Source organism: Halichoerus grypus, chromosome 7, assembly GCF_964656455.1.
Source record: "Halichoerus grypus chromosome 7, mHalGry1.hap1.1, whole genome shotgun sequence".
Classification (NCBI taxonomy): Eukaryota; Metazoa; Chordata; class Mammalia; order Carnivora; family Phocidae; genus Halichoerus; species Halichoerus grypus.
The window spans coordinates 56,835,021-57,123,378 of NC_135718.1; the positions used below are offsets into that span (position 1 = coordinate 56,835,021).

The window sequence follows — 288,358 nt, forward strand, 5'->3', positions numbered from 1 at the left end:
AATATGAACATTCACTACTGTTTCACACTAGGATACTGAGAAAAAAATTGAAGCCCAACCCAAATGTACATTTGGAGCAGCAAAGGAGGTTAGCATAATTGCAAGAATGACACTGAGAAAGATTCTATAATAAATATTCAGAATTATTACTCTTTATGTTGTAGATTAAAAGGCATATATCATAACATATAATATTATCAATAAAATTGTTTTGCTAGCATCTATTAAAAAGAAGGGACAATATTTTCTTCTGTGATTTCTCATTTGTGTGGCAGAAGAGAGTTTTTTCTCCCATTTCACCCACTTTGGGCTAGGCCCATACACACCTAGAATAACAGAAGAAAGACTTTTTATAATGCAATTCAAAAGAAAAAAAAAAACCTGTTATGGGCTGAATTGTGTCCTCCCAAATTCATATGTGAAGTCTTAACCCCCAGTACCTCAGAATATGACCATATTTGGAGATAGGGCTTTAAAGAAGTAATTAAAGTAAACTGAGGTTAAATGGGTGAGCACCAACCCAATATGACCAGTGTCTTTATAAGGAGACTAGGACACAGAGAACACCCGGACCAAGCAAGCAATGGCCATGTGATCACCCAGGAAGAAGGAGGCCATCTGCAAACCAAGGAGAGGCCTCAGAAGAAACCAAATTTGCCAACACCTTGATGTCTGACTTCTAGCCTCCAGAATTTAGAGAAAATAATTTTCTGTTGTTTATGGCACCTAGTCTGTGATATTTTGTTATGGCAGCCCTACCAAATGAATAGAGAAACACACTCTTGATTTTTCAAACTTAAGGTCAAAACAAAACACAATTTCTCCTAGTTAAAATGTGTCCTCCCCCTTCCCTCACCAGCCATCCTCATCTTTGTAAATGTCCTCAAATCAGAAAACTACCAGTGATCACCCAGCATTCCTCCCATTCTCTGATGCCCTACAAACCATCACAGCCCTGTTAGTCCTATCCCCAAAGTATATTTTTGAATCTATCTTCTTCACTTTACCCCCATCACAACCACCTTAGTCCCCACCACTATTAATCCACTTGGATTATTGCAAAAACCTCCTAAATAACTTCCCCTCCATTTCACCCGCCTCTACTCCAGCAGTCCTATCCAGTTCAGCAGCAAAAGTAATCTTTTTAACACTTATAATTGTTGCCCCCTCTCCTGGCTTAAACCCCTTGAGCAGTAATTGCAGTAAAATCCCTTAATATGACCTATTTGATCCAGCCTCTGGCTATCTATCACCAAACATATCTAGCGCCGCTGAACTCCATCTACACTAATTTTCTTTCAGTTCTTGGAAAATGCCGAGTTCTTTCCTGCCTCAAAGGCTTCACTTTGCTCCCTCCACTTAGAATGTTTTCTCATCCCTCTCTTCTATGGCTTCCCCCTTGCCTTTGTTTTCAGTTTTAATAGCAACTTCTCCATTGAGGCCTTCACTGTCTATTCTATTTCAATGACTTACTCTTTTCTCCATTTCTACCTCTTGTTTATTTCCTTAGTATTTATTACAGTTTGAAGTACTTTTATTTGATGCCTACTTGTTTTATATATATATATATATATATATATATATAAATTACTTTCCCAAATGTTTTATACCTTGTAGTTCAGGATAATATTAATAGTAATAAAAGCTAATATAAATAAATAAAAAAATTGTGACTGAGAAGTAATTTTCTGTAAAATAGACCATTAGTAAATGTCTGTAGGTGTCTTTGGGAGAATAGAAGGACAGAAGTCTGAGATGGTCTGTAGCCTCAGGCTCTGAATCCAGAGAAACCAGCACCCGAGGCCATACTCATCGATCTAATGCTGCTTTTATACAACAAATTTACATTATCTTAATAGCCCTCTGAACCTATACTTAACTTAAAGATAATCACAGTGGTCTTTCAACAATAAATAAATAAATAAATACATACATACATACATATTATTAGAAGTGGGAAGACAGCACAAGAGTTCAGTAAAGATTTGTTGAAGAACCTTATAGAAGATCTGCCTGCCTTATGTACACTTCAGGCTGAAGCCGTAATGCTAGGTCAAAGACCAAGGAGATGAGATAACCATTGGGCCTGTAAGACTGGATGAAAAGAGCAGAACTCTCCAGATGGAGGGACTGAAGTAAATGTGGGTATATAACTGCTTGATTGGAGACTCTAAACTTGGAGAGTAGGAGTGGGGAAAATGACTGGAGGAGGCTCTTCCAGTTGTCCCCTTGAGGTAAAACCTATGATTTGGTGGCAATTGGTGACAAATTCTATCAAAATTAACAATAAAAAGATTAACCTTGCCATACATTCCATTTCTCCATTTTTGGAACTTAGGTTGTTTTTAATTTTTGCTATTAGAAATCACATTAGAATAAAAATCTTTGTTCATAATTTTATTTGCTGCCTCTTTGTTTTTATCTATTTCTCCTATTAGAATTGGGACCATGGCACATAGTAGGTGTTCAAAACAAAGATTTGTTGACTGCATCTTGTATTTTCTTAGGACAGAGTGCAGGTGTGATATAATACAGGTAAATAATTTAGTACAATGTCTCATAACAAATATTGTTAACTATTGCTGAATGAAATTTACTGGCTCTTGAAACATTACTGTCAAATTTATTTATAAAAAGGTTGTGATAATTTATAATGCTGCCAGGACCATTAATAAATTCATTCAATAATTTTTTTTTTTTTTTTTGAGCACATGCCGTAGGCCAGGAACTGTTCAAGATATTTGGGATAGAGCACTGAGTAAAACAGACAAAATTCCTGCCTTTATGCGGTTTTCATTGTAGTGCAGGAGACAAAAGTTATGTATCTATCTATATAATACAGCTGACCCTTGAACAATGCAGGGGTTGGGGTGCTGATCACCTGCGGAGTCGAAAATCCGTGTATAACTTCTGACTCCCTAAAAACTTAATTACTAATAGCCTACTGTTGACCAGAAGTCTTACCAATGACATCAACAGTCGATTAACACATATTTTGTATGTTATATATTTTATGTACCGTATTCTTACAATAAAGTAAGCTAGAGAAAAGAAAATGCTATGTAAAAAGTCATAAGGAAAATATATTTACAGTACTTTACTGTAAAAAAATCATATAAGTGGACCCATGCAGTTCAAACCTGTGCTGTTCAAGGTCAGCTGTATATATAGATTGTATATAACTGATTATCTATTTTTAAACTTATCAGTATGTGGCATGCAATATAATAAATATAATAGTATACATTTATGTATTACACAATAAAATATCAGGTAGTGATAATGGATATGAAAGAAAATAAAGCATGATAAGATTCTAGAGGCGGGTAGTATTATGGATAGGGTGGTCAAGGAAGACTGGAAAGGTGACCAGTAGAGACACAAATGAAGGAGGTGAGATGAGATCCAGCACAAGAAGTATGGCTGGATGGAAAGTAGCAAGGGATAGAGTGGGACAGAATGAATACCTATTTTAGTGGTCTTTCAACAGTGTGGGCACTATTTTTTTTTTTTTTTAATGAAAATAACACAATAGGTAAAAGGTATTTTACATTTCTCCTAAATTAAAATTATATCATTATTGGTGAGATAAAGTGCTTTCCCAAATGTTTTATACCTTGTAGTTCAGGATAATATTAATAATAATAAAAGCTAATATAAAATGTTTTCCATGAGAGGGGCGCCTGGGTGGCTCAGTCGTTAAGCATCTGCCTTCGGCTCAGGTCATGATCCCAGGGTCCTGGGATCGAGCCCCACATCGGGCTCCCTGCTTAGCAGGGAGCCTGCTTCTCCCTCTCCCACTCCCCCTGCTTGTGTTCCCTCTCTCGCTGTGTCTCTCACTGTCAAATAAATAAATAAAATCTTTAAAAAAAAAAAAAATGTTTTCCATGAGAAAACAAGAAACTTACACTGGTTTGACAGTGGTCAATTACATGTCCCCACAGTTGTTCCAACGTGCCTGTTCACCTGCCCTCTACCCAACCCTTCTCTACTGGCTGCTCTTTTAAAGTCTACCCTAACTCAAATTTGGATTTTTATTACAGATCTAAAGCTCTTTCGATTTTATACTGATTAAATCAGTACTGCAGTATTTGAAAAAAAAAAAAAAAAGCTAATATTTTCTAAACACTTGCCAGGTACAAGGTACTGTACATGTTACCTTATTAAATCCTCACAACCCAGTGAAATATGGATTATTAACATTCTCAATCTATAGAAATTGTGACTGAGAAGTAATTTTCTGTAAAATAGACCATTAATAAATGTCTGTAGGTGTCTTTGGGAGAATAGAAGGACAGAAGTCTGAGATGGTCTGTAGCCTCAGGCTCTGAATCCAGAGAAACCAGCACCCGAGGCCATACTCATCGATCTAATGCTGCTTTTATACAACAAATTTACATTATCTTAATAGCCCTCTGAACCTATACGTGTCTTAACTTAAAGATAATCACAGGTTGTTTTCTAAGATCTCGTACCATAGTTTCATAGATTTATAAGGTTAAAGCAAACATCTAGAAATGTCCTTTCCACTTTTTAACAAGCTTTAAGAATATTCCAGACAGAGATGCATCCATGTGGCAGAGATAGCTGTCTACTAATTCATGCTTTCTCTTCCATAGTTTAAAGAAGTACCGGGAACTCAGACAGGTAGTATGTTTCCCAGTCCCCTTGCACCTAGGTGTATAGTTTTTGCAAATGTTATTGGTGCCGAAGTGGTATGTGGCACCTCCCCAACAAGGGTTTTAAGAGGTTCCCTGTGCCTCCATCTCCCAAGGTTCCTGGAAATCAGTTTCATCACTTCGTGGGAACACTCAATTGGGCTGTTAAAATATAAAAGAAAATATACTTTCATTATGTTAAGTCACTCAAATTTTAGTATTTATTTGTTGCAATATCAAGTACATATCTTAAAGATCCCAGATTCCATAACTTCCCCTTTTATGGTATATTGAGACATCAAGTCCTTAAGGTTAAAAGACAACAAAAGTCCAGGGCAATGAAGCTATCAAAATAAGAATAAAGTATGTTTTGTTAGTATCCCCACCACTCCCAATATTGAAATTATGCTTTCTCTGCTTAAGTATCTTGTCATTTTTATGCTTGTTTCTGTAACACACTGCTGTGAGTTGAATTGGATCCCCCAATGAGATATGCTTAACTCTAAATTCTAGTACCTGAAAATGTGACCTTATTTGGAAAGAGGTCTTTGCAGATGTAATTCAGTTAAAAGAGGTCATAATGGATCAGGGTGGGCCTTAACCCAATGAATGGTGTCCTTATAAGAGGGAAATTTGGACACAGACACACCAGGAAGAACACCATCTAGAGACAGAAGCAGAGATTACAGTGATGCATCTACAAACCAAGAAATACCAAGGATTGTCAGCAACCCCCAGAAGTTAAAAACGTATGGAGGAGATTCTCTTCTGAGACCTCAAGAGAGAACCAATCCTGCTGCCACACTGATTTCCAACTTCTGGCCTCCCTAACTGTGAGACAATGAATTTGTTTTAAGTCATCCAATTAATGGTATTTTGTTACGGCAGCCCTAAAAGAATAATACACACACATATTTTAGCACAGGCATTTCCTAATCTGAAATACATTTTTCAACGAGATAAAGAAACTTGGCTTATTGAGGAATTCTTCCTGAATTCTCAACATTCACTCTGAAGTCACAAGTTCTAGCAAAGTCTAGCAAAATTTCAAGAGTGCCTTGTTTCAAATTTTCCTCCTTTTAAAGAGACTGTTATGAAGACTGCCCTAGGAAAGCCAGACTTCGTTTTTATGAAGCAGGGACTCCAGTCACATACGCTGCTTAATTTTCTCTGAATGAAGGAGGCCTTACACTGTGTAAGTTTATCTTTCAGGCAGAGTGCAATGTGATGGCAGCCATCACTACACCAGCAGCCTGAACTGGTGGTGCTGATTGATATATTTCAGGCCAGTAGATTCAGTCATTGCTATGAATGTACCTGGCATCCTCAGATTAGCTCCAGTTGAGGCTAAGGGTAAAATAAAAGGCTTCACCCGCCTTTATATTCGTATTTGTGATCTTTATCTACCACTTCAAATTCTCCTCGGAAAAAGGCAGAATGAAATAATAGAGACTGGAACCTATGAGCAGAAAGACAACCAGCAAACGAAGGGATTTTCTTCACTAAAATGCCAATCAGCGCGCCGAAGCTTTGTTACAAGACACGCCAAAGACCTCCACCCGCTTTCGCAAACTCCAACTTCTGTAGTTGGCATTTTCCTCCTCTTAAAGCAACGCAAAGCACACACTACGCAGGCGCTCCAGTCGAGGTGCCCTGGAAGGATTCCGGCGCAGGCGCGCAGGCCGGGAAGTGGGCGGGCTCGCGCGCGTGCTCTGTGGCTCACTTCCGGCCTACCCCTCCCCCTCCCCCTCCCCGCTTAGCTACCTTCCCCCTCTCCCTTCTCCTCCCCAGTCTCTTCCCCAACTCTCCCCACCCCTCGCGCTCTCCGCCCCGCTTGCCTCCTGTCCTTCCCCGCCCGCTCCATCCGGGTCGCTGACGGCTGTCTCTGGGCTGGACAGCGGTGGCTGCTGCTTTTCTGTAGGTACCCGGTAAAGTTTCACAGGAGCCGGGGAGGGGAGCAGCGGGGCAGCGGCACCGACGCCGGAGGAGCCCTGGTGTTCGCCGCCACTGGCAGAAGAAGGAGGGTCCAGGAGCTGGAGACCTGCCTCAGCTGCCGCGCTGCCTCGCTCTCTGGGGAGGCGCCGCCCCCCCGTCGCCCTGGGCTTCCCCTGCCTGGAGAGGCTGGGTGAGTCGTTGCCCCGGTGGGTTCGGGGGCGTGTGACGGCGTTAGGGAGGGGGCAGGCCGGGCTGGGCGGATACAGGCCGGCTTGGCGCTGGGTGCTTTCTCAGCGCTTCCTCGGGGTGGGGGGTGGGGGACGAGGACTGCGTTGGTGCTCTCTGGCCGGGGGGCTGGAATGTCGCACCTCCTTGGGGAAGGGCCTCCCTTCGACTGAGGGCTGCCGAAGTGCGGAGCCTTGTCGACTGGCCTCTACGGCTGCTGCGATCGGGCGGCTGCCGTAGTTGACTGGTCGGCCCGCGGGGTTGGGTGTGTGCAGACGATTTCTCTCTCCTGGTTCCCCTGGGCTGATCTGAGTGCATGTTCAGGGAATGATGGGAATAAAGTGCTTCTCATTCCCCTACCTGTTGCTGGCGAGAGGACGCCTTTCCCATACCTTCTGACTTTTTAAAGAAAAGGATGGTTAAACCTCATGCGCTGAAATCGGAGGTATTTTTCTGTCGTCTATTCTTAAAAAAAAAAAATATGGTTAGACAATGCAGAACTCTTGGGAACCATAGAGTTCCAGTGTCCCAAAAGAATAAAATCAAACTTCTCTGAATGGATAGATCATGGAATGGACAGATTTGGCAATTGCTAGCCGGAACGTAGGAAAGTTGGGTTTTGAAACTTCTCAGGTTCTGTGTAAGGAATGTGGGTGACTACAACGGGAATAAGGCTGACTTCCTGTAATTGTTATTTAGTAACGTGATGTATTTAAAAGTCTGTGTGGGTTTACATGAAATGGACTCTTTGATACGTGTCTTTACAAGGGAAGAAATATTCAGTGTACTGGAAAGTTCTACAGATTTCGCCACCAATCAGTGTCCCATCCCCCATTCCTATTCTTGAAAAATCGGCAGTGGTAGGGTTATTTGCATTTTTTTCCCATTTCCAAATACTTGTCATAGAGGTATAGATCGATACAGATTGCCCGGGAGAAATATTTTTCAGTCACGGTTACCATTCGTAATAGAAAATGTTGAATTTGGGGGAGCATCTTGATACTTAAACTGCATATTTTGTTTTGTGAGTATATAATTATGTACGGTGACTTAGTTTTAAAATTAAATAAGTAGTGAGGTTGGAGTGTTACTATTTTGATTTGTAAAATACATCTTTGGAGGCGATTGTTTTAAGATTGAGGTTTGGCGAGAGAGAACCATACTTTTCTCCAGGGCCTATTCGTATGAATGCTTGGAAGATCATTTAAATTGTGGGAAATTTAAAGTTTCCATTACTGGTTTTATTTCTGTTACAAGTAAGAACTTCAGTTGTTTGCTGATACAGAGGTAGGTATTAAAAGGTTTAATTATGATTTGAGGGAGATTGCAAGGTTTTATGTTTGTGTAGTTGGAAGAATTTTTCACTGTGTATATACTTGATTTTGGGGGTAGTGGATAGATGTTTTATTTCTTGCTCAGAATAAAATGATTTAAAGTGAAGCAAAAATTAAGTTGATCAAAGTACTTAATGTTTCCATTAGATTAGTCTAACATAAGGTAGCAAAAAGTCAAAACTAGTTAATATGTTTTAAATTTTGCAAAGAATTTGAGTGAAATTTTCTGTAAATGTTTGTGTATTTTTAAAAATTCGACTGATTGGTTTTTTAAACTGGATGATACTTATATAGTAAAATAGATCTCGTGTTTACTATGTAGTAATTATTGTAGCATAGCACTTGAAAGAACAGTTATACATCATGTTTCCTTTGAAGTCATATTAACTTTTTTGTATCTCCTCAGACATAGGTATACCTCCAAATTTCCAGTGTTTCAGAAGGAAGTTTTTTATTGAAACTGGAAGACCAAAAGAATTACAAACATGTTGTGCTGGGGAAATGCATCTTTTGGACAGCTAGGTTTGGGTGGAATTGATGAAGAAATTGTACTAGAGCCCAGAAAAAGTGACTTTTTTATAAATAAAAAGGTCCGAGATGTGGGATGTGGACTCAGACATACAGTATTTGTTCTGGATGATGGAACAGTGTACACATGTGGATGTAATGATCTAGGACAGCTAGGTCATGAAAAATCCAGAAAGAAACCAGGTAAGTTGAAAAATTTTTGTTTGCTCTTTCTAATAATTATATCATGTAAGTTTGAAATGTCAAATAATTTCCATAATTTCCTTATTTCCTAAACCCATATTTTTTTTTATCAAGCTTTAAAAGCAAACTAGGAGTTAAATATATCCTTTACATTTGTATGCTTCTAAGTACTTGATTATTTTGTGGTTTCTATTATTTTAAACTACTGTTGTTATAAACCCTTATTGTATGAAGCTTTGGTTTCAGAATTTTATGGTGTTGTAAAACAATAGAGAAAACCAGCATGCCGTGTGGATACCTTTTCTTTCGGACAGAGTATATAGGTATAGAGCATATAGAATGTAGGTCCTGTGTAATAAGTACTATTCAGCTACCTTGGCAGGTTTTAAATGCATAATTTATTGTGTTGTTTTCCATACATCAGAAAGAAAAGTAAATAAGATGGAAACTTGCCTAAAATATATCCTAATTTTTCTTTTGTTCTCCCTATTGTAGTATATGAAATACAGAATTTTATTTGGTTTAGTTTGAAATATCTTTTATTCCCCTAATTTCATACTTTCAAGTAGCTGCACTAGCTATTAAAAGTTTTGTGACTATGGTATGTCCTGATTTTGTAGTAGCCATATAAGCCAAATGTAAAATAATCTTTAGTGTAATGAGAATTTTAAGGAATTTGTTCTCATGTCATGTTCTCTTCCTGGATATAGACAGATTTTAAAAATAAGATATTACCAAACTTAGAAATATTGTTATGTGAATTTTGCTTTCAATTATGATTACTAAAAGTTAATTCTTAAGATGGTAAAATCAGATAAGACTGCAGCTGTACTGATTTATAGTTTCTTCTTTTAACTCAAATTAATGGCACTTAAGTATTTTCTATGGAATTATTTTTCTTTACCACTTCATTATTTAAGTGGTTTCTATTGTTAGTCTACTTTTGAGAGGTTAATGTAGATATAAAATAGTAAGATATTAAATATTAAAGCATGTTATTCATCTTTCATATCATCTCACCACCATGCCAGACCTCACCTTTCTAACTTGTAAATACTGTATAATTTTCATCCTTTCTTTGTTGGTAGGGTCTTAATCTTTTTCCTTCTGCCTTAATTTGTAATTTAAGTCTTTCGGATGAATGGTAGCAATCCTTAATACAGTAGGTTTAATTATTGCAGAACTCAAGGTAAAGTGGCAGCTGTCTTGTACTCTACCTCACTAAGAATATTTTATGGAATCTTATCAGAATTTCATAATCTTAGGTATTGAGGTTGTCATGTGTAGACATGAATGGTAATTTATTGATATATATTTGCTATCACTGCTTCAGAGGCAGATGTATCCTTTACCTTTTTTGCTTAGCTTGGAATGCTGCCTCAAGTTGAGATTTTCATGGTTTTGGGGCTGTTGCTTTTTTTATACTTAACATGCTCCACAGAAGTAATTGAACAAATCTCTGTATTGCTTTAGTAATTTCTTTTTTTTTTTTTTTTTTTTTTTTAAAGATTTTATTTATTTATTTGAGAGAGAGAATGAGATAGAGCATGAGAGGGTCAGAGGGAGAAGCAGACTCCCTACCAAGCAGGGAGCCTGATGTGGGACTCGATCCCGGGAGTCCAGGATCATGACCTGAGCCGAAGGCAGTCGCTTAACCAACTGAGCCACCCAGGCGCCCGCTTTAGTAATTTCTGAGAGGCTACAGAACAAGTAAAAGTACAAAGCCAGCACATAGGAATTGCCAGTATAGTTACTGAAATTTACTAAAGTTTAAATTTTTTAAATCTTACTAAGCATCTGTTTTGTGTCCAGGACAAGGGTAGACACTGTGCCACTGTGCATTAGTAGTATGTGTCTTTAACAGCTTTTAACTCTGTAGGTAAGATTCTCAGAAACTTAACTAGCCAGGAGAGGTTTTTTTGTGGTCATGTTGACATTGTGATGATTGCATTGTGACATTTATATACCGTATTGATTCATCTTCGAAGCATTATTTGGTACTATAAAGTTGGGAGGGTGGGTTTACCTAATTTACAATACCTCTTCAGGATTGCCTTATTGTCCAGGGTACACTTATGGACTAGAAAAATGAAAAAGGCATGAACTTTGTCTTTGAAAAATTTGGAGCCTGGGTTGGGAGTTAAGGCATACATAAGTGAAATAGCTGGAGAGGATTGAAGGTTGAGATGATAGGATATGTCCCTTGAAACTGGGAAGTTTTAATGATGGGAAATGTCATTGTGGGGTAGATTAAAGATTTCTGGGAGAAAATGAAGTCTTAATTTTAATTCAACCCCTGATCACATAAATAGCCAGAAAATAAATCTGGAGCTGAAATAGTTTAGTTTTAAAGAAGAGCCTGATCTTGAGAAAAGCTTTTTACTGGAAGTCCAGGTTCAATGACACATTGAAGTATATCTGAGTTACAGAGGTAGGAGAAAGTAAAAGTTCAAAAGGAGGTAGTGCTCTGATAGGGACTTTTCTTTTAACCTCAGTTTTGACTTAAGGTGTTAGAGTGGAAACTTCTAATGTTTTTAACTAAAATTATTTCCCTTGGGAATAATTCTTCAGTGATTTAAATAAATGTATTCCTTCCTGAACTTTTTTTTTTTTTTAATTTGTGAGTTTTTGAGGACTGAATTAGGAGGTAAGGAGTTCTTATATAACTGGTTTTAAAGTTTTCTGTTAATTGAGTGAGTCTGATTGAATTTCTAGGACCATATAATAAACATAATTCATTTCATCAGAGCTTTAAACTGACAGCATACAGAAAGGAGGGAGCTAGGAATTGTTTCCTTGTAGATAATGGCTTTATAAGCATACTAAATATTCTATAGTAAGGAGTGAAAGAGAAACAGGTGGCTTCATTCATTAAGGATAAGCTATTCTTTTTTTTTTTTAAGATTTTTTTAAAAATTTTATTTATTTGACATAGAGACAGAGAGAGAGGGAACACAAGCAGGGGGAGTAGGAGAGGGAGAAGCAGGCTTCCAGCCGAGCAGGGAGCCCGATGCGGGGCTCCATCCCAGGACGCTGGGATCATGACCTGAGCTGAAGGCAGACGCTTAACCGCCTGAGCCACCCAGGCGCCCCAAGGATAAGCTATTCTTGAGAGTTATCATAACCTACTGGAGGACTCAGGCTTACAGTGTAGTAAATAGATTCAGCCTATGGCCTATTGGGAGAGGTTTCCATTCTGAAAATTTTAGGAACCACAAAGGAAAGGTTCACTGATATCCTTTATTATACACCAAAAGTACAGATTGTGTCCATGTTCATCTCCGTTCTCTTGTATATGTATGCCCCTTGCTATCACTACTAGCTCTTTCTGATTATTTCCAGAGGCGTGAACATCTGTTTCACTCTCGTGTATGTATTTTTCCTTCATAAGAATTTTTCAAAACTCTTTTTTAGCTAGTGGCTCTTAGTTTCTTAATTCATAGCTAACAGATAAATATATCTGATCTTTAATATGCTAGACCAGTCCATCTGAATAAATTGTTTTATTTTTATATTTCCTTCCAAATTCACTTCTGAAGATTTTAAGATAATGTATAGGAAGTGTACTTTTTTTTTTAACAAGATCATTTATTCACTGTATATTCAATCATAGGTATTATTTGGTAACCATGGTCTTACTGTTTTGCACATCTGTTTCCATTTATTTCATGTTAGAAATAGTACTAAATATTTTATGACGATGAATTTGTAAAATAATGTGATATAGTCCTCTTAAAAATGATTGTTTTGATAGTTTTTCATGGTTTACAGAGTTCTTTCAGTTAGATTATCTCATTTAATCCTCACAACAGTCTTGTATGGTAGCTAGGGCAGGTGTTACAGTCCCCATTTTACAAATGAGGAAAACTGAAGTAAAATGAGATTAAAAGACTAACAATTAGTAGGCTAGCAAATGTTAAGGGAGCTCTCTAAATGCTGTGGTTTTACCTTTATCCCATGAAGGTTTTCACTTGCCATATTTAAAAGATAAAAGAGTGTTTATTCACCTAGGAGGAAACTAGTTTCCATCAGTATTTTAATGTCATTCTGAGGGTTAAAAAAAAAAAAAACTCTTAAAATTTTACTCTTTTATAACTAATGTTATACGGTAAAGATGTATTTTATTATCTCCTCCCTTCTCATGTATAAATTCAGAAGGAAGTCATTTTAGGAACTGTATAAGAAGGTTGAGAGTCCTATTTTCAAGATGTAATATCATGCCAACATAAACTAAAAATACAAATATATGTATTTCATTCCTTAACTGAAGACTAACTTGATTAGCGAAGTCAGCAGCCGATAAAGTTGTCAGTAGTATAAAATTTGTTGTAGCTTATGCTCAACTCTTCTACAGAAGTTGTGAAGATGATGAGCATTGATTCTTTTTCCTATATCTCTAAATGGTGATTTCTACTGTTGGGTCAGTCCATTGAAAGCATTTTGGTCACATAGCAGTAATTACTTGCTTGCCTTTTTGCTGCATCATTTTCTGACTTGCTCTCTCTGTTCATAAAACATAAATCTATAAATGAACTTCTTAAAATATAGTTGAAATTTAAAAAGTAATATAGGAAAATAAATGTATAAATATGTGAAATAAAATTGTTCACTTAAGAGAAGATTAAAATTACCAGATTATCCCACATGTTTCTTATTGAACTAAAGCATATAATACCAAAGAAGCTTATTATGTTTTATAATTCCTAGTTTTCATGATACCTTCTAAGGATGAGAAAGATGTGGATGATATGAAGACTTGAAAAAAGTAATTACTTGGGTCAGGAATGGAGGCTTGCTTTGGACACTTTACTTTGAGGAAGGTTAGTGCCCAAGAATCACAGTGTCAAGGGTAGGGAAAAAAAAATCATAATGCAAACAGATGACTACTGTTAGAGAGATGTATAATAATACTTTACTTTGTGTAGGACCCTACATCTGAGGAATTTCAAGAGCATTACACAATAACTCATGGTTCCTTTCAAAATGCTTGTGACACAATTTGCAAGAATTATCCTCATCTTAGGGGATAAATTTACGGAGAAATGGCAGCACAAGTTGGTAAGTAACTTGTCAAAACAGCAGGTGACTGGTGAACACCTATAAATTGAATCTGAAAATTTAAGTCTACCAGTCTCCTACCTTATTCACTAAATTGTTCTTATGTTTAGAATTATTTACAGTAATATCTTTTATTTGAGGCAGATCAAATACTAATTTGTTTCTTTGCCATTTTATGTGATGGCCTATTGAAATAAATCATTATTTTACCAAGATGCTTGCTTGTGTTACCACTTTGGTACTTCATTATAACCTTGTGTGGTATGAGGCATATTTAAACAAAAAATTATGGTAATACCCAGTCTTTTCTCTTTTTCTGTTATATATCATATTCTATTTCCCTTTGTTGTCTAATGCTTTGCTGTGCTACTATCCGAGATCCATAGTAACTGCCAGGTGTGATTGATTTGGTGTCAACATTGGAACTTGGATTAGTTAAATTGTATTAAGCCTGCCATGTAGCTCTTTATAGGATGCATTGGTTTGATTCATGCTTTATAAAATTTTTAATCCATAAAGAAGACAATAATAAATAGATGCCTAATCTGAGCAGTCTAACAAATAGAGGCTTCTTGAGAGGATTTAGAACCAATTAGTTTTTTGTTCGTCTTTGGTATATTGGTGTTTTTTATCTGATTGGTAGTGAACCACTTACTTTCCTTGAAAGAATAGGAGTATGGTAGATTTCAGTTTCCCGGTTTGGGGAGTTAGAAGGAATCCTTGTTGTAGGTGAAAGCTTAGGTGGTCTAGTTTCCATCATCTCCTTAGTAAGTGTTCTTAGGGTTCTGTGTTCCCAATATGTCATACAAATGTGTAGTACTATTAAAGCTCATTTCTTATAGACCCCATGTACTTTTAAAATTGCTTTGAAGAACTAAGTCTCACTTCATAGATACTTAGTTTTCCTAGACTAGAAAGCGTATCAGGTACTTGGATATATATCAGGTATAGGTACATACATAGTAAAGAAAACCTAATAGAGGACATGTATTCATATGTTGTTATAAGGGCTTTTTTGTGCTAGGATTGTGTTAGTGAATAGGAAAGTGGGAAGCACTAACAAAGAAACCATATTAAAGAGCCCATGATTTATCTCCTTTCAGCTTCTATGGATCTTTTTCATGCTGATGGAATTAAGAAGACAATAATTATTTATTAAGATACATAATTATCTTAATGAATTGTGATAGTTACTTTACATGCAATAAAAATCTGTGCTGTGTATAAATGTGTTTTTGGAGTTATTGTTATTAAGGGAAGTTTCTTGAATATTGGTGGCTCAGTTTTCAAACCATAATATTTTATTTGCATGGAATTTTTCTTTTTTCTTCAGTTCCAGGATGGCAGAAGTTTAGTTTAGCTTTTGTTGGCCTTATAGAAAATGTTCTAGAGTCCTTTAATGTGTTTTTGACATTATTTTAAAATATCCTAATTATTTCCTTATTAATATCTGAGTTTAGTTTCATTTTTTTCCTTTGCTAAGTGTCCTGCTACTCTGAAATAACACATTTTTAGTTCATAGTTTTTTTTTAAAAGTATTTCATGTTTTTGGTAGAGAATTTGAAAAATACAGGCAAGTAAAATTCAACCATAATACCGTCATTTGTAGATAAACACTGTTGTCATTTAACACTTTTTCTATACTCATATATGTTTGTGATCACAGACTGAGAGTATATTCTTATATCTCAATTTTTTGTTCCAGTAATAATTAAATAATAATTATTTCCCCATGTTTTAAAATATTGTTTAGGGTTATTGTTAATGATAGTTTAACACTTCATCATTTAAACGTACCAAAATTTGTGTTCTCCTATTTTTGGAACTTATTTCCAGATTTTTATTATAAATTATGATACCATGCATGTTTATATCAATTTAGTCTTTATTTGCATCTCTGTTAATTTCTTTAGGAAAAAGAATATCTTTAATTTTAGCAAATCTAGAAGAAATGATAACTGAATTTATTTAAACAAAATTAAGCATAGTTGTGCCTCGCCCTACAAAGTTGATAAGCTAAGAAGATATTTGTAAATGAAAGTGTTTTTTTTTTTTTTTAAAGATTTTATTTATTTATTTGACAGAGAGAGACACAGCGAGAGAGGGAACACAAGCAGGGGCAGTGGGAGAGGGAGAAGCAGGCTCCCTGCCGAGCAGGGAGCCCGATGTGGGGCTCCATCCCAGGACCCTGGGATAATGACCTGAGCCGAAGGCAGAGCCTTAATGACTGAGCCACCCAGGTGGCCCTGTAAATGAAAGTTTTTAAAAATGTATTCATATGACAAGCTTTTGAGTATAATGGATGAATATCATTTTAAGATCCGGAAAGGAAGATAAAACAAGTGCAGAAATAAATAGAAATGCATATAAATGTGCTAAGTGTTATAAGATGCATAAACAGATTACTGCGTACAGAGGAATATTGTAACCATTTGGAATGGAGTGGATTGTAGGTGAGTTTCTATAGGGAAGATAGTATATGAACTGGAAGGATACATAGTATTTCAAGGAGGAAAGAATGAAGAGTGATGCTTTATAGGTAAAGCAGCTGAAATGGCAATAGGCAAATTGGAGGCCTGTTAAGGGAATAGTAGTCCAGTTAACTCAGATGTCTGAGAATGTGAGCAAGAAGGTTAGAAAGGTAAAATTGAGCTCAGATTATAGAATTAATCAAATTAGGGAGCTTGAATTTGGTGGATATCCACTGATAGTTTCTAATGAGAATTATCAGGTTTTTATAAAGGAGGGGAGAGAATTTAGAGGTAAAGAAATCAATTAGGCTGTAATGATGGCCCTTTAATACAAGGGAGCAGTTAGATTAAGGAGAGATTAGGGAGGCAGAAAGAATAGACAGGCTTTGGTAACCAGTTACTTTGGTAACAGTAAGGTAAAGGGGGGGAGCCAGGTGTGATCCGAGGTTGAATTAGTATTTAATAGAAATGTGGACTCCAGGAAGAAGAGGAATGTTAATTGTCCTATTTTAGGAGGAGAGAAAAGATATGGTGGGGTGAATTTTGCTTTGAACTTGTTAACAATATTTAGTGATCAGTAAGAAATTCAGTACTGTAAGTGGGGAGAAAGATCAGTGCTAAAGGCATGAGATGTTTTATTTCCAGTTTTTTTTCCTCTTCAGTACAAAGTAGGCTAACATTTGAACTGTAAATTTCTCCCTGATTCCAGCCTATTTACTTGAGTAATTAACAATCTGTTAACAGTACTTATTTTTGTGTTTTGTGGGGACTGTTTAAAGTACCTGGTGATGTAACACCTTTGTAAAATTGAAACATTTATTTGCCAGGTACCATCTGATATCCCACTCATTTGAATTTTATTAAGAGGTTCATTTGTTTATTTTTGCTTAACTGACACAAACTTGTTACTTAATTATGCCTGACTTTATGACTTTCTTCCAGGTTTTACTGGAAACAAAGTTTTTGAAGTCACAAGATGCAATCACTAGAAGTTACTTTTGATTCCACTGAGAGCTGAAATAATTGTTACTATATATTGTGTATGTGTTGGCATGTAGGCAAGAGCCCCTAGAAAATGTGTCCTCAGATATGCTGTTGTTTCTGTGAAAGGGAAATGGGAATGGGGAAGGAACAGCATAAGGCTATAAGAGGAGCAGAATTAGGAGCATCTAAAAACAATTGCAGGAAAGTTTAGCTGCTTTACCTGTTTTGAAGAAGCTTGTGATTTTTTTTTTTTGAGTGTGGCATGATGAAAGTAAAGTAGAGCTTAGATTGCTTCCCACAATTGGTCCCAAGTATTTATTTATTAGTGCATGTATACTTTCTGATTTTTGATGCAGGTATTGCTTACCTATAGATTTCATAACTAGGCATTCTAACAGAAATGGACGTAATGGACCTAAACTTATCTTCTGGAGAGTAATTACATAAAAGCCTGACAGATTGGTGTTACATCTGTCTGAACATAGCTCTATTTCTACACTGAGTTGGGGAGTTGAGTAAGCCTCTGCAACTGGAAATATGGAGGAAAGGGAACACATTAGAAGTTGGTATTACAATGTAAAGGGAGAAGAAAGATACAAACCTCATAACTGGAGAGAAGTTTAACAAGAAATAATATTTGGAATATATTATTTAGATACTGGGACACTGATACTTAAAAATAATAATGGTAACCACCATTATGTGCCAGGCACTGAGCTAAATCTTTTTTATACATTATCCCGGAATCATAAAACCACCCTGCAAAGTACATATTGGTTCAATCTTGCTGGTGAGGGAAGTAAAACTTCAAGAGGCTAAAAACTTGCCCTAAATCAAAATTAAAATGTAATGGAAACAAGAACCAATTAGATGTTAATGATGAAAGGAAAGACATCATTTATAATAGCAAGGGAAAGATAAAATGACCCAGGAATAACCTAAGAAATGTGCAAGACCTATTTGAAGAAGACTTGAAAGCACTTCTGAGGAACACAAAAATTTTAGACAAATGGAAACCATGTTTGTTAAGTAGGAATACTAATCTAAGTAAATCTGTCCATTTTCTCTAAATAATTTGTCAACTTAAGGTGATCCTAATAAAAATACCAAGTGGTTTTTTTTTTTTTTTGAAGAAACGAGATAAATGGATTCTCTAGTTCTTATGAAAAAATAAAGAAACCAGGAAAACACTGAAAAATAAGAGCAGAAATATGTAACATTTTATTTCATTTTTTTAAAGATTTTTTAAAAAAGGTTTTATTTATTTGAGAGAGAGAAAACGAGAGAAAGCACGAGAGCGGGGTAAGGGGCAGAGGGAGAAGCAGACTCCCTGCTGAGCAGGGAGCTCGATGAAGGGCTTGATCCTGGGACTCTGGGATCATGACCTGAGCCAAAGGCAGACACTTAACCGACTAAGGCACCCAGGTGCCACAATATGTAAAATATTTTAAAGTCTTAATAGTTAAAACTGCCTCACAAATAGACATATTAAACAGAATATAAAGCCCAGACATAGACTTAAATCACCTCAGATCAGTGGGAAAAATTAAAGCGGGGCTGTTAATAAATGATCTTGGAATAAGTAGGAGCATCATCTAGGGAACAAAAAAAATTGGATTACTACCTCACGCCATGTATATATTCGGATAAATTCCAAGTGAATCAGATATTTAAATGTAAAGACTGTAATGATAAATGTGCTCAAAGAAAACATGGACAAATTTGTTCATTAGAGTCAGGAAAGCCTTTCTGACTAAATTGTGAAGAGGCACAGAAAAGTAAACTGAAAAAAGTTTTGTTAGGTAGAAATCACTATAAACAAGTTAAAAGACAAATGGGAAAATATTTGACTCAGTCAGAATGCTAATTTCCCATATATAAAGCACTCCTAGAAATCGGCAAGATGAAAACAGTCCAGTAGCAGCATGGTCACAGGATATGAACAGGCAGTTCACAAAAAGGGAAATACAAATGACTCTTAAATGAATACTCTTCAGCTTCATTCATATTAAGAGAAATGCAGAAGACTACACTGAGGTACCATTTTTTTACATAACAGGTTAGCAAAAATCCTTAACTTTGATAATAGAATAGCTCCTTCAACCCCAAACCAGAGTTACTTTCTGAGGTTTTAGTTACCCATGGTCATCTGCAGGTCCAGAAGCAGATGGTCCTGATGTCAGGAGGTCAGTAGTCATCTAATGCTCTCTCACAGTGCCTACATCATTCACCTCACTTCATCTCATTGGTAGGCATTTTATCATCTTACATCTTCACAGAAGGGTGAGTACATTACAATAAGATGTTTTGAGAGAGGGTGAGACCGCATAACTTTTCTGACAGTATGTTATAATCTATTTTATTATTGTTAATCTCTTACTGTGTCTAATTTATAAATTAAACATTATGTATGTATAGAGAAAACAGTATATACAGTATTCATTACTATCCATGGTTTCAAAATGGAATCCACTGGGCCTCGGGATGTATCCCCTGGGAATAAGGGGAGGGCACTGCTATATCCTCTATGGTGAGGCTGTCACTAAACAAGTGTTCATAGGTGGTTAGTGTAAATTGGTTAACACTAGGAGGGTATTTTGCGAACATATGTTATAATTGCAAATGCACATACCCTTTCTTCAAGAAGCACAAGAATATAGCTCTTGCTCTGATAGCTCCATTTGTACTTGTACAAAATGACTCATTGACATATTACTGCAACATTGTTTATAATTGCAAAACATTAGAAACAACCTTGTGATTGTCTGTTGGGAACTGGTAAAATAAATTGTCATCTGTTCAATCAATGTGATGTAATACTATGTAATTGAGAAAAGAATAAAGGAGTTTTTTGTGTACTAATATGTAAAGATCTCTAAGATACATCATTAAAAAGAGCAAGGTATAGAACATTTTATAGAAAACTATGTTTTAGATAAAATAAGAAAAAATATATATTTGCATTTGCCTGTAGATAACACTTAAAAAACCCTGGAGAGATACATACATCTAATAATAGTGGTTACCTTGGTGTAGAAGTAAGATAGGGATGAGAACTAGGTTGGTAGCGGATAATGGATGGTAGACCTAGATTTTCACTGCATACCCTTTTTAAAAAAAAAAATAATGTAAATATACTATCTATTATTTTTAAATAGGCTCTGGAATTAGAGTGCTTGGATACAAATTCTGACTCTGTTACTTCTTATTGTGTTATCTTGGGCACATCTCATAGCCTTTCTATGCCTAAGTATTTCTGTTAGGATAATCATGCCACATTCTTAGGATGGTTGTAATGATTAAATGAGATAACACATAAAGTGAAAAGAACAGTGCCTGGCATGTGGTGAGTGTTCTAAATGTTTCTTAAAACTGCCATTAATATTAGAGTGGGAATTTAATTTTAGGTCTGCCTTACACTGAAGTGGGCTACATGCTGGTTCCATATTTGCCTTTAGATAGACAATGCACATTTTTTTTTTATGACTGAACTTCAGGCATTGATTCCACAAACATGTCTTCCTACTATGTCCCAGATACTGCGTTAAGCATGAAAATACTTCTGTCTTCTATTACCTTGTTGGAGCTCATATTATGACAAATTTTTAAAAGTACGCCAAAATTTCAAAAAAATGTATGTTTGTGATGTTTAGAGGTAATGCTATATTGGAGCAAGATAGAAAATGAATTGGATTCCTTTACCATCAGGCTTTAGAGATACAGTGGATACAGAAAAATAAAAGAATTAAAGATCCCTTTTTATTTCCTGTGAGAAGATATAAATGTTAGAAGTTAATCATTTATTTTAAAAAATTTATTTAATGATGAATAATTAGAAGATGTCTTCGTCCATTTAGACTGTTATAACAAAATTAGTATAGTCTGGGTGGCTTAAATAACACATATTTTTCATGGTTCTTTAGGCTGGGGAGTCCAAGGTCAAGGTGCTAGCAGATTTGGTATCTGGAAAAGACCTGCTTCTTGGTTCATAGAGGGCCATTGTCTCACTGTGTATCTTCACATGGCATGAGGGATCTCTCTGGGAAAGAGCACTAATCTCATTCATGAGGGCACCACCTCCATGACCTAATGACCTACCAAAATCCCTACCCCCTAATACCATCACATTGGGGCTTAGGATTTCAGTATATGAAGTTTGGGGAGATACAAACATTCAGTGTATAACAGAAGGTATAGTTTGAGGAACATAGACACTTGAATAAATTCAGCTTATTCACACTTTTAAATTCTGCTCCTCCTAGAATGATAGGGTAAAATAATGCATTTGGTTACACCTTTCTACTCTTACTTTGCATTTGTAATTATTTTAACGACAATGTGCCTAAATTTATTTGCATAGTATATAAAGATGCTGTTAATAATTAGGGTATCCACTGTTTATATGGTGTTTGACTATAGGAAAGAGAAAATCAAGAAAGACAACTATAGATATTTCTGAAAATTTAAAACTGATAAAATGTGGAGAAAAAGGAATATTTTAAATGGAAACAGTTGTAAGTTAGCTATCTCCATCTCTCCAAAACAAACTACAAAAACAACTCTTCCTTGTTTATTAATGTTTCTCGAACTCACTTAGGTTCAAACCTTAGATTCACCTTAGGGTCTGCTTCCTGAGCCCATAACACGGACATTGACTCAGTTGCCAAATCTTTTTTCTTTTTAAGATTTTATTCATTTATTTGACAGAGAGAAACACAGCGAGATAGGGAACACAAGCAGGGGGAGTGGGAGAGGGAGAAGCAGGCTTCCCGCTGAGCAGGGAGTCCGATGTGGGGCTCGATCCCAGGACCCTGGGATCATGACCCGAGCTGAAGGCAGATGCTTAATGACGGAGCCACCCAGGCGCCCCTCAGTTGCCAAATCTTACTGATTGTTTTTTTAGTAACTCTCCTTTTTTTTTTTTTTTTTCTAATGGCTAAATATTTGACGTTGAACTAGTTATTTTAAACTCTCTGGCCCTTAGGGTCCTCCTATCTCAAGCTGAAATTCTTTGTTTTCATTCTAGTTAGACTATTACTATCTATGCAAAAACTGTGGCAATAGCTTTCCTACTGATCTCCCTGCTCTAGTTCATCCTTCTTGTAATTCTGGGTTATTCTTTCTACAGCATATTTCCATTTCTGTCTCTTGAATATTGCCCAGCTGAAGGACTATCCTACATCTCCATGGTTACTTTTGTAAGAACTGCAAGTCAGATATTTTGTGCAGTATCAAGCACAGTTACCTAGCATTCAGTAAATTAATAAGTTGCATTTCTGTCTTCCTATTGTATAGAATTATGTAGGTAAAAATCTTCTCTACCATGTCAGTTCCTGAAGGGTAGAAACTTTTATATATATTTATCACTATAGTGACAACACTGGTACACACAGAGGGGCCCGAGGAGTTTGTTGAATAAACACATGATCAGTGCATTTTATTGGATGTACCATAGGAAGAGAAGAAAATTATAGACTTTTTTTTTTTAAAGATTTTATTTATTTATTTGACAGAAAGTGAGAGTACACAAGCGGGGGGAGTGGCAGAGGAGAAGCAGGCTCCCTACTGAGCAGGGAACCCGAAGCGGGCTTTATCCCAGGACCCTGGGATCATGACCTGAGCTGAAGGCAGACGCTTAACTAACTGAGCCACCCAGGCGCTCCAAAAATTATAGACTCTTAACTTGATGGCCATCAGTGATATTATAACCAAAATTGTAAAATTTTAAATTGTAAGAATGTACATGTTGGGTATAGTATGGTAAAGTCAGTGTGGCCATAAGAGGAAACAAGAATGAGGTTGGAAGAAGTTTATTATATTCAGGTCCCAGAGAGAGGGAGTCACATGCCACACAGCCATAGGGGAGAACACTAGGGTAGTTAAGAGGCAGAAGACAAGAGCACAGGGGAGATCTTAGATCATGGTCTTCATTGGGATTTCCTTGGGAAAGGCATCCTGGCCAGAATAAACAGTTTGGATGGGCTAATTTGGTTAATTCTTCCAGGCTTTGGGCTGTGGGGTTGGTTTTTAGTTTCCTGGTACCTGGCCCTGGGGTGATTTAGGGTAAGGGAAATATTGGCTTGGTGTGTGAGAGACAAGGAGATAGGGACTGGTGGTATGCCTATGAAAGGCATGCTTGTGGGCAAGTTGTTTTCTTTAGGAATTAGCTAGCCCTGGGAAGGGCCATCTCTTCTGGGGTCTGTAAGCCTCCTGCTCCCCAAATGTCAGCCTCAAGAATACAGAAAACAAGAAAATATAATTAATGTAATTGACCCTTTGATGAATGGATGTCAAATATACAAAGAGTCTAAGAAAACAAAAACTGGTAGTATATTCTGAGGGTTCATTCTTGCTTGTCTTAAAAAGAAAGCAAAGCAACTATTTGATATTATATTTATGTTGGGGTCTTTATATATCAACTTCTTTTCAAAGCAGTTAATTTCAGTGGTTCCCAGACATCCAGAAAAGACTTCTTTTTTTAAAGATTTTATTTATTTACTTATTTAGTGCAGGTGGGGGAGGGAGGGGCAGAGGGAGATGGAGAGAGAGAATCTCAAGAAGACTCCAAGCTGAGCACCGAGCCTGTCGTGGGGCTTGATCTCATGACCCTGAGACCATGACCTGAGCCAAAATCAAGAGTTGGACACTCAACTGGCTGATCTACCCAGGCGCCCCCAGAAAGGACTTTTCTAAAGAAAAAATGTTATGAAGCCCTAAATACAAAATTTTAAGTATATTTTGAAAATATTAAAACATAACCTTGTTGGGGTGCCTGGGTGGCTCATTCGTTAAGTGTCTGCCTTTGGCTCAGGTCATGATCCCAGGGTCCTGAGATTGAGCCCTGCATCGGGCTCCCTGCTCCGCAGGAAGCCCGCTTCTCCCTCTCCCGCTCCCCCTGCTTGTGTTCCCTCTGTTGCCGTCTCTCTATCTGATAAATAAATAAAATCTTTAAAAAACCAAAATAAAAACATAACCTTGTTATTTAAATATTAACAAAAGGACGGCAGTTCAATAAATAGGGAAATGTTTATATCTTAGTACCTTTATATCTTAGTACCTTTATCTGTGAAGTAGGGATGATGGTACACCTGTCTCATGGTGTTATGAGGATTAAATGAGATTAAATAAAGTGCCTAACACGGTGCCATAAACTATGTATGTATGCTAACTCTGCACCTGTATGTATAGAATGCATAAAAGGGGTACAAACTTGTAAACATCTGTTATAAAGAATTTTGTAATTTAATTCTGTCTCCATAAGAACATTATTTTATTGTGAGCTGTCAGCTAAGACATGTAAATTACTTTATGTTAACTTTAGATTTTATCCGGGAACTCATTAAAATGTTTTGGTGACTACCGGTTATACCATTCCGAATTCCTATTGGTGGTAATTTTAGATAATAAACATTTTCATTTAATTTTTGTTTTAGTTTTTATTTAGTTTAGATGTTTAGTTTTATTAATTTGTTTTATTATCATTATATGCATTGTATTACAGATCCTTAAAAAAATGTCAGTAAGCAGTAATTTCACTTTAAGAATAGAGAAGTATATGCCTTGAGTGAAGTAGCCTTTTGGTTATAAATCTCTGTAAAAAATTAGCACTATGGTTATTTAAAGGGGGGGGAAAAGCACTCTGAATTATTTATTGGTGCCATTCGCTATTCCCAAGTAATTAAGGTCTTCATCTTTAAAAAGTCAAAATCATAAAATGCATCAACTACACATAATAGTTCTTTAAACAGTTAAAGAACAATAAAAAAAGAAAAAGCCACTTATAGATAACCAGTATTGACAATTTAGTATTTTTCAGTATTTTCTCTGCATATATGTTAGGGCTGTGTGTGACATATTTTTAAATAAGAATGAGGTTATACAGTACTTTTTAAATTTCATAGTATGGTATTGTGTAAACTTTAAATTTTTAGAGATGGATTTTTTCCATTGCTCTAGTTAGAGTTTTGAGTAATTCAGAGAGAAGGGAAAAGGAAACCTATATTTATAGCAACTAATGAGGCATGGTAGGATAGGATTTTGAAACTTAAACTGGCAGAATTAAACTTTTAGTAAGAAGTTGAAATGGTGTTTTTTAAAATTAGCTATTTAGCAAAGTTTATTCCTTGAGACCTCAGTTTTTTGTTACCAAATTGCTGTGCTTGTTGCTATTCATAACAGTATTGTTTTTTAGACCTTTTTATAAACTTGAATATCAGCAAAGATTTTTGTTCTCTGTATAAAACATTGATAGTTGTTCAGCCTTTGTTGGAATTTATTTATTTATTTTTTAAAAAATATGTGTAGAAGTTCCTTAAACTCATTGACCACATTAAGAGCTAGGATTAATTGTGGACTGGGATCATGGTTGGTAATTGTACTTTTATACCAGCTAGTCCCTGATTTATGAATGAATTATGTAGGGCCCTCTCCTAGCTTCTGGTAGTTTGCTGTCAGTCTTAGGCATTCCTTCACATGGTATTCTCCCTGTGTGACTGTGACCAAAATTCCCCTTCTGAGGATTAGAGGCCTACCCTACTCCCATATGACCTCATCTTTTTTTTTTTTTAAATTAACATACAATGTATTATTTGTTTCAGGGGTACAAGTCTGTCCCATATGACTTTAACTTAACTAACTATATCCTCAATGACCCTGTTTCCAAGTAAGGTTGCATTCTGAGTTACTGAGGATTAGGACTTAAACGTATACATTTTGGGAGAACACAGATCATCCTATAACAAGATTTTGAGGTCTGTAGGTGAAAGAGAATACAGAGTAACATGATAATGTTCATATTTTCCTTCAAATTAGCTGTTTTAGAATTTTGAATAAGAAGCAGCTTTTAAGAGATGCTAGTTGTGAATATGTTACTAATGGTGTTTCTGTAGTATGTATTATCTTTTGTAGTATGTATTATCTGGATCTATTAGATCCAGAAGGCAATACATTCTTTTTTTTTTTTTTTTTTAGAAGACAATGCATTCTTTACTGTTAGTATTTTTTATTTATGAGATTCTCAGAGCATATTATTGATTATATCTTTTTTTAAACATTCATTTATTTGAGAGAGAAAGCGTGCACATGCCAGTGGGATGGGGGCAGAGGGAGAGAATCTTCAAGCTTACTCCCTGTTGAGCGTGGGCTCGCCCCTCAGGGCTCGATCTCATGACCTGAGCTGAAACCAAGAGTCAGATGCTTCATGGACTGAGCCACCCAGGCACCCCTTGATGATTATATCTTAGTATCAGGTTTAAACCCTGGTTAGCAAAAAGACTACTAATAGACCATCTTGTGTATTTTGTGATTGGTTGTCTAAGAAGAAGTGTATATGTATACTGTTATTAAATCAACCTAGGTCGTAGTCGGTTAATACAGGGCATTTTATGGTCATTCCTGGACACACATATGCAGAGCTGCAAAATAGTTGAGTCTCCTGGTGTGCACACTCCCAGCTGAGGTTCAGCAAAACAGTGCTCTGCTTTCTTGTTTCAGCTCTCATACTGTAAACCAGTATCCTTTTTGCAGTACATTTAGTCCCACATATTTTACATTTTTGTACTTTTGTTGGTGATTTCACTGTTTAAAATGGTCTCTGAGTATAATACTGAAGTGCTATCTGGTGTTCTAAGCACAAGAAGGCTGTGATATGCCCTACTAGGTAATACGTTGAAGCATGAGTTACAGTGCTGATGGCTGTGAATTTAATGTTAGTGAATCAACAATATATATTAATTATAAGATGTCTTTAAGCAGAAACACACATTTATTAAACAAGGTTATGTGTTGATCAGTTCATGAAAATGTAATCAGAGGCTTGCAGGAGCCTAACCCTGTATTTTCCCTGGGGGTAGTGTTTCAGTATTCACTAAATAAGTATTTTTGGTGACTTTATAAAATAACTTTTGGCCAGTAATAAGAATTGATTGTATTCTCAAGTAGACTAAAATAAACAGACTAAAATTGTAAGTGGAACAATGGTGGGGTTTCCTAGAAGAATGGTGCCATGAAATAAATCATCAACATTTAACATCGTTTTCTTCATATGTTGTGCAAAGTTTTGTATTAGTTTTTAAGAAAATAAGTCTCGAGTCACTGTCTTTGTAGCTTTTATTTCTCTTTTGCACAAATTGCAAAATTGAGAATGCAAGATTTTTTATTTCTATCCATAATGACAAAATTGGGAGGAAGATGTTTCACAATTACTAGACAAATCTCAAGGTGAATGTAGATCATCACTGTATGATGATATGAAATTGATCATTTAAGTGAACTCTTTAAACAAATTTAACAATTTGTTTTAACAAATTGTGTAAACAATTTAAACAAATGAGTCTGGAGATAATATTCTACATGAACTCTTTTCACAAATTCAAGAATTGATGAATATATTTCTTAGGTCCCAAAGGAAATAGGATGTTTTTATCCAGTTAGTTATTGAATAGGAAGGATTTTATCATGTAACATTTTGCAGCAAGAACCTGGATCTATCCTGTATTGCTAAAAGGATGTGCAGCAGTATTCTTCTTTTACAAGTGTTTGTGCAACAAAATTTATTTGACACAGTTTGTTTATGAACAAATGCTGAAGTCAGATATACATCCAGAGGTAATTGGGAGGAAATAGATGATGTTGAAAAACTGTCATTCGGTTGAACATTTTAATTGGTTTTTATAAGTCTAAAAGAGACTGTATTTACATGTATGGAGTAAAGATGATGGCCTTTTCCTCCTTACTAAAATGATGCACCACTAGTTTTCAAAAATACTGCATTTTAACAATGTAAGTGTAAGGACAACCAGAAGTAATGATGATTTAGGACTTATTAGAGATGTATTTAGAATATATCTGCTATCAGTATTTACAAGATAGATATGTTACATCTCTCTTGTTCTTTATCTTTTCTGTTTTTGCTCCTGTCTCTGAATAATGTATTTTTTTTTCTTTCTCAAGGCAATCTCCACCACTTGTTTTCTTTGCCCTTTTGTGCCTCCCCAAACTAAATGTTCTTGTGAGCCATAAATACTGATAGGAACACAGTGTTACTTTTCTCAAACTTTTTGTATGAGCATTTGAAGCATAAAAAAGGTGGAAAGAATAACACAATGACCAACAGTTAACATTTATTATTACAGGATAGATCCAGGTTCTTGCTGCAAAATGTTACATGATAAAATCCTTCCTATTCAATAACTAACTGGATAAAAACATCCTATTTCCTTTGGGACCTAAGAAATGTATTCATCAATTCTTGAATTTGTGAAAAGAGTTCATGTAGAATATTATCTCCAGACTCATTTGTTTAAATTGTTTACACAATTTGTTAAAACAAATTGTTAAATTTGTTTAAAGAGTTCACTTAAATGATCAATTTCATATCATACAGTGATGATCTACATTCACCTTGAGATTTGTCTAGTAATTGTCCACATATTTTATCTGTTTTATATTTTTTTAAAGAGATAACTGTATGATCATGTGCCATTATTAAAACTTTAGCATCAAGTTTAACATCATACGTTCATAATTCCAACATTTTCTTGTAGCCTCTCTTTATAAAAGGAATCAACTGTTTAATGGGCTTGCTTGGCAACTTTTCTTTTGCTTTCTGTCCTCTAACATATATTCATATTTACCCTAATTCAAGTGAATTTAATTCCCACTTATTCCTCCTTTTTCTCTATTATAACTTGGCTTTGAAAGGCAAATGTAGCTTGATGATTAAAACTTAATAGCATAGTACCTGGTACATAGTAAATAATAAATGTTAGCTGTTGGGTTTGGTATGCATTCTGTTTTCTTTCTCACACATGGCATCATTGAGTTGGGCTTCTAGTGAATTTTTTTTGTTTTACTGGGTTCATTTATTCCTCCTTCATTCTTGCTTATCATTGACTGTCTTTTCTGGCGATCTTGTTTTAAGCATTCAACCATCTAATTTCATTAGATGTGAAATGTCGCAGTATACCACTGATCTGACTTTCTAGTATACTAGGGATGGGGGTAGGGTTGAGGCTATTTGTTTTGATGAGCTGTTGGGAAAAACTTAAGTAATTTTAAAGATTTGTACAAGAAGTTATGGGTTTTGTGTGTTTGTTGTCTGAGAAGCCTATATTAAATGCTATTCCCGGGACATAAAACTGTTATTATGTTTCTTTAATAATGTATTTCTGAAGTAGTTATCCATTCTCAAAATAGGTATCTCAGTAATTTGATGGGACAAAAATTCTGCAAGAACCAAGATTATTTGTCTTGAGCTTTTAGTATGTAGAAAAAAATTAAAGAGTTCACATCAGTTTTAAAATGAAAATGTTGGTTTAACACGTGGCTTTAACTGTTTTCTCTAATATTATATTTAATTTTTATTTTTTTGTTTGGAATAGACAATATATGCACATGGTTCAAAAATTAATAAATACACATTGGGAAGTTTTGCCCTTGCATTTGACTACTGTATTTCCCCCTCTACCTGCATCACCTATAAATATGTTTATTAGTTTTTTTGTATATCATTTCAAAATTTCTTTATGTGGATCTAAGTATGAATATACTTATTCTTACCTCTTATATAAAAGTAGCAAATCATATAGTATTCCACATCTTGATATTTTTTTTTCTCTTTGCTAATATACCCTTGAGGTCTTTCTATATCAGTATGTAGAGTTTCCTCATTATTATTATTTTGTTTGTGGAGCATAGTATCCCAATATGTAGATGGAATCCTTTATTGATGGATATTTGGAACATTTCGAGTCTTTTCTTATATACAGTGCTGCAAATACAATACACACGTTCACACATACAAACAGAAACACATACACACATGTGTATTTGTACTCTACCTTCCTGGGTTCTCTAGCTGGACTTGTCTAGACAAAAGGCAGATTAACAAGAGAAAAACAAAACAAGTTTATTAACACATGCGTTGCGCTTACACATGGGACCTCAACACGTGTGTTAATAAACTTGTAATGAGTAATTCAGGTAGTAGAACATGGGCTTACAGAGAACAAAAGAACAGTAAATTTTTTTTTAAAGATTTTTTATTTATTCATAAAAGATAGAGAAAGAGAGAGAGGCAGAGGGAGAAGCAGGCTCCCCGCTGAGCAGGCAGCCCGATGTGGGACTCAATCCCAGGACCCTGGGATCATGACCAGAGCCAAAGGCAGACGCTTAACTGTCTGAGCCACCCAGGCACCCAAGAACAGTAAATTTTTAGAGAAGTAACAGCAAAAAGGATTGAGTTTTGGGGTGGCAAATTGTGGGAAGGTAAATAGGTGGGGAAACTAACCGAAGATAAGGGCTAGTTAGGAAAGTTTGTTATGTAGGTTTTCCTGGTGCCATCTCTGAGCTGATAAGGGTTTAGAGTTGTCTCTGGTGATTAACTTCTGTTCTTCCTGGTAGAGAGGGAAGGGGTGGACACCTTTACATACTTATGTCCTGCTTTTAGGCAAATAGGGAGAGGGCAGATGAGCTTTTCTTGTATCTATTTCTACTTAATGTCTTTGAGCTCAAAATAATCCTATGCTGAAGTACTTAGGTGTATCTGTAGGATATTTTCGTGGAAATGGAATTCCAGAAGGTAAATGCATATGTTTTGTTCGGTATTGCCACATTCCTCTCCATAAAGAGTGTTCTGTGTCACAGTTCTATTATCAGTATATAAGAGTGCTTTTTTCTCCAACAGATTATTACCAAACTTTGGGATTTTTATGAAAATAGTATCTTGGTGTGTGAGTTTTATTATAATCATAAACTTTTTAAATTAATAAACTATTTTTTAGAGTGGTTTTAGGTTCACAGCAAAATTTAGCAGAGTACAGAGTTCCCATATATCTCATCCCCACACATGCACAATCTCCCCCACTATCCACAGTGGTACATTTACCACCATTAACGAACCTACATTGACATCATCCGAAGTCCATGGTTTCATTAGGGTTCACTCTTTGTGTTGTACAATCTATGGGTTTTGACAAATGCCTAATGACATGTAGTATTGCACAGAATGGTAATGATATCATACAGAATAGTTTTATTTACTACCCTAAAATACTCTGTGCTTTGTCTAATCATTCCTCTCTTCCCCCTAACCTCCAGCAACCACTAAACTTTTTACTGTCTCCAAAGTTTTGCCTTTTCCAGAATGTCATGTATTTGGAATCATACAGAGTGTAACCTTTTCAGATTGGCTTCTTTTACTTAGTAATATGCATTTAAGTGTCCTCCATGTCTTTTCATGGCTTGATAGCTTATTCCTTTTTATTGCTGAATAATAGTCTATCATCTGGATGTACCACGGTTTATTCACTATTAAAGGACATCTTGGTTGCTTCCAAGTTTTAGCAATTGTGAATAAAGTTGCTGTAAACATCTTTATGTAGATTTTTGTGTTGACATAAGTTTTCAGCTCCTTTGGGTGAATATCAAGGAGTGTGATTACTTGATCATACAATAAGAGTATGTTTAGTTTTGTAAGAAACTACCAAACTGTCTTCAAAAGTGGCTCTATCCTTTTACATGCCCACCAACAGTGAATGAGAGTTTCTGTTGCTCTCTATCCTTTCCAGCAATTTGGGCCATTTTAATAAGGTGTATAGTGGTATCTCATTTTAATAGGAAGTTCCCTGATGACATATAAAGTAGAACATCCTTTCATAGGCTTACTTGCCATCTGTGTATCTTCCTTGGTGAGGTGTCTGTTCAGTTCTTTTGCCTATTTTTTAATTGGGCTGTTTATTTTCTTATTGTTGAGTTTTAAGAGTTTTTGTATATTTTGGATAATAGTCCTTTATTAGAGCTATCTTTTGCAAATATTTTCTCCCATTCTGTGGCTTTTCTTCTCATTCTCTTGATAAATGTAAACCTTGATGCTTAAAGGTTAACCCATATGGAAAAGTATAAAATTATAAATGGTTTTATAAATTTTCTAAGTGAGCATATTATTGGCTTCCAAATGTAGTTTGGATTTGCAGTTCTCTCATCAATGAGGTTGAGCGTCTTTTCATTATGATAAAGGGCCATTTCTGTTTCTTTTTCTGTGAATTATCAGTTGACATCTTTTGTCCATTTTTCATTGAATTACTGGTCTTTTTTTTTTTTTTTTCCCAACTACATCTTTAAAAATTGGGGAGATTATTTCTTTGAGGTATGAATAACATTTTTTCCCCTGTTTTTCCTATTAGTCTTTTCACTTTGTTTTTAGTTTGTTTTGGTATAAGAATTTTCTCAAATGGCTACATGGAATCTCTTCCTCTTTCCTCAGCTGAGGATTTAGTGTTTAAGTGTTACTGTCTTCCAGAATTCTTCCTAATATCTTTGAAGGTTTTAAAAGTATCTCATGTTCCCATGGTGCCTTTTGTTATCTTTATCTTAGCATTTAATCACAGTCCTTATCTCACCTGTTTTTCTGCAGACTGTAAACCCTTTGAGGGCTAGAAATGTTTTATTCTCATTGTGTCTCCAGTCTTTGGAGCAGAAGGGTATACAGTAAATACTAGTGTTTGGTATGAATGATTATTGTTTCTTTGTTTCTTGGATTTTGGTGCCTTTGATTTTATAGCCATTGCTATCTAATTTAAGTACTCTTCATTAGCTGTTGAACTGATCCGTCTTGTCATCTTGTCATTTTCTGCTCTTTTCTATATTTCCTTTGAGGATAGTCTTGGAGATACATTGACTTATTTCTGGGGCCTGTGTGAAAGAGAACAGATCTTTTGAGTGTTTTACTTCTTTATTCATAATTAAGATTTATGGTAATGTTTTGATGTAAATAAATGATGTCATACTTGTAAGTCCTTTTTCTTGATTTTTTTGGGGAGGACAATGTGTTATATCTTGTTCTCTTTGCTTGTTTTGTATATTCCTACAATATAATTTCATTAAAAACATATACACAAAATATATACAGATAGCAAAAGATTAGTATAATGAACTTCCACATACTGTTCACCAGCTTCACGAGTTACTAACTCATAGTACTTTAAGGTAAGTACTTTAAATAATATCATTAAAGTTGTATAGATTCTTAGAGGCTATCTAGGGCTAACCTCCCACCCCAAAATGCAGGCTAGTAATCCAGATAGAATGTGAATTTCTCTAACCATAGGGATTTAAACTTTTTTGATGCGGTTGGTTTCTTTACTAACAGCTGCATTTCTACATTGAGCTAAAGTGTGCTTCAGAAGAAACCCTGATTGATTCAGTTTAACAGCTCTTCAACAGGCTTTCAGTTTATTGAAGACAGAAATTATAGTTTTATTAGTAAGCTAAAAAAAGGTTCATTTCAAATGACATCTTAAAAACATGTAGTAGTAGAGTAGTAAACTGATAGACATTACACATCTTAAGGAGACTAAGGAAACAATTTCACTTTCTTTGCTGGTTTGTCAGTGGCTAAATAGGACCAGTATTTTAAATTATTTTCTGGTTTAAAACTTGAATATATTTTAACCACATATGGGGTTTTTATATCTTTGATGTTAAAATGGCAGTCCATAAACTAAAACCTGTTCGTTATGGTTACATTGCCTTTCAGTTCCCTCCTCAGCATATCTAGTAGATGCTTTATTTATGAGATCTGTAAAGAATTTGCTTTTCTATCAGAAATTGCCAATTCAGATTATTTCATTAATTTCAGAATCACTCCATGGTAGTATATGTCAATTATGATTTCATTATTAAATAATTTGGCCCAGGATATTTAAATTATTCCCTTTTCAGCTGGACTCTTCTGTTACTGGTAATGGCTTTGAATGAAGAGCACTTTCTGAGAGAAACTTTATAAACCTTTAACTTCTTCCCCAAAATGTTCAAGTCACTTAATATTTTGAGTCGCTTATGCCCTAGGATGTATATCTGTATTTACCACAATGAGAATTTTATATGGCACATACTTGTTAAATTTTTCAGAGTAACTGGTGTTTTACTTAGTCTGTATTTTATCATTTTCTTAAGCTTTTTTTTTTTGTACAAGATGAAGACTGTTTTATTCTCATTGGTAGTTCAAAACTAGAATGTAATGTCTCTCTTCTTGGTTTCTGTAGAGCAGGTTGTTGCCCTGGATGCCCAAAATATCGTAGCTGTTTCATGTGGAGAAGCTCATACATTAGCACTAAATGACAAAGGCCAGGTGTATGCGTGGGGTCTCGATTCTGATGGACAGCTTGGCCTGCTAGGATCAGAGGAATGTATCAGAGTACCCAGGTAACAAAGGTGACCAAAAAGAGGTCTTTAACAATTTTTTATAATAAATTTGTTTTCTAAATTATTCTGCTTACTGTGGGCAAGTAAGAGTTGACATCTAATAATTTCTCCCTTTTAAGTTCTTAAGGACATTTACTATGTAGGTTCTTGTCTTTAATTTGGGCTGAGTGCTATTTTTTATGTACTACATATTTTCCCCTAAATTATTTATGTTTGTAAAGAAAAGGGATGGGGAATATGTACTTTACTATAACTATTTTCTTACTAAAAATTTTAAGTGGTTTAGGCTAATTTAAATTACTAGTTCTATCTTGAGTACCCCAGCTATTGAAATATTTATTAAACATTGGTTGGTTGCATGTTTCTCTATCTTGTGTTTTATTGTTTTTATTGAATATAGAAGTCCCTCATGCTTAGTGTAAAAAGAATTCAGTCACTTTCCACTTTTTTACAAAGCTGTGGCCACGACTTAATTTATGTTACTAATTCATCATAGAATTATTTCAAAATTAAAAAATAAATGCCTTGTTAATGTTGTGTAGTCTTAGAGATTTACATAGGGCATAGCCATTGTTTTAATATTTAAAAATTTTAAGAGTATGAACATATTTAGGTAAAAATTACAGATTTAAAGAAAAGTATCCAATTTGTTTTAAATACATAAATAATACAGTAACTCACACTTTTTTTTAAAATTACACAAATTCCCGGGGCGCCTGGGTGGCTCAGTCGTTAAGCGTCTTTTGCCTTTGGCTCAGGTCATGGTCCCGGGGTCCTGGGATTGAGCCCCACATTGGGCTCCCTGCTCAGCGGGAAGCCTGCTTCTCTCTCTCCTACTCCCCCTGATTGTGTTCCCTCTCTCGCTGTGTCTCTGTCAAATAAATAAATAAAATCTTTAAAAAAAATAAAAAATAAAAAAAAATAAAATAAAATTACACAAATTCTTGCTTCCTTAAACTCTTGTTCTTCCTTCGTAGTAATAGTTATAGGGACAAAAGAAAACTCTTCAGAGAAACAAAGGTATTAAACTACTTTTAGATATAAATCTAGGTAGCATTATTTTTACACACATTTAGATATTTTGTTTTTAACTTATTGATTAATGTTTGTTTTGGTTTAAGAAATAGGATGTAACTTACTAGGATAAGAAAATGGAACACAGGAACTGATAATATATTTCAGAACAGAAACTTATTGTTAAAAATGAGTTTTATTTAACTAGGAAAGATAGCTAGTTCCTTTAGTAAGCCTATGACCTTTCCTCGTGTATGTTTATTGAGAACTTAAAAGTGTTTGCTTTGTTTTAATTTATGAAAATTTTTTTTTTGGTCTTTAGTTTAACGTTTTATATATGTTCTAGTAAAAACTGTCAGTTGAGACTTTTGGATACATCATATTCACATGTTTCCTTGATTGATCTTATAACTAAATTCCACAGAACTCCCCAAATCCCCTTAATTTCTTTTGTTATAACAATTAAATAACAAACACAACTCTCATTATGCTTTTTATATCTCTTAATGATGGTGCTCTTGGGAGAAAACTTTTTTTCCTTAAGCTAAGTAAATTGAATTTTTTAGTCATTTCAATTTTGATTTATATCAGGAAATGGTAATTTGCAACCAAATAGCTATTGGCTAGATAATAATACAAAGCATTCATAGAAACTTAGTGACCTTACATTTGTCATATCTTCTACTGCTTTTATTTCCTCCCACAAATAATTGTCAGAGAATGGGATTTTTAATTTAAGATTCTTAAAATTTTGTGTTTTTATGATTGAAAAGGGACTTACATGTGAGATTTTCTAAATCACCATCTTAAAACCATGATTTATGTCAAAGCTTTTTAATTTCTTTTACATTTACTCCACTGGTTTCTTAAAATCATACTTACATTTTTGTTGCTCTTCACTTCTAGTATAGGGGATTTCAGTCAGTAATTCATAGATATTTAGTAAATGGAAAGAAAGGTAATTATGAGAGAATTTTATTATATGACAGTTTATTTGGACAGTGCCCTATAATAAATTATGTATTTGCGACTTTATTATTTCATGAACCTGGATGGGGACCTGAAAGAGATCTTATTTGAGTCATTTGGTTTAAACTTGTATGTTTTTGAATTTGCTAAATATGTGTATTAACTTTTAAGCTCTGTGTTAAGGCATTTCTCCTGTTCAACCTACTCAGTTTTCAATGGACTGATCTGATTTGTTATAACATATACATAGTTTTTACTGATAGTTTCATGTGTTAAAGGGCAGTTTAGTATTTTAGTATATTTTGTTTGGGGCAAATCATGCTCAGAGACTGAGTTTGTCTTTGCCTGCCATCTATTTAACACAGGTTTACTAAAGGAATTTCACAAGCCAGTAGCATATGGGATAAATAACATACTCCAGACCGGTGATAGATAAATCATACTATTGTTTCAAGCAAGGGGAGACGATAGTAATAAACATCAAATTTAGTTGAGGTATATCTTTATATGACTTGATACTAGGGAGAGATGGCTTAGCCAACTGAGAGCTGATTTCCTCCTGCCAGCACAAAAGTAAAAGTCCCCTGTTGTAGAGCATGTTGCTAAGGAAGGATACACCTAGCAAGTGTTGATGGGCCAGAGGATCTTTTCCCTACAACTGCTGCTTGGTTTTTACCACTGAAGGTTAAAAAGTCTCCTTTATTGTGGCTGGCACTAATTGCCGTGTCTTTGGAGAGCTATTTAGATCAGCTAAGACCTAAGAGTCTGGGATAGTCCTCACAAACTCTCAGTATTTTTGGTCTAAATGTACTCTAGCTAAAGTTTTTCTTCATGTGTTTTTATTGCTAAGCCCCCAGTGGAGCCCCACAGCAGCTGAGCCACTGAATCATCCAGAACAGATGAGATTAATGACATCCTGACACAGCTTACTTCATCTTTATATCCAAACAGCTTTACTCTTAAGAACAGTTTCATTTTGTCATAAACAAGTATGTTTGAAATCATATCAAATCAATATATGACAAAGAAATATATTTTTATGAAACACTGCCAGTGATTTTTTTTCTTTTTTAATTGTGGTACCAAACCATTTTTAGATGCAAGACTTTTTATATATGCTTAGAGATGTCAGCCAGCTTTGTAAATTTTGCATTCATTTTGAATAAAACGTGTAGAAGACAGGAGGAAGCTCAACTATATGTAAATAGATTTTTAAAAAATTAGTGTTTATAATTTTTTTGTAAGAATGGGTCAGAAAAGTGAAGATTCACGTTAGGCTGTACTTTCTTGAAAACAAAATCCATTTTTATGCCAGTAGATAAGAGTATTTAAATTAAGCAGCACTTTAAAATGAAAGAAGAATGTAAAATTAATAATAGGTGATAGTTGAAGCGGTTACTACTTTGATAATCTTTTCCTATTTCTTTCTTTTTTTTTTTTTTTTAAAGATTTTATTTATTTATTTCACAGAGAGATAGCGACAGCAGGAACACAAGCAGGGGGAGTGGGAGAGGGAGAAGCAGGCTTCCCGCCGAGCAGGGAGCCCGATGTGGGGCTTGATCCCAGGACCCTGGGATCATGACCTGAGCCGAAGGCAGACGCCTAATGACTGAGCCACCCAGGCGCCCAATCTTTTCCTATTTCTAATTTTATTTTGTTTTGAAATCACTACTCCTTGGGGAAAGATTATTCAGTACTAACGCTAGTCTCTCTAGACCTGCATTTCTTTCTTTCTTTCTTTTTTTTTTTTGTTTCAAAACTTTATTTAAATTCAAGTTCACATATAGTGTAGTATTAGTTTCAGGGGTAGAATTTAGTGATTCATCAGCTGCATATAATACCCAGTGCTCATTACATCACGTGCCCTCCTTAATGCCCACCATCACCCAGTTACCCCAGCCCCCCACCAAACTCCCCTCCACCAACCCTCAACTTGTTCCCTATATTTAACAGTCTCCTATGGTTTGCCTGTAGACCTGCATTTCTGCCTAGTTATTTCTTTTTATGTAGGATATATGTTACACCTTTATAAAAATAAAAAAGTTAAGCCTAATTTTACTGTCTTTTATTTAGTTTGATGTAAGTGGAAATACATACTTTTCCATGCAAACTTTAGAAAACCAGTTGTTGGCAATAAAATTGTAGGGTTTTTTTTTTTTTTTAAATTCTGTTTCTTGGACCTATGCAATAAAAACTATGAAAGGGTGGTATAACATGATCCTTGCGAGAACAACTATTTCTGGATTATAGAAACTAATTAAATATGTTTGACTTGTCAGCTTGGTCAAAAGTAAAATTTATTTTCTTGACCTCCCTCAATTTTGAACATATAATACAATTTTAGATTAAAAAGAATAAGTATTTCTTAATGGTAGAGACTAGATTGTTAGCATAAATTTTTCAAAAGTGAAAGAAGAGTTGGTGGCAAGACTTCTCAACTCACTAAGGAAGTTTTGGCTTCACTGGGAAATAGAAAATTGTTACTATGTTTTATTGGTAAAATATATTTTTAAAACCACTTTATTAAGGTATAATTGACATACAAAATAATGTAAACACCTTGTTGAGTTTGAATTTGACAAAGTATTTGTTTTCTGAAATTTTTAATTATGTAATGTAAACTTTTTACTAGTCTTTGTCAACAGTGTTGGAATTTTACCTTCACAAACAACTCGAAGTGCCTGGTTTCTGTCTCTAATGCCCCTGTACATTAAATTGTAAAGTATAACAGTACAATAGCACCCATATCCAGTAATTAATATATTTTGGCAGACTTCCCAACAGAGGGGAGTACAAATCTTATTTCCAAGTTTATTAAGAGTTTTCTTAAAAATTTCAGACATCTTTCAAAATACAGTACAGAAATGATTCAGTTCTTCACAGTGAATCATTTAGTGATGTCATAGCCGTGTAAAATGTTTGACATGGGGCGCCTGGGTGGCTCAGTCGTTAAGTGTCTGCCTTCAGCTCAGGTCATAATCCCAGAGTCCTGGGATCGAGCCCTGCATCAGGTTCCCTGCTCTGCGGGAAGCCTGCTCCTCCCTCTCCCACTCCCCCTGCTTATGTTCCCTCTCTCGCTGTGTCTCTGTCAAATAAATAAAATCTTTAATAAAAAATAAATAAATAAAGTAAAATGTTTGACATACTCTAAGCTTTAGGGAGTTATTTCAAATTTATAAGCAGTTAGAAAATATTGACCCTAGATGTCTGAATTCTGATTTTTTCTCTTCATAGTTCTGATTAAATAGGAATCTTCATGTAGTGTGTATGTATAAGTATGTATTTTTATTTACAAAGCTTATTCTGGCTTATTTTACTTCTTAACTGTATTTGAATCATTTTAAAAAATTGAAAACAAATATCTACATTAGCTTTTTTACTTAAAGAGAATTACTTTTGATGAATTAAAAAATTCTGTTTCATTAAGAATTTTATAATTTGTTATCCCTTTAGGAAAAATGAAAACATGGGGAACTAATATGGTAACTTATTACCATTCACTATTTTTCTTTTTTTATTCCTGAAAGCTAAAAAAAAAAAAAAAAAAGGAAAGAAGAAAAACATATCCTCAGCTCCCCAAACCTTCAGTATATTAATTTACATGGAGATGAAGGGAGATTTTTTTTAAACAGTAATGCCACAGAAGAATATAGTTCCTTGTCGCTGTAGCAAACATGGCTAAAGAAATGAGTATTTATGTTATATTCCAAGCCTTATGATAATTTTGGAAATGTGGAAGTCACCCGAGTATAAATTGCTATGCAAATTTAGAAGTTTTAGGGACAGATTTTATGAATAGTTTAATATTAAAGCCTCAAAGACTTTATAAACTCCATCCTTAAACAATGTATTCATTACATATTTTTTGCCAGGCACTGTGGTAAGGGCTGGGGAGCCTATGAGTGTTAAGACATACTCTGCGTCTATAGAGCTTATTGTTTAGCAGAGTACACTAGTAATAATTAAATGAGTAAGTACACTAGTAATTAATAGTGATAAATGCTGTGAAGGAAAAAACATAAAGTGCTATGAGAGTGTAGTATTTGAAATGTTTTATTTGGACTTGATACCTGGAACAAGTTTTTTAAAAAATAGTTAATATAGTTAAAAAATAGTTAATAGAGTTCACTGGTCAGTGTATCATGTGCCTAATATGCATAAACAGTAACGGTAAATGTTTAGTAACTTCAGCACAGTTATACATATCCATGTATTTTTTTATTTCTGTTTTTGCATTGCTAGAGTTTGATTTTGCTAATTGCAGAAAAAATGGCATTTTGCTACATTTGAAAATATGAAGGTATACTGGATCCTGCTAACTTGTTGGATTCTGCTAAATTATAGCAGTGCAACTCTCAGGTTTTGTAGTTAAGAACATAAATCCACTAAATAAAAATATTTTTAATAGAACAATATGGAATTAGAGTAACTCTCCTTTCTCCTACTCAAAATTTGATTTGCTGAAGCTGCCTCCCGAAAATCATGGGTATCGACACTCTGGTCAGAACTTGCTCCGGACTCTCATATGGCAGAATCAGGTCAGGTGGCAGTATCAGGTAAAGGGAAATAAGAAACATATGTTTCCTCCCCCCTTTTTACCTTGAAAACATTCATTCAGGAAAAACAATGACCAGGAGAAGGGGTACTACATAAGAAACACCTGGGATGATTGATGCACAAAGTTACTTGATTTTTGTAATGTTTTAAAAATTAGCCTTCAGAATTATATTGCAATTAAGGAAAAATCAGAAAGGGGGGGAAGAAACTATAAAAATATAAGGAAAAAAATGCAAGATGGCAGAAATATGACTGAATATATCAGTGATCATAATACATATGAATTGATTAAATTTTTCTAATAAAGAATTAAGTTTAATATCACTGATTTAGATGTAAAGGAAAAGGATAGCTCAAAAGGAATAGGTTTCATAATTTGTGAATTGGTAGCACCACATGATAAGAATCCCTGTTGGTTCTTAAGGAACCTGATAGAGAACATGTATTAAACTAGGCCAAACACCAATTTTAGACAAATTAGATCATGTACATTTGTTTTACAAATATATTGCCAGGTTTCACACTTCGAGCTAAAGATTTCTGTTGATAAAAGAAGATATCTTAATTATAAAAGCACTGTGAGGAATACTTGAGGTGTAAGCATAGTTTGCTTAAATTCTTTTTTCAAAGTGCTTTCTCATTGCACCCCTTAGTTTTTTTCACATTTGATTTTGTTTACTGATGTTAGCATAAATAGTTGGGTAAAATGGACTTATATAAAAAATAGCATGAACTGCTAGGTCAGTAGGAAACTACTTGCACATAACAGGTAGTCAATAAATGGCATTAATAAATAGTATTCAGGATCCATTTATTAAATGGAATTAACTGATTTTGATTTCTTTTATTTTCTAGAAATATTAAAAGTTTGTCAGATATCCAGATAGTACAGGTTGCTTGCGGTTACTATCATTCACTTGCACTTTCTAAAGGTAAGCATTATTTTTATTTTCTTGCCCCTTTTCAATTTTATTACTGGATACTTGAATTGAGCAGAAAGTCCTCCAACATTGTTCTTGAAATTCAAGATTGTCCTGATTCTTTTTGATCCTTTTCATATCCATATACATTTTAGAATTAGCTTGTCAGTCTTCACAGAGACATAGACTACTGGGATTTTGATTGGGATGACATTGTTTCTATAAATCAATTTTAGGGAAATCTTTACAATATTGATTCTTTAAATTCTTGAACATATTATATCCCTCTATTTTAACCTTTTAATTTTTCTCAATGTTTTGTGTGGATAGGTCTTATACATCTTTTATTAGATTTTCCCCGAGATATCAAATGATATTTTTTATTATTGGTATATAGTGGTAAGTTGTTATTGCTAGTATATAGACATGGAATTGATTTTTGTGTCTTAATTGTTTTATAGTCTGCTAAATGCCATGCCTTCATAGAGGGTGGGAAGGTTATAACTTGACCAGTCTCCTTTGATCTCAGACTTTTTATGAATAAAAACAGTGAAGGCTAAGCATCCTACTAGGCTTGTTTGCTTTTGTTACTTATTCATTTAACTTCTTCATCTGCCGGCTAAGGATTGTAGCATGGGTTACTATGTTGGTTTTTACCATTTAAAAAATAAGCTCCAGTGGCTTCATTATTATTATTATTTAATTCATTAAATGTCCAGACCTGTGAATACAGTACTAGGGTGTAGCTGTGGGGAAATACAGGTAAGATAATAGAATTATTTTTAGGGACTGTACCATCTAGTGGAGGGGGCAGATAATACAAATAACTAGTTTGAGACAGAAAAATACTGTTTTGATCAAGGTCAAAGTAAAGTGCTATGGAAATGAAAAAAGTGTAATTAGTTCAAATCAATAAAATTATTAACAATAAAGAAGGAATTGGTATTTGATGCAAGTCTTAAAAGGCGAATAAAATACATTCAGAATTAGAGAAATGTTGAGAAGTAGCTAGGGGAAGTGTTGAGGATTGGCTAAGATGATAGTACTAGTAAAGGCATAGAATGAGGAAAGTGTTTTGTGTATTTGAATATTAGCATGTAGTTTTATGTGGATATTGTGAGCATGGGAGACATACTGATCCTTCAGCTGAGGTAATATGTTACAAAGGCCTTAAATGCCTTATTAAGGCATTTGAATTTCTGTAGGCAGTGGGGAAGCTGGCATCCCTGTATTCTTTGTTGTTACTTTGTCAGCTCTTCTTTTGATATTTTGGTAGGTAGATCCAAGGTTAATTTAAACCCAAACGTTTTACTGATGAGGAGGGTAGTTGTCTGTCTTGACTTAAAGGGATTCTTTTGCCTGGTTTGGCTTCATGCTTTAGCAGTATTTTACTCATTTAATGATTTTTTTTTTTTTGATCCCTCAGTATGAACTAGGCGCATTGGAGTGTACAGTATATAGTGGTAAGGAGTATGCTGCTAGCCCTTATGTTACAGTCATATACAAATAACAGTATAGTTACATACTATGAAAAAGCACTGTAAAGAAAAGAGTTTAGGATATTTAGAGCATATAACAGGGGGATTGAATGTAATCTGGGTGACCAGGGAAAGCTTCCTGCTGGGAGAGAGTAGAAGTGAACTAGACAAAGATGAGGGGAAGGTCTACACAGAGGGAACTGCAAGTGTGTGAGAAATGGGCATTGGAGAATGTAAAGGAAGACAAGTATCACTAGAGTATAGTGAGGGAAGAGACAGGTATGAAATGAGCTCGGAAACATAGGTAGATTATATAGAACATTACAGGCCTTGTTAAAAGTGCTTATCCCAGTGTCATTGGGAAGGCTCTGATAACTTTTTCAGTTAGCCACATTTATCAGATCTACATTTTAATAATATCTCTCTGTATATATACAGATGTCTGCTAGTATGTCCATAAAATATTTCTGGAAGTACATACCAGTAATTGGTAAGAGTGGTTGTCTCTTGGGAGAGGACCCAAGGTCTAATTTTAGAGGGAAACTTACTTTTAAATGTATACTATTTTATAGTATGAATTTTAAAAACAGTTATTAGTGTGTCAGTTATTAGTGCCATTTATTTAATAAAATAAAAAGATGTCTAAAATTGCAAAATAGGGTGACAGTTGGGGGAGCAAAAGTGACAAGCAGAGATGGTGAGGAATGGATCTATTTGCCATATTTTTCTTTAGAAGGAAAACTGTATATTACGTGGTGATATATGATAGATTGATACCAGTCTGTGTATAAGGTAAGAGATGAGAGGAGAGTTCAGCATGACTCTCTGTGTTTATGGCTTGTGCTACTGAATCAGTTATAATATCATTTATTGAGATGGAGAACACTGAGAATAGGCCCAGATACGGGAGGTAGGGTGGGGGTCATAAATTGTTTGGAACACACTGAGCTGGAGGTGCCTTTGTAATATCCAAGTGTAGATGTCAGATAAACAATTAGATACATGGGTATATTACTCATAAGAGAGGTCTGGTCTAGTGATAAAATTTTGAATGTGATCAGTATACAATAACTGAAGCCTTGAGCCTGGTTGAGTGCCTCTTGGGATAAATCACAGAATAAAAGTGAGACTTGAGGACTATTAAAAAGGAATGGTCCTATCTTAAGAAACATAAGGAAATGAGATTACCCTCAGTTATGTGACTTACCCATTCATTAGTAAAATGGGTCAAACTTAAAGTGTACTAATACAGAATGTTCTTCTAGGTGGTATTATGTTTCCATATAAGAAATAAACTTAATAAAGGAGAGTATGTATTTCCATTTGATGAGAGGGAGAATGTCCCAAAGTAACTGATGATCTTCAGATGAAATTTTTGTGTGTGTGAGGAAAATAGTTAATTTTGTGATTTCTGTTTTACAGCAAGTGAAGTCTTCTGTTGGGGACAAAATAAATATGGCCAGTTGGGTTTAGGCATTGACTGTAAAAAGCAAGCTTCACCACAGCTGATTAAGTCTTTGCTTGGAATCCCTTTCATGCAAGTTGCAGCAGGAGGAGCCCATAGTTTTGTACTCACCCTTTCTGGAGCTATTTTTGGATGGGGACGCAACAAATTTGGTCAACTAGGTCTTAATGATGAAAATGGTAGGTTCTCATTATTTATAGATAAATGTACTTAAAAAGAAATGATCTTTTGAGATGGATCAGTGATTCTTAATGTCAGAAAGAAATGTACCCAAGTTTTCCCTGATGTGGAGAAGGGGATGAGAGGTTTATTTAAAAATTCCATTAGATAATATTTTAAAGGATGGTGGGAATGCCAAAAAATACCGTTTTATCACAAAATAAACTCTAGAAAGTATATCTGGAAAAATCTTTATTGTTATATGTTCATTAAAAGAAAGTTGTGAAAAACATTACTTCAATTGGTAATCACATTATTGGCCACCATTGGTGGAAAGAAGTTGTAAAATTATTCTGGAAAGTAACATGAAGTGTTAGTCTATTTGAGTTTTTCAAGGAAATATTAAAATAATCTGAGTCATTAAATCTTTATTTTGAAGCTTCACTTTTAACATCGATTCTAGAGTCTTGAAAATAATTTGAATTTTAAAATTTATAATTACTTGAAACAAGTCAGGATCTTGGAACTGATTTTTCGTAACTACATTAATTCAGATGCCAATACCTGAAATACAAAAACTAATTTCATAAAATTCAACATAATTGTCATGACTTAAGTGGACAAAAGTGAGTTGTTATTCTAGTAACAACTGGTAATGATAAGCAAAAACTCAGAATTTTAAAATATTTTGTTCTGCATAAGAAAAATGTCAGATTAGGACATAGTTCTTTTCTGCTACAAAATAGCAGAAAGTATAATTTTCAAGTACTTAAATAGAATCCTGTGAGCTTAATTATCATGATGTGAATATAAAGAATGATATTAGAAGCAAATAGCTTTGAAATTCCTTGATTTCTAGTTAAGGACAGATTGGTGTTAGGGCAGTTTAACACTTAAATTATTCTTTAAAACCCTCTATCACAGCAGCATGAATAGAAAGACCTGGGAACCCAATTAAGTAGGCTTGTGCTACAAAATCATTGAATCAAGTTAAAATTATTTATCACTGTCTGCTGAGCTTGGGAAGCTGTAGAGGAAACACATTTTAGAAGAGTTTTAACTTAAAAAATACTGTTAACGTCTCTTGTTGGAATTTTCAGATAGGTATGTTCCTAATTTACTAAAGTCACTAAGAACTCAGAAAATAGTTTATATTTGTTGTGGAGAAGATCATACTGCTGCACTAACCAAGGTATCGTACTCCTATAAAACTTCTTTATTTTTACTCATGGTAGTTATTTATAATTAGTGAATGTTTTCATGATATTTACATTAAAACTCGAGTGTTACTGATGTCTAAAATGTAATTTATCTTGAAGACAAGAACTGGATTATTACTTGTCAAAAACAATTTACCTTAATTTTCAACGTTGTTTTATGTTATGAAATGTGAATTATGATCTACTATTAAATATGATAATATGTATTTTGAATTTCTCAGCTTTATGTGAAATACTGTTTAAATAATATTTTGAATGAAAAAATTTCTTTTTAGTTTGTCAGACTTGCCATCCTCTGTGTATCAATCCCGTTTATATTGCATAACTGCCTAATTTTAATTTAACTCCCACTTGGCTTATAAATACTGTATAACAAGTAATAGAGGAGAATGAATCTGTCTATTAACCATAGGCTAAGTATTATGCAAACAGTTATAATGAGCTTTCATCACAATCTTGTTAATGGTTTTAACTCTGTCCTGTAACTTTCTTGGATATGTGCCATTTCGTTATCAGGACTTTGTAGTTCTCTAGTGATTAGAAGTAAAATGAAAATAACACATTAAACTAACCTTAACCAGGAATATTATTTTAGTCATGTTAACATAAAGGAACTGGCACATTTTTTTATTAGCTGAATTAGAAATTAATGTTTTTGCTTCTTTATCTTTCTTCATTCTGCTGGTCTAGTAACAACTAGACTTCATTCATTCATTATGGTAATAATAGATAATATTAGCAAGAAAAAATTAACTTCTAATCAGACTTCTACATACACAAAATTCTACACACTCCCACATTGGGAATTTTTTTGGTAAGAATTATTCTTAGTCATTATCAAGTATAATATACTCAGAGTACTTTTAAAAATATGACTAATTATAAAAGTTGGTTTTTAAAAACTTATTTGCCTTTTAGTAAGGAAGTTTTATCTGTTAATCTTACCGTATTTTATTGATTTTTATTATTCAAATTACAAATGTAATCACTACAGTTTTAGTAACTCATGTTGGCAAGTTATAAATCTAGTCATTCTCTTCTGTCATGGGGGATTAGAAGAAATAAGGCTATGCTGAAATAATACTAAAAAATATTTTGTATATTATCCCTTAGGACTAGCTTTGTGGTAAAAAGACTCACAATGTTATGCTTATCAAATTCAGCCCTTCAAATAACCACTTATCTCATTTTCCCAGGATATGTAGCTATTTCTATCTGTTGTTTTTTTTTTAATTTTAATATTCTGTATTCCTCTCAAGATAGTAGCTGGTAATACTTGTTCACTGGAATTTTTGGTGTGTATTATTTTTAACAAAATCAGATAGTTTTAAATATCCCAACAGGAAAATATTTTATTTTCCCTTGATTTAAGTTAGAATACAGTTCCATATCCATATATCTTTTGTTTTTCTGGAAGAGCTTTTTGCAAATAAATTAGGATTGCTTTATGAAGCAGTTTCCTTTTGCAAAACCTACCTTAGCAATTTAAAAACAGACTTTAAAAAACCGAATAAATGTAAAGACATGTATGTTAATGGGTGTGAACACTATCATAAAGATGTCAGATTTTTTCAAGTTCATTTACAAATTCATTACGCAAATCACATAACATACATCTTTTGACTTAGCAATCCTACTTTTAAGAATCTGTCCTAAAGATAGGAAATTATATATGCACAAAGCCATTTATTGCGGCATTATTTTAATAGCAAAAGAATGAAAGAATGCAGATGTCCTTCAGTAGCAGCCTAGTTAAATAAACTATGGTAACCACACAGGACTTGTAAAACAGGTACTTACAAGTTATGTTTATGTGACTTGTAAAATAGAATGAAGCAGATCTCTATATTCTGCTGTGGAATATCTTTAGGATATATTGTTAAGTAAAAAGGTACAGAATAGTTGCCTTTTATATAAGCAGGGGTAAAAGATGAACATGTTACATGGTATTTATATTTTTAAAAATTTAATAGCTATGTATAATGTACTTTGCTTTACAGTTTACAACATACATGTTTTTAAGCAATTAAAAAGTTTTAAACAATTCTTTAAAAATTAAAAATAAAGAAATACTAGCGGCACAACTACAAAAGAATTCTTCTAATTGAGTCCTTTTAAAATACAATATTTTGTTGTATATCACTAGTAGGAAATAGCCTAAAGATAAACTGAATTCATCCAAAAATTTTAAACTGCCTTCTGTAGTCTTGTTAGTAATAAAATTGATAGTATTATTCTCAATATATTACATACAGGATAGGATAAAGCAAATACTTTACTGTCGTTAGAAACTATGACCTTCCGCTTAAAAGAGATATGAAACAATAGGAATTAAATTAAAATCCTGCGATCTTTACTTTTAATCACTTTTAAGAGTATCATTATACACTGGGCGCCTGGGTGGCTCAGTCGTTAAGCGTCTGCCTTCGGCTCAGGTCATGATCCCAGGGTCCTGGGATCGAGTCCCACATCGGGCTCCCTGCTCCGCAGGAAGCCTGCTTCTCCCTCTCCCACTCCCCCTGCTTGTGTTCCTGCTCTCACTATGTCTCTGTCAAATAAATAAAATCTTTAAAAAAAAAGAGTATCATTATACACTCTTATTCTTTTCCTTCTAAAAAAAGTGGGGTTTTTTTGCCATGACCACTGAATGGTCCTAGAAGTATCTAGCCATGTACAATCTGAAAGCAATGGGCATCCCTTGATTGTTGTAGACTCTATATGAAAAATAACCAGGGCTTCTTAGAGAAGAGTCTGATTTCATATCTGGGGGAAAAAAAAGTCTAAGAATAGCCTTAGGTATTATGTGTTACAAAAAAGAGGACCAAGGTCATGTCGGAGGGACAACATCCAGGAGTTTTCACAAAAAGAAATACCAATGGCAATAAATGGAAATATACCAAATATATAAAAATCCATGATTTCGTTATACTTTTCTTCCTGAAGTCAATACAAAGCAAACTTCATTGCTTATCTTTGCAAGTTGCTAGGACAACAACTCATTTTTTAAAAAAATTAGTAAATGAGAAAGAAACATTTCCCCTGCATCCTATTTGCAGATTGTATTTCAGAGTAACTTAATAGTTGATGAGTTAAGTTTTCTGTAGAAGAATTCCAACCAATAAATCTAGAAGAAATAATATTAGAAAATCTCTCTACTCCCTAATATTGGATCAAGACAAAGATTGAAACATTAAGCTTAATGTGGATGGATTAGGCTGTGAAACTTGTTAACCCACTTAGTAACATTACCAACCAGACACCATATCATTGGTGTGATATAATAAAATAATCAGGAAAATTTAAACATGGCCTCAGTATCAGATATTAAAAAATTAAAATTAAAGGGGTCAGTTCATGAAGAGGACATAACAACTATACTTCTGTATGCACCCAACATAAGAGCACCTAAATAATATTAAGCAAATATTAACAGAGCTGGAAACAGAAAGAGACAGCAGTAATAGTAGGGGACTCCAGTACCCCACTTTCTTTTTTTTTAAATACTTTATTTATATATTTGACAGACAGCGAGAGAGGGAACACAAGCAGGGGGAGTGGGAGAGGGAGAAGTAGGCCTCCCACTGAGAAGGAACCCCGATGTGGGGCTTGATCCCAGGACCCTGGGATCATGACCTGAGGTGAAGGCAGATGCCCAACAACTGAGCCACCCAGGTGCCCCTCCAGTACCCCACTTTCAACAACAGATAGGTCATCCATATTGGAAAGTCAATAAGGAAATATAGAACTTGAACTATATATCAAATAGACCTAAAAGATCTACAGAGCATTCCATCCAACAGCAGCACATACACATTCTCCTCAAGGACACCACAGAATCTTCTGCAGGAGAGATCACATGTTAGGTCATAAAACAAGTCTTGACAAATTTAAGAAGATTGAAATCATATCAAGTATCTTTTCCAGTGATAATGATATGAATCAATAATAGGAACTTGTGAATAATCAGTGGGTCAAAAAATAAGTAAAAGAGAAATAAATATCTTGAGACAAGTGGAAATGGAAACACAACATACTAAAACTTATAGGATGCAGCAAAAACAGCTGTAAGGGTAGATAGTGATAAACTGTACCACCGCATATCCTATAAAGCAATAAACAGCTACATTAAGGAAAAAAGAAAAAGTTCTCAAAAAGATAGCCTTTATACTTCCAGGAACTAGGGAAAAAGAAAACCAAACTAAGCCCAGAGTTTGCACTAGGAAGAAAATTACAAAGGTCAGAGCAAAAGTAGAGACAATACATTAGAAAAGATAACAAAACTTAAGAACTGTTTTCCTGAAAAGGTAAAAAAAAAAAATCAACAGATCTTTAGGGAGACTAAGAAAAAAGACTTAAAATAAAAAATGAAGAGGAGACATTAAAACTGATACTGCACAAATAAAAGGATTATAAGAAACTACTATGAATAATTATATGCCAACAAATTGGGTAGATAACATAGATGAAATGGATAAATTCCTAGAAACATCCAAACACCCAAGACTGAATCACGAAGAATAGCAAATCTAAAACAGAGCTTTAACTAGTAAGGAGATTGAATCACTAATCAAAAATCGCCCAACAATAACAGAAAAACTCCAGGACCAGATGGCTTCACTAATGCCAGTCCATCTCAAACTCTTCAAAAAATAGGAGGGAACACTTTTATATGCATTTTATGAGGCCACCATTATGCTTATACCAAACTCACACAAAGACACTACAAAAAAGTAAAATTACAGGCCAATATCCTTGATGGGCATAGATGCAAAACCCCTTAACAAAAAACTAGCAAACCAAATTTAACAGTACATTAAAATGATCACATACCATGATCAAGTGAGATTTATCCCTGGGATGTAAGAATGGTTCAACATCTGCAAATCAGTCAACACCACATTAATAGAATGAAGGTTAAAAGTCATATGATCATCCTAATAGATGCAGGAAAAGCATTTGGTGAAATTCAACATCCTTTCATGATAAATATCCTCAGTAAAGTGGGTCGCCTGGGTGGCTCAGTAATTAAGCGTTTGCCTTCAGCTCAGGTCATGATCCCAGGGTCCTGGGATTGAGCCCCACGTCAGGTTCCCTGCTCAGCGGGAAGCCTGCTTCTCCCTCTCCCACTCCCCCTGCTTGTGTTCCCTCTCCTGCTGTCTCTCTCTGTGTCAAATAAATAAATAAAATATTTTTAAAAAATTGTCAGTAAAGTATAGGAGGAATATGCCTCAACATTGGCCATAAGTGACAAGCCCACAGCTAACATCATACTCAGTGGTGAAAAGCTGAAAGTTCTTCCCTTAAGATCAAGTGTAAGATGAAGATGCCAACCCTCATCACCTCTATTCAAGATAGTATTGAATGTTCTAGCCAGAGCAATTTTAGTAGAGAAGAAGAAATAAAAATGCATCCAAATTAGAAAAGAAAACTAAAATTGTCTCTCTTTGCAGATGACATATATATAGAAAACCCTTAAGACTCTGCCAAAACTCTGAACTAATAAATGACCAGTAAAGTTTCAGGATACAAAGTCAACATAAAAAATTAGTAGCATCTCTATACACTAAGAACAAACTCTGAAAGAGAATTAAGAAAGCAGTCCCATTTACAATATCATCGAAAACAATAAAATACTGAGGAATAAATTTAACCAAGGAGTGAAAGACCTGTACACTGAAAACTGTATAAGACATCAATGAAAGAAATTGAAAAATACACAAATAAATGGAAAGATAGTGCATGTTCTTGGATTAGAAGAATTTTGTTAAAATGTCTGTACTACTGAACGTGATCCACAGATTCAGTATAACCCCTATCAAAATTCCACGGGCATTTTTCACATAAATAGAACAATCCTGGAATACATATGGAACCACAAAAGACCAGGAATAGCCAAAGCAATCTTGAGAAAGAACAGCAAAGCTGGAGCATCAAGCTCCTGATTTCAAACTATATTACAAAGCTATAGTAATCAAAACAGTATAGTACTGACATAAACACAGACACACAGACCAATCAAACAATAGATAGCCCAGAAATAAACCCACATATATACAGTTAACTAATCAGTGACAAGGCACCAACAACACACAGTGGGAAAATTTGGTCTCTTCAATAAATGGTGTTGGAAAAAACGGGTATCTATATGCAAAAGAAAGAAATTGAACCCTTATTTTTACCATTAACAAAATGTAACTCAAAATGGGTTAAAGACATAAATGTAAGACCTGAAACTAAAACTCCTAGAAGAAAACATGGGGTGAAAAGCCCTTTGACACTAGTCTTGGTAATCATTTTTTAGGTATGACACTAAAAGCACAAGGAACAAAAGCAAAAATAAATAGGTGGACCTACAAATGAAAGAAGTTTTTGCACAGCAGAGGACACAATCAATGAAATAAAAAGGCAGCCTATGGAATGAGAAAATATTAGCAGACCATTTATCTGATAAGGAGTTAATATCCAAAATATAAAAGGAACTCCTATAACTCAGTGGCTAAAAGAACCAAATAATCTAGTTTAAAAATGGGCAAAGGACCTTGAATAGGTACTTTTCCAAAGAATATAACAAATGGCCAACAGGTGCATGAAAAGATGCTTAGTGTTAACCTCACAATCATCAGGGAAACGCAAATCAAAACCACAGTGAGAGAACACCCCACATCTGTTAGGATGACTATTACCAAAAAAACAAAGGACAAGTATTGGTGAGGATATGAAGAAAGGGGGAACCCTTGTTCCCACTGCTGGTGGGAATGTAAACTGTGCAAATAGAAAACAATATGGAGGTTCCTCAAAAAATTACAAATGGAACTAACTATATGACCCAGCAAATTCCACTTCTGGGTATATACCTGAAGGAAATAAAAACAGGTTCTTGAAGAGATAACTGCACTCCCATGTTCATTGTAGCATTTTTTACAATAGACAAGAAACAACCTAAGTGTCTGTTACCAGATGAACGGATAAAGAAAATGTGTGATGTACACATACATATATATTTGCGTGCGTGCACACACACACACACACACACACACACACACAGGAATAATAGCCACAAAAAGAGGGAAATACTTCCATTTGCAACAATATGGATGAACCTGAAGGGCATTATTCTAAGTGAAATAAGCTAGAGAAAGATCATGTCATTTATATGGGGAATCTTAAAAAAAGAAAGTCAAATTTGTAGAAATGGAGAATAGAATGTTGTTTGCCAGGGGCTGGGGTGGGGGTAGGGGAAATGGGGGGAAATTGGTCAAGGGTACAAACTTTCTGTTATAAGATGTACAGCGTGGTGACTGAGTTAACAATACTGTATTCTATGCCTGAAGTTTGCCGGGAGAGTAGATCTGAAGCATTCTTATTCATACAAAAAAAGTGTGAGATGATGGATGTGTAAATTAACTCCTTTGTGGTAGTCATTTCACAATGTATACGTATGTGAAATCACATTGTATGCTTCACATATGTACAGTTTTATTTGTCAATTCAATCATACCTAAATAAAACTGGAAAAAAATGATACCAGTTACAAAAACCATAAGAAATAAAAATGAACACTTTCGCCATTTCTGTCAAAAAAGGAAATTAATATTAATTTTGTAAATGTGATAATAGTATTACTGTTACATATTTATATATGTGAGAGATATATGCCATTAGAGATACATACACATTTATAGGTGAAATGATTTGATGTCCACAGTTTGCTTTAAAGTACCTGAAAAAGGAAAATGGGAGGGGCATTGATGAAACAAGGTTATTTAACTTTTGCTGGTTGTTAAAGCCAAGTGATGGTTATTTGATGGTGTGTGTGTGTGTGTATGTGTGTGTATGTATATTTGTATTTATATTTATATATACATGTCTTTACTTTTATGTAGTTGTTTGAAATTTTCCATGATAAAAAGAAAAATCAATTTCCTTACATAGCCATATATATATTTACACTATTAAATGATGAAAGCAGAATATAAAATTGTATATATAGCTACAACTCTGAAGAAAAACAGTTGAGTTGAAAAACCAGTTGTGCTTGTTGTGTTAAGCTGTCATCACAAATTACTTTTTTATATACATAACCATACATACTTTTTTATATACATAACCAGTTGTATGTTTTTACCATAAATTTTTAAAAGACTATATATAGTAGACCCTTCAGCAACACAGGTTTGAACTGAATGGGTCCACTTATGCACAGATCTTTTTCAACAAATATATTGGTAAAGTTTTTGGAGATTTGCAACAATTTGAAAAAATTCACAGGTAAACTGTGTAGCCTAGAAATACCAAAAAAATTAAGATTAAGTTAGGTATTGTTTATGTTATCAGTAAGGTTTTCAGTCAGAAGTAGGCTATTAGTAAAGTTTTTGGGGGAAGCAAAAGTTGTGTATGGATTTTTGACTGCACAAGGGATTGACACTCCAACCCCTGAATTGTTTGAGGGTCAACTGTGTATTGTAGCAACTGTGTGAAAAATAGCTATATTTGTGCACTCTGGTTTAATTGCAGTCTTTCTGCAGAGGCTTTATATAAAAGCATAACTATTGAAAACTGAAGATGATACCATTTTTAGGTTTTGTGATATTTTGTAGGTATGTACTTGGGATTCAACAAGATCCTGATTATAATGATCATGAAAGGCAATGCAAAAAATGACTAGTATCTCTTTAATGATGGCTTCAGCTCAATATAATGATAAGAACATAATTAAGTACTTTTAAAATATTTGAAAATAGCCTGCAGTTCTCTTAGGTTTAAGTCATTCTACCTTGAAAAGTCAGCTATCTGTTAAGTTAAATTGTGAAGACAATAGAAGAGAAAAATTGACTCCATGTATTAAAGATTAACCTGTTTTCTTGAAGATTATTTTCTTTTATCAGGCCTTCTAATGATAAAGGGTTTTGTCTTTTTTTTTTTTTTTTTTTTTAGGAAGGTGGAGTGTTTACTTTTGGAGCTGGAGGGTATGGTCAGTTGGGTCATAACTCTACCAGTCATGAAATAAACCCAAGGAAAGTTTTTGAACTTATGGGAAGCATTGTCACTCAGATTGCTTGTGGAAGGTAAGCTATTATATAAGAGAGAATCTTAGTCTCCATAACACAATTATTTAGGATTTTTTTTTTTTTTAACAGTCCAGAGGTCTTTTATTTTTTTACACCTACCCAGTCATGAATTTATAGGGAGTGGGTTCCAGCAGCTGAAGCTTCTTTCCATTGGTTCTCACAAAGTGTACTTCTCTGGGTGGAGCAGGCTGGCAGTTCAGTTGAATTCAAGTACTTTTTTCTTCGGCTTCCTTTTTTTCTGATCATTTTCCTTTACATGTTTCAGAAAGCTCTATCTTGGCTCTCAGAGTGCTTAATGTTTTCAGCATGCACAAAAATTTTCTAGACAAAAAGAATCTTGCCCTTGTTTATTTACAACGGTGCCAACAGCATGCTGGGTAACATTGTAGACTTCATTTTGCCATGGTAACATTGGTGGGGCATTGCTTTTTGAATAGTGCCCATCCCCTTGATGTCTACAGTATAACCTTTCTTGTGGATTTGCATATATGTGGCCAAAGGAATAATTCCATGTTTTCTAAAAGGCCTGGAGAACATACAGGGGTGTCTCTCCTTTTTCCCTTTGTGTTGGTCATTTTACAAATTACTGGAAGATAGCAGTTCCTAACTGAAATAGGGATTTTTTTTTTAAACAAATTGTTTAGCAATTTAGGAATCTAAGATAAAAACATTCTTCCCTAAATGTCTAATTTGCTGCTGAGGAGTAATAGTAACAGGAGAAACATTTTTTTCTACTGATTATTTTACTTTTCTCTATTTGAAATAAGTTTATCTGGGACAAGATATTAATAATGAATACATAATATATTTATTGTATATAGCATCACACTTGAAGGGAAAGTACAAATCATCTTATTTTTCTTTTTCTTTTCCACCTTTTTTTTTAATTTAAAGAATGAGGAAATTGAGCAGTTAATTATTTAACACATAAAATTAGTTATTGGTAAAAGTTGAATTGGAATACTGGTTCCCAGTTCTTGGGAGTAAATAGAAGAGTCACAACTTTGAAATTGAGCTTCACCTTTGGTGGATTAAATTAGATAGACTGTCAAAAAACAAAGTGTACTTTGTTTGACTAAGCTTAATTTTTTCTGCGTAGTAGATATCCATATACAGTATGGTTCAGTTTTGCCAACTTTTAACTTCAAATACTTGAAATCACACTGTAGGGAGTCTTTGGTGACTTTTCTTTTTTAACATGTTACTTGTATGATTGATTATCTGTATGTGTGAAGCTGTGGTTCTCCATCATTAGATCTCATTGCTGTGTTTTATTCAGTTATATGCATATATAATTATTTATTCATTCTATTACTGACAGGTATTTGGGTACTTCCAGTTTTTGGCAATTACAAATAATGTTGCTTTGAACATTTATTATATGATATACATAAACCTTCATATTTCTAAGTATATACCTAAAATGGGATTGCTGAGTCATAGAGGATACTTACCTTGAAATTTTCTAGGTTAATGTCACTCTATTTACCAGAATGATTATACCAATTTACATTCTTGTTAATATTGCATGAGAATTCCTGACACTCTATGTCCTTGTCCCTATTTATCAGATTGAAATTTTTGCTAATCTCTTGGGTATATAGTGTTACTTAATCATGATTTGAATTTGCATTTCCATGATTTGAGACAGATTGAATTGAATCTGTAGATCACTTTGGGAAATATTGACATCTTAACAATATTAAGTCTTCCAAGCCATGAATAGGAGATACTTTTTCATTTATGTCTTTAATTTGTTTCAATAATTTTTCTGTAGTTTTCATCGTCTTTTAAATTTCTTTTTGGATTGTTCATTATTAGTGTATAGAAATGGAACTCATTTTTGCATGTTGATTTTGTATCCTTCTGCGCTTTGGTGATTTTGTACACAGATAGTTTTACTTCTTCCTTTTCAATTTAGGTGCCTTCTATTTCTTTTTCTTGCTCGAGCTTCCAGTACTATGTTTAATAGAAGTATTCAAAGTAGGCATCCTTGCCTCGTTCCTGATCTTAGAGGAAAAGCTTTCAGTCCTTTACCATTGAGTATGATGTTGTGGGTTTTTCGTATCTGGCTTTTATTATGTTGAGATAATTTTCTTCTATTCTTAGTTTTTGAGTTTTTTTTTTTTTAATCATAAAAGGGTGTTGAGTTTTGATTTTTTTTTTTCCTGCATCAATTGAGATGATGATGTGGGTTTTTTTCTTCATTGTCTTAATGCTGTAAATTACACTGATGAATTTGTGTATACTGAACCATCCCTGCATCCCATTTGGCTATGCTGTATAGTTTTTTCATTATTACTACTGAATTCTGTTTGCTAATATTCTATTGAGAATTTTTGCATCAGTACCCATAAGGGATAATGGTCTGTAGTTTTCTTGTAGTGTCCTTGTCTGACTTTGATATCAGGACAATGCTGGCCTCATGGAATGAATTAGAAAGTTGCACGTCTTCAAGTTTTTTGGAAAAGTGTGAATAGGATTGGTGTTAGTTCTTTAAATGTTAGGTAGAAGTCACTAATGAAGCCATTTGGTGTAGGGCTTTTCTTTGTTGGGAGATTTTTGATTATTGATTCAGTTGTTTTACTACTTATAGATCTGTTTTAGTTTCCTATTTTTTTCGTGATTTAGTATTAGTAGGTTTTGTATTTCTAGGATTTTGTCTATTTCATCTAAATCATCTAATTTGTTGGCAAATAACTGTTTATAGTACTCTCTTATGATCCTTTTTATTTTGACAGCATTAGTAGTAATAGCCCCACTTTTATTCTGATTTTAGTAAGTTCTTTTTTCTTGGTCAAGTTAGCTAAAGTTTTGTCAATTCTGTTGATCTTTGTAAAACCAACTTTTAGTTCCATTGACTTTTGCTGTTTTTCTATTCTCTATTTCATTTATCTCAGCTCTCATCTTTATTATTTCCTTTTTTCTGCAAGTTTTGTGTTTAGCTTTTTTTTTTTTTAAGGTCCTTAGGTTGTCAAGTTGGGTTGTTCACATGAGATCTCTCTTCTGTTTTTTTGTTTTGTTTTGGTTTTTTGTTTTTGTTTTTAGGTAGGCTCCATGGCCAGCATGGAGCCCAGTTCAGGGCTTGAACTCACAACCCTGAGATCAAGACCTAAGCTGAGATCAAGAGTTGGACGCTTAACTGACTTAGCCACCAGGCACCCCAAGATCTTTCTTGTTTTTTAATGTAAATTTTCCCCTTAGCACTGCTTTCCCTGCATCTTTTGTTTTGATATGTTGTGTTTTCATTTTCATTTATCTCTTAAGTCTTTCTAATTTCTCTTGTGATTTCTGATTCATGTTATTGAATTTCCACAGATTTGTGAATTTTCTAATTTCCTTATGTTACTGAGTTCTACCATCATCCCGTTGTGGTTGGAGAAGATACTTTGTATGGTGTCTATCTTTTAAAATCTATTGAGACTTACTTTCTGGCCTAACATAGGATCTAACGTGGACAGTGTTCCGTGTACGTTTGAGAAGAATGTGTATGTTGTTGTTGGGTAGTGTGTGTCCTGTTAGATCTAGTTGACTTAATTGTGTTGTTCAAGTTGTCTGTTTCCTTACTTATCTTCTGTGTGGTTTTTCTATTTATTATTGAGAGCAGGGTTATTAAAGTCTCCAACCATTTATTGTAGAATAATTTCTTCCTTCAATTCTTTCAGTTTTTGCTTCATATATTTTGGTGGTCTTTTATTAGATGTGTAAATGTTTTAGTTGTTATCTTTTTGCTGTACTGAACCTTTTGTTAAAATATAATGTCCTTTGTCTCTTGTAACCTTTTTTGATTTAAAACCTATTTTATCTGATAGTAGTGTGCATGATTTGTAGATCTTATTGTAATAGTATGTTTAGTTTTGTAAGAAACCACCAAACTGCCTTCTAAAGTGGCTGTATCATTTTGTTTACCCATGTTGGTTAATTTTGTTTTCCTTTAAATAGGCCACACATCCCAATTTCTTTGTAAGCCCATATATACATGGAGCTGTTTCTGTGATCTTCATCTTACTCCTTCAATACCTGTATCCCTGTGCCCCTTTCACACTATATAAATTTTATGACACTGTAATTCTGCTGTTTGGAATAAAGCAGGTCCTTTTTGTCATATCCATCAAGAATGCTTGGGTTGGAGGCACCTGGGTAGCTCAGTCAGTTAAACATCTATTTTCAGTTCAGGTCATGATCTCAGGGTCCTGGGATCGAGCCCCGAGGTGGGCTCTCTGTTCAGTGGGGAGTCTGCTTCTCCCTCTCCCTTCCCCCCCCTCCACATGCACATGTGTGCGCTTTCTCTCTCAAATAAAATCTTAAAAAAAAAAAAATGCTTGGGCTATTTCTGGCCTTTTACTTTCATAGAAATTTTAATATCAGCCTGTCAGAAGTTCTCCAAAAAAATTTTGGGGGGATTTTGATTAGTAGTGTTTTGAATCTCTAGATTAATTTGTCGAAAAGTTGTCTTTATAATTATGGCTTTTCTAATCAACTTCCAAACTTCTTTAATGTCTTCTAATTAAATGTTTTAAGATTTTTCATCATAAAGGTCTTGTATATCTTTTGGTAATTTTATTGTTAGATACTTCTTTATAATACTATTATTTTATAAGTTCTAGTTTCAAAGGTATCTTTGGCATGTAGAAATAGTTGACGTTTATATATTAATTTTAAATCCAACCACTTTGGTAAACTCTTACTAACTTATGTACACAATCATATTATCTGTGAATCAATTTAGTTTGTTTCTTCATTTATAATACTTATGCTTAACATATTTCTTGCCATTACTAATGTCCTGGCTGGGACACTAGGATAATGTTCACTAGAAGTGCTGAAGCTCGGGGTGCCTGGGTGGCTCAGTTGTTAGGCATCTGACTCTTGATTCCAGCTCAGGTCATGATCTCAGGGTTGTGAGATCTAGCCCTGCATCGGGCTCTGTGCTTAGGATCCTTCCCCAACCTTGTGCTCTCTTGCTCTCAAAAAAAAAAAAAAAAAAAGTGCTGAAGATCAAGACATCCAGACATCCTTGTTCTGCATTCTCTCTGTGGGAAAACTTTCAGTATTTCACAATTTAGTATCATGTTTGCCATACGTTTTGTAGATACCTATATCAGATTAAGGAATTTCTCTTTTTTTTCCCCTAGTATAGAGGGATTTTTTTTTTTAAATGAATGGATGTTAAGTTTTTAATGTTGGTCTTTCTGGGTCTATTGAGATAATTTATGATTTTTCCCCTTTAATCTGTTAATGTGGTGAATTCTATAAATGGATTTTACTAACTAAAAACAGCTTTATTTTTCTGTAGTAACTCCAATTTAGTCATCATGTTATCATTTTATATAGTGCTGCATTTGGTTTGCCAATATTTTTAAAATATTGTTTTTATGTTTATTGCTGAACTTGGTTTATAATTTTCTGTTCTTATTCTTTTAGCCAGATTTTATTACTAAGGTTATGCTAGTCTAATAATATATATTGAGGATTGTCCCCTTGTTTTCTGTTTATTTGAAATAGAACCACTTTGGAAGTTAGTAGACCTTGTCATTTAAAGCCATCTGCGCCTGGTATTTTATTTTTTGGAATTTTAAAAAACATTCTTCAGTTTCTTCATAAGGTAGCTTTTAAATTTTTTCTTGAGTCAGTTATTTGTAAGTTAAATTTTTCCATTTTTGCTTAAATTTTAAACATATTAATGTAAAGTTTCCAGTGTCTGTATTGGCCTGTTCCTGTGTGCAAACAGTTATGCCAGTGACCTATAATAAGAAATATTTGTCTCTTATTCTGTGGATCGTTCTGAGACAGTTCTTTGGGCCATGGGTCAGCTGGAGCAGCTCTTATTTTTGCTGTACATTGCAGCTGTATCAAGATGCATGTCCATTAAGGGAGACTTTGCTCAGTCTGTGGCTAAGAGGGGTGGCTTTGTTACTTGTCTCATTTTAGGCCAGAGGGACAGTGGCTACCTTTGGGTTTTATTCTTTTGGGAGTAACACCTGTACACGTACATCTCAAGCTTCTGATTGTATCACATTTACTAAAATCCTATTGACCAAAGCAAATTACAATTACATGGCCAAACCTAAGGTTAAGGTAGGGGAATACATGCTGCTTATCTCCCATCAGGCTGTAACAAGACTGTGCATATTTAATACTACAGGATAGTAAAGAAGTGGGATTACTATTTCAGTATACCACAGATACACAGATCTTAAGGTTTTTTTTTTTTTATGTTTGTAGGCTCTGTAGTGATCTCTTCTTTTTTTTTCTTTTTTGAAGTTGGTAAATTATCCTTTCTTTCCTGATCTCTTTTTTAAAACCTATGTTTTCCAGAGAAACCTCTGGAAAATTTATCAATTTATTAATCTTTTCAAAGTATCCACCTTTGTTCTTTATGATCCGTATTTTGTGTATATTTTTCATTTCATACCTTTCAGTCTTTAGTTCATTCAGTGGTGGGATGCAGTGTTCTGTATATGCCCAGTATGTGAAATTTTTCTAACAATGTTCAGATCTTCTATGTGGTGTTTTTTTGTTGTTGTTGTTTGTTTTGCTTGATCATTTTTAATCAGTTAACAATAAATATTATACTGTCTTACACTGTTTGACTATTTTCAGTTTCTTCTTCTAGATCTAACAATTTTTTATTTTGAGGCTATCTTGATTCTTAAGTGCATAAAATTCCAGTTTTATCTCTCCTTGGTGAATTGAACTTTTCATCATCGACCTCTAAATCTCTAGTAATATATATATATTTTTTAAAGTCGGTTCCATGCCCAGTGTGGAGCCCAGTACAGGGCTTGAACTCATGACCCTGAGATCAAGACCTGAGCTGAGATCAAGATTTGGATGCTTAACCGACGAAGCCACCCAGGCGCCCCAATACTTTTGATTTTTTAAAGTCTCTTTTATCTGATGTTAATAGAGCTATATCTGCTTATATGTTTTTTCCTATTTTGTCTGTTATATTCATTCTTTACATATTTGTTTATACATATTCTTTTACTTTGTCTTTCTGCACATTTTAGATGAATATCATGTAAACAGTATTAAGTTGGATCTTTAAAAATGTAGTCTGGCAAATTTGCCATTTGCAACATGGATGGATCTAGAGGGTATAATGCTAAGTGAAACAGAGAAAGACAAATACCTTATGATTTCACTCATATGTTAAGAAACAAAACAAACGAACAAAGGAAAAAAAAGACAAAAAAGCAGATTGAAACATAGATAATAAACTGGTGATTGCCAGAGGGAGGGTGGGTGGGGGAATGGTGAAATAAGTAAAGAGGATTAAGAGTCCATTTATCATGATAAGCAATGAGTAATGTGTACAATTGTTGAATCACTATACTGTACACGTGAAACTAATATAACACTGACTATACAGGAATTATAATTTTAAAAACATAAATAAACTTTAAAAAAATAAGAATTATTGAATCATTATATTTTATACCTGAAACTACTGTAACACTGTATGTTAATTATACTTGAATTAAAAAAAAAATCCACTCTAGCAATTTTGTTTTTTAAATTGACCATTCTGTTTGTTTTATAATTACTGATACGTTTGCACTTAAACCTGGCATAATATTTGTACTGTTTTGCCATCTATTTTTAATGTTTCATTTTTTTTCTTTTCTGTTTTGCTTTTCTTTAGATTGATAATTTTTTAAGTTAGTTTAATTCCCTTTACTTGTTTGGAAACTATACCTTCCTTTTTAGTTGTTACATTAAACATAAACAGAAATAATATATATCCTTAATTTATATTAATAAATACCTTCTCTTTTTCTGGGCAATATAAGGACTTCCGTTTACCTTTCCCATCTTTTCATTCTCTATATGTATTAAACTTCACAAAAACATTGCTTCATATAGTCAAGGTACATTTAGAAATACCTGTATATTTATTACCTTTTTTTTTTCACTCTTCATATTTTCTAATTCCTTTTGTCTGAACACCCTTTGGAATTTTCTTTGAGTAGATCTACAGACCCTTTTATGTATCTAAAAAAATGTTTTATTTTACCTTCATTCTTAAATGATATTATTCGTGGTTATAGAATTCTAGCTTGGTATAATTACTTACAGTTCTGTGAAGATAATATTCTGTTGTCTTTTGGCTTTGGTTGTTGTGGAGAAGCCAGCTATTAATCAGTATGTTGCTCCTTTGAAGGTAATGTGTTTCTTTTTAATCTTTCTCCAGTTTTGATTTCATTTGTCGAAGTATGATTTCCTCATTTTCTTATGGGCTTCTTGAATCTGTGGAATAATATCTTTGATTAGTTATAGGGGATTCTAAGCTATTATCTCTTTAGATATAGCTTCACCTTTCTTCATGGGACTCTGGATGTGTATTGAATCTTCTCCCTCTGCTTTGTAGCCTTATTCTTCATTTTCTACATTTTTGACCCTCTTTGCTGCTTTCTTGATTGTTTTTATGATTTGTATTTTAGCCTGTTCTTATGCTATATCAGTTTTTCATTAAACCTATCCTTCAAGACCTTGATTTTAGTTATTTTGACTTCTTAGTACTCGTCTTTCTTACTGGTTCTTTTTAAAATCTGACATTTTTTTTCTTTAGTGTTTCCAATTGTCTGTCAGTTTTCAAGCTTGGCTTTTATTTCTTGGACACTAAAAAACTATTGAACATAGTTGTTCTACATTCTTGTGTTTGATAATTCCAATATCTGAAATCTTTAGGATCTGTTTCTATTTCTTTTTTTCTGCTAAATTTTGTTCATGGTGCCCTGTTTCTTTGTATGCCAGTTTTGTGTGCTTGACCATGTATTTGAAAAATTATGGGAGTGATTTGACAAAAGCTTTCCTTTCCTTTTCCCATATATGGACTAGAATTTATCATAAAAAGTAAATGAAAGCTCATCGTATGTATGAGCCAGGAGTGCTTCTATTAAAATTTTGTTTATACTGTTAAAGTTATACATGAATATATGTTCCCAAAATTTAGAGAGTTCATCTTTTCTTGTTTATCTACTTCATGCATAATTCATTAAGAGACTATAAAGCAATATTTTATTTATTTACTTTTTAAAGATTTATTTATTTGAGAGAGAGAGAGCTCGTGCATGCACATGCTGGGGAGGGGCAGAGGGAGAGAATCTCAAGCAGACTCCTTGCCAAGTGTGTAGCCCAATGCGGGGCTCAGTCTCACAACCTTGAGATCATGGCCTGAGCCAAAACCAAGAGTTGGATGCTCAACTGACTGGGTTAACCAGGCGCCCCTATAAAGCAATACTTAAAAATAATTTTTTTCAGGTGAAATACTTCATTAGTCCCTTGTGAAATAATCACAAATGATTTAAGGTTATCTAATTTTGTAATCCTTAACAAGTAGAATGATTGGGATAGTTATTCTTAGCTTTATGAACTCAATTCTTTTTAGTAATTTAATTAATTTATTCAACTATTGTATTGGGGAAAAATTTTCAGTTATATATTGATTAAGATGTAAGGATTTATCTGTAGAGGGAATGTAGGTAGATACATGGTATCTTGACCAGTTTTACTTCCAGGTAGTCAACATAAGATGTATTAACTTCCTTATGGAATAATTGCCAAAAGCCTCCTGAAGGAAGCAGCTGAGGAAAACCAGAAATGTGAATCCATCAAGGAGATGATCCAGAAGTAAAAGGTTCAAATTCTAGTGGTATAATATCATAGTGTTTTTGAGCTATTATATCAAATCTAGGACTTAGGATGGTTGTTTGTTTAGTGGCTCTTAACTCTGACTTCATGCTGTTTATCTTCTGGAGAGATTTTAGAAACGTATATTATTGGGGCGCCTGGGTGGCTCAGTCATTAAGCGTCTGCCTTCCGCTCAGGTCATGATCCCAGTGTCCTGGGATCAAGCCCTGCATCGGGCTCCCTGCTCAGCGGGAAGCCTGCTTCTCTCTCTCCCTCTCCCACTACCCCTGCTTGTGTTCCCTCTTCGCTGTGTCTTTCTGTGTCAAAAAAATAAATAAAATACTAAAAAAAAAAAAAAAAGAAATGTATATTATTGCCTAGGTTAACCCCTAGGTGATTCCAATATGCAGCAAGGTTTAAGAACCACTCCTTTGGTATACCATTTTGAGGAGGAGTTTAATGAACTAGTATTGCAATAATTTTTAAGCTGTATGTTCTTTCGAGATATCACAGTGGTTGCTTCCTGAAGGAGGCAGACTGGACAGTGTTAACCCCTTCTTCAGGCATAGCAGTTTTTCTGTTTTATATGCTAGGATTCCATTTAACATTTCATTTGTTAAAAGAGTTTCCTTGGTTAAAAAATTCCGATTTCCCTTGGCTCAGAGGTAAAATGGTTCTTAGATTCTACTTAGATTTTCAGTAATATGGCAGACTAGATAACTTGAAAACACTTTTGAATCAAAACACCTTTTTATATCAGGTTAGTTTGCCAGAAACTAAAGGGAATGCCACAGGGCAAAAACAAAGAAATCTGAAAGCTATTGGTGTCTGTCTGAACGGACTTTGGAGGTGCCCTGAAAGAATTTGCCTGTGGAGGTAATATATTAATTAGCCTATATTGCTAAAACTTAGTGGCTTAAACAGTTTTTTTATTTTGCTGATAGTTCTTTGATTCGGTAATTTGGGCTAGGCTCAGCTGGGCAGTTCTCAGCTTAGCTGGACTCAGTTCATCAGCTGATTATCTGGCTAGGGGCTGGGTAGTTTGGCATGGTCATAGCTGGGACAGCTTGTCTCTGCTCCAAGTTATATGTCATCCTTTACACGCTAATTTTGGATTAGTCTCAAGATAGTAGAACAGAGTTCTAAAGAGAGAGAGGGAAAGAATGCAAAGCCACTTGTAAGGCATAATGTCAGATCAGATACACTGTCATTTCTGCTGCATTCTGTATTCAGAGCAAGCCACAGGTTAGAGCCCAGGTTTAAGACATGGAGAAATAGATTCCCCATCTTTTTTTTTTTTTTTGTAAAGATTTTATTTATTTATTTGACAGAGCATAAGCGGGGCGGGGCAGGGGCGGGGTGGGAAGCAGCAGGCAGAGGGAGAGGGAGAAGCAGGGTCCCGCTCAGGGGGCTCTATCCCAGGACCCTGGGATCATGACCTGAGCCGAAAGCAGACACTTAGCTGACTGAGCCACCCAGGTGCCCCAATAGATTCCCCATCTTGATGGAAACAGCTGCAGAAGTCATATTGTAAGCATAATGGGTATAGAGAGAGGAATAATTTTGGCTCTTTTGATAAACAATATACCATAGAGGGCAAAGGAGTTTAGGAGAGGAGATGAGACCTAAGAACTGATAGAAGCATTAGTGAGGCCTGAGAAACCATCTCCTCCCAATAAAACCACATCATGGAAAGAGTTCACCATGAAATACTCCCTTGCTAGCATAAGGAGACTTTTCTGTCCTTGGTCTAGTTTCGGGTTTGAATCTCCTCTGAGAATCTGTAACCACAGGACTACTGTAAGGTTTGGGGCTTGTCAAAGTCACCCTGGGTTGGTGTTTATGTATTAAATTTCACAATGTATAATGGGTTTTAAATGAAAAACAGGGTGGCAGATTTGGGGTAAAAAAAACTTCTAGAAATGGGATAAAAATTTCATCATTGAAATTTAAAATAAAGTGGGTAATTAAAACAGCAGGTTAGACACACTGCTAAAAAGAAAAGTATGATTTGAAAAACAGATCGAGAGAAATTACCCACAAAGGGGCATGGATATAAAAGAGAGATTAAAAGACAGGTAGGATATATTGGGAAGTTGCAACATTTGTATAATACTATCAAGGAGAAAATAATTGAATAAATGTGAGAGAGACAGTATTTATAGAAATAACACTTAAGAATTTGCCGGACTTGATTGAAGCCATAAAACCTGAGATTGAGGAACACAAGGCCTGAGCTGGATAATCATCTTTAACCCAAACATATAAGGTTCCGAAACATACAGTGGTGAAACATCAGAGGGAGTTGCATAGGTTCACTGATTAGTGGGTTTTTTCAGCTTCAGTTCTGCAGTTTCTTAGATTTGCTTCCACTCTGCTACCTCCAAAGGAGTCTGGGTGCATAGATACAAGGATCAGTTTCTTTAGAAGAAAGGAAACATTGTTTCATTTTATGTATTTATGCATTGTTTTATTATACACACACACACACACACCCCTCAATCTTCTGATTGGCACTGGATTACTTGCCCAGTTCTTACTGTAAAACTTTTGATTGGTGTCCAAAGGTGGGTCATCATAGATCCTTTAGGCTAGAATGTTACAGGGAAGGGAAGGGGAGAACTTGGACAGTATAGTTAGATGCTACCTCTTGTGCTGAATCATCTCTTATAAGGGATTCCACTGTAGATCTGGGCCTTTCTAAATTTGGACATTTGTGGAAATTTTCTGGGTAGAGAATTCATTCAGTGTAGAGTAAGACTTTTAATAACTAATTTGTACAGAACATTTTAGAACTATAATGGTTTTGTTAATGTATTTTTGAAGAGAGAAATTATCAGTTAATATTTGTGTGCTTTTCTAAATGTAAATTATTTGGAAGGTAACAAAGTCTGAGATTTTCTATCATTTTACTCTAGGCAGCACACTTCTGCTTTTGTTCCTTCATCAGGACGAATTTATTCTTTTGGACTTGGTGGTAATGGGCAGCTAGGAACTGGTTCAACAAGCAACAGGAAAAGTCCTTTCACTGTGAAAGGAAATTGGTTCCCTTATAATGGGCAGTGTCCACCAGATACTGGTAAGTTTTGTTATATTAAAGCTTTGCTACGCACGTTAAAGTTGTTAAAATGTTGCTCTTAAATGATGAAGTTTTCCATGTTTGAAATGAAACAATTCCAAAATAAGTTGTTTAATGAAAATACCAAGATACAGAATAGTGTATACATTTGCTTAGTTTGTTTATACTTCCTTATTTATGCATAAGCAAACTCATGGTAAAGTAGTAATGGTTTCAGAGGGCTGAGCGTATGGGAACTGGGTGGTGGCTCGATGCCAGTGGGCAGGAGTATTTTTGTTTTGTGTGAAATACACATAACAAAATTTATGAACTTAACCATTTAAGGTGTACAATTCAGTAGTGCTCAGTACATTCACATTGTTGCACAACCAGTCTCCAGAACTCTTTTCATCTTACAAAACTAGAACTCTGTATTCATTAAACAGCAACTCTGCATTCACTCCTCCCACGGCTGGCAAACACCATTCTACATTTGTTCTCTATGTATTTGACTTGGCTCTGGGTACTCATGTAAGTGGAATCATATAGTATTTGTCTTTTTGTGACTGACTGACTTCATAAATTTAGCGTAATGTCCTTAAGGTTTATCCATGTTGTAGCATGTGTTAGGATTTCCTTCCTTGTTAAGGCTGAATAACATTTTATTGTACATACATACATTTTGTTTATCTGCTCACCTGTTGGTGGACACTTGGTTTGTTTCCACCTTTTGTGACTGTTGTGAATCATGTAAACATGGGTGTACAGGTATCTCTTGAAGACGCTGCTTTCATTTATTTGGGTATATACAGGACTTTAAAATATATGACAGTTTCTTTCCTTTTGAAATTCGAATCATGAATATATTACCTATTTAAAGTATTAAATTTTTAAAATTTGCTTTCACATCCCTACTGCTTTAGCCACATCTGTGATTTATTTTTATTTTCTAGTATATTTTCAGTAGATCTGGTTATTTTTTCATTGGTATTAATTTACTAAGGAGTTTGAAATATTTGAATGCTGTTTTCTCATTTACTTTTTTAACATGCTGCAACTAAAATATACTTTTTGGGGCGCCTGGGTGACTCAGTCGGTTAAGTGTCTGCCTTCCGGCTCAGATCATGATCCTGGAGTCCCACGACTGAGCCTTGCATCAGGCTCCCTGCTCAGCAGAGAGCCTGCTTCTCTCTCTGCCCCCACCCCACTTGTGCTCTCTCGCTCTCTCTCAAATAAATAAAATCTTTTTTTAAAAAAGATAAAATATGCTTTTAAAAATATATTTCCTTTATCATCCTGAACTATTCCTCAGAATTTTCTTCTTCTTCTTCATTTTACTGTGTCTGATTTCCTTAGGGGTTTTTCTTTGAATTGTGAGGACTGGGGTCTGTCAAGATTTTATTCAGTGATGAGCATACTATGAAGGTTGATATTTGAAAAGGTCCATAACTTTTTATGAATGACCTTGAAGATTTTTTTATTTTTTTGGTAACTAAAAAGGCTATTCTCAGTTATGCTTTTATTTAGCAAAGGTCAGCAGATGATACTATTTTTTCTTGTTTTTGTTTCATTTTGTATTTAGTATATGCCTTCATTTTCTTCCAGTCACTCTTAGGTTTAGAACATGCATTTATTTTAGTAATACTGTTCTTGTGTACTTAGTGGCATGTTGGTATTTTATTATATTAGTTTCTTCCATGAAGAGCACTGTTAATAACATAACAAAGAGATTTTGTAATTTATTTATTTATTTTTTTAGATTTTATTTATTTGATAGAGAGAGACACAGTGAGAGAGGGAACACAAGCAAGGGGAGTGAAAGAGGGAGAAGCAGGCTTCCCGCCAAGCAGGGAGCCCGATGCGGGGCTCGATCCCAGGACTCCGGGATCATGACCTGAGCTGAAGGCAGACGCTTAACGACTGAGCCACCCAGGCGCCCCAAGCGATTTTGTAATTTAAAGCAGCACGAATATTGTAAAGAATCATGTATTTCTGTTTGTAAAGTTTGGTCACTTAGGGGTGCATTTTGTTACCCTTGAAACTGTACCTTGAGATTATTTGCTTTCAAATGGGAAAGGAGATGGAATTTTAAAATTAGTTGTTTGGCTACAATTTAGTTTCATCAGAAGTTTGTCGATTCACAGCAGCCAAAAGGTGTGAACAACTCGAGTGTCCCATCAACAGATGAATGGATAAAAAAATGTGGTATGTGCATGTAATTGAAAATTAGCCATAAAAAGGAATAAAATTTTGATACATGGTACAACATGGATGAACCTTGCAAATATTATGCTAAGTCAAAAGAGCTAGACACAAAAGGACAATATATCATAGGACTGCTCTTATATGAGGTACCTAGAACAGTCAAATGTATAGAGACAGAAAGAATAGTGGTTACCAGGGACTTGGGGAAGGGGAGAACAGAGGAGTTGTATAATGGGTACAGAATTTCTGATTGGATCTTTAGGTCTAAAATGAGTCTGTTATAGGCAGCACGTAGATGGGTCTTGGTTTTTTATCCATTCTGATACGCTATGTCTTTTGATTAGAGCATTTAGTCCATTTACATTCAGAGTCATCATTGAAAGATACGAATTTAGTGCCATTGTGTTACCTATAAAGTTGGTGTTTCTGATGATGTTCTTCGTTCCTTTCTAGTTTTTGTTGCTTTTGGTTTTTTCCCCAGAGTCTCCCTTAATATTTCTTGCAAGGCTGGTTTAGTGGTCAATGAACTCCTTTAGTTTTTGTTTGTCTGGGAAACTCTTCATCTCTCCTCCTATTCTGAATGACAGCCTTGCAGAATAAAGCATTCTTGGCTGCATGCTTTTCCCGTTCAGCACTTTAAATATATCCTGTCATTCTCTTCTGGCCTGCCAGGTTACTGTGGACAAATCTGCTGTGATCCTGATCTGTCTTCCCTTGTAGGTTAAGGACTTTTTTTTCCCTTGCTGCTTTCAGGATTCTTTCCTTGTCTGTGTATTTTGTGAATTTGACTGTGATATCTCTGGTGATGGCTGGCTTTTGTTGAATTTAATGAGAGTTCTCCATGCTTCTTGGATTTTAATGTCTGTGTCCTTCCCAGGTTACTTAAGGGGAAATGTTCAGCTATAATTTGCTTAAATAAACCTTCTGCCTCTTTTTCTCTCTCTTCATCGTTCTGGGACTCCTATGATATGAATGTTATTAACGTTTATAAGTCACAGAGTTCCCTAAGTCTACCTTTGTGATCCATCATCTTTGTTTCCCTCTTCTTTTCAGCTTTATTATTTTCCATAATTTTATTTTCAGTATCACTGATTCCTCTGCTTCGTCTATCCTCATTGTTACAGCATCCATTTGGGTTTGCATCTCATTTATAGCATTTTTAATTTCAGCTTGACTAGCTTTTAGCTCTTTTATCTCTGCAGTAAAGGATTCTCTAGTGTCTTCTATGCTTTTTTCAAGTCCAGCTAATATCCTTATAATTGTTGTTTTAAATTCTAGTTCAGACATCTTACTTATATTTGTATTGATTAAATCCCTGGTCATCATTTCTTCCTGTTCTTCCTTTTGGGATGAATAAATAAAATAAATTAAAATAAATAAAGCAAAATAAAACAAAAATTTTAAATTTAAAAAAATAAAAGAAGCTAGGTGTGTTTTGGTCTGCTTGTTAAGAGAAGCTTGATACAGATAGAAAATTAAAAATTAAAAAATATATAATTTAAAAAATAAAAGAATTGCTCTTTCTGTATCCAGAAAAACAAAACCAGTATCACCTTGGGTGCCTGGGTGGCTCAGATGGTTGGGCGTCTGCCTTCGGCTCAGGTCATGATCCCAGGGTCCTGGGATCGAGTCCCGCATCAGGCTCCCTGCTCCTTGGGAGCCTGCTTCTCCCTCTGCCTCTCTCTCTCTCATGAATAAATAAATAAAATCGTTAAAAAAAAAAAAAAAAAAAAACCAGTATCACCTCTACCAAATGCACTCCCAGCAGGGGGAACCGTTTCTCCCTGTGCAACCCAGGAGATCCTCAGACTACTCTGCCTGCTCCTGTGGCCCCGGCTGCTTCCCTCCCGGAGTGCTGCCAGGCAACCCTGGCTATGGCACTGACCTCCAAAACTTCAAACTCTGCGCTCTGCTGTTTATAAAAAACTGGCAGTATTGAAACCCTCTCCTTATTTCTAGTCAGTGGTTTTGGGGAACATTTCTCTTGTACAGTCCTCTGTGTGTTTTCACTCCTTTCCCCTCCCCAAACTCTTTCTCTCTCCCCTTGTCTCTCACTACCCACTCCACCACTAGGGCTCCCTGCCCTATGCCGTGCCAGGGGCCTTTTTCTCCCATAAATCAACTCTCCACAGTTCCTACCTTCCATTGGTCATTTTTTCTGTTTATAGATGTGCAGTAAAATGGGAAATTTTATGTATATTTTACCACAAATTATATATATGTGTGTGTCATATATATAATGGTTGATAATTATTTTGCACTATATTAAGGCTGTGTAGGATAAAAACTAGTTAAATGTGAATTTAAATTTTTTTAAGTTTTATTTATTTCAGAGAGAGAGAGAGTATGGGGAGAAGCAGAGGGAAAGAGTCTTCAAACAGACTCCCTGCTGAGCACGGAGCCTGACACAGGGGTTGATCTCATGACCCATGAGATCATGACATAAGCCGAAACCAAGAGAGTCAGATATTCAACCAACTGAGCCACCCAGGTGCCCCATTTAAATGTGAATTTAATTAGCTCAGTCCCTTCAGAGGTGAAGCCCATGGCCCCCACCATAAATCACGTTGTTAGCATAAACTATCTGATGTGGCCTCAAGGTCACAGGTAAACAAAAACATTCTTAACAGGATACTCCAGACTTTGGGATTATGCCCTTGGAGTTTGGCATAGGGCAGACCTTTCTTTAGAATGTATAAAGTTTGGACAACTGTGTTAGTGTTCTAGGGCTGCTGTAACAAAATACCACAAACTGAGTAGCTTGAACAACACAAATTTATTGACTCAGTTCTGGAGGCTAGAAATCCAAGAAAAAGCAGGGTTTCTTCTTCTTCTTTTTTTAAGATTTTATTTACTTATTTGAGAGAGAGCATGCACAAGCAGAGTTGGGTGGGGAGGGGCAGAGGGAGAGGGAGAAGCAGAGAGTCCAACGTGAGATCATGATCTGAGCCAAAAACACAGCCAACTGTGCCACCCAGGCACCCCAGGATTACTTTCTTCTGAGGGCTATAAGGGAGCCTCTGTTCCATGTGTCTCTCCTAGCCTCTGGTGGTTTGCTGGCAATCTTTGGCATTTCCTGGCTAGTAGATCACTGCCTTCATCTTCACATGGCATTCTCTCTCTCTGTGGATCTGTGTCCAGATTTATACCTTTTGACCCCTGTCACCCATCTTGTCCACCCTCCCACCCGCCTTACCTCTGGCAATCACCGATTTGTTCCCTATATCTATGAGCTTTTTTTTTTTCTGAGATTCCACATAGAAGTAAGTGAGATCATACAGTATTTGCCTTTCTCTGACTTATTTCACTTATCCTAATACCTTCAAGGTTCATACATGTTGTAACAAATGGCAAGATTTCCTTCTTTTTTATGACTAAATAATATTCCTGTGTGTGTGTGTATCACATTTTCTTTAACCATTCATCTATCGATGGACACTTAGGTTGCTTCCATGTCTTAGGTATTGTAAATAATGCTGCAGGGAACATGGGGGTGCATATATATTCTCAAGTTTGTTTTTTTCATTTTCTTTGGATAAATACACAGAAGTAGAATTGCTGGATTGCATGGTAGTTCTATTTTTAATTTTTTTAAGGAATTTTCATACCATTTTCTATAGTGGCTGTACTAATTTATATTCCCACCAACAGTGCACAAAGGTTCCCTTTACTCCACATTTTCACCAGCACTTATTATTTCCTGTGTTTTTTATAGTAGCCAGTCTTACAGGTGATATCTCAGTGTGTTTTTGATTTGCTTTTCTTTGATGATTAGTGATGTTGAGCACCTTTTCATGTACCTGTTGGTCATCTGTATGTCTTCCTTGGAGAAATGTTTATTCAGATCTTCCGTCCATTTTTAATCAGATTATTTGCCTTTTTGAGTTTTATGAGTTCTTTATTTATTTTGGATATTAATCCCTTATCAAATATATCATTTGCAAATATTTTCTTCCATTCCACAGGTTGCCTTTTCATTTTGTTGATGGTTTCCTTTGCTGTGCAGAAGCTTTTTAGTTTTTCTTGTCTTTGCTTTTGGTGTCAAACCCAAAAAATCATCTCTAAGATTGATGTCAACTACTGCCTATGTTTTCTTCCAGGAGTTTTATGATTTCTGGTCATAACATTCAAGTCTTTAATCCATTTTGAGTTAGTGTTTATGGGGTAAGATAGTTGTCCAATTTTATTCTTTTGCATATTGGCTGTCCAGGTTTTCCAACACCATCTATTAAAGAGATTGTCCTTTTCCCATTGTATATTCTTGGCTCCTTTGTCATAAATTGACCATATATTTGTGGGTTTATTTCTGGCTTCTCTATTCTGTTCCATGGATCTAAGTGTCTGTTTTTATGCCAATACCATACTATTTTGATTATTAGAGCTTTGTAATATAGTTCAACCCTGCCCTAGCTCTTGGTTGTCTCTCAGACCTTTGTGATTGTCCAAGCAGTCTTTTATTTTTTGTGGCTCCCACTAATTGAGGGTGTGCCAAGGCCTGTGGGTGTCCCAAATGGGAGGATCTCAGGCAGCACCTAGATTCAGGCTGATTGGAAGCCAGACTCTCAGGCAGCAGCTTTTAAAGTATGCAAATATATATGGTCCTGTGGGACCACAAGTGGAAGTCCCACTAGCCACCAGAGAGCCTAGAGGGGTCCCCTGGGCAGCAGCCATGAAAATCAGGACACCAGACAATGGTCCAAGCTCCACTCCAGGAGATAGCAGTGACTTGTAGTAATGCAGAGGACAGGGCAAAGAAGGCATCTGCTAGCCTTAGTCCCCAGAGATCACCTTAGTAAGTCGATAGATGTATGCTAAACCAGAAGCCTGCCCCTAAGGTCGAAGCTCCAGGACATGCAAGTAGGCCTTTTTCACAGAAAGACTGGGGGTGTATTTCAGTCTGCTGTTTGTGCTGTGACTGGGGGGTGGTAGCCAACCAAGAACTCTCTCTTTGATTTTTACAGCCCATGGGAACCCGGTCCCAGGAATGCAAGTCCCGCAGTCCACCAGAACCAGGCAATCAGGGGGTATCCACTAGGTGGCAGCCACAAAAACCAGGGCCAGATGTGTCTACATTTCCCCTGAGGGGAAATAATGGTGCTCTGGCGTGTGGCAGAGGGAGAGCACAGAGATAAGACCCTCCTTCTGAGGTCTCTAGGGAGGATTACAGTAGGCCCTTAGACCTGTGTTTAATTAGAAGCCTGCCTCTCAGGCCACAGCTACAGAGATAAGCTAATGGGACTCTCACAGAAAGATTGGGCATCTTCATCTGTTGTCTCTTGCTGTACCCTAGGGGTGGTAGCTGTTTAAGAACTTTTTCTGTTGATTACAGTCCTGTGAGACCTGTGAGCATAAACCCCACTGGCCCCCAGAGCACCTAGAGGTGCTTCCTGGGCAGCAGCCACAAAAACTGGGATGCCAGACCAGGGTACAAGCTCCTCTCCGGGAGATACTGGCAAGCTGAAGTGAGGCAGAGGGAAGTACCATTTTTAAATGTTTCATTTTTAACAAAGCAGAATTTACAAAATTGTTGTGAATTAGATATCTTTAGAAGAAGGACAAATAGTTCCCTTATATATCCAAAAAACAGAACATTAAAACAAAATTAAACATTATTCTAAACAGATAACCACAATAAATTTTTCTTCATCAGTTCATTCATTCCAGTGTAAGGTGTTCTAATGAGAAATTTCATAAAACTACTTAGCAACTTTAAAAAAATTATGAGTAATTCTAATGCAATCCACGGGTATGTTCTGAAAGTTTTCTGAGTTGTGTTTCCTCAGAAGCCTGTGCCTAAGTGTCTATTCTGTGAAGTATAAATGGTTTCATATACATAGTACAGTCCTTTTTGCATGCCTCTGAGATGTCCTTCTTTTTTGAAAACACAAACTCTGGCCTGTACCAGAGTTTATAGGAGAGACTTCAGGTAAGTATTAGAGTAAAATCAATAGATGACAGGCTTAAAATGACTGTGACTAGTCTATTGCTGATAATTGTAAAATGGAAAGATCTGAAGAGGGTTCATTATAGGAATAATATGGCTGACAGGGATATTTGGTTGTGTCTGTGGCATGCAAAACACATTTCTAAAGATGATTAAGCTTGTTCTTAAAGAAGACAGTGACTCTTAACATCTGATTCATAAATATAGAGGACTCTAACTTTTTATAGATGAAAAAATGTTGAGATGTAACATGATAATCCTGAGACCTAATGTACCAGGAATAACACTAAGAATATCAAGGGAAGCAATTCAGTAAGTCAGACATCAGTATTTTTTATAAGACTTGGTGGGTAAGTCTGAAATACATCCCATTTGCAAACCAAGGAGATAACTAGATGTGAATTAAAGCAGTAAGAATATACCACAAAATGTTTAAAATAACAGTTAAATAATAATTGAAAATAGGACCAGAACTTTGATAAATACAGGAAAATAAGAACAATTTCATAAGAGTTTTGAATAGTGTTTTACTTCATATTTAAACATATGGAAAACAAGGATATTGACAAATCCCCAGGGACTTCCCATAAGACAATTTTTGAAATGTTTATATTAATTACATTTTACCATATAAATTTAACTTCGGGAAGATTAAGTATCTTTTCTGATTTGACAACTCTTCCCAGTGCAACTCTTGAAATAGTAACACATCAAACAAACCTGTATTTCTCGCATCTCTTCTTGTATAATAAAAGAACAACCTTTATAATTCTCCAAGGCCTGTCTGGAAAATCTCAAAGATATTTTCGTAAAAGGTATCTTAGAAGTTTTATTTTTCTGTTTAGGACATGATTTTGCAAATCATGTTCGTTTGCTAGAGCTGCCATAAAAAATACCACAAGCTGGGTGGCTTAAAGAACAGAAATTTATTTCCTCAAAGTTCTGGAGGCTAGAAGTCCATGATCAAGGTGTCATGTCAGGAGTTTGGTTTCTTCTGAGGCCTCTCTCCTTGGCTAGCGATGGCTGCCTTTTTCTGTGTCCTCACATGGCCTTTTCTCTGTGTGTATGAATCGCTGATGTCTTTTCCTCTTATAATAAGGACACCAGGTACCCTGACAGCTTCATTTTACCTTCATCACCTCTTTAAAGGCTCTGTCTGTAAATACAGTTATATTCTGAATTACTGGGGTTAAGACTTCAACATACGAATTTTGGGGAAACAATTGAATCCATAATAAGGAAGGCAAAAATCAAAGAAATAGAGGAAATTTGAACTCTTTATTAAGATACAACTATTAGATGCTAGAAACAATACTTGGTTACCTATTTTATCAAAGTGACAGTAAAAGATTTCAAAATAAATGTAGAGGGTAATGAGATTGAAAAGAACTTTTAGCTCTTTCAAAACTGAGGAACATTTGTTTTTTTTCCCCCTTAAATAATGAAAGACAATAAAGTCAACAAAGTATCGAAGATTATTCTAATAAGACACAGAATTTTTGCTGTCCAGCAGATTACACAAAAAAGTAAAGAATAACATTTTATATCATAGGTGAAGGCATTAGTCATTAAACCATAGGAGCACACCCTTCAAAATTGAATGAAATTTGCTAAGATGTTAACACATTTTATAGCTTCTTTTCAGAGTCAAATATAAACCAAGGCAAATAAAATTCACTTGCTCCATTGTCTTCATTTATCTTCTTTCATATTCTAAAGCAAACAGACTTGCTTCAGGATGGTGGTGTTGTCGCAGAAGGTCCATGAAATCAAAATGGCTTTCGTATTAATACTAAGATGTTATCTTTGTTAACATGTAGTACGTTCATTATTGCTCATCTTTAAATGAGTCAGTATTTTAAAATTTTTGTAGTTTTAGGGGTGTTGGGTGACTCAGTTGGTCAAGCATCCAACTCTTGATTTTGGCTCAAGTCATGATCTCAGGGTCCTGGAATTGAGCCCTGCATTGGGCTCCACGCTCAGTGGGGAATCTACTTGAAGGTCCCCCTGCTGTTCCCCCAGCTCTGTGTGCTTCTCTCTCTAAAATAAATAAATCTTTAAAAAAAAAACAAAAAAGGGGGCACCTGGGTGGCTTAGTTGGTTAAGCGTCTGCTTTCTGCGCAGGTCCTGATCCCAGGGTCCTGGGATTGAACCTGCATTGGGCTCCCTGCTCAGTGGGGAGCCTGCCTCTCCCTCTGCCACGCCCCCTGCTTGTATGCATGCTCTTTCTCTCTCTGGCAAATAAATAAAATCTTTATAAAAAAAGATTTTATTTATTTATTGAGAGAGAGAGAGAGCGCAAGCAGGGGGAGCGGCAGGCAGAGGGAGAAGCAGACTCCCTGCCGAGCAAGGAGCCCGATGTGGGACTCGATCCCAGGGCCCCAGGGTCATGACCTGAGACGAAGGCAGACGCTTAATTGACTGAGCCACCCAGGAGTCCCTAAAATCTTTAAAAAAAAAAAAAAAAAAAGAACACGTACATTGTTGTATCTCTGTCAGTACTGCTCCTAAATAGAAGTACAATTTACAGAATAGTAGGTAGCTCAGTAACACCTTTCAGCAATTCCTGAAGGATGCTTTAATCAGGGCTTAGTATTGGTCGGCAGGGAGCCCTGTTTCAAAGTCTTCACAATTTTTTCTTACAATGTAAAAAGTATTTTGTAAAGAGCAAGGAGAATGTGAAATAGCCCTCCTAGATATGACAATATGTACTATATAAAACTATAACAAATCAGATTATTGGTATATACATAGATATTCAGATCATTAGAATTTAATGGAAAGTCTGGAGGAAGGGGAATTCCATGTAGGTATTGTATATAATATTTATATTATATTATACCCTATATAAGTGTGTATATATACACACACACCCTATATAAGGTATGTTATACCTTATATAAGAATATAATATTCTATAAGGTGTATATATAACTTACATTGTATATAAATTTTATTTCAAATTCAAACTCTAGTTCCTTGGTAATTGTTCTTGGAGATATATATTCTCAAGGACTTTGAGAGAACACTTTGGTAGAGAAGAGTGTCAGTATTTTTTAGCATTGTGGTTATAGGTGGAAGAGGTAGTGCCTTTTCATAACTTTAAAACAAGGCATCACTAATCTGAGAAGGGAGGATTACTCAGCACGTGAAAATTGGGGAGAAAAGGTCAGTTTAGATCCTAACCTGAGTTATATATATAACCTAATAGTTTATAACACTAAGGTATAAAGGATTAAAGAATTAAATGTTTAAAAGTTCTTAAGAAAATAATTCTCTGATTCAAACATGGGAAAAGCCTTGGGGCTCCTGGCTGCCTCAGTCGAAAGAGCATGTGACTCTTGGTATTGAGGTTGTGAGTTGGAGCCCCACCTTGGGTGGAGAGATTACTTTAAAAACACACACACACACACACACACACACACACACACATGAAATGGGAAAGCCTTTCTCAGCATTATGGCAATGAAAGTCTTTATAAAGGAAGAGATAAATACATTTGATTAAATGGAAAAACAAATCTTCTGTGAGTCAAAATTAAATAATTATTTAAGAAAAATTGTTGTAGGGCGCCTGGGTGGCTCAGTTGGTTAAGCGACTGCCTTCGGCTCAGGTCATGATCCTGGAGTCCTGGGATCGAGTCCCACATCAGGCTCCCTGCTCAGCAGGGAGTCTGCTTCTCCCTCTGACTCTCCTCCCTCTCATGCTCTCTGTCTGTCATTGTCTCTCTCGCAAATAAATAAAATCTTAAAAAAAAAAAAAAAGAAAAAGAAAAATTGTTGTAGCAAATACAGCCTAGGATTAATTAGCCTGAATATCCAAAGTGCTCATACATATTGGTGAGAAAAACAGGGAGACACCTAATAAATAAATAAGACAAACATTAACACACTTAATAGTTAAAGGAAATTAATGGAAATGCTCAAAGAGGAAATTCATGTTACTAAAACTCATGCAAAAATTATTACCCTCTTGGAGCACCTGGGTGGCTCAGTCAGTCTTGATTTTGGCTCAGGTCATGATCTCGGGGTTGTGAGATCAGCCCCGTGTGAGGCCCCACACTCGGCGGGGAATCTCCTGAGATTCTCTCCCCCTCCTCCTGCTCATGCACTCTCTTTTTCTCTAAAATAAATAAATAAATCTTTAAGAAAAATTATTATTGGGGCGCCTGGGTGGCTCAGTCGGTTAAGTGTCTGCCTTTGGCTCAGGTCATGATCCCAGAGTTCTGGGATCGAGCCCCAGCGGAGAGCCTGCTTTTCCACTCTCCCTCTGCCTGCTGCTTTGCCTGCTTGTGCTCTCTCTCTCTGTCAAATAAATAAATAAAATATTTTAAAAAAGAAAGAAAAATTATTATCCTCTTTAGTATCAAAGAAATGCAAGTTTAAAAGGCAAGAGAAGAGCAAATAAATGGTAAAGATCAAGAGTTAATTTTTTCCTATTACAGGGTAACAAACTCTGTAGTTTGGGAAGCTAATGGGCCAGCTGCAAGATGAGGAAGTAATGTTCGCATATCATCATTTTTCAACCCACAGTGAATTAATAGTCTAAGCACTGAGCGTCAGTGGTTCCTAACATTGCAGAAAGGAACCCAGCCACACATTATGTGCTTCCTGATAGAAGAACAGCCCCCACTACCACCTTGTAATAGTTTTGTTGAAGCTATCAGACTTTAATTAAAGCCTTTCTAGATCCAACTACCAATTTACAGGAAGTACAGAAGACCAAGAAAAATGTGAGGAGAAACCTTAAGGATACAATTAGCAAAATTCAGTCTGCAAGAAGCTGTGTAAGACAGATAACTAGATTATGTAAACTTTTTGGAGTAGGATTAAAAGGAAATTAAGAAAAATAATTTTTGGTACCTTCCTCATATTCCCAAGAAACCTATTCATGTGCTGTACTCATCCTTCTTGATTATTTATAGAGAGCAGAATCACATTTTAGGGATAAATGAATAACATCCTGCTAAATCTTTTAAGGAAGCGAACAGTTTCATTTAGATTTGTGGAAATGATGTAGAGAAAAGATTTTAAGTGGAATCATTATTTAATGTTTTAGATTTACCCATTAATCTGTTCTTAAAAGTTATTTTTGATCTAGAGCATTCTTGGTACTTGTGAAAAATTTAGTCATGTTAATGTTCTGAATTCTGAGGTTCTTAGTATGTTCTAAGCTACGTAAATATTACTTCACATTATATATTGATGTTAACGAATATTTAATGAGTTCTTTTGCAAATAAAACATTGTGCTTGGTAGTAAGGAATAATCAAGGAAATTAAGATGTGGTCCTTCCTTAAGAATGTATAATTCTGTAGCAGCCATGGTCACAAATAATACAAGGTAAAGAACTAGTAAACTAAAGGGTGGTGTGGGGGTCAGGAGTAGGATGACAGAAATGTATTATATTTGGAAATAATGAGCCTTAGGTTACAATATTGGGCTTTGATATTTTGGTATGTGATACCTCTAAGTACTAGCCAAGCAGTACTCTCACCTGCTCCCCGCAGTACTTTTGATAATACTCTTTCCATTTTGAGAAGCAAAAAAAAAAAAGAAAGGAAGAGGCATCAAATATCTTTTTGAAAAAGAACTTTATTGTCTTAATTTTACTGCTACTAAATTTGCTTATTAATTTTTTTGAACTGGATTTTTTTTTTAAGGTTTCTTTTTTTTGAGAGAGAGAGGGGTGGAGGGAGGTGCAGAGGGAGAGTCTTAAGAAGACTCCCACTGAGAGCAGAGCACAGAGCCTGACATAGGGCTCGAGATCACAACCTGAACGGAAACCTAGAGTTGGAGCTTAACTGACTCTGCCACCCAGGCAGTGGATTTGGGTTTTATTGATAAAATAGTTGCCAGTGAAGAGCTGTGTGTGTCATCTTACTTTTGTACAGCTATATTATGAAAATAATTTTGCATTATCAAGTATTTTACTCAAGAAGTTTTAACATTTGTTATCATTTTAAAAAAATGAATATTCTTAATTTTTATTTTCTTCTGAGCTGTCTTTTATACCCTTCATTCACTTTTACATCATCTTCAGTTTAAAGTAAAATATATTGAGATAAAAAAGACATAGACTAGAAAACAGCACCTTTTTGTGTAAGCTAGAAGAAAGACTTGGCAAACTTACCAAGTGCTGTTTATGCTTATGGAATTATTCAATGTGTGTCACTTGGTCAATCTCATTTCCATAGTAATCAAAATATTCCAAGTCATTTTATATCATTGAATGCTGAATGGGAGGTTTAATTGAGTTAGATTATTAAGAGAAAATCCAGTAGCATATTTGATGCTCTGAAAATGTCATATAAATCTTAAATTTATTTACATCTTATTTTTATTACAGATTCTGAAGAATATTTCTGTGTGAAAAGAATTTTCTCGGGGGGAGATCAAAGCTTTTCACATTATTCTAATCGCCAGGTAATAGTAGTCATACAAATAATTACTGAGCTCAAATAACTTTGAAGAATTTTTAAAGCCCATATTAATGTTCTTTGTATGTTACAAAGTAATTGCCTTAAATTTTTTTGCCCCCAAGTCTACAGAATTTTTCTGATCTAGTTGATAAGTATTGTTTCAGGTATTTAGTAGAGATATACTCTGTTAAAAAAAACCTAAATACATAGTGGAAACATGTCTTGGTATAAGTTACATATATATCTTCTCTCTGGCTAATCTACTTATTTTAAATTTAGAACTGTGGACCACCAGATGACTTTAGATGTCCTGATCCTTCAAAGCAGATCTGGACTCTGAATGAAGCTCTAATTCAAAAATGGCTGAGCTACCCCTCTGGAAGGTTGCCTGTGGAGATAGCCAAGTAAGAAAAACATTTTACCTACACAACACAAACACAACCTTTTACCTCCATGGTAGTGCTATCTGGTACTTAGAAGTTTTTATTTTAATAAATATTTTATTAATATCACTCACCAAAAAAAAAAAAATCATAAGTTTAAATGTCTAGAATTTCTATAATAATGGATATTTTAAGAGATCTCATCTGAATTTATATATGTTGTAATTCTTTCATATCCATAATATTAAATGATAACTTAAAATATTAAACACAATCACTTTAGGATTGGGTTTAAAATAATGTTACTTCTAGCTTCCTAGTGTTCACTGTCTTTTAACTTTTATACTCCCTAAAAGACTTAAGTATTAAATCTTTCTTGAATATTTTGCTTATAGATGAACTTGTTTAGTAGTTAGAGTTTTCTGTTACTGCAGGTGGCACTGGTTTTGGGGATGAGGGACTGTATCTGAGAAGCTGTTTTTTAATGATAGATTGTTTTCCCAAATTAAAATTTTTCTTAAAAGCTGAAGAGTGGACTTCAAAAAAAATAACATCCTACATTAGATTTACCATCATGTATAGTTAAGAAAATTAAATGTGTATGTTTATGTAAAAAAAAATTTTTTTAGCAACATCAGATTTGTGTCTGTAGTCATACCACCCTGAATGCCCCTGATCTCATTTGATTTCGGAAGCTAAGCAGGGTCGGGCCTGGTTAGTACTTGGATGGGAGACCGCCTGGGAATACCGGGTGCTGTAGGCTTTAAAAAAAAAAGAAAGGACGAACATAGGATTAGTCTGATGAATTTGAGAAAGTCTAGGGTAAGCTGTATTACTTTAATCCTTAGTAATTTAGTAATTTATAAAATTTTGATTTATACTGGTTGAGTATTGGTTAGAGGAGTGATCTGTGGCATTAAATATTATATTAAATATTTTGATTAAAAAAAGTGAACAGTAGATTTCTCATTTTGTGATTTGGGGACTTTTAACTTTCTTTTTAGTGAAATAGATGGAACGTTTTCTTCCTCTGGTTGTCTAAATGGAAGTTTTCTAGCTGTTAGGTAAGTGGTAATTCTTTGGTATACGGAATTTTTAAAATTTATTGTAGTAAGTAATATATTAAATAAGTGAAATAACTTTAAGGCTTTATTATTTTCCTTCTCTCTCTCTTCTTTTTCTGTTTTTTTCTTTAATAGCAATGATGATCACTATAGAACAGGCACCAAATTTTCAGGGGTTGATATGAATGCTGCTAGGCTTTTATTCCACAAACTTATACAACCTGATCATCCTCAGATATCTCAGCAGGTTTGTTCTTAAAGTATTTTATATTTGTGTTATGTAGCCTGTTGAACTTTATATTCCATGTTATTTTGTGTATTTATAGCCTAATTAACTTTATAGTTTCAAATGTTTCATTGTGATGTGGTTTCTATGATTTTTTATGTAAGCTAATATAAGAATTAAAATAAGGTTTTATTTTAAAGAATTTACGGTTTAGCTATCAAATATCTGTAAATCTCTCCAGATGTTTGAGTAGACCTTTAATACTTAACATTACCGTGTTGGTTTATATAGGTATAGCTATAGAGAGTTTAAATTGAGACTTACACACAATATTTTTAAAATGCTCTTAGCAGTGCTTAGGCATTAATTTTCACTGTGCTTCAAAGTACATTCATTGATTCATTTTAAGATACATTTTTTTCACCATTTCATGTTTGCTGTGTTTATGATTTTTCTTCTTCTTTTTGGAAAGTACATTCATTTTAAATAAAGTAGGTTTTACTTTTTGTCAAAATATAGGTGGCAGCTAGTTTGGAAAAGAATCTTATTCCTAAACTGACTAGCTCCTTACCTGATGTTGAAGCATTGAGGTTTTATCTTACTCTACCAGAATGCCCCCTGATGAGTGATTCCAACAATTTCACAACAATAGCAATTCCCTTTGGTACAGCTCTTGTGAACCTAGAAAAGGCACCATTGAAAGTACTTGGTAAGAATTTTAGTCTTTTTTTCTTTCGTAACTTTTTCTCTTTAAATGAAAATGCTAATAAGTTTTTAATTTTTTTTTGCTGTCTGAAATTTTGCTACCCTGCTTATTTGACAGTGTCTTACAGAAGAATAAACCTGTTTTTCTTATATTGCTTTTTTCTAGTCATGCTGGTTGTTAGAGGCAAAGCATGTTAAATATTAAAATTTTAATCAAACACAACAGCAGAGACCATATCAGGAAAGATAACAACTATTTTCTGTATTCCCCTCCCTCATCCCCTTGGTCTTGCTTATTAAAGAAGTAAAGGTGGAGGAACAATTAAAACTGAACAAACATGGGTATTAAATCCTCTTTGAACTCTCTTAACTCTTTGCCTTGTATATCTCTCACTTGCTAATTTCCCCTGTTTGATATTATTTCTCTCCATGTAGAAGAGATTCTACCACTAATCTGATTTTATTGTTCTGTCTCTGTCTACTGTAATTTTTTGGCCTAAACTTTTCTCACTTTAATTTTTTAATTTGTATGGATTTCATCTCTGTCTCCTGGCCATTATAGTTTGTTTGCTACATTTAACCCAATAGAATGGGTTCCTGATAGAATTTATAGGTTTGTGAAGCTAAGATATATAGAAGTCATAAAATCAGTACAAAAAGTTTTAGGCTGAGCGTGAGCAGAGGGTAGTAAGCAAGCAAAGAGTAGAATCCTCAATTCTGAGATAATTAGTGAATAAGAGTGAAGCAGGGACTCACAAGAGTATTGCTTCCATGTTGTCAGAGTTTTTGTATTTCTGCCTGCTTCATAAGATTATGGTATTTGTAGTTAATAACTACAAACAAATAGTGATTGTGGGGAAGAACAGACATGTTAATACTTTACATTGTTCTCAGTATCCAATTTTTAGGATTACCTTGCATTTTAAAGGTGGTACTTCACAATATTTCAACTTTATGTTAAGTTGAAAGATATAACTTGGAAAGATCCCTAAATATTGGGATTTTAGAATCTTTAAAAATTAAAATTCTAATTTTCAAAGCACTTTTTTTTAAAAAAAAGATGTGGTGTGGTTTTTTTTAAGTTTATTGTTTTTAGTAATCTGTACACCCAACATGGTTCTCAAACTCCTGACCTTGAGATCAAGAGTCACATGCTCTTCCTGTTGAGCTAGCCAGGTGAGCTCACCCACCCCCAAAGCACTTTTTAGTAACCGATTTAATGTTAGATATAGTAGTGAGTTTTTAATATAATGTAGGAAGCCAAGAAATAAATTCAGTAGACCTTTCTTTATTTTTGCTTCTGAGAGCTTTTAGAACAGCATTCTTTGAGAGTAGGATGGTGTCTATAAACCCTAGAAATGTTACATAAAATACTGTGTTATATGGATCTTCCTGGGATTTTGAAAGGGTTAAGACTACTGCTTTTAGAAGAAAAGTCTTGTATGATTTTGAAAACTGTGATTTAAAAAAAAAATTCATTTTATTTGTATGTTCACCCTTTAATAACAGAAAACTGGTGGTCAGTACTTGAACCTCCACTATTCCTCAAGATTGTAGAACTTTTTAAGGAAGTTGTGGTACATCTTTTGAAACTCTACAAGATCGGCATTCCCCCTTCTGAAAGAAGAATTTTCAACAATTTTCTTCATACTGCATTAAAGGTTTTAGAAATATTGCATAGGGTATGTCCAATAGTTCTTTTATTTTCCTTGTTGCTGCCTAACAGGTTGATGATATTTATTTTAACATTAATATTATAGATTTAGGTTAGCATAAGAGATATAGATTACAGATATTTAGCAGAGTTATCTAAATTTTTCTTAAAAAAATAATACTTCGGAGTTTTGGTCTTACTTGACTTTGTTAGGCATTTGTAGGTAACTTGTCTGTAGTTGGGCAGAACAATAGCATACTAATGAATTAGAATTCTTACATTTCCTTGTGAAGAACATAATTTGTTAGTTTAAATATGATTTTTGTTATTGATAAGTGGTTATTATATGAGAGAGATTGCATCCTAGTTGTGATTATGAATATTTAAACTCAAGTTCTTTTGTTATTGGGTACTAATGGTTTCAATCAAAGGAGAACATTCCACGTGAAACAAACGACTAACTTGAAATTGGAACCATATATAATTCATTAATTTGCCTATTGTTCTTTCCTGCCCTTCTTCCCAGTGTAAGAAATAGTACCCTTTACACTTGTAGCAGTTCAAAGTTATATGAAGAAGTAGAGTCTCAGCTGTTTCATTAAAGATGGATTTGAGACATCCCTGACAGCTGGTAGGTATATCTCTGTTATGCCATTTGGTATTCTTGAGAAGCTATTTTGGGAGACATGACCTAAGGGAGAAGCATATGTTTCTTATCTCTAGAATCACTAAAAAACCCATTCGAACCTTTAATCTTTAGTTTCCTCTCCTTACTTAGCTTCTTTAGCATTTTCAGACCCTTCTTGCCTAGTACTAAGGTAAATGTTAAGGGATAAAAGAGATAATCCTTCTTACTCTTTTAGTGAGGTTCCTGGGTATTTCCTCAGTTAAACTTCTTGAATTTACTTTTTTCTTTGGTATTGAGTATGTTCAAGATTCCTAGTAAAATAGTCATTTCTCTTATTATAATTGAAGAGATGATTGCAATTTCTTTCCATGGGGAAACAAGTCATTCTGTCTTTTGCCTTTCCCAAAACAAGGCTTTCTTGCAGAATTTTAGGGTTAATTGGATTCTGCAATAAACTGCTGTTAAGATCCTCTATCTTCATAGGATGAGGCTCTACTTTTCTGTATGCCTTTTGTCTAGGATTCAAGAGATTAATTAGATTTTTTTTCTTTCCTCTGGACTCTGTTTTCCTGTTACTTCAGTGAACCATCCTTTGTCAGCTGGACCCTATTGCCAAATAATTATTCACTCTCTCACTTCTTTATCTGCTTGTCTTTATTACTCCTTTAAAAAATAATTGTTTCCTTAGCTGTATCTTTTACCACAAGTTAAAGGGAAGGTGGGAGAAGGAGGGGAAATTGAACTTTTTTTTCATAAAGACTGAACTTGAGCAAGTAACTTAAGCTCTTTGCCTAGCTCAGAAGCCTCAACTTGTACTGAGATAGAACCCTATGGGGCTCCGTCTCCAGAGACCTTTTTGATGGAGCCATGCTAGATACTAGGATCTGATGTTCTTGCTGGCTAAAAGGGAAGAGGAAATAATTTTAACAGTGGCCAAGATTAGAACCTCCCTTGTACATTAATTCACGTGAGAACTTGACATATAGTCTTCATTTAACTTCTTAAACTCTGTATAGTTTATATCTTGCCCCCTAATCTAAATGTCAAAGGTCATAAACCAGTAAATAACAGAGTTGAAATACAAATACAAATCTACTTCCAAAGTCCCTGCCATTTTTAATGTACTTCTCTTAGTGAGTATGGTAATAGAACATGTTTAGAAAGGGGTTTGTTTTTATTTTATGCCCCTAGATCTAGAGGTTCATACTTACACAATTGCAGATAGCATTTTATTGTTAAAAGACCATTTTTGCTGCTTCCTATCAGTGTAATTTTGAACAAGTCTTTCTCTTTATCATATATGTAAGTGGAGAATTAATTATCTATAAAAAAAGGATTAAAATACTGGCCCTGATAGTTTCCCAGGATTAATGTATTATTCAAATTATATAATATATGTAATTCTACATTCATAAGGCACTGATTTTGTTACCACCACTACCACCATTTGGATGGGAAATGGCTACTTTCAATTTGATTTATTGGGTTATGAGGAAACTGGGTTGTTGTTTGAAGTTGTTACATACTCAAAAGCAGAATGATAATGTTATTAATGTCTGAAGCATCTCTTACTGGGAGTCCTTAGGGCAATCACTTATCTTTCTCCTACTCCTTACTTTGAAGAAAACTTTCCTTGGTCTTAATCTGCCATAAATAGATATTTGTGGATATTTGATTCATTTTCATTTTTAGTGAAACCCAAGTTGCTTATCAGAAACTTGTATTGTCAAAGACACCTTCTGTATGACAACTGTGAATATATTCCTTCTCTCTGCTCCATGGTTGAAAATTAGAAGTTTCCTCAATGATTGCCTTCTTGACCTACTGGTCAAGGATTAGGAACTGGAGAATTGGACCGTGTGTTTACTAATCATTTCAGGATATGTGGATGACTGGTTCCTCCCTTATGTCATGTCCTTTCAAAAGCTTTTAAGTTAAAAATCACTCCCAGTGTTCCAAATGGTATTATAAGAAAGATAGCTTTGGTACTTGCTGTCAGGAATGGATATATTACCAGATAATGAGTTTATTGGCAAGTCGTTCAGTTATTTAGTAGTTTTTGAGTTTTGACACAGTACATTGTAGAGATACTGAGATGCCGAAAGAGAAGACTGACTTGGTCTCTCTTGCCTAATTGCTACATATCATGCTAATCTTCTAAATCAGTGATTTTCAAAAAAAAATTTTTTTTGGTAAAGAACCCCTAAATAAACCAGATAAGGCACACATATATATTTAACATATACTACCTCTGAACTGAGGTTTATAAACCAGAATACTAAACAGTAATGAAAATGTGAAATAAAAGTGTTATGATCAAACATATATAGATTTTATTTTGTATATTTTAGGCAATAATACTAATGTATAGGTTGTTTTGAACTTGTGATTTCTTTTTTATTCATTTCACAAATATTTACTGAGTGCCTACTATGTTCTTATCATTGTATTAGACATTAGGGATGCAGTGATAAAGAAAAGATGTGATTTCTGCCCTTGTTGAGATTATAAATGTAGAGCAGTTATATACATACAAATAAATAAGCATTTGTGTTATAAAGCATGGTAAGTGCAAGATTAAGGAAAATTAAGGGTGCTGTGAGAACATATAAGAGGGCTCATACTCTGAAGAATAAATGAAGGCTTCCTGGACAAAATAATGTCAATGTTATTTACCATACAAATGTATTTATATATATATATTTTAAAACTGTTGATTTTATATGTAAATATATATATGTATGAGGTCTTTTAGATCAGTCTTCTTGTTCAGTCTCTTAATTTCCCTGTTTTTAAAAGCAGTGTTAACTGATTTTCTCTTCAGTTGTTAAATCATTGTGACTGAATTAAGTATCAGCCATAATTTCCCCCCTAGTGTAAATTTGATATTTGGCTGTTTTTGAACCAGAACTGGTTTCTGAATTGTTTTTTATTCTAACATAGCACTTCTTTTCAAAAACAGATCTATCTGCAGGATATACAAACTGCAAACATTCGTTGCTATTGGTGAAGGAAACTACAGTTTACCTTTTAAAATCTAAAATATTTAAGATAAAAATATATATTGGTCAGTGAGATGTGAAGCATTTCGTACAGGACCCACTAAATTTTAGAATCCAATGTGATTAAAAGTTGGTGTGTATGTTTATAAACATAAATATTAGAGAGGGAAAGGCCAAAGAGTTTTTTGTGTAATTATTGTGTATGTTTTATTTATTAGTAGACAGAGCTTGGCAAAAGATGCTAGGGCAAGGGCCTGCAAATTTTACCTGTAAAGGGCGAGGTAGTAATATTTTATACTTTACAAGCCATATGGTTTCTCTTGAAATTACTCAACTCTCAAAAAAAAAAAAAAAAGTTCTCAACTGTGCTGCAGACAGTATGTAGATGGATGGGCATGGCTACTTTCCAGTAAATTATTTACAAAAACAGTCTGTGGGCAGGATTTCGCTCACAGGCTATAGTTTGCTGACCCCTGCTCTAAGATGAAGGTTTTGATCTCCATATATAAATTAAATATCTTTGTTTTGTTTGAAAGCCAGGAATAGTGGTTTTACTCTGGTCAGTTTCTCCCAAATGTGTTTCCTGACCACAGATAGAAATTTAATCAAACAGTGAAAAAAAGAGCTCAGAGTGCTTTTGTCACCAAATAGAGGGATTAAAAGTATCAACTTTGAAATGACAGCAGCATTATTTTTTTTTAAAGATTTATTTATTTATCTGAGAGAGTATGCATGCACATGCTAGCGCGTGGTGGGGAGAGTGGGGAAGGAAAAGGAAAGGGAGAGAATCTCAGGCAAGACTCCCCACTGAATGTAGAGCCCAGTGTGGGCCTTGGTTCCATGACCCTGAAATCATGACCTAAGCCAAAATCAAGAGTCGGATATGAACACATCATTATTAACGTGTGCTTCTTAAACTGGGTTATTTGTTCCCTTAAGAGTAGACCACAGGATCAAGCATTGGTTGTACTTGATGACAGTTTTATTTATTTAAAAAAATTCTTTAACGTTTATTTATTGGGGTACCTGTGTGGCTCAGTCGGTTAACTGGCTGCCTTTGGCTCTGGTCATGATCCCAGATAAGGCACACATATATACTTAACATAAACTACCTCTGAACTGAGGTTTATAAACCAGAACACTAAACAGTAATGAAAATGTGAAATAAAAGTGTTACGATCAAACAAATAGATTTTATTTTGTATATTTTAGGCAATAATACTAATGTATCCCTCTGCGTGCCGCTCCCCCTGCTTGTGCTTGCTCTCTCCTCCCACCCTTTGTCAAATGAATAAAATCTTTTAAAAATAATAATAAAACAAAGCTTACTTATTTATTTTTAAGTAATCTCTGCACCCAGTGTGGGGCTCAGACTCATGACCCCAGGATTGAGAGTCACATACTCTTCTGACTTAGCCAGCTTTTAAACATTAACAGAAAGAAAAAAATATGTTTCTATATATATTCTAAATATATGTTGCACACACTTATTTATGCAAATAGTCATATTCATATGTATTCATATATATATGAACATATATTGAATAAAATTGTCATATAGTGAATTAAGAATGCATTTTTTTTAAAGATTTTATTTATTAGAGAGCATGCGCATGTGCATGGGGAGGGGCAAAGGGAGAGAATCTCAAGCAGACTCTGCGCTAACCACGGAGCCCCACTCAGGCTGCATCTCACGACCCTGAGATCATGACTTGAGCCAAAATCAAGAGTCAGCGCTTAACTGACTTAGCCACCTAAGTGCCCCAAAAATGCATGTTTATTAAGAAAAAATGCATGTGTATTACAGAGGGCTGTGTTAGATTTCTGGCTCTTAGCTATGTGACCTTGGTTAAGATTCTTGAACTCTAAGCCTTAGTATATTCATCTATATGATAATAACAGCATCTATTTCATAGGGTTATTTTATTTTATTTTATTTTATTTATTTTTTTTTTTAAAGATTTTATTTATTTATTTGATAGAGACACAGCGAGAGAGGGAACACAATCAGGGGGAGTGGGAGAGAGAGAAGCAGGCTTCCCACTGAGCGGGGAGCCCGATGTGGGGCTCGATCCCAGGACCCTGGGACCATGACCTGAGCCGAAGGCAGACGCTTAACGACTGAGCCACCCAGGCGCCCCCATAGGGTTATTTTAAAAATTAAATGAGGTAATGTACATGACGTCTATTTAGTACATGGTCCATAATGTTGTTATATTTGTGGAACATAACATCTGGGTGGATTTTAAGGTAAAATTTGCATTTCAGTGAAAATGTTAAGTGTCATTAGAAGCACGAACTATATAGATATATATAGATATATATGTATATATATCTGTTACTCATTTTATTTGTCCATTCATTCATCTCATGGTTATAGAGCACCTGTTTGGACACAAGCATTGTCTCATAGATTTATACCTCTACTAAATGATTTCTTTTGTTCCTTTTTGAATGCTGCTTAGTTGGTTTAGTTATTTTTTAAAATTATAAACAACTAGTTTTGTTACATTTTATAGGATATTTAGCTAGTTTTATTTAGTTTGTATGTTAGATCAGATTGTTTCTTTTGATGTCATATTTTCTTCTCCTAAATGTGGCATCTTTCTTAGTGGTCTGTATTTGGCCCTTTTTGTTTTACTTTCTACCTCTGTCTCACCTCCTGCCACAGCTTTGTCTCCTTTAAGGAAAATGTTCTCAGTTACGTGTTTTAGGCAGACCTTTCTCTTGCCATCATTTTAATATAAAAAATGATTTAATACCAAATTTCTCATCCTTCCCAGCTCTCCTCTCCTACCAAAACTGTCATCTTTTCCTGACTTATCCTTGTTTGTGTTGCCAGCATTTGTTTTTCAGTTCTTCATGCTTGAATTTTGAAGTTGGCTTTGACTCGTATCAGTTAGCTACCACAGCCTCTGCATTCTTTCTTATTATCTAGAAATCTTGAGTCTTTAATATCTTGATTTATTTCCCTACCACTAGCCTCTGTACTTATTTTTGACTACATTTCACACCATCAACAGAAAATTTTAATAAAATATCACTGGTTCTATCAATTTATTGACTCCAAAACCTAATTTCCCTCTGAAATTTTTCTTTTAGCTCATGCTATTTGCCTAGAATTTTCTTCCTCAAACTTTCTTTTGAAATCCTTTTCATTCACTTTACTCTTCAATTTTTATTTTGAATATCTTTATATATAAAGAAACATTGAAAGACAAATGAAATAGATATGTACATGCCCTCCATTCTAGATTCAGTAATTGTTAATATGCTGTCACATTTGCTTTTCCATATGTGTGTGTATATACTTCTTTCTTGTTGTTTGAAAGTAAATCCTGATACCACCTCAGCATTCTTCTTCTTGGGCATTTTCCTATATAACAGCAATACTATTATTTTTCTTAAGGAAATTAACTGTAATTCTGTAATATCATCTACCTGACTATCCAGGCATATTCAGATTTCTTCTGTTTTACCAAAAAAATTTTTGTATTGCTGCTTTTTAAAAAACTTGAGTCCAGTCAAATTTCTTTTCCTTTTTTTTCTTTTTTTTTTTTTTTACATTTATTGAGTCTTATCTGTCTTTTACTATTTGTGAACAAAGTATGTATCTTTATATATTTGGGTCTCTGTTTTCTGTCAGCAATGTTTTGCAGTTCTGAGGTCTTACACATCTTTTGTTAAATTTATTCCTAGGGGTCCCTGGGTGGCTCAGTCGTTAAGCGTCTGCCTTTGGCTCAGGTCATGATCCCAGAGTCCTGGGATCGAGCCCTGCGTCAGACTCCCTGCTCAGCGGGAAGCCTGCTTCTCCCTCTCCCACTCCCTCTGCTTGTGTTCCCTCTCTCGCTGTCTCTCTCTCTCTCTCAAATAAATAAATAAAATCTTAAAAAAAAAAAAATTATTCCTAAATATTTTGTTGTTGCTATTGTAAATGAAATTTAATTTTTTTTTATTTTCCAATTGTTTATTGCTAGTATGGAGAAATTCACTTGTGTTTTGTGTATTGGCCTTGTACTCTGTGACCTTGGTAAATTAATTTATTAGTTTCAGTAATTCTCTTACAGATTCATTTGGATTTTTGATGTACACAAGCATGTTATTTTCTTCCCTTATTGACTAAGACTTCTAGTACGATGTTGACTATTAATGGTTGCAGTGGACATCCTTGCCTAGTTCCTAGTCTTAGAAAGAAAGCATTCAATATTTTATCAATAAGTATGATGGTAGCTGTAAAATGTGTTTTTTTTTAGATGGGCTTTATCTGTTTGAAGAAGTCCCCTTCTATTCCTGTTTCGCTTAGAGTGTTTATTATGAAGAGTTGCTGAATTTTGTTAGATGTTTTTCTGTGCATCTGTTGAGATGAACAAGCCCTTTTTTTTTCTTTCCTGCCTTTTTTCTGAAACATAGTGAAATTCATTGATATTTGAGCCTTGCATTCCTTGGATTCCAGTTGGGCATTGTATGTTATACTTTATATATATATTATAGGGCTTAATTTGCTAATATTTTATTGAAAGTTTTATGTCTATATTCATAAAGGATGTTGATCTGATAATTTTTGTTTCTCATATTGTCATTGACTTTTACTATCAAGGTTACTCTAACTTCATAAAATGAATTAAGAAATAATCCCTCTTTCTCTCTTTTCTGAGTTTAAGATTGGTATTATTTCTTCCTTAAATGTTAGATAGTGAAACTATCTTAACCTGGAATTTTCTTTTGGGAAATTTTAAAATGTCATATTAAATTTTAAAAATAGAGTATAATTCATGTTTTCTGTTTCTTCTTGAGTCAGTTTTGGTAAGTCCATGTGGTGATGTTTATGTATGTCTGTATGGTGATGCCCCCTTTTTCATTCCTGGTAGTGGTAATTTGTGTCTTCTCCGTCTTTCTCAGAGTCTTTCAACAATATTTATTGATATTTTCATTAAAACATGTTTGCTTTCATTGGTTTTTCTCATGTTTTTTTCTCTTTCATCAATTTCTGTTCTTTATATCCTTTTCTCTACTTGATTTGTCCTTAATTTGATCATCATTTTTACATCCTTGAAACAGAGGCTTAGATCATTGGTTTTAGACCTTTTTTTTCTAACATGATCATTTAATGCTGTTTTCTTCTATGCCCTGTTTGACCAGCATCCCACAAATTTTGATATGTTGTGTTTTTATTTTCATTAAGTTCAAAATATTTTCCTAAAGCCTCTTGTCTTCTTGCTCCAACATCTGAATTATCTTTGAGTCTGGCTCTGTTGATTGCTGTGCCTCTAGACTTTTTTGTGTGTGGTTTCTGTTTGATTGTTTTGTTTTTCTTGTTTGCTTTTTCATATGTCTCATAATTTTTGATTGTCCATAAAATAGTAAAGGCTGAAGTAAAGAGATTTAAAGCCTATAAATGGGTACATCTCTTCTGTGTGGCTAATGTGGGGACTTAAGTCAGTCTAGTCAGGAGTTAAACTGGGATTGAGTTTTTATTTTGCTATAGTTATCTTCATTGTACCAGAGGCCTCAGATTCCTCTAATGCTGCCTGAGATGTAGGGCAGAGGTGAAGTGTCAGTTTTTTTCTCAGTGTTTGTATTCTGCTCTGTATGCCTGCTTGATAGAGGGGTTTCTCTTCTCACTCTTGCCCCCTCCTCAGTGGTGAACTGGTCTTGCTTGTTAACTCAGTGCTTTCAAGGTTAATAGAGGAGTGGACACAGGAAATGTTCTTTGTTGTTATTGTATAGCATTGGTCTTAGGTGATTATGTATGCTTGGACCTTAAGGTGGGACTTTCTCAGAGTTTCTGATCCCTCCCTTATCAGGTCCTCTAGTCCTACTGATAGAAGATTCTAGGCTTGGGACTGTTCTTACCCCATTCCTTCTGACTATTGAGGTGAGGGTTTTTTAAACCCTCCTCCAACAATGAGGCATGGAATTTGCTTCACCTTCCTTCCTCAGTGATTTACGACTGGGCAGGGTAGCAGGCCTTTTTTTTTTTTTTTTTTTTGTCATGGTAGCAGCCAATTCCTTGCACCACTGAGAGAGACTCATGATCTTTTACCCTGTTTCCAGTCATCCTCGTGGCTACCCATTGGAGGTGTGTGGAAAAGAGTCTATGAGTGCATGCAAACTGTCTGGAGCACCTAGGGGTTTTATACTGTCAGGCTATTCCATACTCAGCCATAAGCAGTTTCTTAGAATGTTAACTAATTTCTTCTTCCCTGCTTGCTTGAAAGTGGTATCTTCTTCTTGCTTTGCCACAGGTGACCTTTTTCTAGCATTTTGTTTCTCTTTGGAACTATCTGTCAATCCTTGGGTTTCAGACTACCTGATTATCTTATGGCTTTAGCACTCTGATGGATTCAAGAGACATTTTGGGTTATTTAGAGGTGTTAACAGTTTAGAGTCCTGTGTGCTAGGATTTTCCAAATATCTTTTAGTTACTGACTTTTCGTTTAATTCCATTGTGGTCAGAGAACATACTTCATTATACCTTGGATTCCTTTAAATGTATTTATTTATTAAGACTTGTTTTGTGGTCCATGATATTTTAGTATTTTAGTGAACATTCTGTGTACAATTATTGGGTGGGATATTCTATTATGGTGAATTCAAGTTGGTTGAAATTGTTCAGATCTTTGGTGCTTGGTGGTTTCGTCTATTTTTTTCTATCAGTAATCAAGAGAGGGGTGTTAAAATTAGCAACAAATTGTGTCAATTCTCCATGTATTTTGAAGCACTGTTAATTTGGAATGTTACATGACTTCTTGACAAATCAATCCTTTTATCATTATGCTTATCAAATGTGCATTTTTTTTCTCTAGAAATGCTTGTCTTGAAGTCTACTTCTAAGAGTAGCCTCCCAGTTGCTGCTTTCTGCTGGGATGTGTTTTTTTTCCCCCAAGTCTCACCTTGTGCACTCACGGTTTGAGAGGTTAGCCAAAGCGGGGCGCCTGGATGGCTCAGTCAGTTAAGCGGCTGCCTTTGGCTCAAGTCATGATCCTGGGGTCTTGGAATGAAGCCCGGAGTGGAGTCAGACTCTTTCTCCCTCTACCTCCCCCTGCTGGTGCTTACTTGCTCGCTTGCTCTCTCTCTCTCAAACGAACAAACAAACAAATAAACATTAAAAAGAGAGGTAAAGATGTGGGAGGACTTTGCATGCTGGTTTTTTGGCTTCACCCTCTGGATTCCTTTCTGGGATTTGTATTCCTCATTGTCTGCCACATTTGCTGCCTCACTTTGTGACATCTGCCTCTTCTGTCTGGTAAAACTGCTGCTTTGTGCTTGAGCTCTTACCTCCTACTCCTGATGCTGATTTGGAAGCACTCCCTTGGGCAAAAATGTTATCACACATGCTCCTTTCAAAGATTGTGTCCTTTCCTGTTTCTGCTTACTTTTGGTTGATCTCCAGTATTTTCAAATTGTTGGGGTTTTATATATTGTCCAGAGTTTATAATTGTTACTGTCAGGAGGTTAATCTGACATAAGGAGCTCTGCTATATCCAGCACCGGAACACCTCTATGTCTCTTTTAACTTACAGCAACCCCCGCTTTTTTATCCCATTCCCTTAACTGTTTGGAGATTCCTGGCCAGTCTTCTTATGAAAGTCCTATGATCAGAATATTTTATTGTTTCTGTATGGTGATGTTTAATTTGTTCCTCTATCCCTTGTACTACCTATGAACTGGAATTTAGATCAGGAGGCTTGATTAGATTCAAGTTAAACGTTTTTCTGCTTCATAGATGATGCCTGTACTTCCTTTTGCATTATATCAGCAGGAACGTTATATTTTATTGTCTCAGTATCGGTGGTGATTGGTTTGATCACTCGGTTAAGGTAGTGCTCTTCACTGCAAAGATTTGTTTTTCCCTTTGTAATTAGTAAGTAATTTCTAGGGTGGTAATTTGTACTCTCTTCATTTTTTGTGTCCTACCCAAATGTCACCTCTTAGTTTTATTCAGATGCCAGTACAGAGTAACACTTAATAAGCATTAGCTATTATTATTACTTAATTCCTATTCCCTAAGCTGAAGTTCTTATAGATTCTAGTTTTTATATACCATAAATACTTTAATGGTACATATCTCATATTATGTGGTGGTTACAGAAATATCTTTCTTTTTTTAGTAGATTTTGAGGTACTAAATGCAGATATTCCATCTTAGACATCTTTATGTTTCACACAGCACTTAACTAACATTTTGCATATAGTAGGTACTCAGTAATTTTTTTTTTTTTATAGAAAGAAAATTAGCTAAGGAATCTCAAGACTTTCTATTTAAAACATTTTTTAATCTCTGTATTGGGTACTGGTTAAACTTAATGTTGATTATACTTTTTTTTTTGTAGGTAAATGAGAAATCGGGACAGATTATACAGTATGATAAATTTTATATACATGAAGTACAAGAATTGATAGACATAAGGAATGATTATATCAACTGGGTCCAACAGCAGGCCTATGGAATGGTATGTTTCCTATTGCATCTTATGATTTCATTTTTATGTATCATTTATTCTCACAGAAAAGAAACAATTGCTTGTTTTTGAAACACCAGTTTTTTCAGAGCTTTTATTCAAAGCTTATTTTTGAAATAAAAACACATTGGGAAGGAGTAGCTACTTATTGTGCAGTATTTATAAGTAGACATTCCGCTCTTACACCAAAGCCCAGCCAACTAAAGAAAAATGCAAATGTGACATGGATTTTTACACTTGATCTTACTTAGCCAAAAGGCCGAGAAGCGATGTGACATGGATTTCTAACTCTCACTTATTTTCCTTGAGGTTGCCTCTTAATTCTCTTATGTTGAGTATACTGGAGTCCCTGATACTGGAACTCTAGGAATGTATTACTATTGTGAGATTAGTGCCTCAGAATTACCAGAAGAGAGTTGTAGGACCATTGATTCCAGTTTTTCCCCTTTCATGTTTTTAATTTTATTTCAGAGTTTTGACATAAATCCCCATGTGTACATAATTCTTCCCGTGTGGCTAAGTCTCTAATAACTAGACACTTAATGTCCCATTAAAATAATAGCAGTCGTATAAAGCTTCATGTAGACACAGAAAATTTTAGTACAGAAATGGGTAAGCAATTAGATCTAAAACAGATTTGCTAACCATTGTAGTATACTTGAGGCCAACTTTCTCCCCCATGAAGTAGGTAATTTAAGCAATGTGTATGTAGCAGTTGTAGAAGGGCGAGTAACCTTTCACTGCTTGCTAGGCACCAGCTGCAAACTCCTTGTGGATAGGCACTCTATAATTTTATTCACCAGTACTTCTAATAGTCTTTGGAATATGTGTAGTAGGCACCAAACACAGTAGTTTTGAATGGCAGTGTGATTAGTGCATGTTAATTTTAGAATACTCTCATCTGTAGAAATCAGGTCACTTCTAGAACATCTTTTGCTCCCCTAGGTATATGCATCTTGATTGGAAGAGACTTGTTGATTTTTTTTCCCCTGGAATCATTGGGAGTCTAAGTCAAATTTGTAGCCTTTCTGTAGATTTAGGTCTACTCATTTGCTCATTCAACAAATACTGAGAATATTGAAAACCTCCAGTGACAGGCATCAATTGAGGTATTGGAAATACCGTGAGGAACCAGACAGATAAGGTCCTTGTTCTTAGGCAGTTTGTAATCTGGTGGGCAAGATGGACAATAATCCAGTAAAGCAAAAAATACTAGCTAATAATGTACACTCTATGTAGAGAATTAAAAGAATATAAGAAAGACTGTGATTGATTTCTTGCAATTGGGTAATCAGAAAAGTCCTGTCTGCTGAAGTATGGGCTATAATCTAAGTGACAAGAAGCAACCATGTAAGATCAAACCAAAGAGGATTTGAAGAAAAATGAATATCCAGTAAAAGACCTTAGGTGAGAACAAGCTTGACATGTTTGAAGGATAGGAGGAGGACAGTATGGCTAAAATACGGGAGTGGGAAGAGTTCTGGGAAAGGATCAGAGAAATGGACAGGCACCAAATCATGGAGGGTTTAGTAAATTAGGATCAAGAACTTGGATTTCATCTGATGTGTTATGGTAAGCCATCGGAGGGTCAGAATCCTGACTTTGTATATAAGCCCAGACACAGCAATGTAGGGTACCCTAGGTCTTTGAGCAGTGTTTTTGAAACTGGAGTGATATATGGACCCCTCTTAAAGTAAAACAGTTTCTAAGAAGTCCAGCATTCTTACATTATTTATGATTGTCTTACTTAAATATGTTCAAACACTAAACTAGTTCTGAACTCCTGGTGCCTAGATTTTAAAAGAACTCTAAAACCATAACAAATTTATAAATTAATTATAAATAACACTACAAATTTAAAAAATCAAGTTAATATTAGTGTAGAGCATAATTGTTTTGATGAATCTCACCTCACAGCCTAAATAGGATGAGAAAGTAGTGTAACATAAGAGCACCTGGGTTCAAATCCCAGCTTAGAATTTACTCACTCTGTGTCCTTGAAGAAATGACTTAATTCTTTTTCTGTAAATTAGGGATAACAGTACCTACCTTTTCTAGTTACTGAGAAGATTAATTGGTATGATCAATATAAAGTGCTTAGGGCAGTTCTTGGCACATAGTTAAGTCTTGGTAAAATGATGGTTATTGCTGGCTGCCTATACACAGGCTTTGTTTGGCAATAGCCTCTATTCTGAGGTGTCTCATAACTCTATTATCTTGCTGTCTTTCTCTATTTGAACTACAATGAAACATTTGCTTTTAGAATGAGATGTCATGCTCATTTGGCCTTCACTCATCAAGCACATCATTTATGTATGAAGTCCTAGACAGAGAGATCCTTCCTGTGTGGTGCCAATGTGATTATATTCACAACCATTGGAACTCTTGGGGTTTCATGGTAATACTGGGATTATAAATGGGTTTCCTAATTTTAGATTTTTTTTAATCAATTTTTTAAAATTCTGGTATAAAAACATTAAAATTAAAAATTCTCCCAGAGCACTCATAGACCCCTAAAATTATATCCTTCAGGGATCTGCAGCCTAGTTTGAGAAACGTTATCTTAGAGAGTCATATCCTCCTGTATCACTATGAATTAGATACCTTTGCCTTCTGAATTTATATCTAGTGTGTAGGTCATAAAATACTTGTATTCTGAGCAAGTAGGACAAATCTAAATTAGCCAGTCTAATAGGATTTTTTAGTTTGTAGTAATCTTGGTGCTGTGTGGAAAAGCTGTGGTTTGTTTACTTTTAAGTTTGGCAGGCCTGTATCCAGGCTCCTCTTGGTATATAGCTGTAGTGATATCAAATTGAATTTCCTTAGGAGTTATTTCAGTGCTATTGTTTTCTGCTAAGGGGGAGGCAGTAGAAGAGTACCTTCTATTTCTAGGCTTTTCCTCTTTGCTTCTCAGAAGTTCTCTCCAGATTATGTGTTTGCTATACTTGATAATTGCCCTCTATTACTCTGCTCTTTCAACCACAAGCTTTTCCTTTCTCTTCATTTGTAGACAGAATGAGTGAAAGCTTTTCTTTATTTAATTTGCATAGTGGGTTTAATATCACATCTTAGAAATCAAAATGTAGAACCCGTGATTTGTGTTCTTCTATACCTTTGGGAATAGAAAGCTGTCATTTACTTTGAAGAAGGTCTTTGTGCAACTCTTGTATGGTTTATTAATTTATATTACAGCATTGGATTTTACAAAGCTTCTTTCTTTCAGAGAGTTCAAAGCACTTTCACATTTCACATTTACACATAACTCTAAAGACATTTTTCCTGGGGCTTTTTAATAAAATTCATACTTACATTACTAGCCTTAATGCTAAGCTAAACTATCACATTAACACTCTAAGTAAAGTTTTAAAGAATCTATCCTAAAGATAATTACATGCTATTTTGTAATGATATGGATGTGTATGTATGTGTATTTGTATACATATGTGCATATGTATATACACGTGTATACACATACATGCAAACGTATATGTACACACATGTATACCACTATTGAATAAGAGTTATAGTCTTGAAATAATTCCATTGCTTCAGTGTGGAAGCTTAAAATATTCTTTGATAAAACGTAATTACTGTGAGTTAAAAGGAGTATATGTCTATAAGTATTATATATACACACACGTATACATACATATATAAATGTATGTATATATATGAAAACTTTACATTGTTCTAAATACTGCAAGGAAATTATTTTACCTGTATTATGTTTGTCTTCATGCTATAATCTTTTGAGATTTTTTTTTCCTCCATTTCTTTTCTTTCCCAGTTAAGGATTTTAAGAATCCAGCAGGTATACACTTCCCTGATCCCTAAACATTAAAAACTAATTCTGTGAAGTTCTTTGCTTTTCTTATAATATCCTTTTGTACTGCTGAGACTTCTAACTTTACCTCATCCCCTTTCATTTTCCCATCCCTTTTAACCTCTTTCTTTTTACATGTTTTTATAAAGTTTTTGCTTGAATCCTATGTAAGCTTCTCTTGTTTTTTGTTTTTCAATACTCTGATCTTGGTGTATGAAACTTTTTTTCAGTTGAATTCCTTTTGCTTTTTCTCTGTTTTTCTCCTTCTACAGTTAATCTCTTGGCAAAATAAAATGGCACATGGGTTCTCTTTCTCTTCTGCTATTTGATTTTTCTCCACTTTCTAGGTACTGTTCTCAGTTGTATATTTCCTTACCCTCTTTTAACTTTGCTTTTAAGTTGAAAATACTTCAGTGGTTGCTACTTAACTCTGCTCTTTTTTCTTCCCTTTCTTCTAATTACTGTATATACATATCATCGATATTTATTTAGTAAAAATTGACTGATTTAGAATGAAGTATAGAAAGGTATGTGCTGGGTCTGCTTGTTTGAATTACTATATGATTAATGTTACACATTTTTAAAAATACATACTTATTTCAAGAACTGTATAGCTATGTAAGGCATGTCAGATACAAGTAGATACTAGTGAAAATACTTGGTGAAATTTTTACAGTCTTTGATGCTGCATTACATATATATTTTTTTAAGTCATAAGTCTTATATATTTGATATTAGTTGTGCTGTGTATAAATCATCACTATATTTGTTCGATGGAGTTAAAGTTGTACTTTACCTATGGACAGTGCTGAGCTAGCTATGTGACATGTTCACCAGCAAACTAGAAAGATAGACTGATACAACAGTTGGGGAGACCAGCTTGGGAAAGATACATCAGTACTTTCTGGGTTTAAGTTTTGTTCCCATTAAATAAAAAGAAGAAAAGTACATTTGTGCTCCCTTGCAACTGTAATATTTCCTAGAAAAGTTCATCCTTGCTTTTTAAAGCTCTCTTAATCCTTTTTAATGGCATTAATATTTTGCTGACTAAATTCTTCGACTAACTCCTTATGCATTGGATTACCAAATTATGTTTACATATTTCCATTTCCTTCATGTTTTAGAAGTTATCTTGTTTCTATCTAGTTACCAAGACCTTTCATTTTTACTGGAATTACTTCATTAACTTCAGTATCCCCTCTTTATGCCTTCTTAGAGTAATCCTGTGTTATGTCATTATATCAAGATGACACCAGCAATGATATAATGTTTTGCCATAAGTAACTAGTTGAAACTAAAACGTGCCGAGGAGCTCCATCTTTTTGTCTGTAACCACTGGAACCATCATTAATCATTGGTGTTAAAAGCATCCTTAGTGAAGTCTCTTTTAGACCATGAGAACCTGACTTTTGAACATTGCTTCAAGCCTTTCTCACTCCAGCTTCCAGGATATTGAGTAACTAAAGTTAGGCATACCTTGACCCATTTTTAGGACTCCCATCTAAAAACAGCCAACAGGGCGCCTGGGTGGCTCAGTTGGTTAGGCGACTGCCTTCGGCTCAGGTCATGATCCTGGAGTCCCGGGATCGAGTCCCGCATCGGGCCCCCTGCTCAGCAGGGAGTCTGCTTCTCCCTCTGACCCTACCCCCTCTCGTGTTCTCTCTCTCATTCTCTCTCTCTCTCGCTCTCAAATAAATAAATAAAATCTTTAAAAATAAATAAAAATTAAAAAAAATAAAAACAGCCAACAACTAGTGCTTGAGTATGTGGATTTGGAGCCAATAGTAGGTCACACATTGAATGATATGTTGAATTTTTAGTAATAGACCTTTAATTTACCTCACATGTTTTATGATAGCCTATTTCCAACCCCCACTTGACTTTTTTTCCTTTTAAAATTCTCTTGGAAATACTACTTTGACTGACTTTGACTGACTACTTTGCAACTAATATAACAACTACCTTGCAACTCTGATATTTCTCAGAAGAGTTCATCCATTGCTCTTTTAAGTATTTACCTTTTTTTCTTTTTGCATTTACCTTTTTAAAAATGTTTGAGCTTCGGGGCACCTGGGTGGCTCAGTTGTTAAGCATCTGCCTTCAGCTCAGGTCATGATCTCGGCGTCCTGGGATCGAGCCCTGCATCAGGCTCCCTGCTCAGCGGGAAGCCTGCTTCTCCAACTCCCCCTGCTTGTGTTCCTTCTCTCGCTGTGTCTCTCTCTGTCAAATAAATAAATAAAATCTTTAAAAAAAAAAAAAAGCTTTTGTCTAAGATCCTTAACCCTTAAACTGAAATTTCTAATAATGATCTTCATCTGGTTTACCCTTTGATGCTGCTCTTCTAGACAATCATTCTACTTGATATCTATCAAATTTTCCATTTGTCCCATTATTTCCTATATCCTTTTCAGCTTACAGTCAAACTTAGGTTCTGCTTTAGTATGGTTTAGTCACACCATAAATTCTAACAATCTTACTGACTTCCCCAATTCATAATGATATGCATAGCACCTTTATCTATTTACATGTAGCAATAAAAAAATAGTGCTTATATATTGTTTTATTATTAAGAAAAAAATTAATCTCCCATGATCTAAATTGTCTTGGTATCTAGTGTAGTTATCAAGCAGGCTATAGGTAGCCAGAAAATATTGAAAGGTGTTTCTTTGCTTGTTTAGACTTTCATAGTAATAATAGCACTTTTAAAATGTCCCACAAGATATACTATAAAAGAATGTCAGATGTTCCTTTTAAGTTGGTTTCAAATTAAACTGAGTGTAATCTAAAAGGCTTTCTCTGCAGTACAGCTTCTAAATACGTTCTTGTTAACACTGACAGTGGGGGCACTTATCTAATGAAAACTTGGTACTCAATTTTTTAGAAGAAAATATTAATCAATAATTATGTTTCTCTGAATAGGATTTGTATGGAGTCATATTTTGCTTATGCTCATACTGCTTTGGTTTTATTTAGCGCAATATAGTGAGAGAACCTTAAGTCTTTGCTCATATCTTAAAGTGTCCAAAGGTACCCCCAAGGCGTGCGAGCATTTAGCATACTACAAAGTTAGAGGGAATAGTCCACACAAGACTGCCCTCACTTCTGGCACCAATTGCAATTTTGGGGGGTTCCCCACACCCACCTTTAGGTTCAATAATTGGTTTCAAGTTCTCGCAGAACTCACTGACAACTGTTACACTGATGTTTACAGTTTATTATAGGGGAAGCACACAAATTAAAATGAGTCAGTTAAAATAACTAATGGTTTAATTTTCTTCACTTTGTTTACATATAGCGTTTTAATCTACTAATGACTTTTCAAACATTTTGTCAAAATTAATCAAGTCCTGAAGTCTGGGGAATATTTTCTCCATTTTTCCAGGTGGAGTAACTGTGAGACATAAAATTACATCTTCTAGACCAAGTTTAGGTTTAGTTTTCCTATTCTACCTAAATTCTACAAATGGGGTGCTTAGTTGCTAAAGCCAAATTTCATTATGTTCAAGCCTTGATAATTTTATGGCCACAGATACATGAAACAAAGTTCCTATTTTTATAGATAGAGATACATAAGGTGCACGTGCAAAGGGTAAGTTTTGTTGTAGGTGTATTTTGGTCTACTTCATTAATTCAGTATTCTGCTGTAGCAAAATATATGAAATGCTACTTTGAATAGGAATAGTTAAATTTGGACACTAACATTGCTCTTTCATTACTGTTACATTCTGCACTGCTGTCTTAGGATGTCAACCATGGATTAACTGAGGTAAGTTTGGTGTAATGCAGTCTCATGTTCAGAGTGAGATATACTCTGTTTTGTCTTAAGTGATAGGAGAGCAAAAGGTTCCGTTTTGTGTGACTTTTATTTTTTTAATAAGTATATAGGAATTGTCCTATATAACATTTCAGAGGAATTTTCTGAAGAAGAATAAAACTTCTGTTTTAGTTAACATTACACCTATATGATGCCCTTCAACAATATTTGTGTTAAAATAGTTTCTACCCTTCTAAAGTCTTCCAGTATAAAATTAATATGTGTCCTTTGTAATAAGAAAAGCAGACTTTTAAAATCTGACAAATGCTTACCCAGTAAGGTAAAAAATACTTTATATTATAGAACTAAAATGATTTTCAGTTTTTAAACTAATAATTGATACTCAGAATGATCATAAAGTTAAATAAACTCATATGGTCATCTTCCTCACTTTGTATAATATACTATTTTAACATATAAAGTTCTAGCACTTTAGTTTACATTATCAGCAAACCTAAGCCACCTTTTTTTTTTTAACACTTGGGATCGTTATAGTACTTTTATACTTCTGTTATAGACTTTAGGTTTTATTGTTTTGTTTTGTTTTTTCCCAGCACTTGAACCAGTGAAACATTTAGAATTAACTTTATATCATAGGCCTAGTATTGTTTGCGTCCTCATCTTCACATAGAAGTAGCGCATAAAATTATGAAATCATAGACTTTTGGAACCAGAAAGGACCTTAGAAATCATCTTGGTAGTTTTGAGTTTCAGAGTAGTGAAATCACTTTCTGCCATCAGTAGGTAGTGACACAAATACAGGATCAAGGTAAAAATTGTCATATGAAAAATAGTGAAGAATGATGATTTAAGGTTAATATAACTCAGCCTGCTGAGTTCGCAAAGAGCAGTGTTGACAACAAAGAGTTGATAGTCTCATCATATTCTATACTGTTTGGGCCCTATTGAATTATTTTGTTTGTTTTCGTTAAGAGAGACTTAGGTAAAATACATTTAAAAGAAGGCATTTAGGATGGAGAAGGGCTGGAAACCATATTCAGAATGGCTGGACAAACTGGGAATGTTTACTGTGGAAGAAAGACAATTTAGAGAGAGCCTGGGGACTTGAAATATGTTAAACCGTGTATGCTTTCCTGCAATGAAGACTGAAATACAAATGAAGTAATGCATAGTAAGGTATAGAAATGTGAATTCAGACTTTAAATAAAGAGAACTTCCTAAGCACTTAAGAAGTGGGTTGTTTCATGGTGTATTGTCTTCACAGAAACTTTACAGCAGGGGGCTCTGTTTCAGGGCTGACACAAAAACATTGCCTTGTTGGGTACCTAGTAGGAATCCTCCAGCTGCAAGAATCTGTGGCTGGAAATGCATAGCTTTTTGTATTTTTCTGCATCGTTAAAATACTTAGCGATCAATCACTGCATTACTTGCTAGGATAAATGTAAAGTGATTAATGTGTGATAATGGTAATAATAGGTCAGTTTTCTCAACTTTAAAGGTTGACAGAAAATAATACTGGTGGTGCTAATTTTGTAGGTTAAATGAATGAAAGATTGTTGGACTTATTTGTTGGCACTCTAATGACATACAATAAATATCTGTTAAATGAATGAATAATCAGATTGCTTATTATTGGCCTCAGTTGCTAGAGTAGCCCTAAAATATAAGAACTGGGTAATGTATTTAACATAGGAGCCCCCAATTTTATTTTATTTTAATTTTTATTTTTAAGAGGGAGAGAGGGAAGGGAGAGAGAGGAAAAGAGGGGGAGAGAGAGAATCTTAAGCAGGCTCCATGCGCAGCACGAAGCCTGATGTGGGGCTCGATCTCACAATCCTGAGATCATGACCTGAGCTGAAATCAAGAGTTGGATGCTTAACTGACTGAACCACCCAGGTGCCCAGGAGCCCCCAGTTTTAGAATATATTTGCAGCCTAATTCACTGAATCTTGGAATTTACAATTGTATGGACTTTGAAGTATACAATTCCCTCCTACAATTGGGGTTATTCCAGTGCCTCACCTGATTATCAGTAAAAATTCCATATTTGGAAGTAAGCAGTATGTTTTATTTATAATTCCTGAACAGCAGATAAGTGAATAAACCAAGAATGTGATCAGCTTTAAAAGAAATGACAGCACCTACAAAAAAATATATCACAAATCAATTTGTACTAATACGTTAATTTTTTATTTTTAGTTGGCAGATATCCCTGTTACAATCTGCACATACCCATTTGTATTTGATGCCCAAGCAAAAACTACTCTGTTACAAACAGATGCAGTGTTACAGATGCAGGTAAAATATAGTTTAATACAAATCTGATTTGAGAATGGTTTTTGAATTGTTTCTGTGAGGTTTTTTAAAAAGTAAATATTTGAAGTTTGCCTATAATCAGTAATCCTTGGGAACATTCTGTACCTCAGTGGTCTGGCTTTTGCAAAGTGCCTTTGGTACCTTATAAAGAAGACTGTTGCATTGGTTACATGTATATTCTTATGAGGGCTACTTATATATATTTAAATGAAAATAGAATAGTTTAGCCTTTAATCATTTTATATCTAAAAAAAGGTATGAGCCTTTTTTGTTACAGAAATATGCAATTTTTGTAAACAGTTTTACTAGTTTCCTTGATAAACATTCGTTTGTTTCAAATCTTGCTTCATTATATATTCCATATTTATATACTTGGTAAAAAATGGAAGTAACTAGAGATGAGATGAAGTAAAGTAAGAGGAATTTGATCACTTGTTAGGGGGAGGATATGAAGTTTCCTTGAAGAAAGTTTTTAGTAATAAATAAGGCATTTTCCTAAGATTGGTCATCTCCTGCTCCTCCCTCTCTTTTCTTGCCCAACCTGCTCTGTTTTATGTTGAACATTTTTTCATTTATAATGAGATTTTTTAAACTGATTTATGTTATGACTTTGAGAGCTACAGTAGATTTGCTTTATCTTTGAGCCTGTAAATTAAAAAGTTTTTGAGTTTTATTTTCTAGCATGGAGTATCAGATGGTAGAAGCTAAGGACTAAGAGAAGGATGGGAAGAAACCTTGAGCACTTAATATTCTAAAAATGCTTTAAAAAAATTATCCCCACCCCAATTTTGACAGTTATTTTCATTCCTTTAAAATAAATGCATTTAGTATTTTAAATGCCTCCAGATATTTAAAGCATAAATACTAGGGGAATTTTAGAGATGTGCTTATATCCATTTTCATCAACAGAAGAAATAAATATTTTTGTAGGGTTTATACTAACAGCTGGCGAACCAGCTTTTGGATGGTCATTGTTAAAACAATAATTGCCTCGTGCTTTTAATATATAGTATATTCCATTTTAGAACAAGAACACAGGAAAAACCATACAAAAAAAACAAAGGTTTTAGATGGTAGAGGACAAATGTTTGGTTTGTGAGCGCATGTGGTGATCACTGTACTAGATGAATTTCTATAATACTACTTAGCCAGGCTGTTCCTTATTCTCTTTAGAGGTTGTTTTAATGCTGTTTTCTTTTTCTTCTCACTCTTCATCCCTGTTATTTTTTGAGAAATAGCAGTGTTCACATTTACCATATTATATTATAGTTCCTTGCTTGTTTTAATGGTATCGTTAAGATATACTTCAGTCTAAAAACATTCAAAAGGACACTCTTTATGCTGAGAATACAGTTTTATTAAGCTTATAACTGTATTAGGTGCTCTGTGAATTCAGTAGTATAGGTAGTATTATAGGAATTATAAATATAGGATTATAATCAATAGGTAGAAGTTAGCTTACCTAGTCACATTAGTTTCTTTATAGCATCGCTATTAAGATTTTAATCTTTTGTTTTCTAGATGGCTATTGACCAGGCCCACAGACAGAATGTCTCCTCTCTTTTTCTCCCAGTGATTGAATCTGTGAATCCCTGCTTAATTCTAGTTGTACGTAGAGAAAATATTGTAGGAGATGCAATGGAAGTCCTTAGGAAAACAAAGAATATAGACTACAAAAAGCCACTCAAGGTAATTTGACATTTTCTGTTATATATATTACAGTATATGCTCAGCAATTAATAGTTTTAAAAAATTAAGAAGTTTTATATAGTAGATATGTATAAAAATTTACTGTATAAAACTTCTTAAATTTTTTAAACTATTAATTGCTGAGCATTTATTGTTAATGAATTACATGTTACGGGCTCTCGCCCTCTCTTGGCTCTCCAGCATATACTTCCGTTTCTTTACGTTCAGTGTCTGCATTATGCTGTTCCAGGTCATATTTGTTGGAGAAGATGCCGTTGATGCAGGAGGAGTACGCAAGGAGTTTTTCTTGCTCATCATGAGAGAATTGTTGGATCCTAAATACGGCATGTTTAGGTATTACGAAGATTCCAGGCTCATTTGGTTTTCTGATAAGGTGAGGTCCAGCTGTCTAATTTATTTCTAATTTAGAGATAATTTAGAATAATCTAAGAATAATTTTAGAAATATACCTATGTATGTATACCTACATGTGTCAAGTTGACTCAGTAAATAAAAGTTATTACTGGATTCCTAACATATTCAGAGATTTGCTTTATTACAGCTTGAAAAATTAGAAACTTTTGGACTCAGAGTCGTCAGAACACCTTAATACTTCTCACACATTTCAAATTAGCAAAATAAATTAAAGGAATGGTCAGCCTGAGAATGATGGTGACCTTTCCTTCTGCTGATTTAGATTTGAGGATTAGATGATAATTACCAGATTAACTTTTCCTCTCGGAAGAATTAATTTATCATTAGCAGTCATTGATTTCTCTACCTTATCATTTAGGGCAGAGGTAACTACTCAGCAAATTATAGTCCATAAGCTAAATTCTTTTCCACACATATTCTTGTAAAGAAAGTCATGTCCACTCATTTACCTGTTCATGGCTACTTTCTAGCTACAACTGGAAAAGGCAGAGTTGAGTGGTTAAGACAAAGACCCGATGATCAACAAAGCCTAAAGTATTTACCATCTGTCCCCTTACAGAAAAAGTTTGCTACCCTTGATTTACAGACTATAAATGAAATGGGGATGGTTCAGTTACAGAACGAGTTGAAAGAAATTTGAATGGAATATTTACTATCGGTTCTAAAAACCTTGATGTGTTATTTATTCATTGTTTCAGGAGGCTTGCTGTCCTTTGTCATGTTAGCAGTCGTTGATCAGTGCCTAGGCTCATTAATTTATTAGGTTGCAAAAACGGTGCTACTCTTAAATTTATATTTCATTTTATTGGCTTGGATACTTCTATATAGAGAAATTTCCCTACATCTACTATTTGGTTCCTTAGTAGTATAATTCATATGGGGAAGGATTCTCTTTCTTCAGTTGCCAATTTTGCAAAAGAATGAATCTGTTCATTGGCATACTTCAGTGGTGACAATTTGTTTTTTAGTTTTGTTTTCAAATATTATTATTTATTCATGGATTTAAGTATATTTGATGTTTTTAGTCCATTGTAGTTATTATCTTTATTGATGCTCATATTATCCCATCTTTGTCTAGGGGGAGCTCTACAGGTTGGAGAGTTTTGTTTTGTTTTGTTTTTTAAGATTTTATTTATTTGAGAGAGAGCACAAGTGGGGGGGAGGGGCAGAGGGAGAAGCAGACTCCCCACTGAGCAGGGAGCCCGATGGTGGGGCTCAATCCTAGGACCCTGGGATCATGACCTGAGTCAAAGGCAGACACTTAACCGACTGAGCCACCCAGTCACCCCAGTAGGTGGACAATCTGACTGAATTACAGTCTCCTCCTTGGCTTGGTCTCTTAGGGTAGTTTGTTAATGGTGTGGCAGATGGAATTTGAGAGGGTACATAGGATGGAGGCCTGTCCTGCTAGGATCACAAAGAGTTCTGTGGGCCTTTATTCAGTTCTACAGAGAGGTAATGTTTTGAAACCAGGGGAGGGGCAGTCTTTTTTTTTTTTTTAAAGATTTGATTTTATTTATGTGAGAGAGCACAAGAGGGGTTAGGGTCAGAGGGAGAAGCAGACTCCCCGCTGAGCAGGGAGCCCAGTGCGGGACTCAATTCAGGGTATCCGGGATCATGACCTGAGCCGAAGGCAGTCGCCCAACCAACTGAGCTACCCAGGTGCCCGGGAGGGGTAGTTTTAACAAGCTTTATCATGGATTTCTGTGAGACCTTTTCAGTTATATCTTGATTTGGCCAATGGGAGCCCTGTTGAACTTGTTCCTCTTTTGTGTACTTTTGACATGTCCCCATTTTTCCTTAGTTCTTTACATTTAGTACAACAAATGTTCCGGGCTCTTCTTGTGTTTATCCCAGCCCTGGCAGTAGCCATTTCTCCTTAAAAGCCCTGACTTCTTCAGATGCAAATGGTATTTAGAAATCGTGTTCTGGATGCTAAGTGTACTCACTACTACCAGGGAGTCATTGCTTTCAGATTCTCAGCAGACAGAAAGAACTAGGAGCTATATAACTATGTACACATCTTATGGTTTCCAGACATAAGATCATACTGATACCTCTAATTCTTTTTCTTTTTTTTTTACGATTTTATTTATTTATTGAGAGAGAACGCACGCACAAGTGGGGGGAGGGAGCAGGAGAAGCAGACCCCCTGCTGAGCAGGGAGCCTGATGCAGGGCTCAATCCCAGGACTTTTATTTATTTATTTGAGAGAGAGAGAGAGAGAGAGAATGAGCAGGGGGAGGAGCAGAAGCAGAGGGAGAAGCAGACTCCCTGCTCAGCAGGGAGCCTGATGTGGGACTTGATCCTAGAACTCCAGGATAATGACTTGAGCCGAAGGCACCCAAGATTGTTTTGATTATTAGGGGTCTCTTGGAATTTTGTATGAATTTTACGGTTAGCTTGTCCATTTCTTCAAAAAAGGCCATTAAGGATTTGATGGAGAAGATGTTGAATAAACGTTTTGTTCTTTTTGATGCTGTCATAAATTGAACTTTTTCAGAAATTTTATTTTTGGTTTGTTCATTGCTAGGGCATAGAAATACAGCTGCTTTTTGTATGTTGATCTTGTATCATGCAACTTTGCTGAATTCATTTATCAGTTCTAATAGGTGGTTTTGTGGATGCTTCAGGATTTTCTTTATATGAGATCATGGCATCCACAAATGAAATAGATTTAATTTTACTTCTTTCCCTCCAGTTTAAATACCTTTATTTCTTTTTCTTGCCTACTTGCCTTGGCTAGAACTTTGTCAAAACACTGTCAAATACAAGTGGTAAGAGTGGACATGCTTTTCTTGTTCCTGATCTGAGTTGGATGTTAGCTGTGGATTTTTCATAAATTCCTTTTATCAGGTTAAGGAAGTTCTCTCCTATGTCTAGTTTGTTGAGTATATTTATCATGAAAGAGAGTAAGATTTTCTCAGATGCTTTTTCTGCTTCAAGATGATTGTGTGCTTTCCTTCCTTCATTCCATTAATGTGATGTATTACATTGGTGCATTTTCTTATGTCAAGCCACCTTGTATTCTTTTTTTAATTAATTTTTTTTTTAAGATTTTATTTATTTGACAGAGCACAAGCAGGGGGAGCAGCAGGCAGAGGGAGAGGGAGAAGCAGGCTTCCCGCCGAGCAGGGCCGAAGGCAGCCGCTTAACCGACTGAGCCACCCAGGCACCCTGCCACCTTGTATTCTTGAGATAAAGCCCACTTGGTCGTGGTGTATAATCCATTTAGTTGACCTGTATTCTGTTGATGATTTTTCTATCCTTATTTGTTAAGGATACTGGTCTGTAGTTTTCTTTTTGGTGTTTGTGATGCCTTTGTCTGTCTTTGGTGTCATGTTAGTTTGACCTCACAGATGAGTTAGAAAATGTTCCCTCATCTTCCATTTCTTGAAAAAGGAAAAATTGGTGTTACTTATTCTTTAAATGTTTGGTGGGATCTGGTCCTAGGCTTTTCTTTGTTGGAAGGGTTTTTTTGTTTTGTAAGATTTTATTTACTTGAAAGACAGAGAAAGAGAGCATATGCGCAGGGGGAGGGGTGGAAGGAGAGGAGAGGGAATCCCAAGCTGACTCCCCACTGCGCATGGAGACCCACATGGGGCTGTCCCCCAACCCTGAGATGGTGACCTGAGCCAAAACCAAGAGTTGGACGCTTAATCAGCTGAGCTACCCAGGTGCCCTTTTAGAAGGTTTTTTATTTTGAGGGGTTTTTAAAAGATTTTATTTATTTATTTGAGAGGGAGCATGAGCCGGGGGAGGGGCAGAGGGACCCCAAGATCATGACCCAAGCCAAAGGCAGACATTTAACTGACTGAGCCACACAGGCACCCCTGGAAGTTTTTTGATGAGCGATTCAGTTTCTTGTTATAGGTTGTGTCTTAGGGGTTGGTTGGTTGGTTTGTTTTTAGATTTTCTAGTTCTTCTGGTGTCAGTTTGGTAGTTTGTATGTTTATAGGAATTTATTCATTTCATCTAGATTATCTATTTTGTTGTCATATAGTTGTTCATGGTATTCTGTTACAATCCTTTTTATTTCTGTAAGAACGATAGTAATGTCCCCACTTTCAATCCTGATTTTAGTAATGTGAGTCTTTCTTTTTTTCTTGGTCATTCTAGCTAAAGGTTTGTCAGTTTTGTTGATCTTTTAAAAGAATCAACTTTTGGTTTTGTTGCTTCTATGTATTGTTTTTCTATTCTATATTTTATTTATCTCCACTTTAGTCTTCATTGATAATCTCCCTCTACTAGCATTGGGTTTAGTTTGCTCTTCATTTTGTAGTTCCTTAAGATATAAAGTTTGGTTATTGATTTGAGATATTTTCTTTTTTAATATATATGTTTATAACTATAAATTTCCCTATGAATACTGATTTCACTGTATCATATAGGTTTTTATATTGTGATACCTTCTTTGACCCATTGGTTGTTTAGGAGTGTGTTAATTTTCACATCTTTGAATTCTCCATATTTCCTTTTTTTTTTTTTTAAGAATTTATTTTTAAGTAATCTCTACACCCTACATGAGGCTCAGACCCGCAACCCCGAGATCAAGAATTGCACACTCCACCAAATGAGCTAGCCAGGCGCCCTGTCTCCATATTTCTTCTGTTGTTGATTTCTAGTTTTATTCCACTGTGGGTCTGAAAATATATTTTTTATGATTTTAGTCTTTTTAAATTTATTGAGACTTATTTTTTGACCTAACATATGGTCTCTCCTGGAAAATGTTCCACGTGCACTTGAGAACATGTATTCTGTTGTGGAATGGAGTGTTCTGTAGCTATCTGTTAGGTCTGGTTGTTTTATAGTATTTTTCAAGTTCTCTATTTCCTTATTGATCTTCTGTCTGATTGTTATATCTGTTATTGAAAGTGGGATATTGAAGCTTCCAACTATTATTTTAGAACTGTATCTCTCCCTTCAGTTGTGTCAGTTTTTACTTCATATATTTTAAAGCTGTATTGTTAGGTATGTAGATGTTTGTAAATGTTATATATCTTCTTCATGAATTGATGCTTTTTTTTTTTTTTTTTAAGATTTTATTTATTTATTTGACAGAGAGAGACACAGCGAGAGAGGGAACACAAGCAGCGGGAGTGGGAGAGGGAGAAGCAGGCTTCCCGCGGAGCAGGAAGCCCGATGTGGGGCTCGATCCCAGGACCCTGGGATAATGACCTGAGCCGGAGGCAGACGCTTAATGACTGAGCCACCCAGGCGCCCCATGAATTGATACTTTTTGATTTAAAGTCTATTTCATCTCATAGTAGTATAGCCACTCAGCTCTTTTGGCTATTATTTACATAGGATATCATTTTTTCAAACTTTCACTTTCAATCTAGTGTCTTTGGATTTAGAGTGAGGTTTATAGGCATATGCAGATCTTCCTAGACTTACAGTGGGGTTATGTTCCAGTAAACCCATTGTAAGTTGGAAATTTTATAGGTCAACATGCATTGAATACACCTAACCTATTGGACATTATAGCTTAGCCTAGCCTACATTAAACATGCTCAGAACGGGCACCTGGTTCAGTGTCTGCCTTCGGCTCAGGTCATGGTCCCAGGGTCCTGGGATTGAGCCCCGCGTTGGGCTCCCTGCTCAGTGGGGAGTCTGCTTCTCCCTCTGCCTCTGCCCCTCCCCCCAACTTGTGCTGTAGCTCTCTCTCAAATAAATAAAATCTTTAAAAAAAAAAAAATGCTCACAACACTTATATTAGCCTACTGTTGGGCAAAATCATCTAACACTAAGCCTATTTTATAACCAAATGTTGAATATCACACTTAATTTTTACTGAAAGTGAAAAATAAAATGGTTGTATGAGCACAGGGATTATAAGTGTGTTGTTTGTTTACCCTCATGATTGCAGGGCTGACTGTTGTGCTCAGCATCACAGGAGTATCTTACTGCATGTTGCTAGCCCAGGGAAAGAGCAACATTTAAAATTTGAAGTACAATTTCTACTGGTATAGTTACCACTTTTGCACCACTGTAAAATCAGAAAATCATGTCAAACATAAGTTAGGGACCGGCTGTCATTGAATAATGGTTTGTTTTTTAAAAATCCTTCTTGCTAGTCTCTGCCTTTTGATTACAGAATTTAATTCATTTACATTTCAAGCTGGGTTTTTTTAAAGATTTTATTTATTTGAGAGAGAGAGAGCGAAAGAGAGAGAGATCTGTTATTTCCTTAGTTCTTGCTCTGAGGGTTACAATTAACACCTTATATTTACAACAGTCTAGTTTGAATTAGTATCAACTCCAGTAGTATACAGAAACTCTGCTCCTAGAACAGCTCTGTTCCTTTCTTTATTATTCTCACACCTTACAGCTTTATACATTGTATAGCTTTATACATTAATGTAGATTTATAATTATTTTATACATTTGAGTTTTGAACCATATAGAGAAAATTACAAATCAAAAATACAGTAATTTTAACTTTTATATTTACCTGTATAGCTACCTTTAGAAGAGTTCTTTATTTCTTTGTATGACTTTGAGTTACTGTGTAAAGCATCCTTTCCTTTCAGCTGATGGACTTTAGCATTTCTTTTTTTTTTTGTATTTTTAAAATTTTTTATTGTTATGTTAATCACCATACGTTACATCATTAGTTTTTGATGTAGTGTTCCATGATTCATTGTTTGTGCATAACACCCAGTGCTCCATGCAGAACGTGCCCTCCCCAATACCCATCACCAGGCTAACCCATCCTCCCACCCCTCTCCCCTCTAGAACCCTCAGTTTGTTTTTCAGAGTCCATCGTCTCTCATGGTTCGTCTCCCCCTCCGATTTCCCCCCGTTTGTTCTTCCCTTCCTGCTATCTTCTTCTTCTTTTTGGACTTTAGCATTTCTTTAAGGAAGGTCTAATAGCAACAAACTCTCTGTTTTTCTTTATCTGAGATGTAAAATTCTTGATTGGCAGTTTTTTCTTTCAGCCCTTTAAATATATCATCCCACTGCCTTTTGGCGTGCATGGTTTTGAATTAGAAATCAACTGTTAGTCTCATTGAGGAGCCCGTCTATGTGATGAGTTGCTTCTCTTTTGCTGGTTTCAATACTTTTTATAATTAACTTTCAATGCTTAGATTAAAATGTGTGTGAATGTGGATCTCAGGCTTGTCATAGTTGGAGTTTGTTGAGCTGCTTGGGTGTTAGATTTATGTCTTTTATCAAATTTAGAAAGTTTTCAACCATTTCTTTAGACGTTTTTTTCTGTCTCATTTTCTCCTCTCCTTGTGGCACTCTGCTACTTGTATGATGGTACACCTGATGGTATCCCACAGGTCTCATAGGCTCTCATCATATTTCTTCATTCTTTTTTCTTGCTGTTGTCCCACAAAGTGGATAGTCTCAGCTGACCTATTTTCAAGTTTGTGGATTCTTTTTTCTGCCTGCTCAAATCTCTTATACCCCTCTAGTGAGTTTTTTGTTTCAGTTACTACTGTACTTCCCAGCTCCATAAACAAGCTTCTGCTTCTTTTCCATAATTTCTATCTCTTTATTGATATTCTCTATTTGATGAGATATTATTATTCTTTTCTCTCCCCCCCACTCCCCTGCCCCTATGGTTTCCTTTAGCTATTTGAGCGTATTTAAAACAGTTTATTTACGGGCGCTTGGGTGGTTCAGTCAGTTAAGTGTCTGCCTTCAGCTCAGGTCATGATCTCAGGGGTCCTGGGATCGAGCCCCACATCAGGGCTCCCTGATCAGCAGGGAGCCTGCTTCTCCCTCTCCCTCTGCAGCTCCCCCTGCTTGTGCTCTCTCCTTCTCTCTCAAATAAATAAATAAAATCTTTTTAAAAATAAATAAGTAAAATGAAACAGTTAAGTCTTCATCTAGAAAATCCAATGTCTGGGATTTCTCAACAATTTATAGGATTTCTTTTTCTCCTATGAATGGGCCGTATTTCTTCTTTTTTTGCATGCCTAATAAATTTTTGTTGAATACTGGGTACTTTTTTTGTTGTTTGACATTTTTTGTTCCCCCCTCTGCCACAGTACCAGTTATTCCTCCAGGTTTCTTTTATTTCTTTTTTATCTTTTTCTTCTGATCCTTGACTTTTTATTCACATTTAAGAATATGACACTGGGGCGCCTGGGTGGCTCAGTTGGTTAAGCAACTGCCTTCGGCTCAGGTCATGATTCTGGAGTCCCGGGATCAAGTCCCGCATTGGGCTCCCTGCTCAGCGGGGGGTCTGCTTCTCCCTCTGACCCTTCCCCTCTCATGCTCTCTGTCTCCCATTCTCTCAGATAAATAAATAAAAAATCTTTAAAAAAAAGAGTATGACACTAGAAAGCTACTTAGTTTGGGCATACACATTTTTTTCTTTTTTTTCCCAAGTAGGCTCCATGTCCAGTGTGGAACCCAACACAGTGCTTGAACTCAGAACCCTAAGATAAGAGTCAGACACTTAATTGACTGAGCCACCCAGGTGCCCCTGGGAAAACACATTTATGATTTAAAGTCCTTATTCATAGAGTGATTAGGTATGGGCATTTCAAGGGGGAACCGTCATATGTCAACGTATATAGTTTTTCACTCTTTGGGTTTTTTTACTCTTTGACTGCCAGTGTTCTAGTAGTGTTCTGAACACTGGAAAGGGAAGCTAGGATTCTCATTGTTAACTATATACACCTTCATTTGATCGTCTTGTATTTTTGTATTTATTTTATGTTTTAAGTTTTTAAATTATGTTTTTAATTGAAGTATAATTGACCTTCAGTATTACATTAGTTTCAGGTATGTAACATTAGTGATTTAGCATGTATATACAGTACTCAGTGCTCACCGTGATAAGTGTAGTTACCATCTGTCACTGTACAGAGTTATTAAAATATTATTGACTATATTCTGTATGCTGCAATTTATATCCCTGTGACTTATTTATTTTATAACTGGAAGTTTGTACTCTTAATCCCCTTGAACACTTTGATCCCTTTGTGGTTTTTTTTGTTTTCTTTGTTTTTAACATTTTATATATTTATTTGACAGAGACACAGCGAGAGAGGGAACACAAGCAGGGGGAGTAGGAGAGGGAGAAGCAGGCTTCCCACTGAGCAGGGAGCCCGATGCGGGGCTCGATCCCAGGACCCTGAGATCATGACCTGAGCCGAAGGCAGATGCTTAAAGACTGAGCCACCCAGGCGCCCCTCCAGTGGTCAAATTAATCTTTTTCCTCTGTGATGTCCTATACTGCATTTAAGTTTAGAAAGTCCTTCTTAAATGGGGCAGATTGAATAATGTGTTAATCCATCTTCCTCCTGAAATCCCTCTAAATGAGAATAAAGGAATAAAAATGATAATAAACCCACAAGAAAAAAAAGTATAGGGGATTGTTTTAATATCACTGAAGAGATGTTAATATTTTAAAATATGAAAAGTAGATGGCTGGTACCTGATTCAGTAAAGCAGAAGAAACTGAAACAGTAGCTTAAGAGAAAAGCCAATGAGAAACAGGCTAATTTGTATTTCAGGCTGAGGAACTGGAAGTACCAAAAAATACCTTTAAAGTCTAGTAGCTAAGCTAGCTCAGCTGTTAAGACATTAAGACTCTGAAAGTCAGAGGTACTCAAGTAAGGTTGAAAATAGGATGAGTGGTAAAAGTCCCTTGCTTTTCTGGAAAGGATGAGCCAAAGTGGCTCTGGATTCTCAAGCAGGTGATATATTAAAACAAAGGGATTGGGGCTCCTGGGTGGCTCAGTCGTTAAGTGTCTCACTTCGGCTCAGGTCATGGTCCCAGGGTCCTAGGATCGAGTCCCGCATTGGGCTCCCTGCTCGGTGGGAAGCCTGCTTCTCCCTCTCTCACTCCCCCTGCTTGTGTTCCCTCTCTCGCTGTCTCTCTATCAAATAAATAAAAATTTTAAAAAAATAAAAAAAATTTTGACCACTGGAAAAAAATGTGACATTTATGCATGACAAAAGTAAGATTATTAAAAAGCATATAGCAGACTGGGATCTATGTAACAAATATGACATAGGGTAATATTTTTTTTTTTTTTTTAAGACTTTATTTATTTGACACAGAGAGAGAGAGACAGAGAGAGGGAACACAAGCAGGGGGAGTGGGAGAGGGAGAAGCAGGCTTCCCGTGGAGCTGGGAGCCCGATGCGGGGCTCGATCCCAGGACCCTGGGATCATGACCTGAGCCGAAGGCAGACGCTTAACTGACTGAGCCACCCAGGCGCCCCTGACATAGGGTAATATTAATTCCTGGTATATGAAGAATTCAAATATAAATATATAAGAAAATGCTAGCGGCAGCAGCTCTCGTTGCCCATGGGTCCTGTCCCTGTGCTTTAATAAAATCATCTTTTTGCATCAAAGAAAGAAAGAAAGAAAACACTGGCCCCTGAAAGGTAAATGGGCCAAGAATACAAAGAGGCATTCACAAATACACACAAATCCCTAATTTTCAGTGTCACTAATAGACAAAAATACATACTAAAACAAATTTTCTTGTCTTATTTGGGGGGGGAGAAGGGACAGAGGGGAGGAGAGAGAGAATCTTAAGCAGGCTCCCCACCCAGCATGGAGCCCGGTGGGGGACTCAGTATCACAACCCTGAGATCATGACCTGAACTGAAATCAAGAGTCAGATGCTTAACTGACTGAGCCACCTAGGTGCCCCAAGTTTTCATTTTTTAACTCAGGTATAAATGTGTGTTTGTGTGTATTACAGATGAAAATATGGAAAGATAGACATTTTCCTAGACTGCAGATGTCAGGGTAAATTGGAATAGGTGTAAACAAAAACAGCTTCGGGATATGCTTAGCTGTCATTTGACTTCGAAATTCTTCTTACAAAGCAAAATTTCTCCTAAGTAGGTATTCCAAACTATGGACAAAAATATATGTAGAAATGATGGGGCGCCTGGGTGGCTTAGTCAGTTAAGCATCCGACTCTTGGTTATGACTCAGGTCATGATCTCAGGATTGGGAGATCCAGCCCAACTTGGGGGTCCGTGCTCAGTGCTGAGTCTGCTTGTGATTCTCTCCCTCTGCCTCTGCCCCTCCCCCCACCCTGCTCACACATGCACCCACTTGTGCACGCTCACTCTCTCTCAAAAAATCTTTATATATATATATATATATATATATATATATGCAGAAATGATACCATCTTACTTATTTTGAATATTACTGGCTAGTTGGAATAACCAACATTTATTGTGCCTTTACCATGTGCTGTAGGAACTGGGCTAAAAGTATTTTACATACATTAATCCCATTTCATCCTCAAAACAACCTTATGAGATAAATACTATTTTTATCTTTGAAAATACTGAGGCTAGATAGTGAAAGAACTAGGTCTGGAGCCCCAAATCTGATAAAAAATGTTTTTCTTTTAACTGTCATGCTCACTGAATTTTCTGTGACCATATATTGCTTCTTTAAAGATAGGGGGAAGTAAGCGTTGTTTTCAGTGACTTAATAATCTAAATGTCCAACTATAGTAAATAGCTAATTTAGCAGACCTTGGTACTTTTATAAGAGTGATATGCAACCATTAAAAATCATGTTCTCTGAGGCTGCCGGGTGACTCAGTTGAGCGTCCAACTCTTGATCTCACTCAGGTCTTGATCTCAGGGTCGTGAGTTTAAGCCTCACATTGGGCTCCATGCTGGCTGTGGAGCCTACTTTAAAAAATAATAAAATAAAATTACATAAATAAAAATCATGTTCTAGAAGAATATTTAATGATATAAGAAAATACTTGTGATTAGACAAAAGAGAAAACCTTAACTATGTTTTTAAATTATTTTTTTGAACTTATAGTGGTTGCAAATATATAAAAATATTTTTGAATCCTTGTTTCTGAGTGATTGGATTACAGGCATTTATTCATTTTCTTTATGCTTTTTGTTTTCCAAATTTTGAATGTGTACAATTATTTAAATCAGATTAAATGTTCTAATAGTCATTTCACTTATTAATTTAGTGCTTAGTGATGTGGAAATGCTTATATTTCTGGGAAAAAAGCCAATTGTGAAGTTATACATTTAGTCTGATCTTAGCTAGGTCTTTATTTTGTCTTAGAAAATATATTGGATGGAAATGTGCAGAAATACTAATAGTGATACTATCCCAGGGAGATGTGATTAAGAATGAGCTTTTTCGGGGCACCTGGGTGGCTCAGTTGTTAAGTGTCTGCCTTCAGCTCAGGTCATAATCCCAGGGTCCTGGGATCGAGCCCCACTTCGGCTCCCTGCTTGGCAGGAGGCCTGCTTCTCCCTCTCCCACTCGCCCTGCTTATGTTCTGCTCTCGCTATCTCTGTCAAATAAATAAAGAAAATCTTTTTAAAAAAAAGAGAGAGAATGAGCTTTTTCATTACTTATTTCTGTATCTTCAGAATTTTTTACTACAAGTATGTGTTTTTGTCATCAGAAAAATTTATTATTTTAAAACTTGGAGAAGATGTCTTTACTTTTTTTTCTGTTATTTTAGACATTTGAAGACAGTGATTTATTCCATTTGATTGGTGTTATCTGTGGATTAGCAATTTATAATTTTACTATTGTGGACCTCCATTTTCCTTTGGCTTTGTATAAAAAACTGCTAAAAAAGAAGCCATCCTTGGATGATTTGAAGGAACTAGTACCTGATGTTGGAAGGTTAGTAACAAAAAGTGACAAGGGTTTTAATAGGGAATGGGAAATGTACAGAAAGCTTTCCTTTTAGGAATAATTCTGTTTTGTTCTTGTTGAATTTCTAAAATAAACAAAAGCCCTTCTGATATTGGAGAACTCTTCATGTTACCCAGATCCAAAATTTTCTACTGAAAGACTTATATGTATAAAACCATTTGCTAAATTTTTAGTAATTTAACAATATTTTGCAGATATCAGATAATAAACTTAGGAAGGTAATGTTTCCTGAGAGTAGTTAAATGATTTATTTGGACTTCTGATTACCTTCATTCCTAGGTGGAATATGTAAAGTTTCTTTTTATTTATTACATAAAATGGAATAGAAATTGTATATAAGTAAGAACAAATGTTGAAAATGGGTAGATATATGGCCTTTGTATTCAGAAGAAGAGATAAAAATCTTAGAGTGATTTTTTTTTCTTCAGAATTGTTCATTCGCCGTATATCTACCATTCTGAAACAAATATAAAAGTATAGATTAATAAAAAGATTTTATCAAGAATGAATGAGAAATATATATTTATTCATAACTAAAATAGTCAAAATACCCAATAATGTTTTACCTCAAAGAAACATGCATATTGTTTTGCAGAAGCATGCAACAATTACTGGATTATCCAGAAGATGATGTTGAGGAAACATTTTGTCTTAATTTTACGGTAAGATGGAAAGACAGAATAGCCTGATTATTCATCATCCCTTTTATTTAACAGCTGTGCCTTATGGCTTTGGGGTTGTTTTTTTTTTTATTTTGATGGGTGGAATTCTTAACCCTTTAGCTAACATTTATTGAGCATTAACTATATGCTAGTCACAGTACGTACATTATTTCATTTAATCCTCATAACAGTCCTATGAGATTAGTAGTATTATCCTTATTTTACAGATGAAGAAAACTGAAAACAATCATTACATGTCAATAATAATATTTATACCCAGGCCTGTGACTTCAGAGCCTAGTGCTCTATCATTATGCTAAAGATCCTTTATAAATACAAGAGGACCTCTTTATTCAAGTATTCATTTTTGAGTCTGCAATTACAAGAATGTTTAGAGAAGCAAAGGTTATTGTACATTAGAATATTCAGTAATGAACTTACCACTTAAAAGATTAATTCCTACTCAGACATCCCTTTCTGCTTCACACTAATATTTGTCCTTGCCCATTTATCTTACTTTGGAAATGACGTACCACAGTGAAAATGCAAGTATGTTGGAATGTTATTTGGAAAATGAAATTGCAGATCTTGTCAAAGATACAGAATTTTGTTAATTCAGTGAAAGGGTTGTTGAATAACTTACCCATCCAAATGCAAAGCCATTGACAAACGAGGATCTGGCAGAAGTAGACAGTTGACAAAGAAGAGAAAATCAGCAAGGATTATGAGAAGGCACTTCAGAATGGAATGATTTGAATATTATAAATTAATCTCTTGGGAAAATGGTAAAACCTTTGATTTTCTTTCTTTTTCTTTTCGTTTTAAAAACATTGTGTATTTGTTTGTCCATCCCTCCCCCCTGCCCCCCGCCAAGAGTCCTCTTTATGATCTTGAGGTCAGATCTGACAGATAACCATATTCTGCTATCCCACAATTTGCCAAAAAATACGATGTGCCCCCATCAAAAAAGTTTATCCATTTTTTTTATCATTTTAAGAATTGGCACATAGTACAATTGTAAGAAAATTTGGTAGATTTAAGATGAAATAAATGAACTTATTTTAACAAATTTTTTTTTTTCAAGAAAAAAGGTCCTCCTTGGGCTTTCTCTATTTACTATGAAATTTTTAGTTCCCCATTTCAACTGAATGGTTGGTTTTCCAATGGTTTAATTCTTCAATTCACTTTCACCTATAGCAGTATCAATTATCTTTGAATCTTTATTGATTATCTCAATGGACTGAAACATTGGGTTCCAAACAATATAATTTCTAACTTATCAATCACCAAGTTTGTGAATGGTTAGTATATTCAAGAACTATGGTAATTTAAACATTCCTTCCCACTGCCATTTCTTTCACAGAAATTTTTAGTGGCTCTTTATTGCTTGCATAGCAATAGATCAATAATGGGCTTCAAAAACATTTGTAATATGACTTTCTAACTTACATTGTATCCCTCCATTCATATCAAGTTTTATCATGTCACACAGTATTCTCTCACATACTTTATCTTTCTGTTTTTTAGGGCCATACATTTTCAGAACTTGATATTTACTCTCATATCTATCTTACCCAATCTCTGTGCTCAGTCAGAAATCCTGTCGCCTCTCAGTCTTTTGAGAGCCTACTCATCCTTCTAGGTGCTTTTCAAATGACATTTCTTCCTTGAGGTCTTTCATATTTTCTCCACTTAGAAGTGAGTGTTCTTCTGTGGTCTGATAGCATTTTGTTCATGTCTCTATTATAGCATTTATTTTATTATAAGAAGTTGTTTACATAACACATTTCTCCTCTTTAACTAGATAGTAAACTCCACAGCAGGGATTCATTCATCTCTTATCATCCCACTGCCACCACAGTATTTTCTAGATAGCAGGTACTAAAAGAAAATGTTCTAATAGAAGAGAGTAATATTCCAAAAAGAGGGACTAGAAAAAGATACAGATGTGGGATTGGTAATATTAATAGGAAAATTAGCAGACTAGTAAGGGAAATAAAAAGTTTAAAAATAATTGACTGTCTTTATAAATCCAATTAATAGCTGGATCCAATTAATACTGGAAAAATCACCTGTGATCAAGAATGCAAACAAGGCAGATATTAGGAATACAGTAGTAGTAGCTGTCAATGTGAGAAGAATGCATAGCTGGTCTGGGCTGCATACATTTTGACACTTAGATTCTGTCACGTGTACCAGGAAAACATCCTTTCTAATATTTTACTCCTGTAGTGATTGTTCTAAAAAAGTTTTACACATAATAAGTACTCAGTTTCCTGATGTTAACTAACCAAACACTTGGTAATTTGTAATTAACTAGTCACGGTAGGATTTCAAACTACTACAGAGGATGAAAATTTCTAGTTGTGGCTTTATGCAGAATTCACAAATAAGCTTATGGTAGTAACAGAATTTTACCTCAATTTTATTCTTATATTTAATGAGGGAAAGATAGAATATAATAATAGGTTATTAAAATCTAATAAGTTTTGAGTCTGACATTGACTTTTTTTAAAAATTTAAATTAATAGATCACAGTTGAAAACTTTGGTGCAACAGAAGTGAAAGAGCTGGTTCTAAATGGTGCAGACACAGCTGTTAACAAACAAAATCGGTAAGTGAATTATAGCAGCATCAGCGGTAGTAATAAGATTCCGTAGGCATTTTTCTTCTGTATATAGAAACTTGTCACAACCTTAAGTTTTTACTCAGATAAAACTTACTTTTTGAATGGTTAGTAAGGAAGTAACTGCCTTTTGCTTCTGAAATCCCTTTAAGATATTACTAAAGTTTGGGATAAAAAGATCATAAACAAGCAAAACAAAGAGAAGGTAGAGGGGACAACAGCAAACTCATTTTTGGAAGCTAGAAAACAGGGGTAACTAACTTTAGCCAACCAGAGAAAGCTGCAATATAAGATGGACTGGGAGGAGCCAAGAATCCTGGCAGCCAGTTTATATTGCCACACAAAGTCTTGGGCATTGAGAATAAAAAATGTTAGAAAGTGTATGGAGTTCAGGGGAATGCTGGAAACAGAAAGATTGCTGTTATAAAAAGCAGTTAGAAACCCATTTTAATTAGCACAGTAGTCTGGGCAGATGATCAGAAATTTATCTTCTGGGGAGATTGAACTTAGAGGGACTTTGGATATCCTGGGGGTGGGGTGGAGGGAAGATGACGTTGGATTTGAGTATAGATAGACACAGCCAGGTGGGTAAGAGGCAGAACTGAAAACAAGTGGATTGAGTCTACAACCACCCCGCCTTGGTACGGTATTTTGGAGGATTCTTTGGATACACTGTCTCACTTTTAAATATGAATGGATAGCCAAAGATTGATAGCCCTTCAAAACAGTTGAAAAGAATGTCAAGGAAAGAGAAACAATGCAGGATGAAGAACAAAACTTCAAAAGAAACTGTAATCAGTATTCATCTATATGGACTAAAAATTACTCACTTAAAAATCAAAAATCCAATTAAAAATTGGAAAAAAAAATTCACTGAAAGAAATTTGTCAAAGAAGTGGTACCAAAAAACTTTCCAGAATTGAATGAGAGGCCTTAAAAGATATGCCTTAAAATTGAAAGCATGGAAAGTGGGAGGAAAAAAAAAAGACCTACCAAGGCAAAATAGAATTTCAAAATCCCAGGGGAAAAAAAGGATCCTAAAACCTTCCAGGAAAAAGAAAAAAAGGCATGCTATATACAAAGAATTAAGAATCAGAATAACATCAAGTTTCTAAAGAATGACACTGAAGCTAGGAGATCAAAATTCTGGGAAAAGATTGTTTTTTAACTTCAAATTCTGTATCAAAACTATCAAGTATGTGAGTGTACATAAAAACATCTTCATGCATCCAGAGTCTCAGAGAAATCTACTTCCAGTGCAGTTTTCTCAGGAAGTTACAGGAAAATGTGTTCTACCAGACAAGGAATTAAACCAAGTAAGAGAAAGACACAGGATCCAGAAAAATAGGATCCAATATAGAAGAGAGGCAAAGAGAATTCCTTCTGCAGGAACAGCAGTGTGTAGGTTTAGGAAGAGCAACCAAAGTGGGTGAAATCAAGAGGATGGAATACAAATGATGCTCCCTAGAGTTGAATGAATCTAAAGGAGATTGACATTTCTGTTGAAGTTAGGGATGAAGTAGCAAATTAGGGAAACAGAATTGACTGCAGAAGTTCTTTTTAAGAAAAGGCAGGTAACCATAAAATATTCTAGCTTAATTCTGAATAATATTTATAATCATAAAAATGTTAACTTCAGTGAATAGTGAACCAAAATGGTTATAATGGAAGGTTTTGGGGAGACAAAATGAGAATGGGGCAACTAAATAAAAGGTAAATCCTTATCTTCCACAATAGATAATCAGTTCATTAGATTATATTTTAAACTGAAAATTAAGGAATAACAATATAATTAGGTTGTTGAAGTTTGAAGGTAAATATCAGAAGGAATAGCAAAAAGTTAAGAATTTTCCTTCGAATATCTGGAATTTCTAAAGGTGCAAGACAGAACTGCTTCGTTCTCTACTGTGTAGAGTTAGCTTATTGGCTGTTGCCAGGGACTTTATCCAAATGGTTATTATCTTAGTTCCGCTACTTAGAAGCTGTGTAACTGTAGGAATGTGTCCATGCCTCAGTCTCCTTTTCTGTAAAATGGGATGGTAAATTGTACCTGTTTCATGGGGCTATTTTGAGGATTAAATGAGGCAATAATTCTAAGATGCTTAGAATAGTACCTAGCACATGTTACGTGCTCAGTAAATGTTGGCTGTTAGTATTACTATCTGACATTTTAAACTGTACATATGTCTTCCTTTGATAAAAATAAAGCTGTTCTTAAAATAATGTGAAAAAATTTAGGTCTTTCTAACTATCCTTTCTTTTAAAAAAAAATCTTGGTTTTGAAAAACTGATTTAGAAAGGTTTTTTTTCCTGCTTTTAAAGTCTCTAGTTTTTTATCTAGTTTAGAAATAATTTAAAGAATTTTTATCTTTATATTACCAATCCTAGTTAGATAATGAAAGTGTTGAAGATAAAAATGTCAGCACATAAAATAATTTAGCCTTTTGTGTTTAAGGCACTTAACTAGTACAGATAAATTTCACTTTCCAATTAGATGAATTATAAAATTATGCCATTACAAAATTATCTGCTTCTTTTCATCAGAATCTAATAGCATATGCTACTGATTTTTCCTTAGGCCTGCCCAATTTTACAGTGGTCTCCTTTAACCTTTTTTTCCTCTTTGTAAATTCACTTTGGAATTATTTCATAATTTGCTAAGATGATTATCTGTAGATAACTGAATTTGCCAATATTCCCATTTGTAGAATTATCCTTTTTAATTTGGAAGACAGGAATATAAAATATTGAAATCCTCTGGTACCCATTCTCATTATTTGTTTGACTAGATAGCTGCATAAAATATTTGTGGCTAACAGAACAAATTGAATAAAACTGTAGTGCAATTACTGGATTACTGGGTAAAGGGACTTTTTTCTTTTATAGTTTCCTTTTCTATCGTAGTGATAACAGGCAGGAAAAAGCATCAGAAGTGTTTGTGTGTATATGGGTACATATGTGTATACACACATACTTTTGAAAAGAAAACTGTACTTGTAATATTTAATGATTATCCTAAAAGAGTGCTTAATAAACCCTTAGGTATTTAGTTTTTAAAATAAATTTTGTTGGGACACCTGGCTTGCTTAGTCAGTAGAGCATGTGACTCTTAATCTTAGGGTCATGAGTTCAAGCCCCACGTTAGGCATAGAGCCTACTTAAAAAAAAATTAAAAAATAAATTTTGTTTTCAGATTCCTTGAAACCCGAGGAAAAACAGACTGTTGTTTGTCTAATAGTCTGAATCCCAAAGCTCTCATTTTTTTATCACCTGATATTTTTAACAGATGACTCTCTTTAGGGATACATGTGGAGTGGTGCATATAAATCTCAATAGTTTGTGAGTATTGAAAAATTATTTTGATAGACATTTGTGTCATCATTCTTCCCATTAGGAAATGACGCATTAGGAAATGACGTTTCACTTCGGAATAGCCTCATTTACATTGGGCTGTGAATGATAAATTAAGTCTACATGCCTCCTAGATAATACTGGATTTTTGTGTAGAAAGAATAATAAACTTCTCGTTAAAGACTTTGTCCCCTTAGAATCCTAGTCATACTTTCTCAGTTTGACAGATAAGTAACAAAAAGTACAGGAGCACTCAAACTTTTAATGAGACTACGTATCTATTCTCCATAAAAAAAGATTTTTATATTCTCTGCCATGTGTGCCTTTTCATTTCTAGGCAGGAGTTTGTTGATGCTTATGTGGATTACATATTCAATAAATCAGTGGCTTCCTTGTTTGATGCTTTCCATGCGGGCTTTCATAAGGTCTGTGGAGGAAAGGTCCTTCAACTCTTCCAGCCAAATGAACTACAAGCAATGGTTATTGGAAATACAAATTATGACTGGAAGGAACTGGAAAAGGTAGGGGAAAACAAATCTATGAAATTGTTTTAATGGAAAGGCAAAGGAAAATATGGTTTATTGATGGAAAAATTGCCCTCTCACTTACTGTTTTCCATTTTACACTATTACTGTCCTATTTACAGGAAAACACTGTACCCTTCTTACTCCACAATGAATGAATTTTAGTTGTATATGAGTTAGATAGCATTTTTGTATTTGTGGTAGTGATAGCTTTCGTATGAAAAATTATGTCATTTATGACAGAGGTCAGATAGAAGTCCCAGCTAAAACTGAGTTTTCATTCTGCCCAATCATAGGAAAACCATTATGAAAAGCACTCACATTGCATAAGATCATTGTTTTTTTTTTTCTGATTACTCTCAATGTTAAATTTTTTAGCAGAGAGTAAATAATATTCATGATCTTCATCACTAGTGCCTTAGCCAATAAAGGGATTTTTAGGAAGAAGATTGGGAATTTTTAAACTACTTTTTCCTTTTCCTTCTTCTCTATACAAAGAATTCTCATATATTTCTTCAGATAAACATTGAATAAAAAGTGCTAGATTAGGGGTGCCTGGGTGGCTCAGTCATTAAGTGTCTGCCTTCGGGCTCAGGTCATGATCCCAGGGTCCTGGGATCGAGCCCCGCATCGGACTCCCTGCTCCGCGGGAAGCCTGCTTTTCCCTCTCCCACTCCCCCTGCTTGTGTTCCCTCTCTCGCTGTGTCTCTCTCTGTCAAATAAATAAATAAAATCTTAAAAAAAAAAAAGTGCTAGGTTAGATCAGCTTTGAGATAGATGTATATAAGTTTGACTTACAAGTTTTTCCATCTTTGTTCTGTACCCCTGAAGCAAACAATACATTATATGTTAATTTAAAAAAATTCAACACACACACACAATAAGTTTTTCCATCTTTGTAATCTAGAAAACCTCTGATACAATTTTTGCATAAGGAGTTTGATACAGGGCGCCTGGGTGGCTCAGTCGTTAGGCGTCTGCCTTCGGCTCAGGTCATGATCCCAGGGTCCTGGGATCGAGCCCCACGTCGAGCTCCCTGCTGAGCAGGGGAGTCTGCTTCTCCCACTCTCTCTCCCTTTCCCCCTGCTCCTATGCTCTCTCTCTCCCCCTTACTCTCTCAAATAAATAAATAAAAGTTTGATACATAACAGCACCTATTAAGTTAGCTAACATTACAAAATACAGTTAAGTCTCACAAGGATACAAAGCATTGGGAACTTTGATACACTGCTGGTGGAAATACAGTGGTATGGCCACTTTGGAAACAGTTTGGCATTTTCTTAAAAGTTGAACATTCACTTACTACATGAGCTAGCAATTCCACTCTAAGGTATTAAGTTATGTTCACACAAAAATCTGTAAACAAGGGGGTATGGGGCATTATTGTTTTAATGGGTATGGAGTTTTGGTTTAGCCAAAGGAAGAGTTCTGGAGATGAATGGTCGTGGCGGTTGCATAACAGTGTGAATGTACTTAATGCCACCAAACTGTACACTTAAAAAGGGTTAAGATGGTAAACTTTGTTAGAGGTATTTTACCACAGTCTTTCTTAATTGTGTTTTTAAAAATCTGCAAACATGTCAAAAACTGGAAAAAACCCAGATGTGCTTCAGTGGGTAAATGGATAAACCAACCTAGGGTATATCCATACAGTAGAATACCACCGAGCAATAAAAAGGGATACACTCCTGATACACGCAAGGCTGGGATGACTCAGAGTCCTTATGGAGCGTGAAGAAGCCAGTCTCAAAGGATTATGTATTGTATGATTCCATGTATAGGACATTTTTGAAAAGACAAAACTATGGTGAACTGGGGCTAGGGGTAGAGGGAGTATGTGTTGGGAGAGGGTAGCACAAGAGAGTTCTTTGGGGTGATGGAAATGTTTAGTATCCTGATTGTGGTGGTAGGTACACGAGTCGTTACATGTGCTTAAAACTCACAGAACTATACACACACCAGAAAAAGCCAATTTTACTGTGTAATAATTTAGGGAATACATTTTTTAATTTAAAAACAATTAGGACTTGTAGTTAAACACACTAGAATAAACACATTTATCTCTGCTCCTTTCCAAAATCTCACTAGAATGACAATAAAGGAATAAAAATAGGAATACACAGAGAAAACGTAAAAATACCATAACAAGAGAAAAAAATAGTTTTGGAAGACAGAAAATACATGGATGGATGAGTGATGAGTGACTAGAGCAAAGAAGGTTGAATTCTAAGCCTCCTGAGGAATAGGGTTTTTAAGAGGCAACCCATTTCACACCCTAGAATTTCTAAAGGCTCAGGAATTGGTACATCATGTTACTGTGGTAGCAGGATGCATGGTTAGGCTAAAAGCAATAGAATTACTTCACAGCTAATTTAAGGAATTGTTAGACTTCTCAGGTTCTCTCTCTTACCCAACAAAAGACAGCTGTAGGGAAAGCCACAGAATCTGGGAAACCAGGAATAACTGAGGAAAGCTGATAGGCAAGCTTAAATCCTCCAGGAAGGAGATTGGAGATTTCTTTTTTTGGTTAAATTGATCTGCTAAAGAGAGGAAAGCTGCACTGTCCTTAAGGAGACCTCAGTGGAAATGGATTCCACCTCCAGTCACCCTAAAATGAAAATGATACAATGGCCTCTCATCACACTTTACATCCTACACAATTTGTCCCTTTTGCCTCCTATCATTCTTCTTCTCACTTAACACTACTTGAGCCTTAATGGCCTCTTTGCTGAGCCAGTCTTGGGGCCTTTCTATTTGCTATTCCTTATGCCTGGAACTCTTTTCACCTGGTAATTCCAAAAGGGTTCTTGTCCTTACTTCTTTTATGTCTTTACACCTTCTCAGACACGTTTACTGGCTAACATCTAAAACTTGAGTGTTCACACACGCACACACACCCACACTCATACCCTGTCTCCCTTCCCTGCTTTATTTTCTCTTTGAATTTGACTTAATATAAATTTTACAATTTTAATTGTCGTCACTGTCTGTTGCTTCTTCGCCCCACTACAATGTAAGCGCCGTGAAGGCAGGATTTTTGTCTCTTTGTTCACTGCTATATTCCCAGAGCCTAGAAGAGCACTCAGTAAGTACTTAAAACCTCGCTTGAAGATAAAATTGATAGAAATACTCATTTAGTAAGATGGTGGTTTAGTATATTTTAGTGTACTTAGTATACTTTGGTTTCTTCCATTGTATATGTGATTCATTATAATTTCAGTGATTACGATTTGTGACTTTAAATGCTATTTCTTTCATCAGGACTGTGTACACATTTCCCCAAAACCATTTAGAGGTTTTTTTTTAAAAAGGGGGAAAAAAAGAAAAAACTTCAGCCATTCTCCTTTCATTCCCCACTAACATGCTCACAGACTATAATTCATACCCATTAATCCGTTAATTGATTGCTAAAATTTCAGCCATTTTCTCCAAACCTGTTTACAAATAAATAGCAACTATTTTGTAGATTTCAAGAGATCAGTCATTGAGATAATCATGGCTACAAATAGAGCCCAAAATTTTAAGAAGCCCATTAGCAAATACTTATTGAGCCCCTATGGATACGTAGTACTACACAAGAGATTAGGGAGACATCAGTAAATAAGATTGAAACATGGTCTTTGCCCTGTAATAAGGAAGGTAGACATTAAATAATTTAACTCTGATGAATACAAAGGAAGAGTGTTCAGTGAATAGTATATAAAGAGGAGCTTAACCTAGGCTACACAAATCTGGGAAAGCATCTCAGTAGATGGTGGTCTCTACAAGTAAGGACTTTGTTCACTGCAGTTTCCCCAGGGCTCCAAATTTTGACTAAAACTCTATCTGTTGAATGAATCAATGAATGAATTTGGGGACATTTAGTCTGAGTCCTAAAGGATAAATAGAAATTAGCCTGATGAGCAAAGGAAGAAGGAGGATGTGTTTAAGAGGTCTAGGCTGAGAGAACAGTGTGTCCAAAGGCCCTGATGCTGGAAGGTTCTAAGAACTAAAATTTAAGGCCAACTGTGGCTAGATTTTAAAGAACACTTTACAGCGTAAGATTTACTCCCTCTCTCCTTTCTACTCACCTTTTCTTAGTGCTAGTATTTTTTCTAAAGGAGAAGTACGCTAGCTCCATTGCTGCAGATTACCCCAAAATTTAGTGGCTTAAAAGTAACAGTGAACATTTATTTTCCCACTTCCTGTGGATTAGGATTTCAGGAATGGCTTAAGCTGGGTCGTTTTAACTTAGGGGTCTCTCATGAGATTGCAGTCAAGATACTGATTGGTGCTTTAGTCATCTGAAGACTTGATTAAAGATAGATTCCCTTCCAAGACAGTTCACTCACAAGACTGTTGGCTAAAAGCCTACTGTCTCACTATGAGGACCTCTCCATAGGGCTCTTTGTCCTCTTGAAATGGCACCTGGCTCTCCCCAGAGTGAATGATCAAAGAGGTTGAAGCCACAGAGTTTATGATTTAGCCTCAGAAGTCATAATGATTACAGAGTCAAGCCTATACACTGTGGGAGGGGCTACACAAGGGCATGAGCAGTAGGAGGCAGGGATCATCAGGGGCCATTAGGGGCCATTGTGGAAATTGACCACCACAGAAAATTTGTCAGATTCAAGACAAAACTAACATCACTTAATATTAATGAAAGATTATGTTGTTTTTAGAATACAGAATACAAAGGGGAATATTGGGCAGAACATCCAACGATAAAAATTTTTTGGGAAGTATTTCATGAATTACCATTGGAAAAGAAAAAACAATTTCTGTGTAAGTATTTCTAACTGGTCCTATGTTTTATGGGAAATGGAATTAACGATTAAACTGTTTTTGTAGGAGATTAATTGATTACTTTGTTGGATAAGGTTTTTTCCTTATTAGTATTATTCCAAGGTACTGTTTTTAATTTTCAGTTAGAGTAAATTTTTGATCTGCATCCTTATTTTGAAAGCTACATTCAATTTGCCTCAGATAGAATTGGTTCTTTCAAATGAAAACAAATTCTAACACTGATTACAATCAACTAAGGTTGTGATTCCTTTTAGAATTTCTAAAATAGGGGACGCCTGGGTGGCTCAGTCATTAAACGTCTGCCTTCGGCTCAGGTCATGATCCCAGGGTCCTGGGATCGAGCCCCTCATCGGGCTCCCTGCTCCACGGGAAGCCTGCTTCTCCCTCTCCCACTCCCCCTGCTTGTGTTCCCTCTCTCGCTGTGTCTCTCTCTGTCAGGTAAATAAAACTAAAAAAAAAAAAATTTTTTTTTCTAAAAAAGATTTCTGGAGGATAGCTTTTTTCCTTGTTCAGTCTCCATTTTTTTTTTTTTTGGCTTCTGCATCAAAACTTTGGGAATTTCTGTAGAAAATAGAACTTTTGTAGGACTCTGTACCTATTTATAACCTAATTTGTGTGTCTTTCATCTGTTAAATGTGTATTCTAATTGAAATGACACTGCTTATGTTTGTTTTTTGGTGTTTTTTTTTTTAATTTAAATTTTGTGTACAGCGCAGTATTGGCTTCTGGCGTAGAATTCAGTGATTCGTCACTTAAATTCAGCAGCCAGTGCTCATCATAAGTGCCCTCCTTCATACCCCTCACCCATCTGGTGCATCCCCCACCCACCTCTCTTCCAACCCTCACTTTGTTCTCTATCATTTAGACTCACTTATGGCTTGTTTCCCTCTCTCCTTTCTTTTCTTTTCTCCCTTCCCATATGTTCATCTGTTTTCTTTCTTAAATTCCATGTATGTGTGGGATCATACAGTATTTGTCTTTCTCTGACTTATTTCGATTAGCATAATACACTCCACGTCCATCCACGTCTTTGCAAATGGCAAGATTTCATTCTTTTGATGGCTAATATTCCATTGTATATATAGACCACATCTTCTTTATCCATTCATCAGGAAATGCCGCTCCCTTTGATATTCCTGCTATTGCCAAGAATATTTCTGTCAATCTCTTTTTGACAGTTGAAATAAAAATCTTGGCTAAATTATTTTGTATAGTGTAAGGATGACAAGTCTTAAGTGATTTGAGTTTTAGCTGTCCATTATACATTTTATTCAAAAATGTTAGAAACAAAACAGATTGAAAAAGGAATCATAATCACAACTGCATTTTGTATTTGAGCTGCAGACTAAATGGCTATTCCCAAAAGAATGGCTCTCAAATGTTTTGTCAGGGACAAGAGTCATTTATTCATCAAACATTTATTAAGCATCTCCTGTGTGCTAACATTAAGATTACACTTTTAAAGAAAAAAATACTGTACGGATATATAGTTAGTATGTCTCCAAAATCAGGCTTCCATAAATCTGGAGATAGGCTTCATTAGAGTAAATGTAAATTGCCATGGTGGCTGTACTAAATAGGTACTCTATATTGTTTTGATAAAAGTGGTTGGCTGAATGATTTTTTTTCTTGGTAGTATTTTTGACAGGTAGTGATCGCATTCCTATTCTTGGTATGAAGAGTCTAAAACTAGTCATCCAGTCAACAGGAGGTGGCGAGGAATATCTCCCAGTTTCCCATACCTGTTTTAATCTTCTGGATCTTCCAAAATACAAAGATAAAGAAACTCTACGCTCTAAACTGATTCAAGCAATTGATCATAATGAAGGCTTCAGTTTAATATAACTTTGGAAATAATAACTAATCAGTTAGTTTATTGCAAAAGCATTAAACTATTTGTGTTTTTCTTGTGGTGATGAATTCAGCAAGGTGACAGAGGTACTATTATAATTCTTACTTGCAAAATGTTTAATGCTATGAGTATTCATGAAAGCCAAAAAATATTAATGGAAAATGAACAAACTGTGTTAATATTAAACTTATTGTACAGAACCATGGATTTTTTTTTTGCCATCTTCCAATAAACATACAAGTATTGTGAATACATTAAAGTTTTACTAACATGAATTTTAAGAGTTTGCATATTTCACAAATAATCTGGTGTGTGAGTGCATGGAAATATTGCTTAATTTTCAATCACTGAGTGAAAAACCTTTATCTTTGGCCTGCAATAGTCATTCGATTATTTTTTCATTTTGTAAATAATGTTAAGTTTTGTAATAAAATAGTTATGTTCTGATACCAGTACAGTTTCTATGGTTGTAATTGAACTGAGCTAAAAGGATTAACAATTATGATTAAATCTTATTCTGAGAATCTGTAAAAGCAAAAAATTAGCATGATGAAACATAACCTTTGCTTTTTTACTAGAATAAATATCCTTGTGCAAATCTAAATTACAGATAGGAGTTACTTAAATAACTTGTAGTTCTTTCCTTTTGTGAACCTGGAGATGCTACTGATAAATGGGAGGTTATCAGTAAAGCTTGATATTTGGTACTAGAAGAACTTTGTCCTACAACTGCCAGCAATAGAAACTGGCTACTTTGAGAACCAGCCACTGGCTTATAGCTTCCAAAACTACTGATGCTGCAGGTTGGTATTTAGTCAGAATTTTCAATGCTTTGGAACTATTTCCTTGAATTTTTAGAAACAAATCTTAACACAATTTTTATGGTGCTGATGCTTAGTTATCTCCTGTGATTAACTGTGAGTTGATGCAACCCATGTGACTTTCTGCTATAATGCAAATATTTATTTTTTAAATTTATTTTTTAAGCCGTGAAAATTGTTTAAGTAATAAAGATTTATTGGTTTAATACTTAGCCTTTCAGTGGTTCTCATGTAAGATTCAGAATTCCTCAATGTCTCAGGAAAGGTCTTTAAATTTTGGATTGAGTATTACCATTGCCATACAAACTGTCTGTTTTACAGAGATCTCCAGTTTTCTTAGCTATAATTCCAAAATCCAGAACAACTCTGAAAAAAATTTGTGTATCTCATTTTGCAGCAAAACTTGAATTGTTGAGGCTATTATTTATGGTATTAAATGAGACTATTTGTACATTTTTTTTGTACATTTTACTGTGGTGATATTAATAGGTTTGATTTATTTAGTGTGTTTGATCTTAGATGCTGCCTCAGACCCCTGTGGGGTGCTTTAAAAAATTCGTTAACATTCGTAATTCCAAAATGCAAATGAGCCCAAGTATTTTGGAGACGGGATTGTGGACCTGTACTTTTCAGTTTAACTTAAGAACTTCCACTGGTAAGCCATAGGTGTCTTTTTATATAGAGGGAAGCCCTTAAGCATAAGTATTCTCACATACAATAATTTAGCTCAAATTAGCACTCTCCCTCTGAAAATTCATTTTGTACTGTTTCCCTGTGTATCCATTTCTTGAGGGTAGTGATTGTTCACATTGAAAACACATGTGTATGTGTAAGATGATTTTTTTTTTTTAGTAACCTCTATGCTAGGTACTGATCTGTGAAATAGCAGCCACTTTGGATTAATACAGATGGATTTCATTGAACAAATATTTTAACAAGGAACTGGCACATCTTATCTAGGAGCACAACAGTACAAGGCTTAATTTGGGTAAGTCTTATACTCTTCTCCCTCTGTTGCTGCAAGACATAGAGTAAGTAGCATTAACAGCAGGGAGATTCATGGTAGAAAATTAAAATACCATTGAAGATTTTTCAAATTGCTGTTTGCTTTTTTAAAAATAGCATGAGGGGCACCTGGGTGGCTCAGTCAGTTAAGCATCCAACTCTTTTTTTTTTTTTTTTTTTAATTTTTTTTGTTTGTTTTATTTATTTATTCATGAGAGTCAGAGAGAGAGATAGAGAGAGGCAGCGGCAGAGGGAGAAGCAGGCTCCCCTCCTAGCAGGGAGCCCGATGCGGGACTCGATCCCAGGACCCTGGGATCGTGACCTGAGCCGAAGGCAGATGCTTAACCATCTGAGCCACCCAGGCGCCCCTAAGCATCCAACTCTTGATCTCAGCTCAGGTCTTGTTCTCAGGGTCGTGAGTTCGAGCTCTGCACTGGGCTCCACACTGGGTATGGAGCCTGTTCAAAAAAAAAAAAAAAATAGCGGGGCACCTGGGTGGCTCAGTCGTTAAGCGTCTGCCTTCGGCCCAGCATCCTGGGATCGAGCCCCGCATCGGGCTCCCTGCTCCGCGGGAAGCCTGCTTCTCCCTCTCCCACTCCTCCTGCTTGTGTTCCTGCTCTCTGTCAAATAAATAAATAAAATCTTTAAAAAAAAAAATAGCAAGAAAAATATCTTGAGCTTTGTAGATTAGTGTAGAAAATAAGCAGATAACTGAGTTCACTAAATTATAAAGACTGATTATGGAGTGGACTAAACTTGAAAATATTTGGCTTCCAATAAAGATCTACCAGTAAGAGCAATTATGTTTGTAGCTCCTGTCTGATGAAGTGGTAGAACCAAGACACATTGCATGCAACAAAACCAGAATGCAGTTTTTTAAAACTGGAGACTTGCAATAAAGTCCTAGCCTTTCTTACATTTTGTTTTTACGGCATTTAGTTTAACAAAAAGTCCTCAAAGTGTAATAGGGCGGTCTTCCCCTGAAGGAGTGTATGGCAAGCTGAGAGCGAGGGCAGATGTTCTGTTCTCAGCCACTTTCCTGCTCCCTAGCTCTTTTGCACTTTGGCCATCCATATTCCTTATGGTAGTTTCCTTATTCATCCTATTTCAATAGCTCCTTTTTTTTTTTTTAAGATTTTAATTTGACAGCACAAGCAGGGGGAGCTGCAGAGGGAGAGGGAGAAGCAGATTCCCCACTGAGGAGGGAGCTTGACTCGATCCCAGGACCCTGAGATCATGACCTGAGGCCGAAGGCAGCTGCTTAACTAACTGAGCCACCCAGGCACCCCGATACCCCCTATTCTTGCCAGTGTTTGCTAATTGGTGAACTACTCCTAGAGATAAATTGAGAAAAGTTTGTTTCATGGAAGTCTACCTTCCCTATGAGGCCAGCCCCTTGGAATGGAGTGTCACACGCAGAAGGGAACACCCCTATTTTTTTCCGTTCTCAATCCTTGCTATAGTTTTGAATCACCTGGAGGTACCTTTAATACTATGCACAGGCCTCCTTAGGCCAATTAAATGTTCTCTAAGGAGTGATGCCCAGGTTATATTTTTTTTTAAAGAATTTGACAGAGACACAGCGAGAGAGGGAACACAAGCAGGGGGAATGGGAGAGGGAGAAGGCTTCCCGGGAGCAGGGAGCCAGATGTGGGGCTCGATCCCAGAACCCTGGGATCATGACCTGAGCCAAAGGCAGACGCTTAACGACTGAGCCACCCAGGCGCCCCAGGTTATACTTTTTTAAAAGTTTCCCAGGCAATTTATTTTTATTTTTATTTTTTTTTAATTTTTTTTAAATTTTTTTTATTTGCGAGAGAGAGAATGAGAGAGAGCACGAGAGGGAGGAGGGTCAGAGGGAGAAGCAGACTCCCTGCCGAGCAGGGAGCCCGATGTGGGACTCGATCCCGGGACTCCAGGATCATGACCTGAGCCGAAGGCAGTCGCTTAACCAACTGAGCCACCCAGGCGCCCAAGTTTCCCAGGCAATTTAATAGTCACAGTTGAGAGGCACTCAAAGTGGGGAGGAGAGGTCCTTAGACCACTTCTCCGTATTTCTGGTAACATCCTAGCTTAAGGCTTTAGATTTGTTCATTTCTGAGGAGAGGTTATGGTCTGCATACACACAATGCCCTTCTAGGTTACAAGTCTAGGAGTTGAGACTTCTTTCAAATAAAACTTACCAAATAATGCTTCATAGGTGGATGATGTAAACCACCGATTGAAAGCACACCATTTTCTATACCACGATGAGCAGTGCTAAACCATCATGTATCATTAATTAGGGTATTACAACCAGTGAAATATATACTGCATTAAACCAAGGAGACTTGGAATAGTACTAACACAAGGCTTAAAAATTAGCTGTTGTCAAAACATGTACTTAACTACTTAAACTGACCAAACACCACCTTTTAAGGTATGAACTGCCTTCCCATTTTGTGCATATAGTGAATGAAGTCGCTATTTTTATTTTTTATACCTGAGGATGAGACTTTTACAGGTAATTTTTTAAAGATTTTTCCTGACAGACACAGCGAGAGAGGGAAAACAAGCAGGGGGAGTGGGAGAGGGAGAAGCAGGCTTCCCACTGAGCAGGGAGCCCGATGCGGGGCTCGATCCCAGGACCCTGGGATCACGACCTGAGCAGAAGGCAGACGCTTAAAAGACTGAGCCACCCAGGCAGCACTACAGGTAATTTTTCTAGTGAAAACAGGACATACCAGGGCAGAGTACTATTTTAAAATTCACTTCAAAAGTTTGCTGGTGAGGAAGGCAAGAGTCCTGAGAGTAGGAAACTGCCAGTCAAGGCTTTATTCATCACAGAACACTTTCTAAGGGGCATGCTCCTGGCTTCTTGAACGGTACTTTGTCACTCAAGAACTTGAATGAACTAAGGTTTGCAGGTCAGCCTTGAAAAGTTTATACCAAATGTGGTCTGCAGTCATTATTTATTTGTCCACACCTTCCTGTGTTAAGACTTGTGTTATCATCTGTGACGCACTATGCTTTTATAGCATATACACTCTTGAGTTCACTGTATTTCCACTATTCTCTTGTCTTCCTAATACCAAAGTCCTGAACCTATGTCCGGGCTTCTGTATGTCAAGTTCTTAGGCCCTGTCTTGCCTCTCCCCCACTTTTCACCTACAAAGGTTCCTGGGCCTATAACTGAAATACTAGTTTTGAAACTTGGTGAAGCGCCAACTGCTACAACCAGCAGTACCAGTGTTTGCTTATTATTCTGTGAAATTTTATACCTTGAACAATGTAATTTAACAGAAAAAAGTCAAATGACAATTTTAATAGACTTTAAAACAGTGTACAAGTATAAAACACTGGTTTTGTATTTCAAAAGTTGGAGGAAGATATCCAGTCTTAAACAGTCTACAAAACATATGCCAGTAGATTACATAAAAGACTATGTACAATATAAAAAGCTGAAAACAGTCTTCACTGTAAAAATAATTTAAAACAAATTTTTCAATTTAAAATATCATCTATAGCACAAACACACATCATGCAAATGGAAAACTAAATATACTGCATTCTTTAGTGTAGCCAAATAAATTCAGATTGAAACATCTTTTAGGTAGGGAAGTGGCCATTCAATAAAACTTTTCTCTCTGGCAGTAATGGTCCTAGCTGGGTATTTTATGCTTAAAGAACAGCTATATTTCAAACGCTTTTTAAAAATTGTAATAAATACTAAAGCAACATAGGAATACTTTATAATTTGGGAGTAATGTGGGGTAAAGGTCTGGTAAATAAATTGCTCTGTGTAATTTTATAAAGTATGAACTTTTTTTTGAAAGGCTAAGAAGCTTCTGCAGCTGAAAAAGTTTGATCTCTAGTTTTAAGGCAGGCTAAGCTTTTAAATAAAGATGTTATAGGAACTACTTTCATTAACTATTCTGCTACTGCAAGTTACATCACGTTCATCTCCATAATACGAGGCTAGCAGTTTGGTGTCTATTACACCAAATCCTCCCAACAGGAGACATGTACTTACTGAGTTATAATTAACATCTTAGTACTTTGGAACCGTAATCAGGGGCCTGTTGCTCTCCTCATTAATGGAAAAGAAAAGCAGCGGTCCAAAATATTACACTCTCCCCAGATGAAGTACCATTATTATAGGTTCATAAAGGCTTTGCATATTCACATCTTGGCAGTTTAATACTTGTGGGAAAGAATCGATGCAAGCTCTACCACTGTGACAGGTAAACAACAAGGGCAAATATTCTTGAAACTAAGGGTACCCAGACAGGCACTACTGTTTCTAAAGCAATTGAAACATGTCCAAAGCATTTATTTTTTTCAGGTTAGTTTTATAAAGGAGCCAATATAGACATTACTACATGTCCACAGGAAGTACAAAAGCCATCTTCATTTCACCAATACAAGATTCCTGAAACTCTTAGCACCAAGTCTTACTTTAAAAAGCAAAGACAACTGAGTGCTCTCCCACATATTGTTGACTTCCTTCTACACACTGCATGCCATGTGATTTTTAAAAAGTTAGCTGCCACAAGTTTTGGAAAATGCCAGTGTTTAAAAATAGGTAATTGTGCTAATAAAGAATCAAAAGTTTTAGCAGAACAGACATTTAAGGAGTTCAAACCATTCAATGTTACAAAGAAAAGTGTGAAAATACCATTCTTTGGTCTAGATAAGCTGTTCCCTTTACATTAATTTAACATTCCAATGGCTTTTGAAAACTTTAAAATGTTGAAACTCACTAGGCAAGAACAAAATTATATATACATATGGATGTATCATACAAATGAACCTTTAAAAGAAAAGTTCTGACCAATAGGTGATTAAAGATACTTAGTACCCTTCTTTTAAAAAAAGTTAGTGTTGAGTGTACAAGTACAGAAATAAGAAGTTAAAAATTACCCATGGAAAAAAAATCTATTTTACCAGTCTATAAATATTACACCTTTCTGGTTTCCTTGCTCTGTTGAATTCACAAGTAAACATTCATTTTCACATGCTAAAGTTCCTAATGCTGGTGGAACAATTCCTGTACCTGGACAATTATTACATTATGATTTGTTTGATGGATAGTTAATGTCTGTTCCTTCCTGTTTCATGCATATAGCTTCACTGACTGCCTCTTGATCACCTCCACCAATTCCAAATCCAGTTCCTCCAGCTCTCTCATTAACATCAGCTTCATCTTCCAAACCATTGTAAAATTCTTCAATCTCACTTTCATCCTCCAAGTGTTCTTCTAAACTTGGACTCTGGCATGTTCCACTATCACTGTTACTGCCACAAGAACTAGAGGATAAGACGTCATCTTCAGAGTCCGAGTATACCTCAGCGCCATGGAAAATATAACGATTTGGTGGTAAAAACAGATACTGGTTACCTGAAATATAGTAATAAAAGAGAAATAAGTTATTCCCAGTTTTCTAAGACTCATTTGGTCTAATTACAGGTTCCAGCTCTGCCTTTTACCTGCGTATCATCACTAGAGGCTATTACTATAGTGTTCTTCAAAAACAAAGTGCTCACTCCTAGCTGCAAGTCTTAGTTCTGCCACCAACCAGCTTTGCTATTTGGGCAGTTAATCTCTATGCCTCAATTTCCTCATCCAGAAAATTAAATAATTTTCACAACTCTATCAACTAAGTATGAATAAATGTAGAGAACCATGTTCAATAAAGGTTATTTAACCAACTCCTTTGAACAGAACTCATGACATGAAATATCCAGGCCTGCCTACATTGCTCAATTCATGTTCACTCAATAGAACTTCATTAAAGCACATATTATGCCTTCAAAGCACCATCATTATTTTCAAATAGTTTTTTTTTTTTTTTAAAGATTTTATTTATTTATTTGAGACAGAGAGAATGAGAGAGAGAGAGCACATGAGAGGGGGGAGGGTCAGAGGGAGAAGCAGGCTCCCTGCCGAGCAGGGAGCCCGATGTGGGACTCGATCCAGGGTCTCCAGGATCATGACCTGAGCCGAAGGCAGTCGCTTAACCAACTGAGCCACCCAGGCACCCTATTTTCAAATAGTTTTAATTCCATAATGGCTTCACCACCTATTCAAAAGTGGTTTGCAGGCAATAGCATCACCTGAGAGTTTATTAGAAGTTCAGATTCTCAGGCCCCACCTAGTGAATCGGAATCTATTTTTACAGAAGTCCTACACAAAGTATGAGAAACACTGACCTAGCACTGGACGTTAATCTTTCTTTAATCCCCTCCCAAATTTGCATTCATAGTTTAAGATGTGACCTATGATGGTAAGGACAATTCCCTCTCTCCCCTAAGCTATGGGTCCCAGGTTTCTGGTGGGAACTTTTAAAGATGAAATAAATTTTCTACCCTTGAATTCATAAGAACAAGTAACTTCTAAACTTAAGCCTGTTTCTACACATAATGTCGTATTTATTGCACCACATCCCAGACTGATTCACAAAAGCCTGGCTACTAACATAGTTGATCTGAAGGGACACACCATCTGCCAAGCATATCTAGGTTTCTCTTCAAAATGGCTTTCAAACTTTATACCCCATCATGACCAAGGTTCTCACTTTGAAACAACCTAATACGTGCACAACAATTCTGATCTGAACCCACAAAATTGATTTCACATTCCATGAACAGATCACAAATTGCTATGTGAAAACCATATATTTCCTTCTATTTTGGAAGAATTCTTCTTCAGTTTTCTAAGCTACTAGTGTTATATTTCCATGATTGGAAGAGGGAGTGCCTCTATTCTAGCTATTAACAGAAAAGTCCATCTGCTACTTCTCAGTATCTTTTGTAAGGGGTCCCAGGACATGGCTGTTGTGCATTTTACTATTGTTTTGGTCCATGCTTCTAAAAACTGCTTCATTCTGTGTTAGCCCCTCTGATAAACAGAATAATCTATTATTTCTCAGCCCAAGAATCCTGTACCTATTTTGTTTTTGCCTCCTCTTGGGAACCATCAAGACAGACTTAAAAGTTTGCCTCATATATGCTCCCACATTCTCTTTTTCAACCTTGATCTCACCAACAGAAATCACGGTAAACAAAAATAAGACTAGTGTGGTAATTTGTTTTTAACAGCTGCAGTTTTACACTCTACATCACAGTTATCTTTTTAAATTCTCACAATGCTGAAGTATATGCTATTTGATTCCCATTTTTCAGATTAGGAAACAGATTAAATAACTTTGCTCAAAGTAGATCTGAGACAACTCAGGTGTAATTCCAAAGCCTGTCCCTTTAAGGCCTACACTGGTAGAGAAAAATCTAAAGACTGCTCCAGGTTTAATCTTTTGTTTCCTGGGGCCAGCAAAGAGTTTTCTGTTTGACCCATCTGTCAAAAAGATACTCAGAAGAAATCTCCAGTGTTAAAGTCTTCCAGTACATAGGCAGACTGTATATAGTAAATACCAGTATTTACCTGACTATAAACAGTTTTTAAGTAGGCTCCATGCCCAATTTGGGGCTTGAACTTACGACCCTGAGATCAAGAGTCACATGCTCTACCAACTGAGCCAGGTGTCATTAAATGGCAATTTTTCTTCTAGCTCTTGCCACATTTGCAAACATAAGCATTCCTCTATGCTTTTCCTAGTTTCTCCTGGGAAGTTGTCCCCTCTTTTTTTTTTTTTTTTTTTTTAAAGATTTTTTATTTATTTATTTGACAGAGAGAGACACAGCAAGAGAGGGAATACAAGCAGGGGGAGTGGGAGAGGGAGAAGCAGGCTTCCCGCTGAGCAGGGAGCCCGATGCGGGCCTCGATCCCAGGACCTGGAATCATGACCTGAGCCGAAGGCAGACGCTTAACGACTGAGCCACCCAGGCGCCCAAGTTGTCCCCTCTTTTAACTCCCTATTTACTGTTCAGACCAAAGTCAGAAGTTAGGTTTTTGAGCTTTTGCACAGCTAAGGAAACAGTCAACAAAACCAAAAGAAAACCAACAGAATGGGAGAAGATATTTGCAAATGACGTATCAGATAAAGGGCTGGTATCCAAAATCTATAAAGAACTTATCAAACTCAACACCCAAAGTATAATCCCATCAAGAAATGGGCACAAGACATGAATAGACATTTCTGCAAAGACGACATCCAAATGGCCAACAGACACATGAAAAAGTGCTCAACATTGCTCGGCATCAGGGAAATCCAAATCAAAACCTCAATGAGATACCACCTCACACCAGTCAGAGTGGCTAAAATTAACAAGTCGGGAAACGACATGTTGGTGAGGATGCGGAGAAAGGGGAACCCTCCTACACTGTTGTTGGGAATGCAAGCTGGTGCAGCCACTCTGGAAAACAGTATGGAGGTTCCTCAAAAAGTTGAAAATAGAGCTACCCTACGACCCAGCAACTGCACTATTTACCCCAAAGATAAAAATGTAGTGATCCGAAGGGGCACCTGCACCCCAATGTTTATAGCAGCAATGTCCACAACAGCCAAACTATGGAAAGAGCCTAGATGTCAATCAACAGATGAATGGATAAAGATGTGGTGTATACACACACACACACACACACACACACACAAACGGAAATATTATGCAGCCATCAAAAAAATGAAATCTTGCCATTTGCAAGGATGTGGATGGAACTAGAGGGTATTATGCTAAGCAAAATAAGTCAATCAGAGAAAGACAATTATCATATGATCTCACTAATATGAGGAATCTGAGAAACAAGACAGATGAAACAAGACGAAATCAGGGAGACAAACCATAAGAGACTCTTTTATCTCAGGAAACAAACTGAGGGTTGCTGGAGTGGAGGTGGGGTGGGAGGAATAGGGTGGTTGGGTGATGGACATTGGGGAGGGTATGTGCTATGGTGAGCGCTGTGAATTGTGTAAGACTGTTGAATCACAGACCTGTACCCCTGAAACAAATAATACATTATGTTAATTTTTAAAAAATTAAAAGAAAAAGCTGGGTTTTTGGAAAGCCTTCTATAACCTAATCCCCTCCAAGTAGCATCTACATTTCTTAATATCACCTATTTTGTTTATTCAGCTATTTTTATAATTATACACAAACATCAAAAGATTGATCACTGTATATCCAGAACTTACTACACAGTGTGCCTGGTATGGAAAAGGTACAAAGGCTTATTCAAATGAACTGAAATTCATTTATGGTAAAGGATTAGAATAAGTAGTATATTGTAAATGGAATGGGACTTTATGTTTTAAGTTGTACAAGATTGTTACATCTAAGTTAGAATATTTTTGCTTTACTTTTATTTCATTAGGATTTTTCACCCTACTACTTGTTAAGAGTTCTTACGTGTCAAAACAGGGTAGATGTGTTGCATTTCTATGCACCAATAATGAAGTAGCAGAAAGGGAAATTAAGCAATCCTATTTGCAACTGCATCAAAAACTGAGAGACCTAGAAATAAGTTTAACCAAGGAGGTGAAACACCTATACTGAGAACTGTAAGACATTGATGAAAAGAAACTGAAGAAAACAAATTTAAAGACCTACTATGTTCATGGATTGGAATTAATATTATTAAAACGTCCACATTATTCCAAACAATCTATAGATTCAATGCAATCCCTATCAAAATACCAATAGCATTTTCCACAGAACTGGAATAATCCTAAAATGTTTATGGAACCACAAAGACCCCGAACAGCCAAAGCAATCCTGACAAAGAACAAAACTGGAGGGATCATGCTCCCTGATTTCAAACTATACTATGAAGCTACAGTAATCAAAACAGCATGGTATTAGCACAAAAATAAGACACAAACCTATGGAACAGAATACAGAGCCCAGAAATAAAACCAGACTTATATGGTCAATTAATCTATGACAAAGAAGGCAAGAATATGCAATGGGGAAAAGATAGTCTATTCATTCAATGGTGTTAGGAACACTAGACAGCTACACACAGAATGAAACTCAAACACTTCCCCACACCACATACAAAAATAAACACAAAATGGATTAAAGACCTAAAAGTAAACAATGCGACTATATCAAACTAAAATTTTACACGTGAAGGAAACCAACAGAATAAAAAGACAACCTACTGACTGGGAGAAGATACTCAGCAAATGTTTCCCATAAAGGGTTAACATCCAGATTATACAAAAAACTATAGCTCAATAGCAAAAACACCCAACCTGATTAAAAAATGGGCAGAGGCGCCAAATAGGGGCGCCTGGCTGGCTCAGTCCGTGCAGATTGTGACTCTTAATCCCGGGGTTATTAGTTTGAGCCCCACATTGGGTGAAGGGATTACTTAAAAATAAAATTTTTTTAAAAATGGGTAGAGGCCCCAAATAGACATATTCCCATAGACAATATACAGATGGCCAACAGACACATGAAGATGCTAAACATCATTAACCATCAGGGAAATACAAACTGAAACCTTAATGAGATCACCTAACACCTGTCAAAATAGCTATTATCACAAAGACAAGAAATAACTGTTGGCACAAATATGAAGAAAAAGGAACCCTCATAAACTGCTGGTGGGAAGGTAAACTGGTGCAGCCACTATGGAAAACAGTACAGAGGATCCTTAAGTTAGAAACAGAAAACTAGAAATAAAAATAAATCCAGGGGCGCCTGGGTGGCTCAGTCATTGAGCGTCTGCCTTCGGCTCAGGTCAAGATCCCAGGGTCCTGGGATCGAGCCCCACATCAGGCTCCCTGCTCTATGGGAAGCCTGCTTCTCCCTCTCCCACTCCCCCTGCTTGTGTTCCTTCTCTCGCTGTGTCTGTCAAATAAATAAATAAAATCTTTAAAAAAATAAAAATAAAAATAAATAAATCCAGCAATTCTACTTCTGGGTATTTTCCTTTAGGAAAGCAAAAAACGCTAATTTGAAAAGATATGTACTGCTATGTTCACTGCAGTATTTATTTACAATAGTCAAGATATGGAAGCAACCTAAATATCCATCGAGATAAATGGATAAAAAAGATGTGTTGTATATAAAGAATGGAATATTACTCAGCCATAAAAAAGAATAAAATCTTGCCATTTGAGACACAGATGGACCTGGAGGGTATTATGCAAAGTAAAATAAGTCAAAGACAAATACCATATAGTTTCATTTATATGTGGAATCTAAAAAAACAAAAGACTCATAAAAACAGAACTGGTGGTTGCCAGAGAAGGGAGGGTGGAGTGTTGTAATAACTTTGTATGGTGACAGTACTACACTTATCATGGTAAGCATTTCCTAAGGTATATAATCACTATGTGGTACACCTGAAACTGATATTATGTGTCAACTATATTTCAATTAAAACAAAACACTGGGTAGAAGCTATTCCTAATATTCTGTTGAGAAGGATCAGAGATGTTTTCTAGATCGGAGACAACACAGCATAGTGGTTAAGAGGACAGGCTTGGAAGATTGACCTGGAATCCAATTTGGCTCTTCCATGTCCTAATTGTTACCTTGCGCAGTCCTTAACCTCTATGGTCCTCAGTTTCCCCACCAACAGCAGAGAAGCAGTAACAGTTCCTACTTCATAAGATTAAAATCAAATAATGTATATAAATAAAGCAGCTGCCCTATGGTAACCACTCAAATCTCAGTCATCAGTTCTATCAGCTAAAGCTCACCAGACAATGGCAGAGCACAGTTTTTTTCCAATTTTCTTCTCAATTCAATGCTTACCTTCTCATTCCCTGGAACACAAGGTACAGAGAACATTTTAATTTCTTCCCCTACTGTAAGATACCACTGGATTAACCTTTTTCTAGCCTAAATTCTCAACTTTACAGTTTCTCTAAACACAACTGTTACATTTAGCTGCATAAAGCTACCCTCTATCAACTAACCTGTCAAAATTGCTTATTTCTTACAAATATTGTTAAAATAATACCTTCAAAACGGTAAAATAAGGATACCTCCAACAGCATTCCCTTACCATCAAGCCGTTTGCTAATCTGCTCCTTTGCAAGTCTAGGTGGCCAGCACTTCCTCACCGTGTCAGCAACTGAAGTTCTTTCATTTTTTTCCCCAGTGTTAGAGCCAACGTTCTTCAAATCTGGACTTTCCAACTGTTCAGTAACACTTTCAATGTTCCTAGTAGAATTCTGTCCTTCCTGTGATTTTTCTTCCATGCAATCTTTTGATTCGGACACACCAGGATCATCAACATTACTCCTAGTTGCTTGGTCTAAAAGTGTAACAATCGCTGAAGAATCTGGTGGTGAAGTTCTTTCTGGTGAACTTGAGTCTTCTGAAATATTAAGAGGCGTGGGTGGCAAATCTGACAAATGAGCCAACTCTTTTTGTGTTCGTGGAGGTTTTTCAGTAATTTCTGAAAGCTTTACAGGGTTGCAGCAAAGTTTGGCATATTCACCACCTAACCTATGACATAATTCATTTATTATGACATCACAGTCTCCAAGAAGCTCTACATCAAAATGCAGATGAGGCAAAGGTTCTCTATTTATTAATATCTGAGGCACTTCATGGGGTATGGAACCTAAAAAGAAGATGAAAAATACGTAAGGAAAAGGTAAGGCAGCTAATAAAACCACAACAAATACACTATGCCAAAATTTAACATGCTCCCAATACCAAAAAAGAAACCCACCGCTACTACTTAACCAAGCCATCACATTTCATCAAGCTATCAAATAAACAGATGGGCAGTTAAGCATCTTTATACAATTTTAGGTCCTGTTTCCCATCACCTGATTACCTCTGAGCAGTCTTCTCAGGCTTTTCTACTCTGTACCTCAATTTTCTTGTCTGTTTAATGGGGATAACAGTACTTTTTGACAAGGTTGTAGTCAGAATACGTCAAGTGCATAGAAGAGCTCTTGGCACATAGTGATAGTTATTCTATAAAAATAGCTCCTGAGAGTGTGGGGAAATTCATACAAGTCCATTTTCCACCATTATATACCTGTGTTTTACATCTTTTAAAAATTATCTTTGCGTATCAGCAACACAGTATTATACAGAGCCCCACAGAAAGCTTTTAAGAATTTCTCTGCTTACCTTTGAAGAGAAAAAAATAACTCAAAAATAAAAGAACTTATTCATTAAATTTTATCCTATATTCTACTGTCAAAGAATTTCACAGCTATTTTGGGAAGACTAAAACTGATAAAGCCACCACATGTAGGTAGGAAAAAGATGCACAATCATAGAGCTGAACTCCTGTTTCTTCCAATTGTTTGCTCTGGCTTGCCTATATGATTGCTGATGTAGAGTTCTAATTTAATCCTCTGATTAAGAGTTTGATTTTCTTGGGGCGGCTGGGTTGCTCGGTCAGTTAAACATCCCTCTTGGTTTCAGCTCAGGTCATGATCTCAGGGTCCTGAGATCAGCCCATGTCCGGCTCTGCATTCAGCACGGAGTCCACTTGGGATTCTTTTCCTCATCCTTCTCTCTCCGCCCCCCCCTTTGCTCCTCCCCCTGCATGCATGCGCTCTAAAATAAATAAATAAAATCCTTAAAAAAAAGTTTGGGGGCACCTGGGTGGCTCAGTCAGTTAAGCATCTGCCTTTGGCTCAGGTCATGATTCCAGGGTCCTGGGACTGAGCCCCGTGTCAGGCTCCTGAGCAGGGAGTCGGCTTCTCCCTCTGCCTCTCCCCCTAGCTTGTACTTACTCACTCTCAAATAAATTTTTTTAAAATCTTAAAAAAAAAAAAAACCTTTCTCCCTCACCTTTTAGGGCACACCTGATGCTACTGAATTAATCCCTCTATCTTCCTGCCTTGCTTCCTCACTAGAGGGAGAAAACAGATAATATGAGAGCACATGTTAAATATTCCTGAGAGCAAAAGGGACTTAAATTATATTTGAGCATTTTCATACACACAAACACCACATACAATGATTATGACAAGGCATGACTGTTACCTTTTTTTTTTCAAAGAGAGAATCCCAAGCAGGTGCTACGCCCAACATAGGACCTCACAACCCTGAGATTATGACCTGAGCTCAGATACCCAACTGACTGAGCCACTCAGGTGCCCCAAGGAATGACTGTTATTCTTATAAAAACAGACCAATCGTATTGAGCCCCCAAATTCTCTTACATGAGTATATTACACTTCTGGATTACACTTGTATCTAGCTATACATCTGAACTTATTGGACGTAAAATCAACTAAATTTGAACGATCAACAACTATAATCAAATTAAGACTAGAAACACATAGATTAAAGACTGTTTCCTAAGCGTTATATAAATTAGCTGAAGCTAACTCCTGTCATAATAAAAACATACTCCACTAAAAAGCTGTTTCCCTTTGTCTTAATTTTTCCCTTTCCCACACCCCCGCACCAAAATGTTAGATTAACCAATCTTCACGAATGTGAACGTCACCTAAGAAATAAAGTTTGGCTCTTCACCACTCTTTAACCATAAAGAGAATAAGATCACCGGGGTCCACTGTACAGACCCACAACCTATGGCAATCTATATAGAAATACTCTCTAAAAATCATCACCAACTTACTTGGAATTAGTGCTACTGGTCTTACTTTCAGGGAAGACCCAATAACAATGAGGAGATCAACTTCATCTTTGTCATATTTCATGGCTCTATGAAACTGCTCTGGTAAATTTTCACCAAAAAAGACAATCTCTGGTTTCATGATAGCAAGTGGCTCATCAGCTGGGCACCTAGGACAACGAGGAACCACCTACATGTTCCAGATTTTGGTTGAGATGGGGAGGAAAAGGGAAAGCACTCAAGTTAGAAATAATCAACACTTACGCACTTCCCAAGAATGCATTTCAAAATTATCAAAGAAGCTGAATCACTATATTGTATACCTGAAACTAAAGACTATAATAGTTAACTATACTGGAATTAAAATTAAAAACTTAAAAAAAAGAAGAATTAGAATTCCCACATAAAAAAAGTGTTTTCAAACTGAAGTGTAGAAGCATATGAAATGAGCCATGTGCTTAAGTGCTTGGGGGATGGGGGGAATTATCAAAGAAAACAAAAAAGCTATGGATAAATAGTAGGGAAAACTGGATACTACCCTCAATGGCAATGTCAACTATCAATGACTTTATCAACATACAGTGAAATACAATGGTGTTATTATCTAAGTATGTAGCTACTGTAATAGCCATGAAGACCTACAGTTGATATTTAAGAGTCCACTGTAGATTAAGAAAATCCAGCACTTGTATATATGTACACATACGACTTAATCCTTTAAAAAAATGTAAGAAATGATTCCATTTTAATGATATTCTCCACTCATAATTATAACTATATATGCAGCTAAGCACATAAAATTTATATCTGGATGGTTCTTATTCTCTGCCATTATTTTCCCGTATTTCTTTTTTGGGGGACAGTGATCATACATGAAATACCTTTTACAGGGAACCCTCCCACACTGTTGGTGGAAATGCAAGCTGGTGCAGCCACTCTGGAAAACAGTATGGAGGTTCCTCAAAAAGTTGAAAATAAAGCTACCATACAACCCAGCAATTGCACTACTGGGTATTTACCCCAAAGATACAAATGTAGTGATCCGAAGGGGTACGTGCACCCCAATGTTTATAGCAGCAATGTCCACAATAGCCAAACTATGGAAAGAGCCAAGATGTCCATCAACAGATGAATGGATAAAGAAGATGTGGTGTGTGTGTGTTTGTGTGGGTGTAATGGAATATTATGCAGCCATCAAAAAAACCAAAATCTTGCCATTTGCAAGGATGTGGATGGAACTAGAGGGTATTATGCTAAGTGAAATAAGTCAATCAGAGAAAGACATGTATCATATGATCTCACGGATATGAAGAATTCTTAATCTCAGAAAACAAACTGAGGGTTGCTGGAGTGGTGGGGGGTGGGAGGGATCGGGTGGCTGGGTGACAGACATTGGGGAGGGTATGTGCTATGGTGAGCACTGTGAATTGTGTAAGACTGTTGAATCACAGACCTGTACCTCTGAAACAAATAATACATTATATGTTAAAAAAAACAAAACACGAAGATAGTAAGAAGGGAAAAATGAAGGGGGGGAAATCAGAGGGAGAGACGAACCATGAGAGACTATGGACTCTGAGAAACAAAATGAGGGTTCTAGAGGGGAGGGGGGTGGGGGGATGGGTTAGCCTGGTGATGGGTATTAAAGAGGGCACGTTCTGCATGGAGCACTGGGTGTTATACGCAAACAATGAATCATGGAACACTGCATCAAAAACTAATGATGTAACGTATGGTGATTAACATAACCCAATAAAATAAAATTTTAAAAAAAGATTAAAAAAATACCTTTTACAATAACTTTTTATATGTCTTAAAGGATTACCAAGAACTAATTTAAGATTCAAAATCCGACAGGAACTAAAAGGGGAAAGTAAGAGAAACTCTAATATAGCAACATCTCACGTATGATTTATTTTCACTTAGACATTAAGAAGCCAATTTCATCATTTTAGAGACATTATAGAGCAATGTTTTCAACTTAAGGGATTAAAAGGTTCTTGTATATTTATTTCATCAGAATTCCCAATGGTAATATTATCTTCCTGGATCTTTCCGTACCACATACTTTCAGAAAAAAAAATGCGGAGGCAAAAGAAAAAACAGGTCAGAGACATGCACAACTCCTAAAATATGGGGGATAAATTACCTGATTAAAAATATCTCCTCGTACAGCTTCACAGTCTACTTTGTATTTACAAATCAAGCAAGATGCTGTTGCAAAGGAACCTAAAAACAACCAATACACACACGCATTATTAAAGGAATGTTTCCATTTCTTTAAACATACCACAAAGATTATAAAGTTTGACACCAGAAAAGAGAATTAAGACTCCACGGGGAGGGGGAGGCGCCTGGGTGGCTCAGATGGTTAAGCGTCTGCCTTCGGCTCAGGTCATGATTCCAGGGTCCTGGGATTGAGTCCCGCATCGGGATCCCTGCTCAGTGGGGAGCCTGCTTCTCCCTCTGCCTCTCATGAATAAATAAATAAAACATTTAAAAAAAAAAAGACTCCACAGGGGAATCTCAGGGGTGAATAATCAAAATACTTATATATAATACAGACAGAATCCAATCCTCAATTACTGAGATGTTGATATACACAGTGACACTTCCTAAAGCTATTCTTTTCAATAAAATAAACCAATTCCTCCAGAGCTAAAACTCTACAGAGTTGGAAGGTTATAATTGTGTGACCTTAGCTTAATTAACAGTTATACATTAAGAACAGATTTTTTTTTGTTTCTGGGTTGTTTTTTTTTTTAAGATTTTATTCATCCATTCATCCCAGAGAGAGGGAGAGAGCACAAGCAGTGGGAGAAGCAGAGGGAGAAGCAGGCTCCCCACTGAGCAGGGAGTATGATGCAGGGCTCAATCCCAGGACCCTGGGATCACGACCTGAGCTGAAGGCAGACGCTTAACCGACTGAGCTACCCAGGCACCCCAAAAGCAGTTCAGATACATAAGAAAATGGTCTGCGCCTACTTGTTGTCTTAGATTGAAAGTCTTCTATATTTCCAAATTCTATACATCTGAACTACCCCTGTTCCTCTGGTTTCATAAACTAAAGATGTCATATTTTTCCTATATTGACATATAAAAAATATTGACATATTACTTTTGTAATCAAAGACGGTTATTTAGAAGAATTTAATGGAATACAACTGCTACACCTTTTGAAACACAATAGAACGTTAATCTGATGTTTTGTGCAATTAAGTATCAAGCTCAATAATTCTGGTTTAATTTTTTTGCATTCTACTTTTTAAAATTTATCTACAACTGATCAGTTAACAATGACTAAATAAAAAGGCTTAATCTCGGGGTGCCTGGGTGGCTCAGATGGTTAAGCATCTGCCTTCGGCTCAGGTCATGATCCCAGGGTCCTGGGATCGAGTCCTGCTCCTTGGGGAGCTGGCTTCTCCCTCTGCCTCTCTTTCTCTGTCTCTTATGAATAAATGGATAAAATCTTTAAAAAAAAAAAAAAAAAAAAGGCTTAATCTCCATTTCTGGATGGCAGCCTACTTTCTAATCCTATTTTTTCCTATAAAACTAATTAAATAACAGAAAACAATTCTGAAGTTTACTAACCATGACACTGAATTATCCTTTGGATTCCTGCAACCTGTTCCAGTGTATCTATGTTCTGAGTATAGTTCCGAAGTAGTTTTCCTTCTTTATCTGACAAGGCTATGAATTTGTGACAGAGAGATGGTTGGAACTGTCCAGGATATATTTCCTATATAATGCAAAAGGCAAAAAAAGATTACAGTAAAGAAGTAAGTATAACACATCTCATGTTTAGGTTTAACCAAATAACTACCAATGATAGTCCCCCATGTATAAATTAAAAAATACATGAGCATCTCAAAGCATCTAGATGGTTGCAACACACACCTACCAAAGGATTGCTGCTGTAATATGTATAAAACTCAGCAATTAGTGAACTTGCCCCCTGAAGGAAAAAGTCAACCCATAAGCATCTATAATAAATGTTAACAGATATTTTAATAAAAGTCAGAAGAAATACACACCTGAGAATATATCTAATTTTTTGTTGGCTGCAAATTCAGGGTTTGTTTTAAGGAAAAAGAAAAGTTTAAGTTGAAATTAAAGATATCAAAGATATGGTGACTTCTTTTAAAAACTAAAAGGCACTGTCAACACAATATTAAAAGTTGTTTATTCATCATTCATTATAAATATCAACCTGTTGGAAGTTTAAAGCTAAAGTTTTAATTCCTTACCAAAATTGTTTTCCTTCCACTGCACAGGCACATACTGGTATAGTATAGAGTTGCTCATGAATGCTGAGTTGCTGGATTTTGTGTGTGTGTTTTTCCCCCCAAATAATGCTTCAATGCTGTTTCTTCTTTAAAAACAAAGAATTCAGATATACACATGGCAAAAAGATCAGAGAAAAAGTATCAATTTTGGTCCTCTCAACTTTTGACAGTGTTTTTATTAAATTTCATTTAGTAAGTGACTATGGCAAAGGAAGTTTCTTCTCTACTTTTTTCTTTAAAGTAGTAATGCTGCCTACTTCCTTACCATTCATTACAGCCTCTAACCTATTACAATGCTAGCAAAAAAATCAGACACAACCGTATGTCTGTCAATAGGGGACCGGTTGTAGAAATATAGTACATCCATAAGAGTGGAGTATGCAGCCATTAAAATGAATGTGAGAGGTCTAGATGTACTGACCTGGAAAATGGTCCAATGACATGTGAAAAAAAGCAAGTTAGTCACCAGTGTGTAGAGTTTTGTTTTTGTTGTTTGTTATTAAGCAAAAATAGAAATTATATGCACATGTATATATAGATACATTCATACAAACATCAAGTCAAGAAGGATACAAACAAGCTATTAACAGAGGTGGGGAAACTTTCAACTTCTGACATTATACAAAAAAGTTTAATAAGATTACGGATGACTTTACTTTTAACCTATTTAATATTCCAAATTTTAAGGAACTCTCTACAGGGATACCTTTTAGGAAAAATAGTAAGCAAATCTCTAACTACCACCACATACATGTTCGTATGCTACTGAAAATGTTTTACAAAAATCCAAAGATTCTGCCTCACATTCAAACTTTTATCATGAATTTCACTGACTACTTTGCAATTTAAGAAGCAGACAATGCATACAGAAAGAATTAACAAGGGCTTATAAAGCTGTGTTTATAGAAAACTGAAAGCTACATTATGTTTTGAACCACTGTATCATGCTATACTAACCATTGTTTTCTCCCCAGAATGCTTTGTTCTAGTACATTTAAAGGATTAATCGTCATAATTATTTACTAAGCTCTCTCTGGAAATGGCTATTAAAAGTATTTTTATTAAAAAAATGTTTTTACAACAAATATTACAATATGCTAGGCTACAAATAGGTTCTAATAAGGAACATGAGAACAGCATGCCAAACTCATAACGTGAACAAATGACTGCCTCCAGAGCAGGTTTGAGGAGCAAGAGTACCAAGATTCTACCCTCCTGGAATGAACTTCTCTGTGTCTTATCATCCCCCATTCCTTTTCTATATATATAATAAAAATTTTTTTTTAAAGTAGGCTCCATGCCCAACATGTGACTTGAACTCATGACCCTAACTAAGATCAAGAATTGCATGCTCTACTGACTAAGCCAGCCAGGTGCCCCTCCCCATTCCCTTTTTAAAGGGGAAGGTAAGAAGCACAAAGATGTTGTGGCACAGTAGATTCAGTTCTACACTCCAGTTTCCCTTCATGTCCAATCCGTAACAGTTCAGGGTAGTTTAGCCCTTAAAGTTACAAATCAATTCCTGTAGTTGGGGATAAATTATGAATAATTTATTTTATAAGCCTACATTTTATATGTTAGAACCTAAGTGATTTGAATCTTAACTATTTTCTTTCGCATATACAGTGGACTGTGTTGCAATCATTAGATTTAAATACTGTATTCAAACTAAAGGATATAATCTGAAATAATGAAAAAAAATTACCCTGGAAGGACTTTTAATGGATAGTACTCCCAAGACAGGCTCTTAACATGAAGTCTGCTAAAAACCAAATGGCTGTGGATAAAACTTTCAGATAAAAGTATGGATTGGGATGCCTGAGTGGCTAAGTCGGTTTAAGCATCTGACTTCAGCTCAGGTCATGATCTTACAGTCCTGGGCTCCCTGCTCAGTGGAGAGTCTGCTTCTTCCTCTTCCCCTGCCCCTCCCCGTGCTCTCCCTCTCTCTCAAATAAATAAATCTTAAAAAAAAAGAGTCACAAAAGTATGGATTGATCTTCTATGTTGGAACTGTGACATGTTAGCTAGCCCTGTTCTAAGTAAGATGGACCATCCCAAATCTCAACATTGTAAAGTACTATTAGGAAAACAATTATGTGAGCTAGGCCATTCTGTTACTGCTATAGGGGTACTTATAGATTAGAATGAAAGCAGAACTGGGACCAATACTTGAAATGCTATTAAAAAGATGCACTGCTTCCACAAAGATGTATTTACCAGGCATAACAGGAGCCCTTTATTATAATGCTGTAGACCAGGCTGAGGACTGGGGTTTTACATTTTAAAAGACTGGAAAGGTGGGATGCCTGGGTGGCTCAGCCAGTTAAGCGTCTGCCTTTGGCTCAGGTCATGATACCAGGGTCCTGGGATCCAGTCCACATCAGGATCCTTGCTCGGCGGGGAGCTTGCTTCTCCCTCTGTCTGCCACTCCCCCTGCTTGTGCACATTCTCTTTCTCTGACAAATAAATTAATTAAATCCTCAAACAAACAAACAAACAAAAAACTTTGAAGGCTGGAAAGGTAAACAAAACAGGACAGAGTTCCTATACAGTCCACAAAGAAAACCATATTTACTATCTGGCCCTATACTGAAAAGGTTTGCTGACTCTATTGTAGACATATACATCCCCATTTTGCAGATGAAAAAACTAAAGCACAGAAATAACTTGCCAAAAGTCACAAGAGCAAGTAGAAGAGCTGTCATTCAAATCCAGTTTTGACACCAAAGTGTGGCTCTTAATCACTATGCATACTGCCTTTTCAGTTTTTGATCCCTCAACATCATTTCCTATTTCTCTTTTAAGCTAATTAAGCACCACTATTAGGTATTGCATTTTGCACATCCTCAAGGGACTGTTGCAACTTGAATTCCAATCACCATCTAACTTAAAAACACTCTTCAAGAATGCATGATGTCTCCACAATCAGTATGAGAAAGCAGCATCTCAATGGAAAAAAACAGCTAAGAACAAATAGGCAGCTCAAAGATATACACGTGGCCAGTAGTAAAAACAGTCACCCACACTAATAAACAAAAACAAAACACTAATACGATAAATAAGATACTGATTTTTATCTATTGAACTGATAGTTTTAACTGCCTTAAAAACAACTCTAGGGGCGCCTGGGTGGCTCAGTCGTTAAGCGTCTGCCTTCGGCTCAGGTCATGATCCCAGGGTCCTGGGATCGAGCCCCGCATCGGGCTCCCTGCTCCATGGGAAGCCAGCTTCTCCCTCTCCCACTCCCCCTGCTTGTGTTCCCTCTCTCGCTGTGTCTCTGTCAAATAAATAAATAAAATCTTTTAAAAAAAATCAAAAAAACAAAAACAAAAACACAACTCTAGATATCCATTAATAGGAGACTGATTAAATATGTTGTGGTACAACTATAGTACTATGTAGCCTTTTCTTAAAAATGACGTATATCTGTTAAGTGCCACTATGAAACTATTTCCAAGAATATTAAGCAGGAAAAAAAGCAAGGTAGAGAAAAGGGTGTGTGATTCTGTTGGTAATTATTTTTAAAATACTGAAAACTTACAGTAATGCCCCTCTCCTATATACACAAACAAGTTTACTCATTTTTTTTTCCTGGAACGATAACCCAAGAAAACATCTTACCATGGTAAACTTTGAAGAGATTGGAGATAGAGATGACTGAAGGGGGAAGCCAACTAACATGTTTTGTACTGTTAAGAACTTTTTAAGCCACATATACAACACACATACACACACACACACGTGTGCATGTGATTTTTTTTTTAAGTATTTTAATGCCAACAGTATACTGTGGAGGATTTTTTGGGTGTGTAGGGGGCAGAAGCATGCTAAGTCAGCCTTCTAATACACTTCTGATAGGAGTATATTTTATTCCACCTTTCCAGGTAGCAGTGAGACAAAACCTATCATGACCTTTAGCAATTGCACTTTGGAATTTATCCTAAAAACACTGGAAACATACCAAAAAGTACAATCACAGCAACACTATTTACAATAAAAGTAGGAAACACCCGAAATGTACACTGTGGAATTACAGTACACCAGTGGATGAACATTATGACCATTATAAAATATTCAAATATCTGAAAGAAAAAATTTATTAAATACAAAAGACTACAAATCCAAAGCAGTAGGCAAAACAGCCCATTTTTACAATAAAAATATACATTCAGTAAGTAAATAAAACAAAAAAATACATTCGGGTATAAAACTATAGGTGTCTTTATACATACGTGACTTACATACACATAGGTACCAACATTGTCTTCAGATGAATGGGATTGTGGCTTTTTGGGGCGGGGGGGGGCTTGCATTTTTTGATGATAGGTGATGAGCTGGTTTTAAGAGTTTAACTTTCTAACTATAGAATCTGGTATGTTTGCACATTATCAATAAAATGATCATTTATTGAATATATATAAAGATGTTTGGAATTTAGTTCATAAAAATTCAGTTCATATTTCCCTCTACTTTTTGACTTTTAATCACTTTAGGGTAAAGGATATTCATTAAATTCAATATGGATAGCATCTATACTCTCTGAACACAGTCCTTTTTAACAACAAAAAAAGTTATTTATATATCCTCAGTTTCACCCTGACTCTTAATACAACCCCTCATTTTTAACAATATCAGTCAATTGTTTTAGACTCCTGAGAACCATGACCACAACTCATTATCAATCCAAACCCTTACAATGCACTGTGGTTCAGAACATGGCTATACAGCTTTAATGTTGGGCTTAATTGTTCTTATATACAAGAATTCAAAGAGATACCCCCACAGGTAGGCACACTGTAATACAGTGGTGCTCAAACGGGATGTCTGGCAAGTCTGGAGGCATTTCTGATTGTCATGATTGGGAGTGAGAATGTTATTAATAGCATTTAGGGGGAGAAGGCCAAGGATGCTGCTAGATATCCTACAATGCATAGGACAGTTCCTGACAGCAAAGAATCATCCACCCCAATATGTCAATAGGTTGAGAAACTGCTCTACTGAGCCAGCTGGAATTTCCCATCTAAATGAAATCTGTTTCTTCTCAATAATTATATACAATCATTGCCTCAATACATGTTTAGAAATTCTTTCTTTCCAATATGTCTAAATTTCACCAGTAATATTTACTCTTTCCATGGTGTCATATTAAATTCACTTTCTCATAACGGACTAAAATCATAAGCCATTCTTACGAACTTTCTGCCCAGTTAGAGAAACTGATAAAAAATTTTAGGTTATGAGTATTTTATTTATGTAGTATTTAAAGAATCTAGTAAAATACTGTGTAATACTTACATATCCTCCCCACTCTCCATTTCTGTATATGATCTTTCATTCTTTGTCCTTACTTATTTCCCCCTTAAGCTTTTTCCTATTCATTTTTAGGCCAAAATTAACTCAGTCTGTTACCATTACTATCAATTTTAAGTGCTACTTCAGCAACTAAAAGCATTTGTTTAGGCAGTTCCTAATATGAGAATTAAAAGCATAAGAATTCTATATGAGTAGCAGTTACAAAGGTGAATATATTTGGCTCTTACCATAACTTAAATGAAAACTCAGAGCAATCATGCAGAATTAAACTTATATTAACAAAACTGAAAAAGGATGCACTTTATAGATGACTACACTTATTTTTTTCATTAAACTAAAAAAATACACATAACTCCTTAAAGCTTTTATAGAAGAAAAAAATGCTGCCCCTCCAAACTTTTCTTCTCCCAGGTGGCATGAAAGATGTACAGTGATTAAAAACATTGGAACACATTAACAGTGTGCCATTTTTACCATAACTCACTTATTTTCTCTTATGCATGGTCCAGATTTGTTAAGTGCATTTTTTAAAGTTCCTGTAATTTGTCTTTAGTAGAGTAATTCTGAATTGCTTCTACAGATTCTTACACATCAAAGCTAGTTTAAGCTCAAACTGAGTACCCAGTCTGTACATTAAACAACTAAAGTTTCTTACCCTTGCTATTTCAATTCTCAGTTACCACATTTTTCCCAAGTGTCAAGTTACTACTTTACTAGGCAATTTAATATATACTTAAGGGGAAAAAGCTGACGAGTTTGTTAGGGTAATGTGTTTCTTCTCAGAACACAGAATTTACAGCAAAAATCTAGTGAGCATTATATAAATGTACCATCAACTTTTATCATCAAATGGAAGATAAAGTAATTTCTAGTTACTTGCTGGCCCTCTTAAGTGTTCATTTCTGCTAACTAGAGCTATTATTATGTGAATGTCCTAGGTCCAAATCAAGAAACCTATAATTAAGTGATATTTCATTGTTCTTCAAAATCATGTAGTAGTACCACTAGCAGTGGAATGTTAGAGCTTTTCTGAGTTATATAAATAGATCATATGGTTTGAAAGTAGCACTTTTAGGGGCGCATGGGTGGCTCAGTTGTTGGGCATCTGCCTTTGGCTAAGGTCATGATCCCAGGGTCCTGGGATCGAGCCCCACATTGGGTTCCCTGCTCTGCGGGGAGCCTGCTTTTCCCCATCCCACTCTCCCTGCTTGTGTTCCCTCTCTAGTTGTGTCCCTCTCTGTCGAATAAATAAATAAAACCTTAAAAAAAAAAGCACTCTAATTAAAACTCAGGTTCATTTAATTTCTAGATTTATGAAAATTAGTCAATACAAAAGACCCTTATCAAATATACTAAAGTTTAGCAATAACAATTTTACAATTTCTTTCCATAAGACTGAACTATAGAATAAAAAAATAAAAGTCTTCTAATGACTAAAATCTCCTGGGCATGGTATAATTTAATCTCAAACTTTATAGGAGAGCTGCCCAATAGAAATATGTGAGCCATAGATTTCCTAGTAACCACATTAAAAGCATGAAATTATCATAATTTTTGACCCAATATCAAAAGCATTATTATTTCTACATATAATCAGTATCTGTAAATATATAATAATACTATTTTCTATTTTTTCCATACTACATTTCCAAAATCTGGTATATCTTCCACACTTACATCACATCTCAGTACACTTAAGTACTCAACAGCCCCATGTAGCTAGAGGATTCCAAATTAGTGCAGCTCTAGAGACTCTAGAGCAAAATAAAGCAATCTTGACTAAAATGCAACCTAAGAATCTTCATCCCTAACCACAGATTTTTGAGGTACATCCTCACATGTTAAACTCTGTCTACTATAAAACATACCAAAGCAGAGATTACAATCTTTATGACCCATAAAAAATATTAAAAATCAAAACAGTGATGTTACTTTCATATGGTCTATTAACTTCTAAAATAGCCTGAACAATGTAAAAGCCATTACTAAAATGCAAACTTGAAAAATATGAAATAATCTCTTTAAAAATAAGCCCAATCCTAAAATGGAAAGTAAAGGATAGTCCCCCTTCTGGGAAGAAAATTCTGACTGAAATGACTTTATTTCGTGATCTTACTCTACCACAGTCCTAGTACCCAATTTACTAGACAATGAATGGTCAACTTAAGAAGCCTAAATATGAATAAAATACATTTTCATGAGAGAAGGCCAAAGAACAACTAGAAGACTTCATAGTACCTTTGCAAACTTGAAGAATGGTCTTGGATCTTTTCTGAAATATTCAATATCAAACATTGCTTGAGGATCTGGAAGGTCTGGGAAGTCTATTGCAAGGCGAGCATAAATACCATCTCTTGACCTGAAGTCAGGTATTCCACAAGAAACAGAAACCTGAAATATGCATGGCATAATTTGTACAATTAAATCTTCCATCTACGTTTATAATTACTAGTTCATCATATAATTAGGGAAGAGCTGAAAAATATGTTACTTTAAAATTTATCTTGGGGAACAAAAATACTGCCCTACTCTAATTTCAAATTCAAATAAACACACACAAAAAAAACAAGAGTATAATGAAATCCATCATATTTTCCATTCACAATAGGGTAAGGAATTTTAAGTCAGGCTAATTTTTTTTTTCAGGCTAACTTTAAACCTTTAAACATTTAACCAACACATTAAAGCAACTGCAATTTGAGAACAGTAAATCATTTCAAATTATTTTAACTACAAAGCAGGCAAGATTTTCTATCACAGTCAGGTATTTGAAAAAACAAAACTGTCATCTGGTCAGGGTTATACTATTTCAAGAATATTAAATTCCTGTATTTTCTTTAAAAATTCTATCATACGATATTTTAATTCTAAACTGACATTTCAAATAGGAATTTCAGAAGTTAACTTTTTGTTTCACAATTTCATCAGCTGACTCCACTCTAACCTCAGAATAAAACTAACTTGTCTCAATCACATCTGGGAACAAAGCAGAACTATTCTTGATAATCATTTATGATTAAATAGCACTCTGCCTTAACTCAAAATGGCAAAAAACAGGTCTGAATTTCACTCCCAACAGTTGCCCTAGGTCACTACCATGTAACATATTCTGTTTTCAACACACAATAGCCTTAGGTAGCTAGTTAAGTGCTAACCCAAAGTGGGGCTAATGCAACATGTCAAGCCACCTGTTGCCTTCCCAACACTAAGTTATTTACTTGTGAACACCAATTAGGTTCCTGGTTTCCCCATAAAGATGGAACAAAGATCCAATTTTTCCATCAGACCCTGACACACTTTAATGCAAACAGCATTCCCTGCATCTCCTTTAGGAGCTGTAGTATAATAAGTAAAAACCTTGCCTTAAATTCCACTTATTGTATTTACAAACAGAAATCTTTTACAGTTGTTGGAGAGGTTTTTACAGTAATGAACCAATTCAACTGCTGCAGCACTTTTTATATAGCAGTTTCCAAACACAAATTCCCATTATCATGTTAGGAAAAATTCTACACAAAAAATGTTTCCTAACTGAAAAAAGGCCCAAGAAAAATCACATACCACCTCCCTCTTTTACTAGTGTTTTATACATCTTACATACCCCAGCTCCAGTTAGAACTATTATTTTTTTGCACTCTTGCAGTAATTTCACAGCATCTTCAATTGTATTAATATCTTTTCTTTTTTTCCTTTTTGGTGGTTCTGAAAGTATATTAATAACAATCTGCCACAGTGTCATATCATCCAATTCAGGTGGAGGAATTGTTTCTGGTAGTAAATCTTTAAGAATTGTTCGAGGATCTGTGCCAATCATGAGATGTTGCTGAACAAAAGTATATGGACCTACATCAAGAAGGAAAAGAATTAGATCGAATCCACCTCCAAGTAATTCAAAATCTCATTTTCTAAAGTAATGAATTAGCAATCTTCAAAGTTTTTTTTGCAAAGAACACGCAATATAAAGATATTTCATTAATCTTTAGAGCTAGTGCTCTCGCCCAATGAGATGAAGGAGATCAAATTAGAGATGTGCCTGCTCTTAGAGCTCTTAAATCCAGTGTCTTCTCTCCTGTTTCTAAGAATAAAATGAAAATTCATTCTTCAGATCATTTATTATTTTCTCTTTCAAAAAAAATATTTGTCATGTTAAGACTTAAAAATTTAGTATGTTAAGCTGTTTTGGATCAAAAGACTATCAACATTAATTATTCAATTGCTGATAATAATTACCTTCATTTACTGAGTACTTATTTAATGTCAGGAACTGTCAGTTATTAATTCACATAAGTCTTCCCTGAAATATGTTTAATAGATGAGAAAACTGACACTGAGAGAGGTAAAACAGTTTGCCCAAGACCACCCAATTAGTAAGTGGCAAAGGCCATAATGCACACCCAGAGTTGCATGCCAAATTCCACGCTCTAATTTTGTTTCCAAAGCAATTGCCTCTACTTCTGCAATTTCTTTCATGTTTGTTTTTATCGTTTTGAGCACCATTCGTTTGAAGAAAAGCCAAAGAAAGATGTTAAATTACAAATTAAAAAAAAAAAGTTGAGCTATCTTGAGCTATAAAATACCATGTATTTTAAGAGTTAATTTTTTAAAAAATCAAAATTAACTACCAATTTTTATTTATTTACTTATTTATTTTTACAACAAACCAAACCAAAACTATGTTTTTATTGGTGCTGTTAAGTCCATCCTACCACCCTGCCTTGATAGATGGGGGTGTGTCTTGTTCCTAGAGGTGACAAAATGAAGTATTGCCACTTAGTGTTTTTAAAAATCTTTTGAAAGATGTACTATAAAATTATCTTAACACAAATATAAAAGCTATGCATCTATGGTAATCTTGATCAAAGCACTATTTTCATTTGATAAAAATCTCAGATTCTCTAATAGCTTTTGCTGTTACTCTACAAATTCAGTTACGTCTCCTCTTTCTCAAGGATACACTCTTTTTTAACCTGAAATAACTTTCTAAATTAAGACATGAAAAATTACAGATTAATAAGATATAAAAAAAGATGACTGGCATTTACAATAAATTTGCCAATTTTACCTCAAAATTTAATTTTAAAGCTACTCTTTCTCTATTTCTTTATTGCTATCATGGTTTAACCTAAAATCATGTCTTATACCATGACTACTGCAATTATCTCCAATGCATCCTTGCCCCTTTGAAGTCAATCTATACAGAGTATAGATTTTTTAAATGATCTTAAGAGAAAAAGTGATTTTAAGGGAAAAAGGAGGTCATTATATAATGATAAAAGGGTCAATGATATCAACTTTTAAATTTCAAATTCTGATTGTTGCTAATATACAGAAATACAGTTGAGTTTTAAATAATGATCATGTATCCTATAACTTCGGTCTAAGATCAAATTGAAGATTATTATTACTGGAAAATTTTAAGGAGATAGTAATTACGTATAGATTTCCTGTGGGCTTTCAGGACTGGTACCTTTTCTTTATTGATCTGTAGAACTCTTTTGTACATACTTCTGTTATTAATTACTGTGTATTCTTCTAGATCTTAACCATAGAAATTTAATTCTAGTAAATGTTTTTGTTTTTTTTCTCTTCAATATTGTACTAGAAGTACTAACCACTACAATAGACAAGAAAAATAAAAGGAATCTGTATTAGAAAGGCAGATATAAAGCTGTTAGTATTTGCAGTAGACAAGATCATCTAAGTAGAAATTTGATGGAAATGTCAAAAAAAGCTACTAGAATTAAATGGTTAGATTATTGGTTAGATTAAATGGTTAATTATCTAGCATATTTAATATTTACTGAGCACAAACTGTGTGCCAGGCACTTTTCTAGGCACCGACAAAACACTATACCACAGTCAAAAATCCCTGCCCCCACGGGGTTTATTTTCTATATACAGGAAATAAAACAAAGAAGTTAGATACAGAGGTTATTAAGTGATTAAGTGTTTAAAAAAAAAACAAACAGATTTGAATTGAGAAAGAACAAGATACTCTAACTGGAGAAAAAGCACGCCACACAGAGGGGTACAAGTGAAAGAACTGGAGGAGTGAGAAGGACCTCACTGAGAAATACCAGGTGCCAGCTTCCATGGGCTTATTATTAAGCTGTTTAAAAACAAAAACAGAATAAAGCACTAGACTTTCCCTAGAAAACATAAGCTGACACTAAATGTCAGGAAGCACCTAAGAACCTCAATACCAGGTTATAAGGGTCCAGAAAACTCTATTTTTAGTTGACATTAAAAAATATACAAAGACGACATTCTCTAAAGTTCTGAAACCATACCTATCCGTGGCCTTGGAGTCCAGTCACTAGAGCTTGCATGTGAGGCTCTATCATCCTCATCACTTTCACAGGAATGAAAACCGTTGGTGATTATTTCATCATCAAACAGAAGGTCATCTGCAAAAGAACCCAAAGTAACTCAAGGTGGCTGAAACAATCTGCATCTAAAATGTATGAAGATCTGTAACAGTTATGATGCAATGATTTTCACTGAATAAACCACTGAACATTCATTCATAGTGCCTAGGTTAAAAATGCCTCCTGGGTCAGCTTGCACCCTTCATAGGAGCAGTATAGCCTCATCTCTATGGATCCTGCAAAGAATCTTAAAACTTCCAGTTCACCAAAATCTAGAAATAATTATACTTAAAACACAAGTACTAATCTAGTTACACTAAAATTACAGATCACAAGTAACAGGAATTCATGAAACTTGTCAAAAACTTAAGTCATTCAAACATAACTATGACTGTGCCCTTCTTTTATATAATACTAAACATACAAAGATATATGCGTTATTCATTTCCCATATTAAACTGTTTATTGAAATCAAGGGTCAATTTACTAATCTAGACTTTAATGCACACGAATGGTCAAATGGTCCACTGATTGGATTTATTGATAAAGACGAACATCCATCCACGACAGAAACATCTCAGATTGAAAATATGAAAACCCTCAGGGGCGCCTGGGTGGTTCAGTCGTAAAGCCTCTGCCTTCGGCTCAGGTCATGATCCCAGAGTCCTGGGATCGAGCCCCGCATAGGGGTCCCCGCTCCGCGGAAAGCCTGCTTCTCCCTCTTCCACTCCCCCTGCTTGTGTTCCCTCTCTCGCTGTGTCTCTGTCAAATAAGTAAATAAAATCTTAAAAAAAAAAAAGTCTTAAAGTACTATCATGCTCCATACCCAGCATTAACTGCACCAAAAAACTGTAATGTCTTTTGCAAAAAGCTATGCTTTTGCAATTTTGCAGACTATGACTTTAGAAACAGCTTTGCTCCTTAAAATTTAAAACAAGTTTAAAAAGAGATCCTAAAAAAAAAACCAATAATTGCACAGGTGTGTCAGTTTGCAAAGACAATTGCAAAAGGATGCAAAGGACCAGCAAAAGTTGCAGATTTAACTGTGCAGGGAAGGGGTGTGGAAAAGCGAAAGATGTTCAACAAAGGCAATATGCTAAAGAGAGTAGGAGGAGAGAGAAACTTACTTTAAAAACCAACTGCGGGAGCTTCGCGGCGCGGCGGCTGCGCAAAGCGCGAGGCCGCCCAGGCGGGCCGCGGAGGGAGGGAAAGAGGGAGCGGAGGGAGGGAGTACGCGGGCCGCTCCCGCAGCCCGGCCAGCAGCCAGGGAGGCACACAGTTGAGGCCCGTGGTGGGGAGAGGGAGGCCCCAGAACCAGACCTGAGCCCCCAGCCCGCCTCAGAGAACCCCCCCAACCCCACACCAGAAGGGGCCCCGAGAGAGGGAGGAGGGGATGCGCAGTCCCTGCCGCCCGCGCCCTGCGCACCTCGGTACCCAATCGTCGCCGCCGCCGCCTCTTCCTCCTCTTCGCCTTCGTCGTCGTCGTCGTCGTCGTCGTAGAAGTCGTCGGCCGGCGGCGGCTCCCGGGATAGGCCCTGTAGGCCCGGCCCATTGTCTCCTTCCCCGGCCGTCGCCGCCTGGGCCTCCCGCTCCCCGCCCGCCGCCGCCGCCTCCCGCCACAGCGCCGCGGCCGCCGCGGGGCAGCCCCCGGTCGCCGCCGGCACCTCACGCTCAGTGGCCGCCCCACCGGGCTCGCCCGGGCTCCGCCCCAGGCCGGGACAGTCTCTCCGCGGCCTCTTGCGGAGAGGCTCCCCGGCGGGCGGCGACGCGGCCTCCCTCTCGGCCGCCACCGCCGAGGGGGAGCCGCCGGGCTGAAGGGCGAGCGCCGCCTCGTCCGCCATCTTCCAACTGCCTCTCTGGCCCTTCTCCCTCGCCTCCTCTGCTCCCGCTCGCCTCGCGGCACTGGCGCCCCCGCGGCTCCGGCTGCGGGAGATTTAAACCCCGTCACGTGACCCAGGCCCTCGTCGCCCCCGCCCTCCCGCCGCTCCCGCCACCCACGCGGGCCGGACCACAACACGGCGGGTCACGTGGCGGGCGGAGGCGGCGTGGGCTGGAAGGAAACGCGGCCCCACCCCTCTGCGGCAGGCGCGTCTAGCAGCCAAAGTCGCCCGTTTCCCAACTTCTTTTCAAAACTGGCCTCAAATCACTGTCGCCGGGATGGCTCAAGTTTTGGTTCACACTGCGAATTTCCACTTAAGTCTGAAGTGCACACCTTGCTTGCCTTAAGTCTTTTCTAGATTTAAGCTAAGAGGTTAAAACTTAGTTCCTGAGAGGCGGTGAGGAATGAAGCTGGCCAAGGCTTAGCTTCGTGAAATACGCTGGATAGTCTTAACAGCATAAGTAGAGGATAAAAGACGCAGTTCACTCCTCACCCTCTTCACACCATTCTGACAGCTCCTCTTTGCTCCGTTTTCTTCTTGCTCCTGTCTTTAGCTGACTGCTCCCCAACCCCATCACTTGCAGGGTGGTGTAAATTGTCAAATCCTTAAAGGCAGGTGTCCGCCCTGAAAAACCTCTGATCTGGGGGGTTGAAGATCAACCTATCGGCTTTCCGGCACCACCTTGGCTCCAAAGGTGTGTGAATTACCGTCTCTGAGTGTACTGGGTCAAGCGGGCGATAAGCAAAGAGCAGAATGAACCTGACTTGGCCCGGATACGCTTCTGACTTTGGGTTGGGATTTGAGATTCTTGCCCGCTAGCTTGAGCAATTTGTTTGGCCTTTCTAAATGTAATATTCTCATCTCTAAAATGGTAATATTTTTAGGGTTGTAAGAATTGAGATATATGTAAAGTGAGGAGTACCTAGTAGCTCAAAATATCAGTCCCGTAAATAAATGAATAATTAAATAAAGTAGTTCCTTGCATACTAGAAGCCCCTCTACTTTCCACTTTCCCTGAAATTCCAGAACACTGTCATTCCATATCTAGCCTTAACTAAGGCAAATTTAGAGCCAATGTTTGGTAGAGCATCTGCCGCTGCAGTGCGGCATTAGAACCCCTTAAAGGACCTCTTCAAGTTTATAGTAAACCATACCTTAAGCTTATTATGGGGGCCTGCCTATACCGAGCCAATTGAAAATTGAGGCAAGCAACTTGTTTCTTTACTCTTTTTTTTTTTAAGATTTTATTTATTTATTCGAGAGACAGAGAGCATGAGCAGGGGGAGCTGCAGAGGGAGAAGGAGAAGCATGGGGCTGGATCCCAGGACCCCAGAATCATGACCTGAGCTGAAGGCAGACGCTTAAGGACTCAAGCCACCCAGGAGCCCTGTTTCTTCATTCTTAAAATAAATAAATAAATAGAATATTGAAAATGTATCTCTAAGGTCCCATCCAAATCCAAAAGTTGGGGGTGCCTGGGTGGCTCAGTTGGTTAAGCCTCTGGCTCTTGGTTTCTGCTCAGGTCATGATCTCAGCGTCATGATATAGAGCCCTGCCTGGGGCTCCCCACTCAGTTGGCACCAGCTTGAGATTCTCTTCCTCTGCCCCTCCCTGGCTCACTGGTGCTGGTGCACACACGTGCGCTGGTGCCCGCTCTTTTTTTCCATCCCCCTCCCTCGAAACTGAGAGACTCCTACCTAGTCACTTTTCATTTCTGAAAGTGATCCCGTTTGTTCTTGAAGCCTTGGAATCATATCTGAAGTGTTCCCCCAGATTGATGCCCTCTGACTGAATCCTGTTGTCCTTCCTTCCCTCCTACTCTCCCCAATTCCTAATTACATAGGCACCTCACCCTTCCTGGCTGACAGTCATGACCCTGTTCTCTCCCCTACTTTCTCTTCCTTAACCAACAAAATATTTCATAAATTGATTCTTAACCACATTGGTGGGATGTAATACATGAAATGTTGAGAGTCAGCATCCCATCAAAATTGAGAGAAAATTTGGGGTACCTGCGTGGCTAAGTCAGTAGAGCATGTGACTTTTTTTTTTTCAAGATTTTTATTAATTTATTTGTCAGAGAGAGAGAGAGAGCGCACGCCCAACCAGGGGGAGCAGGAGGCAGAGGGAGAAGCAGGCTCCCTGCTGAGCAAGGAGCCCAATGTGGGACTCGATCCTGGGATCATGACCTGAGCTGAAGGCAGACTGAGCCACCCAGGCATCCCAGAGCGTGTAACTCTTAATCTTGGTGTTCTGAGTTTAAGCCCCACCTTGGGTATAGAGATTACTTAACAATAACAACAACAAAAACCTACAAATAAAGAGAACAGTTTACCTTTAAACGAAATTGAGAGAAAATTCCCAGCTTTTTTTGAGAAAGATATTTGTAAGCTTATGGACATCTGTTACTTATTCACTCATTCATTCATTTATATATAGTGTACATCAAGGACACTTGCTGGTATTTATTAAATGCTATGTGATCAATATGATCTCTAATGTGTTGAAAAATCAGAGAGGGGTATACATGACAGGTAGGATAAATGAGACACAAATGGTATTTAACAACAAAACAAAACCCTCTCAACTAGACTTCTGGCCTACCAGTCGTTGAGAACTACTTGCCTGAAATTCAAGTCATTTTGAGTCCTTAAAGTTTGCAAGTTCACGTTCAGGTTTTCAAACCTCCCCCGAATCTGACCTTGACCTTCTTGTAAATATTTTTAGCATTAGTATACTCTAACTTGAGTTTATCATTTTTAGGAAGCCATGTTTTTAAATGAGGAAGCTCTTTAAGTTCTCATATGGGATGATCTCCAGGCTACACAGTGCAAGATGTAGACCAGTGTGTATAATATAATGCTATTTGTGAAAAAAATAGATGGGGGAGTGTGGAAGGGAGACCATATATATGTATTTCCTTATATACGTAGAAAATAACTCTGAAAGCACTTAAATACATAAAAGTCTGCCACATATCTCTCATACTTTTTTGCCGGTGCCTCCTTGCCTAGAACGAGTCCTCTCTACTCCTTACTTAATACATTATAAAGCACATTCCCCTATTTTCTTTGTTAACTTATTTTTCTCTATGTTTTATTGATGGTCTCCCCCACCTAGAGCAGGAATTTTATTCATCCAGTTCACCTCTGTATCATCAGTTTTCTATGAGAGTAACTGGCACATATATTTATTGAATGAAAGAATAAATTAAGAATGTAAATGAATATTATTTCCATATAGGAAAAGAAAAGAAAAAGAAAAAAAAGGCAAAGAAACAAGACAAGGAAATTCAGTTTGTCCCCAGCACAGTTCAGGTGAGAAAGTTTGTGAAAGATGACATGAGGTTGATGGTACCTGGTTTGATGGGATGAACATAGATGCACCGGCCTGTGAGGTGTCTTCCAGCACCAACAACCAGTTCTCTGATTCCTCAGACACCACGTGGGTGTTCAACAGCTCAACTCAATCCTGACACTAACTACCCAGAATTAGTAAAGACCTCACAGCTTCAGGAGTCAGTCTCACAGGACTGCCCCCCAATCAGATGCCAGTCACAAGTCTTAGAACTCCTGTACTTCTGACTGACTATAAATGGGGAGTTTGCATGGTACCCCCCTAAAGTTCAAGAATTTGCTAGAATGGCTCAGAGGACTCAGGAAGACATTACTTACATTTATAAAGTAAACATTTACTCTGTATCCTTACAAAGAATAGAAATGAACAGCCAGATGAAGAGGTACTTAAGGCAGGGTGTGGAAAGGTCCTGAGCATAGGAGGTTATGTCCCTTTGGAGCTGAAGTGCACCACCCTCTCAGGATGTGAATCTATACACCAGTTCAGCAGTCTCCTAATTGTTCAAGAGTCTTTATAGAGCTCAATCCCCAGCACACCCATACCCTGTCTTTGGAGGTCTAAAGTGAGGCTGAAAGTTCCCACCTGCTAATCACTCATCTTTGTGGTGACCAGCTCCATCTTGAGGCTATCTGGGGGCCCCACCTAAGAACTACCTCATTAACATGAACTCAGAAGTGACAGAAAAGGGCTTATTATGAATAACAAAAAAAGCTCCTATCACTCAGGAAATTACAAGGGTGTTCTGTGTCAGGAATAAGGGACAAAGACAAAATATTTTTTTATTATACCAATGTCATAGACTTCTGGCACTAGTCACTAAGATTTTTTACTTGCTTTCTAGTGCTAAGCCCCCTAAGCAGCCTTCAACAGTAATTTAGTTTCCCATATAGAATTTCCCACTGGGGAAAAAAATGTTTGAAAAGTTCAGTTCTATTTATATAAACAAATAAATTGGCTTTATAGCTATAATATCAGTCTCATATGACTATGATTTATTAGAGGAGTTATTACCAACTCTGTGTCTTCTAAAAAAGTGGTATTGACAAAACTAGTTATTAATGTGGAAAAATATAGATTCCTACCTCACAGTAAATGCAAAAATAAATTCTAGGTGGACTGAGGATCCAAATTAAAAAATACAATAAGAATACCGTATAATTTGTAGCAAGAAAGATCTTAACTAGGACAGGAACTATTTAAAATATGTATTTCAGGGCACCTGGGTGGCTCAGTAGGTTGAGCATCCAGCTCTTGATTTTGGCTCAGGTCATAATCAGGGTCCTGAGATTGAGCCCTGAGTCAGGCTCCTCATTCAGTATGGAGTCTGCTTAGAGTTTCTCTCTCCCTCTGTCCCTGCTCCCCCTCACACTTTCCTTAAAATAAATAAATAAATCTTTAAAAAATAATAATAAAATAAAATATATATTTCCCTGTATGGGCCACCAACAAAATTAAATAAAAAATAAAATTAGGTGGGGCGCCTGGGTGGCTCAGTCGTTAAGCGTCTGCCTTCGGCTCAGGTCATGATCCCAGGGCCCTGGGATCCAGCCCCGAATTGGGCTCCCTGCTCCGCAGGAAGCCTGCTTCTCCCTCTCCCACTCCCCCTGCTTGTGTTCCCTCTCTCTCTGTGTCTCTCTCTGTCAAATAAATAAAATCTTAAAAAATAAAAAATAAAAAAATAAAATAAAATTAGGGGCACCTGGATCTCAGTCATTAAGCATCTGCCTTCAGCTCAGGTCATGATCCCGGTGTCCTGGGATCGAGCCCGGGCTCCCTGCTCAGCAGGGAGCCTGCTTCTCCCTCTCCCACTCCCCCTGCTGTGTTCCCTCTCTCGATGTCTCTCTCTGTCAAATACATAAATAAAATCTTTACAAAAAAATTTTTTAAATTAAATTAAATTAAAAATGGAAAAATATATTTGACTACCTAAAAACTTAAAATATGTTCAAATTTATTAGTAGTCAGAGATATGCAAATAAAATGATGAGGTACCATTTTTCACTTCTTAATGGCAAACACAAAACAAATTTTATTGTTACCATCTATTGCATACCAGGCTATGGGGAAACTGATACTCTCATACATATGCATTGCGATCATAGTGTTGGAAAGTAATCTGGAATATTTATTAAAATTATAAATACACACATACATTTCAAAACAAAACCCTATTTATCTTAATGAAATAAAAGTGTAAGACTATGAATGCCAGAATGTTTATTATGGTATAGATGTTGCAGGAAAAAAAGTAAAGAAACAATCCAGATGTCTTCATCAGGAAAACTATTGATCAAATTATGGTGTACAGCTATTATGGCATATTATGCAATCATTGAAAAGATCTACAACTGATCTTGAGAAACGTTTATGATACACTGTAACAAAACAAGTTGCACAAAAATGTGTATACTATGATCTTTTTATTATTTAATAAAGATCCCTTATGTATTATTTTTAAAACCCCTATATACCTATATACAAACCTATATATAAATATGGCTATAGAGGCTTGGAAAAAGTATAGACGGTTACATGTCAGAATGTTAACACTTTAACATCCCTGATAGAGAGGGTAGGCATAAACAGAAGGGTTGAGGATACATCAATAAATGTTTCTTGCTAAAATTTCATGTATTAAAATGAGCATTTATGGGCACCTGGGTGGCTTGTCAGTGAAGCGGCCATCCTCGGCTCAGGTCATGATCCAGGAGTCCTGGGATCGTGTCCCAAGTTGGGCTCCCTGCTCAGCGGGAAGTCTGCTTCTCTCTCTGACCCTCTCCCTTCTTGTACTCTCTCTCTCTCAAATAAATAAATAAAATCTTTTTTAAAAAATAAGCATTTAGGGGCGCCTGGGTGGCTCAGTGGGTTAAGCGGCTGTCTGCTCAGACGAGATCGGGCGCGTTCAGGGTGGTATGGCCGTAGACGCGGCTGTCTGCTCAGGTCATGATTCTGGAGTCCACAGATCGAGCCCCACATCGGGCCCCCTGCTCAGCGGGGAGCCTGCTTCTCCCTCTCCCTCTGCCTGCCTCTCTGCCTACCTGTGCTCTCTATCTCTCTGTCAAAAAAATAAATAAAATCTTAATAAATAAATAAATATGAGCATTTATATATTAATTAATTAAAAGGAAATAATAATTTAATTTAATAAATATAATAATATACAAATATGGTAATATATAATAATAAATGTATAATATATAATAATGTATGTAATATATAATGATAAACATATATAACACGCTAACATACTAATAAATACAATAATAATGTAAAATTAATAATAATAACAATTTAAAATTAATAATAATAATAATTTAAAAGGAAAAGAGGAACTTTTTTTTTAAAAGATTTTATTTATTTATTTGACAGAGACAGAGATAGCGAGAGCAAGAACACAAGCGGGGGAGTGGGAGAGGGAGAAGCAGGCTTCCCCCCAAGGAGGGAGCCCGATGTGGGACTCGATTCCAGGACCCTGGGATCATGACCTGAGCCGAAGGCAGATGCTTAACGACTGAGCCACCCAGGTGCCCAAGAGGAACCATTTTTTGAAACCACAACCTGAGGGCTACACTTGGGTTCTGGAGATCAAGTTAAGCTCCTCCCACTCTGTGAGGCCTAAGTGGTGGCTGACTTTCCTGTCGTACATTGCTTCTTTTTCAAATTTCCTAGGTATAGGGGCACCTGGGTGGCTCGGTCATTAAGTGTCTGCCTTTGGCTCAGACCATGATCCCAGGGTCCTGGGATCGAGCCCCGCATCAGGTTCCCTGCTCCGCGGGAAGCCTGCTTCTCCCTCTCCCACTCCCCCTGCTTGTGTTCCTGCTCTCGCTATCTCTCTGTCAAATAAATAAATAAAATCTTTAAAAAAAAAAAATTAAGGGGCGCCTGGGTGGCTCAGTCGTTGAGTGTCTGTCTTCGGCTCAGGCCATGATCCCAGGGTCCTGGGATAGAGCCCCATGTTGGGCTCCCCGCAGTTCCCTCTCTCACTGTGTCTCTCTCTGTCAAATAAATAAATAAAATCTCTAAAAAAAAAAAAAATTAAAAAAAATAAATTTCCTAGGTATAACCACAAGTTTAGCAGATGTTATTCTTTCATGGTTTCATGTATATTATTTTGTCTTTTGATTAGTTTATCACACGACTGTTGTACTTCCATACAGAACGTGAGTATTCTATACATTATCAAACACCGTGTGGAGAGATGTGTGGGATGTCCAAACTAAAGCAAATAGTAATGGCAGTGCAGCCTGCCTTCCACCAGCAATATAAAGACCTAGACCAGGGGCTCTCAACTGGGGCGATTTTGCCCCCTATCCTCCAGAAGATCTTTGACAATCTGAAGACATTTTTTGGTTGTCATAACCCAGTGGGGGAGGAAAGGATGGACTATGGACATTCAGCAGATAGAGGCCAGCGATGCTGCTAAACATTCTATAATATAGAGGGCAGCCCCTGACAGCAGAGTTTTCCAGCCAAAACGTCAGCAGTGCCGCAGTTGAGAAACTCTGTCCTAGAGTTTCAACCACAAGGACAGGTGGTATTGGTTGGGACTCTAAGTGACCAAGATTCCCAAGGGGATGAGGGGGCAAGCTTTTATTAGCAAGGCCAGGTTAAAAAGTAGCATAGGCAGTGGGGTGCCTGGCTGGCTCAGTTGGTAGAACATGTAACTCTTGATCTTGGGGTTGTGAATTCAAAGCTCCATGTTGGGTGTAGAGATTACTTAAAAATAAAATCTTGGGGCGCCTGGGTGGCTCAGTCATGAAACATCTGCCTTCGGCTCAGGTCATGATTCCTGGGTCCTGGGATCAAGCCCCGCATCGGGCTCCCTGCTCTCCCTCTCCCACTGCCCCCCCGCCCCCGCTTGTGTTCCTTCTCTTGCTGTGTCTCTCTCTGTCAAATAAATAAATAAAATCTTTAAAAAAAAAAAAGAAATTAAAATAAATAAATAAATAAAATATTAAAAAAAGAAAGAAAAGTAGCATAGGCAGTGATTTTCAAACTTTGGTTTTTAGCAGCAGAATTTATCTATTGAATGATCTTAACTCTATCATATAATGTAGATACATTTCCTTTAATATTTAAAGGACTCCACTAATCAATAAGAAAAAGATTGATAGCTCAGCTGAAAATGAAGAGTTCAGCTCATAGAAGAGGGAATGCAAGTAGCTTTTAAACATGTGAAAGAGAAAGAAAAAAAAAAGAAAGAAAAAATAAACATGTGAAAGATGTAAAATTTCACACAATGAAATGCCATTTTTCACATATCAAGAGAGTGAGGAACCAAAATTTGACCATATGTTACATTGGAAAGGATGTGAAGAGCCAGACCCACTTGTATAGTAATAGTAAGCATGTAAGTTGGTACAATCCCATGGAAGGCAATTCGGCACTATTTATCAAAATGTAAAATGCAGGGGTGCCTGGGATGTCAGTCGGTTAAGCAGTTAAGCATTTGCTTTCGGCTCAGGTCATGATCTCAGGGTCCTGGGATGGAGCCCCATGTCTGGGCTCCCTGCTCCACGGAGATCCTATTTCTCCCTCTCCCTCTGCTGCTCCCCCTGCTTGTATTCTCTCTGTGTGTCTCTCTCTCTGTCAAATAAATAAATAAAATCTTTAAAAAAATGTAAAATCCATATGCCTTTTAATCTGGCAATTTCAATTCTAGAAATCCATTTTATAGATATACTTGCATATTGTAAAATGACATATATGCAAGAACATTCATTGTGCCATTGTTTATACTAGCAAAAGGTTGGAAATACACTAATTGTCCATTAATGAGGAATTGGTTAAATGTTTTACCAGTACATATGTTTATATGCATATAAATTATCACTTAAACTCAGGAAATGGGTAACAGAAATTGCTCCTAGGGAGGGCAAATGGGAGACTGAAAGACAAAGGTATAAAGGAGATTTTTTTTAACTATAAAATCTTTTGTGCCTTTTGAAGTCTTCACCATGTGCATCATTACATATCACACATGTGTGTGTTAGTATGTCATACATTACATATCTTAAATATATAAAAGGAAGGCTGTTCTCATTGAAGTAGACTCCCCAAGTTTCCACCACAGCATCCCTCAAGACATCACTTATTCTTAAAGTCCTAAAAGAACATAGTAAATAAGCCACTGTCAGAGTTGTGTTAGAGTAGACTAATTGCTGTAATAACAATCCATAGATTTCACTGGCTAAATGCAACAAAACTTACTTTTCTTTCTTTCTTTTTTTTTAAAGATTTTATTTATTTATTTATTTGAAAGAGAGAGAGAGACAGCGAGGGAGGGAACACAAGCAGGGAGAGCGGGAGAGGGAGAAGCAGGCTTCCCGCTGAGCAGAGAGCCCGATGCGGGGCTCGATCCCAGGACCCTGGGACCATGACCTGAGCTGAAGGCAGATGCTTAACGCCTGAGCCACCCAGGCGCCCCCAAAACTTATTTTTCATTCACACAACAATCCTACGTGGCTGCTCTTCATCAGGTGGCTTTGGGGATCAGCTTCCTTTAAAAAGTGACCAAGAGACCCTTGTTCCTTCTATCCTGTAGCTCTGCCGTTGGATAGGCAAAGGAAATTAGGTAACATCTGTTGAAAGGTTTTATGGGCCAGTCCTGGAATTGACCCTATTCCTTCTCCCATTCAACTATCTAGAAACAGTCAAGTAGCTACACACCAGGAAGCCTGGGAAATCTTATCTTTCAATGTGACAGAATGGAGTTGAGGGCAAACAGAAGACAATGACAGGAGCCACTCATTATAACTTTTTTTTTTTTTTCATTTAAGACAGTAAATACTTTATTCAAACCCATCAGAGAAATGGACAGCTTGGGTCTGTAACAAAGCGTCATGTTTTAACGCACAGGTCAGTAATTGTATATGAGAGTATATACTGCTACATACAAATTAATTGATCAGAGCACAACTTTTCAATGTTCAAACAGAATAAGCTTCCTTCTAAAGGCAGCACCTTTGTGACATTTTTGTTGTTGGGGGGGAGTGGCAGAGGGAGAGGGAAAGATAAAATCTTTTTTTTTTTAAAGGTTTATTGATTAATTTTAGAGAGAAAGAGAGAGACAGCAAGGGGAGGGGAGCAGAAGAGGGAGAGACTCCCTGCTGAGCGCAGAGCCCAAGATCTGACCTGAGATCATGACCTGAGCCTAAGTCAAGAGTTGAAAGCTTAACCAACTGAGCCACCCAGGTGCCTGACTTTGTGGGCACCTTCTCCTTCTCCTTCACCTTCTCCTTTTACAGAATCCACACCAACCTTCTCATAATTCTTCTGAAGGGCAGTCATGTCCTCACAGGTCTCAGAAAAAGCTCCTTCCTCCATGCCCTCGCCCACATACCAGTGAATAAAGGCACGCTTGGCATACATCAGGTCAGACTCGTGGTCCAGGCGAGCCCAGTCCTCAGTGACGGCTGTGTTGTTGCTCAGCATGCACACAGCTCACTGTACTTTGGCCAGGTCTGCAGCAGGTGCCACAGTGGGAGGCTGGTAATGAATGCCAACTTTGAAGCCAGTGGGGCACCGGATGGTACGTGAGGTCCTGATGGTGGCAATGGCAGCATTGACATCTTTGGGAACCACATCGCCACGATACAACAGGCAGCAAGCCATGTATTTACCATGGCCAGGGTCACATTTCACCATCTGGTTGGCTGGCCCAAAGCATGCATTGGTGATATCTGCTACAGAAAGCTGTTCATGGTAGCTTTCTCAGCAGACATGACAGAGGTATATGTGGCCAGAGGGAAGTGGATGCAGGGCTAGGGCACCAGGTTGGTCTGGAATTCTGTCAGATCAGCATTCAGGGCTCCATCAAATCTGAGGGAAGCAGTGATGGAGGACACAATTGGACCTATCAATCTATTCAGGTTAGTGTAGGTTGGAAGTTCAATATCGAGGTTTCTACAATAGATGCCATAGACGGCCTCATTGTCTACCATGAAGGCTCAGTCAGAGTGCTCCAGGGGGGTGTGGGTAGTGAGGATGGAGTTGTTGGGCTCAACTATAACTGTGGAAACCCTGGGGGCGGGGGATGGGGCTGGGTAAATGGAGAACTCCACCTTGGACTTCTTGCCATAATCCACAGGGACGTTCCCTCAGCAGGAAGGTAAACCTGGAACCAGTTCCCCCTCCAAAGCTGTGGAGCCAGTTTCCAAATTCAGTCCAAGACAAGGTCAATGATCTCCTTGCCAATGGTGTAGTGCCCTCGGGCATAGTTACTGGCAGCATCTTCCTTGCCTGCAATGAGCTGCTCAGGGCGGAAGAGGTGGTGGGCACTGAGTGCTAGTGCGAACTTCATCAGTGACTGTGGGTTCCAGGTCTACACACACGGCCCTGGGCACATGCTTGCCAGCACCTGTCTCACTGAAGAAGGTGTTGAAGGGGTCATCTCCTCCCCCAGTGGTTTTATCCCAGCAGCCACTGCCAATGTGGACACCAGCCTGGCCGACATGGATGGAGATGCATTCATGCATGGTTGCTGCTTTGGGGCTACCGAGCAGATGGTGGAGAGGAAGAGGAGAGATTGTTGTTTCTTACAGCGTGACTCAGGCAGTTGATGTAGGAGAACCTCCACTCATTATAACTTTATAAAGAGTTTCCAGGGGGCGTCGCCTGGATGGCTCAGTCTATTAAGCCTCCGACTCTTGATTTCAGCTCAGGTCATGATCTCGGTTGTGAGATCAAGCCCCGCGTCGGGCTCCACACTCAGCAGGGAGTCTGCTTGAAGTTCTCTCTCTCTCTCTCTCTCCCCCTCTGCCCCCCCAACTCTCACTCTCAAAATGAGTAAATAAATCTTAAAAAAAAGAGTTTCCAACTAGCGTTTCACAGAATGCATCCACTTCTTTTATGGTATGTTTTGATGAACAGAAGTATTAATTTTAACATAGACTAATTTATCAGTCTTGTTGTTCATATTGGGTTGTTTGTTTTCTTCCCCCTTTTTTTCTACTGAGCTATAATTGACATATAACATTGTATCAGTTTTAGGTGTATAACATAATGGTTTGATATATGCATATATTGCAAAATGATTACCAGAATAAGTTTAGTTAACATTCGCCACCACACATAGTTACAAAATTTTGTACGTGTGTGTGTGTGTGTGTGATGAGCTTTTAGATTTACTTAGCCTGACCTGAGCCAAAGGCAGACGCTCAACTGACGGAACCACCCAAGCACCCCTTTTCTCCACATTCTTGTCAACACTTAGTATGGCTTATCTTTTTGATGACAGTCATTCTAACAGGCATGAGGTGATACCTCATTGTAGTTTTGATTTGCATTTCCCTGATGATTAGTGATGTTGAACACATTTTCATGTACCTCTTGGCCATCTGTATGTCTTTTTTGGAAAAATGTCTATTCAGATCCTCTGCCCAGTTTTTAATTGGATTGCTTGTTTTCTTTTGAGTTGTATGAGTTTATTTTTTAAATACATATTTTGGATATTAACCTCTTATCAGATATGTGACTTGCAAATATTTTTTCCTATTCAGTAGGTCATTGACGGCTTTCTTTGCTGTACAGAAGGTTTTTAGTTTGCTACAGTCCCACTTGTTTATATTTGCTTTTGCTGCCTTTGCTTTTGGCGTCAAATCTAAAAAAATAATCTCTAAGACTAATGTCTAGGAGCTTACTCCCTGTGTTTTCTTCTAGGAAGTTTATGGTTTTAGGTTTTATGTTCAAGTCTTTAATCCATTTTGAGTTGATAATTGTGTATGGTAAAAGATAGTGGTCCACTTTTATTCTTTTGCATGCGGCTGTCCAGTTTTCCCAACACTATTTATTGCATGTGGCTGTCCATATTCCCAACATCTTTCCCTACTGTATATTCTTGGCTTTTTTGTCATAGTGTTTTATTGTGTCTTGTAAGTTCTCTCTATATTTTGGATTAAAGTCCTTTGTTGGATATGTGATTTGCAAATATTTCTCCCAGTCTGCAGCTCGTCTTTCATTCTCTTGGATCCCTTTATGGAGCAGAGATTTTTAATATTACTGAAGATCAATTTATAATTTTTTTATGAATTTTGATGTTGGAATTATATCTAAGAACTCTTTGCTTAACCCAAGGCCACAAATATTTTCTTACATTTTTCTTCCAGAAGTTTTTTAGTTGTACACTTAAAATTTTTTTTTTAAAGATTTTATTTATTTAACAGACAGAGACATAGCAAGAGAGGGCACACAAGCAGGGGGAGTGGGAGAGAGAGAAGCAGGTTTCCCATGGAGCAGGGAGCCCTATGTGGGGCTCGATCCCAGGACCCTGGGATCATGACCTGAGCCGAAAGCAGACACTCAACTACTGAGCCACCCAGGTGCCCCCGTCACCACTTCTTGAAAATACTATCTTTTCTCTGTTGAATTAACTCTGCACTTTTGTCAAAAATCAATTGTGGGTTTTGTGTGGGTCTCTTTTGGGACTCTATTCTGTTCCATGGATGTATATGTCTTTCATCAAAACTATACTATCTTGATTGTATAACTTTATAGTAAATCTTAAAATCTGGTAGTAGCAGTCCTTCAACTTTGTTCATCTTTAAAACTGCTTGGGCTATTCTAATCCCTTTGCCTGTCCATATAAAATTTTATATTAAGTTTGCTCATACCTATCTAAAAAACCAGGCTGGGATTTTGACTGTGATTCCATTGAATCTTTAGATCAGTTTGGAGAGAATCAACATCATAACAATAGTGAATGTTCCAATATTCCAACACAGCATATTTTCCTGTTTATTTAGATCTTTAATTTCTTCCATCAGTGTTTTGTAGCTTTCAGTATACAGATCTTGCACATATTTCGTTAGACTTATACCTAAACATTTCATTTTTGGGGTGCTATGGTAATTTTTAAATTTCAAATTCTAATTGTTCATTCCTAGAATATAAAAATGCACTTGACTTTTAATATTAACCTAGTAATCTGTGACTTTACTAAACTCACTTACTGGTTCTAGGAGTTTTTTAGTCTGAGAATAGAGACAGTTTTATTCTTTTTTTTTAAAGATTATTTATTTATTTATTTATTTATTTATTTATTTATTAGAGAGATTGAGAGAGAGAGAGAGAAAGCATGAATGGGGTGAGGGGCAGAGGGAGAAGCAGACTCCCCACTGAGCAGGGAACCTGATGTGGGTCTCAATCCACGGACTCCGAGATCATAACCTGAGCCAAAGGCAGACGCTCAACCAACTGAGCCACCCACGCGCCCCAGTTTTATTCTTTCTTTTCAAATCTATATGCCTTTTCCTGTTTTTGCCTTATTGCACTGGTTATAATTTCCAATGTTTAATGTGAGTAATGAGAGCAGACATCCTTGTCTTCCTCAGATATTCGGAGGAAACATTCAGTCTTTCCTATTAAGTGTAATGTTAGCTGCAATGTTTTGTAGACTTTCTATCTGAGGAGAAGGAAATTCCTTCTATCCCTAGTTTGCTGAGAGGTTTCTTTCTTTTTTTCAATTTTTTAAAAAAAATTATTCATTTGAGAGAGAGAGCGAGAGCACAAGCAGGGGGGAGGGTCAGAGGGAGAGGAAGAAGCAGACTCCCCGCCAAGCAGGGAGCCCCACTCGAGGTTCAATCCCAGGACCCCAGGATCATGACCCAAGATAAAGGCAGACACCTAACTGACTGAGCTACCCACGTGCCCCAAGAGGTTTTTTTTCAAATCATAAATAAGTGTTGAAATTTGTTAGATTTTTTTTCTGAACCTATTGAAATGATCATATGGTTTTTCTTTAGTCTGCTGAAATGAGGAGTTACATTGATTGATTTTTGATTTATTTGTCAGAGAGAGAGAGAGCACAAGCAGGGGGAGTGGCAGGCAGAGGGAGAAGCAGGCTCCCTGCTGAGCAGCGAACCGGTCGTGGGGCTGGATCCCAGTCCCCTGGGATCATGACCTGAGCCGAAGGCAGACGCTTAACCTACTGAACCACCCAGGTGTCCCTACACCTCTGTATTATTTTATATATATATATATATATATTTCATTAAAAAAACAACTTGAGTGTTAAAAACATTTCTTCTAGGGATGCCTGAGTGGCTCAGTCAGTTAAGCCTTTGGCTCAGGTCATGATCCCAGGGTCCGGGGATCAAGTCCCACATCGGGCTCCCTGCTCAGCGGGGAGCCTGCCTCTCCCTCTGCCTACTGCTCCCCCTCTTGTGCTCTCTCTCTCTCTCTCTCTGACAAATAGGTGGATAAAATCTTAAAAACAAAACAAAACAAAAAACAAAAAAAATTTTTCTTCTGGAATGAGATATTGTTACTATTATTATTATTATACAATTTATCAAAATAACATTAATATAATTCTGATAATTAGTAAGAAAAAAATAAAATTTTTTTGGAATTGTATACCTAATGACACAAATCAGTATGAAAACTTTTTTCAATTACTTTAGGCATCCATGAATGAATATTAGTTATTACTAAAATTAATTTAATGATGTATTTCATTTAGATCAATATATAAAAATATCACTTCAAAATATAATCAATATAATAAAACTTACACTGCTTTGTTTTTGTTTTTGTTTTTGTTTTTTTAAGATTTTTTTATTTATTTGAGAGAGAGAGAGTGAGAGAGAGGATAAAAGCCGGGTGAGGAGCAGAGGGAGAAGCAGGCTCCCTACTGAGCAGGGAGCCTGATGCGGGGCTCGATCCTGGGACTCCAGGATCATGACCTGAGCCTAAGGCAGCCACTCAACCGACTGAGCCACCCAGGCGCCCCACTGCTTTGGTTTTTAAATTTAAAATTAAAAATTCAATTCCAGTTACCTTAGTTACACATGGCTAGTGGCTACTGTACTGTGAAGTATAAGTATAGAAAATGCCCCACATATAAGTCGCAAAGCCGGTCCTTATTATCTAATCAGCAAAATTTGATTTACTTTCTGTCAGAAAAAGTCTTCATTTCTCAACAAGAAATTATGTTAATATGCACTGTGATAACTTATAAAATTATAAAAACATTTTATAAGGGCTATACTTGTGATGAGCATAATGTAACATATAATTTTGTTGGATCACTATGTTGTACAACTGAATCTAATGTAACATTGTGTGTCAACTATACTTAAATTTTTTAAAAAATTAAAAATTTTAAAAATTAAAAAAAAATTTTATAAAGATTTGTCATATAAAATACGTTACTAAAAGCAGCCAAATAAGATCTTAAAGGTGGTCAATACAAACTTCTAGTGATAAAATAAGTAAGTTCTGGGCAATGTGCTGTACAGCATGGTGACTATAGTTAATAATACTGTATTGTATATTTGGAAGTTGCTAAGAGGGTAGTTTTGTTTTTTTTTAAGATTTTACTTATTTATTTGATAGAGAGATAGCGAGAGCAGGAACACAAGCAGGGGGGGTGGGAGAGGGAGAAGCAGGCTTCCCGCGGAGCAGGGAGCCCGATGCAGGGCTCGATCCCAGGACTCTGGGATCGACTTAACAACTGAGCCACCCATGCACCCCTAAGAGGGTAGATCTTGAAACTTCTCATCAAAAGAAAAATATCTGTAACTATGTGTGGGTGACAGACATTAACAAGACTTATTATGGTGATTATTTCATAATATCAATATATACATATAACAAATTATTATGTTGCATAGCTGAAATTAATGTTATATGTCAATGATACCTCAGTAAAACATAAAGAAAAATGAAGGAACAAAAAATACTTAATCACTCATTTTTCATTAGATCAACTCACAAATTACTAAAATACAAACTATTACTTCTCTAAATAATTTATTTAATGTATAACTAGAATTTTAAAGATATGTATTTAAAAATAAGATATGTATTTAATAATGTCACAAGAACTTGAATGAGTGTCTCCTCTTTTTCACTCTGTAAGGTCAGTGACCACCGATTTTTTTTCACTTTTGGCTTCAGCTTTTCACCCAATATCTAGCATTAGCATTGGCGTTCAATAAATGTTTTTTTAATGAATCATAAAGTTCATAATCATTAATACTATATAACTTCATATAGCCAAGTAAGTCTTGGTACTAGTACCTCAAAGGAAGAGCCAGAAACCCAACAGGGGAAACTAAGATGAGTAATATTCTCTCCTATTGCTTCTAATTCCTAATGATGGGAAGCCTCTTGACCGGTATTTATTCATTCAAAATATTACCCCATTCTTGAGAGATAATGGTATAGATCAGAATGATCTGCTTTTATCTAATGATCTGTCCTGGGCTTCATGTGGCAGGAATTTCTTTGGGGTTAAGTGGTAAATATACCAAGCTAACTTCAGACTAGTAAGTGAGGTTCTGTGCTAATAGCATAAACCCTCTGAGGAAGAACTGGTGAAGGAACTTTGTATTTGCCTTGTAGGTTTCCAAAGAGGGCACAGGCTCACCTCAAAGACATAACAGGGGCGCCTGGGTGGCTCAGTCGTTAAGCATCTGCCTTCAGCTCAGGTCATGATCCCAGGGTCCTGGGATCAAGCCCTGCATCGGGCTCCCTGCTCCGCGGGAAGCCTGCTTCTCCCTCTCCCACTCCCTCTGCTTGTGTTCCCTCTCTCCCTGTGTCTCTCTCTGTCAAATAAATAAATCTTAAAAAAAAAAAAAAAGACATAACAAAGTCCTCTAGGCAAAATCAAGGGATGCCGCGATTATTAGGCCAGCTACTGAAGAATTAAGAAATGGACAGAAATCCAGGTGATGTTTTCTTGGAAACATCTTTGCCACTTACACCTCTTGTATGGAGCCCTCTGATGTTTCTACCTAAGTTTATCAGTTCAAGTAATATCAAATATGTTTGATGTAAAACTTTATTGGGCCCTATTTTTTTAAATCTACTTTACCACTAATATTAATTCTACCTTGAAATCTTCACTTAGGGATGCCTGGGTGGCTCAGTTGGTTAAGCGTTTGACTCTTGATCTCAGCTCGGGTCTTGATCTAAGGGGTATGAGTTCAAGCCCCGGGTTGGGCTCCATCCTGGGCATGGAGCCTACTTTTTAAAAAAAAAGCAACCAAGTATATAAAGATACATAATAGGAGGTGAACATGGACAAGAAATACTTAATTCCTGACCACAGAGAACTTGGGGAATATATCACTTATCATTCAAATAGAAGACATTCAATAAATATTTGTAGAATGTACGTGAGAAAACTTTTTGTGGTAGGTGGGATTTTGAAATCTAGCATTGTTGCAGGATTTCTCTGCCTTTAGTGCCCGTGGTTCTTGGTCAGGCCGCCTCGGAGATTGAAGAGATAGACCAGGTGAAGAGTGGTGAGCAGCAAAACAAAGTTTATTGAGCAATAATATAAAGCTCCCAGAGAGGGCAGGGGGCCTGAGATGGTTGCCCCCGGAGTTTCTAAGTTTAGGGGTTTTTATGAGTTCTTTTGCAGAACCATCTTAAGCAATCAGTGTTTGCTGAGTCCTGCCAATCAGGGCTTTGGTCATGTATCTGTCTACCTATTAGGTTAATATCAACATGCTGATGGTCTTTTTTTGGCTGACATCCACGGGGTTATGTCTTAACTGCCCCTTGCCCATGATATTGACAAATGTTTTCTGGTTAATTGCCTTATTTTAGGACGTTTTGCAGAAGTCATTTCTGCAAAGGCTGCAAAGCAGAATGCTAGTGCAGTCCTGTCTAAGCTGCAAAACAGGATGTTAGTACTATTTTATTTTTGCTGTTCTGACTCCATATTTTCTTGTTGGGGACCCTGGCCCTGACTACCTAATTGTCCAACTAACTCCTAACATCTGTTGGAATTATAATTAAAATATAAGCTAGTTAGGGGCACCTAGCTGCTCAGTCAGAAGAGCATGCAACTCTTTTTCTCTTAGTCTGAGTTCGAGCCCCACATTGGGTATAGAGATTACTTAAAAATATGTATATATAGGGACACCTGGGAGGCTCAGTAGGTTAAGCATCTGGCTCTTGGTTTCAGCTCAGATCGAGTTCTCAGGGTCCTGGGATCAAACCCCACATTGGGCTCCCCACTCAACGGGAAATCTGCTTGAGGATTCTCTTCCTCTTCCTCTGCCCCTCTCCCCCTGCCTCTCTAAAATAAATAAATCAATCTTAAAAATATATATATACATATAAACTAGTTGGACTGCAAGTCCACTAAATAATTAAATTAATAAATCACTTAAATTTATGATGATAGTGGTAAAGAAAAGAAATAAGGTAGATAATTAAAATTGCAGTTAATCTACCATATTCTAATGAAAGGGAAGTTACCATGAAGTTTAACTATCATCTGCAGGTAACTGGTAAAATTCCTAGGTGGCCAAAACCTTATCCTAGGAAGCACATTATTTTCTGGGAGAGGATATTCTCCCTTGAACTTTGTGGGTTTAAGTCAGATGTTGATTAAGAAATGATAAATTTGATCAAGAAAAAAAATTTCTTTTTTTTTTTTAAGATTTTATTTATTTATTTGACAGAGAGAGAGTTAGGGATAGCAGGAACACAAGCAGGGGGAGTGGGAGAGGGAGAAGCAGGCTTCCCACGGAGCAGGGAGCCCGATGTGGGGCTCGATCCCAGGACCCTGGGATCATGACCTGAGCTGAAGGCAGACGCTTAAAGGCTGAGCCACCCAGACGCCCCAAGAAAAAAAATTTCTAAGGATGTACCATTTAAATAGGTTATTAAAAGCAACCAAGTAAGACTAAATCAACTTTGATGTGATACAAATTAATCTATTTTTTATTATAATGATAAAACATGATCCTAATCTAAGGATTTTATTACTTAATTTACAATAATGCAATATGTACAGATACAATTATATTATTACGCAATGAATATTGTTTGTAAATATTAATGTATGGTGATTAACATAACATAATAAAATTTAAAAAACAAAACGTTATTTATAAGATTTTATTTTTATTTATTTGTCAGAGAGAGAGCACGAGCAGGGGAAGCGGCAGGCAGAGGGAGAAGCAGGCTCCCCACCAAGCAGGGAGCCCAATGCGGGACTCGATCCCAGGGCCCCGGGATCACCACCTGAGCCAAAGGCTTAACCAACTGAGCCACCCAGGCGTCCCCTAAAATTATGTCATTTATAAAGATGTGGCATTCCTCAGCAAATCTATGTGTGCACATTGATCTCTGATATTGTTTTTAAGGAATAGTTAAATAAGGATTATGAAATAAGTCCATGAATTAAAGATGGATCCTAAATTATTCTATTAATTTTTCTGGACACATCATCACATTTTCCCTGTGTATTTTAGCAAAAAGAGGAAGTGATATAACGGTAGAAATTCATCAGCTGCTCTAGCCACTAAAATATAATTTTGTTTTTTGGTAATAGAAGGCAGAAAATTTTAAACATTTCAAAAATGGCAATGAGGTGAAGGTGGTGGGGTGGGCAGAACATGCTAAGATGTCCCCTAAGCTGTATCTATCAGCCCTACCGCCGAGGGTGGGCGGGGCCTGTGAACACAGTGTGATAATTACTCATTTGATTAAGTCACCTTCTATAAACCTGTTTTAGCCCACTGGAGAGAGTCTCCTGCTGGCTTCCAAGAAGTAAGCTCTCCTGTGGGGAGGGAGTCTGTGAGCTGGCCATCCGACAGGGAACTGCAGGGGTTTTTAGGAGCGGCTGACATCAGCAAGAAAGCTAGGACCCCTGCAGCTCCTACAACCGCCAAACTGAATTCTGCCAACAATCAGTGAGCTTGGAATAGGACCCCAAGCCTCAGATGAGGTCAACCCCCATGACTACACCTTGACTGCAGGCTGTGAGACCCTGAGTGGCAGATTCAGTTAAACCCTGCCAGGACTCCTGACCCATGGAAACTGCGATAATAAATGTATGCTGTTTAGAGCTACAAAGTTCGGGGTTCACAGTGGCTTTTTATGCAACATAGGAAACTTATACAGATGGCCTGTAGTAAGGGAAGAAATATTTTTTATTTGATTTAATAAAACATGTGGTAACTATGGTATTTAATAATCCACACAGAATCTAAAATAAATTACATAAAATGTTTGTCTATGGATTTTATCCAGTGCCAAAAACTTGAAAAATTTGGTACTCCAGGGGTCTCTGGCTTGTTCAGTCAGTAAAGCATGTGACTCTTGATCTCTGGGTTATGAGTTTGAGCCCCACATTGGGTGGAGTATTTACTTAAAAAAAAAAAAAAATGGTACTTCAAGGAAACTTTCTACTTACCTTTAAAAGAATCAGCCTGGGGCACCTGGGTGGCTCAGATGGTTAAGCATCTGCCTTTGGCTCAGGTCCTGATCTCAGGGTTGTTAGATCAAGCCCCACCTCGGGCTCTGCTTAGGATTCTCGCTCTCTGCCCCTTCCCCCACCTCTCTCTCCCTCTCCAACCCCCCCCAAAACCAATAAACAAACAAGTTCATTTTAAGCCTTTCAATAGTTCCAGAAGATTCTAGAACTGAAGTTCTCTTTGCTTTTCCCAGACTTTCCTTCATGAACAGTGCATTCTTGGACAACAGTTGAAGGATGAAAGAAATTAGGTTAAACAAGAATCGCCACTGCTCCCATTGTCTACGCTGATTTCAGAACATCCCAAGGCCAGTACACCCCATTTGTAAATAAGTGTTCCACCCTTAGCAGGAATATGTTTAAGTCTGGGAAAGGCAGGAAGCTAAGGAGGGCTTATGGCATTTTGATTAAACATTAAATTGGGCCATGTCCCATTGTCCATTTGTATGGCATTTTAGAAGTTGTCACCTTTGGGGACTTCGTTACAGGGCAGTAGTATTCAGGACAGAGGTGGGCAGTGACTTTTCTTTGTAAAGTAGTAGAAATGCTGTCATGAAAGGGAAACGGGTAAGGATAGCCTGAATCAGGCTCCCGAAGGGTATAGTTGAGGGTATGGGAATACAATTTTCTTACATTATATGCACCTGCCTATCGCCTGGCAAATCTTCCAGTATTCCAGTTTGAAGACGTCGGCTCTAGAATATGAGTTAATCCTGGTAAGTGACTGTATCTTATGATCTTTATTCCCTCTAGTCCTCCCTTCCTTTAACACTGGGTGAGGCAAGTAATAGAAAAGTAGACAATGGCCTCTCAGTGGGTGCAGGAGCTTCTGGTCTGCCAGAAAGTGTCCCTCCTCCCGGAGAAGGAAGCATAACCCAGTCCGATTCTTGCTTCATAATTCTCCCTTACATTCATTTCCCAGAGGCCATCTTTTTACCACCTCATTACTCCGGAAATTACCATGTGAAATGAACCACTCTCCTCTAAGCACTATAAATCCAACACAGATGTGTTGAATACCTACCTCGCCAAAGTTCTGTGCTTCAATGGGGGAAGGGGATGCTGATATGAGAGGCAGGTTCCTGAGTTCCGGGTACTCACAGTTCAGTTGGGAAAACTTCATGTACAGAAGATCCAAACATAGGATCATTTTGTTTTATTTTTTTTTAAGATTTTATTTATTTATTTGGCAGAGACAGCGAAAGAGGGAACACAAGCAGGGGGAGTGGGGGAGGGAGAAGCAGGCTTCCCGCCGAGCAAGGAGCCCGATGCGGGGCTTGATCCCAGGACCCTGGGATCATGACCTGAGCCGAAGGCAGACGTCTAATGACTGAGCCACCCAGGCGCCCCAGGATCATTTTGTTTTAAACAACATCTATGCTCCTGAAGATCTCACATCAAACATCACGCTTTTCAAGACTAATTTGGACAAAGGTCTGCGGTGAAATGATTTTTGATTAACAGCAAACGTATCAATAATATTTGCAATTGACTCAGCTCTCCAGCTCTGAAGTCACGTAATTCTTGAATTTTTTAACTTAGGAAGTTTGCATTATCTCCATATTTACATATTCAAAAGAACATTTAATGTTCTTATGTTACAGAATCGCACTGTTTTATTTTTTTATCTTTTTAAAAGATTTTATTTATTTATTTGAGAGGGAGAGAGAACGAGCCGGGGGAGGGGCAGAGGGAGAGGGAGAAGCAGACTCCCCACTGAGCAGGGTACCTGACTTGTGGCTCAATCCCGGGGCTCCATCTCAGGACCCTGAGATCACGACCCGAGCCCAAGGCAGATGTTTAACTGGCTGAGCCACCCAGGCGCCCCAGGATCTCACTGTTTTATAATACAAATTCTCAAATAGTGCATCTGCACTGACCAAGGAAGAAAAGTACTGTAGCACAGTTGAATGTGTTTTACAGAGAGCACTTTACTCTGTAAATTAAACATCGGTACTTGGAGATGTTTCACCTGGCACTTGGTAGGCAGTCAACACATGAGTATTGCAATGACACTGTACATATACGTTGGAAATGAGGCGATTCAGAAATCCTGAATGAGTTGAGGGAGATTTTTGGGGGGAGTTTAAGGGCAAACATTAATATACCTTAAAACACACACACACACAGAACAGGAAGGAAGGAGGTAGTTTTGCTTTGCCTGAGGCTAGAATGTAATTGGTCTGTTCTGCCCCCATTGGGATTTGCAGTTTCCCTCTCCTGCCATCCAGCTTTCTGGGTGACCTGGAGTGGGGAGGAAGGCTTTGTTCTTCCCTCATTAATTCCTTCCCTCGAAGACCTAAGAGAGCTGGATAAGGGAGACAAAAAAACCTTAACCAGCAAGCTGGAAGAGGGTCAATCAGAAAACACACTCAAAAGCAAACTCAGTGCATTGCCAAGGGGAATGGAACCCTGAACCACAGGAGGATTGTATCCAGAGACCGTAGATGTAATCTCCGCCTCAGAGCTCCAAAAGTGGGGGTGGGGCGCTGGAGAGCTGGCTGACTGCAGGTCAGCACTAAAACAGTTTGAGACTTTCGGGGATTGGGAAGGTACCAAAATCTAAATCTTAATGTAAGATCTTAAAGTTTTCTTTACATAATCCAACAGAAGGCAATGGCAGTTTCTAGGGCCCTTATTATGCAAAAATGCTCAGTCAATCTTTGATGGGAGTCATTTTAAAGATAGAAGAATGGGCTACCTTCCTGCCTGGCAGTGGTTACAAATCAGAATGCTGAGGCCGTACCCCAGACTAATTACATTGGAATCACGGGGGGGGGCTGGGATCCAGGCGTTAATATTTGTAAAGCTGCCCAGCTGATTTCAGTATGCTGTGAAGCCCCACCTATGGGCACTTTTATAGAGAGCTGGGTAGCCCGGTCCTTACCTTCCAGGCAGGCGCTCATTGAATTTAAGTTAACATACTCTGTTTAGAAGTCAAAACGTTTGATGTAGTCTGCAATAAAAACTCAAGAGTAGATATGATATTAGGGCATAATTGATATTTACAGCAAATATTCCATAGGAACTATGTAGAAGGCATTTCTTCATATTTATTAGCTGACTGCCCCCTCTTCTTGCTTTTCGAGCACAGTAATCTTAAATGAAATGGTACTTTGAGGCCTGGGAGACTCTAATTTATTAATCTTTCTGGGCCTCAGGTTTAAAAAAAAGTCTATAACCTCAATTTTATGTAGTTTGTACCCTGACACTGACAAAGTAGGCAATTAGCTATGAGCAGGGAACAAGGGCTATCCCACTGATAAAAGGGCAGAAACCAAGTTCCAAACAGCTGGGTCAGACCCCAGCAGATACGCATGCCATGCGGTCTTCCCTAGGACCACTGCCCTACAGTAACCTAGAGCTTCATTATAATGTGTTTACATTGTCGTTTTGACCCCTTCACAGCATGGTAGGGGGAAGGATCCTACAGGGCCCCAAACTGCCCCTCCCAACCGGTAGGAGGAGTCCCTTGGATGATTGGCTGCAACCTTGGTCAGGAACTGCCCTGGCTATGACCCATCACCTATTTAAACATAAAAAGAAGTGTGCCTGGCTGGCTGAGTTGGTAGAGCATGAGACTCTTGATATGGGGAGGGGGAGGGGTGTTGTGAGGTTGAGCCCAGCTTGGGCATAGAGATTGCTTTGAAAAAAAAGAAAGACAACCCCGACCCCTCCTTAGTGCATCGCCCTCCCCCCTTCTCTGGGCCTACCCACTCTTCCATCTCCAGAGTGTACCTTCCTTTAAACTGCTATTAAACACTTGCTTGCTTAAGAGTTTGGCTCTGAATTCTTTCTTGGCCGAATTTAAGAACCGAGGCCAGGGAACGGACTCGCCCTTGACCAAACTGCTTCACTTAAGCAACGGCAGCCAGAAGGATCTTTATCTTTTTAATCAAGGTAAAATGTACATACAGTGAAATGCACAAATATTAACATTCTGATGTTTTGATAAATGAATACATCTGTGCAGCCATGACCCCAGACATTTCTTTATGCCCCTCACAGTCTGTCCTACCCCTCTCCCTGTAGGGAACTGCCCTTCGGACTTTTATTATCCTCGATCAGTTTCACCTGTTCTTGAACTTCACTGACATGGACTCGCATCATGCACTCTTTCACAGTGATCTTTTAAAATTTTTTATTTTTAAAGTTTATTTAAGTAATCGCTACAGCCAATGTGGGGCTCAAACACAGAACCCTGAGATCAAGAGCCGCATGCTCTTCTGACTGAGCCAGCCAGGCACCCCGGATCTTGAAAAATTTAAAAGATTATTTATTTATTTATTTATTTATTTATTATTTATTTATGAGAGAGAGCACGCACGCGTGCATGTCACACACACACACACACACACACACACACACACACGCAAGCAGGGGGAGGGAGAGAGAATTCTCAAGCAGACTCCCCCTTGAGCTCTGAGCTAGAGCAGGGGCCCTCTCAAGACCCTGAGCTCATGACCTGAGCTGAAACCAGGAGTTAGCTGCTTAACTGACAGAGCCATCCAGGTGCCCCTGATCTTTAAAAATTTAAAACACAAATTAGATCATGTTAATCCTCTGCTAAAAATCTTACATGGCTGCCTCTTACTTTTGGAATAAAATCCAGATTCCTCCTTGTGGCCAGCAAGACCCTGTATCTCTCTCAGTCCTCCACCATCGTCTCTAAACTCTACTCTGTGCTCATTATTATGGTTATGGTGTTCTCTCCACCCAGGTCTCTCCCAGAGCCTTCCTACTTGGCGTCTTTGCTCAGCTGTATCCCTCTTCACTCCTATTGGCCTTTAGGCATCATCTTAAATGTTACTTCCTCTCAGAGGTATTCCCTGGTGCCCCAATTCTAAATTACGTTCTCCTTTGTTCTTTTCATTTCTGCCACTATCGCAGTTAATAATTATCTATATGTGTTTATTCTACTTTAAGACTGTTCATCTCCCTCACTTTACCCACGAGGGTGGTGGCCATGTTTGTTTTGTTCACCATTGTGTTTCTAGACCCTCGCCCAGAGCCTGAAACATGTTAGGTGTCCAATGAATATGTGTTAAAATAAATGGATGAAATGGTTTAATTGGACTCTTGAGCCTATTGTATTGCAAAATGAGAAAAAAAGGGATAGAAAAGAAAGGCAAGAAAGATGTGGGCAAGTGAGGGTAGGATTCCAAGGCAGACCAGCTTCTCCTTTAACCTTGAGTACGGAGAGTGAGGAGCAACAATGGAAAGAACACTTGGGAAGAAGTTAGATCACCTGGCTCAGTGACTTCTCTGTACCTGTTCCTCATTTATAAATAATAGAAGATTTCATCAGTACTGTCTCACCCCCATGCGGCATTTGGAAATATAGGAGGGAAATTTCCAGTATTGGCCTTTATTAATTTGGAGCACCAGAATGTTAACTGTCTACAATTTATGAGACAGTCTTCACCTTGTGTCATCCGAAATACCAGTGCTGAGAAATACTATAATAGTAGGCAGGGCCGGTGGTTCCCCATTTTGTGATATTTCATAGGTTAGCTTCCAGGAGAATGCTTATTACATTTAAATTACCTTACTTAGTAAATTATCTACTTATAAGTCAAACTGCTTGGTTTAGTCTGTCATAACTCAAGGGTAGACATATCAGGGCATGATTGACACTTGAGGTGATACATACTCCACAGGAATCTATAGGAGGTATCATATTTCTGTATTAGTTAGCTCCTTCCACTTCCTTTTTTTGGTGAGCATTTCTCCAAGAGATTTAAAGAGCTTGGTGCTCTTTCACTCTTCCTTAGTCGGTGTGTAGGTAGAAGTGAGTTCACACTTGTGAACCGGTTCTGGACTGAATGGTCGTGCCCCACCCCCTTCACACATTGAAGCCCTCATGCCCAGTGTCATGGGATTTGGAGGTGGGGCCTCTGGGAGGTAATTAGATTTAGATGAGGTCTTGAGGGTGAAGCCCCTATGATGGGATCCTCAGAGGAAGCCTTCTAAGAGACAGAGACCAGAGCTCCCTCTCTCTGCCATGTGAGGACTGTGAGTAGGTGGCCATCTGCAAGCCAGAGAGAAGCTTTTCCCCAAGGAACGAGATTGGCCATTGCTTTGACCTGAGACTAATTTTAGCCTCCAGAACTGAGAAATAAATTCCTGTTGTTTAAACCACTCAGCGTACGGTAGTTTGTTAGGGTAGCCTGAACTAAGACACAAAGTAAGGCTCGAAGAAGAGACATATTAAAATTACACAGAGAACCCTCCTGTGGCAAAGTTGCTATTTTTAATGTTGTGTTTCCTAGCCTAACATTTTACCCACCAGAAATGACTCTTCAGTTATAGTAATTAAGGAGACTATTTGCTAAATGTAGTCTCATCTTCACAATTCTAAGGTCCTTGACTGCTCTAAAATTCTATGTTGCTAAAAAATATATACAGTGGAAACAACACAAATGTCCATCAGTGACAACTGGATTAAAAAAATGTATATCCATACAAGGGAATAGTATTTGACCATAAAAAGGAATGAAACACTATACATGCCACAACATGGAGGAATCTTAAAAACATTGTGCTGAGTGGAAGAAGCCAGCCACAAAAAACCAAAAACGCTTCCAATTATATGCAATGTCCAGAAAAGGCAAATGTGTAGAGACAGAAAGGAGATTAGTGGTTTCTTAGGACTGGGGGCAACACGCGGAAAGGGAGGGATAGCTAAAGAGTACAGGTTTTGGGGTGCCTGGATGGCTCAGTCAGTGGAGCATGCAGCTCTTGATCTCAGGGTCATGAATTCGAGCCCCACATTGGGCATAGAGCTTACTTTAAAAAAAAGGATATAGGTTTCTATTCGAGGTGATGCAAATTTCTAAAATTGACTATGGTGATGATTGTGAATATGCTACATACACTTTAATTTTTTTTTACAGATTTTATTTGAGATAGCGAGAGAGCGCATGCGCACAAGCAGGGTGGGGGCAGAGGGAGAGGGAGAAACAGGCTCCCCACTGAGCAGGGAGCCTAACTGAATATGCTAAATACACTTTAAATGGGTGAAGTATATGATATGTGAATGTACATCAATAAAGCTATTTTTAAAATACGGAAAGGTGTTCAACTTCATTCATAATTAAAGAAATGAGAATCAAAATAACAGTGAGCAACCATTTTTCATCCATCAGATTGGCAAGCGTTTTTAAGTCAATATGTATCATGGGCAAGAGTGTGGGGAAGTTAGTGCTCCTATACACTGTTGGTGGGAGTATAAATTGAGGCACTCTTCCTGGAGGGAGGTTTGGTAAGATCATTCATGATTCAATATACATACGCCTTTTGATTTAGTCATCCCACTTCCAGGAATTTATTCTACTGTACATTTATTGAGCATTAAAATAATTATTACAATACTGATTACAACTGAAAAATATTATTAACAATTGAAAGTCCATTAATAGAGTATTAAGTAAAATAAATTATAAATCCATATAAATTATAGGTTTGTGCTTGATTAAATGAATGAAGGCATAGCATATACTATTTTGTGTGAAAAGGGAAGAAAATAAGAATAAGAATATATATATGTATTTGCATAAAGAAGGATACACAGTAAATGAATATAAATGATTATCTGATTAAGTGGGAACTAGGTAGATGGTAGATAGAAGTGGATGTGAGACTTTTCACTGAATACCTTTTTATATTGTTTTATTTTTGAGCCATGTGAATAACCTAAAAAATTAAATTAAAATTAATAATATAACTGGAATAAAAGAATAAAGCTTATCTACAAAAAGTAAAATACAACTTATACAAGATACACTAAGTGAAAAAGCAAGTTGCAGAATAGTATGTAAAACACTTTTCCATTTAGTCATCTAACAAATACTTTTAAGTCTGTAATAGATGTTCTAGAATCTAGGGTTATAGAAGTAAATGAGGCAGCCAAGGCTCTGGCTATCATAAAGATTACATTTTAGGAGTGAGTAGGTATGCAAGCACATAAATAAACAAAGGTAACAGATACTTCGGTTGGGAAATAGTTATTTGATGGATGTCACAAAAAGCCTGAGGAAGTGACAAATGAGCTGACATCTGAATGAGGAGGATGTGGGAAAAAAGTGGTTTAGGAAAATAATGTACCGAGTGCAAAGGTCCTGAGGCTGGAACAAGTCGGCAAGTTTGAAGATCTGGAATACAGGCTGCATAACAGGGGAAAGTGGTAGGAGATGAAGTCGGAGTGGTAGTCAGGGAACAAATAATGGATTTAAATTAAAAAATAATACATATGTTTATACAGAAATTGCAAATATTTGAAGGACACACAATCTTAACATTATGAAGTGGCTGTTTTGTGGTTGGGTATTGGGGACTCTTTAAATTTTCTATCTTTAAGAGAAGTCCGGATTTCTTAAAGTATTTAAAAATGCATAAAATAAGGGCGACTGGGTGGCTCAGTCGTTAAGCATCTGCCTTCGGCTCAGGTCATGATCCCAGAGTCCTGGGATCGAGCCCCACATCAGGCTCCCTGCTCAGCGGGAAGCCTGCTTCTCCCTCTCCCACTCTCCCTGCTTGTGTTCCCTCTCTCGCTGTCTCTCTCTCTGTTAAAAAATAAATAAAAAATCTTAAAAAAATAAATAAAAATGCATAAAATAAGAAATATGCTTCAAAAAAAGTTTTTTTAATGCAGAATATTGAGTAGAAATCTAGTAAAATGAATACTATCCCTAGAAGCTCGACGATTCCTTTGGTTCTGGTCCCTCTAGTGGCCATCCTGGGGTACTTCTGGTGGCTATGTCCAAGCACAAGCAACCTATGGTGAGAGCCAAAAAATCCTCAATGAAACTCTGACACACTCAGAAGGTTAAATTCTTGAAATTGTGTAATCCTTGCCGAATGGTGGGTGGAGAAAACCCCCAAATCGCTACAGTGATTGTTACAATCACCTATTGTACATCATGAAGCAAGGGCCAGCAAAATCTTCAGATTTTTTTTTTTTTTTTAAGATTTTATTTATTTATCTGACAGAGAGACACAGTGAGAGAGGGAACACAAGCAGGGGAAATGGGAGAAGGAGAAGCAGGCTTTCCGCCGAGCAGGGAGTCCAATGCGGGGCTCGATCCCAGGACCCTGGGATCATGACCTGAGCCGAAGGCAGACACTTAACGACTGAGCCACCCAGGCACCCCAAAATCTTCAGATTTTAAAACATGAAGAAAATGCTGCAGGTCAGTTGTCTTGCAACCATCCAGGCCCTGGTCACCATCTCTTCTGAGCCTTTGCTCAGGCCTACACTGCCTTGTCTTCTCTCCACCTGGATAAGTTATGATTCTCTCCTATCTTGGGCAGCTCACCCCTCTGCACAGCTTCCCCAACAGCTCACTTTGTCCATTTCTTAACCCGTCCCTAAGTACGTCCTGACCAGGATAAAAATAGCTGACATTTAGGGAGCTGTCACGGGGTACCAGATACCATGTTAATTCATGTTACCTTGTTCAGTCCTCAAATCAACCCTGTGACGTACTTGCTATTATCACTACCCTTATACAGATGGAGAAGGGCAACCTAAGGCACAGGGCCCTACAATAGGATCATGGTTGGTAAATGGCAGCTTGGAATTGAACCCCTGTCTGACTAGACCACATGCATTGAACTAGTTACCTATACTTGAATATATGGCTTCTTATCTAGATAGATATTGCATATATATTTTAATCAGTGTAGATCATGGATCATAAACTCAGAAGTATATAGGGACTAGGATGTGAGTGCAGAGAACTTGGTATTACACTCTGTATTTTCTCAAAGGAATATGTCCTCTTGTTTTTCTTGAAACAGGGCCTTCTTGCTCTGTCTTTTGTTGTTCTACATTGGATAAAAATAGGGATCAAGAAATATTTCACTTTTCTCTTAGCTGTATGATAAAACTGTAAGTGATAATGCCTGGCAACTGACACTTGGCCTCAGTGTCAGAGAACAACAGGGAATCAGGAGGCTGACACAACAACACTGGCTCCTTCTATAAGGGGGTAGTCCCACTTTAGCTCCAGGCAAATGTTGCCACTTGGAATGGCAAGTGAATCCCAAATTGTCAGATCTTCCAGTGTTTCAAAAGGAAATAGAAGCCTGGAGTTTTATGTAAATTTTCCCAATTTTAAAATGTTGGCAACTAATTCACAACTAGGAACACGGTTTGGTAGGCCTGATTTGATCTGTGGGTCACAAGTTCGATCTTGTCTCTTTAATTGCAATGCAAGTTCCTTGTGAGGAACCACTTAAAACAAATTCCTTTTAGATTTTTCACAGTGCTGGGTAGATACCATGTATTCAAAGAATTTGTGCTGAGCCACGAAGCTGCTCATGAGTATTACTCTATATTTAGATTTCAATTCCTTTTGGCAAACATTCATTTGGCAGCTTGGGCTTTCACAGAATCATACGGTTCTGTGAATTTACCACAACATCAAATGGATTCTCTGAATTTACTAAAGAGGATGGGGCCTACGACATAGAAAATATTCATCAAAATTTCTTGCTTTTGGGGGACGTCTGAGTGGCTCAGTCGGTTAAGTGTCTGCCTTTGGCTCAGGTCATGATCCCAGGATCTGGGATTAAGTCCCGCATCAGGCTCCCTGCTCAGCGTGGAATCTGCTACTCCCTCTCCCTTTACCCCTCCCCCCTGCTCATGCCCTCTCTCACTTTCTCTCTCTCAAATAAATACAATCTCAAAATAAATAAATAAATAAATAAAATTTCTTGTTTTGGGGATGCTGGGCTGGCTCAGTCAGTAGAACATGCAACTCTTGAACTTGGGATTGTGAGTTCAACCCCACTTTGGGTGTAGAGATAACTTAAAAAAATAAAATTTAAAAAATAGTAAGTTTCTTGTTTTTATTCCACTAATTTGCCTGAGTAATAATCCTCAGATTAATATTCTCAGTCTTGGTTATACCTTGATGCACATTAGAATCACTGGGAGAAACTTTACAAAATACTCCTGCCACACCCACAGAGACTACTTTTTAATTAGTCTGCAGGATGGTCCTGGCATTGGTATGTGTGTAGGTATACATATATACATTGTGTGTGTGTGTGTGTGTGTGTATTCACCAAGTGATTTTAATATGTAGCCACACTAGAGGATCACTTGTCTGGGTTCTGGGAATCAGAACTCATAGGGCCAGAGAATCACAGATCTTACTGCCAGGAGTTATCTCATGAATGATTTGGTCCAGTTTCATGCCCTTAAGTCACTATTTTCCTAAAATTACCATCATACCTGATTTGATTACTGTATTACTAATATACTCCACTGTAATTCCATTTGAGAAGGGGGAAAAAGGCTGAAATGTCAGGGACTTATTTAATTAAAAAAATTTTTTTTAATTTTTAAAGATTTTATTTATTTATTTGACAGAGAGCACAAGCAGGGCGAGCAGCAGGCAGAGGGAGAGGGAGAAGCAGGGAGCCAGATGCGGTGCTCGATCCCAGGACCCTGGGATCAGGACCTGAGCAGAAGGCAGACCCTTAACTGACTGACCCACCCAGGCACCCCAAAAGATTTTTTATTTTTAAATAATCTCTACACCCAACGCAGGGCTCAAATTCACAACCCCGAGATCAAGAGTTGCATGCTCCACTGACTGAGCCAGCCAGGCACCCCCTGTCAGGGACGTATTTAAGTGTTTCCTTCCCAAACATTATCAAGTGACTATTTAAGGAATTTCACTGTTTAAAATAAATCTGTTATAGGGGTGCCTGGGTGGCTCAGTTGGTTAAGCGACTGCTTCCTTCAGCTAAGGACATGATCCCAGGGTCCTGGGATGGAGCCCTGCATCGGGCTCCCTGCTCCGCAGGAAGCCTGCTTCTCCCTGTCCTACTCCCCCTGCTTGTGTTCCCTCTCTTGCTGTCTGTCAATTAAATAAATTAATAAAATCTTTAAAAAAAAATAAATCTGTTATAGTAATAGACACAAACCAGTGACTTCTTTGTTTACTAACAAATGGCATATTAACCACCTTTTTTATGATCATTAAAATGAGTAATTTTTTAAAATTGAAAATATACATACACTTAGTAAAAATTCCGAAGGTGTAAAAGTATACAGTAAAGTTTACCTACCATTCCTATACTTGGGCCATCTAGTCCCCCTCTCTGAAGGCAAGTACTCATGGATTTTTTTCTGTATCTTTCCAGAGGCATTATTACCATAGTTTAGTTATTTTTTATTTTTATTTTTATCCTTGAAATAGGAATTTTTAGTCACTCTTTTTGACAAATCCTTGAGAGTAACGGTGCTAAGGTATCACCAGCCTTTAAAGAATCTTTCACAAATTCTACTCTATGTCTGACTAAACAGAAAGACTCCTTAACACCCTGTGCTGGTCTCAAAATGCTGTTTTGCTCAAGGCCAGGGAGGGATTTTATTAGTTTGTTTTACAAATTGGTGACACTGACACGCATGGAGGCTAAGGTCCTGGCAGGCTCCGTGTTCTTTCCACTGGATCTCACGCTGGAACAGCGCAGTAGCGTTTGAGGAGCAGGCTTTGGGAGCTAGGAGCTTGCAACTTTTTTTTTTTTTTTTTTTTAAATCACAGCGCACAAGCGGTGTCCAGGATCCCAGCCTGAGCAGCAGCGGGGGCCTGCGTTGTGGGAAATCGGGACGAACGGTTGAAGGCAGTTTCTGGAACTTGGATTTAGCGCCTTCAAAGCTCGGGGTGCGAAAAACCGCAAGGGAAAAGTGCCGGTTTTGTTTAGCACGACAGGAATTTGGCGCGAGACTGGAAGGAAAAGAGGGGCAGGGGAGCGGCCAGTCTGAGAACGACTCGGGGTGCTGCGCGGAGCCCACCTCTAGGCTCCCTAATTTCTTTCCTCGCTCGGCGCTTCTGAGACTTGTAGTGTCCTAACTTCTAGCTTTTCTCCTTTTTGTTTCCACCAACCTTTAGCTGTTTTTCCCTTCCCACTTAAAGACTACCGCATTTGATGGGGGGTGGGTGGGTAAAAACCAACAAAACAAAAAACAAAAACACTTCCGGAGGCATGGTTCCTGGAGGCGGGACGTAACTGGGACTTCCCGCGATGCCCCGTTCACACTCATCCCGCGATGCTTCCTGGGAGTTGTAGTCCTGGGGTGCGCGACGCCTCCCGGGCCAGGGGAGATTAGGTGTTTTTTCTGATCTGGTTTGTTCTGGGTTTGGGCATCTGAGTCAGCGAGTCTTGCGGTGTAAAGAGCTTTAACTCTGTTAAAAAGTTCTACATGATTCCTACTATATATTTTGCAGTATGTATTTTTTAACGTTTTTTTTAATGACCGTATGTAAATAAAATGAATGGTAGTTGCTCTTTTAGAATATTAAAAAGCATAACAAGAAAACAAAAGTGGTGGTATGACTACATGGACTTGGTACCAACAGTTCAGAAAGGTATAGACTGAAACTGAAAGCCTTTCTTCTGTACCTGCCCAGCTCCCTCCGTAAGAAGAAAAACCCCAGCATTTTAAAGAAAAAATTATAGGTGCGAATGTACATATTATTAAAAAGTATACAAAAGTGATAGTGCTATAATACTCTTCTCAAACTTCCTTTTTCATTTGATAATCCATCTTGGAGATCTTTCCATACTTGCACAGAAAGAGCTATCTTACTCTCTTTTTAATGGCTGTATTGTAGTTTATTCCACAAATATCATAATTTATTCATCTACTGCCATCTTCTCTGTTCCATTGAGGGACATTTCGGTTGGTTCTAATTTTTTTTCTGTTGCAAAGAATGTTGCAATGATCGCCTTGAACATATTTTGGTGTAAATCCGCAGGGTAAATTCATAGAGACAAAATTGCCTGGTTAAGGAGATACAGCTTTATAAGTTAATAAATACTACCAAATTGACAAATTGTGCCAATTTACACTCTTATCCAATAATGTATAAAGGTATTTACTTCCTCACTTCTGCTCTAGTGTTGGGTATTATCAAACTTCAGAGATTCCACTTCTCTGAAAGGTGAACAATTTGTTTTCTTTTGATTAGCAGTTTCATAGTCATAAATAAGGTTGCACTCCTGTGTGTATTGGCCCTCTGTATTTCTGAAATACAGATATTCTGTACAAACAAATATATTCTCTGCTCAATTTTCTACAGGGTTGTTAATTTTTTTCTTACTGATGTCTGCGCTTCTTGAAAATTAAGGAAGTTAGTCTTTTGTCTATTACCGGAATTGTGAAATTGTTCTCCTAGTACATTATTAACCTTCTGATTTTGCTTTTGTATTTTTTTTTTTTTTTTTGCCACACAAATGCACTTTATATTGATATACTCACATTGGGGGGCCTGGGTGGCTCAGTCAGTTAAGGCCTCCGACTCTTGATCTCAGCTTGGGTCTTTTTTTTTTTAAGATTTTATTTATTTACCTGAGAGAGAGAGAGAGCACAAGCAGGGAGAGTGGCAGGCAGAGGGAGAGGGAGAAGCAGGCTCCCCGCAGAGCAGGAGAAGCCTGAGGTGGGACTCGATTCCAGGACCCTGGGATCATGACCCGAGCCGAAGGCAGTCGCTTAACCAACTGAGCCACCCAGGCGCCCTCAGCTTGGGTCTTGATCTCACGGTCTGAGCTCAAGCCCCACGTTGGGCTTCATGCTGGGTATGGAGCCTACTTACGAAGAAAATTATATACTCATGTTTATTAATTTTTTCTATGGCTTCTGGGTTATTTGATTATATGCAATTTATTTTGGCATAAGGAGGAATGGTTCTAGCTTTATCATTTATCATTTCTCCAAATACTACCCAGAGGTCCCAACATGATTTTTGTTACCTTTATTGGGGAAAAAGCCCCAATGAACATTAAAAACATACCCTATAATGAGATACTATGGCAGGATTGGAGGTTTATTTTGGGGAAAGAATAGAAATAAGTAAGTGGCACTCCAACTTTTCTCAAAACATCTGCTTATCTTGTATTATTGCTTTTTCCGAACAATGCCCCATAAGGGCTGCTTCTATTTATTAAAATAAGTAATGAAAACTTTTCTAAATAATATACAACTTAAAAAAGAGAAAAAAATTATGAAAATGATTTTAAAAGTGAGAATTATTGAAGTAGAATTCCCAAATTGAAAAAAGTATTATGTATGTTTAGATATAAGGCAAAGTTTTCCCCCAAATCATGCTTTAGAATAAAAGGTAGATGCCTTGTACTTATAAACTTACAATACATTTTTCATAATATATGATTCGAAACATGTAGGTTAAAGTAAATCTTAAAAGTTAAATATTGTGAAGTCATTTGATCATTTTGTATATAACTAAACAATTAAAGTATTATATGTAGGCATTTGATTATTAATATATACATATATGGACCCAAACATTTTATTTTTTTGGATTGTCTTTTGGTGAAATTTAGAGTTGGCTTTTATTCAGACCTATGGTATATGGTATATTCTATATAGTATATGGTATATTCTTGCCATTTTGGTATTTTTGATCACAACTTTAGTTTGGATATAGCAGTGCAATACTTTACCCTTAGAAGAAGTTCAGAGGTATAAACATCATTTAGGAATAAGGAGCAGGGTTCGGCGTTGTTTACCTTGCGTTAAGATTCCTGTAAGCAAGGAGTCTTTCCGAAGATGTAACAATTGGACTTACCAATCGGAAGAGATAGTAGCTGAGACACCTGTGAGAGGGGACACCTTGTGATGGCAGCATTCATTTTATTCTTCTTTGTCAACTGTACAGCACAATGTTAGCTTCCCAGGATGAGTAAACTGGTTAATTACACAGCCACAGTAGGGTGTGCAACAAACCAAACCAAACCAAATGAAGAACAAACCCTCTGAATTGTCATCTCTAATAAGGCAGTAAATAGCTGTGTGCTGTTTGGCATTTTGCAGTTTTTACTGACTTGTTTTTTATTGCTCCTTTTTTATTACAAGAATAATAAATGTTGGGCGCCTGGGTGGCTCAGATGGTTAAGCGTCTGCCTTCGGCTCAGGTCATGATCCCAGAGTTCTGGGATCGAGTCCTGCATCGGGCTCCCTGCTCCTTGGGAGCCTGCTTCTCCCTCTGCCTCTCTCTCTCTCTCTCTGATGAATAAATAAATAAAATCTAAAAAAAAGAATAATATATGTTCACCTTAACAAATGTATATGAGTAAAAAGAATAAAATGTAAACCATCTGTGACCCCATTATCTAGTGATAACTGGTCTGTTTTGGTATATAAGCTTTTTCATATTTTATAAATATACATAACATATATATTTATAAAACTGGCATTGTACCATACATATTTTAAATTTTATATTTATATTTCAACCCAGTGACATGTATAGTCTTCGGGCTTAGTGAATTTTGACATAGTACATACAGGCTTGTAACCTTTTCTTCACCAAAAAAATGGAGTGTGAACATTTCCCAGGCATTAGGTGTGTTTCCACATCATTTTATTATTTAAAGGATTTTATTTATTTATTTGACAGAGAGAGAGAGAGAGCGCGCACACACGCACAAGCAGAGGGAGGGGGAGGAAGAAGCAGACTCCCCGCTGAACAGGGAGCCCAATGCGGGGCTCCATCCCAGGACCCCAGGATCATGACCTGAGCCGAAGCTTAATGGACTGAGCCACCCAGGTGCTGCTATACTGCATTTTATTTTTTCCTGTGTCAGACACTTGGGCTGCTTCTACCTTTTGGCTGTTGTGAATAATGATGCTATGAACATGGGTGTACAAATACCTGTTCCAGTCCTTGCTTTCAGTTCTTTTGGGTATATACCTAGAAGTGGAAGTGCTGGATCGTATGGTAATTCTATGTTTAATTTTTTGAGGACTTGCCACCCTGTTTTCCACAGCAGCAACTTCACATCATTTTAAAGCCATTTGTCGGTTCTTCTGGTCAGTATTTTGTGATACCCAAGTAGGCCCCAAATACCCCAAGGGATGTAAATTTCTCAAAACAAAAATAGCTATATTTTATTTTAAAATTCCATACAGAGGGGCACCTGGGTGGCTCAGTCGTTAAGCGTCTGTCTTCGGCTCAGGTCATGATCCCAGGGTCCTGGGATCGAGCCCCACATCGGGCTCCCTGCTCAGCGGGAAGCCTGCTTCTCCCTCTCCCACTCCCCCTGCTTGTGTTCCAGCTCTCGCTGTGTCTCTCTCTGTCAAATAAATAAATAAAATCTTTAAAAATAAATAAATAAAATTCCATATAGAAATTCAGTAAGAGAGGATATACAATGAAGATTTTGTCAAAATGGTGCTTCAGTGCTTTATTTCTTTTCCAGAATAAACCTTAAAGAAGATGCATATACGTGAGCTCAATGAAAACGTTTCTTTTTTTCAAGGTGATAATGTTTAAAGGGTTAAGGTGGTTAAAATGTTGCATCCGTGACCAGTCACCTTCTTCTCTAAATCCTAGACCTGACCTGCATATCCTAGGGCCACATCGAGCTGAAACACACTCCCTGAACCTACCTTGGGCTGGACACAAGAGAGCCAGCTCAGGAGCAAAGTACAGTGAACCAAACCTGGTCATCATACAGTTCTCCTTCTCACTGCCCTGTTTTATTTCCTGCATAGTATAAATCACTATTTTAATTGATCTTGTTTGTTTGCATGTTTCCTGTCTGTCCCCCTCCATCAGAATGTAAGCTCCTTAAGAACTGACTTACACCTTTTCCCAGAATCACACTGGGCACAAATCAGGTTCTCAATAAATACTTGTTGAATGAATAAATTATCAAATGATTGAAAATTTGCTCTCCTAATCTATTTCCTTCTACTCTTAAACTATTTTAAAAAATTATGAAATTTTCTAAACACTCAGAAAAACACCCACTACTCAGATTTAACAAATTCTAAGAGTTTTATTATATTGCTTCAAATTTTCTTCTATCTCTTAAAAAAAAAGAAAAAAGTTAAAAATATACAGGAAATGGAGAAATGGTTAATTTGGGGAGTACGTAAAAATGGTCAGTCTTTGTCAACCCATAAAATGAATGGTTCAAGTGCATTACTTACATAAACTCAAACTACAGATCCCAGGCAGCATTGCAACAGTTCGGCCCGTGGCCTATTCTTTTCTCTTCTGCAAACAGCCAATGAAAGGTAGAGTTTACAAAGGTCTAGGATGACATCTGGCATATTGACTGTGGTCAGCCTCAAATCAAGTTATTGCCGTTTGGAACGTGCTGCTGAAAACCAGATCTAAAAAGGCTTTTCCGATTAATTTGCAGCTTATTCTCTCTCTTGTTTCAGAGGGAAGAGAAGCTGACTTAGTAATTGAAATGGATGCAATACTAAGTTACAGGTCAGAAGACACTGAGGATTACTACATGCTGCTGGGGTGTGATGAACTGTCTTCGGTAAGACAGTGGATAATGTTCTCTTCTTTTTCAAGTTTTTTTTTAAGGTGGTAACTTTGAACTTTTAGTCACATTGCCCAGAAACCTAATCTTATATTCTTTTAAAGCACGTTTGGTTTAGAGAAAGTTAAGTATTTAAATCTTGGGTCTTTACTTGGGTAGAGTCCTTTTGCAATTTTATAGATGTTTGTGATTGAATATGTGTATTCTGGCACATGGCCATAGACTCTTATTTCAAACACACTAAAAATATGTATTTGAAATTTTATTGTAGTGCTCTTGGCCGTGTTTCACAGAATTCATAAGCTATATCTTTATTATGGTATTTTATACTAAAATTGAGATAAATGTAATTTTCTAGTAATTAGTGTTTTTAAAATGTTTTATTAAAATATGTACTTTTATATGAGCGATTGAATCATATAAGCCAAGAAACATCCTTTTATGTTAACGTTTTAAATCATGTGAGAGAAATGACTTAAAAGGGTGGCTTCTGAAACAAAATGCGTGAAAAACTCTGTAGTTGTTCACTTGATCTACAATGAAATAATGTTTTTAAAGGGTCACACAATGATGAAGGTTGTAAAAGTTTTTTAAATTATGGAAAACTCATTTATAATTCTACTTTCCAAGGATAACACTATTAATGCTTGGTTTATTAATCTTCAGTCTTTTTCCTGTATTTTTTGGAGACATGTTTGGGAAGATATATATTTACTTGTTGATTCCTGCTTTTTACCCACTCAAGGATTTCTCCATGCTATTAAAAACACTCTTCATACATATTTTAATGTTGCGCATTTCGTTTTATTGTTGTATCACAATTGATTATTACCTTATTGTTAAATATTTCATTTATTCCTAGTTTTTCAATGTTTTAAATACTGTTGAGATGAAGAGGAAGTATATTTCAATTATATTATTAAATATATCTTATATAATTATTAAAATGTTTTAATTTTATTACTAAAATATGCCTATTAATATTAAAATATTTTAAAGCAAAATATTTTTCTATTTATCTTTGTTTCATAAGGCTGGAGTTAAGTAACAAAATGTGCTTAATTTTGTTTGGAAAATAGAATGTGACGGTGGACATAAAGGATTAAAATCTCTATTGTCATCACACTGAGGGAGTTATCTTAAGTATCTTGTAGCTAAGCACACGCGCACATGCACGCACCTGGTTCCAATACTCCTTCAGTTGTATATTTCTCCTTGAGGATAATATGTTACTCTTGTTTACTTTAGTGGTGATTTACTTTTATAGCAATTGAGAAAGCTTATTGACATTTTTACCATCTGTTATGAATTATACTATTGCCAACTAGTTTTTGAAGGGGCTTTTTAAAATCAAAGGAACATAATTTAACTTGATAAGCTTCACAATTTGAATTTAAAAAAATATTGTTATTCTAAGTTATAAAGTAAAGGTCATTATATCCCCATAAATAAATCCCTAGACCCTTTTAGTCAGTCTTTTATAGTTATGTTATTGTTTCCTCAGTCTACAAAGAAGGAGGAGAAGTTTTGAATAGACTGAAAAAAATGATCCTATTGTTTATTTATAATGTTTCTAACAGTCTCTTTCATTATAGCTAGCAGTTTTGTTACCAGTTATAGTCATACTTACCTGTGTTGTGGCATATATTAAAAGCATTGTCTTGGCCATTCTTTCTTTACTGATTCTGTCAGTGACATAGCATGTTTAGATTACAATCATTTATTTAAAATGAAATGATCTGTCACAATTTTGTCAATTCTTTTTATATGTATCTTTCCCCTCTTTTCATATATATATTTCCCATTTAAAAAAGATTTTATTTTTTTATTTATAAGTAATCTCCACACCCAGTGTGGGGCTTGAACTCACAACCCCAAGATCAAGAGAACATGCTCTACCGACTGAGGCAGCCAGGCGCCCCTAAAAATATTTTAATTCCATTTTTTGAGTATTTAGTGTGACATTTCCTTTACTTGATTTGTACTGGATGGATTTCTTTTACTTCAAATATTCCTTGATTTGATGTTTTAAAAAGTTGACCAGAACTGTTCATACTCGAAAGCAATTTAGCATTTATAATTTCAAAGCAACTTCATATTTTGATTCTATTTATAACAACTGTGTTGACGCACACACACATATAATTCTTTTGCTTTAGTATATAGTTCTTACAATTTAAAGCTTCTGTTGAAAATTAATGAAATGACATATATAAACCCTGGAAGGGTTTCCACACTGTTGAGTAGAAAACAGCATACCCTCATTTCAAAAACATTTACTGAAGGTTGATTCCAAGTTAGTTAGCTTTTTTGCCTTGAATCAGATTTTACACAAAAGACACATGTTATGAAATCTTCTAAAGTCCTTACTAATGCATACACCACACACTCATGATATAAGACATCCTCTCTGGTGTATATCTTACTTGAATTTTTGATATTTGGTCACCATTTCAATCCTGATTTCAAGATTTCACAGACTTGAAAATTGAGCATAAACTTGATAAATGGAGACACTTATTTTTTGTTTCTAGTTCTCTTTCTTATTGACTTCAGACCACCTGGGTTTAAATCTTGCCATTTACTAGCTATGTGACCTTAGGAAATGGTTTAACTTTTCTATTCCTTTGTTTCCTAATCTGCAAATAGGGGTAATGATAGTACCCACCTCATAGAGTTATTGTGGGGATTAAATGAGACGTGATAAATAAAGTGCTTAGAACAGTGCCTGGCACATTGTGGGTGTGGCCGTGGGCATGGACATTGTTTTGGCCTCACACTAATACTGTACACTTGGAACTTTGTAAATTTAGATTACTCCATAATTGACATTATTTTTTTTAATGTTTTATTTTTGAAAAATTTTTTCCTTTTTTTTTTTTGAGTAAGTTCTATGCCCAACCTGGGGCTTGAATTTACAACCCCAAGATCAAGAGTCATATGCTCTACCAACTGAGCCAGTCAGGTGACCCAAAATGATCTTTTTAAATTTATTTATATTTATTTATTTATTTTAAAAGATTTTTATGTATTCATTTGAGACACAGAGATACAGAGAGAGAGAGAGAGCATGAGCAGGGAGAGAAACAGAGGGAGAGGGAGAAGCAGGCTCCCCGCTGAGCCAGGAGCCCGATGTGGGGCTTGATCCCAGGACCCTGGGATCATGACCTGAACCGAAGGCAGACGCTTAACCATCTGAGCCACTCAGGCGCTCCAAAATGATCTTTTCTAGAAAAGATTTTATTTTTAAGTAATATCTACACACAGTGTGGAAGAGTTCCATGCTCCACTGACTGAACCAGCCGGGTGCCCTCCAAAATGATTTTTTCTTTTTTAAAGATTTTCTTTCTTTCTTTCTTTCTTTTCTTTTTTTTTAAGATTTTATTTATTTATTTGTCAGAGAGAGAGAGAGCACAAGCAGGGGGAGTGGCAGGCAGAGGGAGAGGGAGAAGCAGGCTTCCTGCCGAGCAAGGAGCCTGATGCAGGACTCGATCCCAGGACCCTGGGATCACCACCTGAGCAGAAGGCAGACGCTTAACCGACCAAGCCACACAGGCATGCCCTAAAGATTTTATTTCTTTATTTGAGAGAGAGAGAGGGAGAGAACACAAGGGGGGTGGGGGAAGGGTAGAGGGAGGGGGAGAAGCAGACTCCCCAGTGAGCAGGGAGCCTGACAATGTGCTCCATCCCAGGACCTCAAGATCACTATCTGAGCCAAAGGCACTTAACTGAGCCCCCCCAGAAAAGATTTTTTAATAGACTTTATAAGAGCAGTTTTAGGTTCATAGCAAAAATGAGCAGAAGGTATAGAACTTTCCCGTATACTTCCTTCCCTCCGCTCAGGCATAGCATCTCCGTTATCAATATCTCCTCTAGAATGGTTCACTTGTTATAATGATGAACCTACATTGACACATCACTATCACTCAAAGTCCATAGTTCTTATTACGGTTCACTCTTGGGTTTGTACATTCTGTAGGTTTGGACAAATGTATAATGACATTTATCATACAGAGTAGTTTCACTGCTCTAAAAATCCTCTGTGCTCCACCTATTTGAATAATTTTTAGCTTACAGAAAAGTTGTAAAAATAATACAGAGTTCCTATATACACTGCATCCAGCTTCCCGTAATGTTAGCATCATATTACAGTTATCGTGCACAGTAAAATTGTACAATAATTATCAGAAAATTAATATTGGTATAAAAGTATTAACCAGGGGCCAGCAAGCAATTTTTTTTTTTTTTTTGTAAAAGACCAGCTAGACAGAGTCAGGACTAGAGTGAGGTAAGCAGGGCACTTAGGACACACACAAATTTTTTTTTAAGTTCTTTTTTAAGTTTTTTTTTTTTAAGATTTTATTTATTTACTTGTCAGAGAGAGAGAGAGCAGAAGCAGGGGGAGTGACAGGCAGAGGGAGAGGGAGAAGCAGGCTCCTTGTTGAGTAGGAAGTCTGATGTGGGACTCAATCCCAGGACCCTGGGATCATGACCTGAGCTGAAGGCAGACGCTTAAAAGACTGAGCCACCCAGGTGTCCCAGGACACAAAATTTAAGGAGGCACTAACTCTCAGGGTTGTGCAAGTGCAGAAACCCAAGAGAGAGAGAGAGAAAGAGTACCTCCTTAAACCTAGGTATCCTGCTTGTCTCACCCTGGTGCTGTCCCTGAGATAGCAAACATTTTACTTTTTTATTTTATTTTATTTTATTTTATTTTATTTTATTTTATTTTATTTTATTTTATTTATTTTTTAAAAAGTAGGCTCCATGCCCAGCATGGCTTGAACTCATGACCCCAAGATCAAGACTTGAGTAGAGATCAAGAGAATGATACCCAACTGACTGAGCCATTGAAACCCCCCCCCCTTTTTTTTTGAGCTAGCAAACATTTTAGATTTTGCAGGACTTACGATCTCTGTCACAGCTACTCAGCTCTGCCAGTTCAAGAAAGTAGCCATAGATAATATGTGAAATGAATGACGATGGCTATCTTCCAATAAAACTTTATTTAAAAAAATAGGTGACAGGCCGGATTTGGCCTTTGGGCCAGAGCTAGTCAACCTCTGATCTGAAGGATAGGTCTCATTGTCATTTCATCAGTTTTTCTACTAATGTCTTTTTTCTCTTCTAAGATCCAAGCCAGAATTTTTTATTACACTTAGTTGTCTTGTTCCCTTAGTTTCCTCCACAGTGACAATTTCTCATACCTTCCTTGTCTTTCATGATGTGGACACTTTGAAAAGTAATGGTCAGTTATTTTGTAGGATGTCCCTCAATTTTGGTTTGTTTCAGATTTTCTCTTGATTAGACTGAGGTTATGTGTTTTTGGAAAGAACACTGCCGAAGTGATATTGTACCTTTTTCAGTGTATCACCTTAGGACTACATGATGCTGATATGTCTTACTGACCTGAACACATAGTTAAGGTGGTGTCTGTCAGGTTTCTTCTGCCGGGTTTTTGCATTGTAGAGTTACTAGTTTCCTTTTTGTAATTAACAAATATTTTTGGTGAAGATTCTTGGAGACTGTAGTGTGTCTCCTCAGACTTTTACCCACTGATTTTAGCATCCTTTGGTGGATCTTGCTTATAACAATTACTACTATAGTGTTTGCCTAATGGTGGCTTTCTATTTTCCTCATTCATTTTATATTTATTTCTCAGAATTCTTCCGTAAAGAAAAGTTATCCTTTCTCCCATATTTATTTATTTATTCAACTATTTTCGTCACTATGGATTAATAGTTATTGCATTTTATGGATTATAACACAATACTGCCATTATATATTTTGTGGCTCAAATTGTTTCTCTGGCTCATGTTTTAATTATCATTCCATTAGAATGATGTAGGATCATCCCATGGGATTTATTTCAGGGATATTGTTAATATTTGGAGTTTTAGGGGGAAAATCCAGTTTCACACTAAATGAATTGAAGTGATGGATACTGAGTTTTTTCTCTTAAAATGTTTTTATTATGAAAAATTTCAACCATATATAAAAGTAGAATAGAAACAATGAATCCTCATAGATACTCAACTCAAATAGTTACCACTGGATACTAATTAATTCGCTTATTGAAATGAGTCTTTTCTATAGCATATCAGTTTCCATCACTAGAATCAGTTCATTCTTTTTTTTTTTTAAGATTTTATTTATTTATTTGACAGCAAGAGAGACAGCGAGAGAGGGAACACAAGCAGGGGGAGTGGGAGACGCAGAAGCAGGCTTCCCGCAGAGCAGGGAGCCCGATGCGGGGCTCGATCCCAGGACCCTGGGATCATGACCCGAGCCGAAGGCAGACGCTTAACGACTGAGCCACCCAGGCGCCCCTAGAATCAATTCATTCTTTTAATGAATAAATCACAATTTCCAGAAGGCTCCTATTATGCTATAATCGTGTTATTTAAAGAACATCTGTCAGTCAATAGTCAAGTATTTATTCAACACTGGGCATCCGGCCAGTACTGGAAGTGATGGGGGTAAAACCAAACCAAACCAAACCAAAAGGTGAGAAATAGTGCAAGTGTATAAGAAACCTGGCATCCAGCTCAGGAGCCAAAGCTAATGCAAAGGAAACAATTTGAGAAAAAGTAAGTGCTGTGCTATGTGGTACTATTTATAAATGCAACAGGAATTAAAGGAAGAATATCTGAAAAGATTTCAGAGAAGAGATGAGGCTTGAAATGATCTTACTAGGTCAAAATTCAGACACATGGAGGGAGAGACAGAGGGTGTTTGTGTGGCCAGGGAAATTTGGAGAAGATCCATCCAAGTGGGAATCAAATTAGTGCCTATTGCACACTCAAGTATTTCCTGAACAGATCAGAATATTGTGCTAATAGGCTATGGAAAAGATAAGTTTTTAAGTTTTAAAACTTAATTTCTAAAACTAATATATTTTCAATAAGGAAATGTGGAGTATGAAGACACAATGGAGAAAAATGTTAACCTAATGCTTAACATCTTGGAGTGTGACATATGGGTGTGTGCACATATGCTGTATTTATGGTTTTTTTTTTTAAAGATCTTATTTATTTATTTTAGGGAGAGAAAAAGGGGAAGGGGCAGAGGGAGAGGGAGAGAGAGAGAGAGAGAAACTCAAGCAGACTCCATGCTGAGCATGGACCCCGAGGTGAGGCTTGATTGATCTCAAGACCCCAAGATCATGACCTGAGCAGAAACCAAGAGTCAGATGCTTAACTGACTGAGCCACCCAGGTGCCCCTATTGATGTGTTATGTAGGTACATGCACATATATGTAAATATATTTTTTAAAGATTTATTTATTAATTAGAGAGAGCCCGCACATGAGTGGGGGGGAGGAGCAGAGGGAGAAGGAGAGAGAAGTAGACTCCCTGCTGAGCAGGGAGCCCGACGTGGGGCTCAATCCCAGCACCCTGAGATCAGGACTTGAGCTGAAATCAAGAGTTGGATGCTTAACTGACCGAGACACGTAGGCGCCCCATGTGTAAATATTTGTAAGTGCGTTTCCATATGTATTTAGGGTCAGACTACCTTCATTCAAATACTGGCTCTGCCACTAGATGTGTGGTCTTGGGGCAATCACTTAACTTTTCTATTTCTTGGTTTCCTAATCTGTAAAATGGGAAAAATTACAGTACCTCACAGAGTTGTTGTGGGAATTAAATGAGATGTTATATGCACAGTGCTTAGAACAGTGCCTGGCATATAGTAAGTCTCAATAAATCTTAGCTATGGGGCGCCTGGGTGGCTCAGTTGGTTAAGCGTTTGCCTTCGGCTCAGGTCATGATCCCAGGGTCCTGGGATCGAGCCCCGCCTGGGGCTCCCGGCTTGGTGGGGAGTCTGCTTCTCCCTCTGCCTGCAGCTGCCCCTGCTTGTGCTCTTTCTTGCTCTCACTCTCTGTCAAATAAAATCTTAAAAAAAAAAATCCTAACTATTATTATTATTGCTATCATCTATATACACATATACATATATATTACATAATCCTTTTTAAGGTAAAATATTGTGGTTTTATGCTGCATATAATGCTTTGTAGTTTACATTTCCTCATAGAAATATGTTACATAATTTTTCTCAGATTATTGAAAGTCTTCTACTACAAGATTATTTTTTTAATGACTGCAAAATATCTCAGACTATAGCAGTATTTCAATTAATTTTAATATCTTATTTGTGGACACATAAGTTTTTGTTTAAAATTTATAACATTTTATTCAATGAACCTTCTTATAACTAAATAATTTTCCCACCTCTGACTGTCTTCTTATACAAATTCCTAGAATTAGAACTGTTGTATCAAAGAGTGAAAAAATTATAGGCTTTTCATATATATATATATGTATATATACATGTATATCTAATTCTATCACTCTTTGGTATATATGTACATATATATTTCTGGGAAATTTGCATCCTCACTGGGAGAGCATGAAAATGTTCATTTTTTTGCACCCTCAGTGACACTGGTCATTATCATGCCTTGGATGTTTTGATTTATTTGATTTTGAGTAAAGCTGAACATTTGTTTGTATATTTATTGGCCAGCGTAATAGGCAGTTTTCCAGACCATTGAACACTGGATCAGGAAGGCAGGAATCAGTGGACCTTGACATGGAGGGCCTCATTTGTCCATGGGCTGCACTTGGCACGGGCGCATGGGATGGAGATGCCAGGAGATAAATAGAATATTCTCAAAACAAACTAACCCACTTTACTAGTTAGTTTACCCAGAACCAGTCCTACGTAGGTGGCTTGTGACAAATTTTGTGATACTAAAACTATAAACAGTAATGAAAGACAGATATGGAGTATTCTTAATTTTTTAAAATAGAAAATTGGCAAAGTAAAGAAAATATAAAGAAAAAACTAACAATCACATACATTAGCACTATTGAGAATTAACCATTTTGATACATTTGCTTCCATGGGCTAATACTAGAATGTGTGTGTTTTTTTTTTTCTTTTTTTACTAGAATGTTTTCTAATGGGATAGGAATGAAAAAATAAAACAATTACAGCAAAACCCCCCAAATTTTCTACCTTTGATAGATAAGTATGATTTTATCTATTTATCTTATTAAAATCCTCCAATATATATACATAAATATGTGTATAGGTGTGTGTCTTGAAAGGTGTAACCTGTTATCCTGGGGGGATGAGGAGTAAAGGGGCTTTTACTTTTTGTTCTGTATTGATATAAACTTTTTCTTTTTAAAAGATTTTATTTATTTATTTGACAGAGAGAGACACAGCGAGAGAGGGAACACAAGCAGGGGGAGTGGGAGAGGGAGAAGCAGGCTTTCCGCGGAGCAGGGATCCCGACGCAGGGCTCGATCCCAGGACCCTGGGACCATGACCTGAGTGGAAGGCAGACACCCAAAGACTGAGCCACCCAGGCGCCCCTGATATAAACTTTTTTGAAGAGAGATTGTGAATAATCATAAGTAACCTAATTAAAAAATGCTTACTACTATTAGAATCTTTAGAATTTTTAATACTTTAAAATTTAAAAGCAGGTCTCATTCTCAATTTTCTTTGTTATATAAGCAGTTTATAGTGACTGCTGGTTAAAGGGAACACCCAGGAAGAGGAAACACAATTAATTACAGTTCTTAACAGGAAGTCTATCCCTTCCTGTTATTCCAAGGGATTCTCAGTAGATGCTTAATACGGAAAAGAATAGTTATTAGTCTGGGCACTTAATGCATATGCTTATCTAATACAGTCTGGGTTATAAATGTGAAGAAATTTTTTTTTTGATTAAGGATTTTTTTTTAATTAAGAATTGATTAAGAATGACCCAGAGTTGATAAATTTATGTTTTTTCCATGAGTCTTGTTACAATATTGAGCAGAGCTGCTTGAGAATTTATTTCTCAAACAAGAGGTAATTTGCTTTCATTAATTAGTGGATATTAAATATGGAACTTGATAATAGGTCCCTAAGCCTGAAGAATTTGGCCATATAAAACAGTAGTTAAGATTATTGGATTTGAAGTCCAACTGCTTAGTTAACAAAAAATTCAGCTTTTTTAGTATCTAGCTAAATGATTTCAGACAAGTTACTTAACCACCGACCTTTGGTGTTAGCTATTTTTATTGAGGTCTTACTATGATTAGGCTTTGTGTTAAAGGCCCTATTTCTATCCAGCATGCAATGTAAATATGAGGAAACCAAGGCACATGAAGTTACATAACTTGCCTAAAGTCTCAGGGCAGAACTGGGATTTAAAACAAAGCAATCAGGGGCGCCCGGGGGGCTCAGTCAGTTAAGCATCTGTCTTCCACTGGGGTCATGATCACGGGGTCCTGGGATAGAGCCCATATCAAGCCCCGCATCCAGCCCCTCATGGAGCCCTGCATCGAGTCCCTCATGAGCCCCTCACCAAGCCCCTCACCTATCCCTGTATTGGGCTCCCTGCTTGGTGGGGGGTCTGCTTCTCCCTCTCCCTCTGCCCCTCTCCACCTCTCCTGTTCTCTTGTGCGTGTGCTCTCTCTCTCTCAAATAAATAAATAAAAATCTAAAAATAAATAAATAAATAAAATGAAGCAATCAGATTGCTGAGCCACAGAACCACTGTTGTCTCCCGCTGCTGTCATTGGAATTACAATTAACAAAGACAAGTCTTGATGATTCATGATAACAAGGATTAGAGGGCTGAGTGAAAGCAAATCAAATCAAAATGCCTCTCAAGCCTCATGTTAGTTTGGGAGAAGTTTCTCTTTTCCCAGAGTCTCTAGCCACACTGTTAATTGGTAACAAAATTAACAGGTTTGAATTCTGTCCTTTTTTAAAAATTGTGAAATTCTTTTTTTTTTTTTTAAATTCTTAAAGAAAAAAGAGGGGGCAAAGGCAGAAAGAGGGAACTTTATAATGGATAATTTATAAACTAGACACTCATCCTTGAATAATGAATGATGGCTAAGCATCTTTTAAAGAACTCAGATGATGAAAAAAATGAACTCAGATGAGTGAACACATCTAAATTTATGTATTCTTAGGATAAACCTATCTGACTATTTTTGACATTTAAATATATATTAGGCTCACAGGTGTGTTGGGCCATCATCTAAATGCAGTTCAGTTGTCATCACAGACTACTATTTGGATAGAAGTTTTTATTGGATGCTTTCTGAGTTTTATTATAGAGGAAATTCTTTTTCTTTCTTTCTTTCTTTCCTTTCTTTCTTTCTTTCTTTCTTTTCTTTCTTTCTTTCTTTTTCTTTCTTTCTTTCTTTCTTTCTTTCTTTCTTTCTTTCTTTCTTTCTTTTCTTTCTTTCAAGATTTTATTTATTCATTTGAGACAGAGAGATACAGAGAGAGAGAGAGCATGAGCAGGGGGAGAGGCAGAAGCAAGCTCCCCGCTGAGCAGGGAGTCCATTGCAGGGCTGGATCCCAGGACCCCAGGATCATGACCTGAGCTGAAGGCAGACGCCCAACCATCTGAGCCACTCAGGCATCCCTAGAGGAAATTATTTCTTAGAGTAAAAAGTCAAGGGGCACCTGGGTGGCTCAGTCATTAGTTAAGCATCTGCCTTCGGCTCAGGTCATGATCCCAGGGTCCTGGGATCGAGCCCCGTGTCGGGCTCCCTGCTCCTTGGGAAGCCTGCTTCTCCCTCTCCCACTCCCCCTGCTTGTGTTCCCTCTTTTGCTATGTCTCTGTCAAATAAATAAAATCTTAAAAAAAAAAAAAGTCAAAATACAAATATAAGGATCAAAAGAAAAAGTTGGGTTGAATACGGCTGTTTTGAGAAGGAATGATGCCCAGCTTCTTCCTTTATGCCATTTAAGTTGGATTCCTTATTTTAAACATTGATTTTTATTTTAGGTTGAACAAATCATGGCAGAATTTAAAGTCAGAGCCTTGGAATGTCACCCTGACAAGCATCCTGAGAACTCCAAAGCTGGTAAGTATTTAATAATGCCTGTTTCCCACGAAAATGAATAGCATCTAGAACTAAAAAGCTATTGAATAATAACTAAATTTCCTTTTGTATGTTATGCTCACACTTATTCTTTCATTCAATGCCCAAGAATGTTTTTGCACCATTGGATGGCAGAAGGGGAGGAAGGAACTGTGTAGGGTCTTTTCTCCAATAGTATTGAACTTCCATTTTTCTTTAGCTGTAATGTGCTGCTTCCTGGTTTAAAATTTGTCCATTTTATGCTTTATTTCACTAGCTCTTGAGTGTTAACATGTCTTAAGTATGTTTGTAACAGGTGATTGCCTTGATGAGAACCTTGCTGTATTTTCTTCATTCTGGGGAACTGAATATGTCTCTGTAGAACATATGATAATATATTCATACTTTTGTTTTTCTTTATCATAATTTAAATTCCATTATCATAAATTTTGACATAAATGCTTATGTGTATTTCAGCTTGAAAAAATATAAACCAATTATCCTTCCTTGATCTGTCTCCCTCCTGCTCCTCTTCTTTCTTTCCTTTTAGAGCCAAACTTCCTGAAAAAGAAGTTCACAGTTGCTATCTCTACTTTTCTTCACCAATTTTCAGTTTATCCCAGTCTGACTTCCTCCTCACCTTTCTTGAAATGACTCTTGGAATAGCCACCAAGGACTTCCTGGCTGCCAAATCCAAGGGTTACTCTTTAGTTCTTATCTTCCCTGTGTTTGCATCAGAAATTGACACTGTTGACCATGCGTCCTTGAAACACTCTTTTCTCTTAGATACCAAGATAAACACTCATACTTTTCCTCCAACCTCGTGGGCTGATCTTTCTGTCTCTGTTGTGACTCCTTCTCTTCTGCCCTAAGGTTCCTTTTTTTTTTTTTTTTTTTTAAAGATTTTATTTGACAGAGAGAGAAGTGAGAGCAGGAACACAAGCAGGGGGAGTGGGAGAGGGAGAAGCAGGCTTCCCGCTGAGCAGGGAGCCCAATATGGGGCTCGATCCCAGGACCCTGGGACCATGACCAGAGCCGGAGGCAGACACTTAACGACTGAGCCACCCAGGCGCCCCTGCCCTAAGGTTCCTAAGATCTCTATTATCACTAATTAGTTTTGTGTGGCTTTGAATTTCACATAAATGGAATCATACAGTCCTCCTTTGTGTGTGGCTTCTTTTGCTTTACCTTGTCTGTGATATTTGCCCATTTTGTACATGTAGCGACAGTTCATTCTTTGTCATTGCTGGGCCTTTAGGTACAAGCCCCTTCATGTGCTCCCTGCCCCTCCCCATCTCTCCATTTTCATCTTCTCTCCACCACCATGCCCACTACTCCATGTTTCTGCCTCACAGGACTACCTTTGTTCCTTAATATACCCTGTTTTCTACTCTTCAGAGCTCGGACCTTTTTTTTTTTTTTTTAAGAGAGAGAGAGTGGGGGAGGGGGGTGGGGGTGGGGGGAGGGGCAGAGGGAGAGAAAGAATCTTAAGCAGGCTCCATGCCCAGTGCAGAGCCTGGTGCAGGGCTTGATCCCACGACCCTGAGATCATGACCTGAGCTGAAATCAAGAGTTGGATGCTTAACCAACCGACTGAACCACTCAGGTGCCCCTACACTTCAAACCTTTATGCCTGCTGCCTCTCTGTCTGGCTCCCTCTGAGGCCGACACACATCTCTGCTTTGCTCTGATTGGTTAGGTCACTCCTATGTCAGGTTTCAGCTTAGCCATCGCTTCCTCTGGGAAGTCACCTGTGCCCCACCTACTCAGAGCACCCTATACATCGGGCAGAAGACTGTATCACACCATCTCCTTGTTGCCTGTTTGCTTGTCAGTCATACTGAAAGCTCAGTGAGGCAGGCTTCCTGCTATCTTGTTCGCAGTAATATGCCCCACACCTCACATAGCACCTACCATGGAGGACACTTAACTTTGTGCAAATCATTTATTGAATGACTGAATGAATAAATTCATGAACATTTCTTTAGGAGACATATTAATTACCTCTTTGAACTGGAGTTACTATTAAGATAGATGTCCTGGGGCGCCTGGGTGGCTCAGTTGGTTGAGTGGCCAACTCTTGATTTCGGCTCAGGTCATGATCTCGGAGTCCTGGGATTGAGTCCACATGGGGCTCTGAGCTCAGGTGGGGAGTTTGCTTGAGGATTCTCTCTCTCCTTCAGTCCTCCTCTCCCCCCAGCTCGCACTCTCTCCCTCTCAGATAAATAAATAAATCTTAAAAAATAGATGTCCTAACATAAAAGTATAAAAATTTGATAAACACTTAAAAACAACCACCACCCCAGGTTATTCTTTAACTGGGTTCTTTCCCAATAAAGCATGGCTTTGAGTTGTTTCTCTGTCTCTGGCAAACAATTTCTATTTGGGATACACAATGAATCACTGTGCAATCATTGCCATTTCTGGTTGCCATAGTGATGGGAGTTTTCACATATGGGCTACCTCGAGGCTTCTTGTTCAGAGAAACATTTAAATGTAAGTATTGTTTAAAATGAAAGGTACACAGACATCAATATCTTCCCCTGTCAGGCTTGCAGTTGATAGATGAGTCAACCTGTGGGTAGAAATTGTTTTCAAATCTGTTCAAGCATCCATTTACTCAATTTGGATTGATACGACTTTCTGAAAATGTAAGTGGTTCTTTATACACTTGGAGAAGGATTAAGGGTACTGATAAAAATATTTTAAAATATTAAACAGAGCGCCTGGGTGGCTCAGTCAGTTAAGCATCCAACTCTTGGATTCAGCTCAGGTCATGATCACAGGGTTAAGAGATTAAGCCCCACACTGGGCTCTGCGCACAGCAGGGAGTCCGCTTGAGATTCTCTCCCTCTCCCTTTCTCTCTGCACCTACTCCTGCTCCCACGCGTGTGTGCACTCTCTCTCTAATAAATAAATAAATCTTAAAAAAAAAAAATTAAACAAAAATTCACCCAGATGCTGAATTTAGTTTGGCAGAAATCCAAACTACATTAGGCAGATTTTGAAACATATTTCATCAAGGTGAAAGCTTATAGAGCAACTGCCTGTAGGAGAAATTAAACTTGTATATATACCTTTTTGGTTCATTAAGTGTAGTCTCAACTATTTCCACTGAAATTACTAATTTGCTAGCATGATGGAGTAGTAGATATGGAGCACAGTCTTGTCTGTCTGGATTGCTCCTTGATCCCACTGCTGAGCTAGTTGACCTTGGGCAATCTCTTGAACCTCAGCATTCTCATAGGAAAAATGGGTAGACCAATAGTATATTGCTTCATGCATCTAATGTGAAGGACAAATGAGGTAGCTTGCATGCAGGAATAGCTCAATGAATGTTGGCAATTATGATTCAGTGGACTTTCTTTTCTTGTTTTTATACAGCATTCCAAGATAAAAAAATTTTTTTTTTTTTTAATTTTAGAAAGAGCGTGCACATGCATTTGTGCACGAGAGTGGGTTGGGGGTGAGGCAGAGAGAGAATCTTTAGCAGTTTCCACACCCGGTGTGCTGTAGAAATTGTGTCACTGAGCACAAAACTCCTGGCTGGTGCTCATGCCAATCCTGTGTATGTGCATGACAGTAACTGTTTCAGGCCAATGCTTTATTAACTTCTCCCTGACCCTGAAGAAAGGGATTTCAGACTAAATTAAAGATCTGTGAAATGGTATTTTTGTTATTGATTTGTAGGCTGCAAAGACATTTGGATAGTTGAAGGAGAGCTCCTTGTCCTTGCTAACTGATATCTTTCCATGTCTCCATGCTTTCTCACTTTAAAAACTCTTTATTGCTTTTTCCCCTTTGAATAAAAATAACATACAGTAATAAATAATGTTGAAAGTGAAAGTCTGCTCTTATCGCTCCCTGCCAGGGAACCACTATTAACAGTGGTATATTTTCTTCCATATTTTTTTCAAAGTACGGTCTGACATCATGTTTTTATTATTATTTTTCAAGTAATTGTAAGTGGTCTACATTTGAAAGATGACTATAATAATACCAATTCAATTGTGAAATATGAATTTAAAAGAACCTCTGTATTTTCAGAGTAGATCTAGGAGTTAAAACAGAATGTCTCTCAAAGGTCCCGGCATCATTTGCTCATATAAGCTTGTAAAATGAGATCTCTCTTCCCAGAACTGGTAAATGTTTATCTTGTGTGACTCATTTGATTAGCTGACATATTAAAGGACAAGTATAAACCCAAACTCATTTTTAATGTGGTAGAGAGGATGGAAGAAGGAAAGCCCAGCTATCAGGCAAGATAAAGTATCTTTAGCTTTCTGCTTATCAATTGTTGTCGAGGGACTGACATCAGAATAATCCCAGGCAGGCTTCTTCCATTCTGCAGACTCCGAAACCAGGCTAACAGTAATGTGCAAAGAGAAGGTGACTCATAGATAAATATGTAAATCTTTACAAACACTGCTGTAGTAGTAACTGGCATGTGCATCCGTGGCAATAATTTAAAGAGCTTTTTATTTGCCTTGGAAAAAGTGACATCTTATTTGTACAGTGGGATATTTAAATTTTCATCAGTGGTAGAAGGATTACTCTGGAGCGAGCTGCTATGGCAAGATGCTTTTTATTAGTTTGTTTATTTTCCTGTAGTTTTCAATAGCCTCATCTTTAGGGTCTTCCCTTTAACTCACTAATGGCTACCTCCAGCGGTGATATTAAATAGTTAATGGCCTGTTAGGTACTGTGCTGTCCAGCTTTGGGGCAGGGTCTTGGAGGGACCCTGCTGTGGCAGGGAGTATCTTGTTGTTGGGGGAACACTTAAAAGTGGTGGTGTTTGGAGGATGGGGGCTCAGGAATAGCGATTCGTTACCACCTGGGGTACAGAAGTATTTCAGTATTTTCAATACTGTCAGTATTGACTGTACATTTGCCTCAACACCTGTTTGAGAGACTCTGGATTACTTCCCATGGGTTTTTTAAAAAAAGATTTTATTTATTTATTTATTTATTTATTTATTTATTTATTTTTAGAAAGAGAGAGAGAGTCCATGTGAGCGGGGGGAGGGGCAAAGGGAGAGGGAGAGAGAGAATCTCAAAGAAACTTGTGCTGAGTGTGGAGCCTGGCACGGGGCTAGACCTCACGACCCTGTGATCATGACCTGAGTAGAAATCAAGAGTCAGAAGTTTAACGGACTGAGCCACCCAGGCACCTCCCATGAGGTATTTTTAAACACTATCAGGGCAATTTAAATTAGTTTTCCCACTGATGGTATTAAAATATTCCTAATTCACAAAATGTTTTAATGATACGTGTCATTTCTTTGGTGGTTGGAGCTCAGGGAATAGCTCTATATATTATCTTTCTCACACTTAAAATAGGAAGCATTCACTTATTGGTTCATTGAACAAATACCTTTTGAGCATGGGCTATGCTGTTTCAGTGCAAAGGATACGGCAGAGAACAAAACAGATAAAGTCTCTGTTTCCACAGAGTTTGTATTGTGGTAGAGGAGACAGATCATAAAAAACTACGTAATGGCTGGGGGCAAGTACTATAATGAAAAGTAAAGTAGGGCAAGGGAGATAAAGGTGTGGGGCTGGTGGGCAGTCATTTTATATAGCATAGTCAGGGAAGACCCCCTCTACAAGACAGGATCTGAGATGACATCTGGAGGAAGTAAGCCATATGAATGCCTGGTCAGACACTCAACTGACTGAACCACCCAGGTGCCCCCAAAAGATGATTTTTTCCCCAGTCGAATGGTCTTGGTACTTTTGTAGAGAACCAATTGACTTTGGGCGCCTGGCTGGCTCAGTCAGTGGAGCATGCAACTCTTACTGCCAGGGTTGTGAGTTTGAGCCCCACATTGGGTGTAGAGATTACTTAAAAATAAAATCTTGGGCGCCTGGGTGGCTCAGTTGGTTGGGCGACTGCCTTCGGCTCAGGTCATGATCCTGGAGTCCTGGGATCAAGTGCCACATCAGGCTCCCTGCTCAGCAGGGAGTCTGCTTCTCCCTCTGACCCTCCCCGCTCTTGTGCTCTCTCTCAAATAAATAAATAAAATCTTAAAACAAAAATCTTAAAAAAAACAGAAAGAAAACCAATTGACTGTAAATTTGAGGGTTTATTTTGGACTCATACTATCCCATTTATTTATGTTTACTCTAATGCTAGTACTACACTGTTTTCATTACTGTAGCTTTGTAGAAAGTTTTAAGTTGGGAAGTGTGAGTTCTTCCAACTTTGTTTTTGTTTTTCAAGATTGTTTTGACTATTCTGAGACCCTTGCCTGTACATATGGATTTTTAGGATCAACTTTTCACAAAAAAAGGCACCTGGGATTTTGACAGAGATTACATTAAATCTATAGAGCAGTTTGGAGAATTACCATCTTAGAAATGCTAGGTCTTCTGATCCTTGAACATGGATATCTATTCATTTAGATATTTAATTTCTTTCAACAGTGTTTTATAGTTTTCAATATATAAGTCTTGCACTTCTTTCGTTAACATTTTTTTCTAAGTATTTTATTCTTTTTGATGCTATTGTAAATGGAATTCCTTCCCTGATTTCATTTTCAGATTGCTCATTGATACTGTATAGAAACACAATTGATTTTTGTGTATTGTTCTATAGAAAGTTTGAGCTTCATTGAAGAGCAGAAGAGACATTGGAAGTGTTTACAAAAGGGACATGGATGGTTTCTATTGTATGCCATCTGGTCAAATAGATCAGCGACGAAGCTACCATTTATCAACCACCTACCATGTTACTTCCTGTGCTTAAACCCTCCCAATAACTTCTTATTGTTCTTACAACAAAAACAGACCAGAATCCTTAGGCCTCTAAGGTCCTGGATGACTGGGCCCTTGTCTACTCTACAGCCCCATTCCTCATTTCCTCATTGTTCTTTCCCAGCCCTGTGTCACATGGGCATTTTCTACTTTCTCTAAATAACTATGCTCCTTCCTGCCTTAGAGTCTTCATTTACACTGTTCCTCTAGCCTGATCACTACCCTTCCTCACAACTACCACTAGAAAATGTAGTTTTCTTCCTAGTAGACAAAACTGTAGTTTTTCTGATGTTTGTAAATGTCAATCCCACTAAATAGTTCATGTCTCCTGTTCACACCTGTGTCATCAGCATCTGGAATAGCACTTGGCACATCACTGGAGCTCAGTGAAGAGAGTGGATAAACTGTGAGCCAGGCCCTTTACATCCATGATCTCACTTGTCCTTGTGATTCACCCTACACATGAGGAAATGAAAGCTTGAAGAGGTGAACTGGCCCAAGGTCACATAGCCAGTAAATAACAGACCTATTCCAGTGAGATCACTTTGCTTGGGAGTTTAAAATAACTCCTTCAAGAGAGGAGTGCTCATCTTTTGATTTGTTTTCCAGTGGAGACTTTCCAGAAACTGCAGAAGGCAAAGGATATTCTGACTAATACAGAGAGTCGTGCTCGCTATGACCACTGGCGCAGGAGCCAGATGTCGATGCCATTCCAGCAGTGGGAAGCTTTGAGTGACTCGGTGAAAACGGTAGGTTCCGCTCTGGGATGTAGTGAATTCATGAAGCTCAGGCTGCCCAAGGATGAGACTCACGTAGCAGCTTAAAAAGTCAATAGGCAGGGGCGCCTGGGTGGCTCAGTCGTTAAGTGTCTGCCTTCGGCTCAGGTCATGATCCCGGGGTCCTGGGATTGAGCCCCGCATCAGTGGGGAGTCTGCTCCTCCCTCTGCCCCTCCCCCTGCTTGTGCTCTCTCTCTCTTTCTCTGTCAAAATAAATAAATAAATCTTAAAAAAAAAAGTCAATAGGCAATAGGACGGAGAAGACCAAGAAGCTGGTAGAATCTAGATATAACTCAGTGTCCACAAATCCTGTGAAGGGGAATTCAGTGGGTCAGCGCCAGAAGAGCTGATGACTACAATTGTCAGTCTCTCCTTGGCTGTTTGAGTCAATGTATACACTCCTCATTAGCATTTATGTTTTATACATTCTGACAACTGTGCTTCTCAAGTTGCTCATATAATACTGCTGAATTTTGAACCAATGCAAATTCATCTCCTCCATCTTTTTAGTTCATATTGGCCTATTCTCTTCTCAAGGCTTATAAATTCCATAAAAAAGAGCCTGATTAATTAAAGAAAGCTGTAAATTATTTTAAATTTATTCTTGTTACAAATTCTGGTGAAAGAGTCATTGGATTGGTGCAGAGAGACTTTTTAAACCATTGTGTTCTCTTTCTTCATGCTATTAAAAAACTAAATATAAAAATAATCACTATAATTACTGTGTTATACACTTACTTTGTTCTTACATTGACCTTTATATATATATATTTCAGTATATAAAAATTATATATATTTATATATATTATTAAACATATTATATATAAATATGCATATTTATATATATTTAGGAGGGGTGGGGTAGAGGGAGAGAGAGAATCTATTTTTTTTTTTTAAGATTTTATTTATTTATTTGTCAGAGAGAGAGACAGAGGCAGGCAGAGGGAGAAGCAGGCTCCCCGCTGAGCAAGGAGCCCGACGTGGGGCTCGATCCCAGGACCCTGGGATCATGACCTGAGCCGAAGGCAGATGCTTAACCAACTGATACACCCAGGCGTCCTGGGAGAGAGAGAATCTTAAGCAGGCTATATGCCCAGCATGGAGCCCAAAGTGGGGTTTGGTCTCACAATCCTGAGATCATGACCTGAGCTGAAATCAAGTCAGACACTTAACTGACTGAGCCACCCAGGCACCCCAACCTTTATATATTATAGAGAAAATATGACTTGGGCTCTGGTCATTATCTCAGAGTCCTGATGTTGAGCCCTGCCACAAACCCCGAGCCCTGGGTGAAGCCCTGGGTCGAGCCCCCACATCAGACTCAGCACTCAGTGGGGAGCCTGCTTCTCCCTCTGCCCCTCCCCCTGCTCGTGCTCTCTCTCTCTCTCTTCTCTCTCTCTCTTGCAAATAAATAAATAAAACCTTTAGAAAAAAGAGTTAATAGGAACACATTTTTGGTGAATTGATTGTTTGACATTGATTGCTTCTGTGAGGGCTTGTTGGGACTGCCAGTTACCTTCACGTGAGTCTATTTGTCTACTGATTGTTTCTGGGTTCCTGGGCTCAGTGAGGTGTCCTTGGGGTGAGTCCAGTTGGCTACAAACAACCAGGGAAGCTTCCTACTATGCCCGTTTGGTTACACTTTCCCCAGTCAGATGGGAAACAGTGTGTAATTTAACACCTTCTGGGCCTGTTGAGAAGGCAGTCTGTCCTAATTGAATGTTATCCAAAAGCATGTCAAAGATCACCCAGACAAGTAAAAAATTCACTCATGTTGATCCAGAATAAAAACAACTAGTCAATTTTGAATAGTTATTCAGCTGATCCATGGCTCACATGAGTCAATTGATATTTTTCTATTTATTTTTCTATTGTCTATTTAATGTTTACTGGCATGTAGGCACAATTTTTTATTATTAAACAAGGTCCAGAATTAAATTAAATTACTTACTTTATTTATTTTAAAGATTTTATCTATTTGAGAGAGAGAGAGAGAGCGCACAAGCCAGGGGGAGCAGCAGAGGGAGAAGGAGAAGCAGGCTTCCCGCGGAGCAGGGAGCCCGATGTGGGACTCGATCCCAGGACCCTGGGATCATGACCTGAGCCGAAGGCAGACGCTTAACAGACTGAGCCACCCAGGCGCCCCAACATCCAGAATTTTAAAAAATGACTTCCTAGGGGGAAAAAACACCTTAAAGAAAGCTGGTGAACAAGTCAATGGAGAAGGTAAAATAAGCAACATACCAATTTCATGGACTGTAGGACAGTGGCCCTTGCACCCAGGCTTGGTGTCTGTTTAGCATTAGTTCACCCCCTGCACACAGTGATTGTTTTGGTCTGGTGCAATTCATTATTTTGCTGTACATACTGTCCTTTTCCTAATCTCCCTCTTAGTCTCTATCAACTGCTATCATTTGATATTTTTACTGATGATCATTTGAACTGAGTCATTCCACACTAGTTTGCTTGATGTTAAATGTTGTTCTGTCCAGTTCATATTTTAGGGGAACTGAGAAATACACTCTGTGAGCACAGACGTGAGACCTAATTGTGTCCCAGCAAACCAGGCTGCTTAGCATCACTCTTACATTAGTCCTTTGATTGAAGTACAAAGCATGAGAGCCGCCTGAATATGAGGTTAGATACAGTTGGGATTTTTTCCCTGTGTATTTCTTTAACTGGGATCAGCAGATACAAGGGTCTGATGATAAAATATTTTATTCTTATAAAGTAGATGGATGAGTAAAACTATTATCTCAGAATATCTTTGCTGGCTATCAAAGCATTTACTGTAGGTAAGTCATTAATCCTCAACACCATCTAAGGACAATAACAGGCACTTTTATTCCAAGAAGTACTGAGACACGGAGTGGATACACTGTATAGGACACTTAGCTGACTTGTGATGTTGAAGGACCACATTTTCAGCTCTCTGGGCCCTGAATTCTTGAATTTCTTATTTTCTGTTTTTCACTGACCTTCCCAGTATCCTTTCCCCCCACACAGGAAGCCACCGGCTAGCCTCTTCTCCTCTGCACATGCGGAAAAAGGAAGAAACAAACTGAACAACAACAGACCCCAACCAACCAAACCAAAAGCAGATTTTTTTGCCCCAGCTAAGGCCACTGCCCTTTTTTAAAATTAACATTTTTAAAAAACGATTTTATTTATTTATTTGAGAGAAAGAGCACGAGCTGGGGGCAGGGACAGAAGGAGCGGGAGAAGCAGGCTTCCCGTGGAGCAGGGAGCCCGATGTGGGGCTCGATCCCAGGATCCTGGGATCATGATCTGAGCTGAAGGCAGACGCTTAACTGACTGAGCCACCCAGGTGCCCCTAAAATTAACATTTAAAAAAAAGATTTCATTTTTATTTTTAAAAAAGATTTATTTATTTATTTTAGAGAGGTGGGGGTAGGGGCAGAGGGAGAGAATCCCAAGCAGACTTCCACTGAGCACGGAGCCCTACGCAGGGCTTGATCTCATGACCCTGAGATCATGACTCGAGCTGAAACCTATTGAGCCACCCAGGTGCCCCTTAAAGATTTTATTTTTAGGTAATATCTTCACCCAGTGTGGGGCTCAAACTTAAAACCCTGAGATCAAGGGTTGCATGCTCTACTGTCTGAGCCAGTCAAGTGCTCCATCTTTTTTTTTTTTTCTTTCTTTCTTTCTTTCCTTCCTTCCTTCTTTCTTTTTTTCTTTCTTTCTTTTCTTTTCTTTCTTTCTTTTTCTTTCTCTTTCTTTTCTTTCTTTCTTTCTTCTTCTCCTTCCTTCCTTCCTTTCTAGATAGTTATTTATTTATTTATTTATTTATTTATTTTGGAGCAAGAGAGAGGGAGCACGAGCAGGGGGAAGGGCAGAGGGAGAGGGAGAGAGAATCCACGAGTGACTTGACTCCCTGGCTGAGTGTGGAGCCTGACACGGGACTCTATCCTAGGACCCTGAGATCATGAAATGAGCTGAAATCAAGACTTAGCCACTTAACCAACTGAGATACCCAGGTCTGTCTTTCTTTCTTTTCCTTTCTTTCTTTCTTTCTTTCTTTTCCTTTCTTTCTTTCTTTCTTTCTTTCTTTTTCTTTCTTTTTCTTTCTTTCTTTCTTTCTTTCTTTCTTTCTTTCTCTTCTTTCTTTCTCTTTCTTTCTTTCTCTTTCTTTCTTTTCTTTCTTTCTTTTCTTTCTTTCTTTCTTTCTTTCTTTCTTTCTTTCTTTCTTTCTTTCTTTCTTTCTTTCAGTAAGCTCTAGGCCCAACCTGGGGCTCAAAGCCACCACCCTGAGATCGAGAGTCACCTGCTCCACTGACTGAACCAGCCAGGCACCCCAAAATTAACATTTTTATTTTGAAATAAAACCTACAGAAAAATTCATAATAGTAGGTCAGGTTTTACCACACATTGAACTTTAAATATAGAATACTATATAATATTGATTTTATATTATGTGTCTGCTTTTAATTAATGTAGTCAATGCACTGGGCTGTCAGAGGTAAAAAAGATCTGATGCTGGAAGAATCTGACCAGCCTCATACCGACGAGATTGAAAATGAGGAATGGAACAAGCAAAGAGAAATAAAGAAAGAGGAGCTGGGTTCAACCACAGAGAAAACGGAGCAGAAAGAATCCAAGTCCTTGGAGAAGTCATTCTCCCCACAAAATCCTGATTCTCCAAGTAAGTGTAGTCATGTAGCTTTGCAGAACAAAGAAGGTCTGAAATTAAAGGGCTTGGTTTATACTGTATTTATTCTCAACCTCTTCCAACTAAACAGTAGTGCCAAATTTAAGGATTGCTTTATCACCTTAAAAGATACTTATTTGGCACTGACATAGATACTGGAAGACACATTCCTCCATACATGCCTTGCAAGGGAAAATTTGAGGCATTTCTGGGAGTGTCTTTTGCTGGACTGAAATAACACTGCCATTTATTGGGTATTTACTATGTACGGGAATGTTCTTTATGTGCATTAGTTTTACATGTATTATCTTGTCTTATATTCATTTCATATACATTAATTTATTTAATCCTCACTACAAGATTGTGAGGCTGGCACCAATATTATTATCATTTTACAGATGAGAAAACTGAAGTCCAGGGAGGTTGAGTAATTTCCCCAAAGCTCTACAGTTTGTATACAGCAGGGGAGGGGGCTGAACGAAGGCAGCTTGGCTTCAGTGTCTGTTTGTAAGGCATTGCACTACCTTGAGAAGGTACCTTATTTGGAAGTAGCTCTGTAGACATTCTGAATGATATATAGATCCACTGAAGCAGGGCAGTATAGAGGTTAAGCTCCCAAGGTACACTACCTAGCTCTACTACGTATGATCTCTATTACTTGGTAAAAGTTACTTAACTTCTCTAGATTTCAGTTTCCTAATCTATAAAATCAAGATCATAATGGTACCTTCTCATAGAGTTATCATGAAGATTAAATGAGATCCATGCAAAATGCTTAGCACAGTGATTCACCTACCAAGCCGGTCTTGGGTTAATGTCAGCTATTGTTATCATTTCTTTGTGTCTCCAGCCATCCCACTGTGTTGATCTATAGGTGTGTTATGTACACACACTACCATTGTCCTTCAGATTCTTGCTGGATTCTCAGGGTTGTGATTCAACACCTCTTTAGAATTTAGCCTTTAAACCAAAGGCTCCTGAAGGTCCTTGAATCCTTGAATACTTACTGAGGAAAAGAAGGTAATTAGATAGTTTGTGGTGAATTATAGTCTTTCTAGAAATAGTCATTTGAAATCTCCCTTTGGGAAGAACTTCTATATGCTCATTACCTGCTAGAATAAAGATTCTCAGGGTGTGATTCAGGTGTCTGTGCTGGTTACTCAAGATATCCCTTTGTGGAGTCCGCACATTGATTGCATCAGCCTCATATCTGGGCATGGTTATAATGTAACAAACTGATCAAAGCAGAAGCCCGAATTTCGCAAAAAACAGTGTTTTAAGCAAATACATGCATACAAACACCCACGCACAGGCAAACATACAAATATTTCTCTATTCAGCCCTGGAATGTTCAGATCTGTGCTTCCTGAACCCCTGGGGCCTCCCTGTGACTCTGTTTCAGATTCAGACCTAGTCTGAGTTCACCAGAACCGGGCGGGGGTTGGCGGGGCGCGCGGGAGGGTGTTGTGTGGCTGATCACTTCAGAGACTCGGGAACGGGGCTGGAATCCCTCGCATCAGATTCTATGAAATGTTCTCTTCCTTTAAAAAACTAGTTATTTAAATATTTAAAAACCCCAAATTGATAGGAGCTTGTTATTAGAAAATTCAAAGAATCATATATAGACAATGACTTAGTGTCTACCCCAGGCTCCCATCGTTCTCTGCTTCTATTTCCTGAAGTAACCAGTGCAGATGCCCAGGTGCGTCTCCTTCCACATTGTTCTCTATGCTAATACAAGCATATAGAAATATATGTTCACTTATGAGGGCTTTAAAAATAAAGAATGGTGTTACACTGCTACACAGTGCTGAAGAGCACAAACTCTGGAACCAGATCCCTGCTTTTCCACTGATGAGTTGCATGATCTTGGGCAAGCAAGTTAACCTCTCTGTATCTGTGTTTTCTTATTAAATGGCCAAAACATTAGTGTCTACCTCATACGGTTTTTTTGAGTAGTAAATAAATAAATTGTGTAAAATATTTAGACCAGGTACCTGGTAGGTGCTTTTTTTGGTGTTAGCTTTTATTATTATGGGGCTTCTCCTTAGACTCTTAGATTTAGAATTAACTCATCCTTTTATTTTTATTTTTATTTTTTTATTATGTCCTTTTAAACAGCAGATAAGTATTCCACAGGATAGATATATTGTAATTTACTCAAAATTAATTGTGACGTCAGGTTTTTGGGTTTTTTTTTTTTTTGGTACTCCTATCTTACTATTATTATTTTTTAAATTCCAGTGTAGTTAACAAAGAGTGTTATGTTAGTTTCGGGTGTGCAATGTGTGATGTCAGTTTTGATGCCCTCACATGGTGAAGTATATTCTCTTACTGTGACTGAGGAATGAAGGCGGGGTGGGGGGGAGAGCAGTGAGAGGAGGATCATTGTTCTGAGAAGCTGTTGCTGGAGAATAAGAATTATGAAATTTTACTAAAAGCTGCATTTACCATTTCTTAATGCCGTTTAAGAGATTATTGGCTGTAATTTGCAACGACGTGGATGGAACTGGAGGGTATTATGCTGAGCGAAATAAGTCAAACAGAGAAAGACATGTATCATATGACCTCACTGATATGAGGAATTCTTAATCTCAGGAAACAAACTGAGGGTTGCTGGAGTGGGGGGTGGGGTGGGAGGGATGGGGTGACTGGGTGATGGACACTGGGGAGGGTATGTGCTCTGGTAAGTGCTGTGAATTGTGCAAGACTGTTAAATCTCAGATCTGTACCTCTGAAACAAATAATGCAATATATGTTAAAAAAAAAAAAAAAGAAGAATGTAGCAGGAGGGGAAGAACGAAGAGGGGGAAATCGGAGGGGGAGAAGAACCATGAGAGACGATGGACTCTGAAAAACAAACTGGGGGTTCTAGAGGGGAGGGGGGTGGGAGGATGGGTTAGCCTGGTGATGGGTATTGAGGAGGGCACGTTCTGCATGGAGCACTGGGTGTTATGCACAAACAATGAATCATGGAACACTATATCTAAAACTAATGATGTAATGTATGGGGATTAACATAACAATAAAAAAAAGAGAGAAAAAAAAAAAAAGAGATTATTGGCTGTAATGAGTAGCACCGTAAAGTTGGAGTTTGATATACCAAAGTGCAGTCGTATGATTATTTATAACTTTATTTTACTGCAGCGTAAATATCTGTAACATCAACATTTAAGAAATATTATTCATGTGAGCTTTACCGAGACCGGAGTGGCTTCTCACATACCTTTTCAGCATATTTATTAATTTCCTTAAGCAATGGTTGATATTTACTTTGGAGGTTGCCTTTTGATGCCTCTTCTGTGATGAACATGTGTCAAATAGTGCCCATCCTGTTCTGACTCTTCACTGCAACCAGTAAAATATGGAGCACAGCCTCTGAAAACTGGTGTGTGAGACAATCTCACTTTTCCTTTCCTTCCACTTAAATATGCAATAAATATGGCCTCTGATAAATGCCATTCTAGAATAAAATAGTTTGTGTAACATTCTGGAATTAAAAAAAAAAGATCCTGTGTAGCAGATGTGTGCTGCCATAGTCTCTGGACATCTACCTTCCCATTGCCAACTCTATGGTTTCTACCAAAGGGCTTTCTCTGGCAATTGAGCCGGCTAGGCAGTAAGTGCCAGGGAATAAACACCTTTGGATGTAGCCATCAGATACTGATGAATGTGAGTGGGAGGCTCCTTTACTTCTCAAACTGGATTAACTCTGAGGGGTTTTTATATTGTCTTCCAGGGGTCTCCAATGCAATCAAGCCCCAGTTGCCCAGGGTAGCAACTTGCCTGATAATGTACCTTTTATAAACTTGGTTCCTTTCCCTACTTTCTTACCAGGACCTCTTTTTTTTTTTTTTTTTAAGATTTCATTTATTTGACACAGAGAGAGAGAGAGAGAGTACAAGCAGGGGGAGCGGCAGGCAGAGGGAGAAGCAGGCTCCCGGCTGAGCAAGGAGCCTGATGCGGGACTTGATCCCGGGATTCTGGGATCATGACCTGAGCTGAAGGCAGATGCTTAACCAACTGAGCCACTCAGGAGTCCCTCACCAGGACCTCCTTGAATCACCTTTCAAATTAAGCCACTTTATTGAGCCTGGCTCAGTCAGGAGAGCATGCAACTCTTTTTTTTTTTTTAAAGATTTTATTTATTTTTTTGAGAGAGAGTGAGAGTGCGAACATGAGCAGGGGGGAGGGGCAGAGGGAGAGGGAGAAGCAGGCTCCGCCCTGAGCAGGGAGCCCGATGTGGGACTTGATCCCAGGACCCCAGGATCATGACCTGAGCCAAAGGCAGACACTTAACCAACTGAGCCATCCAGGTGCCCAAGCATGCAACTCTTAATCTTGGGGTCGTGAGTTCAAACCCCATGTTAGGTGTGGAGCCTATTCAAAAACAAATAACAAATTAGCCTCTTCCATTCGAATTCTTGTTTGGGGGTCTATTTCTATTGGAACCCAAGCTAGAAAACACCTTTTTCAAACTACGAAATAACAAGTATATTTACAGTAGAAATGTGAGAAATGTGGTCAAACAAAAGGTAGAAAATACAATTTGTAATCTCAGCACCTAGAGACATATCTATTCTTGATCTTTTGGTATATTTTTATATTATGTTAGTATACCTAAAACTAAGAGGATCATACTGTACATATTGTGTATGTGTGTGTGTATTTCAATCATAGATTGTCAGAAATTTCCTTTTATTTTTTCCCAAAAAGGAAATTCTTAAATTTGTTTTCTCTGATAATTCTTTTTTTTTTTAAATTAACATAATGTATTATGTTGTTTCAAGGGTACAGGTCTGTGATTCATCAGTCTTACACAATTCACAACGCTCACCACAGCATATACCCTCCCCAATGTCCATCACCCAGCTACCCCATCCCTCCCACCCCCCACCACTCCAGCAACCCTCAGTTTCCTGAGATTAAGAGTTCTCTGATAATTCTAAAGACAGTACAAACAGATCATTTTCTTAAAAAACCACTGTCAACTGTTCTGTGCATATTTTTCTGATCAGATATTTAGATAATATTTTAAAATATCAATGGAAGCATATTTTGTACATTATTCTGTAACCTTTGTTTTTATTAAGATTTCATTTATTTATTTGTCAGAGAGAGAGAGAGAGCGCACAAGCAGGGGGAGTAAGAGAGGGAGAAGCAGGCTCCCTGCTGAGCGGGGAGCCGGATGTGGGACTCGATCTCAGGACCCTGGGATCATGACCTGAGCCGAAGGCAGACACTTAACTCATTGAGCCACCCAGGCATCCCTATAAACTGTTTTCTAACTGTCTGTCAGTTAGTGATATGTTATGAGAATTTTTCTATGACCATAAATATTAAAAAATTGTTAATGACTATTTCAAAGATTTTAACCAACTTTCTATTGCTGGAGATTTAGATTGTTTCTTGATTTTTAAAAAGATTTATAAATGGTGTCATGATAAATATCCTTATGGTTAAACCCTTGAGCACATCTGTGATTATTTCCTTAGGATAAATTTCTAGAAGTAGAATTATTGGGTTAAAAGTTTACACATTTTAATGAGTTTGATAAATTTTGCCAAATTGCCTGCCAATTTACCCTCCCTCTAGTAGAGAAGGAAAATGACCTTTTCTTTAATTTTTAACAAAGTTGTTTAGAGTTAAAGAAATCTTACTATTGTGGGATAAATTATTTGTATTTCCAGAGATCCTTTACCATTGACCTTTTACTTTTGGCAGCTGTTGGAAAGTTGTTTCCAATTTCTTTGCAAGTGAATTGCCCAAATTCCCACCACTGGAGACATCTATAAATATCCTTTTATTATTAATCACTTAAGCACATGAGGTTCTTTGATCCATATAAACTAATTCTTGTTGATAAGAATTCGAAAGTTGGCTCTACAAATCAAGAAGAGAAAGATCAATAATCCAAAAGAAAAATGGAGGGAAACTATATAAATAGTTTAGGAGAGAAAATACAGTGGCTTTTAAACATATAAAAAGATGTTAATCTCAATGTAATTAGTGAAATGATAACTTCTCTTAATGTATGCTTCTATGAATCAGTGAGACATAGGATCAACCATCCAGTTAAAAAAAAATGAACAAAGGAAATGAACAGAAAATACACAAATAGCCTTGGAACATATGAAAGGATGCTTAAACTCACTCATACCAAGAGAAAGGCAAATTAAAACTGCACTGTTTCCTAATCATCTGCCTGGCAAAGGTTACTAAGTTTTCTGTACTCATTCACCTGGCAAAGGTTACTGTTTTTTCACACAGTGTTAATGATTTACTGTTACGTTTTGTGACCACAGAGAAGTCCCTTACTTTTTTTTTTTTGAATGGGGTCTCCCCGTATATAATATATAAATAAATGAATATTTAATATCAAATATTCACAAAGGCTTTATAGAAAAATAAGCAGGGTGAGGGGTCAGGGAGGGATGGAGGTGGGGGCTGGGTACTATTTGGGTCAAGTGGCCAGGGAAGGAAGCTCCTTACAAATCCAGAATCTCAGGCTCCACCCCAGACACCCAGAATCAGAATCTGCCATATAACAAGATCTCCAGATAATGACTATGCATATGGAAGTTTGAGACACCCTAGTCTAACTAATTCCTACTCCTGGTCACTTTGAATGTGACTTCCTTCCAGAAGTCTTTTCTCATTCTACCTTTGTTCTACCTAGTCCACACTGAATGCCTTTCTCTGGTCTCCCATTCTCCTACGTGTTTCCCTCCATATTTTTTTAAATTTATTTTTTGGCCACATTAATAGTTTTCTGGATTCCTCTGTGATCCCCATCAGGAGACATGCACTGCTGTCTCACGGTACTCAGCATAGAGGCTGGCAATATGTAATAGGTGCTCAATAAATGTTTCTTTACAAATGAATAAATGAATGGATGCATCAGGCCAAATTAAAGTGTGTGTGTGCAGAAAAAAGAATTCAAAAGTCTGCTTAAGATAATCAGTTTCTATAAGATATTGATAATCCATATTAAAGACTTACTCTTGCATTTTATTTATTGCAGTGAAATCTTATCAGCAAGCTATTTTGCCATGACACTGTGACTTTTCTTTTCTTACCTTTCTGATTTTAAAATCTCTTCTGTGCTTTAAAGGTTTTTCAGATGTGAACTCTTGGCACCTACGTTTCCGCTGGTCTGGGGATGCTCCCTCAGAACTCCTGAGGAAATTCAGAAACTATGAAATATGAAAAGTCCTCTGCTCGATAGGAGAGACAGAAAGCAAGACCATCTCCTGTGCTGCCAACAAGTCCTTGTTTAAATCTTAAAAATGTTATGTTTCTCTGTCATGTTTGTGAATTGCTCAGTAGGGATTGATTCCTCTATCCTTAAACCCGTTCTATCATAATGTGTTTTTTAAATGAGAAAAATTTCAGACTAGTTTCTTTTAATATTTGAATACATTAAAGCTCTTAGATCCAAAGTTAGCTTGTATGGTATGTATTTTCCTGTTAATGTTATTTATAGAGCTCCATTTTAAAAAGCTATCTCTGTATTTAAATAATTCATTGATATACCATGATCTCTCTTAGTGCTGGTTGTACAAGAAATGTTTTCTGACTCTTGACTTAAAATGAAATGTGAAATTATGTGTCTAAACCCCATAGAGCAAAATAAATAACTTCCCAAAATTCACGATGAATTTGTAATTTAACTGTATTTTGAAAATAATTTGATTAGATATTTCTATTCTAATTTTAATAATAATTAATTTAAAATGTTATTATTTATTTGAGAAAACATGCTTTTACAAGACTTCTTTTGTTATATATAGCAAGTGATATATTTATAAACTATGTTCTCACAATGAGAATAAGCCTGTTAGGTTGGAATTATTGATGGTCATGTGTAGTCTGTGATTATTTTTTAGTTTGCAAACAAGTGAATGAAAAATTAAGAAGAAAAGCAATTTTATTTTATTTATTTTTAAAGATTTTATTTATTTGAGAGAGAGAGAGAGCACGCACGCACAAGCAGGGGGAGGGGCAGAGGGAGAGGGAGAGGGAGAAGCAGGCTCCCCGAGACAGGGCTTGCTCCCAGGACTCTGGGATCACGACCTGAGCCAAAGGCAGACACTCAACCAACTGAGCCACCCAGGCGCCCCAAAGAAAAACAATTTTAGAGCAGGGGTTCCTTAGTCAATGGCAGAGTTTTCACTGGTGTATAGCAAAATGAGAAAAAGATATAGGAAGTTTTTCATTTTTATTTTTTATTTTTATTTATTTATTTTTAAAGATTTCATTTATTTATTTGAGAGAGAGAGAGATGGCAGGAGAGAGCAGGAGCGGGAGGTGGGGAGAGGGAGAGGGAGAAGCAGACTCCCCACTGAGCAGGGAGCCTGATGTGGGACTTGATCCCAGGACCCTGAGATCATGACCTGAGCTAAAAGCAGATGCTTAACCAACTGAGCCACCCAGGCGCCCCGGTTGTTTATGTTTTTTTTTTTTTTTCTTAAGCTACATTATTTAGAAATTATGTCCTTTGTGGTTTAAAATGTGTTTCCTTTTATGAAATAGTATCATAGTAGATTGTGTTTGCAAGGGCTGCTATAACAAAATACTACAGACTGGGTGGTTTAAACAACATTTCTCACAGTTCTGGAGGCTAGAAGTCAAGATCAAGGTATCTGCAGTTTTTTGTTTTTTTTTTAAAGATTTTATTGTGAGAGAGCATAAGCAGGGGGAGCGTCAGGCAGGGAGGGAGAAGGAGAAGCAGACTCCCTGCTCAGCAGAGAGCCTGATTTGGGACTCGATTCCAGGACCTGAGCTGAAGGCAGATGCTTAACCAACTGAGCCACCCAGGGGGTCCCTGCAGGTTTGTTCTTTTTTCTGAGGCCTCTCTTCTTGGCTTGCTGCCTTCTCAATATGTCCTCACATGATCTTTCTGTGTGCACACACATCCCTGGTGTCTCTGCTTCCTCTGCCAGTCATATTGGTTTCGGGCCCCCCACTAACAGCTTCCTTTGAACACATTCACCTCTTTAAAGACCTTATCTCCAAATAAGGTTACATTCTTTTTTTTTTTTTAAGATTTTATTTATTTATTTGACAGAGAGAGAGAGAGCACAAGTAGGGGGAGTGGGAGAGGGAGAAGCAGACTCTCCACTGAGCAAGGAGCCCGATGTGGAACTCGATTCCAGGACCCTGGGATCACGACCTGAGCTGAAGGCAGATGCTTAACCGACTGAGCCACCCAAGTGCTCCCAAATAAGGTTACATTCTAAGGTGTGTCAAATCCAAAAATCAGGGCCAGCTGTTTAGAGAATTATTTCTATTAAAATTTTACCACTTCAGGTAAGGGGAGCTCTTGTTGCTGAACTTTGGGTGCAAATAAGTGTGGCCTGCTGGGAACAGGACTCCTATAACGCCAAATAATGTCTGGAAGGCTGTGGTCCAAGGCCATTTTTGCTGGCTATAAGCGGGGTCTCCGGAACCAGAGGGAGCACACAGCTCTTCTTAAAATCGAAGGTGTTTATGCTCGAGATGAAACGGAATTCTATCTAGGCAAGAGATGTGCTTCTGTGTACAAAGCAAAAAACAACACAGTGACTCCTGGTGGCAAATCAAACAAAACCAGAGTAATCTGGGGAAAAGTAACCCGTGCTCATGGAAACAGTGGCATGGTTCGTGCCAAATTCTGAAGCAACCTTCCTGCTAAAGCCATTGGCCACAGAATCTGTGTGATGCTGTACCCCTCAAGGATTTAAATTTAATGAAAAGTAAATAAAGGTGTAGATTTGTTCTCTTGTAAAAAAAAAAAAAATTTACCACTTCAGTAAAATGTGATTTGGCATTGTTATCATATCTGCAAATTTTACTTCAAAAATAGAAACAAAGTAGTTTTTTAAGGCTTGTTTTTAATTTTATTGGAAAATAAAGTGTTTATTCAAAGAACATTCAAAGACTAAGAACTGGGGGTGCCTGGGTTGGCTGCGTTGTTTAAGCACCTGACTTGGGGTTTAGCTTAGGTCATGATCTCAGGGTTGTGAGATTGAGCCCTGCATTGGGTTTCGTGCTGGGGGGTGGAGATTGCTTATAATTCTCCCTCTCCCTCTCCCTCTGCCCTTCCCCACCCCTAAAAAAAAAAAAAAAAAAAAAGAGGAAGGACCTGTGTGGGAGTTGGTGTGAGGAATAAATCTCAAGCTCAGCCAGACTGGACATGGGGCTCTTCTCCACAGAGCTGGAGTCTCAGGGGAGGCCTGGCTGGGGGACCGCTGGATCTGTTAGAAAGTCAGGAAGTGGTCAGAGAGCACCAGGCCACAGTGCAGAACTGGGGTCAGGGGTGGAGGTCAGCCTCTGCAGCCTTAGCAGCTCACCAGATACATCCCCGGGGTGAAAAAATAGAGCATGTTAAGTTAATAAAATGAGCTTTAGGGCTACAATTGCCTGTCATAAGGCCTGTATGGCCCAGGTGGGCCCTCAAATAAATACTAGATCGAGTAAGGAATTTTTGAATCTAAGAATTAGGGTTTTAATTTTTTCCCCCTGTTTTCCACCAGACTGATTTACAGCACTGATGACATTTAGTGCTTGTCGAGGGGAAAACCACTCCACTGCTAGTCCACTCTGTTTTTATTACAGATGCCTTTCCCAGTTGTTGACAAGATAGAGACCAGCTCTTGTTTATTTTCTCTCCCATGATGGCCTGAAACCTCCAAATAAGAAATGAGAAATAGCTTCACTTGAATGTGGGTTTATGATGGGTCACGCTTGATCCCACATAACTTAGTAGGAGACCTTTTATTCTTAAACACTTACATAGTTTCCTGAAATTAAAGTTTATAAAGGGAGGGAGCTGTGCTTTGATAATATAGTTTTTCTCTTTGAATGAAAAGTAAGGGGAAAACTGGACAAGTCTTTTTCTTTTTTTTCTTTTTTATTTATTATTATTATTATTTTTTAAGATTTTATTTATTCATTTGAGACACAGAGATACTGAGAGAGAGAAAGAGAAAGCATGAGCAGGGAGAGAGGCAGAGGGAGAGGGAGAAGCAGGCTCCTCGCTGAGCAGGACCCTGGGACCATGACCTGAGCCGAAGGCAGACGCTTAACCAACTGAGCCACCCAGGTGCCCCTGGATAAGTCTTTTTTCAATAATTTGTTTGAATTCTCCAGTGTGTCCAGCACAACTATAGTCACATGTAAGTATAACAGCACATTTTCAAAGCCATTTATTTTTGGATTATGGCTTAACGTCATGACATAGCAAACTGATTATGAAAAGATAATTTTACATAAAAGTTATAAGTTCTTAAGTTAGCTCTAAATGATGAAGATAATTTTTTTCTCTCATGTTTGATATTGAATGATATTGAATGAATGAGATACATTTTTTAGAACATTATTATGTGATATTGTATTAGCATTTGTATAAGATATAAAAATGCTTAAGTCATGTTTATGCTCTCAAGTAGCTAATAATCTAGTGAAATAAGATAGGCACATGAATATCTTATAGTTTAACAGAGGTATATCAAATTAATTTAAAGTATGCAATGTGTTTAGAATATGCCTGGCACATAGTAAGCCCTATGTGTTAGTTACTATTCCTACTGTTTTATTATGTACGTGTGCTCTAGTGACTGAGCCAGCCAGGCACCCTGTTATCGTGTGTGAAATCTTGATAATCAATAACAGATGCATGGCTCAGTTCCCTGGACCACCCCTCAATCCCTGTCCCCTGATTCTCCATCTCAGAGGCATCATTTCTTGTATATCTTTTCTTGGACATCTTGTGCATTTATACACATACATGTATTTCTCTCTCTCTCTCTCTTTTTTAAAGATTATATTTATCTGACAGAGAGAGAGCGAAAGAGGGAACACAAGCAGGGGGAGTAGGAGAGGGAGAAGCAGGCTTCCCGCAGAGCAGGGAGCCCGATGCGGGGCTCGATCCCAGCACCCTGGGATCATGACCTGAGCTGAAGGCAGACCCTTAACCAACTGAGCCACCATGGTGCCCCTGTATTTCTCTTCTTTACATACATGGTAGCATACTATTTACAGTGCTGCCCACTTTCCATTTATTCAGTTGATATATCCCGGAGATTTTTCCATTTTAGTGCATTAGTGCTAACTTGTTCTCTTTTTTATTTTTAAGATTTTATTTATTTATTTGACAGAGAGAGAGACACACACAGCGAGAGAGGGAACACAAGCAGGGGGAGTGGGAGAGGGAGAAGCAGGCTTCCCGCTGAGCAGGGAGCCCAATGCAGGGCTCAATCCCAGGACCCCAGGACCATGACCTGAGCCAAAGACAGAAGCTTAATGACTGAGCCACCCAGGCACCTGTAACTTGTTCTTTTTATGTGCTTTATAACATTCCATGGTGTGGATGAACCACACAGTTTATTTAACTTGTCCTCTACTCTACTGATGCCTTTCAAAGTTTTTTACATTTTTTTCAATCACAAATAACACTGTAATGAATAGCTTTGTACATAGTATTTCTTGCTTGTAAAGTATACTTGTAGGGTAAAAAGCAAGCACCGGATGGATCAAAGAGTACGTATGTACATTTAGATTTTGATTACCACATTCTTAAACATACAACTGATGCAATTTGGCAAGTTTCAAAGATCTTAGGGTCATTGGATAGGAAAACCCAGAAAATAAGGTTTTGGGATTGTTGCTTGCAGGTTTTTTTTTTTTTTTTGGTTTGTTTTTTGTTTGTTTGTTTGTTTTTTTAATCTAGGCCGCATTTGTTGAGTGGCTCAGCTTGAAGCACTGTGCTTATGGAACAATTTACCCATCACCTCCACAGACCCTTGATATCAGGGGGTGACCAAGATATAAAGCAATAATAAAACCAGAGTTTACTTTTCTTCCAGTAACTTCTCTCGGAGCCAGGAAGAGAACTGAGTGTTTTTTCAGTGTTATGGCTTCCTGCCTTCTGGGTGTCCTGAGATGCTGCAATATAATTCTGAAATATTGTTGCTCCTTTAAGTAACAGAGCAACAGGCAACTCAACAGAGCAACTCTGGAAAACCTAGACAGAATTCACAATTTCCTGTGACCGCGAATAGTTTCCAGTCCGGAATGGATAGATCCCCGCCTGTCAAAAATATGGCCCTTGATGAGCAAATTAGAAATGCAAAAAAGACTTGTAGCTATTTCTTGTAAAGAGCGAGCTGGATAAGGGGAAGATAACATTGTTTTCCTGCTTATGAATTTTCATATCCTTTCTGTGCCCAGATCTGATGGTGGTTACAAGATCAATCACAGCAGCAAGTGCCGATGACTAATGCAATTATTGAGAGGGGTCTTTAATTTCCTGGAGGCAAACACCATTACCCGCCACCTCCACAGCGAGGACGAGGAGATGCCAGGACCACTGGGGAGTCAGTGATGGAAGAAATTATAAAACTGATGCAATTACTGAGAAAATGATGAAATGTGTCACAATGAAAGGCTTCAGTTCCCTTCAATTTCAGGTTTTGTGATATGCATCAGTGTGGCTGTGTCTTCAGCATTATTACTTCTCAGCTGCCTGTGTCATCTTACCCTCATTGAGGGAGAATATTTTGTAGCAGGCAGCTCATTCTCATCCTTTCTCCTCCCATCCGGGATCTTTCATTTCTTTGTTTTTGCTTGGACAGTTTCTTGTATTAATTAGCTGCCCCACATGAATGTTTTCATAGTGGAATCTAGGTTAGGTTTATGGAGAACTAGATCTTTCTCTCGTTCTAACCTGTGGGATTTAGGGAAAATCACTTGAACTCTCTGATCCAGTTTCTTCTGCCTGTGGCTGGAATCTCCCCTGTGTAGAACACAAGATCTCCGCCCAGGACCAGGTCCAGAGTTGGCCTGCTTCCAACCTCTGCTGGGAGCCAGGACAGTGTGGGACTGAGGGGGAGTGTGTGGTTTAGAAGTCGAGGACTAGTGAGGACAGGGAAGGCAGAGAAAGAGGATGTGTCTTCTCCATCCTTCTAATAACTTGTTCTTCCTTGCTGTTTTTTTTTTTTTTTTTTTTTAGATTTTATTTATTTGAGAAAGAATGAGCAGTGGGGAGGGGCGGGGGGAGAGAGAGAGAGAATCTGACTTCCTGCTGAGCAGGGATCACCATGAGGACAAGAGATCCCGTAGGGGTGGGGGATGTGTAAGGGGACAGGGATGTGTGTCCACCAGTAGCAGCTAGCTAAAAATGCTGTTTTAGAAATTCCACCAGTGCTTAAACAATAAAAATGTGGCACTGAAAAATTTAGAAATGGGGACATCTGGGTGCCTCAGTCTGTTGGGCGTCCGCCTTCGCTCAGGTCATGATCCCAGGGTCCTGGGATGGAGTCCCACATCAGGTTCCTTGCTCAGCGGGGAGCCTGCTTCTCCCTCTGCCTGCCACTCCCCCTGTTTGTGCTCGCATTCTCTGTCTCTGACACATTAATAAATACAATCTTTAAAAAAAAGAAAAATTTAGAAATAAAAGCTTAAAAATTTAGGAAAAAAAGCCGATGTGAAGGTTATTCACCAGATAATACTTAAAGAGAAGTGATTGGCTATGTAGCCCGAGGCAAGTCCTTTTATTTCTTTGAGCCCATTTCCTCTCTTGTAAAATGAGGAGACATAAACCTCATTGTACCGGGAAATGAAACGAACCCAGGAAAATTGTGAACCCAAACCAGACTGTTCTGGTTTTAATTCTCTTTTGGTCTAAAGTCAAGGAATCAGGGAGTCTATGCATCAAGGCAAGGACACTACACTGGCAGACATCCATAGTGATTTCAACCTTGGTGAAAATATGTATTTAAGAGGTGGCTCTGCAGAGAGCACTTGACCATCAGTATAACCTTGGGCAAGTTTACTCATGTCCCTGTGCCTCAGTTTCCTCATCAGTAAAATGGGTTAGTAAATACCTCGATGTAGGACACAAATATTAACTATTTAAAAATATTAACTATTAATAGTAGCCATTGGGAAAGAAAATCAGAGAGTGACTAAAAGTTTTTTTCCAACACTTTCCCAAACTCTAGGATGGTGCTCCAGCATCACTCAGGAACTTGATACAAATGCAAATTATTGGACACCACCTTAGATCTACTGAATCGGAATCTATGAGGGATAAGGCCCAGGACTCTGTTTGGAATCTCTCTGGAATCTCCATGGGTTCGTTATGGATGCTGAAGTTTGAGCAATACTATTTTAGAATTTTGCTCTCCAGAGTGTGGTCTAAAGCCCAGAATTATCAGCACCACCTGGGAACCTACTAGACATGCAGAATCTGGTGCCCCATTCTGGATACGCTAAGTTGTAATCTGTGTTTTAACAAGATCCCCAGGTATTTCTATGCATTTTAAATCTTGAGAAGCACTGCCCTAGAACTGCATCTCCAATACAGTAGCCACTAGCCTTATGTGGCTATTACAATTAAAATTAAGTTAGTTAAAATGAAATAATTTTAGAGATGCAGTTCATCAGTCACACTAGCCATATTTCACATGCTCAAGTACCACATGTGACTAGTGGTTACTGTATTGGACAGTAGAGATTACAGAACATTTCTATCATCTTAGAGAGTTCTGTTGGACAGTGCAGCTCTAGAATAATTATTACAATAATTTTTTTTTTTTTTTTGTAGCCACAGAGCATCTACATGGAGAAAATTGCCTGGGATAAGGGTGACAAACTAATGTTTAAAAGAGCCAGGCAGGCAAAGTAAATGGATGAAGTCTGTCAATTTTAAATGAACAAAGAGCACAGGTACCATGGTGAGTGGCCAGTGATACTCAGCCTTTGTGCTGGGGCTCCGGTGGGGAGTACTGGGTTGGGAAAGCATATTCAGATACAGCCAATGGTTACCATGGAAGAGGTTAGGCCCGGCTACACTAGACAGTTTCATTTTTGTTTAAAATCTGGATTTTTATGTAAGTCTTAAATTTTGATTACTAAACAAACACCTGATTCAGCATTACTGAATACCAGATTTGACCTGGTGTTGTGGCCTGAAAATCAAGCTGTGTGGTTCTGCCTTGCCAAGATCAATTGTTTGCCTTATGTATATCCTCCTTTATTGTCTCTATTTCTTATTTCTTCTCTTCTTTTGATTTCATCTTTGCTTTCTCTTTCCTTTTGTTCTTTTCTTTCTCATCCTCTAATTTTTCTTTCATTTAGTAAGAATTTGTTGAATGCTCTGTGCTGGGGACTGAGGATACAAAGATGAACCAACATTGCCTCTCTGCCTCAGAGAGCCCACAGCTCAGTGGGAGACTCAGACATGAGTTGAGGTAATGATAGGATAATTTGTGGGGTGCCCTAGGAGAGGTGTGTCCGAAGCCCTATGGAGTGGTAAGTAAAGAGTAAATCATCTTTGAGTGGGGGAGAGGTCAGAGAGGTCTTCGCACATGTGTGGATATTTGAGCTGGGTTTTGAAGGATGTACAGGAGCTCTCCACGCTGAGGAGCTGGGATAGGAGTGGGAGAGTACTTTTAGTGGGAGGAACAGCTTGGAGACTTGACAATGCTTGGTGTGTTTGGAAAGAGAAAACTTCTGGTAGCTGATGTATAAGGTATAAAATGTTATTTACCAGACTTCCTTGTTCTCATAGTCTGTCTGGTAGCCACTTCCCACCACAATTTGGGCCACTTCCCCGTACCCCCAGGCTCCTCTCATCAGGGTCTTGTGTCCCCTGGATCTAAATCTTCCTCTTGAATTTCCTCCCACCTCCTGCTGTCTTTTCATTCCCTCTTCCCCCCGCCTAGATCTCCTTCCATCCACTTAAAATTCAGAGTTCCCTTTATATATTCAAAACTACCCAGTGCTCAACCAACCAGAGGGAGAATAAAGATGCTGAGATTGTTAACCCACCTCCTAGGAAGGTAGTTTAAATGTCAATGACTCTGAGAATGTTATTTGGATCCTGATTCAAATTTAGTGTTAAAAAAAACTGAGACAATTTGTGAAATGATTGGAAATTTGAACATTAACTGGATATTAATAATTGATATTTTTAGGTGTGATAATGATATTATGGTTGGGTTAACATAAGTCCTTATTCTTAGAGGTGCATCAGATATTTATGGATGAAATGATAAGAAGTCTGAGATTTGCTTGAAAATAATATAGGAGGGGAAGGAGTGGATGAGGTTCAGATGAGACAATATTGGCTCTGTATTTATAATTGTTGAACCCAGGTAATAGGTACATAGAGTTCATTACACTAGACTCTCTATTTCTGCATATGTTTGCATATGTATTATGTTTGAAATACTCCATGTTATTGGTTGAATTGAGTCCTTCAAAAAGATGTGTTAGAGTCCTAACTCCTAGAACCTCTGAATGTGACCTTATTTGGAAAATAGGGACTTTACACATGAAATCAAGCTAAAATGAGGTCATTAGGGTTGGTCCTCATCCAATACGACTGGTGTATCTTTATAAGAAGGGGGAAACTTATATGGCCAACTAATACTTGACAAGGAAGCCACGAATACTCAGTGGGGAAGAAATTATTTCTTAATAAATGGTGTTGGGAAAACTGGATGACTGCATGCAGAAGAATGAAATGGTATCTCTGTCTTACATCACTCACAAAAATGAACTCGAAATAAAGTAAAGATTTAAACATAAGACCTTCAACTGTGAAACTCCTAAAAGAGAATATAGGAAAAAAACTCCTTAACATTGGTCTTGGCAATGATTTTTTTGGATAAGACACCAAACGTAAGCAGCTGAGCCAAAAATAATAACTGGGACTATATCAAACTAAAAAGCTTCTGCTCAGCAAAAGAATCAATAAAATGAAAACACAACCTACAGAATGAGAGAAAATACTTGCAAATCAATTCCTGATAGTGAGTTAATATCCAAAATATATAAAGAACTCATATAACTCAATAGCAAAAACTCAAATAATCTTTTTTTAAATAAAGATTTTATTTATTTATTTGTCAGCAAGAGAGAGAGAACACAAGCAGGGAGAGCTGCAGACAGAGGGAGAAGTAGGCTCTCCGCTGAGCAAGGAGCCCAATATGGGACTCGATCCCAGGACCCTGGCATCCCAGCTCAAATAATCCTATTAAAAATGGGCAGGGGAACTGAATAGACAATTTTTCAAATAACACATACAAATGGCCAACAGGTAACATGAAAAAGTGCGCAACATCACTAATCATTAGGGACATGCAAATCAAAACCACAATGAGATACCACCTCACACCTGTTAGAAGGGCTATCATCAAAAAGACAATACAATAACAAGTGTTGGTGAGAGTGTGGATAAAAGGGAACTCTTGTGCATTGTTGGTGGGAATGTGAATTGGCACAGCCACTATGGAAAACAGTACAGGGCTTCCTCAAGAAATTAAAAATAAAACTACCGGGGCGTGTGGGTGGCTCAGTCGATTAAGTGTCTGACTCTTGATTTTGGCTCAGGTCATGATTTCAGGGTCATGAGATTGAGCCCCAAGTTGGGGTCCGCACTGGGCATAGAGCCTCAAAAAATAAATAAAATAAAATAAAATAAAATAAATAACATAAAACTAACATATGATCCAGCAATCCTACGACTTCTGGGTATATATCCAAAGGAAATGGAAACAGGATCTCAAAGAGATATCTGCACTCCTATGTTTATTGCAACATTACTCACAACAGCCAAGATATGGAAACAACCTGTCTGTCAATAGATGAGTGGATAAAGAAGTTATCTCACACACACACACACACACACACACACACGGGAATATCATTCAGCCATAAAAATGAAGGAAATCCAGCCATTTACAATAACATGGAAGAAACTTGAGGGTATTATGCTAAGTGAAATAAGTCAGACAAAGAAAGACAAATACTGTATGATATAATTCATATGTGGAATCCAAAAAAGCTGAACTCATAGAAACAGAGTAGAATAGCGTTTACCAGGGGCTGGGGGTGGGGGTGGGGGAAATGGGATGTTGGTCACAAGGTACAAACTTCCAGTTATAAGACAAATAAGTTTGGGGGAATTTAATATATAGCTGGTTATTATAGTTAATAATACTGTATTGTATACTTGACAGTTGTTCAGAGAGCAGATCTTCAAGGTTCTCACCACAAAAAAGAAATGGCAATTATTGGGATGGAGGTGTTAGCTAACACCGTGGTGGTAATCATTTTGCAACCCATAGGTATATGAAATCAACACACTGTACACCTTAACTTTATGCAATGTTATATGTCAATTACATCTCCATAAAGACAGGGAGAAAGAGGGGGGTTTTGGACAGAGACACACAGAGGGATGCCTTGTGACTGGCAGAGGCAGAGACTGGAGTAATACGGGTGCAAGCCAAGGACTGATGGCCAACACCAGAAGCTAGGAAGAAGCTAGGAAGAAGCAAGGAAGAATTCTCCTTTCTAGCCTTCGGACAGAGCATGACCCTGCCTACACCCTGATTTCTAGCCTCCAGAACTGTGGGAGAATAAATTTTTGTTGGGACAAGTCACCCAGTTTGTGGTTTTTGTTGTGACAGTCCTAGGAAACTATAAAAAATTAAAATAATAAATATTACCTACTTCCCTCTCTTAAACTTTTTTCCCCCCTCTGCTTCTTCTTCTATCACATCTTAATCTAAATACCTTCACTGTGTGTCCACCCTGGGCATAATGCTGTGTTACTTTGAATAAGGAGAATGACTCAGAACCAGAAGTCTGAATGTGAGGTTGAGGCAGAGGTAAGGAAGGAGGGGTTTGCAGAAAACTAGACAGAGGCATAAACTACCTCACAAATCTATGCAGCTTCATCAGGCCCCTTGCATGCCCCGAATAAGCCATGCTCCTCTAGGGGGTGGTTAGTTCCTTCTGCAGGCCATGAGGCCTGTTTTTTGGTCTTGGCTATACCATTTGCTAAGTTGGAGATGTGGGGCAAGCTGTTAAATACAAAAGACTTATTTTCTTCTCAGTAAAGTGAGGGGGTTGGGTTACACCAGGAAACATTCCTTGTCTACCTAACCATGGCTCAGGTGCCCCTTTCCCACCTGAACCAACCTGCTCCTACTTTAGCGGGCATTATCCCATTTGTCATTGGTTACCATCTACCGCTGCCACAGGATCGTGAGCTCCTTGAGGCAGGGACTGTCTTGTTCACCACTGGATCCCTTTGCCGAATCCCTGGCTTCTCACGTAGTAGAAGCACAACAGAAGTAGCCTGCCACAACAACACTGTATTTGTGGTAGATCTGTACAAATGTGTGGTAGAGGGGCGCCTGGGTGGCTGGTCCGTTAAGCGTCTGCCTTTGGCTCAAGTCATGATCCCAGGGTGCTGGGATCGAGCCCCGCATCGGGCTCCCTGCTCAGCAGGGGAGTCTGCTTCTCCCACCCCTTCTCCCTCTGCCCCTGCTCCGGGGCACACTCTCTCTTTCTCTCTCTCTCTCAAATAAATAAATAAAATCTTTAAAAAAAAGTGTGGTAGAATTTCTCTTTCAAAGAGCTACAGAAGAAGCCATTTGTCTGCATGTAACTGTTTTTTTTTTAAAAATTTATTTATTTGACAGAGAGATAGCACAAGTAGGCAGAGTGGCAGGCAGAGGGAAAGGGAGAAGCAGGCTCTCTGCTGAGCATGGAGCCCGATGCGGGGCTCAATCCCAGGACCCAGGGATCACGACCCGAGCCGAAGGCAGACGCTTAACCACTGAGCCACCCAGGCGCCCCTGCATGTAACTGTTCTAACTCTTCTCTGGACTCTGCCTGGTCCCTCTCTTCCATATCCTATTTGGGGATCGGTGTCTGAAAGTCTCTCTTCCTTTCTCCCCTCCCAGAGGCTCCACCTCACTGTGTTTGACATTAGTTATACATTTGGTACAATGCCCAAAACTGTGCTGAGAATAACTAAAGTGCTTGCCTAGGGTAGATTTTTTTGAGTGTGTGAAAAGTTTGGTGCTTTTTAGTGATGAGAGTTAAGCCTTACAGTTGGTTTCAGAAAGGAAACAAGAAAGGGACGGAGTACTACGGGTGTTTAACAAGGACGTGGAAGAAGGATTTTTCTTTGCTCAAGGGAAGACATCAGAACTTGGAGATATGCACGTACAGTTGAAGCCCTGAAGAAAAATGAGCCAGAGAAAGCACTTCAAACACATGCAGGTTGGTTTCTGCAGTGCCTATGGAATGAGATCTTTCCTTAGGAATGATTCCATTTCAGGAACAAGGGAATTTCACGATGCAAAGTTACCATGTGAAAAACGTGTAATCTGTTATTTTAGCAGAGTGATACATTAAGACTGGCATTTTGGTGGACTAGTCTCACAAACTGCCTGGCTATTTCTTTAACAAGGTGGTTTTTAGGATTGTTTCTACTCTAAATTTCTATGCTTCTTTGAGTAGAATCTTTTCTATTCCACTTTCAAAATAATTCAAAGTATTTTCTACCCAGACTAAAAGTTGATGGAAGGTATGACAAGGAAATGTAAAGATTTTTCCTCCCAGCAATATATTCGCGTGGCCCCTAAGAAATTTTTCTTCAAATCTACAAGGTTGAGTCACCATTCCCCAGATGGCCACAAGATGGCAGCTTTGGGCTAATAGTAGGAGAAAGATCCACCCCAAAAAGTGTTTGCTAGTTGCTGTGATGGTGCAAAAAGACTCCAGACCTGGTGGTTTCTTTGCCTCTCCATCTCCACAGTGTGCTTTCCAAGTTGTATGTAAGGCAGAGTCCTGGCTATCTCTGTTTGTCCCTCAGACCCACCCTCTGCTGTCCTCAGGGGCAGAGGCTGACCAGTTGCTTTTGGCCAATGGGGAGGCTCAGCCAGGGAGCAGAGGGAGGGAGAAGAATGAGGAGGTGGGGCTACCCCCTTGCAGGATCACCTTGCACCGCTTGCGTCCCCTAAAGGGAGGTTACTGCTCTTCTGGGGCAGCCCTCTTTTCAGAACTTTTCTTCTGGGTTCTGGTGGCTATTCCCTCCCCTCGTAGGAGTGGTGACAGCTTTTCTGTCCCTTGTGGTTTCTTTGTACCCCCTCCATACCTTTGTAAATTGTTTATTAAACCCATATAGAAAAAAACCCCATATAGAATTGTGCTAAATTGAATGTGCTTTCTGCTTCCTGCTGAGATAATGACTGATACTATATTAACCATGCCTTTTTATTTTTTGCATTTCTGATGTTTTGACCTATGAGACCTTACTAAATTTGGAGAGACTGCCCCTCCCATGGCTAGCCAATTCCTAGAGACAGGGAACAACTCACCTGCTCTTGTGGCTCTTGTCTGCAAACACACCAATCCTGAGCCCACACCCCACCGCCTCCTTCCTCAAGCTCTTACACTCAAGGCCACTATTCCCCTGCCCTAATCTGTCCTGGGGACCAGTACCAGACAAAAAGGGACAGCCCCTGGGCTTCAGAGCCTGCAGAAATCGTTCAAATCAGCAGCCAATCTTAAACCTACTTACCCTGACTCACCTGCTTCTTTCGGCAGAAACCAAAATAAGGACTTTAGCCTGGGTGGCTCAGTCGGTTAAGTGTCTGCCTTCAGTTCAGATCATGATCTTAGGGTCCTGGGATCGAGTCCCACATCAGGCTCTCTGCTCAGCGGGGAGCCTGTTTCTCCCTCTGCCTGCAGCTCTTCCTGCTTGTGCTCGTTCTCTCTCTCTCTCTCTCTCTGATAAATAAGTAAATAAAATCTTAAAAAAAAAAAGACTCTATCCCATAATTTCCCCCTTGCTTGCTTGCGGGACCTCTGGACAGACCCAGTGCCTCCCTGCATTGCCTCTGTGGTGTGGCATGCCCCCTCCTCTAGGGAACAGTGAGTAACAGACTTTCCTTTCAGTGTCAGTCTTCTCATCTGTTGGCCTCCCCATACCTGAATAATAATAAAACCTACATTTTACTTACTTATTTATTTATTTATTTTTAAAGATTTTATTTATTTATTTGACAGAGAGAGACACAGTGAGAGAGGGAACACAAGCAGGGGAAGTGAGAGAGGGAGAAGCAGGCTTCCCGCAGAGCAGGGAGCCCGATGCGGGGCTCGATCCCAGGACCCCGGGATCACGACCTGAGCCGAAGGCAGACACTTAATGACTGAACCACCGAGGCGCCCCATTTACTTATTTATTTTTAAAAGATTTCTTTCTTTTCTTTCTTTGTTTATTTTTAAAAGATTATTTATTTATTTATTTGACAGAGAGAGAGATAGCAAGAGCAGGAACACAAGCAGGGGGAGTGGGAGAGGAAGAAGCAGGCTTCCAGTGGAGCAGGGAGCCCGATGTGGGGCTTGATCCCAGGACCCTGGGATCATGACCTGAGCCGAAGGCAGACACTTAATGACTGAGCTACCCAGGCGCCCCTCTTTATTTATTTTTAAGTAGTCTCTACACCCAGCGTGGGGCTCAAACTCACAACCCTGAAATCAAGAGTCGCATGCTTCACCGACTGAGCCAGCCAGGCACCCCTAAAACCTACATTTTATTTTATTTTTTTATTTAAATTCAATTAGTTTCAGATGAGAGGTCAGTAATACATCAGTTGCATATAACACCCAGTGCTCATCACATCACGTGCTCTCCTTAATGCTCATCACCCAGTTACCCCATCCATCCATGCACCTCGCCTCCAGCAACCCTGTTTGTTTCCTATAGCTAACAGTCTCTCATGGTTTGTCTCCCTTTCTGATTTCTTCCCATTCAGTTTTACCTCCCTTCCCCTTTGATCCTCTGTGCTGTTTCTTATATTCCACATATGAGTGAAACCACATGATAATTGTCTTTCTCTGATTGACTTATTTTTCTCAGCATTAATACCTTCCAGTTCCATCCGTGTTGATGTAAATGGTAAGATTTCATCATTTTTGATGGCTAAATAATATTCCATTGTGTACATATACCACATCTTCTTTAGCGATTCATCTGTCGATGGACATCTGGGCTCTTTCCACAGTTTGGCTATTGTAGTCATTGCTGCTATAAACATTGGGGTGCACGTGCCCCTTCAAAAGTGTTTTCAAATACGTGGAAAGCATAAGGGAAGTGTCATATACTTAACTCTAAGAAAGAATATTGTATGGAAAGCATCTTTCAACTAACATCTTCTTTCATGAAGATAGAAGCATTAAACATACATTTTAAGACAGATACAAGTGTTTTGATACTTTTATCATTTTTAGAAAGTGACATTGCAGAAGAGTCATAACTGGGAAATGTTACAGCTGTATGGTGAGGTTTAGCTGGAAAGATGAAAATCTCTATTTTTCCAGTGGCCAAACATTTGCCCCAATGAGAAATTCTCAAATGCTGTAGTAATAATAATAGATAATAAAACAGAGCCACTAAAAAATTGAAATATGAAGATATGGCCTAGTTAGCAGCAGGCTGGATGTTTTATAGAGACAGTCTTGAGAAAAATGGTGAGAGGGTTTTTGTTTTTGTTTTTAAATGAAGCTTAAAATGCATTGGGGCGGGGGACCAAAGAATAATTTGGAAAGACATACTACTTGAAGGTGGTATTGATATATTAATACATGTTAGAAAAGAGGGCTCAAGGGGCACCTGGGTGGCTCAGTCGGTTAAGCGGCTGCCTTCGGCTCAGGTCATGATCCTGGGGTCCTGGGACCCTGGGGTCCTGGGTCCGGCTCCCTGCTCAGTGGAGAGCCTGCTTCTCCCTCTCCCTCTGCCTGCCACTGTGCCTACTTGTGCTCTCTCTCTGTCAGAGAAATAAATAAAATCTTAAAAAAAAAAAAAGAAAAGAGTGGCTCAGGAAGCATTAGTCTGCCTGAGCAGTGGTCATTTTTCGGATGACCGGATGAATGTAAACGAAAATCAAATAGTCACAAGTAGATCTGAACGATATATTGGCTTATTTCCATGGCAAAAAGAACAAGAAAAGCAATAGATAAGAGTGTCTGTGAGCCTCTTTGCCTGCATTTTAGAAATAAATTCATTTCTAATGAGAATCCACCCTCAAGTCAGTCTTGCAAAGGAGTTGGGACTGTGCTGGATTAATGTAGGTACTGAAAAAATTCAAGTCCTACATCTCACCCCCGAAAGGTTCTGCAAGAAGTAGTAACTGACAGTTGGTCCCATGGACCTCCCATCACTCCCTTTCCTTATAAACGACCTTTGTCATTCTGCAGGGAAGTTTCCAGACCTGCATTCTTTGTAATCCAGTCTTTGCTGTCCTTTTCATAGCCAGAGGCAGTGAGCACTACACCCCAAGACCATTTGAGTTAGTAGGGGCTGTGGTCACAGGAATTATTACGGAAGCATCTTGAATTGTTAATAAAAATTCATGAAGTCCAGTAGTTTCTGGTAGAATATGGAATTAAGGACAGAGAGAGGAAAGAGCAGGAGGAAGGGGAGACCATTTCCAAGAACTAACTCATTTGAGATGAGAAAAGGTAAATGGCGCTTTCACTCTTAGCCCTTGCTTTTCCCTGGAAATGGAAAACAGTCTCTCATGGTTTGTCTCCCTTTCTGATTTCTTCCCATTCAGTTTTACCTCCCTTCCCCTTTGATCCTCTGTGCTGTTTCTTATATTCCACATATGAGTGAAACCACATGATAATTGTCTTTCTCTGATTGACTTATTTTTCTCAGCATTAATACCTTCCAGTTCCATCCGTGTTGATGTAAATGGTAAGATTTCATCATTTTTGATGGCTAAATAATATTCCATTGTGTACATATACCACATGATAATTGTCTTTCTCTGATTGACTTATTTTTCTCAGCATTAATACCTTCTATTGAATAGAAGCTTAATAAAATAAAAGTATAGTATAAACAAATGCCCTAGAAAGAATAGAAGGTATTAATGCTGAGAAAAATATATGACATATATGACACTTCCCTTATGCTTTCCACGTATTTGAAAACACTTTTGAAGGGGCACGTACATATAGTACATATAGCAGAGGGGAGAGTTTCCTTTTTCTTTCTAGGGCATTTGTTTATACTATACTTTTATTTTATTTATTATCCTTTTCAGTTTTATTGAGGTTAGACTATGTTTTTAGAACTGTTCAACTGCTGTGATTTCTTGTGCCCAATTCCTGCTATCTGCACAAAGGGCTGACTCCTTTCTCTTCATTCTGCATGACAGTAGATGACTGGGACTGAGATCCCTGCTTTCAAAAATGTCATGGATACAAGATTTTCTTTGAAGCATTTTTTTTTTTTGTAAAATCAGAAGATTGGAAATAATTTTAATCATCATAACTAGGGATTTGGTTAAATAAGTCACGGTCCTTTTATTCTGAGGCAGTGAGGGCATTTCAGTTAGCAGAAGGCCATTTTTAATGAGAAAGCTTTTTCTACAGAAAGATGTTCAGGATATATTTTGAAATAACAAAAGAAGGTTCAGGACACTTTGTATAGTGTGCTAACATTTGTATAAAAGCTATGTGTATTCTTGCATGTGCATAAAGAAAGATGAGAAACTGGTCATTGGTGGTCCAGGAAGGGGACGCTGGTGGCAGGAGGACAGGGGGAGGAGGGAGCCGTTATGATTTCAAACCAGGAGACTATCTTATCTGTTCAATAAGCACATTAATATGATTTAATTAAACATTGGGATGAACTGGAGTTGGAAGAAGGAATGTAACCCAGGCTGGGAAATTATATTTGTAAAACCAATAATGAACTATAAAAGACATTAAAAAAAAAAAAAAAGCCCAGCTAGGAGCGAATGTCGGAGTAATGACACACCTTGAGAGAAGGGCCTCATAAAGTCTCAAACGCATCCTCGGCCAGAGCCAGCTCCGGGCAGCTTTGTGCATCAATTCCCAGGGAACTCGCTCCGCTCAGAGAGACAATCCAGCATAGAAAATTCCACTCCAGTAATATGAATTAAACAGCCTCTTTTATTCCTGTCCAGGGGCTTCTTCACGATGATCCCAGACACCTTTAGGAAGGACCTACTCTGGGTAAAGAGGAAGGGAAGTAACAGCATGAGATCTCATCCTCCATTCCTCAGCAGTCAACTAACTGTAGCCTGTTTTGAGGGTTAAATGAGATAATGTACGTAAAGCACTTATCACAGTGCCTGGCCTATGCTTGGAGCTCAGAAAATGGTAGTTATTCCTGCACCATGAAGTAGAAGTAATAATTATTACCACTTAGTAGATAAGGAAACTAGGGCTCAGAGAGGTTAAGTCGCCTGCCCGAAGTAACACAGCAAGAAAGGGAAGGAGCCTGGATTTGAAGTCTGGTGGCTCTGGTGCTCATTTCAGCAGCACATATGCTGAAATTGGAACAATACAGAGAAGATTAGCATGGCCCCTGCACAAGGATGACATGCAAATTCATGAAGCCTGGTGGCTCTGACTTCAAACCCCCCTTCTTCCCACCCCTTCAAGGTGCTTCACAAATAAACCTGCCAATGTGTATTCTAATCACATCCCAAGGTGCAGGGTTTTGTTTGCAACAGCAAATACAGATAGAGCATTTCTTTTTTCAGAGCAATAGCCTATGTTGCAAACTATAGAAAGAGGATCTGCACCCTATCAGCCTCATTGGCGAGTAGAACAGAAAAGCACAATGTACAGGAGAAGATTCTGGAAGGTTCTGGGCTCTTCTGATGTATTGAGATAAAATGATCTTAGAAAACATTCACTCCCAGTTTTGCTTCATGCCTATATTATTGATGTCTTTTCTTGGTATCTTCATGTTAATGGAAATCTTAAGAATTTATAGATATGTTAACTAGCCTCTTAACAGTGTCCCAGTTAATCATATCTTAACAGTTATAACTTGGAAAGACCTTTTTATTATACTGGGGTGAGTCCTCTGGCCTCTGGGCCAAATCCAGCCTGCTGCCTGCCCTTGAAAATAAAGTTTTATTGGAACATGACCGCACTCATTTGTTTATGGCTTCTTTCATGCTACAAAGGCAGAGTTGAATAGTTACAGTAGAAACTACATGGCCTACAAAGCTTAAAATATTTACTAGCTGACCTTTTATAGAAAGTTTGCTGATCTCTGCACCAGAGTCATGTACAAAAAGTAAGCGTGGCATTTCTGTGCTCCAACATCCTAACACATTCTTTCAAAACACTAAGTCTCTCTCCACTGATGTATGTGTCTTTATTTTTTTCTTGAGGATTTTATTTATTTATTTGACAGAGAGAGACACAGCGAGAGAGGGAACACAAGCAGGGGGAGTGGGAGAGGGAGAAGCAGGCTTCCTGCTGAGAAGGGAGCCCACTGCAGGGCTCGATCCCAGGACCCTGGGATCATGACCTGAGCCAAAGGGAGATGCTTAACAACTGAGCCACCCAGGCGCCCCTGATGTATGTGTCTTAACATCTGGAAGATAAGTACCATTTACATGGACACTGTATATACTCATCTCTTGGAATGACTTGTGTTGTTGGGTAAACTGTGTCTAAAGTTCCCTCACTGGACAAATACTCTGAGAATCTTGTCTTAGATGAATATGTTTGGGAGGGAAACATATTCCCTAAAAGTCTTTGGGGACAACTGTGGTGTGAAGGAACAAAGGACTCTGAGATCCCTTGGATGGGACCATGGGACTTATGAGCTAACCAGGCTGGGGCTGTGGCCTACCTCAGTACCTGAGTGAGCTTACCAACCCCTGACTCTTCTCTACCCCTGACCTCAAGCAGCAGAGACTATAAAGAGCATAAAGCCCATGGGCCATGTTCTCTGTCACTGGAGTCTTCTGAATGGCCTAGAGATGTCAAAGGAGACCTGGCCTTGCTCTCTCATACCTCCCAAGCAGCCCAGTTCCAGACAAAAGCAGTGAAGATAAATCTAAGTCTATCACATCCTGTCTTTAGGTCTCAGAGTCCAATCCCTGAGAGCATGTCCCCAGACGTGCTTTGGGGTAGATGATGAGTAGATGTCGGGGAGAGTGGGAAGGAAATGGAAATAACTCATTTCCCATGACATCCAGTCTGTTAGCTTGGGTGAACTTGACTGATCAACTTCGTGTAGGTTGGGAAGGAAACTAGTTGTTAGAACAAGAGCTAAAGGCTCTAATTTTCCCATCAGTGCTTCAAATAGAACAAGTCATCTGAAAATTCCAGTATCAGAACTTCTGTCTCTCTAACTCTGCAGGGGCTAAGACTTAGCTATCTCTATTAGTCGTTTGCATTCTAGTGCGTAGAGAGGGCCTAAGATCAGGTGTTCTTGGGGACACAGCACACTGGAGAGCAAGCTCTCCAAAAGTGGCCCTGGGGGGCTTGTCAAAACCAGAGGGGACTTGGAATACAAGCTTTACACATGTCCTAGGCCAGCCCTATCTTTCAATCCCTTTTCCACCACCTCACTACACAACACTGCTTCCGTTAATGAAACCTCTGGGGATGAAACTCCTTTACAATGAACATGATGTGTTAAAACAAAATAACAGCTTCATAAATCACAGTAAACAGTACTGCTATATATCAGGTGTTTCTGCTGCAATATTCCTGCTGATCTATGCAGTCAGGGCACAAATCTGTTCAGGCACAGTTTTGATTCATCTCCCAAAGTTGAAGGGAAACAGAGTCTACCCACCATCATTAGAGACTCTATTTCCCACTACTTCAGGTATTCTGAGACCTCTTGCTCTCTGACTTTCCCAACCACAACTTTTGTGCAAGAAAATTATTTATCGAGGGCCCACTAAGTACAAGATAAGGAGATCTAGTGGTTAAATGCACACACACACAGACACGCCCCACACATGTTCACACACAAGGAGAAACCAAGCAAATATTCATACTAATGTATTTCATAGCTTGATAAGTGTTGTGGAAAAAAGAAGAATTAAATGGTCTGAAATCATATAAGAAGGGGACCCGACCAATTTAAAGAGGAGGATGACGTTGGAACATGTAGAGTTCCTAAGCTGAGAAAGAGCCTGGTCTCTTCAAGGAACTAAAAGAAAGGACAGTACGTCTGGCTAGAGAATGAATGGGAGAAATCCAAGAGGTATGCTGGTTGGATCATTGGAAGACATGGATTCATGCTAAGGATTTTAGCCTGTATTGTTAAGAGCACATGGGAATCCCCAGCAGGAGGAGTGTTCTAAGATCAAATGTGCATTTTAAAGAAAATTTTATTTTATGGACAACAGATTGAAAGGGAGGAAGAGTGAATGATAGGCTGAGAAGTGGTAGAGGTGAGAGGTCATGTTGATTTAGACTGGGTGGTAGAGGTAGATTTGGAACAAAGTGGATTCTGAGCATACTTCAGGGTAAACTCAGTGGCACTTAGGTTGGATAGGAACTATGGTGAAGGATAGGAAGTTTCAGGGTGATTCCAAGTGGGTGTGTCCTGCTCCGTGGCTGGAGATGCCATAAACTGGGTGAAGATCATGGAGAAGGAACTGGATTTGGAAGGGAAGGGATGATTATGAGTTCTGCATTTGCAAATAATTCACTGTAGTCTATTTACATTTAAAACCTTTGGATTCTGGGAAGTTGCAGGATTTATCTTTTATTAATAAAGTGAGTAGAGAAATATTTAGGGAAAAAGGAGACTTTGGTGTCATATTTATAACCTCCTCTGCCTTCTAAGGGGAGGCTCTTTGATTGCTGGGCACACTGAGGCCAATGAACAGAGAATTGCTCTGTATCATAAAATAGTGAAAAAGTTGGGGTCTGGAGGGGCAATCTTCAAGATCATGCATCTTGTGAACTTGGATTGGAAAAAACAGGCTCCAGGGGATGCACAGGAAGGTGGGAGGGTGGGAGGACTCTGGAGAAGAGAAACATGGAAAGAGGAGTAAAGTAGTGTCCCTCCTCTGAGGAGTGCACTGCAGAACCTCTTCCACATCTCCTCTGAAGTCCCCCATGGATTTTCCTTTCCATGATTCTCTGCCATGGAGAGAGCTGACATTGGGTTACATGGAGGCCAGTGTGAAAGTGAACCGCTCTCAGGGAGATGGGAATGGGAGTTGACCCATAGAGAAGAAGGTGCTGCAGGTGCTTGCTTCCTGGCTCAATCTGCCCTTTCAGTGCTGGAAGACAAGGGAATGGAAGAAAAAGTAAAAGAAGGTGAGGAAGAAATAAGAAAAGGGAAGACAATGGGAAGGGAAGGAGGGATACATTGTTGGGGTTCTGTTCTCTCTCCTCTTAAATTAAAAACATTGAGAGAAGGATACTATATATTAAATTAGCTCATACTAAAGCAAAGGTTAGTGACTCTCGAAAGGAAAATGGCTGTTGACCTCCTTCATCCCCTTTTCTGGGGCATTCTTGGGGTGGAGTGTGGTTTTGTGTGCTTACTCATATATTTATTCAGTCCTTTCTCACAAATTTATTGAGTACCTTTTCTGTGCTAGGCAGGGGTATGACGATGAGAGACACGATTCCTTTATATATTTGCAGGGAAATTGGCACTTAGTGGGAAGATAGGCAAACAAGACAGAAATATTTCAATGTGATCCTTGCTATAATAGGGAATAGGAGAATATAAAAGGGTCTTATGAGTCAGCCTGGGGATCGAGGAATGCTTTACCCCTAAGGTGATACTTGAAGAGAAAACATGAGTTTCTATCATGTTGGTGGGGTGAGGAGAGAAGCTTATCTGGTATTTGGAAGCAAAAAAAAAACACAAACAAACAAAAACTGCGGTGATTTAAGCAGAAAACTTACTGACTTACTGTAAGGATTTTGAATAGTTCATAAAATTACCAGGAAGGCTGCAAAGCTGCTTTTGGAGAACGGAAGAGGAGTAAGTTGGCTAGGCATAATCCAGGATCATTTCAGAATGACACCACAAAACCAGTCTGGTATAGACAATAGTGTCACTGATGCTGAACAGCTGTAAACCCCAATTGCAGCCTTGGTGTTGCTGCTGTTAGCAATGCCTGTGGCTGTCATTGTAGCCTCTGCTCACCACCAGGATGGATCCTTACCCTCCCTGCTTCTTTGCATTAATGACTCTGATTGAAAGTTGCAGGTGGGCACATTTGACTGTCTGCCTCTGTAGCTGCAAGGGGCTCTTGATAAGCAAATACGTGGCTTTTTCAGCTTCTATGATGGGGATGGGGCAGGAGGATGGATTGCTGTCTCACACCTGGATTCAAAAAGAGAGAAAGTTCTCTAAATAGAAAGGGAGTTCAAATGATGGGCGGCCCTCTTTTCCTAATGAGGGGAGAAGGACAAAGGCAAGATAAAGATATTCCAGGTAATTGTATGTGAATATGTAGAAAGGTTCGAAGGCATGAACTAGCATGCAGTGCTGGGAGGCCTGCTAATAACTCAAAAGGAGATTGGAGAGAAAGGAAGGAGGGCTGGGAAGGCAGACAGGGGACTTGTTTTATGCCTACAAGTTTGACTTTCCTGTTAGAGGGGTGTGGCAGATTCATTTAGTTGTCCACTCAGTAACCATTCATGTTTCTTCCTTACCAGTGCAATTCCAATTTTGATTTGGGTAGCTATATACCCAGCTAGAGTTCCTTGTAGCTAGTGATGGCCATGTTACACAGTTCAAGTCAATGAGACCCAAACTGAGGGTTCTTGTCTCTCCCCTTCCTAGCTGAATACAGATGTGAGCTCTGGAGGTATAGCAACCATCTTAGGAGAATGAGACAACAAGCAGGGGATGAGGCCTATGCATTAAAATGGCAGAACGAGAAGATGGGGAGAGCCCTGTTCCCTGTTTCACTTGAGACTTGCCTACTTCCAGATTTCTTGTGTTAAGTCACTAGAGTTGGATTTTCTGTTATTTGCAGCTGAATGTGATCCTGACTGAGAGAGGAAAGGAGACCAACTAGGAAACCAATACGACCATTTAAAAGTGACTCCAGTGGGGGCAGAAGAGGTAGGATTGGGCAGAGAGGATGGATTGAAGATGTGAATGTGGTAAGTATGTTCAGCCACTACTCAAATGGGATGGGGGCTATGTGGGTGGAATCTACTTCAGGAACCACAGAAAACTAGCCAGCATTGAAGTGTTAGGGAACTCCGTAAGAGCACCTGGAAAGCATGGAGTGGGAGGGAGATTGTGAAAATAGGTGAAAGGGGGCAGAAAGGGGATGTGTACAGTCTCAAAGGCTAACCGCACAATATTCTTTTATTATTAAAAAAATAAAAAAAAAATACTGGGTCAATATACAAATTTTAGAAAACTCAGTTAAGCAATAAACTGTCTGTTAAAAATATTAAAATCCTCCCAAATTCCACTACCCAGAGATAATAATTAGTGCTAACATTTTGATTATTTCTTTGCAGCCCCTATTTAGTCGTTTTCTCCCATTCTTGCCACAAAATGACTCTATAAATAGTTTAACAAAAATGTGATTATAATATCTATTGTTTTCCAATCTGTCCAGCATTTTGCATTTGGCAAAACTGAGAAGGCCTTTTCAAGTCATCACTATCACTTTAGTGGCTACATGCAGTGTTCCATTCTGTAGACGTATCTATCATGGTATAGAAGTCAAACTTTTAAACATTCTTGTTTCCCATTTCATGCAGTGGGGGAACTGTCGAAGGTGATTCTGGGATTGAAGAAGTAACAGCATTAACTTTGCCATCAGTTTTTTTTTTTTTTTAAGTTTTTTAATTCCAGTATAGTCAACATACAGAGTTATACCAGTTTCAGGTGTACTGTGCTCATCACCTATTTAACCCATCCCTCCACCCACCATCAGTTTTAATATGATAGCTTGTTTGGGCTGTGATAGCCCAAAAACTTGCGCCAATATTTACCTTATTTTTATTTTGCAAACTTTTCTTCACATTGTGGAACAAGATTCTAAAACTGCTACCTTGCCGGTAAGGACAAAGGACGATTTTTCCCTTTAGCGTAAACATAGTTACATTTGCAGCGCTGACATTTATTGGTTTTTCTTTAACACATTAAACTTCTCTGTAGGAGAGCCATTTGGCTACTAGGAAAGGAAATGCAGCAGTTAGAGTTAACGATTCTCATGTAATGGCATATATTAGAAGAGGAAAAGTGAAGCCACCTGCTTCCGCAGCGAGCAGGGTTCGAACCTGCGCGGGGAGACCCCATTGGATTTCAAGTCCAACGCCTTAACCACTCGGCCATCGCTGCCACGGCGGCGAGAGAAACGCGGAGACACTTTAGTGCAATAACTGCGCGCACGCGCGCTATGCCCACTAAAAGGCGGAGCCTACAACCTTCCCAGCTCGGTTCAGAAAGCGTCAGAAGTTGACCGCTCAAATTGTGTGAACTGTATCGTGGAAACGGAGAAATAAGAGAAACCCCCTTAAGTAGTTTAAGTAAACTCCCTTAAGCAGAAGGTCTGGGAAACCCTTCCCTTCGCTGAGCTCCGAAAATCACAAAGTTGCTTGGCTTCTGGTCGCTGACCATGTTTTTGCCCTCCCACTTCCTCATTAGGTAATCGAGATAGCTGTGAAACAAAGACCTATCTCATTTAGTGCTGCAGGCCTGCGCTCTGGGAAATTTCCGCATTTCTGCGGGAGTGTGCGTCTTCGGCTGCGTTCCCGCGTTGACCGCGTCTTGCTGAGCCCTCCTCTTTGTGCATAATGGAGGGAGGCGTGAGGAGTCGGGTCGCCGTCTGTGGCCTCGCCTGCCCCGAGCTTCTGCTCAAGCAGTCCTCTCTCATTCTTCCCCCAAGGGTCCCTGCTGGAAGAAATCGGGCCCCAAGTGTGGTCTCTGCTCTCTCAAGTGTTGAGCATTGGACGTGGTTTGAGAACCAAGTTCTGCGCATTAGGTCTGCTTTCTACCTTTAAGTATCATTAATTTCCTCCCTTCAGCGCTGGGTCCTTTTTTTTTTACTTTTTGAGTTGCTTTGTTAAAGCTCTCAGAACCGGGTAGGTCGGTCGGTACTCTGCCGCCTACCTCAGGGAACAGAGGCCCGGGACCGGCCGTGGCTTGGCGCTGCCGACTCCTGGGTGCACGCGCAGCCTCTTGCCCTCGCACGTGGAGGCGGCGCCCCCCCCCCCCCCCCCGACCCCGCCGCTGCGCCCAGCAGCCGGTGCTATCTGTTGATGCACGATTTGGTAACAACAACAACAAAGGCAACCTTTTATTAAATTTCTAAATTTCTTTTTTAAATTTAAAATTCTAAAAGTGTTCCTGGAAGGAAGCTTCACCATCTATCTCATAGTGTTACAGGAAGGCAAATCCTTGTCTTTTGGAAACCCGGATGTTGAGTGACCTCACTTTATGTGTGAATTTTCTTGAGACTTTTCGGTACCATTTTCTTTTAACTAAATTATGGTGCTGTGTCTAAACCGATTTAATTAAAGAAGGGGAACAAAATACTTAAGAATTATAAGAATTTTTATCTGGTTTGAAATTGTTTTTATAATTTTTATCTTTGTTTTTAATTTGGCAAAGCTGCAGGAATGGTCCCAGTTTCTGTCTGAATACTACATGGGACCAAAGTTATTCCCGACAATCTCAGGCATAAATTTTATCATATATGTGAACTTTATTTGGCACTTTTCCAATAGAGACTATCTAAGAAGAAATAAATTTCTGTCCTTTATTCTTGTTCTTAATATTCTACATGTGCTGTGAGATAACCTATCATTTAATCTTACTTCATTAGTCGTACCTTGATTTGGAAGTCTTTTTAAAGTTAAATGCAGTTAAATGGTAATATTTACTGAAAGCTCTTTCTCTTAACTTTCCCTTCCCCTCTTAGGAATTCTCCTCACTTGCTTAAAAGCTTGACAGTAATGGGAATTGATAATGGTGAAAATAGTTTAACCAAAAAATCTATCCAGAAGGTTTTGTGCTCATTTTTTGATTTAATTTTGAGGGAGAGGGAAGACTGCAAAGGAAAAGAATCTATTACAAAGTTAACGTGTATTTGGTGAGAACAAATGTGATTAAAATTTCTTTGCAAAATTTCAGAAGTGAAATAACTACATTAATGTTTTATTTTCAGCTTATTTGAGTTAATGTAGGCTTTTCAGAAAATGAAATTGCCTTTTTCCTGATTTATCATATTACGAAAATGAGCCAAGAGATCAAAATTATTATAGGTTTTCAAAAAGTGTGAGTTTACAAATGAATTCTTTCAGATGCAACCTTAGTTTTTAGCGTTGCCATTTAATGCAATGAGTGGCAGCTAAGGGAAAAGAAGCAAAATACATGTTTCCAACATAATTATAACATAAATGTATTATGATTCATGACAGTAACATCATAAAACATTGATTTTCAACCATGGACATTTTTAAAACTCTGTAAAGGTCCCCTGGTGATTCTGATTGCCTCCTCCTTTGTACTAACCCCAGATTCTTTTATGTGGTAGTTTTTATCAAGCTAATTTGGTGTGGAAGGCAAATATCTGTGGCTTTCTCTAAAAATCTTTTTTTTTTTTTTTTAAAGATATTTTATTTATTTATTTGAGAGAGAGAACACAAGCAGGGGGAGCAGCAGAGGGAGAAGCAGGCTCCCTGCTTCTGGGATCCTGACCTGAGCCGAAAGCAGATGCTTAACTGACTGAGCCACCCAGGCACCCTTAAAAACCTTTCTTGATGCCACTTTCAGAGGCAGAATATTGAGGGGGATGGGCCATGTGTTTAGGAGCAGATGGGTTCTTTTTACAGCAATCAAAATTTATTTTGAATTATTTTGGGGGTTTTGTTTTTTGAATTAAAAAAATCATAGTTTTAATGTTGGAAGACACATTAAAGCTAGTCTAATCCCTTTTTTTTTACAGACAGGAAACTGTGGCCCATGAATGGCTTGCCCAAGGTCATGTAGCTAATTAGTGGAAGATTCAAGACTGTGATTTGTTTTTTTTTAAAGATTTTATTTATTTGTTTGACAGAGAGAGAGAGATAGTGAGAGCAGGAACACAAGCAGGGGGGAGTGGGAGAGAGAGAGAGAAGCAGGCAGGAGGGGCTCGATTCCAGGACCCTGGGATCATGACCTGAGCCGAGGGAGACGCTTAACGGCTGAGCCACCCAGGCGCCCCAAGACTATAATTTGTTATGTTAGCCCAGTGTTCTTACTAGATTTTTTTTTTTAAGATTTTATTTATTTATTTGACAGATAGATAGAGAGCACAAATAGGCAGAGTGGCAGGCAGAGGGAGAGGGAGAAGCAGGCTCAGCAGAGAGCAGGGAGCCGGATGCGGGGCTCTATCCCAGGACCCCAGGATCATGACCTGAGCCGAAGGCAGCCGCTTAACCGACTGAGCCACCCAGGCACCCCTGTTCTTACTAGATTTTGATGCCTTCATGTATTCTTTGTTAGTCTCTGGTCCAGTGGCGTGTAGATCAGGAAGTGTGTATGGCAGTAGACGGAGTTTACTGAGTAGGGGAGAGTTCTGAGTTGAAATTTGAAGGCCTATGAGATGTCAGATACTGAATATATTGTGGCTGGTGAGTTTTTAAATTTTTTTTATTCCAGTATCCATCCTTTGAACTAATGGTGACACTTCAGTTGTGCTTAAAGAGGACCACTCCTCCTCCATTGGATGCAGCCTTACTTCAGCTGTTAATCAAGGTATACCACTGTCTTCTGGTCAAGGGGTAGGCATGTGACTTATATTGTTTTTTTGTTGCTGCATAACAAATTACAACAAGTTTAGTGACTTAAAACAACATGAATTTATTATCTCACAGTTTCTGTGTGTCAGGAATATGGTCATGGGTGTGGTTGTGGGTTGGCTGGGTCCTCTCCTCAGGGTCTGACCAGATCTCAAGGCGGTGACTGGGACTTTGATCTTATCTAAGACTTGGGGTCCTCTTCCAAGATCACTAGTTGTTGGCAGAATTCAGCTCCTGTGGTTGTAGGACTTGTTGCCTGTCAGTGGAGGATCACTCTCAGCTGCTAGAGGTTGTATCTTGTCATGTGGCCCTCTCAACAACATGATAGTTGGTTGTAGGTTGGTTCTTTAAGGCCACCAGAAGAGTTACTCTCTAGTTTACTACAGTGGAGTTTTATGTAATATAATGTAATTGCAGAAGTGACTATTGCATCATGTTCACAAATCCAGCTCAAGTAAGGGGGATTATATAGGGTCTGTACATATAACTGGGGCAGGTTTCTTGGGAACCATCTTAGAATCCTGCCTACCATGTAACTCAAGCTGGGCCAATCAGATCCTCTCTAAATCCCTGTTCTTTCTGTTACACAATTGTATTTTTATGGACATCGCACACAAAACCCATACATAGTAATCAATGAGAGCTGATCAGAGTCTGGAAATTTTACCTTAGCTGCCTTATGTGCTTTTGTACCTCATTTGAAAGAAATAGAGTTGACAACAACTGCAGAATTTTAGAGGCTTAGCCACCATTCAAGGTTCTTAAATTTAATTCTGTACTGATTACAGAATTACTGTAGCTATCCATTTTAGACAACATATGTAGGAGAACTTAGTTCAAGTTGGCCAAAAAATTTACTAAGTTGTTGGCAACAAAACCCTAATGAAGGTTTAGCTGGTAAGTTACAGGCATCATGAAAAGTGATGGAAATATATTAAACATATATGTTTGAGGAAGACTGGAGATATATCCTACTCAGCACTAGAGCAACTTATTTATAGGATTTTCCTATCTAATTGGTCCCATAATGCCATGCCAATTAAGAATTAAGAAATAGAATTAAGACAAACGAATCTTCTTTTCTTTTTCTTTTTTTTATTAGAATAGAACTTTATTGGTGGCATCAAGATTTTAAAAAATTATTTTATACTTTATGCAATAAATTTGATACATTAATCATTTTTAAATTTAATTTAATTTTTAATTTTTTAAAAAGATTTTATTTATTTGACAGAGAGAGAGGGACACACAGCGAGAGAGGGAACACAAGCAGGGGGAGTGGGAGAGGGAGAAGCAGGCTTCCTGCCGAGCAGGGAGCCTGATGTCAGGCTCGATCCCAGGACCCTGGGATCATGACCTGAGCTGAAGGCAGATGCTTAACGACTGAGCCACCCAGGCACACCACATTAATCATTTTTTTTTAAGTTTTTATTTTAATCACCCAGTGCTCATCATGACAAGGGCACTCCTTAATACGCATCAACTATTATACCCATCCCCCACCCAATTTCCCTCTGGTAACCGTCAGTTTGTTCTCTCTAGTTAAGAGTCTATTTCTTGGTTTCTCTCTCTCTCTCTCTGTTTCCCCCCTTTGCTTATTTGTTTTGTTTCTTAAATTACAGATATGAGTGAAATCATATGGTATTTGTTTTTCTATGAGTGACTTATTTCCTTTAGCATAATACTCTCTAGCCCCATCCATGTCATTAAAAATGGCAAGATTTCATTTTTTTATGGCTGAATAACATTCCATTGTATTTATGTACCACATCTTCTTGGGGCACCTGGGTGGCTCAGTCAGTTGAGTATCTGTTGATTTCAGCTCAGGTCATGGGATCGAGCTGTGTGTTGGGCTCCATGCTCAGTGTGGAGTCTGCTTGGGATTCTCTCTCTTCCTTTCCCCCTCCCCCCGTGCACTATCACACATGAGCGTGTGCTCTTTCTCAAGTAAGTGTTTTAAAAAATATATATAGGGGCGCCTGGGTGGCTCAGATGCTTAAGCGACTGCCTTCGGCTCAGGTCATGATCCTCGAGTCCCAGGATCGAGCCCCGCATCGGGCTCCCTGCTCAGCGGGGAACCTGCTTCTCCCTCTGACCCTCCCTCCTCTCGTGTTCTCTCTCTCATTCTCTCTCTCTCTCTCAAATAAATAAATAAAATCTTTAAAAAAAAAATATATATATATATATACACCACATCTTCTTTATTCATTCATCAATTGATGGACACTTGGGCTGCTTCTGTAATTTGGCTATTGTAAATAATGCTGCTACTAACATAGAGGTGCATGTATCCATTTGAATGAGTGTTTTTATATTCTTTGGGTAAATACCAGTAGTGTGATTGCTGGATTGTAGGGTAGGTCTATTTTAAACATTTTGAGGAATCTCCACTGTTTTCCAGAGTAGCTGCCCCAGTTTGCATTCCCACCAACAGTGTAAGAGGATTTCTTTTTCTCCACATCCTTGGCAACACCTGTTGTTTCTTGTGCCTTTGATTTTAGCTATTCTGGCAGGTGTGAGGTCATATCTCATTGTAGTTTCGATTTGCCTTTCCCTGATGATAAGCAATGATGAGCATCACTTTTCACGTGTCTGTTGGCCATCTGGATGTCTTCTTTGGAGAATGCTGGATGTCTTCTTTGGAGAAATGTCTGTTTATGTCTCCTGCCCATTTCTAATTGGATTATTTGTTTTTTGGGTATTTGGTTTTATAAGTTCTTTACAAATATATAAAGACTGGATACTAACTAAATATATAACCAAATATATAAGTATATATATTTGGTTTTATAAGTTCTTTATAAGTATATAAAGATTGGATACTAACTCTTTTTTTTTAAAGATTTTGTTTATTTGACACAGAGAGAGATAGCAAGAACAGGAACACAAGCAGGGAGAGTGGGAGAGGGGGAAGCAGGCTTCCTGCTGAGCTGGGGCTTGATCCCAGGACCCTGGGATCATGACCTGAGCCGAAGGCAGACGCTTAACAACTGAGCCACTCAGGCACCTCTGGATACTAACTCTTTATCAGATATGTCATTTGTAAATATCTTCTCCCATTCCATAGGTTGCCTTTCAGTTTTGTTGATTGTTTCCTTTGCTCTGCAGAAGCTTTTTATTTTGATGTAGTCCCAATAGTTTATTTTGCTTTTGTTTCCCTTGCCTCAGGGAACCTATCTAGAAAAAAGTTGCTATGCCCAATGTCAGAGAACTACTGCCTCTGCTCTCTTCTATGATTTTTATGGTTTCAGGTCTCACATTTAGGTCTTTAATCCATTTTGAGTTTATTTTGTGTTTGGTATAAGAAAGTGGTCCAGTTTCATTCTTTTGCATGTAGCTGTTTGGTTTTTCCAACACCATTTGTTGAAGAGACTATCTTTTTCCCATTGGATAGTCTTTCCTGCTTTGTTGAAGATTAATTGACCATTTAATTGTGGGTTTATTTCTGGATTTTCTATTCTGTTCTATTGATTTGTGTGTCTGTTTTTGTGCCAGTACCATACTGTTTTGATCACTGCACCTTTGTAATATAACTTGAAGTCTGGAATTGTGATGCAATGTGATGTGATATTTGTTCTTCCAATCCATGAACATGGAATGTCTTTCCATTTCTTTGTGTTGTCCTCAGTTTCTCTCATCAGTGTTTTTTTTTTTTTGACGGTTTAGTTCTTTTATTTTTATTTTTTTTTGTAGTTTTTAATTTTATTATGTTATGTTAGTCACCATACAGTACATCATTAGTTTTTGATGTAGTGATCCACGATCCATTGTTTTCGTATAACACCCAGTGCTCCATGCAGTACGTGCCCTCCTTAATACCCATCACCGGGCTAACCAATCCCCCCTCCCCCTCCCCTCTAAAACCCTGTTTGTTTCTCAGGTCCATAGTCTCTCATGGTTCATCTCTCCCTCCAATTCCCCCCGCCCATTTTTACCTTCCTTCTCCTAATGTCCTCCATGTTATTCCTTATGTTCCACAAATAAGTGAAACCATATGATAATTGACTTTCTCTGCTTGACTTATTTCACTTAGCATAATCTCCTCCAGTCCCATCCATGTTGATGTAAAAGTTGGGTATTCATCTTTTCTGATGGCTGAGTAATATTCCATTGTATATATGGACCACATCTTCTTTATCCATTCATCTGTTGAAGGGCATCTCGGCTCTTTCCACAGTTTGGCTATTGCGGACATTGCTGCTATGAACACTGGGGTGCATATGGCCCTTCTTCTCACTACATCTGTGTCTTTGGGGTAAATACCCAGGAGTGCAATTGCTGGGTCATAGGGTAGCTCTATTTTTAAATTTTTGAGGAACCTCCACACTGTTTTCCAAAGTGGCTGTACCAACTTGCATTCCCACCAACAGTGTAAGAGGGTTCCCCTTTCTCCACAACCTCTCCAACATTTGTTGTTTCTTTCCCTGTCCATTTTTGCCATTCTAACTGGTGTAAGGTGGTATCTCAGTGTGGTTTTGATTTGGATTTCCCTGATGGCTAATGATGATGAACATTTTTTCATGTGTCTGTTAGCCATTTGTATGCCTTCTTCAGAGAAGTGTCTTTTCATCTCTTCTGCCCACTTTTTGACTTGATTATTTGTTTTTTGGGTGTTGAGTTTGAAAAGGTCTTTATAGATTTTGGATACCAGCCCTTTATCTGTAGTGTCATTTGCAAATATCTTCTCCCATTCTGTGGGTTGCCTCTTTGTTTTGTTGACTGTTTCCTTTGCTGTGCAGAAGCTTTTTATCTTGATGAAGTCCCAAAAGTTCATTTTTGCTTTTGTTTCACTAGCTTTTGGAGATGTATCTTGAAAGAAGTTGCCGTGGGCGATGTCAAAGAAGTTACTGCCTATGTTCTCCTCTAGGATTTTGATGGATTCCTGTCTCACATTGAGGTCTTTCATCCACTTTGAGTTTATCTTTGTGAATAGTGTTAGAGAATGGTCGAGTTTCATTCTTCTGCATGTGGCTGTCCAATTTTCCCAGCACCATTTATTGAAGAGACTGTCTTTTTTCCATTGCATGTTTTTTCCTGCTTTGTCAAAGATTAGTTGACCATAGAGTTGAGGGTCCATATCTGGGTTCTCTATTCTGTTCCATTGGTCTGTATGTCTATTTTTGTGCCAGTACCATGCTGTCTTGGTGATCACTGCTTTGTAATATAGCTTGAAATCGGGCAACGTGATGCCCCCAGCTTTGTTTTTCTTTTTCAACATCTCCTTGGCGATTCGTGGTCTTTTCTGATTCCATACAAATTTTAGGATTGTTTGTTCCAGCACTTTGAAAAATGTCATTGGAATTTTGATCGGGATGGCATTGAAGGTATAGATTGCTTTGGGTAGCATAGACATTTTAACAATGTTTATTCTTCCGATCCATGAGCATGGAATATTTTTCCATCTTTTTGTGTCTTCTTCAATTTCTTTCATGAGTGTTTTGTAGTTCCTAGAGTATAGATCCTTTACCTCTTTGGTTAGGTTTATTCCGAGGTATCTTATGGTTTTTGGTGCTATTGTAAATGGAATCATTTCTCTAATTTCTCTTTCTACAGTTGCGTTGTTAGTGTATAAGAAAGCAACTGATTTCTGTGCATTGATTTTGTATCCTGCCACATTACTGAATTGCTGGATGAGTTCTAGTAATTTGGGGGTGGAGTCTTTTGGTTTTTCCACATAAAGTATCATGTCATCTGCGAAAAGAGAGAGTTTGACTTCTTCTTTGCCAATTTGAATACCTTTTATTTCTTTTTGTTGTCTGATTGCTGTTGCTAGGACTTCTAGTAGTACGTTGAACAACAGTGGTGAGAGTGGGCACCCTTGACGTGTTCCTGATCTTAAGGGAAAGGCTCTCAGCTTTTCCCCATTGAGGATGATATTCGCTGTGGGTTTTTCATAGATGGATTTTATGAGCTTGAGGAATGTTCCCTCTATCCCTATACTCTGGAGAGTTTTAATCAGGAAAGGATGTTGTATTTTGTCAAATGCTTTTTCTGCATCAATTGAGAGGACCATATGGTTCTTCTCCCTCCTCTTATTAATGTGTTCTATCACATTGATTGATTTGCAAATGTTGAACCACCCTTGCATCCCAGGGATAAATCCCACTTGGTCATGGTGGATGATCCTTTTAATGTATTGTTGGATCCTATTAGCTAGGATTTTGTGGAGGATTTTGGAATCCATATTCATCAGGGATATCAGTCTGAAATTCTTCTTTTTGATGGGGTCTTTGCCTGGTTTGGGGATTAAGGTAATGCTGGCCTCATAGAATGAGTTTGGAAGTTTTCCTTCTGTTTCTATTTTTTGAAACATCTTCAGTAGAATAGGTATTATTTCTTCTTTGAATGTTTGGTAGAATTCCCCAGGGAATCCATCAGGCCCTGGACTCTTGTTTTTTGGGAGGTTTTTGATCACTGCTTCAATCTCGTTACTGGTTATTGGCCTATTCAGGTTGTCAATTTCTTCCTGTTTCAGTCTTGGCAGCTTATAGGTTTCCAGGAAGGCCTCCATTTCATCCAGATTGCTCAGTTTATTGGCATATAGTTGTTGATAATAATTTCTAATAATTGTTTCTATTTCCTTGGTGTTAGTCGTGATATCTCCCCTTTCATTCATAATTTTATTAATTTGGGTCCTTTCTCTCTTCTTTTGGATAAGTCTGGCCAGTGGTTTATCAATCTTATTAATTCTTTCAAAGAACCAACTTCTAGTTTCGTTGATCTGATCTACTGTGTTTCTGGTTTCTAATTCATTGATTTCTGCTCTAATTTTAATTATTTCTCTTCTAATGCGTGGCTTAGGCATCGTTTGTTGCTTTTTCTCTAGTTCTTTAAGGTGTAGAGTTAGTTGGTGAATTCGGGATTTTTCTATTTTTTTGAGTGAGGCTTGGATGGCTATGTATTTCCCCCTTAGGACCGCCTTTGCAGTATCCCATAGGTTTTGGACCGATGTGTTTTCGTTCTCATTGATTTCCATGAATTGTTTAAGTTCTTCTTTGATTTCTTGGTTGACCCAAACATTCTTGAGCAGAGTGGTCTTTAGCTTCCAAGTGTTTGAATTTCTGCCAAATTTTTTCTTGTGATTGAGTTCCAGTTTTAGAGCATTATGGTCTGAGAATATGCAGGGAATAATCTCAATCTTTTGGTATCGGTTGAGACCTGATTTGTGACCCAGTATATGGTCTATTCTGGAGAAAGTTCCATGTGCACTTGAGAAGAATGAGTATTCTGTTGTTTTAGGGTGGAATGTTCTGTAAATATCTGTGAGGTCCATCTGGTCCAATGTATCATTCAAAGCTCTTGTTTCCTTGTTGAATTTCTGCTTCGATGATCTGTCCATTGCTCAGAGTGGAGTATTGAGGTCTCCTACAATTAACGTATTGTTATCAATATGACTCTTTATTTTGGTTAACAGTTGGCTTATGTAGATGGCTGCTCCCATGTTGGGGGCATAGATATTTACAATTTTTAGATCTTCTTGTTGGATAGACCCTTTAAGAATGATATAGTGTCCTTCTGTGTCTCTTATTACAGACTTTAGTTTAAAATCTAATTTGTCTGATATAAGAATTGCTACCCCAGCTTTCTTTTGAGGTCCGCTGGCATGGAAGATAGATCTCCATCCCTTCACTTTCAGTCTGGATGTATCTTTAGGTTCAAAATGAGTCTCTTGTAGACAGCATATGGATGGGTCCTGTCTTTTTATCCAATCTGCAACCCTGTGCCGTTTTATGGGAGCGTTTAGGCCATTCATGTTGAGAGTGATTATTGAAAGATATGAATTAATTGTCATCATGTTGCCTGTGAAGACGTTGTTTTTATAGATTGTCCCTGTAAATTTCTGTTGTAGATCACTCTTGGGGTCTTTCTCCTTTTATAGAACCCCCCTTAATATTTCTTGCAGGGCCGGCTTAGTGGTCACATATTCTTTCAACTTCTGCTGGTCATGGAAGCTCTGCATCTCTCCGTCCATTCTAAATGAAAGCCTTGCTGGATAAAGTATTCTTGGCTGCATGTTCTTCTCATTTAGTACCCTGAATATGTCTTGCCAGGCCTTTCTGGCTTGCCAGGTCTCTGTGGATAGGTCTGACGTTATTCTGATGTTCCTCCCTCTGTACGTAAGGAATCTCTTCCCCCTAACTGCCCTTAAGATGGTTTCCTTGGTTCTAAGATTTGCAAGTTTTACTATTACATGCCGGGGTGTTGGCCTGTTTTCCTTGATCTTAGGAGGGGTCCTCTCTGCCTCTAGGACTCGAATGTTTGTTTCATTCCCCAGATTAGGGAAGTTCTCAGCTACGATTTGCTCAAATACATCTTCTAGCCCTCTCTCTCTCTCCACTCCCTCCGGGATTCCAATTATTCTGACATTGGCCTCTTGGTGTCACTTATTTCTCTGATTCTATTTTCATGGATTCTGAGTTGTGTTTTCCTGGCCTCCTCTTTTCCCTTTTTATCTATTATACTGTCTTCCAGATCGCTTATTCTCTCTTCTGTCCCAGTTACCCTAGCTGTTAGATTATCTAGATTGGATTGGATCTCATTGATAGCATTTTTAAGTTCTGCCAATTCACCTTTTATTTCTGCCCTTAGAGACTCTATGTTGCCATTAATTGATTTCTCCATTCTAGCCATTGTCTTCACAATTGCTAGCCTGAATTCCATCTCTGACATCTTGGTTTTATCTGCATCCATTTGTAAATCTGCAGCATAAGTCATAATCTCTGAGTCTTTTCTGTTTTGGGGGCTCCCCCTCCTAGTCATTCTGTTGATGGGTGTTTGAGGGAATGTATAGAGTCCAAATTATTGACCAGAACCCAAGCAAGATGCACCTGTTTTCTTGGGACCTTAGGGTTGCTGGCCTCTTGTTTTCCCAGCCTGTCTTCTGGGGGAGGGGCCTGCCGCGCTGTTACTCAGGCAACCCTGTTTGGGCGGAGTTGCCCTGCGCCCCTGTGGCGGGGGATGGGCTCAGTGGGAATCAGTCTTTGGGGCTTTTGTTCTCTGGCGCCTTTCCCTGGCGGCTTTCCGCGTCTCTTCCGCGAGTCAGAGCAGAAGAGACCGTTTCCAACCCTCTGCCTCAGAGCAGAGAGACTGCAGTCTGTTCTTCAGTGAGCTCTCCAGGCCACACTGTCTCCATTTCTGTCCGTGCTGCTATAAACTGCAGCGTCCTGGGTTGTGTGCCCCTCCGCGGCGCTCCCAGTCCTGCCTGCAGGTCAGGGCACATCTCTGCCCTTTGTGCTTCTAAAACCGCCAGCCGCTCCCAATTCGTGCATGCGCGACTCTGCCGCTTGGGGTTTCCACTCCCGGGGGTTGCAGTTCACCGGCGCGACCCCGGTGCTCCGGGTTTCCCTCCCGGAGGTTGCAGTTCGCGTGCACGCGACCGTCGCTCCGGTTTCTGTCCGGGGGGCTTGCGGTTCGCGTGCGCGCGACCCCTCCGTTCTGGTTTTCCACCCCGGGGGCTGCCGTAAAGTTCTTCCCCTACGCTACGGGTCTCCGAGTCTGTGCCCTGTCCGCAGCGCGTGAGCCTGTCGCTCACCGGCGGTGTAGGATCCCCACGGCCAGGCACCCTCCTGCTGCCGTTTATCCTCCGATATCTGCCCCCAGAATCACGGCTCCCCGCTTCGTACCTCAAAACCAACCGCCTCCGATATTCTGTTTGTAGAGATCCAGATCTTCTTACATCTCAGGCTGGTTTCATGGGTGCTCAGAGTGGTCTGGTAGATATCCAGCTCAGTTCCGGGGACCAGTTGAAATAGGGTCCCCTACTCCTCTGCCATCTTTCCCCCCTCCCCTCATCAGTGTTTTATAGTTTTCAGAGTATAGGTTTTTGGTAAGATTTATTTCTAGGTATCTTATGGTTTTGGGTTCAATTGTAAATGGGTTTGTTTTCTTGATTTTTCTTTCTGCTTCTTCATTATTGGTGTATAGAAATGCAACAGATTTCTGTATGTTTATTTTGTATATTGCAACTTTACTGAATTTATCAGTTCTAGCCGTTTTTTGGTGGAGTCTTTCAGGTTCTCTATATATAGCATCATGTTATCTGCTAATAGTGAAAGTTTTGCTTCTTCCTTACCGATCTGGATGCCTTTTATTTCTTTTTCTTGTCTGACTGCTGTGGCTAGGACTTCCAGTGTTATGTTGAATAAAAGTGCTGAGAGTGGACATCCTTGTTTTTTTCCTGATTTTAGGGGACAGGCTCTCAGTTTTTCCCCATTGAGGATGATGTTAGCTGTGGGTTTTTCATAGATGGCTTTTGTTATGTTGAGGTATGTTCCCTCCAAAGATACCTTGTTGAGAGTTTTTGTCATGAATGGATGTTGTACTTTGTTAAATGCTTTTCTGCATCGATCGAAATGATCATATGGTTCTTATTCTTTCCTTTATTGATGCGATGTATCATGTTGATTGATTTGCAAATATTGAACCACCTTTGTAACTCAGGAATAAATTCCATTTCATCGTAGTGAATGATTTTTTCAATGTATTGTTGAATTTGGTTTGCTAATATTTTGTTGAGGATTTTTACATCCACGTTCATCAGAGATATTGGCCTGTAGTTCTCTTTTTTTGTAGTGTCTTTTCTGGTTTTGGTATGAGGATAATGCTGGCTTCATAGAATGAATTTGGAAGTTTTCCATCATTTTTTATATTTTAGAGTAGTTTGAGAAGAATAGGTATTAACTCTTCCTTAAATGTTTGGTAGAATTCGTCCGTGATGCCATCTGGTCCTGGCCTTTGTTTGTTGGGAGTGTTTTGATTACTGATTCAGTTTCTTTGCTGGTATTTGGTCTGTTCACGATTTGGTATGTGTTGCCAAGTTGCGCTTGAGAGATGTTTTCCCAATTTGCATTTATACCAAAAGTGTCTTAGTATTTGTATCTCTGTACTCTTGACTTTCTTATGCCCACACTCTTATTCTTTTAAGTCTTTGACAATAGGCAAGAAATAATATTTTTATTGTTTTGATGAATTATTTAACTCTCATGTTAATGATCCTTTAATGTAATAGGTAAAATCCCTCATATTATTTTCTTCTGCTAGATTGTTCACTTTTGCAGGAGATAAGTTTTTGAGTCATTTTTTTTTTCTTTGTATTTGTCCTTACTGGAATCTTGTCCTGGATAAGTACTCAGTAATTTTTTATATATTTGACTTGAATTCCCAACAACAGATTCTTCAACTCTCACTTCCAGATTTAGAACGTGTAATAAGATTGTTAATCTTTCAGTCCCATCTGCACACTGTCCACAGTCAGGTGTTTCATTTTCATGTGGTTCTTAGTTTCATATTAAAAAAATAGGAAAGTTAATTTGAATTAATTAAAATGTAGATTTAATATTTGAACAAAGGTTAAGTGAATTTTTAATTGATTTAATTGGCTGGCCAGAAAAAAGAGAAAGGGAAAGGGTTATTTAATAAGGTCTTGAGTCTGTAAGTGGGTATTACATAGAGGATAGAAGGAACTGAAAGAGTCCCTGCACCTGGAAGAGTTTAAGCTAGGAATAATAAAAAGAGTCTCAGTGTGGTTGTTATGAGACATTAAAATAAATTCTCTGGTGGGGGTTGAATGTTTTCTGAAAATCTGTCTCCCTCTGAATGGTCCAGGTGCAGCCTTTTCATGGAAAGAGAATCTATAAGTTCCTGAAGGATTGGGCCGTGACTTCTTTTATATTTTTAATCTCTTAAAGACCAGAACCAGATTTAGGTTCTGGCCACCATGGAGCTGCCCAGAATGTTTACTTATAAGTGTTACTAAAAACATCAGTGGCAGTGTAGTAGGATGGAGAAAGTCCTGTTTTCCAGAATGCCTCTCAGAAAGAAAAGTAAATATGGTAGGAAGGAATAAGACACTTGGAGTGGTAGAGGAGGTGGTAGTGGGGTATTTGTGGGGAGCATGCTCCAGTAACAAAAGGTGTTGTTCAACTCTTTTCTAAGGAAGCTGTGTCTAATGATGTATGTCCCAAGGAAGGTGAGTCCAGTTCTTATTTTGCTGAGTGGCAAGTACACATTTGGGGCCAGAATTGAATTGTTTTGAGGAATAGAAAGAAATGCATACCACCAGAAGTCCTCCTCGTGGCTCCTCTCTGAGTGGAGAACAGCCTCTTTGATGTTGAATAAAGACACCGAAGTGGCTATGGGTATGATCTAGGAATAGGAGGATAGGAGATCTAGGAATGGAGGGTGAATATTGAGGAATCCAGAATTCTATTATAGATGTATTATATTTGAAATGCCACATTCAAATAGATTTGACACATTTAAATAGATTTATCGTGATTTGACCTCATACCCTCTTGGGAAAAATCAAATCTTATGAATTGGAATTATAGTAGCAGTTTTTCAAAGAAAATTTATGTAGGCCACTTTATTTTTTAATCTCAGCTTTTCTAAAACTGAACTTTACTATTTTTTAATTAAAAATTTAAATAAACACATGTAATATAGGTACATGGGTAACTCATTACAATTCTTTCTGCATTATTTAATATTTTCTTCTTGAAGAAGTACATATACTATATAGCGAATGGATTACATTTTTAGTTATGTAATAGCCAGCTGGGGACTGTGAACCTATTACTGTTACTATCTCTGAGCATTTCCCCCATAAACACTGTTCCGGGTTTGGTGTGTTTCCTCTGTGATCATTTAGAAGCTTATCTTGTTTGCTCAATTCTACAATTTTAATGGGGTCTTGAGAGGAAAAGAAGATAAAGCTGTGCTCAATTTGTCATCTTTAACCTAATTTTAAGTATTTTCTTGATAAGTTATGTTGCATAGTTTTAATACTCAGGTCTTACAGAGTTATATGGACAAATGAAAAAATAATGAGAAAGTAATATGTTAGAGAGATAGTACGTTCAAAGACATTTTATCTAATTTTATACTCTATCTTGATTACAAAACTGCCCATTTTTGTGTTGTTGGCTCATTCAAGTAAATATATAGTAAGATTTAGGGCAATTCTATTACAGATGAGCTTTGAAATGAAGAGTTACATTTTTTTATCCTAAAATTGTGCATTTTTAATTAGAAATTTATGTCAATAAGAAGTGCTTACAATATGCAAAAAGGACTTCTCAGTTTGGGTGAAATTAGTAACATGAGGTTTTTACTGATCAAGAGGATTAAGTCAACAATGGTTGTAAGGATTATGATTTTTGTGATTTTTATGACACTTTTTTCCTAAGACCACATCCCATTTAGATAGTCAAACAAGATTTTAACTTAAATGACTAAATATGCATTTATTCATAAGCATGTTTTAATTTAAGCACATTTAGATAGTTTTATGTAGCCTAGTACTTTTGTTTGATTTTAATTTTATTATTTTTTATTATTTTTTTAGGATAGTTGTTTTATATAGCCTAGTACTTTTGTTTGATTTTAATTTTATTTATTATTTTTTATTATTTTATTTTTATTTTTTAAAGATTTTATTTATTTATTTGACAGAGAGAGACACAGCGAGAGAGGGAACACAAGCAGGGGGAGTGGGAGAGGGAGAAGCAGGCTTCCCGCGGAGCAGGGAGCCTGATGCGGGGCTCGATCCCAAGACCCTGAGATCATGACCTGAGCCGAAGGCAGACGCTTAACGACTGAGCCACCCAGGCGCCCCTCCTTTTAAGATTCTTGCTCCTGACATTTTACAAGAGAAAAAACTTAAAATGTTGGACTTCTTATGTATAAACCCAACGCGCATATAACTTTGAATAATAATCTCCCAAAAGCATTTAATTTGATCGGTGTCCTCCACCCACTTGGTTCTTCATTTACTCTCCCTTCTCTTTTTTTTTTTTTAAATACCCATCACCAGGCTAACCCATCCCCCCCCCCCCAGAACCCTCAGTTTGTTTCTTGGAGTCCATAGTCTGTCATGGTTCGTCTCCCCCTCCGATTTCCCCCCCTTCATTCTTCCCCTCCCCCTATCATCATCATCTTCTTCTTCTTCTTCTTCTTCTTCTTCTTTCTTCTTTCTTCTTTCTTCTTTCTTCTTTCTTCTTTCTTCTTTCTTCTTTCTTCTTTCTTCTTCTTCTTCTTCTTCTTCTTCTTCTTCTTCTTCTTCTTCTTCTTCTTTCTTCTTCTTCTTCTTCTTCTTCTTCTTCTTCTTCTTCTTCTTCTTCTTTCTTCTTTCTTCTTCTTCTTCTTTCTTCTTCTTCTTCTTCTTCTTCTTCTTCTTCATATAATGTATTATTTGTTTCAGAGGTACAGGTCTGTGATTCAACAGTCTTACACAATTCACCCTTCACATGTTACTCATAATTCCAGGGGAAAAAAAAAATCTCAGAAAATTCTGAGTAAAACTTTACACATATTAGGGCTAAAAAGCTGAGAGGTAAGCAGGTTACTTTTAACTATATCAATTCAAATGTCTTGCATCTTTCAAAATAAATACAAAGTTACGCCCTCATTGGCCCTTTTCTTGGGAATATTTTAAAAGAATGTGCATCTTTCAAAATAAATACAAAGTTACGCCCTCATTGGCCCTTTTCTTGGGAATATTTTAAAAGAATGTTGACATCTTGGGGCACCTGGGTGGCTCAGTTGTTAAGCGTCTACCATTGTAAAGTGAATACTTCAGTAGCATTTAGTATATTTACAGTGTTGTGCAACCCTGCCTCTGTGTAGCTCCAAAACATTTCATCACCCCAAAAGGATTGCCAAATCTGGATACTGATTCTTTTCTTAGAACATAAACTTGTACCGTGGCTTTCATATTTGGTCTTAATATATCAGTAGTCACTTAGGAAATAAGCCAGATTATTATATTCTGAGCATTAAGTTCCTTCAAAATTACATTGTACACAGTTTATAGTTTTCTTACCAGAAAATCACAAAAGGATATTGTGTTTCCTACCTGTCATGTTTTTTGAATTACAGTGTAGAAGTTAAATTAGAACAGACACAGTATTCAAAAATTTAGATTGTCTTTATTGTTTTTGTTTTGTTTTAGAATATTTAGAAATGTACTGCCACAGAACTTGGAAAATGCAGGCTAGAGAATAAACACATCTCATCAAGAAATGGTTCGTTTAACAAATAAGTTAATAGATCTATAAATGTTTCTTTTTTTTTCCCCCACCAGCACATTGTGCTGCCATTTGTCACATGCTGATGATCTTTTTTTTTTTTTTTTAAGATTTTATTTATTTATTTGACAGAGACATAGCGAGAGAGGGAACACAAGTAGGGGGAGTAGGAGAGGGAGAAACAAGCTTCCCGCCGAGCAGGGAGCCCGATGCGGGGCTCGATCCCAGGACCCTGGGACTGCAGACACTTAATGACTGAGCCACCCAGGCGCCCCTGTAGGATGATTATCTTGTCATTCTGTGATGGAGATTCTCTTTTGAATAGAACTTAAAGTGGGTGGGGTTTCATGGAGAATAATTTCTGGTATCTTTAGAGAGGCAATGAGAAAAAGGAGTAGGAAAAGTGCCAGAGACTACTTTTATCTTTTCATTTCCCCCTAAAACTCTATTTTTAAAAAATTAGATTCCCTTCACATTCCTGCTTTTCTTATAAATAACTCTTTGTTTATTTTGTGAAATTTAGAGATTAGTAAGGAAACTTCA

The 288,358-nt window shown here is 37.4% G+C and overlaps 4 protein-coding genes, 3 non-coding genes and 2 pseudogenes across 17 annotated transcripts in view; 6 read left to right on the plus strand and 3 right to left on the minus strand.

Annotated features, from left to right (window-relative positions):
* The first annotated feature begins 6,415 nt into the window (after positions 1-6,415).
* Positions 6,416-137,757, plus strand: HERC4 (HECT and RLD domain containing E3 ubiquitin protein ligase 4). 8 transcript variants are annotated; one of them, XM_078077655.1, is made up of 25 exons: positions 6,420-6,799; positions 8,559-8,863; positions 34,419-34,578; positions 41,974-42,050; positions 44,939-45,160; positions 46,241-46,332; positions 55,295-55,425; positions 67,983-68,143; positions 82,620-82,696; positions 82,972-83,096; positions 84,080-84,139; positions 84,275-84,386; positions 84,885-85,074; positions 86,580-86,752; positions 98,688-98,807; positions 106,382-106,405; positions 108,614-108,712; positions 110,252-110,419; positions 110,670-110,813; positions 123,306-123,472; positions 124,101-124,167; positions 126,699-126,781; positions 130,482-130,665; positions 135,330-135,432; positions 137,090-137,757. In XM_078077655.1, the coding sequence occupies exons 2-25, from the start codon at positions 8,638-8,640 to the stop codon at positions 137,296-137,298; spliced, it is 3,174 nt and encodes a 1,057-aa protein (XP_077933781.1). In that variant the 5' UTR covers positions 6,420-6,799; positions 8,559-8,637; the 3' UTR covers positions 137,299-137,757. The 8 variants fall into 8 exon arrangements, 7 of the variants coding, with proteins under 7 accessions (XP_077933784.1, XP_077933781.1, XP_035969762.1 ...); XM_036113869.2 differs by having other exon boundaries at positions 6,420-6,783; XM_078077654.1 differs by lacking the exon at positions 6,420-6,799 and adding an exon at positions 7,110-7,263.
* On the plus strand, positions 83,720-83,838 carry LOC118549464 (5S ribosomal RNA). Its single transcript, XR_004924106.1, has one exon. It is a non-coding gene; the product is annotated as a 5S ribosomal RNA (ribosomal RNA).
* Positions 137,758-142,405: 4,648 nt separating the features above from the next.
* On the minus strand, positions 142,406-171,474 carry SIRT1 (sirtuin 1). Of its 3 annotated transcripts, none has more exons than XM_036113876.2 (9): positions 170,971-171,474; positions 169,467-169,583; positions 166,778-167,019; positions 165,415-165,567; positions 157,169-157,316; positions 155,727-155,806; positions 153,581-153,767; positions 151,028-151,591; positions 142,406-144,511 (listed from the first exon to the last, which is right to left on the minus strand). In XM_036113876.2, the coding sequence occupies exons 1-9, from the start codon at positions 171,383-171,385 to the stop codon at positions 144,183-144,185; spliced, it is 2,235 nt and encodes a 744-aa protein (XP_035969769.1). In that variant the 5' UTR covers positions 171,386-171,474; the 3' UTR covers positions 142,406-144,182. The 3 variants fall into 3 exon arrangements, with proteins under 3 accessions (XP_035969769.1, XP_035969770.1, XP_035969771.1); XM_036113877.2 differs by lacking the exon at positions 170,971-171,474 and adding an exon at positions 170,672-170,909; XM_036113878.2 differs by lacking the exons at positions 166,778-167,019; positions 169,467-169,583; positions 170,971-171,474 and adding an exon at positions 157,825-157,949 and having other exon boundaries at positions 165,415-165,526.
* A 10,480-nt stretch (positions 171,475-181,954) lies between these two features.
* Positions 181,955-183,262, minus strand: LOC144382522 (tubulin alpha-1A chain pseudogene; annotated as a pseudogene).
* A 27,802-nt stretch (positions 183,263-211,064) lies between these two features.
* Positions 211,065-243,069, plus strand: DNAJC12 (DnaJ heat shock protein family (Hsp40) member C12). Of its 2 annotated transcripts, none has more exons than XM_036113880.2 (5): positions 211,065-211,319; positions 223,135-223,213; positions 230,576-230,715; positions 235,205-235,409; positions 242,539-243,069. In XM_036113880.2, the coding sequence occupies exons 1-5, from the start codon at positions 211,242-211,244 to the stop codon at positions 242,622-242,624; spliced, it is 588 nt and encodes a 195-aa protein (XP_035969773.1). In that variant the 5' UTR covers positions 211,065-211,241; the 3' UTR covers positions 242,625-243,069. The 2 variants fall into 2 exon arrangements, with proteins under 2 accessions (XP_035969773.1, XP_035969772.1); XM_036113879.2 differs by having other exon boundaries at positions 211,068-211,319; positions 242,530-243,069.
* Positions 243,070-244,698: 1,629 nt separating this feature from the next.
* On the plus strand, positions 244,699-245,205 carry LOC118549421 (large ribosomal subunit protein eL33 pseudogene; annotated as a pseudogene).
* A 17,344-nt stretch (positions 245,206-262,549) lies between these two features.
* Positions 262,550-262,656, plus strand: LOC118549465 (U6 spliceosomal RNA). The gene has a single exon (XR_004924107.1). It is a non-coding gene; the product is annotated as a U6 spliceosomal RNA (small nuclear RNA).
* Positions 262,657-269,264: 6,608 nt separating this feature from the next.
* TRNAS-UGA (transfer RNA serine (anticodon UGA)) lies at positions 269,265-269,346 on the minus strand. Its single transcript has one exon. It is a non-coding gene; the product is annotated as a tRNA-Ser (tRNA).
* A 421-nt stretch (positions 269,347-269,767) lies between these two features.
* The window catches only part of CTNNA3 (catenin alpha 3), a 1,800,030-nt gene continuing 1,781,439 nt past the window's right edge, over positions 269,768-288,358 (plus strand). The window contains exons 1-2 of the mRNA XM_078077659.1: positions 269,768-269,989; positions 272,650-272,771. The gene's annotated coding sequence lies outside the window, so the exon portion shown is untranslated. The remainder of the gene's footprint in view (positions 269,990-272,649; positions 272,772-288,358) is intronic.

Bases quoted from the DNA above. Each gene is read 5' to 3' on its own strand.
- HERC4 (XM_078077655.1), top strand. From the start codon at position 8,638: ATGTTGTGCTGGGGAAATGCATCTTTTGGACAGCTAGGTTTGGGTGGA. The intron at 68,144-82,619 runs GTAAGTTTTGTT...TTTTTATTACAG, and splicing joins GCAGTGTCCACCAGATACTG to ATTCTGAAGAATATTTCTGT. The intron at 110,420-110,669 runs GTAATTTGACAT...ATGCTGTTCCAG, and splicing joins ACTACAAAAAGCCACTCAAG to GTCATATTTGTTGGAGAAGA.
- SIRT1 (XM_036113876.2), bottom strand. From the start codon at position 171,385: ATGGCGGACGAGGCGGCGCTCGCCCTTCAGCCCGGCGGCTCCCCCTCG. The intron at 153,768-155,726 runs GTAATTTATCCC...TGGAACATGTAG, and splicing joins GAGGAGATATTTTTAATCAG to GTGGTTCCTCGTTGTCCTAG. The intron at 151,592-153,580 runs GTAAGTTGGTGA...TCTTCTTTTTAG, and splicing joins ACCAGTAGCACTAATTCCAA to GTTCCATACCCCATGAAGTG.
- DNAJC12 (XM_036113879.2), top strand. From the start codon at position 211,242: ATGGATGCAATACTAAGTTACAGGTCAGAAGACACTGAGGATTACTAC. The intron at 211,320-223,134 runs GTAAGACAGTGG...TTTTTATTTTAG, and splicing joins GGTGTGATGAACTGTCTTCG to GTTGAACAAATCATGGCAGA. The intron at 230,716-235,204 runs GTAGGTTCCGCT...TAATTAATGTAG, and splicing joins TGAGTGACTCGGTGAAAACG to TCAATGCACTGGGCTGTCAG.